The sequence below is a fragment of the Adiantum capillus-veneris genome, chromosome 10, assembly GCF_014529385.1.
Source record: "Adiantum capillus-veneris isolate H3 chromosome 10, ASM1452938v2, whole genome shotgun sequence".
Lineage (NCBI taxonomy): Eukaryota > Viridiplantae > Streptophyta > Polypodiopsida > Polypodiales > Pteridaceae > Adiantum > Adiantum capillus-veneris.
The window spans coordinates 101060133-101305883 of NC_140940.1; the positions used below are offsets into that span (position 1 = coordinate 101060133).

General features: G+C 41.2%; 1 protein-coding gene and 1 pseudogene across 2 annotated transcripts; both read left to right on the forward strand.

The window, feature by feature from the left end:
- The first annotated feature begins 41808 nt into the window (after positions 1-41808).
- LOC147449351 (uncharacterized) lies at positions 41809-240572 on the forward strand. Its single transcript, XM_086521546.1, is given in 18 exon segments — positions 41809-41884; positions 42254-42328; positions 42447-42498; positions 49034-49107; positions 68090-68145; positions 69659-69883; positions 70732-70840; positions 70939-71026; positions 85914-85940; positions 86204-86266; positions 89010-89090; positions 89194-89283; positions 127751-127851; positions 227194-227245; positions 228847-229034; positions 232853-232880; positions 236853-236915; positions 240344-240572. Coding segments are annotated over 18 exon segments (1677 nt in total).
- On the forward strand, positions 156271-159766 carry LOC147449352 (uncharacterized; annotated as a pseudogene). Its single transcript, XR_015189427.1, has 3 exons — positions 156271-158243; positions 158340-158438; positions 158587-159766. The product of XR_015189427.1 is annotated as an uncharacterized LOC147449352 (transcript).
- Positions 240573-245751: the final 5179 nt, after the last annotated feature.

The following is a 245751-nucleotide window of genomic DNA, read 5'->3' on the forward strand; positions in this document are numbered from 1 at the left end:
CCATCAACCATATTGAATGTTTCAATAATAGTAAACCTAAATGAATCCAAGATAAGCCTAGATTCACCTTTGAAAGAAAGTGTAAGGTAAAGACCCAAAGTAGTCACCCACAAGACAATATAACCATTAACTCCATCATGCATAGTATTGTTTGCAGACTAAAGATACAAAACTGACAAAAGTAATTAGACAAAATTAAATTGATGAAAGTAAATCAATGACAATTATACACATCATGGGCAAAATCACTAGATTGTTAACACTAGGTTGGTAACCTAACAGGACATAAAGTGTCCTTTCAGGGTTTTGAAAAAAACCTCCAAAACCATAGTAGATCCACTCATTTTGTAAAATCCTTTCATGAGGTTATAGTTCAAGGCCTACTACACATGGAAAAAACAAGAAACTTGTAAAATTTGTTATCTTTTGGTCACACCAAGCCTCCAAAGTTGATGAACCAGTACATTTTCATCAAAACAGTCATTTCTTACGTTTTGTTGCATAACAATAAGATTAGGGATTTTTGTAGGACTTGAGATAAATTCCCTAGTTAAATTCAATGGGTTGGTGATCAGAACATATGATTGCTTCTCACTCACTATTTTTTGTTTTTCCAAAAGAAATAGGTACAAAAAAGTTGAATTTTTACCATTCTGCAAACCTATCATCAAAGTTTCTATAGCCACGCTCAATACAAATAATATATGCATGTTTTCTTAGTTCCGTATTTTCCTTTAGGTTCATAAGGAGCCATGGAGCATGTCAAAAGAATAATACATCTCTTACCAAGGGGAATATTGGGGACAAAGATGAAGTGCTAAATACAGCAAACATGAAAAAACTGGGTTCAACATTACAAGTTGTAGAATTCCATAGAAACTATTCAATATCACTACAAGAGGTTGTGTGCTCTTGTGACGCTGTTAGCGACGGAAATACACTGGGTTTTTATAACCCCCGGCGTCGCTAAAACCGTCGCTACAAGCATCGCTACGAGAGCGTCGCTATATACGTCGCTATATAGCGACCCTCATAGCGACGCATATAGCGACGTTTACACAGAAGACTATAGCGACGCTCATAGCGACGCTACAGAGCCATAAATAGTGACGCTTATAGCGACGCCCGAGAGAATTTTTTTTTGGTGGCAGGGCATTGAATGCCCTGCCACCCATCAACCATATTGTACTTGATTCACTTTTTAAAAAAAGTGCAAGGGTAGATAATAGAACCAAAATAGTCACCCACAAGACGCATTGTTTGCAAAATTGACAATTGTACACATCATAGGCAAAATGAATTGATTGACAAATGTAATAATGACAATTGTACAACATCATAGGCATGAAGAATTGATTGGCAAAAGGAACTGCGGTGACAAATGTAATAATATACATGGTTCAAAAAGACGTATAAAATCCGTCTCATGATACATAAGCTATGAGAAACCCTAAACTAATGCTATCTAGCTACGGCTAAACTGACGTCGTCTAGTCAGACGTCTCATCGCGTCCAAGCGGCGTATCTGTCGGATTCTGCAAAAAAAGACAATAAGACAGCTTTCAGTAAGTATAAACATATAACGACATTTATAAAACAATACAAAAAATAAAAAAGAGTAAACCCTAATACTAACCATGCCGCCGCGAGAACTGAGAATGTCCATCAGGGCATTTAAGCCCTTCCTGCCTGCGTACTCGCGCTCGTACGGTGTGGGATCACGTCCTGTCATCGACCACTGTCAAAACATACAAAGATTTCATTATGTTAGAACTAAAAAACTCATAAACCCTAAACTATCGAGCATGCATAAAGAGCAATGTGAAAACACTTACAAAATCGGCCTCAAATGATGCCCATCCACCGCTCCCCAAGTGGTGCGAGCTCCCTGCCTCTACTCGCGCTCTGGCTGCATCCTTTTGTTGCTTCCACTTGTCGGGATTCTCGCGCGTTGCTTTCTTCGCATTCTTCCAATCTTCTTTGGCCAGCCAATCTGGCCTGTTCCACCCATTCTTGATTGCTTTTTGCACTTCGGAACGCTTGTGTTTGCAGTATTCGCGCATTCGAATCTTCATCAGGTCTTCATTGAAGCGCTGATCCCGTGTTGGAACGGGAAACTCATCATGAAGTATGCTGATGACTCTGTTTTTTAAATCACTTGGTACTTCACTCCATTTGTTTAGTATGTAGTGTCTAAACAGCTGAGAGCAAAGACCACGCATGCGCGAGATCACCTTCTTGCCGTCATCATCCATGATGATGCCGCCGCTGATGTCGATGGAGTAAGGCAAGCCCTCTGGCCGGTGACGCGTGAACCTGGGTGTCCCGGCAGGGGTCTCTAGCGAAGTGTCGATGGGGGTACGGACGTCAGGTGTCTCCACCGGCGTCTGGGCCCCGAAGCGAGGAGTGTCGAGTGGGGTGGCTCCTGGCGGAGTAGGTAGAGGTGTGTAGCTTCTAGGAACAGTCAGCCGTGCAAAACCTGGCGTAGATGGCGATGTTGTGGCTGGTGTGGGGGCGGGCAAAGAAGGGGAGGGTAAAGAGCCTCGTCGAACACGAGGCGGTGTGGAGGCATCGGTGGCGGAATCCCCACAACAACCGCCACCGCCACCACTAGAGCGCCGGTGTCTAGACGAGTGTGAAGCTCGTCTCGTCGACGCCGAAGCTTCGGAGCGCGCCGAATGCTCCGAAAGAGAGGGAGATGCGGATGGAGTAGGAACGCGCGATGATGCACCAGAGCGATGACGCTCCACGTACCACTGTCTCTGCTGCGGTGACAAAGAAGAAAGAAACTCCTCATCATCCATACCTGCATTAAACACACGAATATTTAAACTTAATATTGAATGAATAGAGTAGACAATGACGCAAAGACCATTAAATACAATGACGTAATGACGCATATAAATACAATGATGCAATGAATTGAGTGATAGAAGAGGCAAGTCGAAAACTCAGAATTTTCAATCAAAAGATGTGAGCGCGTGTAGAAAAGAGCGCGAGGAAGCAGAGGGAAATGTCGCAAAACCTTTTGTGGAATTTTTGTCCCGTGGAGATCTACTCGATATCTTTCGGAATCACATTTTGGACACTTCTCCATGTCTATGTATTCCCCTCTGAAAAGAATGCAGTCATTAGGACAAGCGTGGATAGAATTGTAATCCATCCCCAAGTTTCGCAAAATCTTTCTTGCTTCATCTCGGGAATCTGGCATCACATTGTCAGCTGGTAGTATGTGCTCTTTCAGCAATCTACACAACATAAAAATATGATACAGTCGTGTAAAAATCTATCAGATCATTATACATTTAGAGTTCTATTAAAGTAAACTAATTGTAATAGATCACCTGAAAAGCGCTGTGACTCTAGTGTCACTCCATCCAAACTTGGCCTGCATGTTGAGAAGAACCAGGAGTGCTTTCAATCTGGACATACGTGCTCCATTATACAATGGCGTATCGGCTTCACTTTTCATATCATCATAGATAAGCCTTTCTGAATCCATGATCGTCTCGATCATTTCATCAATCTCGGGCTCAAACATTACCTCGTTGGGAATGTGCTCTGCATGATCATCCCCCGAGCTGTCAGAGGCTACATCATGTCGCCTCACATATGCTGCTTGACCAAAGCGCCTACGAACACGTCTATTGGGTTGCAAGATTGCTGCTTGTTGGCCAGCGTCAGAGTCGACGAGTTATAATTGGCAACAACTCGATCTATAATAGATGGATCGAACTCGCCAAATTCGTGAACGTGCTGCAAAGAAACACGTCTTGTCCGTCGCACAGCATGCTTGCATTGATTACAAGGACATAAGACCCTCGTTGAGAGATAGGTGTTTCGGTTGGACGGTCCCACATCCTCGTCGCTACTCATAATGAGGATAAAAAACTTATAACCTGGACAACAAATTTAATATTCTATTGGCATTCTTCGTCTTATCTCTCTCTCTCTCTCTCTCTCTCTCTCTCTCTCTCTCTACCTCACATTCTCTAGTCATGTCCAATCCCCGCACACCTCGGTCTAGAGGTGCACGGAGATCAAAACCACCGGGTTATAATCTCGTCTTTATTGGTCAATACCTATATTTGTGGGTACAAGAAATCTACACACCCACGTCTACATGATACTGCATGTAGTGGACAAAACCCCTTTGCCTCTTCTCTAGCTGTAGCACTTCACTTCATCTTAACATCTTTTCACAGTAGATCTTTTCACTGTTCGTCTAACTCTAAACCCTAAACCGTAAGTAATTCTTGCGTGGACGCGATCTAACGTAAATAAGCGTAAATCTAAATAAATGTAAATCTAACTAAAAATAAAGCTAAATCTAATTTAACGTAAGTCTAATGACTAGAGGTTGTCTAGATGGTCATTGTGTCGGGGATGTAGTGACTCTTGCCGCCCTAAAGATCCACCTTCTTCCCTATCTTCTGAAGACATTTCACCAGTACTTTTGGATTGACGGAGCCCACCATGAGTGAAGGCAGCAATTCCCTATATTCCATTGAGGGCTTTCTTCACCCGCTTCATGCAGGCATCGTAGTCTATGGAGACCTAAATCTAATCTAATATAACGTAAATCTAAATCTAGCTTAAATAAACATAAATCTAGTTAAAAATAAACCTAAATTTAATTTAATGTAAGTCTACATATAACCTAATCTTTAACGTCTTTTAAAATAGTTTCCTACGACGTTATAACTCTCTTCTTCTTGTGTGTGTGCGCGTGTGTGGATGTGTGTGCCAATAAAAAGAGATAAATGGTATAACCTTTCTATCACCCATGCCAAGTATGATAGATTGATTATGCCATTTCCCTCTTGAATAATAGGTCTTGAGTTCAACTCCTCGTCGGCTAGATCTTTAGGTCTTTTAATTTTAATTAGTTTCCTACGACGTTAAATTAGTTTCTCTCTCTTTCTCTCTCAATGTGTGTGCGTTTTTTTGGATCGTATGCATGTTTTCTCTCTCTTTTCCTCTCTCAATGTGTGCGTTTTTTGTTTATGCATGTTCTCTCTCTCTTTTTCTCTCTCAATGCGTGCGTTTTTTGTTTATGCATGCTCTCTCTCTCTTTTTCTCTCTCAACGTGTGTGTGCATTCTTTGTTTATGTATGTGTGTGTGCGTTTTTGTTTTTGTTTGTACTCTCTCTCTCTCTCTCTCTCTCTCTCTCTCTCTCTCAAAAACACTATGTGTGTGTGTATGTGTGTGTGTGAGAGAGAGAGAGAGGGAGAGAGAAAGAGGGGAAGGGAACATGAGAATGAGGAGAGGGAAGGAGCATACCTGGCTCTCCTTCCTCTCCTCGTGTGTGTGTGTGTGTGTGTGTGTGTGGAGAAGAAAAAGAGAGAGAGAGAGAGAGAGAGAGAGAGAGAGAGAGTGAGTGAGGGAGAGCGTTACCTGCTCCTTGCTTGAGGGCACCGAAAAACTCAGATCTGAGATCTGAGTTTTTGGGCGCGCTTGGTTATTTTTTTACCCCAGCCGGTGTCGCTATGAGCGTCGCTATAAGCGTCGCAAATTTCTTTGTAAATTTGCGACGCTCATAACGACGCCGGGAAATATTTTTTTTGAGCGTCGCTGTGTGAGCGTCGCTAATATGAAGAGCCTCTTGTAGTGTATCTAGCCAAATTTGATCCTTATGACTACATATGGTTACTACCATAAAATTCATGTAGTTGTCACAAGAAACTAACAATATTGAAAAAGCTATACTTGATATACTAGATAGTTTTGTTTTCTTCTATAATTGAAAAAATCAACCATCGTTGTCTACTATGCAAAATAGGGTATTAGGTGCCCCAAAACTCAAGGAATATTAGCTTTATGTTACAATATGCGACATAGAAAATCAAAAGTGCATTTGGATATCATGAAAGCCACCAAAAAAATCATAGAAGAGCTCAAATTGGCTAAAACACAAGATTTGACAAAGTTTGTAATTTTGTCATAACTTACAACTTTAACATTTATTTCTCCCTAGAAGCATCAGGACATGTTGAGGACTACTAAAGATAGTTCTCTAGAATTATAGACCTCACAAACATGATTTCTAGAGTGGTATAGTTGCAAAAAGTTGAAAAAAGCCAAAAACAGGACCCGTTTTTTCACACAGTTTAGGTTGTGAAATGTTGTGCAAGGACAAGGTTAAAGATGGAATTGCTATTCCAAAAAAATGTCGAGTTTTTTTCACCTCATGAGACAACTTTCTAGACATATAGCACCTCAAAATCCATTTTGAAACTCTTGACATAATTCAAGGAAAATGGTCACTTAACAGGATATAAAAATGTCCCATTACCAACCTAGTGTTAAGCTTTGCAAATGTAATAGTTACAACATAATTGTCATTATTGAGAAAATACATGGTTTTCCAATAGTTACAAAAGAATTTATACATATCATCTCAATATATAATCTATGACAAAAGGAAACTAATTCTATCTGGCTACGGCTACGGCTAGACTGACATCGTCTAATCAGACGTCTCATTGCGTCCAAGCGGCATATCTATCGAATTATGCAGAAAAAAACAATAAGACGTACTTTCTGTAAGTATAAATATAAATTTACAAAACAATTTATTTTCTTAGCTTATCATTAAAATACAACAAATGTAAAAGAGTAAAGTGAAATACTAACCATGCCGCCATGAGAGCTCTGAATTTCCATAAGGGCATTTAAGCCCTTTTTGCCTACGTACTCGCACTCGTACAGTGTGGGGTCACGTCTTGTCATCGACCACTGTTCAAAACATACAAAGAATCCATTATGTCAGAATTTAAAAGTACAAATAGACGTAACTATCAAACCTAATGAACAATGCAAAAACACTTACAAAATCGGTCTCAAATGATGCCCACCCGCCGCTCCCCAAGTGGTGCGAGCTCCCTGCCTCTACTCGCGCTTTGGCTGCCTCCTTTTGTTGCTTCCACTTGTTAGGATTCTCGCGCGCTGCTCGCTTCGCATTCTTTCAATCTTCTTTGGCCAGTCAATCTGGTCTATTCCACCCATGCTTTATTGCTTTTTGTACTTCAGAATGCTTGTGCTTGCAGTATTCGCGCATTTAAACCTTCATCAGGTCTTCATTGAAGCCCTCATCCCGACTTGACATGAAACTCGTCATGCAGCATGCTGATGACTCTATCTTTTAGTGTCTAAACACCTGAGAGCAAAGATCGCACACGCGCGAGTTCACCTTCTTGCCTTCGTCATGCAAGATGATGCCGCCACTAATGTCGACCGAGTACGGCAAGGCCTCTCGGCTGTGACGTGTGAACCTGGGTGTCTCGGTAGGGGTCTCTAGAGACATCTCAATGGGGGTACGAACTTTCATCAGGTGTCTCCATTGGAGTCTGGGCCCCAAAGCGAGGAGTGTTAACTGGGTGACTCCCGGAGGAGTAGCTAGTGGTGTGTAGCCAAGAACGGCCGATAGCTGCACAAAACTTGGTGTAGATGGCGATGTCGTGGCTGGTGTGGGGGCAGGCAAAGAAGGGGAAGATAAGGAGCCTCGTCAAATACGAGGTGATGTTGAGGCATCAGCAGCGGCATCCCCACAGCAACAACCGCTGCCGCCACCACTAGAGCGTCAGTGCCTAGACGAGTGTGAAGATCGTCTCGTCGACACCAAAGCTTTAGAGTGCGCTGAATGCTCCGAAACAAAGGGAGACACTGAAGGAGTGGAACGACGTGATGGTGCTCTAAAGCGATGACGGTCCTCGTAGCACCTCCTCTGCTGGCGTGACAAAGAAGAAAGAAACTCATCATCATCCATACCTGCATTAAACACACGAACATTTAATCTTAATATTGAATGGAGAAGAAAACATAGACAAATTATAATCTATACTACAGATAATAGGGAGAGGGATTCTTGTGTAGAGAGAGAGAGAGAGAGAGAGGACTCATAAAGGGGGAGGGATTCCTGTGTAGAGAGATTCCTTGTGAGTTTGTCTCCCGTGTGCATTCTACATATCTTGTAAAAGGATGAAACTCCGACTGTGATGGAGAATGAGGCTGCAATCGCGAAAGAGGTGAGATCTAGTGGAGGGACGAGCAGCATCTATGAGCAGGGACATATCACCTCTTTCGCGATTGCAGCCTCATTCTCCATCACAATCGGAGTGCAGTGTTGCATCTACGTATCAGACTTTCAAGAGACACCGAGGAGTGTCCCTGCTTGTGAGACATACCTGGTGCATACCTGGAGTGGTAGCAATGACGATTAAACACAATTTAAATTTCTCAAGTATAGCATATAGACAGGAATGGACAAAAAGCCACGTTGTCAAGAGTTTTTTGGATCAAGGGATTGCGCATATGTACATACACATGCATGGTGCATCGAATAAAGAATTGCCCATTTTCCAGAGCCAGGTGGTTACGTGGGGCCCACATGTGTACAGGTAGGACAACATGTACATAGTGCATCGATTTTCACTATCACCAGTATCAGTGTGGTTTTTCTATAATAATGAGGAGTTGGTAGCGCGTAAAACTTCTCAAGGAAGCTATCCACGGGCCGACGACATGAGGTAAGCAGGTGCGTCAGATGGCATCTAGTGGCGCCAGGAGGTCGAATGGGGTCAATACTTGCACGTGGATAAGTACGGACACAACGTGGGTGTTTTCTTGTGATAAATTATGTAAAAGGTCATCATGAGGACCATTTTTTGGGGACACTTCACGTGGTGGCGGGATGCATTATTGGAAAAAGCTGAGTGCCAGGTGTGCGGATGATGCAAAAAGGTGACAACTATGCACTACGAGGTCATTTTTTGGCATGTTTGGGGTCTGTTTGAGGTCAACTAAAAGGCCAAGGGTGCCCAAGTAATAAAGCTAAGTGTGGGAACTGAAAAACCTGAGAGAAGACCAAAAGAAATGTGGAAAGAAGAGGAGGAACAGCCCCAACTGTGTTTTTGCTATTTTTGGAGCCTGTTTTGGCCATAAACTGCTCATCCAAAGTCGGATTTGAGCACTTTGACGTTGTAGACTGGGGTTTTGGGCCGTTTTGGACGTGATGGCGCTGTCCATTTTGCCAAATTACTCACTGTTTTTTTGATGTTTTGGCTGTTTAAGTTTCTCCTTGAGCGAAGCTTCTTCTCCAATTTGTGATTGTATCTGGCATATTTTACCTATATTGTGTGAGCTATTTGCCCCATTGGTGTTGGCCCAAGCTCAATTGTGTCTAAACATCAGAAATTCTCCTCTTTTGAGCTGAGTTTTTTGGGTATGTGTGTCTCTCTCTGTGGAGTGGGTAAATGGGTAGTCACTCTCCTCTCACTCCATAGGTGTGTTCCCTGTCTCGGCCAGGTGTGTTGTATAAATCCGAGTGGTGCCCCATAGTGTGTGTGTGTGTGTGTGTGTGTGTGTGTGTGTGTGTGTGTGTGTGTGTATCTCATCCCAAGAGTGTGTGTCGGGTCATTATAGAGGCGTTGTGTGTGTTTCCATCCCGCTCCATTCTTTTGGTGCTCCCACTGAGGATCTTCTTCGAGTACCTTCTACTTCGACCTTCAAGCTTCAAGATTCGGGATTACAGGTTGTAGACTACAGGTTACAGGTTACAGGGACAGGTACAGGTACAGGTAGCTGGAGTACAGTGATATACTAGCAGTGGTGTCACTTGCAGTTGTTGTGGGTATGCATCATTTTGTGCCTGTTTGAGCGCATTGTATGTTGGATTGTACGTTACTTGTGGAAACTGCCATTGTACGCCTTTGTGGAGCCATATTTGGTTTTATTTGGCAGTCCCAACCATTTTTGAGACTTGATCTGGAAGATATTCATTTCTGAGACTTGACTATACGAGATTTGCATAAGCCTTCGTGTGAGGGTCGATAGCGTGAGGTTTTATTGAGCTGGGGGATTTAGAGGCGTTCATGCCTCTAGCTCTGCTTCTGGAATATCTATCATGAACTCTGGATCAAACCTTAAGAAGTACCTTTTTAGCCTCCATCCATTGACTCTGGTCTTGTGAATTCGACCATATACCTCTATCAATTTGTAGCTACCATTGGTGTATCGCCTTTTGATGATGAATGGCCCTTCCCATCTGGGCTGAAATTTCTTATCTTTCCTAGTGTCGAATCTATTTCCTGTCTCATTACTAACATGCCTTTCTTCACACCCTTTTCCTTAAGCTCTTGATTGAATGTGAGTCGGCATCATTCTTCTTGCGTTGTATAGTAGTTGATCACATCTTCCCTGTCTAGCTGAAGCCTTTCTAGACCCAAGATGTGGTTGCAAAGATGGGCAAATGGGTGTTGTAACTGACTGACCATGACTCGCAAGCTGGCTATCTGTACCTTGATGGATAGAATGGCCTCTTTTCCATATACCAAATGGAAAGGGGTGAAACCTAGTGATGTTCAAAATGTCGTGCAATAGTTCCAAAGAGCGGCCATGAGATGCTTATCCCAATCACTTGTGTGGTTATTCACCTGCTTTGTGATGATCTTACAGATCATGCCGTTTACCTTTTTCACTAGACCATTGCAATGTGGATAGTATGGAGTTGAGTGTCGGCGTGTGATGCCTAGCTTTTTCATCAGTTCTCCCACCAAGTCGCCTCTGAGACCTGGCCCTCTATCAGATATTATCTCCAAAGGTGTGCCAAAATGACAACAGATCTGCTCAAATATGAACTTCACCACTTCTTGGGTTGTAATGTGTTTGGTGGTGCTACTTCTGCCCATCGGGTCATGTAGTCTACACCAACTAGAATGTACAGTTTACCCGACTGGGCCCTTGGTAAAGGACCAATTTCATCTATCCCCCACTTCTCAAACGGTCCATATGAGATGATAGGAGTCTGTGGCTCATAAGCTAGTGTCTGATCACTGGTGGGTACTTGACAAGCTCTGCATGTTTTACACCAATGATGCACATCCTGTTCAGACTAGGCCAAGGGAATTTTTCCTGTAGAATCTTCCTACCATTAATATCTAGAGCAAAGTGGCCGCTGCAAACACCATCATGGAAACTTTATCATCTCGTGATTTCACTGGAGATTGGCACTCGCTTGAGGATCTGGTCTTTGCCCTTGCAGTACAAGGTGCTATTCATAAGGCGATATCTTGTTGCGTTTTTCACAAGCTATTGTTTCTGGCCCTTGGTATACACTTCATGACATTCTCCTATATCTAGGAAGCTGATGATATTGATGAAGGAAATTTGGAATGGCGGCCTCTACACCAAAACAAACTCCATTGCGACACAAGGGAAATGAGATGAGGGCACCACCTAGTCTTGGAAGCGTGGACTAGGACCGCTACACAAAGAGAGAGAGAGAGAGAGAGAGAGAGAGAGATCACTATGAATGAAGCATTAACCTTAGTGTGTGTACAAGGAATGGATGACTTCAAACACTCCCAACACAAATAGTGATAGCCGTTTTTCGGCTCTCTGTGATTGCCATAGTGAGTTATCCCCCCCTATCAAATCACTCAAACACTGTGGTTACCCTCACCCTTTCACTGTATATAGGTGCGTGTGAGTTAGGAGACTTTTCCCATATCTCCTTACTGAAATAAAAAACCCTCAATTAGCTAGGCATTGGGCTAGTTGAGCCAAAAAAATAAAAAAAATAAGTATATTATGGCCCATGCGTATGTAAATATTTCTTTGTATATAGGGCCTAAATAAAAGATTTTTTCATAATTATTTTGGTATTTATTTAAATATTTTTACCTAGGTGTGTGTTATTTATGCTCTGTACATTGCCTCGCCATTACCACAATTTTTCTTACCATTTTTCATACTCTTTATTCCATATAGAAATATTTTCATGTAAGCTTCTCTTATATTTGGTGTAACTCCACCCCAACAAAAATCCAAAAAAACTAGTTTTATTTATGTGTATATTTTTTCACTATTGTGATTTTTCCCTTCCTACATCTATTTTTTTTTTTCTAAAAAATTAGAACACCAAAAATATTTATCTTTTTATGGTAGCCTCATAATGAGAGAGATTTCTTTTGACCCCTTTATATTTTTTCCACTTATATTATTTATATTTGACATGTACATATTTTTTAGACCCCTCAATATTTGATTTTCTTAGTTGTACTATTCACTTATATCATGATCTCAACAATATCTTCAATTATAGACCTACCAAATAAGGTCAAGGGTAGGTGGCATGCATACACGCACTATGGAGGGATCACTCTTGGAGGTATTCAAAAGAATCATCCAAAGAAGGACCCCACAAGGACCTTGTGCAGTGGAAAAAAACGATCGGTTTTGCTGAATTTTTAAAGTTCACTTGCTCTCCGAATTTGAAAAGGTGATACAAACAAAAGTTGTAGCTCGTGGACTGAACTTTTGCCTCAAATGTTTTCATATTTTTTTGAGCTATGAGCTGTGAGCTATGATTTTATTAGTGGACCCCAGTTTTCCCATGCTATGCAGCCACACTCTCTCTTCCACTTTATCATTTTCCTCTTTCACACACACTTCTCCACTCATCATCCCCACCTCTCTCACCACTCCTCTCTGCACCCTACTCACCTTCTCCTCAACCTTGAAGAATAAGAGAAACCATGGTGAACTCATACCTCCCACACACAATTCCATTCCAAAATTGACCACCTAGTCTCATTTTTCCTCCTCCAAATTACCCATATCTATCAAAAAAACCACAAAATTCAGCCTCTTCTCTTAAAAGACAGCATCATGGTGGTTGATTACTCAGCTTCAATTACCTTGTCTCTCAAGGAAGGTCAAGAGTGGAGAAAAAATGTACCGTCAAAGCTAGTGGACCGTCAACAAGCGTCAAAATTGACCCTACTCAAGACGCTTGGAGCATCAACCTTGTAAGAAATCCACCTTTTCTTACCTCTTAAGAGTTTTTCTTCCTTATTTGTATCCTACATGGATACTCCCATTGTAAATATCCAATTCCATTTGTAAATTAATACTAACTCTACTAACACTAACCCACTATGAAAAGTCATATCACCTCCATTTCTCTCCTCTCTCTTTCCCCACCAACTTCTTGATAATTCCAAGCAAAAGAAATTAGATAAATTGCTGAAAATCTAACCCAACCATGGTTAGAAGAGTAACCCTAGCCTTCAAAATTGCTATAAAAGGAGGGTGTAGCTAGCACAAAAGGGGGGACAAGAAAGAGCACTATGATATAGCTTGAGAAGCCAAGCTCAACCTCTTGAGAACGAGCTCTTGAGTGGAATCTCATTGGAATTAGGCATATATATGTGTTGTATTAGGGGTGATTAGCAAGGAAACTCTATGCCATTGTAAGAGAGAGTGATCATTAAATTGAGAGTAGGAAATCTATCATTTCTCCTACTAGAGTAAGCCCAACATTTGCTGAATCAAGGAGGGTGAATTTGGACTAAGCATGGATACCTTGTCTCCCTTCTAACGTGAAGTCATGGACAATAATGATGTGTAAGTGTCTTGGTGTTTTATTTAAGTTCTTGATAGCTTGTCTCCGGGTATTGTTATCAATTTAGCCATAAATCCCACATGCTGTAAGAGGGCGACAGGGTGGAGAGGACTCCCTTGGTATTAAGACAGTAATTGGGGTGGCTTTTTTCTTGTGATGTATTGTGGTGTAATTTACTCAGGCTATGTTGAACAAATACTAATCTCACTTTGATTGGTCATGACAGATTTGTAAGAAGGCATTAGTGCAACAAGCACCCCCTTCCCCCTTCTCTCTCTTTCTTACATATATATATTTATGTTTGCTTGATCATTAACGATACACTTCAAAGCAGCCCAAGCACCATCTCCCTCTCTCTCCCTCTCTCTCTCTCGTGTTTTAGTGTGTGAGAGTGTTCCATTGGTGCTAGGGTTAGTGTAAATTCCTTGCTTGTTTGTGGGTTGCTCTAACGATTCTCCTCTTTTGCGTCCTAGTTCGCTCTTAAACTAGGTGGTGCCCCTTGTGTAGTTGGGATTTGGCTGGGGGTTTTTTGTTTTGGTTTGTGTTGTGTTGTGCCCCAGCCCCATTGAGCAGCACGGGAGCCTTGAAGGGTGTCTAGAGGTTGCTCTTCTTGTTGCCCGCCCCAGACCGCTTCAAATTGGTGCCCCCACTGAGGACAGGCTTGTGTATGTTTTGTGAAGGCTCAACCTTTAGCATAATCAAGTAGGTTGCATGAATCACGAGAATTTGTATGATCCCTTCATTCCCATTGCAAGGCAAAAGGTACACATATAGTACTAAGTTGCAATTTCAGCGAGTAATTCGTAGAATTTTAGGTCCTCTTAGGTTAGCCGAGATAAACACTTCGGTAAATCCTTTTATTTTTCCTCTCATTAGGTACGATATTAGCTTGGACGTCTATATTTTTGTGTTATTTTAAGCATTAGGACATGCATAGGCCATGGATAATGGCCCAAGAATAGAGGTTTTTCCCTTTCATTTTACTCCACACATTAGAATAAACGTTGCAATTAGTAGAAAGATCCATTTTCAACAACGAATGGTGTTCATGTTTGGTGCCCAAAGAGTAGGAGAAATTCTTGCATCACCAAACCCTGTCATTCTACCTCTCATCAACTACCACACTTCTTTTGATGTACATGTGTTCATTTTATTTTAAAATGAAGTGCAACCCGGAAAAATAGTGTGTATGTTTGTTTTTTCTTTGTCCAAGTTGTTACAAGAAACAAAAAAACGATCATTTATTCTAACTGGGAATGTGTGTGCAGTGAAAGTTCAATCCTTAGAGATCTAGCTCTATTACCAATTGATTTGCAGGAGCAAGTAGTAAGGCGTCTCCCTCATAACAAGAGGGTGGTGAAGTTAAGACGAAAGGTCCTACGTGTGGATTCCATTTTCCTCTTGTTGTTGGGCACTGAGGAAGACCACGCATTCATCCAACTAGTGTGTGCCCTAAGATTGGTAAATAGAGTGAAATTTGGCGTTTGGCGAGTGCATTTCACCATTGAGGAAGACTCTTCAGGAAACTTGCGGCCAGAGTTCATGCTTCATAGACTCACATTTGGTGAATTTTTCCCTCATTTGCGTCTTATTAATAGTCTTCCTTTTGCTTTCAACAAAGGAGATAGGGAGCTATTCAGAGCTTGTCTTATTAAAGAGAGCATAGAGAAGATTGCAAATTTGTATAAATTCTCATCCTTCTCTACTTTCTATGACACTTTGTTCATAGAGACATTGTAAATCTCTTTATGCTTTTGAATGATTTAACCATAATCCTAAGGAGTTTTTGTCCAGGAATTTTGTAGCACAAGTGGACTCTTTAAATCTTGCAAACTTGATTGGACTTGATGAGGATGTTCTTTATGAAATTGTGAGAAGGTTGCCTCACTCCGACTGTGTGGAACTCGAAGGAAAGGAGCTCCTAGTCAATTGCTACTTTCTCACGGCTTTCGACGAGCATGAAGATCTAGTTTTTATACAAACCGCTTGTGCGTTGGGAATTGTAGAGCAAGTGCAATTTATCACTTGGGACGTGGTTGCTCTTTTGGATCCAGAAAATGAAGTTCTAGAGATTTCTGTTTATCGCCTTAGCTTTGAAGAATTTCAACCCTTCTTAGAGCTCACCAGTAGTCTACCTTTTTGTTTTGATCAAACAAATCGAGACCTCATTGAAGCTTGGATAGCTGAAGAAGAAAACCTAGAGTGGTATTTTCTTACTTCTTCATTTGCAGGCGAGTGGTTCTAAATCTCTATTGTATCCCTTATTGTAACTCGTGTTGTAATCTTTCATAATAATGGAGAGCCAATGCCAAATGTCTGGATATCCTCTTTTCTTTGGAGAGCCTGGAGAGGATGCAGAATTATTTTTAGCAAATTTCAAGATGTGTTGCCGTATCAAGAGGATAGTAACCGATCAAGAACGTGTAGAAATGTTTGAAGTGGTCCTTAGGAAAGATGCTAGTACTTGGTTTGACTCTTTGCCTGAGGAAGTTAAGGGGAATTACACAGAAGTTTTGAATCGTTTTAAGAGATACTTCTTTGATCCCCAAAACACTCAAAAACTATGGCAAGACATTGTTTCTCATAAGCAAAAAGACTTAGATGACTACTACTTGTACAAGCAAGAGTTTCTACGTCTTTGGGCTCTATGGATACGAAATGTTGCTAACCCTGGTGATGGTGCAAAATTTTTAAAGAAGGAGAGGTTCATAGCTGGACTCTTTCCTGACCTTAAGGTAAAAGTTGAGGCGGGTGCACTTGCTACTTTTGATGCAGCTGAAACTAGGGCTGCTGAGAAGTATAGGAAACTCAAGTGCTTAAGGAGAGAGGTTCCAATAGAAGGTCTTAGACCCAAAGGTAAGTCACAAGCATCTATATCTAGGGAGCTTCCTGAGGTAACGGCTGAAGTGATTGAGAAGTTAAATGAATCTTTAAGCAGCCTGTCAATTCACCTTGCACAAGCTATAGGTCCAAAGGGACAAGCAAAGAAGTCATAAGAGAGAGAGCCACGAACTAGGAGAGTCTTGCAATGTTGGAATTGCGGAGAGTCTGGACATGGGATGTATAATTGTCCTTGGCCCCGTGGAGAGTCAGGGAGACCTAACTTGAATTACCCAGTGATGAATGCAGGTGAAGGAACTAGTCAACAACCACGGCTTATACAAAGCCCAAATGGAGCAAGACCACCTCCACAAGGGGTGGAAGGAGTTCCACCTTTGCCAGACCCAAACGTGCATGTGGTAGAGGTGACAAATTCAAGAGAGGTTGACATGGAAGCAAATGGCATTAAGCGTGGCCGAGGGAAAGGTAAGGAGAAAGAAGGAGTTACATCACAAAGTGACCATGGACGAGAAAAGAAGGCAAAGGAGACCAAGGAGGCTAAGAGGACTCGACGTCGTATCAACCTCGAAGACTTCCCTCTTGGACATGGTATGGCTCCGTACAACTTGTTGGAAGACATGAGAGGTAAGGGTCCTGATATTTCATGGCCTCAATTTCTTGCATTATGTCCACAAGCTAGGAGGGATTTAACAAGGGCAGTTAGCACTAGGAGAAAGGTAAAAGAGAGTGTGCCTGTTGTAAAAATTGCACAAGCTGAAATGAATGAGGACATTACACCGGTGCTAGACTATTACATCAAAGGAAGATTGGTTAGGAAAGGTCTAGTGGATGGGGGTGCACAAATTTGCATCATGACAGAGGGACTCATGCAAAGACTAGGCATGCACATCCAGGAGACACCTGAAATCAAAGTCAAGATGGCAAACAATAGCAAGGCTAGGTGTGTAGGCATTTGTAAAAATGTCTTTGTAGAGGCCTTTGGCATTAAGAAAGCGGTGGATTTTTATGTTATGTCGACCAAGGGAAGTGGTTATCCATTTATCCTAGGAAGACCATGGCTAATGAAAATGCGAGCTTTGCAGGATTGGAAGAGTGGGAAATTAATTTGCAGAAATGACAATCATAAGAAGGTTGTCTTTGACATGAAGGAGCAATGCCAAGAGGAGCTCCATGAAGAATCATCTCAAAATGAGACGGAAGAAGGTTGGACCGATAGCACTTCAGAAGAAGAAAGTAGCGGCAGCATTACTGAAGAGGAGTCTTCCATCGAAGTCATGGGGGTAAGGTTTAAGCCAAGCAACCAAGAGACCTCTTGTCAAGGCTTGGAGGAGGTAGGTCCTCAAGAGAACGAAGGTGTTCAAGATGAAGGGATGCTGGAATGTATGCTATCAACAACACTTACAAAGGATGAAAGAGAGGAGTTCAAATGTGTGCTAAGGAAGTTTCCTAGGCTTTTTGCTAAAGACTACACCGACGTGCGTGGGGTAGATGTTTTTCAACACAAGATTGAGTTAAAGCCTGAGGCTACACCTAAAGCTCAGAAGCTACGAAGGCTAGGAGTTATAAAGGAACATGCTCTACTCAAGGAGGTAAGAAAGCTTCTAGCAGCAGGTTTCATTTATCCACTGGAGAATTCAGAGTGGGTCTCTCCTGCTGTTGTCACTCCTAAGAAAAATGGCAAGTGGAGGGTGTGTGTGGATTACCGTCCCCTCAATGAGGCAACAAAAAGAGATCACTTTCCCCTCCCATTCCAGGATGAGATACTAAATGAGGTAGCTGGTCATGAGAAGTACACTGTGTGCGATGGTTACTCAGGCTACTTTCAAATAGGTATCGCATTGGAAGATCAATTGAAAACAACCTTTATCACTCCTTGGGGTTGTTATGCTTTTAGAGTCATGCCATTTGGTCTGACAAATGCTCCTGCAACATTCCAACGTTTCATGAACATGGTGTTTCAAGCATTCTTTGGAAAGTCAATTAGGGTGTTCATTGATGATTTCTGCATTTATAGCTCAAAATCATTGCATCTACAAAGGGTAGAAGAAGGTTTAAAGAAGCTCTACGACATGGGAGGTCAACTCAACCCCGACAAGTGCCACATAGGTGAGGATGAAGTGATCTTGCTTGGTCACAAGGTTTCCTATAAAGGCATTGAGGTGGATCCTTCAAAGGCAAAGGCTCTTATTGAGCTCCCATCACCGAAGAGTCTTAAGGAGGTCATCTCTTTCATTCAGAAGGTGAAGTATATGTCACGCTTCATTCACTTAGCCTCGGAGTTGCTTCATCCTTTGCAAAAGTTGACACAACAAGTAGAATTTGCATGGTCTGATGAGCTTGAAGAGTATTTTTGTAACATTAAAGTCATTTTGTCAGAGCTACCAACACTCATGCCTCCTTGTTGGGAGCACACATTCTTTGTTAGCTCTAGTGCTGGGAAAGAAACAATTGGTGTAGTTTTGCTACAACAAGATCCCTATAGTACCAGGATGCGGCCCATCTACTTTGCTAGTAGAGTCATGAATGCTTTAGAGAGAGGCTACACGAAGGCAGAACTCATGATGCTTTCTCTCATGTTTGCAATAAGGAAGTTTAGATCCTACTTGCTCCCAAAACCTTTTGTAATCCTCACCGCAGAGAATTTGTTCCCTTGGGTGTCATCTCAAATGAATATTAGTACTAGGATCTCAAAGTGGATTATGGAGTTGCAAGAGTTCCAATACTCTTTCAAGGTAGAAGATAGTGTGCGTGCACAATTGGCAGGGATTCTCACTTATAGGGTGCATGAAAAGGAGATTAAGGTGCCTGAAGTAAAGACCCTACCATTGCCACCACCAAAAAGTATTCCTAATGCTTTTACCTTGTTCTTTGATGGAGCTTTTCGTCAAGCCACAGGAAAAGCAGGGGGAGGGCTAGTGTTGCTCAACCCAAGTGGAGAGGTGGCCATGAAAGAGAAGTTCAATCTACCAAGTTCAGCTAGCAACAATGAAGCAGAATATGACACACTACTTCATGGTTTAAAAATATGCATTGGCCATGGTATACAACGTCTCATGGTAAAAGGGGATGCACTTCTCATTGTGAAGCAGATTTTAGGCATTTGGGTATGCAAAAATGAAAGACTAAGGGCCAAAGTTCATACCATCCGTAGGCTATTTAATCAATTTGAGGAGGTGCAATTATATCATATTTCTAGGAAACAAAATGAAGATGCTGATTTACTTGCACAACTAGCCGTTGCATGTGTAAAGAAAGAAGTGCAGGTCATCATGGTGGCGGCTGCTGTGAAGCAACCGAGGTACCAGGGATTGGAGTCATTGGCTCCCATCATTGGCTACATTTTGGAGGGTGAGTTTCCACCAGACTTCACAAAAGCTCAGAAGAGGAGACTCATGAAGAAGGCAAGCATGTATCTCTTCCTAGAAGGCTCCCTCTATCAAAGAGGGAAGGATAAAGTGTGCATAAGAGTACCAACTATCGAGGAAATTCCAACCATTCTAAAAGGTTTGCATGAAGAGGCATGTGGTGGTCATTTTGCCCAAGCATCAACTGTGAAGAAGATTTTTCTTGCGGGGTATGTTTGGCCAAGTCTACATGTGCATGTCCAACATTGGTGTAAAAGTTGTCACAATTGTCAGGTAAATGGGAATAGAAGATTGATTTATGGTCCAAGGCAAATCGTGCTTGCAAATGGACCCTTTGAAAAGTGGGACATTGATGCTATGGGTCCTCTGCCTAGGACAAAAAATGGTAAACTCTACATTCTAGTGGCTGTAGACTATATGACTAGGTGGGTGGAAGCACAAAGTGTGGCAAAGGTAAATGAGAGGACAGTGAGCAAATTTGTCTACACTCACATTTGTTGTAGATTTGGCACACCTTTGGAAATTGTTTCTGATAATGGTCCAGGGTTTAGAAAGGGATTGCTCACAGAAGTCTGTGAAGAACTTCGCATTCTACATCGTCACAGTACACCCTACTATCCCCAATCAAATGGTTTGGTAGAAAAAGCTAATGGTGTCATTGTAGGCATCATTAGAAAGATGGTGAAAAACAAGACAAAGTTGTGGGATGACTTCTTGGATGGTGCCTTGTGGGAGTATCGAACCACATATAGGGAAGCCATGGAGTTCACACCATTTCACTTGGTCTATGGTCAAGAGGCTTTACAGCCAATTGAACTAAACATTCCAACAATGCGACTTCATGGCAAATCAGCACAAGATGATCAAGAAGCATGGATGGATTGACTTCTTACCTTAGCTGAGCTTGAGTGGAAAAGAGAAGCAGCATACGAGTGCTATAAGAGGAAAGCCACACAGACAAAGGAGAAGCTTGACAAGAAACTGAAGGACAAAGGCATCAATGAGGGAGATCTTGTGCTAAGGTATGACAATCGACTCGATAATCGTTTTGATGCCAAATTAGAAACAAGATGGCAGGGGCCATACATAGTCAAGAAGGCTTTCAATTCAAGTTACTATCAACTTATGGACTTGAATGGGAAAGAGCACTCCAGGAAGCTAAACGGCTATCGCTTGAAGCCTTACTTGAGTCGCCTTCTACCAAAGGATCTACCTGAGCAAAAGGCAACTATCCCATGTAAGTATTGTTCCATGAAGCATGAGTGTAACACAAACCAAAATTCCAAGGGGCCAAACAATGAAGATCTTGTCAAAGACTCTGAAGCACTCTCTTTGGAAAAGATTCTTTATGATGGTACATGAATATACCATCATCCTGGGGGAGCGCTAATGATAGCCGTTTTTCGGCTCTCTGTGATTGCCATAGTGAGTTATCCCCCCCTATCAAATCACTCAAACACTGTGGTTACCCTCACCCTTTCATTGTATATAGGTGCGTGTGACTTAGGAGACTTTTCCCATATCTCCTTACTGAAATAAAAAACCCTCAATTAGCTAGGCATTGGGCTAGTTGAGCCAAAAAAATGAAAAATATAAGTATATTATAGCCCATACGTATGTAAATATTTCTTTGTATATAGGACCTAAATAAATGATTTTTTCATAATTATTTTGATATTTATTTAAATATTTTTACCTAGGTGTGTGTTATTTATGCTCTGTACATTGCCTCACCATTACCACAATTTTTCTTACCATTTTTCATACTCTTTATTCCATATAGAAATATTTTCATGTAAGCTTCTCTTATATTTGGTGTAACTCCACCCCAACAAAAATCCAAAAAAACTAGTTTTATTTATGTGTATATTTTTTCACTATTGTGATTTTTCCCTTCCTACATCTATTTTGTTGTTTTTCTAAAAAATTAGAACACCAAAAATATTTATCTTTTTATGGTAGCCTCATAATGAGAGAGATTTCTTTTGACCCCTTTATATTTTTTCCACTTATATTATTTATATTTGACATGTACATATTTTTTAGACCCCTCAATATTTGATTTTCTTAGTTGTACTATTCACTTATATCATGATCTCAACAATATCTTCAATTATAGACCTACCAAATAAGGTCAAGGGTAGGTGGCATGCATACATGCACTATGGAGGGATCACTCTTGGAGTTATTCAAAAGAATCATCCAAAGAAGGACCCCACAAGGACCTTGTGCAGTGGAAAAAAACGGTCGGTTTTGCTGAATTTTTAAAGTTCACTTGCTCTCCGAATTTGAAAAGGTGATACAAACAAAAGTTGTAGCTCGTGGGCTGAACTTTTGCCTCAAATGTTTTCATATTTTTTTGAGCTATGAGCTGTGAGCTATGATTTTATTAGTGGACCCCAGTTTTCCCATGCTATACAGCCACACTCTCTCTTCCACTTTATCATTTTCCTCTTTCACACACACTTCTCCACTCATCATCCCCACCTCTCTCACCACTCCTCTCTGCACCCTACTCACCTTCTCCTCAACCTTGAAGAATAAGAGAAACCATGGTGAACTCATACCTCCCACACACAATTCCATTCCAAAATTGACCACCTAGTCTCATTTTTCCTCCTCCAAATTACCCATATCTATAAAAAAAACCACAAAATTCAGCCTCTTCTCTTAAAAGACAGCATCATGGTGGTTGATTACGCAGCTTCAATTACCTTGTCTCTCAAGGAAGGTCAAGAGTGGAGAAAAAATGTACCGTCAAAGCTAGTGGACCGTCAACAAGCGTCAAAATTGACCCTACTCAAGACGCTTGGAGCATCAACCTTGTAAGAAATCCACCTTTTCTTACCTCTTAAGAGTTTTTCTTCCTTATTTGTATCCTACATGGATACTCCCATTGTAAATATCCAATTCCATTTGTAAATTAATACTAACTCTACTAACACTAACCCACTATGAAAAGTCATATCACCTCCATTTCTCTCCTCTCTCTTTCCCCACCAACTTCTTGATAATTCCAAGCAAAAGAAATTAGATAAATTGCTGAAAATCTAACCCAACCATGGTTAGAAGAGTAACCCTAGCCTTCAAAATTGCTATAAAAGGAGGGTGTAGCTAGCACAAAAGGGGGGAGAAGAAAGAGCACTATGCTATATCTTGAGAAGCCAAGCTCAACCTCTTGAGAAGGAGCTCTTGAGTGGAATCTCATTGGCATTAGGCATATGTATGTGTTGTATTAGGGGTGATTAGCAAGGAAACTCTATGCCATTGTAAGAGAGAGTGATCATTAAATTGAGAGTAGGAAATCTATCATTTCTCCTACTAGAGTAAGCCCAACATTTGCTGAATCAAGGAGGGTGAATTTGGACTAAGCATGGATACCTTGTCTCCCTTCCAACGTGAAGTCATGGACAATAATGATGTGTAAGTGTCTTGGTGTTTTATTTAAGTTCTTGATAGCTTGTCTCCGGGTATTGTTATCAATTTAGCCATAAATCCCACATGCTGTAAGAGGGCGACAGGGTGGAGAGGACTCCCCTGGCCTTAAGACAGTGATTGGGGTGGCTTTTTTCTTGTGATGTGTTGTGGTGTAATTTACTCAGGCTATGTTGAACAAATACTAATCTCACTTTGATTGGTCATGACAGATTTGTAAGAAGGCATTAGTGCAACAAGCACCCCCTTCCCCCTTCTCTCTCTTTCTTACATATATATATTTATGTTTTCTTGATCATTAACGATACACTTCAAAGTAGCCCGAGCACCATCTCCCTCTCTCTCCCTCTCTCTCTCTCTCGCGTTTTAGTGTGTGAGAGTGTTCCATTGGTGCTAGGGTTAGTGTAAATTCCTTGCTTGTTTGTGGGTTGCTCTAACGATTCTCCTCTTTTGCGTCCTAGTTCGCTCTTAAACTAGGTGGTGCCCCTTGTGTAGTTGGGACTTGGCTGGGGGTTTGTTGTTTTGGTTTGTGTTGTGTTGTGCCCCAGCCCCATTGAGCAGCACGGGAGCCTTGAAGGGTGTCTAGAGGTTGCTCTTCTTGTTGCCCACCCCGGACCACTTCAATGTAATGACAATCGATCCATGCTTGATACATTCCAACAAACCCCTTGGGTGGCAATCAATGCACAAGTTGGAATTCACAAACCCAAACAAAATGCAAATGATTGCATAACCAATACAAAATTGAAGAAGAAACTTAAACATGATTCCTAAAGTCTTGTTGGATGTACTATTATGCTGCACAATACACCGAAAAAAAATCTCGAACAAATACCTTGTATGTAGGTGAAAAGAATCGCACCCGATTGTGCTGTACAAAATCTGTGAAGAAGGTTCAAGTCCATCCCCCAAGCCCTTGCACGATGCAAATCACAAACAAATCCCTTGGATGAGGTGTTCACCTCAATGATTCTTGGACCAAGGCTCCCATGGAGCCGCTTGGTAACATGCTATTTTCCTATCTAATCTAATATTGATGTACCTCTTGTCAAACTTCAAGCTCAAATTGACTATGGTGTACTTGAAACCGTGCCCCTCCAATCATGTACTAAACCTTGAACTTTCTGAGCTTCTGGAGTCTTAGGTTGTTGAAGCTTTGTGAGCTATACTTGTATCAACTTGTTGTGCAAGCTGTGGTCAAGAATTTTGAGATTCTTTACAACTGCTTCAAGCAAATATTTGAGCCTTGAGAATTCCAAGAATATGATGAAGGGGGGGTGACCATGGTCAACCTCTCTAGCTCTTGAAAAGGGGCCATTGTGAGTGGCCTTAATGAGAAACAAACGAAAAACAAAACTTCACCCCACTCAGACGATGGCAACCACCTACGTAGGAGAAGAGAGGCAGACAACATGTCGTGCAAGCCTCCACTCGTCGCAGCACTGTGACAAAAATTGTAGCTCTTTCCAACGCGATTTCAACAAGCCCACACACGCTTTTTTTTGTATTGATTGATTCCTCCCTTCCCCCTTTTCCTTGGGTCTCTACCCATGCTGCCTATCTGAAGGATTCCTTCAATGTCGTTGATGGCCGGCTTTTGAAACCGCGGACGCAAGAACCAACCCCAATCGGGGAGGAGCACAATACTAAGAAAACGATTAAAAAAAAACATTTTTTACATTCACCACCACACCCCTTCTATGCTTGCCCATAGCGGGCCGCCCTCAATCCTCCACTATCACCAGAGGATGAGTCCTCTCTCTCTCTTGCTCAGCTCCACCAACCCACTATCTCTCTCTCTTATCTTGTTCCTGTGTCACCTAGCCCAATGGGCGCATAAAACAAGCCTACTCCCTCTTTCTCCCATTGGCGGGCCGCCATGCTTGGACAAAAGTCTCCCCCTCTCTCTTTCATTATTCACTCTCTCACTCCTCTCGTCCATACTCCTTTTCCTCCCTCTGGCGAGCCTCCATACCACCCTCCCCTCTGGTTTGTCAACCTTTGGTGGACCGCCACTCACCAAATCTCCCTATCTCTCTCTATATCCCTCTTTTTTTCCCCCAACCCCACATTTCTTCCCCCCCTTTACTCACCCCACGCTAACTCTCGCATACTCTCTCCCTTACTCTCGGTGTCGACCAGGCAGCCCAAACGGGCGCATAAATTTCTCTCTCTCTCTCTCTCTCTCTCTCTCTCTCTCTCTCTCTCTCTCTCATAGCACCCACCCAACACACACACACCCCTTCAGCCTCTCTCTCACCCTCACCCCCTAGCTTTCCACTCCCTCACTCTCGGCCCCACCCCCTTGACCCCTCTCTTCCTCTCATTCAAGTCCACAGCTGCAGCCAGCAAGCCAATTCTCTCTCCATGTACACACACTCACACACACCCCACCCAACCCTCATTACTCCCCCTCACCCCATCCTCCCTCGCTTGGCATCTCTCTCTCTCTCTCTCTCTCTCTCTCTCTCTCTCTCTCTCTCTCTCTCTCTCTCTCTCTCTCTCTCTCTCTCTCTCTCTCTCGTTGTGTGTGTGTGTGTGTAAGCAGCCTGAGGGTGCAGCGAGTAAATAGATCCCTCTCTCTCTCATCACACACACACACACACACACACACACACACACTCCCAGTCCCTCTCACCCCCCTCAACCCTCACAAGCTCCCTCTACCATCTTCCCCCCCACCCGTTTTCTGTAAGCTTGCACACAAAAATATATATAGATATATATAATAAATCACTCTCTCCCTCGTTCCCACACTCATACACCCTCGATACTTACACAAACACTCTCACACACACATACAACCCATGGCACATACACGAGCACACATGCCTACATGCACACATACAAACACACAGCACATGCACATCACAGGCACCCACAAAAAATAATAAAACAACAAAGTTGAACGCCATTGACAAAAGAAAAAGGACGGCCAAATCACGCGGTGACGATGCAAAATCAAGAAGTGATGCCGAAGGCATGCCCCGACCGGGCCCGAAACTGGCGAACGCACTACACCGACGCCCCAGCGAGGCCCGCTATTCGCCGATACCTCATCAACGATGCATCTTTGCAGTAATATCCGTAAGTTATTATTATTTTCCAGTTTCAAGCCAAAAAAACCCATTGTAAATTGCCACCTCTCTCTAGGTGATGGTCACAAAGGCCCAGCTAGGAGTCTTCATTTTAAAATTCACCTAAGACAAAACAAGGGTCAACCATTGGGGACCCAACTCCTTGCTTTGTCTCTCCTTATTAGGGCGCTAACCTAATCAGATTCCCCTAACCTAATGCAGCTTGCCCCTATAAAAAGGCATTCTATTGTGGGGGGGGTCAGTACTTGGTAGCATTTTGGTGGGAGGGGACTGGCAACACTTGCATCAAGGGGGAGGAGATTTTAGTGTAGCATTTTGGGGATTAGCACTATGGGAAGAAGCCATGTCTACACCTTGACCCCAATGGTTGCCACACACTCACGAGAGTAGAAATCTCCGTTATCGGGGGATTTGTGTTCGGAAGGTGAGCCGGGAAGGCACAGGGCCTCTCGCTGTGAGAGGTGCGAGGAAAAGAGTTGCAGCAGACACAATTAATGGGAACAGATCTTTAAAAAAATAGTTTGATCCAGATTTTGAAGCTTGATAACTCAAATCAAATACTTAACAGGAACCTGCTTAATCAAATATTAATGGAGGAGTTTATGCTCCTTATGGTTTATCCTACCTTAACACTAAGTTGGTAACCTAAAAGGACATAAAAGTGTCCTTTCAGGGTTTTGAAAAAAACCTCCAAAACCATAGTAGATCCACTCATTTTGTACAATCCTTTCATGAGGTTATAGTTCAAGGCCTACTACACATAGAAAAAATAAGAGACTTGTAAAATGTCTCATTTTTTGGTCACACCAAGCCTCCAAAGTTGATGGACCAGAACATTTTCATCAAAACAATCATTTCTTACGTTTTTTTGTATAAAACTAAGATTAGGGATTTTTGTAGGACTTGAGATAAATTCCCTAGTTAACTTCAATGGGTTGGTGATCAAAACATATGATTGCTTCTCACTCACTATTTTTTGTTTTGCCAAAAGAAATAGGTACAAAAAAGTTGAATTTTTACCATTCTGCAAACCTATCATCAAAGTTTCTATAGCCACGCTGAATACAAATAATATATGCATGTTTTATTAGTTCCCTATTGTCCTTTAGGTTCATAAGGATCCATGGAGCATGTCAAAAGAATAATACATCTCTTACCAAGGGGAATCTTGGGGACAAAGATAAAGTGCTAAATACAGCAAACATGAAAAAACTAGGTTCAACATTATGAGTTGTAGAATCCCATAGAAACTATTGAATATCTAGCCAAATTTGATCCTTATGACTAGATATGGTTACTACCTACAAAATGCATATAGTTTTCACAAGAAACTAGCAATATTGAAAAAGCTATACTTGATATACTAGAATGTTTCGTTTTCTTCTATAATAGAAAAAATCAACCATCGTTGTGTACTATGCAAAACAAGGTATTAGGTGCCCCAAAACTCAAGGAATATTAGCTTTATGTTACAATATGGGACATAGAAAATCAAAACTACATTTGGATATCATGAAAGCCACCAAAAAAATCATAGAAGAGCTAAAATTGGCTAAAAGACAGGATTTGACAATTTTTGTAATTTGGTCATAACTTACAACTTTAACATTTATTTATCCCTAGAAGCATCAGGACATGTTGAGGACTACTAAAGATAGTTCTCTAGCATTATAGACCTCACAAACATGAATTCTAGAGTGGTATAGTTGCAAAAAGTTGAAAACAGCCAAAAACAGGACCCGTTTTTTCACACAGTTTAGGTTGTGAAATGTTGTGCAAGGACAAGGTTAAAGATGGAATTGATATTCCAAAAAAATGTCGAGTTTTTTTCAGCTCATGAGACAACTTTCTAGATAGATAGCACCTCAAAATCCATTTTGAAACTCTTGACATAATTCAAGGAAAATGGTCACTTAACAGGACATAAAAGTGTCCCATTACCAACCTAGTGTTAACCCAGTTGCTAATTAAGAAAATCAAACTTCCATGATGATAATAATTTTCAACCCGATGATAGAAGTATGACGGTACTTTCCCCATTGGCCTGCTAAACTTGTCTTGACAAAGTTCCTCTCCTTCGTTCTCCCTTTGCTGCGTCATGGTCGAGAGAGAGAGAGAGAGAGAGAGAGAGAGAGAAATCCCAAAGATATGATTAATTAAGGCTCAGAAATAGGACTCGGGTTATGGCTTTTTGGCTTCGGATTCCAATTACTTATGGTGGGTTTGATTTTGGATTCTAATGGCTATAGAGTTTAAGATTAGAGACCTGGCTTCCGGCTTAGGATTAGAGAGTTTATTTAGCAGTAGGATTCGGTGGGCTTATGGTCTTTAGCTTAGGTTTATAATGGACGAAGAAAGCTTTGGCTTAGAGAAGGCTTAGCTTAGTATTAAACCTCGCTTAAGAGGTTTGATTAAAGTATTTTAGGATTAGAGATTAGGCGAATGTGGAGCTTAGCTTAGGAGCGGCCATGAAAGATTAGTATTCAAATGAGCTTTGAAGCTTAGCTTGCATGGGCTATGGAAGCTTAGGTAAAAGATTTCAAGGCCTCTGGCTATCTTGCTGTCTTCCCGGGAGAGAAGAAGATGAATGAAAAAGAGAGATTCAAATGAGAGACGCCTCCTCTGTTTTATAATAACCAACCTTGGGCTTGCATGAATAAGCACCCTTGCTATTTCTGGCCAACCCTTTAGCGCTATCGCTAATGGGCACGACCTCGATGACATGGCAGTCCATAAATTTGACCAGTATGAAATTGAACGAGAACGGCACAGAATGGGAGAGCCATGGCTTCTTCTGCGAAATACGCTTCATGGTCGAGCTCGACCAGGCTGCACAGCGGTCAGCGCGACTTTTTCTCTCCCTCCACGCTGCTTGCAGTGCTCAGATCCGCCATGCCCTCCTTCTTTTTCTTCTTTTTTCCACTTAAGCCCTTTAATTTGTTTACAATGGGCGGCCTTGACAAATGTTGGGCGGCCAGTCCCTTGGTGGTTGGCCATAGCTTATGGGCCCTTGGGCACCATTTGAAGGGCATCACATTTAGCATACATATCAGCAAAGCATTGTCAAGCACAACACTTTTTTGAGCAGTACTAGGGTAAATCCCGCAATCAACACATTCCAAGCGACCACATTTCAAACACTAGACTCCTCTAAGCAATTACTGTACTTTATGAGACGTATACCACATTTGACATACATGTAGACTATAATAGTGCTACTGCGGGCAATATAAACTGCTACCAATGCACTGCAGGAGATAATATTTTGGACAAGATTCTCCTCGAGCACTTACTCTGTTGCATTCCAAAACCCGATCAAGAGCCAAAATCTCCTAGATGGCACTCTGGACAAGCCGACTAGACTAGCACGGAACCGGCCCCCATTGATTCTTGAATGGCCAATAACTTGGCACCCGTAACTCTGATCACTAATTTGAAAAGATTGATGTGCTCCATAGAGTGAGCACTTCAGGCCCGTGCATTCATCTCATTTCTATCACCTCAGCTGCAGTTGCCCACTCCGGTGCGGATTTGCTACTACTGACTCAATCTTCAAATTGACATAACTTCCTATCTGTAGCTCCGATTGACGAGCCGTAAATACAGTCCTATAGAGTACTTCAAGTACATCAACTTTGATTAATAAAATCCTAGCTATGACCACTTCAAGCATACTCACTGTTAGCATTACCAAGACATCTTTTGGCCCACTAAAGCTGCATCTGGCATGATTTTAACTTAAAATTGGCTTGTTAGCAAGCCCTTATTACTGCTGAATAATCGTGTAGGATTGAAATAAACCTCATTGGCATCCCTTTGCTCATTTTCTTGTCATGGAAGCGGAGCTTCACGACATTCACCCCCTCTGAACCTGCACAACCTCCGGTCTATGCCAACCGGTCTTCAAGCTTCATCTGCTATAAACACCTTAAGTTACTTGTCATCAAGCTCACATAATTGGTAAGGACATGTAAAACAAAAAAAGGCTTAAATCATATCATCAATAGTCTAGCTCAATTATCTGGTAGCTGTCCCATCACAAATCTTTTAACCGTAGCGGTCGTATCTCCAAAGCATTCAACGATGAAAAAGTTGTTTGGTGAACCCTGCCAGACTCAAGTGCTCCAGTTAATTATGCACACAGTTTGACCATCAGGCTTAGTTTAGGGAACCTTATCAAGCTCAAGTATGCCTTACTCTGTCTACACACGGAATGGCCGTCAAGTCCTTTACTTCAAGTTCTGGTAGCAGAACCAACTCAAAAGATATGAAGATACTTTGTTAATTGTCCAAAGATGACAGCTAGAAGCTAGCCATGTAAGCTTATTGATCATATAATAGAAAAATCTTCTGACTTAGCATGAATCCAAAAAACAAAACTTAGTGCTAAGTAACCTGCTACAAGAAAATAATTGATATCCTTGAATGTGCAAGTTGCCCTTCAATAGTCCCCAGGATCAAATGGGATAATAAGAAATTTCCCCAATAGTGGAGCACATAATTTCCATATGAGCATACATTTCCTGTATCAATCAACTTCAAGAAATTTTTCTCCAAATATGCTATTCTTGGATCCAGCAAAAAGAAACCACAATGTAAACCCAAAAATACCCATCCATAATGAACCTGCTTTTGAACATCTTTTGAATCTCCTGGATGAAATACTATTAAGATCACATAGCATTCATGGGCTCCGCAATATACTAGAGATTCACATGAAGCATAGTGCAGCACCACATCTCATAAACTTTTGGTAACTTAAGGTCGTTACCAGCAAGAATTAAAAAAAATTGACTCCCTTTTACTCGTAGCCAGGACATTACTGACATAAGAATTATTAGGAATAGTATCCAAATCCAGCCACATTTTGCACATTGTCCAAGGAAATGAAAAACCCTATGCACTTTATGCAGTATCAAGGATGATTTATCATCATCACCCCCTCTAGCTTCATAGCCATTACCAAAACCTTAGGACTTTCTGGACCCATATCATCAGAGAGATTTTTACCTGGGTTTTGAGTTTGATAATGTAAAATAGCTTTATCATGTAGATCTTCATCCATAGCATCCTTGGGAAAATCACCCTTGGAAGTCTCAACATTCATCAAAACTATAGCAGTTGGCTCCTCTTGCAGCCCGTATATAAGCGTAGATGTCAAATCCATGTCAATATTCTGTTCACAATCAGCATGATCTAGGCAATCTTCAAACTCATCAATATCGTCCACTGCATCCTCATCTGCATCCATGCTACTTAACAAGCCATTATAACTTTGTAAAAGTTCATCTGCACCCCCTCTGAAGGGGTACATGCATCACAAAGCTCTCCTACACTGGTATAACCTTCTCCTTCAGATTTGGCCAAAAAACCATCAATTATGAAATCTTCTTCTCTGATAATAAAATCAGCAAGCATATTGTTAGGAGCAACCATAGGTTCATTGGCATCATCAGGCTCATCCTGTGTTAGGTCCACAATCTCGGCCACTTCATCAGCTATTGTATATATAATAGCTTTATGTATGCAAGCATCTGTAGTAAAACTGTTGTCATGCTCAGCTATAGTGCCGATAAATCCATTAGAAACCTATAATGGCTTATCTTCTTTATAGACTTTCTGAGAGCATCCCATGCCAAGGTCAATAGCTTGTAAAATTTTTGTTGTACAATCTAACTCTTCACTAGAACCATTATTTGAGGTAACTTCCATGCGAGCAATCTTTGAAAAAAATTTCATATATTTGTGTTTCAGCATTAATTTCATTATGTACCTTTGCTAGGTTGCTCAAAATATGGTCCTCTGAAGTTGAATCTGCTACTTCCAAAGCTGTATTTTCCTTGGCTTTACTTATTGCAGAAATATGATCCCAAAACTGATCGTAATTAAGGAACTGCATCAGATCCCCTTCTTCATCATAGAAAACAATCTGGCTTCGTTCGGTAATCTCCTTCATTGCCAACTCAATAATATTTGAGCTTTCGTGAAAAAACCCATCTGCAAAATAGTCCCACTGTGTGGGATATGTTTCTACCAGTTCTCGAACCTTATATTTAAATTTGGAGGTTACAACTTCTTCAAAAGACAAAATTATCTGATCTTCTAGAATTCCTCGGCTCTTCATCTCCGCTTTATAGCATGCAAGGAGTCCATCTGGATCATGTTCTTGAAAAATTCCACACTGTTCATGTCCGGCATCCAGTGCCATCTCCACTGCATCATCAATATTTGTTTTTATCTTCATAGCTTTTACTTCTTGCAAACATCCCTGAATGAAGCCCAACACTTTTGGAAAATTTGCAGCTGCTAGATCTTTATCAAATCTATTGAAATTGTAATATTCAATAAAGACCATCAACTCTGCTGGAATCTCCATCTTTACCTCCCACCCCGGCTCATTTCACGTCGGATTCACCAAGAATGTCGGGGGATTTGGGTTAAAAAGGTGAGTCGGGAAGGCACAGGGCCTCTGGTTATGAGAGGTGCGAGGAAAAGAGTTGCAGCAGACACAATTAATGGGGATAGAGCTCTTGGGGGATTCACTTAATAATTATGTGACTATCACGTGAGTGCAGCAGAAGGGGTTATTAAATTTCATTTTTTCTCACATTTTCACATACACAAGGGTACCCTAAAATGGAATTGAGAAAAAAAATTACAGACTGTATAGGAAAAGGGTGTATTTTATTTGTCAAAAATTCATAGATAAAGAGTTTTATAAATAGTTCTTGAATGCACGCGATATACACAATTTATACATAGTGACCTCCCCGAGATAGAGCTTAAAGCAAATAGTTTGATCCAGATTCTGAAGCTTGATAACTCAAATCAAATACTTAACAGTAACCCTCCTTAATCAAATATTAATGGAGAAGTTTATGCTCCTTACATGGTTTAACCTGCCTTAACCCAGGTGCTAATTAAGAAAAATCAAATTTCCATGATGATAATAATGTTCAACCCGATGATAGCAATATGATGGTACTTTCCCCATTGGCCTGTGGAGCTTGTCTTGACAAAATTCCTCTCCTTCGTTCTCCCTTTGTTGCTTCACGGTCGAGAGAGAGAGAGAGAGAGAGAGAGAGAGAGAGAGAGAGAGAGAGAGAGAGAGAGAGAGAGAGAGAGAGAGAGAGAGAGAGAGAGAGAGAGAGAGAGAGAGAGAAATGATTAATTAAGGCTCAGAAATACGACTCGGGTTATGGATTATTGGCTTCAAGTTCCAATTACTTCTGGTGCATTTGAGTTTGGATTCTAATGTATGGAGTTTAGGATTACAGACCTGGCTTCCGGCTTAGGATTAGAGAGTTTATTTAGCAATAGGATTCGGTGGGCTTATGGTCTTTAGCTTAGGTTTATAATGGACGAAGAAAGCTTTGGCTTAGAGAAGGCTTAGCTTAGTATTACAGCTCGCTTAAGAGGGTTGATTAAAGTAGGCTTATGAGTTTAGGATTAGAGATTAGGCGATTGTGGAGCTTAGCTTAGGAGCGGCCACCGAAGATTAGCATTCAAATGAGCCTTGGAGCTTAGCTTGCATGGGCTATGGAAGCTTAGGTAAAAGAGTTCAAGGCCTCTGGCTGTCTTGTTGTCTTCCCGGGAGAGAAGAAGATGAATGAAAAAGAGAGAGCCAAATGAGAGCCACCTCCTCTTTTTTATAATAGCCAACCTTGGGCTTGCATCAATAAGCACCCTGCTATTTTTGGCCAACCCGGCCTCAATGACATGGCAGTCTGTAAATTTGACCAGCACAAAATTGAATGAGAATGGCACCGAATGGGAGCACCATGGATTCTTCTGCAAAATATGCTTCATGGTCGAGCTTGACCAGGCTGCACAGTGACCAGCGCGACTCTTTCTCTCCCTCCACGCTGCCTACGACGCTCAAATCCGCCATGCCCTTCTTCTTTTTCCCACTTAAAACCTTTAATTTGTTTACAATGGGCAGCCTTGCTAAATTTTGGGCTGCCAGTCCCTTGGTGGTCGGCCATAGCTTATGGGCCCTTGGGCACCATTTGAAGGGCATCACATTTGGCATACATATTCGCAAAGCATTGTCAAGCACAACATTTTTTCTCAGCATTACTAGGGTAAATCCTGCAATCAACACATTCCAAGAGACCACATTTTGAAACACTAGACTCCTCAAAGCAATTACCGTACTTCATGAGATGTACGCCACATTTGACGTAAAGGTAGACTATCATAGTACTGCTGCGGGCAATATAAATTGCTATCAAGGCTCATCAGGAGATAATATTTTGGACAAGATTCTCCTCGAGCACTTACTCTGTTGCATTCCAAAACCTGATCGAGAGCCAAAATCTCCCAGATGGCACTCCGGCCGAGCTAACTAGACTGGCGTGGAACCGGCCCCCGGTGATTCTTTGATGGCAAATAACTTGGCAACCGTAACTCTGATCACTGATCTGAAAAGACCGATGCGCTCCATAGAGTGAGCACTTCAGGCCCGTGCATTCATTTCATTTCTATCACCTCAGCTGCAGTTGCCCAATTCGGTGCGGATCTGCTACTAACGCAATCTTCAAATTGGCATAACTTCCTATCTGTAGCTTCAATTTTGATGAGCCGTAAAGACAGACCTGTAGAGAAATTCAAGTACTTCAACTTTGATTAATAAAATCCCAGCTATGACCACTTCAAGAATACTCATTGTTAGCATTACCAAGACATCTTTTGGCCCACTAGAGCTGCATCTGGCATAATTTTAACTTCAAATTGGCTTGTTAGCAAGCCCTTATTACTGTTGAATAATCATGCAGGATTTAAATAAACATGATTGGCATACCTTTGCTCATTTTCTTGTCATGGAAGCGGAGCTGCATGACACCGTGCTTATGAGTCACCTCTAGAGAAAGCACTATAGGCTCATTATCCCTCTCTCTCTCTCTCTCTCTCTCTCTCTCTCTCTCTCTCTCTCTTTCTATCACCATGGTTGCCACCTTGCCGAAGATAAGGTCTCTGTAAATATTGCATTGAATCAGTTTTTTCCTCACACCCCGAGGGGTTTTCATCACGTGCATCTCTCTCTCTCTCTCTCTCTCTCTCTCTCTCTCTCTCTCTCTCCTCTCTCTCTCTCTCTCTCTCTCTCTCTCTCTCTCTTCTCTCTCTCTCTCTCTCTCTCTCTCTCTCGGTATGCAGAGTTTGTGCTATTTCAAATCACCGTTGTCCGCGTCCTAGCCGCTCAAAAGCTAGGTGGTGCCCCCTGTTCATTTCACCATGGCCAGCTCGGCGTGCATCGGATACTGGTGTTTTGAGGCCGTCGGGGTCACTCTTTGTGCTCGTCATTTGGTGCCGCCACAGAGGAGGGTTTCTCAAAAACCTCCGGTTTATAATGCTAAAAACAATGCACATAATCAACCATGGACAAACGGCTGCAAGAATTCTCCAATTGGAGAACGGAGGAAGAGGAGATTGAGGAAACACTAACCGCCTTCATTGAAGTGCTACTGCCAGGCTGTAGTGTCATCAGTATCCAAGAGGTAAGATTCCCATCTCTTATTGCTCTTGCTAACCGCAATTCAAGAGCATCAGGTGGGAAGTCTACAAAATGTTATCATTGCTGTCAACCAAATCATTCTATCAATGAGTGTCCGCAAAGTTGGTGAAGAGAGAACGGTGAGTTTTTCTTTTGAGAACCGCAGCACTCTCACGACAGTCAGATTTTGTGTAGCATGAAGTGTTTTCTCTCTAATGATACGAGAAGAGTCGTTAGCTAAATCAACCACAAAGTCCAAGCCACAAAGACTAAAGCATTTGGTGGATGCGAGTGGTCCTACGCTCTCTCTAAGCCAAGAGAGTTCAAGTGAAGTGCGACCACCCAAGCGCCGCCGCCGCATGCAGAATAGAAATCCAATTGAGGTAGACTCTTCTTGCCCAATCTGTTTTGAACCTAATGTGAAGGACTGTGCAGACTTCACACGAGGTAGAGGCAAGTGGTGAAGGTGTCACCTTGTCAACACTTGAGCTATGCAACCCTAGTGGTCAAATCCTTACCCTACACCCGACATGGATAATAACAATAGGTCATAAGTCTTTCCTTTTCATTTCTTGTAACACATGCATGTAAGCATATATATTGATAGGAAGATATTCTACCAGCAAAAGATTGTTTTCTTATTTGGAGCAGAAATGCTGATGAAATCCTGAGGTCTCCACGTCCCATCATCTTACCCCTTCTTCATTACTACCACTCCTTTGATGTAAGCATCTTTATTTTGTTCTAGCACTGCGATCCATTTTTATCATGTTTCCAACCCTGTAAGAAAGCCGCTATGAGCTGCTAATGTCATTTGTGATATTAAAAAATAAAAAAAAGAGTTTGTAATTTCCTACTCATTGAGTTACTACCATGGAAAATGTCTCTTTTCCCACATTCAGTGGAAAGAAGGGAGAAGACATCACCACCAATTTCCTGGATGACTTTGACATCGCTTGTGTGGTTTCCAACAAGGATGACGATGCCTCACAACTACAAATGTTTCCTCTACTGATGAAAGTAGAGGCCAAGTCTTGGTACAATGCTTTGCCCCAAGCTACCAAGAATGCATGGGATGTACTACGTGCTACCTTTGTGAAGAGGTTTGGTGGAGGCACAACCTCAAAAAAGTTACTGCAGTTTGATGACAGAGTTAAAGCGGGGAAGTCTGCTTGAGTATGACACTTATGAATCCAAGTTTGTGGATTTGTGGGAGAGATGGGTTGCCTCACTGAAGGAAGGTGAAGGAGCGCCTAATTTCCTGAAGAAGGACCGTTTCATTGTTGACTTGTGGTCGCCGCTTAAGGAGAAGGTAAATGGAAGATTCCCTGCAACGTATGAGTTGACAGTGGAAGTAGCCTGCCTTAAAGACAAGAATCTGCACATGCAAGAAAGAGTCAACGAGTCAAAGGAATCGAGCTCAGTCCGACTAACCCCAGTGACTTCAACAGCCGCTCAGAGAACTCAACCACAAGAGGCATCAGAAGAGCAGCAAGACCTATTGAGTCGCATCACTACCCAGCTTGAAAGTTTATCCGTGCATCTGGCGCAGCAAAGGCATGCACCTGTTAGAATTCTAGAGCAAGGAATAGGATAACAGAGGCAAAACCAAGAATAACACTACTACAATTGTGGAGAGGACGTCCATTATTGCCCACATTCGAGAAGGAAGAATTTCAATAGAGGAGGAAGATAGAATCAGACTTCTCCACCAAGGGTGAGACCACAACCACCCAGGCAATCAATCCCACATGTTCAAATCTCACCACCAGCCATGCAATAACATCCAGTCGCACCAGTTCAAGTCCTATAACCACCAATGCAACTACCACCACAATCACCACTTACACTCATCCTACGCCCCCCACCAATTTGTAGCCCCACACTAAGTCTCATTGGTCTTGCAAAAGAGGTCAAGATGAAGATAACAGAAGAAGGGTCAAGTGAGAATTTTGTTCAAAGGACTAAAGCATTGGAACAAGAGGTTAAAGAATCAAAAGATGTTACCCTAGTGAGGGAGGTTAAGTCAAGAAAATTGTGTTACAAATGTTAGTACATCTCTAACCGTGGATGAAATAGACACCAAAGCGATCAATTAACAGCATTAGGCAATAAGGGTAAGAAGGTGTAAAGTGTTGATCAAGCCTCATCAGAGTAAGAGAAATGCAAAGAGCATGGAAGATATAGGAGAAGAGGAAGATAAGCCTACTATCAAGGCTTTGCAGAAGATGGACAACATATCAAGCAAAGGGGAGGGCTTTGAAAGCAAAAGTCTGTGTACTAGCATGGACAAAGAACAGTGTAGCAAGATGAAGGCATCCTGCATCAAGGAAGTTTCATTAAAGGACCATAACAAAGAGGTAAGTATGAATGAAGTTTTGAAGCTGGATATTGTTCTAGAGGCTTGGCAACCGAGAAAGACTTTATTGTGTAGTGACATAGACTTGGAGATGGGTAATGCCTTTAGTCTATTGAAAGGTGTTATAAACCTAGAGATGGGTAATGCCTCTAGTTTATGTGAGGGTGTTCAGAGTAAGTTTGATGATCAGCATGTTGCCAACCTTTTAAGGATGTTCCAGACTCCTCCACAACACAACATTGTGTTTGCATGGGATGAATCAGACCTATGACTATGGTTAACCACTAGGGCATATAGAGGTAAGATCAGCATGGAGATAAAAGTTAAGGATCCATGGATAGACAAATGGCTGATAGAATGCAAGAATGAGGGCCTCATTCCCAATTTGGTGCAAATTTTTACAAATAGTGTATCCTCTCTTTGGAGAGAGGTAAGTGGATCACGCTTGTATTTAAGCCGCAAGGTATGTGGCTCACTACCAACATCAGAAAAGACGGCTGACATGTTTGAGCACACCCAAGAGGAGCATGATATACTTACTAGTTTTTCCAGTCGCGGCAATAAGCAAGATTTTGAAGACAACTGGATCTCACCACACCAACAAGGCGTCCATATATGGTGGATTCTTAGCACACTCTTGGGAATCATAATCTTCATTTCTGCCTTTATAGAAGCCAAGATGCTCATTTTTCCTTCCACTACTTGTGGCTACAAATTTGGTCCTATTTGGCATGCAAACTTTATTGTTCAGACACTACAGATAATGATTCTATTCTTCACTTGGGATCCAGAAGGACACTAGCATAAAGCCATGGGCTTCCCATTTAATCGGGCCACACTATTCCAAGGAACAGACCATCATCCGGACCTGTTACAGATTCATGGATATCCCAGAAATCTCAGCAATTGCCAAATAGAATGGCTAGTTCAGAAGGAAACTCAATATTGGCTCCTATAGATCAGCTTCTGCTAGAGAATCAGAAGTAGAACTAGAGACAAAATGCCTCTAGCCAGAAGGGAGGGCTAATGATGGCCGGTTTTCGAAACCGCGGCTGCAAGAGCCAACCCAATCGGGGAGGAGCACAATACCAAGAAAATGACCAAAAAAAACATTTTTACATTTACCGTACCACCCTTTCTATGCTTGCTCACAGTGGGCCTCCCTCAGTTTGGCCACAATCCTCCATTATCACCAGAGGACAAGTCCTCTCTCTCTCCTGCTCGGCTCCACCAACCCACTATCTCTCTCTTATCTTGCTCCTATGTCACCTAGCCCAATGGGCGCATAAAACAAGCCCACTCTCTCTTTCTCCCACTGGCGGGCCGCCATGCTTGGACAAAAGTCTCCCTCTCTCTCTTTCATTATTCACTCTCTCTCTCTCACCCCTCTCGTCCATACCCCTCAAATCACCGTTTCTCGTGTCCTAGCCGTTCAAAGCTAGTTGGTGCCCCCTGTTCATTTCATCGTAGCCAGCTCGGCGTGCATCGGCTCCTAGCGTTTTGAAACTGTCGGAATATGTGTCATGCTTTGCACTCGCCATCGTCTGCTAAGCCTTCATCCACATGCCTTCGTCTTGATCTCGCACTGCGATCATAATTCTTTGCCCTACCACCCTTTATATATAGGCCCTTGGCCATCACATTTAAAATCCCCTATCCACACCTATCCACCGGCCCTAAGCCTAAGTCTGTGACCCCCTTGGGTTTTCCCTTGTCATTACAAAAGCCAATAACTAAAAATTACCAATAGGATCTTCAATAAGGCTATGTGTTTTTGAAGTTTCACCGGACAAAAAAAAATGTGTGTGTGTGTGTGTGTGTGTGTGTGTGTGTGTGTGTGTGTGTGTGTGTGTGTGTGAGAGAGAGAGAGAGAGAGAGAGAGAGAGAGAGAGAGAGAGAGAGAGAGAAAGTCTTTTGGTAAAACTCACAAAAGTGAGTGAGAGATGTATTAATGAAAAAAAAAAAGTATAGACCATGCTTACAACGATCCATGGCATCACAACATACCACAATAGTCCTCAAAAAAGTTCCATAATAGACAGCAGAACTGTCTTTTACACGAAGCCTCAAGTGTACAAAACATATCATAAGAGATACGAGTAGATCCCAGCATACCTAAGGTCAAAAAAGCTACCCAATACATGCCACAATAGGGGGGGTCGTTAGCCACCATCATTATGCACAAGACAACCGACACCCGAGCACATCCAGGCTTTTGCAGGGGATCCAAGCCCTATTGAATGACTAACTGGGCACTGCCACCATGCTCAATAGGGTTTACACCCCTACAAAACATGTTGCTAAGTCAAAACAAAAAGAAAATGGCCGCCAGTTCAATTCATGGGTGCCCAGGAGGAGCGACCTCCACCAGATGTACAAAAATAGGGGCCGACGAACCTACGAAGGACGAAGGGCACAAGTCAATAAGAGACTCCCCCCTAGAACCATCCTTGGTCTTTTCCATGCAGATCCCTCCCCCCGCAGTAGATGCTCCACACAGCTGGCAACAACCAAGGAGCAATGCACACCCACCTCCCTTGGCCAATGAGCCCTCTTAACCCCAATCAACAATTTCTAGTTTCAAGCATCACTTTCAATAAAGAAATTGTTGGTCTTGTTTGTTTAGATCATTTAAATACCCATCTATACAGTTATAATGAGGGAAGAGATTCCGGGCTCTCCCCCCAGACATGTGTCAGTAGGAGCTTCAACCGGCAGTGTCCCATACAGCCTCTGGTGGCACACAACAAGCACAAACACACACACACAGAGAGAGAGAGAGAGAGAGAGAGAGAGAGAGAGAGAGAGAGGAGAGCAAAGCCCATCAGCCGCACTAGTTATCTCTAAAGCATGGTCGATTTAAAGGACAATTTTATAAAGGCTACCACGGACCCTAGATCTAGTAGGGTTTGGGTCATAGGATCTATAGTTGGCAAAGCCTCGCGCGAATCTCAAGGGTGATAAAAGGATAGAAAAAATGGCACCCCCCTCCCCTACCTCTCCGCCCCGGCCCTTTGACTTGAAACAACCAGGCCCACTTTGGTAGTCTCATGGTCTAACAAAGTAGGCACGTTGATGACCGGCTTTCAAAATTCTTAGCCGTGGGAACTAACCCCGAGAGGAGGGGAGCTTAAAGAAATATAAAAAAACATTTTTTTCTTGGTTGTTGCAGGGTGCCACCCCCCCCCCCCCACCGTTTGTCCTTGCGCTCACAGAGGGGGGCGCCACCCTTCGCACAACCCTCCTCCCTCTCTCTCTCTCTCCATTATCGCCACCTCTCTCTCTCTCACCCTCTCCTTCGTCTATAGGTGGCCACCGCCATCGCTCTCTCTCTCATCCATTATCGCCAGGTGAAATAATATCTCCCTCTCTCTTGTTCCCCCACCCTTACACACACCCACACACCTCTCTCACATAGGCTCACTCAATCTCTCTCTCTCTCTCTCTCTCTCTCTCTCTCTCTCTCTATATATATATATATATATATATATATATATATATATATATATATATATATATATATATATATATATATATACCTATCTATCTATCTATCTGTGTAAATTCAGCCCTCTCTCTCTTTCATACACACAAGCACAAATATGTACACACACATACATACACTACACACATAAACGCATGCATACAGTCACATACGCACCAACAATGCGCACACACAACATGTATAGGAAGCAAAAAAAGCAAAGGAATGGATATCAATGCGTCGATGGATGACGAAGGACCCAAAAACACACAACGGCAACAAGAAATCAAAGGATGATGTTGAAGGCATACCCCACTTGGCACCGAAATGGACGAGCACGCTACACCAACACTCGGCAACAGCCTGCAATTCGCCAGCATCTCATCCATGACACATTTCGTCAGTAAACATTCGTAGCGTAATTCATTTTCCGTTTTCCAAGCCAAAACTTTGTAAAAAAACTTTTGTATATTCCAGCTCTCTCTAGGTGATGGTCACAAAGCCCCACCGAGGAGAATATCATTTCTTATTTCTCCCAAAACAAAGCACTAGACAACCATCCAGGACCCGACTGCCTGCTTTGTCTCTCCAGCTTAGGGCCCTAAACCTAATTAGTTTATACTAAACTAATATACCATGCACCTATAAAAGAGCACTGAGAGGTCACTATCAGGGGTCATCACTTAAAAGAGACGTCATGCACACACTGACTCCAAGGGTCACTATGCAGGTTCCTTGCACACGTGAAAATTCCCTAGAGAATGCACTATAGGCTCTCTCTCTCTCTCTCTCTCTCTCTCTCTCTCTCTCTCTCTCTCTCTCTCTCTCTCTCTCTCTCTCTCTCCGCGGTCTCCATCTTGCCAAAACAAAGGGTTTTGTGAATATCATCTTGAATCAATTTTTCCCTCACATTTTGAACGGTTTTCATCGCCTTTGTCTACGTCTCCATCACTCTCTCTCTCTCTCTCTCTCTCTCTCTCTCTCTCTCTCTCTCTCTCTCTCTCTCTCTCTCTCTCTGCGGTATGCTGTGTTAGTGTTATTTGGATTGTTGTTGTCTGCGTCCTAGCAGCTCAAAGCTAGGTGGTGCCCCTTGTTCACTCCTCATGACGAGTCCTGTGTACACGGGCCTGGTGTAGAGGTTGTTGGGGTCCATTTTGTGCTTGCAATTTTCATTTGGTGCCCCCACTGAGGAGGGCTTCTTGGAAGCCTTCAATTTACAACACTGAAAATGATGCACGTTGTCCACCATGGACGAGTGGCTGCAAGGATTCTCCAATTAGAGAACGAAGGAGGAAGAAATTGAAGAAGCACTAAGAGCCTTTATCGAAGTGCTGCTGCCAAAATATACCATCATCAACATCCAAGAAGTAAGTTCTCCATCTCGCATCTCTCATTGTTATCGTGAATCAAGAGCCACCAGACGGAGGGCAGCAAGTTGCTCTCATTGTCGTCACCCATCGCACTCTATCAATGAGTGCTATTAACAGAAGTAAAGGAGAAGCGGAAATCCTATACATCGACGTCCACCACAAAGCAATTTTCTATATTAAGGAAGGAAAGAGGTTAGTAAAGCCTCTGTTCCCCAAGGAATCTGAAAATAGAAGTATAGCCTCTGCTCCTAAGTGGCCCAAAGGGGCTGCTCGTACCAAGGGAAAAGGGGGGCTAGGCCAGTTCTAAACCACATGACCCCCAAGGAAGGAGAAACATCTGGCCACATGGGTGCTTTGAGTTTGGAAAGCAGAATCGTGCCTAGGCTGCCAAAAAGAAAGTCATCCAAGACAAATTGACGGAAGATTGCTTATCAATTTGCGGCACGCATGCGAGTGCTGCCAGTTCACTTTGACAACCCCGAAGTGGAGGTGATAAGGATTTTCCCATGCCCTAGAGAGGAGTGGTTTGGCTATTGTCCTCGATGTTTTGGAAGGCGGGTAGAGGGCCTTCCTCCCCTCCCTATACAACTCATCCTGAAGAAACTGTCTACCACGGGTAAAACCTAGTGGGCCGGAGATGAGCTACAATTAAATGGTGTGGAATTCATGCAACGAGCCAATTATGGTAAGTACTTGCAAGTGCTGCTAGCTAAAGGCTAGGAGTGGTCAAACACGTCGCCATCACTCCATATGTGTTGAGCAATGAAGGGAAGGTGGAGTCTATGAAGGGCGATGACCTCCTGTGGATGTGCCGACTTGTCAACACCGGCATGGTAAGGGTATAAGTGAGAACTCTACACTCTGTGCATCATGGATAACGGACGAACCGCTTTTCAGTTTAGATTTCTGCAGCACATGCACATGTGTGTGTGTGTGTGTGTGTGTGTGTGTAGATAGGGAGATCTTCTCTCAGCAAAAGATTGTGTTTTTGTTTCGTGTTGTGGTGCTAGGAGAGATCCTTAGCTCCCCAAATTCCATTATCCTCCCCGTGTTGATTATCATCACTCCTTCAGTGTTTCAATTTTCAGCCTGTTTTGATCTATCCACCCAAACTTGTAAGAAGCCGCTGTAAGCCGCTAAGCTACTTGTGTGTTTTTTTTTTTAAGAGAGTTTGAAAGTGGTGTTTTGCAATGAAAATTTTTTCCTTCCCAACCTTCACGGGTAAGGTGGGGGAAGATGCTTCGAATTTCCTAGATAATCTTGAAATAGCATGTGTCATCTCTAGAAGGGATGACGATGCTTCGCGTCTGCGTATTTTTCCATTGTTAATGAAAGTGAAAGCAAGATCATGGTACAACGCCTTAGTGCAAGCCACAGAGGAGAGGTGGGACCTACTAAGAGCACCATTTCTAAGGCGCTTTGGAGAAGGCACCACATTGAAAAAATTGTGGCAATTGCTGATGGGGTTGAAGCAAGGAAGTATGGCTGAGTATGCAACATACGAATCGAAGTTCGTGGATCTATGGGGATGATGGGTTGCATCGCTGAGGGAGGGCGAAGGGGCACCCGATTTCCTAAAGAAAGACCGGTTTGTGGCTGGTTTATGGCCAATTCTTAAAGAGAAGGTGAAGGGAAGGTTTCTTGCTAAGTATGAGGTAGCAATTGAAGTATCCTGCCTTAAAGATAAGAAATTGTGTCTACAATCCAGAACTACGGAGGAAGAGGAATTGGGTAGGGCCCGACCACACCTAGCCACACCTACAGCAGAGCCGGCTAGAGGAATCAGTCATAGGAACCAGCTGAAGATCAACAAGACTTGCTCAACCTGATCACAACCAGTTAGAAAATCTCTCAGTACATCTGGTGCATCAAGTGCATGCACCTGCCAGAAATCCAAACGAAGGAAGAGGGCAGCGAAGACAGAATTAGGACTACCATTGTTACAACTGTGGAGAGAACGACCATGGCATGTCCTATTGCCCTCATCCAAGAAGGAAAAACTTCAATAAAGGCGTAAGGTAGAATCAGATTTCTCCACCAATGGCGAGGCCACCACCGTGTAGGCAACCAAAGCCAATTCCACCGGTCCAAATCCTTCGACTGCTCGTACAACCACCACTACCACCGCTACCTCCACCACTTGCTAGAAACCAAGCAGTGAGTGTCATCAGTCTTGAAGCTAAAGGAAAAGCAAAGGTAGAAGAGCGCATTAAAGAGAAGGACAAAGGAAAAGTAAAAGTAGAAGAAGTATATGTCATGGGAGTGAAGCGTGCTAGGCACAAAGAGGCCTCTCAAAGTGAGGAAAAGATGAAATAAAAAGGAGAGTCCAGCAAGCATGCATCTAAGCCTCGGCGAAAGATTGACATCGTGGATTTTTTTTTGGGCAAGTATGCTAAACCATATGACCTAGTTCAAGATGTTTTGATGGAGGGTCCGAAAATAACCTGACCCCAATTACTCCATCTTGCACCACGGATGAGGAGACAATGAACGAAGATGGTAAGTACTAGAAAGTCAAGACCAAGGATAGCTAGGGATATCCTTGGGAGGAATCTAGACAACATTCTACCTATCATGAATGCTTACATCAAGGGGCAACACATCTCAAACATCTACATAGATGATGGCGCACAAATATGCGTCATGAGTGAAAAACTGATGCACCATCTAGGCCTAGAGGTAAGTAGGCCGGCACCCTGCTGAGCTAAAATGACAAATAACGTCAAAGTGAAATGCATAGTCATTGTGAATGCAGTCAAGGTGAAGGTATTCAACATGAAAGTGGAGGTAGAAATTCTTGTCCTGCCACACAAAGGGGAGGGCTACCCTATCATTCTCGAAAGACCATGGCTCATGGCTATGGAAGCTAAGCAAGGCCGGAGCACTGAAATGATCCAAATGAAGGATGCTAAAGGGAAGTACATATTCAGTGAATAAAGACTGGGAAGCAATGCAACATGATCTTGGAGGCATTGGAAGACGAATTTACCAGTGACTCTTCAACCACCTCAAAGAGAAGAGACGACGACAACTGAAGAGAGTGACAGTAGCATCGAAGTGATGGGAGTCATCCTCAGAGATCCAAAGAGATTGACACAGTCTGAAACACCACCGGAGAACCAAGAGGGACCATTAGGTACGCAACCTTGGTGGATACAAGTAAGCTATATCGGATGCTCTCTAGTGAGTTAGCTAGTGAAGAGAGAGAAGAATACATCTCTATGATGGGTAACTTCACGAAACTATTCATTGATGGTTATGACAAGATCACAGGCATCATAGTGATGCAGCACCGCATAAGATTCAAGGAAGGAAGTAATCCTGTAGTGCAGAATCTTTAAAGGCTTGGGGTGGGTAGTTCAACTCGGAGTGGGTCTCTCCACTGGTGGTCACGCTAAAGAAGAACGGGTAAGTGAAGAGGTTGTGTAGACTAAAATCCTCTCAATGCAGCAACAAAGAGGGATCATTTTCCCCTCCCATTCCAAGACGAGATTGTCATCAACGAGGTAGCAAGTCATGAGCGCTACACAATATGTGATGGCTACTCAAGCTCCTTCCATATTAGCATTGCAAAAGAAGACCATAAAAATACAACCTTCATAACACCATGGGGATGTTTTTCTTATAGAGTGATGCCTTTTGGCTTCACCAACACTCCGGCCACATCCAACGCTATGTAAATTTTGTCTTCCATCCATATTTTGGTAAGTCAATACGGGTTCTCATAGATGATTTTTGCATCTACAACTCTCCCTCCCTCCATTTGAGGAAGGTCTATGATGGCCTGGCTAGGATGCAAGCCTTCTGTGGCCAGCTTAACGTAGATAAGTGTCACATTGGTGAAAGCAAGGTCACTCTTCTCGGCCATGTAATTTCAGCCAAAGGAATTGAGGCTGACCCAAGCAAGGTTCAAGCTTTAGTATCTTTGTCATCACCCACAATAGCTAAGCAATTGGTCTCTTTCCTTCAAAAGGTAAGGTATTTGAGTAGGCTCATTCACTTGCTCTCTCAAGTGGTTCTCTCTTTACAACAAGTCACCCATAGAGATGGCTTCCTATGGAGCGAAGAATATGAGCAATAGTTTAGCGAAGTGAAACAGATCCTAGCTTCACTTCCCACCATTGCACCCCCTAGATGGGACGAGCCATTTTATGTTAACCCCAGTGTAGGAAGTGATACACTTGGGGCCGTACTAATCCAAAAGAACCCCCAAACCTCTTTCATGAATCCTATCTACTTCTCTAGTCGTGTCATGGCCCCATCAGAAAAAGGATTCACCACGATAGAGCACATGGTGCTTGCATTGATGTTTGCCACTACAAAGTTCTTTTCTTATCTATTGCCTAGACCCTTTGTAATTCTAACAATGGAAGAAGTCTTTCCATATGTAATGCAACACATGGATGTCTCATCTAGAATCTCGAAGTGGCTTTTTGGATTACAAGAGTTTGATTACACTATGCAAGTGAATAACTCCACCAGAGCTAGTCTAGCAGGTATTCTTACTCATCATCACTATGAGAAAAAGTTAAAGGTCAACACAGAAGGAAAAGGAGTGACACCAATGGTAGATGTTCCTAAGCTAGAAGGAGCTCACTCTCTTTTCTTTGATGGAGCTTACAAAAGGATAGTGGACCAGGCTGCAGCTGGCATCGTCATTTTCAATGAGCAAAAGAAAAAGGTTTTCTCTATTGGGCAGCTATTGCACTCCCACTCCAACAACAAATCAGAGTACGCAGCCCTAATTCTTGGATTAGAACAGTGTATTTTGCAAAGGGTTCAACGCCTAAATGTGTTTGGTGATGCCATGCTCTTGATAAAGTAGATAAATGGCACTTGGATTTGTAAAAATCAGGTTTTCCTTGGCCAATTATGCCAAGTTAATGATCCGAGCCTATCACAAATTTTTGTTTATTATATTTTGTTGGTTTTCCTTGCTTCTAGAGGTTTACAATAAAAGAAAGAGTGAGAACAACCTCTTGGAAAAATTAAAAAAATGATTTGATAGGAATTTTTTCTTGACTAGTTTACCGGAGGTGAAAGGTAGAGGGAGAACCTATTGGTAAAGGGAAGGGAAAATATGTAAATGTGAAAAGAAAAGATATGATGTGGTTGTGGAGCCATGCACCCATGATTCAAGGGTCATGAGTGGCTCATATCATCATGGCTTTGGAGCCATATGATGATTCAAACAGATGGGACCCAAGTGGAAGACTTGGTAAAGGAAGGAACCAGACACATGATTTTGCTGAATTTTTAAAAAATACTTCCACTCCGATCCAAGAAAAGTTGTCTTCATCAAAGTTGTAGCTGATGAGCTGGAGATTCTGACTATATTTTTTTTATAATTTTTGCATCTACGGTCTGGGAGATATGGCCAAAATGGCGGACGCCAGTTTTTTCAACTGTGGTGGAGACCACCCCCTCTACCTTTACACACACACACCCTTCCTTTTCCACATTGAGACCTTCTCTTAAAATCAGCCATTGGTCTTCTCACCCTCCTCTCCTTCCTCCTCTCTCTCAAGCTCAAAAACCCATCAAAATTCCTCTTCTAATCACCTCTCAAGTCATGCTTAATCTTGTTGTAATTCATAAGTTCTCATTCAACCCCTTTCTATTATTACTAGATATGTATTGATTTTATGTAGATTCTTTACATTTTAAAATAAGGAAGCTCTTGGACTCAAGCTATGGAGGAAGGAGTGAAGACAACACAAGTGATGATGGAGCTAATTAGTTGCAAATTGGTCAACAAATCACTTGGAAGGAGCTTCTTCATTGGTTGAACGTCCCTAATCAAGCTTCATTTGTACAAATTACACTTGGATCTTAACCTCACTCCTAATCACTCTCTTTCCTATATAAAGAGGCCTTCTCCTTTGTAATTTCAAGCCTCCCGCAGCCCCATTGAGTCTTTGTATCACTCACCATGAGCCCATAAGCTCATTCATTCACTCTATTCTTGCACATTCTAGAGTGCAAATTGTTTCATGCTAGTAACCTCTCCTCCTCTTACTTATGTTAATTAAGAGAAATCTTTTATATGTGTGTGAGAGTGCTTGATGTGATCTTGGCTAATCCTTGAGTGGTTGTTTGGTAATCTACATGCTATTTGTGTTGGGAGTGTTTGAAGTCATCCATTCCTTGTACACACACTAAGGTTAATGCTTCATTCATAGTGATCTCTCTCTCTCTCTCTCTCTCTCTCTCTCTCTCTCTCTCTCTCTCTCTCTCTCTCTCTCTCTCTCTCTTTGTGTAGCAGTCCTAGTCCACGCTTCCAAGACTAGGTGGTGCCCTCATCTCATTTCCCTTGTGGCACAATGGAGTTTGTTTTGGTGTAGAGGCCGCCATTCCAAATTTCCTTCGTCATAAATTGGTGCCCCCACGGAGGAGTTCTCAAGCAGCGCTCTGTCAATCCTATGAAGGAAGATCCATCAAATTCTCCGAGACTTCCACTATGGTCTCCCCAGGAAGCTCAAGAAAAGAAGCGTCTTTATCGACAAACGGCACGTATGCGGGTAAAGAGAGTTAACTACACACACCCTTCTTTGCTTCAAGAAAAATCTTGTAGTCATCAAGTCCCTAGGTCAAAGCATTGTGTTGAGTGCTTTGTGGCTAGTGTGAAGACACTTCCTTTGAAGCCTCGACTCCAGGTGGTGAAAGCACTCTCAAACTCGGGTATTAACAAATTTTTGGAGGGGGAGCTACACATCAATGGGGTGCGGTATTGGCAAGAGGCTACATATGGTGATGCACTCCAACTACTACTAGCAAGAAGGATCAAGGTGGTTGAGAGGGTAGCCATTGAACCCTATGAACTCTACAAAGCTGAAGATGGTCACACCAAAGCTAGGCTAATCACTGGTGAGCAAATTCTTCGCATCTCTCAAATGGTGGGATCCAAGAGAGCTCAACTTCAATGAAGTGCTTCATGGAAGTTTGTATTTAATGCACCAATGAATAATCCCATTTTCTACAACTTTCAATCAGTTCAGAATATTAGGGTGAATGTGCGCATTGATAGAAATATTTTTTTCCAACAAAGATTGGTCTTCTATTTTGGAGCTGAGAGGTTGAGAGAGATATTGTTGTCCCCTGACCCTATAATATTTCCTATTTTGGAGTATAATGTATCTTTTGATGTTCACATCTTCATCTTGCTTTAAGCATACTCCATGAATCATAGGGATTTATATGGACCTTTCCAACCTCTTTCTAGACAAACTGTGCATATAATAGCTAGCACAAAGCTTAGGTTCCAAAACATCATAAGGAACTTACTAGGCCCTCGTCGTCTAGCTGAGATTAATGCATCTATCAATCCATTTATTCTACCCTTAATAAGATATGATTTGGGCCTAGACGTTTTCATCTTTGTGCTGTATTGAGAGGAAGGCAACCCATTTTTATGATGGCTTTCCCAAATTTTTTTGGGCGTAGTGGGGAAAATGCTGGGGATTTTTTGGATAACTTGGAGATGGCTTTCCTTGTCTCTGGGAGGGATGACGAAGCATTGAAATTGAGATCTTTTCCTTTGGTGCTCAAAGAAGAAGCTAGGGTGTGGTTCCAGGCTCTAGATCCAACCCAAAGAATTGATTGGGAGGGATTGAAGGCGGCTTTCCTACGAAGATTTCAACAAGTCACATACTGGTGTCAAACATGTAATGAATATCAGAAAGCAGGACCACGACGGCTCATAGTTGAACCTCAGAACCCAATAAAGGTATATGGGCCCTTTGAGAAGTGGGGAATTGATGCCATAGGGCCTCTACCACGCACTCAGTCAGGTAAAGAGTACATCATCATGGGAGTAGACTACATGACTAGATGGGCTGAGGCTATGCCAACCAATAGAATTACTGCTAAGGATGTGAGTCAGTTCATCTTTGACCACATCTGTTGCCGGTTTGGCACCCCTCTTGAAATACTATCTGATAGAGGACCAGGGTTTAGAGCAGACTTGGTAGGAGAACTCATGAAGAAGCTAAATATTCAGCATCAACACTCTACTCCTTACAACCCTCAGTGCAATGGTTTGGTGGAAAAGGTAAATGGAATCATTTGCAAAATTCTCACCAAACAGGTACATGCCAGGCGCCAAGATTGGGACAAACACCTGAATGGAGCTCTATGGGCCTATAGAACCTCCTTCAAAACCACATTAGGGTACACACCCTTTCATTTGGTTTATGGAAAGGAGGCGCTTTTGCCCATTGAAGTGAAGTTAACAAGTCTTCGAATATTGGGTAGCCAGGTAGGCTCTCAAAAGGAGAAAGTACATCAAAGGATCATGGATCTAGAGAGGCTGCAATTGGATCGTGAAGAAGCCATCAACCACTATTCTCAAGAAGCAGAGAAGCGTAGAGAAAATTTCAACAAAAAGCTAGCATCCAAAGAAATCAAAAAGGGATCTCTGGTGCTTCGATATGACAATCGCTTCGACACTCGTAAGGATGGAAAGTTTCTTTTTCGATGGGAAGGCCCGTTCTTGGTCGCCAAAAAGTTCAAAAATGGCTCTTACAGACTTCAAGACATTGATGGTAAAGTACACAAGACCAGGACAAATGGATGGCGTCTAAAGCCTTATCACATCAGGATAAGGTCAGCTCAAGATCAAACAAAGTAGGCTAGAGGCATAAATACCCCTAGCCAGGTTTGGGGGGGCTATGATCCGAGCCTATCACAAATTTTTGTTTATTATATTTTGTTGGTTTTCCTTGCTTCTAGAGGTTTACAATAAAAGAAAGAGTGAGAACAACCTCTTGGAAAAATTAAAAAAATGATTTGATAGGAATTTTTTCTTGACTAGTTTTCCGGAGGTGAAAGGTAGAGGGAGAACCTAGTGGTACAGGGAAGGGAAAATATGTAAATGTGAAAAGAAAAGATATGATGTGGTTGTGGAGCCATGCACCCATGATTCAAGGGTCATGAGTGGCTCATATCATCATGGCTTTGGAGCCATATGATGATTCAAATAGATGGGACCCAAGTGGAAGACTTGGTAAAGGAAGGAACCAGACACATGATTTTGCTGAATTTTTAAAAAATACTTCCACTCCGATCCAAGAAAAGTTGTCTTCATCAAAGTTGTAGCTGATGAGCTGGAGATTTTGACCATATTATGTTTATAATTTTTGCATCTACGGTCTGGGAGATATGGCCAAAATGGCGGACGCCAGTTTTTTCAACTGTGGTGGAGACCACCCCCTCTACCTTTACACACACACACCCTTCCTTTTCCACATTGAGACCTTCTCTTAAAATCAGCCATTGGTCTTCTCACCCTCCTCTCCTTCCTCCTCTCTCTCAAGCTCAAAAACCCATCAAAATTCCTCTTCTAATCACCTCTCAAGTCATGCTTAATCTTGTTGTAATTCATAAGTTCTCATTCAACCCCTTTCTATTATTACTAGATATGTATTGATTTTATGTAGATTCTTTACATTTTAAAATAAGGAAGCTCTTGGACTCAAGCTATGGAGGAAGGAGTGAAGACAACACAAGTGATGATGGAGCTAATTAGTTGCAAATTGGTCAACAAATCACTTGGAAGGAGCTTCTTCATTGGTTGAACGTCCCTAATCAAGCTTCATTTGTACAAATTACACTTGGATCTTAACCTCACTCCTAATCACTCTCTTTCCTATATAAAGAGGCCTTCCCCTTTGTAATTTCAAGCCTCCCTTAGCCCCATTGAGTCTTTGTATCACTCACCATGAGCCCATAAGCTCATTCATTCATTCTATTCTTGCACATTCTAGAGTGCAAATTGTTTCATGCTAGTAACCTCTCCTCCTCTTACTTATGTTAATTAAGAGAAATCTTTTATATGTGTGTGAGAGTGCTTGATGTGATCTTGGCTAATCTTTGAGTGGTTGTTTGGTAATCTACATGCTATTGAAGCGGTCTGCGGTGGGCAACAAGAAGAGCAACCTCTAGACACCCTTCAAGGCTCCCGTGCTGCTCAATGGACCTGGGGCACAACACAACACAAACCAAAACAACAAACCCCTAGCCAAGTCCCAACTACACAAGGGGCACCACCTAGTTTAAGAGTGAACTAGGACGCAAAAGAGGAGAATTGTTAGAGCAACCCACAAACAAGCAAGGAATTTACACTAAACCTAACACCAATGGAATACCCTCACACACTAAAACACGAGAGAGAGAGAGAGAGAGAGAGAGAGAGATAGAGAGAGAGAGAGATGGTGCTCGGGCTGCTTTGAAGTGTATCGTTAATGATCAAGCAAACATAAATATATATATGTAAGAAAGAGAGAGAAGGGGGAAGGGGGTGCTTGTTGCACTAATGCCTTCTTACAAATCTGTCATGACCAATCAAAGTGAGATTAGTATTTGTTCAACATAGCCTGAGTAAATTACACCACAACACATCACAAGAAAAAAGCCACCCCAATCACTGTCTTAAGGCCAGGGGAGTCCTCTCCACCCTGTCACCCTCTTACAGCATGTGGGATTTATGGCTAAATTGATAACAATACCCGGAGACAAGCTATCAAGAACTTAAATAAAACACCAAGACACTTACACATCATTATTGTCCATGACTTCATGTTGGAAGGGAGACAAGGTATCCATGCTTAGTCCAAATTCACCCTCCTTGATTCAGCAAATGTTGGGCTCACTCTAGTAGGAGAAATGATAGATTTCCTACTCTCAATTTAATGATCACTCTCTCTTACAATGGCATAGAGTTCCCTTGCTAATCACCCCTAATACAACACATACATATGCCTAATGCCAATGAGATTCCACTCAAGAGGTTGAGCTTGGCTTCTCAAGCTATAGCATAGTGCTCTTTCTTATCCCCCCTTTTGTGCTAGCTACACCCTCCTTTTATAGCAATTTTGAAGGCTAGGGTTACTCCTCTAACCATGGTTGGGTTAGATTTTCAGAAATTTATCTAATTTCTTTTGCTTGGAATTATCAAGAAGTTGGTGGGGAAAGAGAGAGGAGAGAAATGGAGGTGATAGGACTTTTCATAGTGAGTTAGTGTTAGTAGAGTTAGTATTAATTTACAAATGGAATTGGATATTTACAATGGGAGTATCCATGTAGGATACAAATAAGGAAGAAAAACTCTTAAGAGGTAAGAAAAGGTGGATTTCTTACAAGGTTGATGCTCCAAGCGTCTTGAGTAGGGTCAATTTTGACGCTTGTTGACGGTCCACTAACTTTGACGGTACATTTTTTCTCCACTCTTGACCTTCCTTGAGAGACAAGGTAATTGAAGCTGAGTAATCAACCACCATGATGCTGTCTTTTAAGAGAAGAGGCTGAATTTTGTGGTTTTTTGATAGATATGGGTAATTTGGAGGAGGAAAAATGAGACTAGGTGGTCAATTTTGGAATGGAATTGTGTGTGGGAGGTATGAGTTCACCATGGTTTCTCTTATTCTTCAAGGTTGAGGAGAAGGTGAGTAGGGTGCAGAGAGGAGTGGTGAGAGAGGTGGGGATGATGAGTGGAGAAGTGTGTGTGAAAGAGGAAAATGATAAAGTGGAAGAGAGAGTGTGGCTGCATAGCATGGGAAAGCTGGGGTCCACTAATAAAATCATAGCTCACAGCTCGTAGCTCAAAAAAATATGAAAAAATTTGAGGCAAAAGTTCAGCCCACGAGCTACAACTTTTGTTTGTATCACCTTTTCAAATTCGGAGAGCAAGTGAACTTTTAAAAATTCAGCAAAACCGACCGTTTTTTTCCACTGCACAAGGTCCTTGTGGGGTCCTTCTTTGGATGATTCTTTTGAATACCTCCAAGAGTGAGCCCTCCATAGTGCAATCTTCTCTATGCTCTCTTTATTAAGACAAGCTCTGAATAGCTCCCTATCTCCTTTGTTGAAAGCAAATGGAAGATTATTAATAAGACGCAAATGAGGGAAAAATTCACCAAATGTGAGTCTATGAAGCATGAACTCTGGCCGCAAGTTTCCTGAAAAGTCTTCCTCAATGGTGAAATGCACTCGCCAAACGCCAAATTTCACTCTATTTACCAATCTTAGGGCACACACTAGTTGGATGAATGCGTGGTCTTCCTTAGTGCCCAACAACAAGAGGAAAATGGAATCCACGCGTAGGACCTTTCGTCTTAACTTCACCACCCTCTTGTTATGAGGGAGACGCCTTACTACTTGCTCCTGCAACTCAATTGGTAATAGAGCTAGATCTCTAAGGATTGAACTTTCACTGCACACACATTCCCAGTTAGAACAAATGATCGTTTTTTTGTTTCTTGTAACAACTTGGACAAAGAAAAAACAAACATACACACTATTTTGCCGGGCTGCACTTCATTTTAAAATAAAATGAACACATGTACATCAAAAGAAGTGTGGTAGTTGATGAGAGGTAGAATGACAGGGTTTGGTGATGCAAGAATTTCTCCTACTCTTTGGGCACCAAACATGAACACCATTCGTTGTTGAAAATGGATCTTTCTACTAATTGCAACGTTTATTCTAATGTGTGGAGTAAAATGAAAGGGAAAAACCTCTATTCCTGGGCCATTATCCATGGCCTATGCATGTCCTAATGCTTAAAATAACACAAAAATATAGACGTCCAAGCTAATATCGTACCTAATGAGAGGAAAAATAAAAGGATTTACCGAAGTGTTTATCTCGGCTAACCTAAGAGGACCTAAAATTCTACGAATTACTCGCTGAAATTGCAACTTAGTACTATATGTGTACCTTTTGCCTTGCAATGGGAATGAAGGGATCATACAAATTCTCGTGATTCATGCAAGCTACTTACTTGATTGTGCTAAAGGTTGAGCCTTCACAAAACATACACAAGCCTGTCCTTAGTGGGGGCACCAATTTGAAGCGGTCCGGGGCGGGCAACAAGAAGAGCAACCTCTAGACACCCTTCAAGGCTCCCGTGCTGCTCAATGGGGCTGGGGCACAACACAACACAAACCAAAACAACAAACCCCCAGCCAAATCCCAACTACACAAGGGGCACCACCTAGTTTAAGAGCCAACTAGGACGCAAAAGAGGAGAATCGTTAGAGCAACCCACAAACAAGCAAGGAATTTACACTAACCCTAGCACCAATGGAACACTCTCACACACTAAAACACGAGAGAGAGAGAGAGAGAGGGAGAGAGAGGGAGATGGTGCTCGGGCTGCTTTGAAGTGTATCGTTAATGATCAAGCAAACATAAATATATATATGTAAGAAAGAGAGAGAAGGGGGAAGGGGGTGCTTGTTGCACTAATGCCTTCTTACAAATCTGTCATGACCAATCAAAGTGAGATTAGTATTTGTTCAACATAGCCTGAGTAAATTACACCACAACACATCACAAGAAAAAAGCCACCCCAATCACTGTCTTAAGGCCAGGGTAGTCATCTCCACCCTGTCGCCCTCTTACAGCATGTGGGATTTATGGCTAAATTGATAACAATACCCGGAGACAAGCTATCAAGAACTTAAATAAAACACCAAGACACTTACACATCATTATTGTCCATGACTTCACGTTGGAAGGGAGACAAGGTATCCATGCTTAGTCCAAATTTACCCTCCTTGATTCAGCAAATGTTGGGCTCACTCTAGTAGGAGAAATGATAGATTTCCTACTCTCAATTTAATGATCACTCTCTCTTACAATGGCATAGAGTTCCCTTGCTAATCACCCCTAATACAACACATACATATGCCTAATGCCAATGAGACTCCACTCAAGAGATCCTTCTCAAGAGGTTGAGCTTGGCTTCTCAAGCTATAGAATAGTGCTCTTTCTTCTCCCCCCTTTTGTGCTAGCTACACCCTCCTTTTATAGCAATTTTGAAGGCTAGGGTTACTCCTCTAACCATGGTTGGGTTAGATTTTCAGCAATTTATCTAATTTCTTTTGCTTGGAATTATCAAGAAGTTGGTGGGGAAAGAGAGAGGAGAGAAATGGAGGTGATAGGACTTTTCATAGTGGGTTAGTGTTAGTAGAGTTAGTATTAATTTACAAATGGAATTGGATATTTACAATGGGAGTATCCATGTAGGATACAAATAAGGAAGAAAAACTCTTAAGAGGTAAGAAAAGGTGGATTTCTTACAAGGTTGATGCTCCAAGTGTCTTGAGTAGGGTCAATTTTGACGCTTGTTGACGTCCACTAGCTTTGACGGTACATTTTTTATCCACTCTTGACCTTCCTTGAGAGACAAGGTAATTGAAGCTGAGTAATCAACCACCATGATGCTGTCTTTTAAGAGAAGAGGCTGAATTTTGTGGTTTTTTTGATAGATATGGGTAATTTGGAGGAGGAAAAATGAGACTAGGTGGTCAATTTTGGAATGGAATTGTGTGTGGGAGGTATGAGTTCACCATGGTTTCTCTTATTCTTCAAGGTTGAGGAAAGGTGAGTAGGGTGCAGAGAGGAGTGGTGAGAGAGGTGGGGATGATGAGTGGAGAAGTGTGTGTGAAAGAGAAAATGATAAAGTGGAAGAGAGAGTGTGGCTGCATAGCATGGGAAAACTGGGGTCCACTAATAAAATCATAGCTCACAGCTCGTAGCTCAAAAAAATATGAAAAAATTTGAGGCAAAAGTTCAGCCCACGAGCTACAACTTTTGTTTGTATCACCTTTTCAAATTCGGAGAGCAAGTGAACTTTAAAAATTCAGCAAAACCGACCGTTTTTTTCCACTGCACAAGGTCCTTGTGGGGTCCTTCTTTGGATGATTCTTTTGAATACCTCCAAGAGTGAGCCCTCCATAGTGCATGTATGCATGCCACCTACCCTTGACCTTATTTGGTAGGTCTATAATTGAAGATATTGTTGAGATCATGATATAAGTGAATAGTACAACTAAGAAAATCAAATATTGAGGGGTCTAAAAAATATGTACATGTCAAATATAAATAATATAAGTGGAAAAAATATAAAGGGGTCAAAAGAAATCTCTCTCATTATGAGGCTACCATAAAAAGATAAATATTTTTGGTGTTCTAATTTTTTAGAAAAAAAACAAAATAGATGTAGGAAGGGAAAAATCACAATAGTGAAAAAATATACACATAAATAAAACTAGTTTTTTTGGATTTTTGTTGGGGTGGAGTTACACCAAATATAAGAGAAGCTTACATGAAAATATTTCTATATGGAATAAAGAGTATGAAAAATGGTAAGAAAAATTGTGGTAATGGTGAGGCAATGTACAGAGCATAAATAACACACACCTACGTAAAAATATTTAAATAAATACCAAAATAATTATGAAAAAATCTTTTATTTAGGCCCTATATACAAAGAAATATTTACATACGCATGGGCCATAATATACTTATTTTTTTATTTTTTTGGCTCAAACTAGCCCAATGCCTAGCTAATTGAGGGTTTTTTATTTCAGTAAGGAGATATGGGAAAAGTCTCCTAACTCACACGCACCTATATACAGTGAAAGGGTGAGGGTAACCACAGTGTTTGAGTGACTTGATAGGGGGGGATAACTCACTATGGCAATCACAGAGAGCCGAAAAATGGCTATCATTAGCCCTTCCCCAGGATGATTGTATATTCATGTACCATCATAAAGAATCTTTTCCAAAGAGAGTGCTTCTGAGTCTTTGACAAGATCTTCATTGTTTGGCCCCTTGGAATTTTGGTTTGTGTTACACTCATGCTTCATGGAACAATACTTACATGGGATAGTTGCCTTTTGCTCTTGTAGATCCTTTGGTAGAAGGCGACTCAAGTAAGGCTTCAAGCGATAGCCGTTTACCTTCCTGGAGTGCTCTTTCCCATTCAAGTCCATAAGTTGATAGTAACTTGAATCGAAAGCCTTCTTGACTATGTATGGCCCCTACCATCTTGTTTCAAATTTGGCATCAAAACGATTATCGAGTTGATTGTCATACCTTAGCACAAGATCTCCTTCATTGATGCCTTTGTCCTTCAGTTTCTTGTCAAGCTTCTCCTTTGTCTGTGTGGCTTTCCTCTTATAGCACTCGTATGCTGCTTCTCTTTTCCACTCAAGCTCAGCTAAGGTAAGAAGTCGATACATCCATGCTTCTTGATCATCTTGTGCTGATTTGCCATGAAGTCGCATTGTTGGAATGTTTAGTTCAATTGGCTGTAAAGCCTCTTGACCATAGACCAAGTGAAATGGTGTGAACTCCGTGGCTTCCCTATATGTGGTTCGATACGCCCACAAGGCACCATCCAAGAAGTCATCCCACAACTTTGTCTTGTTTTTCACCATCTTTCTAATGATGCCTACAATGACACCATTAGCTTTTTCTACCAAACCATTTGATTGGGGATAGTAGGGTGTACTGTGACGATGTAGAATGCGAAGTTCTTCACAGACTTCTATGAGCAATCCCTTTCTAAACCCTGGACCATTATCAGAAACAATCTCCAAAGGTGTGCCAAATCTACAACAAATGTGAGTGTAGACGAATTTGCTCACTGTCCTCTCATTTACCTTTGCCACACTTTGTGCTTCCACCCACCTAGTCATATAGTCTACAGCCACTAGAATGTAGAGTTTACCATTTTTTGTCCTAGGCAGAGGACCCATAGCATCAATGCCCCACTTTTCAAAGGGTCCATTTGCAAGCATGATTTGCCTTGGACCATAAATCAATCTTCTATTCCCATTTACCTGACAATTGTGACAACTTTTACGCCAATGTTGGACATCCACATGTAGACTTGGCCAAACATACCCCGCAAGAAAAATCTTCTTCACAGTTCATTCTAGGGAAAAATGACCACCACATGCCTCTTCATGCAAACCTTTTAGAATGTCTGGAATTTCCGTGATAGTTGGTAATCTTCTGCACACTTTATCCTTCCCTCTTTGATAGAGGGAGACTTCTAGGAAGAGATACATGCTTTCCTTCTTCATGAGTCTCCTCTTCTGAGCTTTTGTGAAGTCTGGTGGAAACTCACCCTCCAAAATGTAGCCAATGATGGGAGCCAATGACTCCAATCCTTGGTACCTCGGTTGCTTCACAGCAGCCGCCACCATGATGACCTGCACTTCTTTCTTTACACATGCAACGGCTAGTTGTGCAAGTAAATCAGCATCTTCATTTTGTTTCCTAGGAATATGATATAATTGCACCTCCTCAAATTGATTAAATAGCCTATGGATGGTATGAACTTTGGCCCTTAGTCTTTCATTTTTGCATACCCAAATGCCTAAAATCTGCTTCACAATGATAAGTGCATCCCCTTTTACCATGAGACGTTGTATACCATGGCCAATGCATATTTTTAAACCATGAAGTAGTGTGTCATATTCTGCTTCATTGTTGCTAGCTAAACTTGGTAGATTGAACTTCTCTTTCATGACCACCTCTCCACTTGGGTTGAGCAACACTAGCCCTCCCCCTGCTTTTCCTGTGGCTCGACGAAAAGCTCCATCAAAGAACAAGGTAAAAGCATTAGGAATACTTTTTGGTGGTGGCAATGGTAGGGTCTTTACTTCAGGCACCTTAATCTCCTTTTCATGCACCCTATAAGTGAGAATCCCTGCCAATTGTGCACGCACACTATCTTCTACCTTGAAAGAGTATTGAAACTCTTGCAACTCCATAATCCACTTTGAGATCCTAGTACTAAGATTCATTTGAGATGACACCCAAGGGAACAGATTCTCTGCGGTGAGGATTACAAAAGGTTTTGGGAGTAAGTAGGATCTAAACTTCCTTATCGCAAACATGAGAGAAAGCATCATGAGTTCTGCCTCCGTGTAGCCTCTCTCTAAAGCATTCATGACCCTACTAGCAAAGTAGATGGGCCGCATCCTGGTACTATAGGGATCTTGTTGTAGCAAAACTGCACCAATTGTTTCTTTCCCAGCACTAGAGCTAACAAAGAATGTGTACTCCCAACAAGGAGGCATGAGTGTTGGTAGCTTTGACAAAATGGATTTAATGTTACAAAAGTACTCTTCAAGCTCATCAGACCATGCAAATTCTACTTGTTGTGTCAACTTTTGCAAAGGGTGAAGTAACTCCGAGGCTAAGTGAATGAAGCGTGACATATACTTCACCTTTTGAATGAATGAGATGACCTCCTTAAGACTCTTGGGTGATGGTAGCTCAATAAGAGCCTTTGCCTTTGAAGGATCCACTTCAATGCCTTTGTAAGAAACTTTATGACCAAGCAAGATTACTTCATCCTCACCTATATGGCACTTGTCGGGGTTGAGTTGACCTCCCATGTCGTAGAGCTTCTTTAAACCTTCTTCTACCCTTTGTAGATGCAATGATTTTGAGCTATAAATACAGAAATCATCAATGAACACCCTAATTGACTTTCCAAAGAATGCTTGAAACACCATATTCATGAAACGTTGGAATGTTGCAGGAGCATTTGTCAGACCAAATGGCATGACTCTAAAAGCATAACAACCCCAAGGAGTGATAAAGGTTGTTTTCAATTGATCCTCCAATGCAATCCCTATTTGAAATTAACCTGAGTAACCATCGCACACAGTGTACTTCTCATGACTAGCTACCTCATTTAGTATCTCATCCTGGAATGGGAGGGGAAAGTGATCTCTTTTTGTTGCCTCATTGAGGGGACGGTAATCCACACACACCCTCCACTTGCCATTTTTCTTAGGAGTGACAACAACAGGAGAGACCCACTCTGAATTCTCCACTGGATAAATGAAACCTGCTGCTAGAAGCTTTCTTACCTCCTTGAGTAGAGCCTGCAACTTTATAACTCCTAGCCTTCGTAGCTTCTGAGCTTTAGGTGTGGCCTCAGGCTTTAACTCAATCTTGTGTTGAACAACATCTACCCCACGCACGTCGGTGTAGTCTTTAGCAAAAAGCCTAGGAAACTTCCTTAGCACACATTTGAACTCCTCTCTTTCACCCTTTGTAAGTGTTGTTGATAGCATACCTTCCAGCATCCCTTCATCTTGAACACCTTCGTTCTCTTGAGGACCTACCTTTTCCAAGCCTTGACAAGAGGTCTCTTGGTTGCTTGGCTTAAACCTTACCCCCATGACTTCGATGGAAGACTCCTCTTCAGTAATGCTGCCACTACTTTCTTCTTCTGAAGTGCTATCGGTCCAACCTTCTTCCGTCTCACTTTGAGATGATTCTTCATGGAACTCCTCTTGGCGTTGCTCCTTCATGTCAAAGACAACCTTCTTATGATTGTCATTCCTGCAAATTAATTTCCCACTCTCCCAATCCTGCAAAGCTCACATTTTCATTAGCCATGGTCTTCCTAGGATAAATGGATAACCACTTCCCTTGGTCGACATAACATAAAAATCCACCGCTTTCTTAATGCCAAAGGCCTCTACAAAGACATTTTTACAAATGCCTACACACCTAGCCTTGCTATTGTTTGCCATCTTGACTTTAATTTCAGGTGTCTCCTGGATGTGCATGCCTAATCTTTGCATGAGTCCCTCTGTCATGATGCAAATTTGTACACCCCCATCCACTAGACCTTTCCTAACCAATCTTCCTTTGATGTAACAGTCTAGCACCGGTGTAATGTCCTCATTCATTTCAGCTTGTGCAATTTTTACAACAGGCACACTCTCTTTTACCTTTCTCCTAGTGCTAACTGCCCTTGTTAAATCCCTCCTAACTTGTGGACATAATGCAGGAAATTGAGGCCATGAAATATCAGGACCCTTACCTCTCATGACTTCCAACAATTTGTACGGAGCCATACCATGTCCAAGAGGGAAGTCTTGGAGGTTGATACGACATCGAGTCCTCTTGGTTTCCTTGGTTTCCTTTGCCTTCTTGCCTTGTCCATGGTTACTCTGTGATGTGACTCCTTCTTTCTCTTTACCTTTTCCTCGGCCACGCTTAATGCCATTGGCTTCCATGTCAACCTCATTTGAATTTGTCACCTCTACCACATGCACATTTGGATCTGGCAAAGGTGGAACTCCTTCCATTCCTTGTGGAGGTGGTCTTGGTCCATTTGGCCTTTGTAGAAGCCTTGGTTGTTGACCAGCTCCTTCTCCTGCATTCATCATTGGGTAATTCAAGTTAGGTCTCCCTGGCTCTCCACGGGGCCAAGGACAATTATACATCCCATGTCCAGACTCTCCGCAATTCCAACATTGCAAGACTCTCCTAGTTCGTGGCTCTCTCTCTTCTGACTTCTTTGCTTGTCCCTTTGGACCTACAGCTTGTGCAAGGTGAATTGACAGGCTCCTTAAAGATTCATTTAACTTCTCAATCACTTCATCCGTTACCTCAGGAAGCTCCCTAGATGTTGATGCTTGTGACTTACCTTTGGGTCTCAGACCTTCTATTGGAACCTCTCCCCTTAAGAACTTGAGTTTCCTATACTTCTCAGCAGCCCTAGTTTCAGCTGCATCAAAAGTAGCAGGTGCACCCGCCTCAACGTTTACCTTAAGGTCAGGAAAGAGTCCGGCTATGAACCTCTCCTTCTTTAAAAATTCTGCACCATCACCAGGGTTAGCAACATTTCGTATCCATAGAGCCCAAAGACGTAGAAACTCTTGCTCGTACAAGTAGTAGTCATCTAAGTCTTTTTGCTTATGAGAAACAATGTCTTGCCATAGTTTTTGAGTGTTTTGGGGATCAAAGAAGTATCTCTTAAAACGATTCAAAACTTCTGTGTAATTCCCCTTAACTTCCTCAGGCAAAGAGTCAAACCAAGTACTATCATCTTTCCTAAGGACCACCTCAAACATTTCTACACGTTCTTGATCGGTTACTATCCTCTTGATACGGCAAGACATCTTGAAATTTGCTAAAAATAATTCTGCATCCTCTCCAGGCTCTCCAAAGAAAAGAGGATATCCAGACATTTGGCGTTGGCTCTCCATTATTATGAAAGATTACAACACGAGTTACAATAAGGGATACAATAGAGATTTAGAATCACTCGCCTGCAAATGAAGAAGTACGAAAATACCACTCTAGGTTTTCTTCTTCAGCTATCCAAGCTTCAATGAGGTCTCGATTTGTTTGATCAAAACAAAAAGGTAGACTATTGATGAGCTCTAAGAAGGGTTGAAATTCTTCAAAGCTAAGGCGATAAACAGAAATCTCTAGAACTTCATTTTCTGGATCCAAAAGAGCAACCACGTCCCAAGTGATAAATTGCACTTGCTCTACAATTCCCAAAGCACAGGCGGTTTTATAAAAACTAGATCTTCATGCTAGTCGAAGGCCGTGAGAAAGTAGCAATTGACTAGGAGCTCCTTTCCTTCGAGTTCCACACAGTCGGAGTGAGGGAACCTTCTCACAATTTAATAAAGAACATCCTCATCAAGTCCAATCCAGTTTGCAAGATTTAAAGACTCCACTTGTGCTACAAAATTCCTGGACAAAAACTCCTTAGGATTATGGTTAAATCATTCAAAAGCATAAAGAGATTTACAATGTCTCTATGAACAAAGTGTCATAGAAAGTAGAGAAGGATGAGAATTTATACAAATTAGCAATCTTCTCTATGCTCTCTTTATTAAGACAAGCTCTGAATAGCTCCCTATCTCCTTTGTTGAAAGCAAATGGAAGATTATTAATAAGACGCAAATGAGGGAAAAATTCACCAAATGTGAGTCTATGAAGCATGAACTCTGGCCGCAAGTTTCCTGAAGAGTCTTCCTCAATGGTGAAATGCACTCGCCAAACGCCAAATTTCACTCTATTTACCAATCTTAGGGCACACACTAGTTGGATGAATGCGTGGTCTTCCTTAGTGCCCAACAACAAGAGGAAAATGGAATCCACGCGTAGGACCTTTCGTCTTAACTTCACCACCCTCTTGTTATGAGGGAGACGCCTTACTACTTGCTCCTGCAACTCAATTGGTAATAGAGCTAGATCTCTAAGGATTGAACTTTCACTGCACACACATTCCCAGTTAGAACAAATGATCGTTTTTTTGTTTCTTGTAACAACTTGGACAAAGAAAAAACAAACATACACACTATTTTGCCGGGCTGCACTTCATTTTAAAATAAAATGAACACATGTACATCAAAAGAAGTGTGGTAGTTGATGAGAGGTAGAATGACAGGGTTTGGTGATGCAAGAATTTCTCCTACTCTTTGGGCACCAAACATGAACACCATTCGTTGTTGAAAATGGATCTTTCTACTAATTGCAACGTTTATTCTAATGTGTGGTGTAAAATGAAAGGGAAAAACCTCTATTCCTGGGCCATTATCCATGGCCTATGCATGTCCTAATGCTTAAAATAACACAAAAATATAGACGTCCAAGCTAATATCGTACCTAATGAGAGGAAAAATAAAAGGATTTACCGAAGTGTTTATCTCGGCTAACCTAAGAGGACCTAAAATTCTACGAATTACTCGCTGAAATTGCAACTTAGTACTATATGTGTACCTTTTGCCTTGCAATGGGAATGAAGGGATCATACAAATTCTCGTGATTCATGCAAGCTACTTACTTGATTGTGCTAAAGGTTGAGCCTTCACAAAACATACACAAGCGTGTCCTTAGTGGGGGCACCAATTTGAAGCGGTCCGGGGCGGGCAACAAGAAGAGCAACCTCTAGACACCCTTCAAGGCTCCCATGCTGCTCAATGGGGCTGGGGCACAACACAACACAAACCAAAACAACAAACCCCCAGCCAAATCCCAACTACACAAGGGGCACCACCTAGTTTAAGAGCGAACTAGGACGCAAAAGAGGAGAATCGTTAGAGCAACCCACAAACAAGCAAGGAATTTACACTAACCCTAGCACCAATGGAACACTCTCACACACTAAAACACGAGAGAGAGAGAGAGAGAGAGAGAGAGAGAGAGAGAGAGAGAGAGAGGAGATGGTGCTCGGGCTGCTTTGAAGTGTATCATTAATGATCAAGCAAACATAAATATATATATATAAGAAAGAGAGAGAAGGGGGAAGGGGGTGCTTGTTGCACTAATGCCTTCTTACAAATCTGTCATGACCAATCAAAGTGAGATTAGTATTTGTTCAACATAGCCTGAGTAAATTACACCACAACACATCACAAGAAAAAAGCCACCCCAATCACTGTCTTAAGGCCAGGGGAGTCCTCTCCACCCTGTCGCCCTCTTATAGCATGTGGGATTTATTGCTAAATTGATAACAATACCCGGAGACAAGCTATCAAGAACTTAAATAAAACACCAAGACACTTACACATCATTATTGTCCATGACTTCACGTTGGAAGGGAGACAAGGTATCCATGCTTAGTCCAAATTTACCCTCCTTGATTCAGCAAATGTTGGGCTCACTCTAGTAGGAGAAATGATAGATTTCCTACTCTCAATTTAATGATCACTCTCTCTTACAATGGCATAGAGTTCCCTTGCTAATCACCCCTAATACAACACATACATATGCCTAATGCCAATGAGACTCCACTCAAGAGCTCCTTCTCAAGAGGTTGAGCTTGGCTTCTCAAGCTATAGAATAGTGCTCTTTCTTCTCCCCCCTTTTGTGCTAGCTACACCCTCCTTTTATAGCAATTTTGAAGGCTAGGGTTACTCCTCTAACCATGGTTGGGTTAGATTTTCAGCAATTTATCTAATTTCTTTTGCTTGGAATTATCAAGAAGTTGGTGGGGAAAGAGAGAGGAGAGAAATGGAGGTGATAGGACTTTTCATAGTGGGTTAGTGTTAGTAGAGTTAGTATTAATTTACAAATGGAATTGGATATTTACAATGGGAGTATCCATGTAGGATACAAATAAGGAAGAAAAACTCTTAAGAGGTAAGAAAAGGTGGATTTCTTACAAGGTTGATGCTCCAAGTGTCTTGAGTAGGGTCAATTTTGACGCTTGTTGACGTTCCACTAGCTTTGACGGTACATTTTTTATCCACTCTTGACCTTCCTTGAGAGACAAGGTAATTGAAGCTGAGTAATCAACCACCATGATGCTGTCTTTTAAGAGAAGAGGCTGAATTTTGTGGTTTTTTTGATAGATATGGGTAATTTGGAGGAGGAAAAATGAGACTAGGTGGTCAATTTTGGAATGGAATTGTGTGTGGGAGGTATGAGTTCACCATGGTTTCTCTTATTCTTCAAGGTTGAGGAAACGGTGAGTAGGGTGCAGAGAGGAGTGGTGAGAGAGGTGGGGATGATGAGTGGAGAAGTGTGTGTGAAAGAGAAAAATGATAAAGTGGAAGAGAGAGTGTGGCTGCATAGCATGGGAAAACTGGGGTCCACTAATAAAATCATAGCTCACAGCTCATAGCTCAAAAAAATATGAAAAAATTTGAGGCAAAAGTTCAGCCCACGAGCTACAACTTTTGTTTGTATCACCTTTTCAAATTCGGAGAGCAAGTGAACTTTTAAAAATTCAGCAAAACCGACCGTTTTTTTCCACTGCACAAGGTCCTTGTGGGGTCCTTCTTTGGATGATTCTTTTGAATACCTCCAAGAGTAAGCCCTCCATAGTGCATGTATGCATGCCACCTACCCTTGACCTTATTTAGTAGGTCTATAATTGAAGATATTGTTGAGATCATGATATAAGTGAATAGTACAACTAAGAAAATCAAATATTGAGGGGTCTAAAAAATTGTACATGTCAAATATAAATAATATAAGTGGAAAAAATATAAAGGGGTCAAAAGAAATCTCTCTCATTATGAGGCTACCATAAAAAGATAAATATTTTTGGTGTTCTAATTTTTTAGAAAAAAAACAAAATAGATGTAGGAAGGGAAAAATCACAATAGTGAAAAAATATACACATAAATAAAACTAGTTTTTTTGGATTTTTGTTGGGGTGGAGTTACACCAAATATAAGAGAAGCTTACATGAAAATATTTCTATATGGAATAAAGAGTATGAAAAATGGTAAGAAAAATTGTGGTAATGGTGAGGCAATGTACAGAGCATAAATAACACACACCTACGTAAAAATATTTAAATAAATACCAAAATAATTATGAAAAAATCTTTTATTTAGGCCCTATATACAAAGAAATATTTACATACGCATGGGCCATAATATACTTATTTTTTTTATTTTTTTGGCTCAACTAGCCCAATGCCTAGCTAATTGAGGGTTTTTTATTTTAGTAAGGAGATATGGGAAAAGTCTCCTAACTCACACGCACCTATATACAGTGAAAGGGTGAGGGTAACCACAGTGTTTGAGTGATTTGATAGGGGGGGATAACTCACTATGGCAATCACAGAGAGCCGAAAAACGGCTATCACTATTTGTGTTGGGAGTGTTTGAAGTCATCCATTCCTTGTACACACACTAAGGTTAATGCTTCATTCATAGTGATCTCTCTCTCTCTCTCTCTCTCTCTCTCTCTCTCTCTCTCTCTTTGTGTAGCGGTCCTAGTCCACGCTTCCAAGACTAGGTGGTGCCCTCATCTCATTTCCCTTGTGGCACAATGGAGTTTGTTTTGGTGTAGAGGCCGCCATTCCAAATTTCCTTCATCAATATCATCAGCTTCTTAGATATAGGAGAATGTCATGAAGTGTATACCAAGGGCCAGAAACAATGGCTTGTAAAAAACGCAACAAGATATCGCCTTATGAATAGCACCTTGTACTGCAAGGGCAAAGACCACATCCTCAAGCGAGTGCCAATCTCCAGTGAAATCACGAGATGATAAAGTTTCCATGATGGTGTTTGCAGCGGCCACTTTGCTCTAGATATTAATGGTAGGAAGATTCTACAGGAAAAATTCCCTTGGCCTAGTCTGAACAGGATGTGCATCATTGGTGTAAAACATGCAGAGCTTGTCAAGTACCCACCAGTGATCAGACACTAGCTTATGAGCCACAGACTCCTATCATCTCATATGGACCGTTTGAGAAGTTGGGATAGATGAAATTGGTCCTTTACCAAGGGCCCAGTCGGGTAAACTGTACATTCTAGTTGGTGTAGACTACATGACCCGATGGGCAGAAGCAGCACCACCACACACATTACAACCCAAGAAGTGGTGAAGTTCATATTTGAGCACATCTGTTGTCATTTTGGCACACCTTTGGAGATAATATCTGATAGAGGGCCAGGTCTCAGAGGCGACTTGGTGGGAGAACTGATGAAAAAGCTAGGCATCACACGCCGACACTCAACTCCATACTATCCACATTGCAATGGTCTAGTGAAAAAGGTAAACGGCATGATCTGTAAGATCATCACAAAGCAGGTGAATAACCACACAAGTGATTGGGATAAGCATCTCATGGCCGCTCTTTGGAACTATTGCATGACATTTTGAACATCACTAGGTTTCACCCCTTTCCATCTGGTATATGGAAAAGAGGCCATTCTATCCATCAAGGTAGAGATAGCCAGCTTGCGAGTCATGGCCAATCAGTTACAGCACCCATTTGCCCAACTTTGCAACCACATCTTGGGTCTAGAAAGGCTTCAGCTAGACAGGGAAGATGTGATCAACTACTATACAACGCAAGCAGAATGATGCCGACTCACATTCAATCAAGAGCTTAAGGAAAAGGGTGTGAAGAAAGGCATGTTAGTATTGAGATAGGAAATAGATTCGACACTAGGAAAGATAAGAAATTTCAGCCCAGATGGGAAGGGCCGTTCATCATCAAAAGGCGATACGCCAATGGTAGCTACAAATTGATAGAGGTATATGGTCGAATTCACAAGACCAGAGTCAATGGATGGAGGCTAAAAAGGTACTTCTTAAGGTTTGATCCAGAGTTCATGATAGATATTCCAGAAGCAGAGCTAGAGGCATGAATGCCTCTAGCCAGAAGGGGAGGACTAATGATGGACGGCTTTCAAAAGCCTTGGCCGTGGGAACTAACCCTAAGAGGGGAGCTAAAAAAATTATAAAAAAATGGTTTTTCTTGGTTTCTACAGGGTGCCGCCACCCCCCCCCCCCCCCCACCCCCTTGTCCTTGCATAGAGGGGCCTGCCACCCTTGGCACAATGCTCCTCCCTCTCTATCCTCCATTATCACCACCTGTCTCTCTCTCCCTCTCGTTCGTCTGCAAGTGCCACCACCATCTCTCTCTCTCTCTCTCTCTCTCTCTCTCTCTCTCTCTCTCTCTCTCTCTCTCTCTCTCTCTCTCTCTCTCAATCTGTGTAAATTAAATCCTCTCTCCCTTTCCATACACACACACTCATAAACCCTCATACACACACACACACACACACCCTCACATAGGCTCTCCCATCTCTCGCTCTCTCACCATCTCTCTCTCATTTAACAAATTCAGCTCTCTTTCTCTCTTTACATACACACACACTCACAAGGACATATATGTAAACACACATACATACACTACACGCATAAGCACACGCATATAGTCACATACACACCAACAATGCGCACACAACATCACACACAAGACGCAAAAAAAGCAAAGGAATTGATATCAACGCATCGACAGATGATGAAGGATTCAAAAACACGCGATGGCGACAACAAATCAAAGGATGATGTTGAAGGCATGCCCTAGTCGGCACCGAAGTTAATGAGTGCGCTACACCAACATGCGGCAACAGCCTGCAATTCGCCATCATCTTATCCACGACGCATTTCCTCAGTAAACATCCGTAGGGTAATTCATTTTTCCGTTTTCCAAGCCAAAACTTTGTAAAAGAACCTTTTGTATATTCCACCTCTCTCTAGGTGATGGTCACAAAGGCCCACCGGGGAGAATATCATTTCTAATTTCTCCCAAAACAAAGCACCAATCAAGCATCCGGGACCCTCTGGCTGCCTGCTTTGTCTCTCCAGCTTAGGGCCCTAAACCTAATCAGTTTATACTAAACTAATGTATCATGCACCTATAAACGAGCACTAAGAGGTCACTATCAGGGGTCAGCACTTAAAAGAGAAGTCATGCACACACACTGACTCCAAGGGTCACTATGCACAGGAGTAGGATCTCCGCGCACGTGAAAATTCCCTAGAGAATGCACTATAGGCTCTCTCTCTCTCTCTCTCTCTCTCTCTCTCTCTCTCTCTCTCTCTCTCTCTCTCTCTCTCTCTCTCTCTCTCTCTCTCTCTCTCTCTCTCTCTCTCTCTCTCTCTCTCCACGGTCTCCATCTCGTCGAAATGAAGGGTTTTGTAAATACCAGGTTTTCCCTCACATTCCGAAGAGTTTTCATCCCCTCTATCTACGTCTCCATTGCTCTTTCTCTCTCTCTCTCTCTCTCTCTCTCTCTCTCTCTCTCTCTCTCTCTCTCTCTCTCTCTCTCTCTCTCTCTCTCTCTCTCTCTGTGTGTGTGTGTGTGTGTGTGTGTGTGTGTGTGTGTGTGTGTGTGTGTGTGTGTGTGTGTGTGTGTGTGTGTGTGTGTGTGTGTGTGTGCAGTATGTTGTGTTAGTCTTATTTGAATCCTTGTTGTCCGTGTCCTAGCCTCTCAAAGCTGGGTGGTGCCCCCTGTTCACTCCTCGTGATGAGTTCTGTGTGCATGAGCCTAGCGTAGAGGCCACTGGGGTCGTTTTTGCTTGCACTTGTCAATGTGAGTGTGTAAAATACAAGTTGACACTTTGGTAGCCTCATGGTCTAACCAAGTAGCCATGCGAGTGCATAAAATATAAGTCTATATGCTAAGCTAAGTGTAGGCAAATCCAACTCAAATGTAAACAGTAAACGCGAGCTAGGGCCCACTCCAATCGACTGACCATCATGGTGGCGATTCTCATGCACTATTTTTTTGTCCAATCCCACCACTCGAGGTTCAAAATAAAGCACATCGTAAACTCGAACTGGGGGCCACCCCATCTACTGACATTGCAATTTATATGTCCCTCTTCATTGTCCTTGATTTGAGGGATCAAGCTTAGGGAGTGGTCACGCATAGCATTGTTGCCTTTAAGAGATACCATGCACTATGAAGCCTGAACATTAACCAAGAGTTGTGTTCATAGTCACCTAAGGTGATTGTTGGAGCCCTTGATGGGTACTTGGAGGTTATAAGATCAATGAATGATTGTGTAGGTGAAAAACCCAACTTAACAAACTGGCGTGTACCATACATGGGCAACTTGTCGTTTCATAGAGGTGCCACTGTAGTCAAAAGTTGTGGGCAACTCGTCGTTTCATAGAGGTGGCACTGTAGTCAAAAGTTGTGGTCGTCACTTAACTACGTTGCCCATTGGCTAGCTTTTCCTTATTAATACAGACTTCATTTAATGTCTTACCCCACTACCTTTGCTACTATGCCAAAAACTACATATTTGCAAACCCAAACCGGCTGCATGTTGTACTATGCCCTTACTTTCTCCTTGCCTAACCATGGAGGCATAGCTATCACCAAAATAACTGATAACTATGCCTTGCTTGACCATCATTGTTCACAAAAAATGTGCGACCAATTACAATGCACCTATTACATTTTGGTTTCTACCCAAAAAAAAAAGTACTTTAGAAAAAGTGCAAGTTTTTCCATAGTTGAATTGTGAAAAAACCTTGCAAAGTTTTGGGAAAAAACCTACAATTTTCAATAGACCAATCATTTTTCTATTTTTTTAGAAGAATGTTCTTTGAGAACGCTGTTGAACACTCTCTTTTGATGGATCCACACGAGCAGGGGTAGAACCTCAGCCCGCCATCGTCAGTAAATTCTACACATGAGTGAGGAGTCTCAATTTATTCAGAGTTGGAAAATGTGTCTTCTATCCTCTCGTTTAGGCCTAGAAATTGCAAGGCACCCTTGCATGTCCTAGGGAAGGGCAACCTTCATGCTTGCCCTGCGCATAAGAAAAGCAATCCTAACCGGAACCCTTTGTAATAATGCAGGGGAAAAAATTTCACCCCGTTCAATCTAAATGTGCTCCAAAGCTATCCTAAGCATGTTAGCCGTATAATTGCATTGTACTTGACCATTGGAGACCCACATTTATGTGTGACATGCTCTCACAATCAAGATACACTATTGTCTACATGCCCCATGGTTGAAGTGAACCAAGGCTAGGAGGTACAAAACTTTCGACAATACACAATTAACTTTCAGGTTGCATGACACCAAATCTAAAAATTGTTGGCATCTTCTTGCCCTTGACTCATTGCCGCATGATTCAAATGAACCAAACTACGAGCTATAATCCTTACCTCCAAAACTCCAACAAAACACATTCAATTTTTAAGTTGCATGACACAAAAATCTGAAAATTATCAGCAAAGCCTGCATTTCAACTTCATAGATAGTGCATTTTCATCTTCCTTTGTTGGATCTTCATCATGTTTTTGCAAAAGACAATAGTGCTCCTGCAAAAACAACTTGATATACAATGTTTCTAAAAAAGAATTCCACAAATGTAAACTGTTTGAAATGCCAAAAATTCATCAAAACGCGTAAATGAGATGCTTTGACCAACAATACTCATGACCATCAGAATTTTTAATTGAGACAAGACTTCCACTTGTCAGAACATGACATGATCAATGGCTGTCATAATCCACCATCAATTCCATGAAGACCAAACTTTGTTGATATAAGTATTAAGGAGGGAAACATAATGAAACTAGACATGCTAAAAAGAACAATCAACCTTCAACAATGTCATGCAACATGTACTAACAGTCTCGGCAAGCGAAAAGAATTCGTACTTTTGCCATGAACCAAAATTTCATGAAGCCAATAAATAGTACAAAGAACACACAAAATTCTATCAGTCACATAAAATGTGCTACACAATATAAGAATGAAACATAGCGGAAAGCATACAAACTTGGTACTCTTTAAGATTCATCATTGAAAGCCAAAACTTACATAGCAAATCGAACCAGATGTTGGAGTTTAGTTCTTCTTATATCATACGGTAGACATAAATACAAAAGACTTCATCCAAGTTTCCAACATAGTATAATGCAAAATCTCAAAATTCTCCTGAGGGATTCTAAGAGCTTCATCAATAGTGGAATGGGAGCTGGTCTCTTCAGACAGCTATTCCAGTGTTAGAGTTCCAAGATACTGATTATCTAGGTAGTTCAGTTAGTGAGGATTGAAACAGAGTACTGGACTGAAATAGAGAACTGAAGTGGAATGATGTACTAAAATGAAAGACACAACTGGAAGACGGTAAATGGTATTTGTAGATTCAGATCAATAGCTAAAGGATAATCAGTATAGTGTAGAACAATCTTAATCTAAGATGAAGTCTAAGGATTGATTACAGGAGTAAATGACTACAGGGGTGAATCTAGAAGCTAAGAGCTTGTAAACCAAAGGTGTCAGAAAGCCAAAAAGCCAAAAGCCCGGTTACAGTGTAGCGGGTCCTATTTATAGCTCTCAGAGTTACTACAGTAACTGCGGTAATTACTACCAGTGTAGCTATTCCCGCTTCTCACTAGTCGGCCTTCTAAGGAGCAGTTCCTGCCTGCTGGGACTATTCTCGCCTTCTACATCCTTCCCTCCTTTCTTGAATTTTGGTATAACTCCAAAGTTTTATTCTGAAAAATCCACCACCTGATTTTGATTTGTTGTTGAGAAAACCATCTGGTTTTCTAATTTGGCCGATGTTCCTCATGATAGTACTCTTTTGGTATTTGCTAGATTTATACCATACTTCATGCTTGTTGAGTGCTTGACACCCATATAGTTGTAATTCCAAGGGTGCCCAGCCAAGGAGATTCAGTGCCTAACTGGGAAAATCCACTGTCTAATTCTAAGATGGAACTACCCAGTATCCTTCCATTGAACCCGCTTCCTCTTGCCCTTCTTCTTCATCGACGCCTTAGAAGTCCTAGTGCCATTTGGATAAGTCTGTAAATAGCCTCCTACTCAAGCTGATTTTGCCTTTCTGTGGTGATCTCAAACTTATAAGGTATGAGGGCGTTGTAAGTTTTGGTGTTGGGATCATAGAGACTACGTTTTCCCTTAGTGAGACGGGTTATGGCCAGTTTATGACAATGCGAGGCTGTGTGAATCCATCCCTGTGGAAGTGGATGATTTTCCTTTAGTCTGGCCTTGAAGAGAATCTCCACCATTTCTCTATATTGTGGTCCCAGCCTGGGTTTGGCAACAATATCCTTTTCAAGAATCATGGAGGACTCCACAGTCAGTTGAAGCAACTGATTTGTGATCTTCATTAATCCACAGAGCTAGACCTTCTACTGTCCCATACAGAAGTTGAACCTTTGCATTTCCTTCCGTAGATCCATGACAATGTCCTTTTTGAGAGCATCATTGACCAATGATTTCCATGCTTTCCATTCAATAGTGGCTCACTCATACCAATCCTGAAGTTCATTAGTGATGCTGAAATAAGTGAGCCGATCTACTGGTTCTGGATGATGAGGATACAAGGCTGGGAAGAATCTTGATAATTCGGCCTCTTTGGCAGGTAATGCATACAGGAGTACTAGAGAATCAGGCACAAACTCCAAAAAATTGAGGAAAGCTTGGTTCTCATGTTGCATCATCTTCCTAGTAATTTGGACAAGCTGAAAAAGCTTTTGGAGAGCAGTTTCCTGTTCTCCTACTGTCATTTGGGTTCAGGGTCCTTTACTACTGGAAGATTGATCTTCAATGATGGCCTACACTCTCTGATCCAGTACACCTCTGTCAATCTCCATCTAAAGCAAGACTTCTTTTAGTTGAGTCCTGAGTCTTGACCTCCTTCATACATCTGTATGTAGGTCTGTTTCCTAGCAGTAGATCCAGTTCAAGAGCTATAGAGTGGCGATCTATAGTGGACTAGCTCTGCCAATGTGGATTGACAGTCATATCATTAGAAGTGATTGTCCACTCGGGTACCCTTTCCAGTAGCTGGATACTGCTGGGATACAGAGGAAATTGACACAGCTCTTGATCATGAAAGGCAACCAACTTCCCGTGCTGAATCATTGCCCTGGCTCCTACATACAGCCTTTGGAAGCATTCCAGATCATAAATAAGAGTGTCGTTCTCCAAATATTATCTAGTAATAGGAGCTTTTTGATGTCTTAATCTCTTGTTCAGTGTGATGAGTTGTAAAGAGTGTTTCTCATCAGCCTTGAAGGATGCAGTCACAGCCTTGGCTTTTCCTTTACTATCTGGAATGTACCGTGACTAGTCTACTGGAGGATCTCCAGTGTTGCCCTTATTGTGTTGGTCATTGCCTTGCTACTGATCATCAGACTGCTAGTCTGGCTGGTCTTTGTGCTGGTCTTGGCTGGTCTTTGTTGGGTTCACTACCCCCTATGGTAGCTGATCCTCCAGCTCTAGAGCCTGAAGGTGGAGAAGGAGGAAAATCATCATCATCAAGTTTGTCCTCCAGCTGGTCATCCCCTTCTTCATCCTGCTCTTCTTCCTGCTTAGACTCCTCGTCGGCATCATTTTGCTTACTGATATAATCCATGATGGTCTGATTTTCTAAGGCTGTGTTGTATTAAGAGACCTTATCTTGCATGTCACTCTGAATAGTCCCCATAAGTGCCTTCAAATTGTCATAATTCAAGGCTACATTGCCTTGTGGATTTAAGATATCAACAAGGTTATTATATATGTATCTTTCTGTGAGGGAATCCTTTAATACAATGTGGGTTGTCAGCGGCTCTTTGAAGTCTACACGCTTTACTCGTAGCAGAGTCTGAAATCTGTTAGCATCTCTTCCCGCAGCATCCTTTTGTTCATTCATTCACCTATTTTCTATTTCTAGCTTCAGAATCTTTGTTTGCAGCTCCTTAATTGTTTGTGCTGATTGATTCTCAAAAATACCATGCCTGAGAGACTGATCATACATCTTCTGTTGAAGTTCACGAGCCTTATGTTGGTTGCTTTCCAGTTCTTCTTTCAACTCAGCCACTTCTGCATTGGAAGATCATACATCCATCATCTGTCCTAGTGAATGCACAATAGTGTTCCATGATGTTTGGATGATCGCCGAGCAGACATCAATTACTATAGCTGCATCAGATTCAACTCGCTCATAAACCATGACTGGAGCTACATATGGCAATGATGCCAAATTTGGTTTTTGAAGAATCAATCGCCCATTGAGAGGGTTATTTTGTAATTGCTGCAATCAATCCTTCTTGGCTACTGATAAATCCATTTTACTGAAAAGAGTTTTGGTGATCGGGTTGGCCAATGTTGGGCCCTTTCCTTTGTCAGTATTAACTGCCACCTATTCAGTGCTTGTTGTTTCTTGCTGGCCTTTTCGAATGTTGATATTTGTTGGAGTCTTCTCTTTGGGCATTGCTGAAGTCTATCCTGCTGAGGATTTTTCAATGGGCAGGGGCTGGACCTAACTCTCGAGTTGCTTCAGTGAGCAGTACTCTTTGTCGAGAGAATCCTTGCTTTCTTTGAATCACTGGTCTCCACCTGTGCGGACTTCCTCTTCTGTCCAGTTGTGGCCAATTGATTGCCTGGATCCTCTTCATCTGAAGATAACTCTACATTGTTATTGACTGGAATGGGCTTAGGACTCCAAGCCATCTTTACCTGGGGAAAGGCTTCTGGAGCAGTAGCCCAGTACAAAAATTTCCAGACATACCAAGATTTGAATACACTCTGAGATTTTAGCTTGGCAGTGCGCTATAAAATGTTGTGAGACAAGATCTGGATCATATTTATTTTGGCTTTAGCATTCAGCCTTTTTGCGAGTGGCATGGCAAACACCTTCTCTGACACATATGTGGGATTGTTCTTCAAGCTGACAGCCTTAGCAACAAACCTGTAGGCTAAGGGGACATCCAGTTCTTCCACTGGAACCCCTTGTGCACCAGCCTTCCTTTTCTTTTTTATTGCTTCATCCTCCTTCAGAGCCAGACTTACCTGCTCTGCAGATGCTGTGGTTGGCTTTTCCTCATTGGGCAATCTAAAGGCGTAGGCAATGTCTTTAGGTTTTGCTGTTATTTTTATTCCATTAACAATGGAATTGCCTTCCTCAACATTAAAAGAATCAAGAACCTGTTTGATAATAGCTATGTCAAAATCCAACTTCGTAGCCTATACGACCACATGCAAATCCCATAACTATAGCAACAATTTTGCTTGTCCAATAAATACATATCTTTGTATCTTGTTGTGTGGGATAAGTGGTAGGGAGGCCTGAATAGAAGTGATGATTACTATGTTTTCAGCCATTGTATCCTGCATCTTCTTCGACACGTTCTTTCGACCCGTACATTGCGAGGACTGCAAATCTATAGAGGAAGAAGACTTACTTGTATATTCAAATCCGCAGCAAGGTGTGTCAGGTACGGACAAATAGGGACCAACAGAGTCTTTTACGAGGAGGTTTTCAATTACAATGAAGAATTCTCACATCTTAGTGATGGTGAGTATGTAACAGCATGTAGTCATCGCGCAGGAGACTTGTGAGTAAGAATGCTCACATGCCTTAATATTATATGCGTACATGCCATAAAAGCTCCACTACTTACCATTCCTAGAGTTGTGTGCATCGTTAGCGATGTGGCACACATACATTGGCCATTTTGTTTCATAATCCCTTTAATGATTATCACATTCATTCCCGTTGGCCCTTTTTCCCATAGGAACTAGTACAGACTTTGAAACTCTACTAGCTCTGTCTCACTGGCACTGATTTACATGGTTTTACATGGAAAATATTTAGAATGGCTAGGTCTGATAATCCTTGGTCATCAGCACCCGGAATATCAGTATCATCTCCTCTGAAGGTATCTTTTTTATTAGAATAATATAGCTTGATCTTGTCCCCATTATAAACACCTGGCAGCAGTAATCCAGATAAGTCTTTTAACCTCACTGTGCCATTGGAAAATACCCAATTGACTTCATATGGACCAGCCCAAGGTATCTTTAAATTTGGTTTCTGAGGGCCCAGTTTGGACTGATAAAGAAAAACTAAGTCTCCCTTCGGGAACTCCCTAACCTTGATTCTTCTATCATGCCAGTGCTTTCTTCGTTGTCAAACAATCTCCTGTTCCAGCATGGCTCTTTGTCGTAACTCATCCAACTGCACTAATTCCTCCAGTCTATGTCTGAGATTATGATTAATATCTAATCCATATTCAACCACCATTCTGAGATTGGGAATCACAAATTCAATAGGCACTACAGCTTCAATACCATACACCATTTTGAAAGGTGTCATTCCAGTGGTGACTTTATAAGCTGTTTTGTAGGCCCATAGAGCAGTCTAGATCTTGAGATCCCACTTGTGTGGCTCCTTTTGAACAAGCTTCCTTATAATATTCTTGATGGTTTTGTTACTACTCTCTGCTTGACCATTGCACATGGGATAATGATTTCATGTGCTTAACTGAGAGCATCTCCATCAGAATTTCCATGGTATCATTAATGAAATGTGTCCCTTGATCAGACACAATCTCAATGGGACATCCATAGCGGCAAATAATGTTTTCAAATAGGAAAAACAACAATGGACTTCGCAGTATTATCTGGAAGGGCCTTGGCCTCTACCCATTTGGTGACATGATAGATAGCCATCAAGATGTATCGGTTCTTCCTTGGAGTGACCTTCTTGAATGGTCCCATGAAGTTCAGACTCCATTTTGTGAATACTCCCAGTGTTTGTACTGGAGTAAGTGGAGTCATATCAGCTGCTATTGATCTAACCATTCTCTAGCATATATCACAAGTTTTGCAAAAGCTTCGGACATTCGCTATCAAAGTTTACCACCATAATCCAGCTTGCAAAATCTTCTTATAAGTGATATCAGTGGAGAAGTGTCCTCCAGAATCCCCATCGTGCAAAATTTCAGAGATAACTTGCATTCGCCCTTCCATTGGCACACACCTTTGAAGAACACCATCTATGCCCAATAGAGCAATCCTCCTATTATGGTGAACTTCATACTCTTTATAATCAAAGCTTTATTCTAATTCTGAGTCCAATTGTCTGGGAATCCTCCTCTTGAAAGGAACTGATACACATCATACCATTCAGGGTCTGAGTTCTCCTTAGCTGTTACCTGGAACAACTCTGCATCTACTAGCTCATCCCTCATCAAGGATATTTTAGAGTAGCCTTCAATACTTCTGGAAAGAAAATCAGCACCACAATGAGGTTTACTGGGCTTGTGGAATATGCGGGATTCGAACTCCATCAAGAACAACATCCATCTCATTAATCTTCCTTGGATAATAACTTTGTTAGTAAAAAATAAGAGTGCCTAATGATCCACATAGAAATGAAATAATTTTCCTAGTAAGTAAACAATACTTGGTGGCACTGAAAACCATTCCTAGGGCTTCTCTCTCCATGGTAGTATATCCTTGTTCAGCTTGACTGAATCTTCAACTGGCAAAATACATTGGATAATCAATCCTCCCATCTGGTTGTGAGCCAGTATTGCCCCCATTGCCAATCCCAAAGCATCGACATGCACATGGAATATAACATCCCAATCTGGTTGTCGGAGTACTGGCTTACTGATAATGGCATTTTTAAGACATTGAAAGCTTTCCTCACATTCCGAAGTCCAGATGAACTTACTGGTTTTCTTGGTAGGCTCATATAAAGGTAATGCCTTGGAAGCAAACATGTGAACAAATCTTCTATAAAAATTTATATATCCCAAGAATGAACTTAATTCAGATGTTGTGCGGGGTGCCTTGGCGTGCTGGACACACTGGATTTTATCATTGGCCATCTCTATGCCATTCTTGAACACTATATACCCCAGTAATTGTTCCTTCCAGAAAAAAAAATAGACTTGAATGGATTCAAACAGATCCTCTTCTCCTTACATCGTTGGAAAACTATTTCCAAAAACAATAGATTCTCCTTCTTGGTCGAGAATACAGTGAAGTCATCCATAAATATAGCTAAAAATTGGTGCAAGAATTCATTGAATATCTCCATCATGCAACGTTGGAATGTTGTTGGAGCATTGCAGAGACCAAATGGAATGACTAAATATATGAATGAACCCCATTCAGTAATAAATGTGGTTTTTCTCTAATCTTCAGGAGCAATCTTTAACTGGTTATAACCATTGTAGACATCCATAAAACTATACATATCATGGCCTGCAATCTCATCAAGAAGCATGTCAGTAAAGGGTAATGGAAAAGGATCTTTGATAGTTTGAGCATTCAATTTATGATAATCCACATAGACTGAGTTTTCCATTCTTCTTTGGTACCACCACTATAGGGAATAGCCAGTCACTGCTGACGACCTCTGTGATGAATCCGACTTTCAGAATGTTGTCGATTTCCCCCGGGGCGGTCACTTTTTAGAATGTGTATGCTATCACGTGAGTTAACCGGAGAGGATTATTAAAAGATCAAAATGTATACATACACAGGGTGGTGGGGGTTTTTTAAATAGGCATGTAGTGTAAATATAGTATGTATATTGAGGTATTATTAATAACCTCTTGAACGCACGTGATATAGGAAGCTTTTGATAAGTGACCGCCTTGGGCGATTTCCTCTTTGACCTTCTTGGCATAGTTTGGATTCATTTTGTACCTCTATAGATGTACTAGTCTGGCATCTGGTTTCAGAGGTATTCTGTGTTGGCAAACCTCTAGATCTACACCTTTTAAATGAGTATGTTCCCATGCAAATACAGTCTGGCATCTAGTTTCATAGGTATTCTGTGTTGGCAAACCTCTAGATCTACACCTTTTTAATCAGTTTGTATTTTTGGAACATAAGTCGGGCTTTTTCTTTCATTTTTGGGTTCAGATGCTTCTTCACTTTGATCAATCGAGGACTTTCTACAGAACCCAAATTCTATTCTTCAATTTCTTGATCATCTGGAAGCAACCAATTTGGCCCATCTCCTTTCCTTTTGGTTGACTCCTCACCATAATCCCAGGACGGACCTGTTAGTTCTGGATTCTCATTCTGAACTCCAGTAACCTCTTCAATGTGCGCTAGTGTATTGGAATTTGAACATTCTTCTTTGGAGGCAGCTCGTTTCTTTGGTTGTCCAGTCAACTGAACTGGTCTTTCTCCAAGATTCAGTTCAGTGAACTGATCTGGAAACTACTTCCTCTATTTCTCAACTTGATCCTTGTCGAATAATACTGCATTTAAGTCTATTTTAGCCAATGGAAAAATGTTCATTGTTGCAAGCATCCTTTCAATCTTCTTAACCCCATACTTCTGGCAACGCTCTTCTAGTCGAAGTGCCTTCTTCCAACTTTTGGTGTTATTTGTCTTGACCTAGATTCTCCTACTAGTTCCATGTATTGTTAGGGTCTTATTGGCATAATCATGAACAGCCTGCGCTGTCCGCAGCCATGGCCGTCCCAGTAGCATACCATATGCTCCTTGAACATCCAATACTAGAAATTTGGTCTTGAATTTTTCTTTACCCACCCTAATCTGCATATTCTCCATCATACCAGTTGCCTGAACAACTCTCCGATCGGCCATTCAAACCTTAAAGGGTACTGGTTTCAAATCCGTGATACCAAGCCTTTGCTGAAGATATGCCCCCAAAATATTCACACGTGCCCCTCCATCCAATATAACACTGGGGATAGTGGCTCCCATTGCTTCCTGACCTTGTAGTCCACCTGGATTACTAGCACTTCATCATCTCTGACAGCTGCCAATTCAACTTGCGATTGTAGCCATTGATTTTGACATACTTCCTATAAATCTCTTTACCTCTTAACTTTAGCAGCCTCTCATCACCTTGTTATTTCACCTTTAGTTTCACAACTTGATATGGCTTGACCTTTTTGGGATAAAATCCATTACGGAAGAATATTCATCTCTTTGCTAACGTTGTTCGCTACTTCTACCTGTTGTCTTGCACCCTCCTTCCTCCCCTTCTGCCTTGCACCACCCTCCCATGCGTGTGGTTTCCTCCACTCTCCTAAGCACTACATGGAGTAGAGAGGTTTGCGCATATGGTCATCTCCATCTCTTCATCGCAGGTCATCTGGAGTAAGATCCCATCTCATTAACATTGAAGAATTCAGAGAGAGAGAGAGAGAGAGAGAGAGAGAGAGAGAAGAAGAGCATCGGCTCCAACCTTTCTCCACTATCTGATGAATTTTGCTGCTTCAAGCAAAGTCTTTCCTGATATCTTCTAATTCAATTGTAAATTTTTGAATTCGCTCACAGATTTTGACATGGATTTCTTCTCTTTCTTGGTCAGAATTATTATTAGAAGTCGAGGAATCAGGACTATCTTCATAGTGCCAATCCTCTGTTCTGGTGTCTCTTTCCCAGTTTAGTGTTTCCCATTGAGGTCGAATATGATTTCGTGTATCCTAAATCATCCACCAATCCTTGCACTGCAACAAGCATGGTCTCAGAGATTCCAGATCCTGAATGTTGTCTTTTCTCAGAAGACTGAGCTGGTATCTTCTCAATAACTCGAGCATCATAACTCTCTGGCTGCTCTGGTAGCTTCTTAGCTAGATCCTCTGTGATCTTAGCTGCCACTTCTTGCTGCTCTTGCCATTCATCGACTACCTTCTCCTTGCCCTTAGCCTTCCAAACTTCTCTCTGTTGAGTCCACTTGCTGGTTTCAGGACTCACTGGTTTCACAGGCTTGTGTGGAATTTCTTCAATAATCACCCCTTTACTGCGAGTGATTGCCCGTACTGGAACTAGTTTTGGGGCTTTTGCCTCAATAGCTACAATACTGGGTGCTTCTGGACATTGTGCTGCAAAGTGTCCATATTTCCCACAAGCATAGTAGTTAGGACTTCGATTTTGGAAACTACCACGACCTCGGCCTCAGCCAGTACCCCCTTGGTAGCTGTCGCTCCCAGCACCATTCCCACTGGTATTTGATTTTTCCTCTCGAGGTACACTAGTCGTCTCTACCTTGGCTGATTCAGCATTTGTAAATGCAGCTAGAGACAGATCCTTACCCTTCTAATGATGGATTCGAATACCACAATTGTTCCGTAGATGGCCATACGCTTTGCAGTATGTGCACTGTGGACATTCATTGAAAACATGATCTTTGGATTTGCATTTGGAGCACTAGGTTTCCAACCTCATGACTGGTTGTCTAGTCTGGCTGATTTCAGCAATCTGCCATTTCATCAAGTTTTTTGGACCAAGACCCTTTCTTAGCCTTGTCCTTGCTCTTTTCATCTGATTTTCTATTAGATTTGCTGGAAGTCTCACTAGAATTGGAATTCTCAGTAGAAGAGTTCTTACTGCTAGACCGCTTCTTATGGATTCTCTCCTTCTTGACTTGTTGCTCAAGCTTTAGAGCTCGCTACACGAGGTCATTGAACTTCTTCGTGGGTGCAGGGACATCTTGCTCTCTCAGCTTCTTGCTGCGAAACCCATTCAAAAACCATACACACAGTCTTTTTTTTTAAGGTGGTCCTGCAACTGCCTGGTTAACTCCTTGATCTTTTCCGTAGCTTCTTACAAATAATTTTTCTTGTCTGATCTTGTCCAGCTCATAGAGAATGTCTTCATCTCCTCTATTGTCTGAGTATTCAAGCTTGAAAGCTTTTATTAGTTTGTTGTAAGACCTGAGCTGGCAAGTTGGAAATGGGAGTAGGGGATTGGAGGGAGCTTTTGGAGGGAGATTTAGAGGGAGCTTTTTTGGAGAATGGACTTTCTACCAAAATTATTGAAAAAGCTCTCTCTATTAAGTTTGTGTTAAATTCCCTAATCTTATGCAAAAATCTCCCTCCACCAAATGAGTGATAGCCACTCATCACACACTCCATATAACTTCTATTTGCCAATTTAACTTCTCTCTCTCTCTCTCTCTCTCTCTCTCTCTCTCTCTCTCTCTCTCTCTATATATATATATATATATATATATATATATATCTTGATGCTTCCTCCATTGCACGATCCAATGGGTCAAACGTATGAAAGAGCAGCAATCTAATGGAGTGTAGCATGTAAAGCAAGGATGTTGGTGTTGTGCCAAGGTAAAATGAAAAGCAATGCACTTCTTTCCATGAAATTTACGTTGATTTTGCACCCCTTCGCCCAAAATTATGCTTCCGCATCAAAAGACACCGCTATAGAGTGGCAGTTGGGTGGTTGGAGGTCTTATATGCTCAGTGCATAAGACCAACACAATCCACTAGGTCAAACACATGAAAGAGCAGTGATTAAATGGTGGGTAGTGTGTAAAGCAAAGTTGTTGATGTTGTGTTATAGGTAAATGACAAGCAGTGCACTTCTTTTCATGGCATTTGGAATAACTTCTCCACCATCACCCAAAATTATGTCACCACACCACAGACACCACTATAGAGTAGTGGTTGGGTCGTTGGAGGTCTTATGTGCTCAACGCATAAGACCGACATGATCCACCGGGTCAAACACATGAAAGAGCAGTGATTTAATGGTGGGTAGCATGTAAAGCAAGACTGATGTTGTTGTGCTCAACACATAAGACTGAACAAGAGCATAAAGAACATCTGACACCAAAGAAGAGCATACTAAACATCTGACACGAGTGTTCAAAACAATCCACAAACACCAAAATGATGATCAATGGAAAGAAGAGCAGGTCTTATGTCCTAAGCAAAGAGAGAGAGAGAGAGAGAGAGAGAGAGAGAGAGAGAGAGAGAGATCAGAGGAGAGAGGACGAATCACCATGTGAGAGTTGGGAACTTGCGAGTGGCAAGCTCAACTACCAAGAAAGGGCAACCACAGTCAACTCCAAGTAAACATTACCACTCCAACTCTCTAAATATGGCGCTCAGGTGCGTACACCTTCCCAATATCTCTCTTATAGTTCACGGAAAGGGTTACATGAATAGAAAAAATCCACTTAATTACAAGAACAAACAAGTCTATATATCTCTCTCAGAGTTCATGGAAATGGTTACAGGAATTCAAAAAATCCACTTAATTACAAAATCATACTACTTTAGAATAAGCGTATCTCTTTATTCAAAAGAATGTCAAATTGATCATTCATAATGGTTTACAAAAAATGTCATTTTCCACACAATGCGAGGTGGTGTTTGAAATATCTACTCTAAGTCATGGGTTGGTGGATCTAACTCCACAATGTTTGGATGCAGCTCCCCAATAGAGATGCTACCTTCAGGACACAATCCAGCTCATCTACATGTCTCTTGTCTCGCTCCTCTATCTCTCTCAGGAGAGATGGAGCGATAGCGTGAGCGAGAAGGAGACATAGAGCGCGAGAGAAGTGGACAAAGATACGAGACTCACCTCAGACACAAAAGCATTAGTAATTCTTAGCAAATTAAAAACTCACCTTAGGACTTCTTTATATAGGCTCTCCAACTCTCAGTCTCCTACCCCTTTCTCCCTCTCGCACGTTCTCCCTCTCTCTTTCTCTCTCGCTCTATCTATTGAGCTCACTTAGAGAGAGCGTTAGCGCCCAGTTGGGGGGGGGGGGGAGAGAGAGAGAGAGAGAGAGAGAGAGAGAGAGAGAGAGAGAGAGAGAGATGGAAAAGGAGAACGAGAACGCTAGGATTGATAGCGTTAGGGAGAGAGATTTGCTATTATAAAAAAACGCAAAAGTTTAAATTTCTAAATATATATATTTTTCATATCATCTCTCTCGCTCTATCTCTATAGATCTCTCGATCTCTCCCTCTCTCTCTCTCTCTCTCTCTCTCTCTCTCTCTCTCTCTCTCTCTCTCACACACACACACACACACATGCGCATGCCCAAACTGGGCGCTAGCGCCCACTACGAGCGTGTGCAAGAGAGAATGAGAGAGATGGAGAGAGAAGGAGAGATAGAGCGAGAGAGAAAGAGATAGAGATAGAATACTCACTTCAATTAGAAAAGCGTAAAAAATTATTAGCAATTTAAAAATTCATCTATTACTTTCTCTATATAGTCCCTTTTTTGCTCAATCTTCTGTCCCTCTCTCTCTCTCTCTCTCTCTCTCTCTCTCTCTCTCTCTCTATGAGAGGGAGAGGGTGCTAGCATCCAACTGAAGAAAAAGAGAGAAATAGAAAGTTGCGGTCACTTTGAGAGGACAATTTGCATGATAGCTCCAACTGAAGAAAGAGTGCCCTTTAAACACAAATGATTTAATTTTGAGAAAAATACCAAAATTCCCCTCAAATTTCAAAAAATTCTCAAAATACCCCAATATTTTGTCATAAATTCCCAAAGGGCCCTTCAAATTTGTAGCTTTTCGTATACGAAGAGTGATTGTTAACACAAGATGCTAAAACTTGAATTTGAGCTGGTTTTGTAGGCTTTGGAGATGAATCGCTCCATTATTTTTAGACCTAATTGCCTTCTTTGCAGAGAATTTGTGACAAATTACATGCTAAGCACTCAAAAACGGATCTCAATTGTCAAAAAGCAATAAATAGTAGAAAATCTTCAGCAGTCCGAGCAAAATAGATAAAAGGGTATTTTGGGAGTTTTTGAAATTTGAGGGGTATGTTGAGAATTTCCACAAATTAGAGGGGTATTTTGATAATTTCCCATTTCAATTTTAAATCTATATATTTATCATATCATCTGTCTCACTCTATCTCTACTCTCTCTCGATTGCGTTTTCAGTAACTGAGCGCTAGTGCCCTACGCTAGCAGCTAATGCAAGTTAAAATTGTCTTCTTCTTCTTATTCTCTTCCACGCCCCTGTCTACCCACGACCGCCTCGCAAGCTGCAGGAAGACTGATTCTCGTTCAAGTAGACGCTAACCATGAGCCGCTCATTGCGCACAAAGAGAAAAGACAAAGCTAGCAAAGGGACGCTGATTCGTCGGCTGATGTGGACGCTAATTCTCCGGATGGCCTGCACTTTGACCTTCTATGTAGCTGAGCGCTAGCGCGCTCTGGTCGGGGACACACCTATTCGCACACAAGTAGAGAGCCATGAAGTCTAGCTATTATGATGATGCGGTCAAGGAGGGCGGGCCAAAACAATTGCAATCACCTTCTCACATGGATGACAACGTACCTGTGGTTGGCACAGGCCTTGGGTAGGGGGGTTGGAGAGTGGCTTGCTTCATACTTGGTATGCTCTCTAATCTGGAAGCTCTAACTCAAGATGGAGGTTCATGGGCCTAGATTCAACCAACAAAATCTGTTTTGCTTAGCTAGTTTCTTGCATTTGACAGCCATCGAAGCAATGGAGAGACTGGCGTTTTACTCGATTTTTGAACTTGCTGGATGAGATGCACGAGCCATCACGAAAAGCCGTCAATATGGTCACCATTGGATAGGAGCTGCATATGTGTTGGGCATCCTGAGGGGGTTCCTGGCCGATGCATATCTGGGATGCTTTTGCACAATTGACATTTACTCAGTCTGTTACATCTTGGCAAGCTATCCTTTGAAGCAGGACCAATGGTTTTTCTCGCGTCAAGATACTTGTGAGCTGTGCACATGAATACACCATTGGCATTAACTAGTGAAGACTCCTCGGCCACCTACTTCATCACTTGTGACCGCACGTCGGTGTGCATGCATGCACACGTGCAAGCGCAAGCACAAGCATGCGCATACACACACACACACACACACACACAAAGGGTTAGTAATTATCTACAACACTTGTCTTTGCAACAGCACAAGATGCTAGCCTTGTGTTGCACGTATAGGTTCTTGATGCTCATCAAATGCAGAGAAGGCTAAGAGTGAAGCTTTTGCTCCAGACTTCATGGCATGAACTTATCATGGTGTTAATGTTTGGTGAAACCGTAGGGACTAATGCTCATAATGCTCTCAGCAACAGTGAGATCTCTGAGGCCATCATGTGAGACGGGGGCCATTGAATGTGGGGGGCCATTAAGCTCACATGAAGGGGTTCTACTCGTAGGCATCTACATGGTCCTTCTTCAACTGGTTCTTTTTTGTGGTGAACATAGGGGTGTTCTTTGCATTTACGGTAGTGGTGTATGTGCAAGACAAGGTGAGGTGGGGGCCAGGTTGGTTGAAGGCACTATATGCTTTTGGCACATTGCGTTCTTTGGAGTCTTCTTCAACCTAGTCCTCTTCTTCAAATACGTGCTTCCGGAGGGGAGTGCCATTGTGGCAAGAGAAGCAACAATTGGATGGGCTCTATGTTCTTGGCCTCCTTGCTTGGAGATTTTATTGCAAAATCCTATGTTGGGCATCTATGGGTGTGTGCTTTGTGCCAAACCATTGCACTAGTGGTGGGTGTTTTGGGTGCACCATGATTATGCATTCCCATTTCAGCACCACATGAGGAGATCTGATTCTTGCTTTTGGATTTTGAAAGTGCATGGTTCTGATGATGGTAGCAACAAAGATGATACCTCTAGCACTAGAAACGACAATAACTTTAGTGCGGGCTTTCTTTTACTTCTCCATTATATCTTCTATCCATCGGCTATGGCTCATTTGTGCTAGCGCTATGTTCTCTAGGGGTAGATCAATTTGATGCAAATGCATGTTATCTCTCTCTCTCTCTCTCTCTCTCTCTCTCTCTCTCTCTCTCTCTCTCTCTCTCTCTCTCTCTCTCTTCAGCTGGACGCTAGCGGGCTTTCTTTTACTTCTCCATTATATCTTCTATCCATCGGCTATGGCTCATTTGTGCTAGCGCTATGTTCTCTAGGGGTAGATCAATTTGATGCAGATGCATGTTATCTCTCTCTCTCTCTCTCTCTCTCTCTCTCTCTCTCTCTCTCTCTCTCTCTCTCAGCTGGACGCTAGCGCCCCCCCCCCCCCCCCCCCCCCCCCCCCCCCCCCCAGCTCTATCTCTTGCGATCACTATGAGAGGGCGCTAGCGTCCAGCTGAAGAGAGAGAGAGAGAGAGAGAGAGAGAGAGAGAGAGAGAGAGAGGGGAACAGAGGGGAAGAGAGATAGAGAGAGAAAGAGAAATGGTGGGAGAGGGATAGAGAGAGAGAGAGAGGGGGGGGGGAGGGGTAAGATAGAGAGAGAAAGAGAAGTGTAGGGAGGGGTAGAGAAAGTGAGGATAGAGAGATGGGAATAGTGAGAGGGAAGAGAGGGAGGGGGGAAATAGAGATTGTCTATAAATATAGGCTTTGGTGCTAGCTAAAATATATCTAGATAGCCACTAAACTCTAAAATGATCCTTCTTCTATGTTCGAATCATAATTACTTTCAATGTACATGTTAGTCTGAAGGTTCTATTGGATTGTAAAATAACAAAAAAAGCTTCCTACAAAAAGCTCTCTTCAACTAGGCATCAAAAGCTTTTTCCTTGCAAACACTATACCATTGAAAGGATTAGAAAAAGCTCCCTCCAAAAGCTCTCTGTAAGGTTTCTAGTTTATGAAACCTTAAAGGTTGTATAAAGCTTAATCAAACTGATATGATTATTGAAAAAACAATGTAGAATTGTCCGACCATGGCAAATATTGGTATTTTTGGAATCTTAAGCACAGCAAACCCCGGGCTAGAAATTTTCAGAATTGAATTCCGATAAAAACTGGCATAGTTATGACCCCTGGAAGTTTACACTATGAATTGAGTAAAATAGAAAAATTTAAGGGTTACATTAATCATTTAAGCATAGACTTTATTAAAGGTCTCCCAGATATTTACAAGATATTTACCAATTAAGCAAACATAGATCAAATTATAGCAAAATTGATATTTTAAAAGCTGGCAGGTAATGGGAGGGTCATCATTGACCTGCCAGGGACTCATTTAGCAGCAGGGGTCGTTTTTTGACCTGTAGGGGGCTGCTTGAACTACAAGCAACTGCTTTTTTAAGCATGTGAGAGCTTAAGAGTACCAAAAAACTATAAATAAGACCCCTAGCTTCACATTTTGGAGAGACTCGGAGCCTTGCTACTCTCTCTCTCATTTAGAGAGAACACAACGTAGAAATCATTAGAGTTTAATCTCTAATTGATTAACCCTAACGGTAATTAACCTAATCCTTCTGAATTAGCAAGGTTAGATTAAGATAAATTGCTAATAAATCAAAGATTAGGCCCATGCATGCTCCTTAAACCTCTTTAAATTAATTAATCTCTGTTGATTATTATAATTAAGCTTAGTAATACTAAGGTGATTATTTATCATATCATATTAAGACGGAAATTAAACAAATTAACCATGAACTAATGGTAAAAATATTAATTAGGATTAGATTAAGTTGAATTATTTATCAGAGATGCATTAGACAGTTATTAATTTAAAAAAATTATCCTATAATTTTCTGAGAATTTTTTCTAATTAATTAGGCATAATTACTCTGTTTTTTTAGCAATTTTAATAGGGGAAATTAGTAAATGAATTTCAAATGATCTGATATATTTATCAATGGTTAATTAGGTGTTCAAGAACCCGTGACAATTAGGAGAATCTCAGAAAATTAATCTAGCTAATTAAGTTAGGAGAAATACTCTGTTTTTCCAATAATTTAAAGAGGGAAAATTAGTAAATGGATTTCAAATGTTGTGATATATTTATCAGTGGTTAATTAGGTGTTCAAAAACCCGTGACAATTAGGAGCAGCTTAGAAAATTAATCTAGATAATTAAGTTAGCATAAATACTCGGTTATTTGAGTAATTTAAATACGAGAAATTGATAAATGGATTTCAAATGTTGTGATATATTTATCAGTGGTTAAATAGGTGTTCAAAAACCCGTGATAATTAGGATAAGCTCAGAAAATTAATCCAACTAATTAAGTTAGCAGAAATACTCTATTTTTTTAGTAATTTAAATACGAAATATTAATAAATTGAGCTCAAATGTTGTGATATATTTATCAGTGAATAATTAGGTGTTAAAGATTCCTTAATAATTAGGAAAAGCTCAGATAACTAATCTAGATAATTGATTTAGCAGAAATACTTGAGTTTTAGAGAAAATTAAATAGGAAAAATTAGTAAATTATATGCTATAATTAAATTCTATTTATCAGAGCTATATTATAGGATAAAGAGGCCGTGATATTTATTTCAAGGTTAGAAAAGTAGTATAGATATTTATCTAAGTCAAATTACTCTATTTTTAGCTAAACACTAAAAAGGGAAATTAGTAAATCATGCTATAGGATTACATCCTATTTATCAAAGCTATATTATAGGGTAAAGAGACCGTGATAATTATGCCAAGGTTAGAAAAGTAGTGTAGATATTTATCTAAGTCAAATTACTCTATTTTTTGCTAAAAACTAAAGCAAAAAATTAGTAAACATTGCTATATGATTACATGCTATTTATCAGAGCTATATTCTAGGGTAAAGAAGCCGTGATAATTATGATAAGGTTAGAAAAGTAGTATAGATAGTTATCTAATTCAAATTACATATTTTTTAGCTAAAAACTAAAGAGGGAAATTAGTAAATCATTCTATATGATTACATGCTATTTATCAAAGCTATATTATAGGGTAAAGAGGCCGTGATAATTATGCCAAGGTTAGAAAAGTAGTATAGATATTTATCTAAGTCAAAATATACTAATTTTGGTGAAAATTTCAAGCGGAAAATTAGTAAATCATGCTATCTGATTACATTCTATTTATCACAATTAGATTACATAATAAAGAGGCCGTGATAAATAGTTCAAGGTTTAAAAAGTAGTATAAGTATTTATTTAAGTCAAATTATCCTAATTCTAGCTTAAAATTGAAGATGGAAATTATATAACTAAGCTGGAAAAAAATAAGATAATTACTAGAGGTCAAAAATATCCTTATCTACCTGTGATAATTATACCATAGTTAATTAGTGAGGTTAGTAAATTATAATTGACCAAAAGTCTTATTTTTAGCAATTGATTAATTAAAATAAATAGAATTTTTTGTTAAAAGTTTTTAGAAAAATTATAGTAAGTGAAAACCTATGATATCAAATTAAGGAAATGAAATATTTAAGAAAAATTAAATACAATAAATATTAAGCCCAAAATAAGTAGATTATTAGCTTAAAAGTTGATGGGAAAATTAGGAAAAAGATATAGAAAATTATAAGAAAGTTAGGAGAGCTTAGAAAAACCTTAGGGAAGCGGTGAAAAAAGTTATCATGCTTATATAGACAAATAAGAAATTACTAGGTCAAGAATTTATCAATTAAGACTATAAATTTAACCTTGGATAGGTTGCGGTTGAATACAAAAAATTAAGTTTAGATTTTGAATTATTTACCTAATGATTAGACGTCCATTTTATAAGAATAATAAGTTATGGCACCAAAAAGAACCCGAGAAAATCGTACATCTGATGATGAGGAAGTAGCTCCAAAACAAACTAGAGCGTCGCACGACGACGAAGCCGGGCCTAGTAGTAGGCCTACGGAGGAGAGTCTTCAGGCGCCAGCACAGCAACAGATGACCAATCAATCCCAGGTGGGTGTCCCATTATTCAATTAAGTCTTTAATTAGTTTAAGTTCTTTTATAAGTTAGCATTGCATACGTAAGAAGGATAAACTCGTTGAAAACGGAAGGTAACTTCCAACGTGCATTTGTTTATAATGTAGGAAAGAATTGTTGGATTAAAACTGGTTGAATTAGGAAAGATATGTTTGATCATCCTTAAGACAGCTTGTCTCAAGACACCTCCGACTCCTTGATATAAATTGATGATAATGATTGGCTTTCTAGCCACGGTTAAGTCGGTTACCCCCATGAACGATGAGTTTCAACTCCGTGTCATGTCTTGATGTTTCTACATAAGTTAGGATACCGTTTTTATCCTAGGGGAGCCGCCCGGTTGTATGGGCAACTGGTTTGGTGTATGGGCACCCGGAACCTTGGGTGGGGGTTTATCCACTCCAGATTTGAGTAAGGAATGGGTGCCGTTTTTCACCCTTAGGTGTTCTTCAGACAAGAAGAGTACTAGTCATGGTTATTATGGATAATGTTTTGATTGATAGTACCCTGTCTTAAGTTTAAAGATGTCTGTTTTCTAAAAGAATGCTTTCAATGCTGTCTTCAAGGAGCTACTATGATGGAACGTTAAAAGAAACCATTATTTTAAATGTTAAAACAATGTGATAATAAGATAAATGAATCTTGTGTGAGTGCGGGGTGGCAAGTGGGGATTGACTAAGGTTGTTAATCATGGATGGGTGGACCTGATTAGTCAGGTAACTATCCATCCATGCGCACTAAAACGTTTAGAAAACTTCTTCACTTGGAGAGGAGTCCACCAACGGCTGTGCCCTCACATATGTTAGGGGGAAAAAAGCGTTGGCTCAGGAAACCATAATCTAAATGATGAAGTTATAGGTCTAGAATAAGAATTTTTTTTAGGCCGTTTGAATTCATTGTCCCGTTTCCGCTGCGAGACAGGACTAGGTCTGCTTCTAAGGCTATAGACCCAAGCCATTGTCAATGGTAAAGGTCTATTCCTTGGATTTTTCTTGTTTAGAGACTCTGATTTTTATGACCTAGAAACCTGTCAAGGATCCCATCCCGATCTCGGTGTAGGCGGGTTGGGGACCTTACAAGTGGTATCAAAGCCTGGGTTAGTTAGTTGGGAAAATTTCGTACTGTCTAAAAATATAAAAAGAAAATATATGTGTGTGTGTGTGTGTGTGTCTATATATATATATATATATATATATATATATATATATATATATATAGAGAGAGAGAGAGAGAGAGAGAAAAATAAATAAATTTGGTTAACTAACCAAAGGCTTATGTGTCGACAATTCAGGAAGGTCCTGTGATTGACTATCGCAAATGCCAAGTCTTTGAGCTCATTTATGACAGTACTTGTCGTTCTCCAAACTATTTTTTTTTCGACGGAGCGTGATGGAGCTACTGATGAAGGCTCACACTCCTCATTCGACTCGGATAGATAAAGGCTGGGAGCTTGAATGGAGCAATGAAGGCGGGACATTTTACATCAATGCTCGGAAGCTGGGATGTCTTACCACGGATTTAAAGAAACTACGCTGGGCTGAGGAACTGAGAGTGGTTCAGTTATACTACTACTTGGGTACAAACTCGAGTATCATTGTTCCCACTTACCCAGGAGGCACGGGAAAACGCCTGAACGAATGGGTATGGGATAGAGTGGTGGAGATAATTCCATATCGAAGAATCAGAACTTTTTCTCAGAATACCCCTAAGAATTTGGACCTTATAATTTACTTTTCGATTTCCAATGAGTATAAGAACTATTATACCAATCAATTAGAAGATTGTAGAAATCTGGCTACAAACACCCATCGTTTGTATCACCATATTCCAAATCAACCAGCTATGCGGATCCTTTAAAGGCTGCAAAAAATTACAACAAGTTAGGATGAGATACCTAAGGCTCTTTTGTAAGGCTATCCTTGTAAATATTCACCTTATAAATAAAGAACCAGTCTTTTGAATTGAATATCTTGATCTTGTGTCTATTCTAAAGTTAAATCCTAGCCATGTCATAAGTCTTTAAATTGCCAATCCGTCGATCTTACGAAACCATATAGATACCTGCTTCTGTTCTTTATACCATGCTTGTTTCTTCTCAAACAAGTGCAACCCCCCAACTTCAAAGGAAAAGGGGTCAACGTGAAACGAGATGCAAAGGTATGGATCAAAGCCATGAGGCATACAGGATGCCCTTCTCATGGCTAAGCCTCTTGCAGCTGAAGGAACCAACTCTACAAGAAACTATAATGGATTTAGTAACTTTAGGGGAAGAGCCAGGGAAAAATTCCAACCAGGGATATCAACAACGTGGAGTAGCTGTAGTAGTGAACTAAGAATAGATCTTCCCAAACGTTAGGTGCTATTGATGCAATCAAATGGGACACTATAGAAATAACTATCTAAAAGAACAAAACCCTCAAATTACTGCTAGAGTCATTCCTCAAAACCAAGGAGATAATCTAGGAGGAAGTAGAAATGGAGGACGAGGTAGAGGAAGAGCAAGAGGAGCCAGATCTTATGCAATCATAGGAGAACCAACCTTACGAATAAGAAAGATAAAAGAGCCACTCGCTTGGCCATAGCTAGCAATCTTAGAGATTTGTAAACCACTATAAATCAATAATGTAAAAACTTGAGTTACTTATATATTATAATGGAATACATGATTTTCTTCTCCAAGATTACTTAATGAATCTAAAGTTAAGTTGGTATTTAATCAAGAAATTAAGGGTTGATCTAACAAATGAGACCAAAGTTCTCGATAGTATGAAAAGAAATTGAATCTTGAGATCGAGATAGTTATTAAGCAACCAACTCACATTCCTTGTGCACACGATAACCTTCCTTGGAAAATGACCTAGATATGGAAGTATTAAGGTAACGAGACTAATGGGAAGCCGAAAAGAACTCTTGGTATGATACTTTTTAAAACCCTTTACATAATGTTGGTCAACCAGGTTAGAGCACAGAGAAGGTACCTCTGGTGCAATGGTGGAAGCTTGTGCCGAACGCAGATTGCTCAGAATGGCAAGAACACGCCGAGCGCCTTCAGATTGGCAAAGCTGAAATACATGATACTTGTCAAATGCTGATTTCTCTGAATGGTCAGTTAGACCGAGCTCGTTCATGTTGACAAGGTGGATATATAGATCTTTTATGGAATTGATTTAACCTGGCTTTTGAGATGATACAAATGGGTTGTGAAGGTTTTTAAGATGGGCTCAACACTAAGATTTTCTTGAGGAAAAATTGGCTAGCAAGTAACTCCAACCAGAAACTGGAAAGAACTCTTAGAGTAATCAGTAACATTTGGTAAAGTAATTTATCCCTTCGAGGATGCCACTTGGGGAGGATGAATTTTTCTTCTCAAAGATTTTCCCAATTCCGGTTGAGATGAGGACATCTCAAATTCTTAAGTTGGGGTGATTGTAAGGTTTCCAGTTTCTGAAACCTTAAAGGTTGTATAAAGCTTAATCAAACTGATATGATTATTGAAAAAGCAATGTAGGATTTTCCGACCATGGAAAATATTGGTATTTTTGGAATCTTAAGCACAGCAAACCCCGAGCTAGAAATTTTCAGAATTGAATTCCGATAAAAACTGGCATAGTTATGACCCCTGGAAGTTTACACTGTGAATTGAGTAAAATAGAAAAATTTAAGGGTTACATTAATCATTTAAGCATAGACTTTATTAAAGGTCTCCCAGATATTTACAAGATATTTACCAATTAAGCAAAAATAGGTCAAATTATAGCAAAATTGACATTTTAAAAGCTGGCAGGTAATGGGAGGGTCATCACTGACCTACCACGGACTCATTTAGCAGCAGTGGTCGTTTTTTGACCTGTAGGGGGCTGCTTGAACTACAAGCAACTGCTTTTTTAAGCCTGTGAGAGCTTAAGAGTGCCAAAAAACTATAAATAGAACCCCTAGCTTCACATTTTGGAGAGACTCGCAGCCTTGCTACTCTCTCTCTCATCTAGAGAGAACACTACGTAGAAATCATTAGAGTTTAATATCTAATTGATTAACCCTAACGGTAATTAACCTAATCCTTCTTAATTAGCAAGGTTAGATTAAGATAAATTGCTAATAAATCAAAGATTAGGCCCATGCATGCTCCTTAAACCTCTTTAAATTAATTAATCTCTGTTGATTATTATAATTAAGCTTAGTAATACTAAGGTGATTATTTATCTTATCATATTAAGGTGGAAATTAGCCAAATTAACCATGAATTAATGGTAAAAATAATAATTAGCACTAGATTAAGTTGAATTATTTATCAAAGATGCATTAGACAGTTATTAATCTAGAAAAATTATCCTATAATTTTTTGAGAAGTTTTTCTAATTAATTAGGCATAATTACTCTGTTTTTTTAGCAATTTTAATAGGGAAAATTAGTAAATGAATTTCAAATGATCTGATATATTTATCAATGGTTAATTAGGTGTTCAAGAACCCGTGAAAATTAGTATAAGCTCAGAAAAATAATCTAGCTAATTAAGTGAGCAGAAATACTCTGTTTTTTGAGTAATTTAAATAGGAGAAATTAGTAAATGGATTTCAAATAATCTGATATATTTATTAGTGGTTAATGAGGTTTTCAAAAACCCGTGATAATTAGGAGAAGCTCAGAAAACTAATCTAGCTAATTAAGTTAGCAGAAATACTATGTTATTTGAGTAATTTAAATACGAGAAATTAGTAAATGGATTTCAAATGTTGTGATATATTTATCAGTGGTTAATTAGATGTTCAAAAACCCGTGATAATTAGGATAAGCTCAGAAAATTAATCTAGCTAATTAAGTTAGCAGAAATACTCTATTTTTTTAGTAATTTAAATAGGGGAAATTAGTAAATTGAGTTCAAATGCTGTGATATATTTATCAGTGATTAATTAGGTGGTAAAGAGTCTTAAATAATTAGGAGAAGCTCAGATAACTAATCTAGCTAATTAATTTAGCAAAAATACACTAATTTTAGAGAAAATTAAATACAGAAAATTAGTAAACTATATGATATAATTACATGATATTTATCAGAGCTATATTATAGGGTAGAGGGGCCGTGATAATTATTTCAAGGTTAGAAAAGTAGTATAGATATTTATCTAAGTCAAATTACTCTATTTTTAGCTAAAAACTAAAGAGGGAAATTAGTAAATCATGCTATAGTATTACATCCTATTTATCAGAGATATATTATAGGGTAAAGAGACCGTGATAATTATTCAAAGGTTATAAAAGTAGTGTAGATATTTATCTATGTCAAATTACTCTATTTTTAGCTAAAAACTAAAGAAGGAAATGAGTAAATCATGCTATATGATTACATGATATTTATCAGAGCTAAATTATAGGGTAAAGAGGCCGTGATAATTATGCCAAGGTTAGAAAAGTAGTATAGATATTTATCTAAGTCAAATTACCCTATTTTTAGCTAAAAACTAAAAAGGGAAATTAGTAAGTCATGCTATATGATTACATGCTATTTATCAAAGCTATATTATAGTGTAAAGAGACCGTGATAATTATGCCAATGTTAGAAAAGTAGTGTAGATATTTATCTAAGTCAAATTACACTATTTTTAGCTAAAATCTAAAGAGGGAAATTAGTAAATCATGCTATATGATTACATGCTGTTTATTAGAGCTATATTATAGGGTAAAGAGGCCGTGATAATTATGATAGGGTTAGAAAAGTAGTATAGATATTTATCTAAGTTAAATTATACTATTTTTAGCTAAAAACTAAAGAGGGAAATTAGTAAATCATGCTATATGATTACATGCTATTTATCAAAGCTATATTATAGGGTAAAGAGGCCGTGATAATTATGTTAAGGTTAGAAAAGTAGTATAGATATTTATCTAAGTCAAAATATACTACTTTTGGTGAAAATTTCAAGCGGAAAATTAGTAAATCATGCTATGTGATTACATTCTATTTATCACAGTTAGTTTACATAATAAAGAGGCTATGATAAATAGGTCAAGGTTAAAAAAGTAGTATAAGTATTTATTTAAGTCAAATTATCATAATTCTAGCTTAAAATTGAAGATGGAAATTATATAACTAAGTTGGAAAATAATAAGATAATTACCAGAGGTCAAAAATATCCTTATCTACTTGTGATAAGTATACCATAGTTAATTAGTGAGGTTAGTAAATTATAATTGACCAAAAGTCTTATTTTTAGCAATTGATTAATTAAAATAAATAGACTTTGCTATTAAAAGTTTTTAGAAAAATTATAGTAAGTGAAAACCTATGATATCAAATTAAGGAAATGAAATCTTTAAGAGAAATTAAATACAATAAATATTAAGCCCAAAATAGGTAGATTATTAGCTTAAAAGTTGATGGGAAAATTAGGAAAAAGATATAGAAAATTATAAGAAAGTTAGGAGAGCTTAGAAAAACCTTAGGGAAGCGGTGGAAAAAGTTATCATGCTTATATAGACAAATAAGAAATTACTAGGTCAAGAATTTATCAATTAAGACTATAAATTTAACCTTGGATAGGTTGCGGTTGAATACAAAGGTTAAGTCTAGATTTTGAATTATTTACCTGATGATTAGACCTCCTTTTTATAAGAATAATAAGTTATGGCACCAAAAAGAACCCGAGAAAATCCTACATCTGATGATGAGGAAGTAGCTCCAAAACAAACTAGAGCGTCGCACGACGACGAAGCCGGGCCTAGTAGTAGGCCTACGGAGGAGAGTCTTCAGGCGCCAGCACAGCAACAGATGACCAATCAATCCCAGGTGGGTGTCCCATTATTCAATTAAGTCTTTAATTAGTTTAAGTTCTTTTATAAGTTAGCATTGCATACCTAAGAAGGATAAACTCGTTGAAAACGGAAGGTAACTTCCAACGTGCATTTGTTTATAATGTAGGAAAGAATTGTTGGGTTAAAACTGGTTGAATTAGGAAAGATATGTTTGATCATCCTTAAGACAGCTTGTCTCAAGACACCTCCGACTCCTTGATATAAATTGATGATAATGATTGGCTTTCTAGCCACGGTTAAGTCGGTTACCCCCATGAACGATGAGTTTCAACTCCGTGTCATGTCTTGATGTTTCTACATAAGTTGGGATACCGTTTTTATCCTAGGGGAGCCGCCCGGTTGTATGGGCAACTGGTTTGGTGTATGGGCACCTGGAACCTTGGGTGGGGGTTTATCCACTCCGGATTTGAATAAGGAATGGGTGCCGTTTTTCACCCTTAGGTGTTCTTGAGACAAGAAGAGTACTGGTCATGGTTATTATGGATAATGTTTTGATTGACAGTACCCTGTCTTAAGTTTAAAGATGTCTGTTTTCTAAAAGAATGCTTTCAATGCTGTCTTCAAGGAATTACTATGATGGAACGTTAAAAGAAACCATTATTTTAAATGTTAAAACAATGTGATAATAAGATAAATGAATCTTGTGTGAGTGCGGGGTGGCAAGTGGGGATTGACTAAGGTTGTCAATCATGGATGGGTGGACCTGATTAGTCAGGTAACTATCCATACATGCGCACTAAAACGTTTAGAAAACTTCTTCACTTGGAGAGGAGTCCACAAACGGTTGTGCCCTCATATCTGTTAGAGGGAAAAAAGTGTTGGTTGAGGATACCTTAGCCCAATATGTGGAAGTTATAGGGCCAAAAGACTTTTGGGATTGTTAGTATGTTATCCCGTTTCCGTTGCGAGACAGGACTAGGTCTTCTTCTAAGGCTATAGACCCAAGCCATTGTCAATGGCAAAGGTTTATTCCTTGGATTTTTCTTGTCTAGAGACTCCGATTTTTATAAGGCCTAGAGACCTGTCAAGGAACCCATCCCGATCTTGGTGTAGTCGGGGTTGGGGACGTTACACTCTCTCCATTCCCATCCCCGGATAATGGTAATACTATCTCCTTGCCATATCCTTCATTGTTTGAGGAAAATACTCTCCCCAGTCATCTTCATCAATTTCTTTAATTCAGCATATTGCTCAAAGGCTTGAATGTGGACATCAAGATCATCGTTTTTTCCACCTTTGAAAACTAGAAACGAGATCTTTAATAAAACAGAGTAATCATGGCTGTCTAAATTCTCTCTGTTTCTTTTGGACGTGGTTGCCCGACTCCGTCTAAATGACTTTCTGTAATGGTCAGTGTTGGCATCCTAGTGCCCTTTTGTTTCAATTTCAGTCTCAGTCTCTTCCTTGGCCTTCCTGCTTGTACTAGAATGGTTGCCTTTGCTACCCTTGGTCTCGATTGTCTTGTGTGTGGACCGAGAACCTTGAGTCCTGGTTTTGTGTTCCTCACGCTCAACCCTTCTCCTCCTTGAGTGACTGGAATGCTGAGAGTCTCTGGCCTCTTCAGCGTTACTCTGCTCCTCTTGAGCCTTAGTCTCACTCTCGGGGTTCCTCTTAGAATCAAACTCTCTTTCTGAAACTTCTGGAATAGGGTCGACTTGTGTGGAATCGGTGTACAATTGGGTTGACGATTTTCGACCACGACTAACTTTGGGCGACATGTTTGCAGCTAAGAATTCTACAGAGCTCGCTCTAAAAGCAATCAACTCTCACTATGAATATCTCCAAGTGTTTACCGTGCTATTTTACTGTGTTTTGTAGAGAGAAGGTGCAAACTCAGATAGAGAAAAAAGAGAGAGGAGTGTGGGGGTTTTTTTGTGTTTAAAATATTGCCGCAGTAGTTTTCGTGTTTATTACCGCGTTCCTTACCACCATTATTACCGTGTTTATTTCCAACTACAAAATTTAGCGCCTAAACTTTCAAATTCTGGCTTAAACATCCCCCCCCCACCCCCTCTTCCCTCCCTTCAAATTTTGGTGTTTCCCTTCTCTCAATAAAAATTAAAGAATATTGTATGAAAGTTTCAAATTTAAAAAAGAAGAGAGAGAGAGAGGAGGAGGAGGAGGGGGGGATAATAAGATTACACTTGATTACAACTAAAATAATCACTGTCAATTGATTAACATAATTGAGCATGTTCCCAAATCTAGAGAGAGAAAGAGGGGGGAGAGAGAGATGAATGGATTACACGACCAAAAAACTTCATAACTGCAAAATATTTATGAATCATCTTCCAAAAGATCTCTACATGAGGCATCATCCAATTCTAAGCCCATGGCTCCTAAATCAATAAAGAGAGAAACGGAACTATCGTTTGTGGATGCATTACCTTCATCATCTTTGAGTTCGTCATCCTCCATCTCATCATCTTCATCATCATGACAATCATCCTCGCTAAGACTTGCTGCCGCCAAACTTGATTCATCGACCTCCCTCTCCTCTATTTCCACCTCATCCAAATTCAGAGGTGAAAGAGGGTCGAAGATGGTCTCCACTTCATGAGTGGAAAAAATGGTTCTCCCCCACAGGAATTACGAACCAAAGTTTTGGTTGGTAGATTGCTAGGATATAGATGACCTATAAAGAGAAGCTCAAAGTGAGTAACATTGATATAATTAATGCTACAAGAAAATAAGAATAAAAAAGCTACATGTCACTTACCTGCTCACAATTGGTGGTAAAACTAGATTGTCATACCTCCTTGTGTGATGCACACTAGAGTCCACCATGTAGAGGCCATTCTCATGTCGTCTATACACATTTGAAAACCACTTGCACTCAAAGATGAAGGTATGAAAGGTTCTAAAATTAACTTTTAGTATCCTTTCAATAGTTCCGCAGTACCTGGCATCATCACCATCCGTGTCAAAGTTGCCCATGATGGCACAATCCATGGTGGTTCTACACTCGTCAATGTGCCGCGTACGAAAGCGACAACCCTTTGACCACATAGAGTTAAAGGAAAGACACTAGAAAATAGAGAAATATCTTTTATTAAATACATATTAAAGATAATTTCAAGAAAAAAATTTACAATATGGTTTAGGTATATGAGTACTCTACCTTTGGTACGCAGCCTCGTGCATACTCCCATTCTTTGCTGGTGATGTCTTCTCCGCGCGCTTTTGCCTTGGTCATCCTCTCATGAATCCACTCTGCACTAATGAGATCTGGGAAACATGCAAGGTGTCTAGGCACTGGGGGTGCCCTCCTTCCTCCATGTGCTTGTTTCCATGCTTCTCTCTCTTGCAAACGACTTGCCTTTGCCACTGTACACAAGTCCACCCACTTGGTCATAATCTTTGCATTGAGAATACAAAAGTTATTGACCACTCGGGATAGATCATATTCATGTTAAGTAGTTTCCCCTTTCCACTTGGCAAGTGTGAAGTCATCCTTTCATCTTCCTCGTCTGATCACATGCGAGGCATTAAAGGATCAACTTGTGCCAAATACTCTGATATGTAAACAAATGCCTCTTGAACAATCCACCCTTTGGCCATACATGCCTCAGATTTTAGCCGCACAAAATCTTTGAAAGTCTTTAAAAACCTCTTTAATAAGAACATCCATCGTGTGTGCACTACTCCACATATAGCGATCTCCTCCACCACGTGAACCAAGAGGTGAATTTGACTAAGAAGGACCGATCGAGGAAATGTATCTTCAATGGCACACACAGTTTCTATTGCAAGTGTTTGAGAAGCAGGGAAAGCATCTATTTCAATTTCCTTGGAGCTCACAAATCTGTGAGAAAACACACAAGGATATACTAAGTGCTAGTTGAAATTATTGTGTACATAAAAAAGGTGTGGTTGAGTGGAGTCTTGTGGTGTACCTTACTAGCTCTCCTAGTTTGAAAACAGCGTCCCTGACTTTCTTGTCCCGACGTATACACATACTCACAGGTATAATGAACTACAATGTAAATCAGGGGAAGGGAAAGTGAGTGGAAGTCATACACACAAACTATAGATAGAATAAGGAGTATGAAGATTACCTGAAGCATCTTGTGTCAATCATGGGACTTCAACCCATACAATTGAACGCTTCCACCCTGTTAGCGGCTGAACACACCCAACGGAGGATGATTGCCCGGCAGGATACTAATTTCCCTTGTAATTATTCCTTAATTGAGAAGAAACCATCATTTCACCTTTGTAAATAGTGGGGCTTGCAAAAGCTTCCAAATTGTATTCCATTTTTGACATTTAGACTGAGTAAATGGTTAAATTGGAACATTAGGGTTTGAGATTGTAAGGTATTTATACCACTTTTGACCTTAATGCAAAAACCTTTGTCATTTTTTTTATAAGTTTTTGTATGTGTGAGTTGAGCGTACTTTGTGTACGAGAGAGAGTGAGAGTTTTATCTTGATGCTATGTGCACACTGGTGGTCAGAATCGAGTGCGGAGAAGTGCAACGTGTTGCCCCCAAAGAGAGCTACATGTCGACACCTACATTGCAGGTGTACAACCTGGTTTTGCGAGATCGATCTACGAGCTATATCTGGTGATTCGGTGAGCATACGTTGTCTATTTTTGCATTTCAGCATATCCACGCGTTCGCAATGAGTAGAGCTACGCATTAGGCACTTTAGTTTTCAAAAACATCGACCTATAAATTTCGACCAGACATCCTATGTGATTTTGCACCGGGTGTTTAGGGTCGGAGTTTTGGTTCACGGACCTTAGGGAGAGCGACCTATTGGTGTTAATAGGGTTTCCTTCAAGTTCCGTAGTGTTTTGAGAACGTTTGATTGGTATTTGGCTCTCAAAAGCATTGTAGGAAATCTCCTCTTGTGTACTCTTGAAGGCTGTAACTTAGACATTGGGTAGAGACCTCTATAGGAAGTAGTCAATAGTTGGTCAAGTGTAGGTTGACACCCTATGCTTGCTTCCACGCGCCTGCGAGTCGAGCTTCATCCTTAGTTGAAAAATCTTGTTAGGTGAGTTATCGCTATGCTGACGTCCGTCGCGGCGTATCCAACCTGTGTCGGGGACGAAAACCTTAGGTAGGTGACCGAGACTAGTCCTGGAGGATAGGGATTCTCTGGCTTGCCAGAGTCTTATTTTACATTTAGAAAGGATCAGAGGATGGTGAACTCTCTAGGTCTTAGGAGGAGTCTAGGGAGCGAGTGTCTGGCCTAGATCCTTTGACTTAAGTAGTATTAGGTAGGAGAGTAAGAGTTGGAGTGGTATAGGAGGTGAAAGGATAGCTTGAGAGTCCGGGGAGGCCACGAAGCAACCGAGACACCAAAATCACCATCTCACATGATGAGTAGGAGTAGGGTAAGTAGGACATCATGATTTATGATCTGGAGCACTTCATGCATGTTATATTTGTTGTTAGGCTCATCAAAGAGCTGTAAAAGACGAAAAAGAGTGTTTAGAAGCTGAATTGAAGTTCAAAAGTTTCTATGAGTAATTCTAAGAGAGCTGCAGAGCATAGGGAGTACTTTTGTCAGAAAAAGTTTAAATTTTAACACAGTAGACATCCTACGTGTAGCATTTCTCCAGGGGGATTTTAGCAGGGAATTTGGGGAAACTGAGGTCACCTGTGTGTTCAGAGGGTGGGTTTCACCCTAGTAACGTATAGACTTGAGTTTTTTTCCCTTATTGGATTGCCCAAAAGCTAAAAGGCGGACTCAAAAAACATAAAAGTTCAGGAAAGGTTTAAATTGAGAGAAATTTGCATATTTTTGCACTTGTAAGCCATATTGGCACTTTCTGAGAGCATAGGGAAGGCAAAGTAGCACTTTAGTCTGAGAAAAGGAGCAGTAGATATCCTACGGTAGGATGTCTATAGGGTGTTCTGGTGAGAATTTTGAAAATCTGAGTTGACTAGTGTGTTTAGAAGGTAGCAATTACCCTATTTTTACCTGGAAAGTGAAAGATTGACCATATCTTGACAGGATAAGGCCAAAAGAAAGGAAATTGCCAGACATCCTACCCAAATTGTGCCAAGCCATTATTTCAAGACCAAAACCATAGGATGGCTTCATGAGCATGATTTACATGATTCAGTGAGTGTATGAGAAAGGTTTCATCTCAATTGGGTGAGAAAATTGGGTTTTAAGCAGACTTTAGCATTTTTTGACTAAAAAAAGGCTAGAATAGCTAAAATTGGGGTCTTTTGAAATCCAAACTAAAATCTAAGCATAGCATTGGGTTGCTGACATCAAGGGGAAGCTGTGGCTCAAGTTTGGAGTGAAACAGAGCAATTAGACATCCTACACGTAGGATGTTTTCACAGTATTGAAGCACTCCAAATCCAATTGTGAGCATACCAGAGTGATTAGCACCTTGCAAGGAGTCTACGGTTTGCATTTGGAGCAATTTTGAGCAGTTAGATATGCTACGCGTAGGATGTCTACTGCATGATATTGAAGTCAAAATCTGACTGTAGGCATAGCAGGTTGTTGTATAGTCTTAGGCAAGCCTCCTAGTCAATTTTGGTCCAAGTTTGAGTTGATTTGACTTAGCAGACCAACATCAGGCTGCTGGAACATATTTTTGATCAGTTGACCAGCTTATAGGTGTCCAAATCAAAAAGTGAGAACAGCTGTGGATTCAACACATCAAGGGGGATTTATAGTGTAAATTTCATCCAAAAGAGAGCACTTGGACATGCTACACGTAGGATGTCTATAGTGTTTTATTGAAGTCAAAATCTGGCTGTGGACATAGAGTGATGTTCCAATTGACTTAAGAGTTCCAGAACATCTTTCAGAAGTGAAATTGGACCTTGTTTGACCTTTTGACGGAGCAAAGACGGAATTAAGACTTTACCTCTAGACTGATAAACACTTGGGTGGTGTACAGTTCCAGATTAGCAGATCTAATCAAGAACATCCAATGTGTAAAGAGTACAGTAGTGGTTGAGGTTAACCCTCCAGTTATAACAATCATTACTAAGACCACCTCTAGTGGTTAAATGCTTTGATTCAATTGCCGAAATTAAACGCTTGTATACAGGTATATTCAGCGGCAAGACAAGAAGTTGTGCGCAAACTGATCCCTTGCCAGGTGAGTGGTTGGATTTGTGATAAATTGCATTGCTAAGTTTGATGAATTTAAGATCAGGAAGACACATTCCTAGAGACCAAAAAGTGGCAGGTGATCAGGGTTGCTTAGTGTCCACTGAGGAGTGTAACTCAGGCAAGGCTAGATCCATTAGCACTGATCATTGAGGAGGGTAGTGACACTAACACTTCATCAGATAAGTCCTTCTTCATGATGGGTAGTCAACAGCCAGGAGGTTTTTCCGGTGAAGGACCAATGCTAGGAGGAAGTACCTCCCAAAACCCTTTGAACGATGTCAAGTTCACTCTAATCTTCTTAGAAGGAACAAACTCTAGGGGAGCCCTAGTTTATTATGACTATCGGGGACGCAAGTGTATTTGTATAGAAGAAAGACCTTCTCAGAGACTGGAGATAATTCGAGTCTATGATGATGGAGATAGATTTCGAGACGAAAAGGGGAACCACTATCTGATAGTTAGTAACCCTGAGGATTACAACAGATATGGAGATAATGTGGCAAAAGGAAAAATGGTCTCAGAGGCTCAAGAACCGCCTCCAAAAATTGATCGACTTGGAGCTCTTTTTACATATGATAAAAAAACAACCAGGGTCCTTACCTATAATGAGAATGTGGGAATTTACAAGCATGAGAGCGAGGGAGTAGTCTCTTATTTTCGATGCAAAGAACCCTACCCAAATGAATTAAGCAAAGACAAGGTTATTTACTTATTCTCTTATGAAATTTCTATGGGGAAGGATATCATTGTTGTTGACAGGTACGGGCGAGAATACAAACGAATTCTCCCACAGGAGGTAGAAAAGACAACAGGTCCAGAAACATCAACAGATGCCCCCGAAGAAGTACCAAGGTCCACCTATACCCCTAGCAAGTCAACAAACCCATTTTTAGAAGAGTACGAGACAACATCACATTCTAACTGACAACAAACGTTCAACTACCAGAACCAACAAGCAACCCAACGATCATTGCAGGCATGGCTTCAACAAAGTGCGACATTAGAACATGACCAAAATAGAGATGGTTATCTAGCCGCACGAGGGCTAAGAGATTTACAAGAACCACCACTCTATTCACAATATCAAGGCGAGAGTAAGCCAAAAACTCAAGAGTCGACAGAGCCAGGAAGACAACCCATAGAAAGAGTCCGAAGAGATGAACCACCTCTTACAAGAACCATAAAAAGTTATGGCTTAGGGGTACCTCTGGGAGAGGAAGCCTCCCACTACCGAACGCCAGAGGAGGTATATCGAGTAGGACGAGGAGAACCAATGATGAGATTTGTAGACCATCGTAGAATTAGACCTTTCCAGGTGCAAAAATGGGTAAATAAGAAATACACGGGAAACAGAGATCCTAGGGATCATGTAACAGCCTTTGTGTGTGTAATTAGAGCTGAAGAAGTGTTGGATTTCCCTACTCAATTTGCAAGGTTTGGGCTTACCCTAGAAGAAGATGCGGCTACTTGGTTTGACTCTGTGGAGCGTAGAGACTTAAGTCTATGGAGGAGATGTTTGACAAGTTTATAGAGGAATTATCACAAAGGGGGATAGCTCATAATACAGTCTCACAAATCCATAAATTCAAACAGAAAGAAGGGAAATCTGTGTGAAAAGCAGTCCTACGACTAAAAAGACATGTGAAGTTCTGCCCTGTGGAAGGATTGCCAACTCAATCCAGACTTATGCTTATATTTATTCAAGGACTAAGGAAAGCAGATCTCCAGAAGGACTTACATATGAAGAGGAGCACGACGTTAAATGATTTAACTAAGGAAGATCTTTACCTTGTAGACAATTGTACGGTCTACAAGGAGGGTCAAATCAAGGATCTTGATGACGATTCATCCTCACAACAAAGTGGAAGCAAGTCCGCTAAGACAACACCGAAAGGAGAAGTAGTTGTAAGCCAGGAGCAGCTTGTAGAGGAAGTGCTAAAAAAAATTAATATGTATGCCAAGCCTCAGGCTAAACAGCCGAAGTGGTGTGCTATTGAACAAAAATGGACAAACCATGTGACGGAGGAATGTTATTATAAGAAGGGATATATGAGAGAGCAACCATATGCTCCCCAAGCTCAGGTAGCATCTCCTCAACTTCCACCAATGCCTAGGTATCAAGCAGGCAACCTACCAGGACCTGTAGGTGTTGAAAGACCACGAACAATATTGGGGCAACAACCACCCCTACGAGGATTACGATCTATCGGCATAAGATACACACCAACGGTGAACAAACCAGAAGAGAAGGCTTTGGTACCTATGCATGCATGTTACGAAGATTCCAATGGATATGCAGCAAATCCTGTCTATTATCCACCGAAAGAACCCCCAATTCCAGAACCTTGGAGCATGATTGGGAGTACAGGACCACCAACAACTGCACACGCAGTAGGAGAAGGAAGATACAGCTTGGATGAACGAACACTGTTGTTCATAGCCAACGGAGGCATGGGCGGGTAGAGGCATGCATACCAACAAAGAGGAGCTCAAGGAGCAACTCAACAGCCTAAGGGACCCTGCTACAAGTGTGATGGAGACCATTGGCTAAGAGACTGTCCTCATGATGAAATCATTAGAGTCAATGCGTATTGCACCGAGTGTGGAATTACTCACTTGATTCCTGATTGCCCAAAGAACCCAAGCAAAGGAGAAAAAACTACTTTGAACATGTTGGAAGCAGTGCCTTCCAGTGGAGGGTCAGAAAACGAGACAGTAATACCTATTCAAGCAGTGACACGAGCACAAGCTCAATGAATGACAAACGGACCCATAATTGAAGAGCCAAAGACCGATGCCCCAAGTGCAGAAATGAAAAATCAGAGAAACACGTAGAAAGCTAGAAAGGCGCGTATGAAAGCCAGGAGAGAACGAGAGCAACGGCTCTATCCGAGGAGTTAAAACACACAAAGGATAGATTAGAGAGGTTAGAGGATCTAACTATTTTAAGCTCACACACTACGGCAACAATAGGGCCCAAGGAAGTAAAGGAACCCCGAAGTGCAGGATCAGGAGGATTAGTGTTGGTAGAAAAAGTAAATGAGCAGCTGGACGCACTTTTAAAAGCATACGAAGCCAGACTCAAAAACAACCAAACCCAAGAGCAAAGATGGATGACTTATCCATATGCAGAAATAGAAAAACAGACGTTGGAAATGTGTCGAAAGATGATTGAAATAGCCCAATCCTTGATAGAGAACCCACTTGGTAAACCTGCAAGTTGGCACAAGGTACCAACTCCAACCCCTATCAAACCAATTCTAGAGAAACAAGTAGACACGAAGGAGAGACTCACGACTGCCTCTGAGTCTAGGGGAGAACCTATCATAGTGCCCAATACAACAGAAGAGACAATTAATGGTTTCCAGCCTAAAACATTGGTAGAAATTGGTAAGGATTGTAACGGCCTAGATGACCTGTGGAAGCAAATCCGGGAAGCCAATGAAGCCAGCAGAGTGAACCACCAAAAATAGCACGAGAAAGGAGGAAAATGAGATCTTACCTCCCATTGAAGAGTTTGAGGCAAGATCACAAATGAACTTTGATATGCATTCACAAGGGGGAGACCAGGGTTCAATTAGTTCGGGGCACAACGAACCAGACTCGCTAAAAACTCTACCCTCTTACCTAGGGGAGTATGAAGCTAAGTCTGAGATGAGAGCAATCCCATCTCAAAGACTTTCTTCCAACAGAGTGATAGATTCACAAGGGTTGATTGAGTTATTGTCCACCCCTGTGGCATGCACAATCACGTTAGCCGAACTCCTGAGGTTACGACCAAACATGTGGACCACTGTAGGCAAATGCTTAGAAAATTTTGGAGTAAAAGACCCTACCTCAAAGCTTCAATAAGGGATCAGAGAATTGGACAAGCCTCAACTAAACACTAGGCCAATACCTTTAAACAAGGTTGGAGAATATTGCGAGGGAGAAGATGGAAATACCACACTACCAGTAGAATTCCAAGGAGTAGTTTTCAAAGATATTCTTGACAGTGAAGCAGGAGTCGCTATCGCCACCAAAGAAATCTGGAAAAAATGGGAAAAACCGGCTTTGAGAGCTACCAGAATGAAATTTCCATTGGTAGATGGGTTCATGGAAAAGCCTCTAGGACTTTTAGAAAAAGTAACTTGCGGAATCGAGTATGAGCATACATTTGCAATAGTAGATTTTGACAAAAAGAAAAATTATGAGATCATCTTGGGAAGACCATTCATGAGACAATTAAAGATGGTCGAGGATTGGGGTTACGATCACATATACCTCAGACGTGGGGAGACTAAACCAAAATATACCTAAAAGACCATAGTTACAAGGATGTGAACCAGACACTAGTGGAATAGTTTGATTTAGCTACATTGGCAGGATCCGAACTCCCAGCATAGTTAGGGCAGAAAAAAGAGCTATGGATGTGCAGAGCTTCACATTGTGGGAGCTTAAAAAGAGAGGAATGCATCTTAGAAAGATATATGGAGGACATGGATTACATTCTTGAACCTTTTTCCCGAAGATGCCTTAGAACCTCTAGAATGGGAACACATACTAGCAACATTGGATGTCTGTACCATTACAGATAGCCCAACGACAAAATTTTGCGATAAGGATGGCTATGATGAGCTACCCTATTACATGGTAATCCTTATACCAGCAGGAGATGAGAATGTAGACTCACCAGAACAAGAAGAGTTTTATAACTCCTCTGAGCATCTGGAACTAAGTCACAATGCAGATAACGAGTGTTAAGACAGCTCAAGCGAGCGTGGGGAGACAACCGCGAATATCAAGTTTTATGATTTTGCAAATCAACACCCTAGACGCCAGGAACGCTATAGAAAAAAAAGAGCAGAAAACAAAATTAGAGAGAACCTGATGCGCAGGATAAAAGATAAAACTCACTATCTAATGCTTGTCAAGGCAGAGGATTGTGTAAAAGACCAAATATCAGGAAGATTCTCAAGAATTCGAAGGGAAAGGACACATGAGGAAATAAAACAAGCACGGAAGACTAAAACAGATACAAAATCAAGAAAATCTCAACAATCAATCAGCAAAAGACAAAAGACCCATAGTGGACCAAAATGGAGCGTAAAAAGAAATACCAAGAACTAAAACGGTCGCTATGAGAGGTATGGACTATTGAGGGAGAAAGTGATGGTAAGGAGGATTCAAAAAAAGGAAACATGAATGTACCATCCCACTATAAAAAATTCACCATCCAAGACAGAAAAATCATAATGACACCACCAATAAGGGAAAGAATAAACCAAGAATCTTACGATGGGCCGGAAAATGCAATTAGGATAGACCTCGCTGAGCCAGCCAAAGAGCCTCAGCCTGTTTATATAGCAACTGATTTAGAGCCTGAAGAAGAAGAACGGCTAACACAACTTCTCAAGAAATATAAAGATGTGTTTGCATGGTCCTACAAATACCTCAAAGGAGTTGATCCATCGATATGCCAACATACAATTCCTTTGAAATGAGATGCCAAACCTAGCAAACTGCGTCCTTACACATATAATGATACATTCACTAAACGAATCAAAGAGGAGATTGACAATCTGATGGATGCTGAATTCATCTATGAAATCCAGTATACAGATTGGGTGTCACCCATTGTGGTTGTCCCCAAAAGAACGGAAAGCTGCGTGTGTGTGTGTGAACCTCAAAAAAGTGAACGCAGCCACAATAAGGGATAATTATCCCTTTCCGATCACAGAACATGTACTTGAGAGGGTGGTTGGAAAACGGGATTATTCCTTTTTAGGATGGGTTTTCGGGGTATAACCAATTAGAAATTGCAATAGAGGGTCAACACAAAACAGCATTTGCCACAGAGTGGGGACTATATGCGTATCGAGTTATGCCTTTTGGCTTAACCAATGCCCCAGCTACCTTCCAAAGGTTAATGACTCATGCGTTCAAAGAATACCTGAGAATATTATTAGAAATATATATGGATGATCTTTGTCTCCACTCTCTTATACGAGAAGAACATATTGACCATTTACAAAAGGTATTTGAGAAGTGCAGAACATATCGAATCTGTCTCAACCCAGAAAAGTGCATTTTTATGGTTAGGCAAGGCTGCATCTTAGGACATATTGTCTCAAGAAATGGCATAACCACTGACCTAGACAAAATTAGAGTCATAGTAGACTTGCTCAGGCCTACTAATGCCAAACAAGTACAACCTTTATGGGACACTGCGGATATTATCGAAGATTCATATATATGTATGCGGTCATTGCACAACCACTATATCACTTATTAGTCAGTTTTGACTGGACTGAGGAGTGTGAAACTTCATTCCAAAAGCTTAAGAAAAACCTTGTATCAGCACCTGTACTTAAAGCACCAGATTGGGAAAATATATTTCAGGTTCACATTGATGCCTCTGCATACGCAATTGGGAGTATTCTGGCTCAACTTGGAGATGGAACAATGGATTTCCCAGTTTGTTATGCGAGCCGACAGCTAAATAGTGTAGAAAAGAACTACACCACCACTGAAAGAGAGGGATTAGGAATGATTTATGCTGTAAAGAAATTTCGGCATTACTTGCTTGCAAACAAATTTGTGTTCTTCACAGATCATCAAGCTCTTTTGTATCTAGTGAATAAACCATGCAATACTGGGAGAATTTTACGCTGGTTTATTATATTGATAGAGTTTGACTTCATAGTGGTAGTAAAAAAGGGTAAAACTCATCTACGGATGAATCATCTTTCAAGGCTACAAAACGGGGAAGCTCCTGAAGGAGTAGATGATAACATACCTGATGCTTATCTTTTCAATATTGAAACGATACCCACATGGTCTTAGGAAATTGTTAGCATTCTTTCCTTTGGAGGAAGATTTGATAACAAGGAAGACAGATCCAAACAACAAACATTTTGACAAACAAAAAACTTTCAGTTGATTGCAGGACAACTGTACCATATAGGCTCGGACCAAATTCTACGATTATGTATAAATCCAGAGGAATTCGAGTGTTATCTTGAAAAAGCACACATCCAAGATTGTGCATTTCATTGTTCAACAATGAAAACACACCAAAGATTTAAACTCTTAGGAGTTTATTGGCCAACTATGTATGCTGACACACGTGCTTATGTTAACAATTGCACTATATGTAGTGCCAAACGACCGGTGGATCACACGACATTGTTTCAGGTAGCCATTGCACCTGCATGGAGTCAATATATCATTGATTTCTTAACAACAAGGACATTTCCTGAAAACATAACAAAAGCACGAAAAAGGGCTATAGAGTTGGAGGCTCAAGAATTTAATTTACTTGGAAGTCAACTCTACAAGAGAGGAAAGGACAATCAACTTAGAATCTGTGCAAGTGAAAGTGAATACCTGCTGATCCTAGAACTTGCACATGGAGGAATAAGTGGAGGCCATTTTTCAGGCGATAAGATGGCAAAAACTGTCTTAACCGCAGGCATATGGTGGCCTACATTGCACATGGATGCTGAGGAGTTTGTAAAGTGTTGTGATGCATGTCAGCGCACTGAGGTGCCGATAAAGAGAGATGAGATGCCACTACGGCCAATGATGGGTGCACGGGCATTTGCAAATGGGTAATTGATTTTGTGGGGCCTATTTCACCCCCTGCATATCGCACCCATACCCAATATATCATTGTGGCTACGGACTATCTCACAAAATAGGCTGAAGCCAAAGCAACACAAAAAGCAGATGCAAGAACCACTGCACAATTTTTGTATGAAAATGTCTTTGTACGATACGGGTTACCAATAGAAATTGTCAGTGATCGAGGAACGCATTTTCTTAATGAAGTCATTGAATATCTACTAGAGGAATTCATGGTCATACATAGAAAATCTGCTCCATATCATCCATAGGTAAATGGACAAGCTTAGGCCACAAATAAAACACTATGCACTGTTTTGACTAAAATTGCATCAGAGTCAAGGACAGACTGGGATCAGCAATTACACTCAACACTATGGGTATACAGGGTATCTTACAAAACATCAATCGGAACAACACCGTACAACATGCTGTTTGGTCTAAACGCTATATTACCCATAGAGTTTTTAGTTCCAAATCTACGAGTAGCGAAACACTTAGAATGGACAGGGCATGAGCTCTCTTCAAGAATAGATGATCTTGAAAAGCTAGATGAACTTCGACTGAGAGCTGTAGCTTCGATCTGTGCTAAAAAGAGAAGACAAAAAGAGTGTTTTGACAAGCATGTGCGTACGAAAGAGTTCAAAAAAGGTGATTATGTACTTGTTTATACTTTGAAGCAACATGCCGAGAAACTTAAAAAGCGAGGGATGGGACCCTTTGTGATTAGTAACTTATCACAAAGTGGAGCTGTCAAACTTGCTACATTGGCAGGAAGAAATGCCAAATTGGATTAGTGGGTGTCGGTTAAAAAAGTATCATTTACCACTAACACAGGATATGATTCAACAAATCCATCAACCAAAACAACGGATGAAGGAGAAACAGATGGTACGAGAAGAAGCACAAGCAGAAGCAAAAGAACCCATTGCAAAAAGAAGGCTTCTATGACAACACCAACACAGTGGATCACCGTTGCAAATAAATGCTATTCAATTAACGAATTTTGATGAAGACACAATGGAACCAATAATTGTGGTCAAAGTGGGTAGCAATCAATTTGAATCGACGGCATTGCTTGATTCCGGAGCTCAAGCAAATCTGATCTCTTACAAATTATATAAACAGCTCAAGCTTGAGGAACAACTCCATCCTAATCTAGTACATCACATTCGCTAGGAACATTGGGCTGGACAATATTGCATGTACAAATACATCAATATGTTTACCCCCACAAGTTTTATGTGGTTGAGGATGCAAGCACACTATACCCCATGTTATTGGGACAACCTTGGCAGAAAGAGTATAATGTGCAGATAGATTGGAATTTGGATACAGTTAAAATTCAGCATGCACAAGACCAACAAGTGGTAGCCTTGCTCAGCCAACCCGAAAGAACCAGATTATCGCACCACCATCACTAGATAAAGAACAAAAAGGATGGGTGCCAATAAAGCACAACACGATACCCATGGAGAACAACCAGGGAACTGCCAACCATGTTCACTACAAAAATAAGACAACCCAGACCACAGTGAATAGATCAAGGTTAGCAACACACAGAAAACAAGTATGGGTACAGAAGGATAGAGGTGACGTGGCATACAAACCACAATACAACAGCAGAAGTCAACAGAAGAACACAGTTAAATCAACAACCAAGGCAATAAAAAGGATATGGATCCCTAAGAGAAAGCTCAGTAACCACTTAAATGTGACGCGCATTTGGATCCCCAAACCAAAGCAACAGGAACTTCCTTCAGTACAAGCATCGGCAAATCAATCTGTGCGGATGCTGATCAACAGAAAAGCCACCAAGACCAAAACAGAGGCAATGAACCTACAAACGCATCCAAAACAAAGCTACAAATTGCAAGAAAAAGAGAAAAAGATGACGGCCAATTCAGCCACGCTAAATTCTATCCACGGAAACAACCACGGCCATATCGACAATAGCGGCAATCCAAGCAACTTTTGCAAAGAAGACGATCAAACAAAGAGCTGTAGAGTTACAACTTTTCCTTGCAAAGAAAAAATGCCAACCAAATCAACAACGAACAGGAAACCTCGACGTCGAATGCCAATAAGCATCTTGCTTATTCCCTCCTCTTGCACAACATTAATTTTTCCATGCATTGACTGAGTATGCATCAGATAGGGCCACATTACAAGTCCACGCATTCGCACAATTTTTAACCCATGCACTACACATACCCCGAGGCGATACCTTGTCGTCTGGGAGGACTCCGATTAGGAGGGGGGAGGCATTCTCAATGCGCGCCCAATGAAGTGAAAAGAGCAAAAAAGGGCATGTTTTTCGACTATTTGAAGGGTTTCCATTTGATTGCAAAATTTTTTGGACTAACCTAAGTACATATGCCCTTATACAGCACGAATCTACAAGTATATGGGGCCAAACACCAAATTAGGCCTCTAGGTGTGTGTATATATGTAAAAATAGCCATTTTTTGGACAAAATATAGGTAAAACGAAGAAATCCGGCCATAAAAATTGCATGTGAGTGTACATAGTGTTTTGCGGTGATGTTTTTGAGTTATTGTGATTTTTGGGGATTTTCTGGGTTTATTTTGCTATTTTCTTTTTAATTTTACTAATTATCGGTAGAAAAACTTCAAAAATACAAAAAGCAGGTGAAATATGGTCGTAATGAAAAACAAAAAATAAAGGATAATCAATGACTATATGACAACCTATGGTACAATGGGGATGCAATTATGTGAATGGAGCGGGAGGCGTGTTTTGGCCAGATTTTGACCGAAACATCAAATTTCTCGGAAACTAAGCAAACGGAGTCCAAACCAGGAACTTTTTGAGCCTAAACCGCATCTCGTAAGAATTTGGGAGCACATATCAAATTTCATAGAAAGTGGTGCGGGGGACCCCCATCATAAGTTTTTTTTCACTTCACTTAGAGCTCATTTCTACCATTTCCTTCTTGAGAGAGAGCTCTTGCCACCTAGAACGAACCGGACTTCCAGTTGCTTCTACGACGCGCAGGACCACCCGCCAGGCTCCAGATATGAGAGGTAGGCTCACCACCTTGAGCTTTTCGCGTATGTTTGATGTTTTATCGCGAAAACTAGTGTAGGGTTCACACGGGGAACGGGCAGTAGAGACCTACAGGTAGAGGTAGCCACCTAACGGCTAACCCAATAGCATTAAGGCTTCATAGGGGGTTTACCCTAGCATAGGAGACCACTCTTGAATGCACAAAGGCAGCAAAAAACCAATGGGAAAAACTCTAGCTTCTAGAGCCCTGCAAGAGGCCACAAAGTGCTAAATATGGTGGAAAGTATCCCAAATGCTACCAAAACTCATGGGTAAGAGCATCTCGACATGCTCTACAAGGCTATATAGCCCACATGGCCATAATGCGACTCGAAGCGGGACTAAGCTTCAGAAACGGCATCGGACACACAAAGCGTCAACTGACTCTCACGGCCAAACCGGATGTCCGTTTGCCACCAAACTTCACGAGCGTCTTTGCTAGACCATCAACAACCAATTCCTATGGTGGTAGACCACCACAAGTCATCGACGACATACAAACACAACCACGGGCTCTTCCAGAGCGACAAATCGCCAAACGGAGCTCCGGTGAAGCCAAAGCCAACAAAAACCATATGGCAACGTTCCCCAAGGAACTATGAAGCTATGAAGACTAATATCAAAAAATTTCATCGCCGAAAAGCACTCCAAGAGTAAAAAAATGACTCAGAGGCTCTGAAAGCCAAACAGTGAGTTTCTATCTATCTTTTTGATTTTTTTATTGAAATAAGGCTTAAAGGGACTCGGGGGGTCTAAGGGCATATACTAGTAGCACTTCTCCAAAAGAAATCATCAAGAGACATCCTACGTGTAGGATGTCTCAAGGACATGTTTGGGCACCAAACTCAATATCTCACCTCATACACAGCTTCTACATAGCTTATACATGCTACCCATCAAGTTTCATCACATTTGGACAAGAGTTGACCTCATATGCATCAAAAAACGGAAAGTCAGAGCATAGAGGCAATAAAGGGTCATAGACCTACCAAAACTAGTCCAAATCACATGAAACTTGCACAATATACTCATTATCACATTGCCAAGCTAACTGTGGGGTCAGATATGAAAAATAATGAAATAGACATCCTACGTGTAGGATGTCTAAATGGGCTATTTGACCTCCAGCTGGTGTTTTTGAGTTCAGATATCTTTATAACATCTTCACAAGCTCATATATCAAATTTCAAGCCAGACCCATCACATTTGGCCCCCAAAACCTTAAAGATGCACTTTTCTAAGCCTAAAAACACTACACATGCTCCTAACAACACCAATACTTATCCAAATAAAAATCTAAGAACACGGCCATGTTCTACATGCTAAGGGCTACCCACAGAACCAAACTCAAGTCATTCTGAGAAAAGAGACATCCTACGCGTAGGATGTCTCCTAGGTCATATTGACCTTATGTGTAGGAATTGACATCATGGGAGTCTTTTACATAGTATAAGAAGCCTATATATCGAATTTCAATCCAATTGGATATCATTTGCCCATCCATATAGGACATCCTACCCATTTTGTGAGTCAAAAGCCTAAATCTGCTCAAAATTGCACTTTTTGATGTCCAAACCAAATTCCAAGTACATAGCCATGTTGCACAGGTCAAGGGCCACAAGCATGTCAAGTTTCATCAAAATCAGAGAAGGTAGACATCCTACGCGTAGGATGTCTACATGCTTATTTTTCAGCCAAAAACCTACTGTGGGCACATGCATGGATTCCCTAGTCCCGTTTGAGTTCTTATTTCAATTTTCATGTCATTTGGGTAGTCAGAACTCAGTTTATCAGCTAATCTGTAAAAAACGCTAACTTTGGACTACTGAGTGCAACAGGATCCATGGCAACCGCTAAGTCACCAGCAAAGAATAAAAGAATGACGATCAAGGACTACTTAGAAGAAGTGAAGCCTTTTGTTATCCCAGAGGGAACCCTGAAGCCCACAAGCACTTGGATTCAAGATGACCTACTAGAAACCAATGATCTGAGAATCTACCAAGGAGTGTTTAAAGATCCGGAGGGAAATGCAGTGGAGCTACCCATGATCCCTCAAGAGCTCAATGAATTTGTCTGGAGCAAGATGGGGGACTACTTGGAGAAACTGGATCTCCACAATTACTTTGAAGCCTTGCCAGCAGGGATTGATGTTAAAAGAGTGTGGGAATTTGTCACCACAATCAAAGAGGACGGCATAGCCAGAGTTATAGGGCTGCAAGGCAAGCCTAATACAATGATTGTCATCACAGAGAGGGTGGTGGCAGCAGCACTTGACCTCTCTAACAAAGGAGACAGTGTGACTAAGAGGCGGGATGACATTAAGGTCTACTCAGAGAAGAAAGATAACTATACATTTGAAGATATTGCAAACACGAAGGTGGCCATCATGATCCAATTATACAATCAGTACTTCTACATGTGTACCAAGAGGCCACAGAAATACATGATGCCACCTGGAGCTATTGCCACCACTTTCACTTGGGTGATGCAGAAGAGCCACCCGAGGGAGATAAACTATGCTGCTTACATTCACGACAACCTTGTGAAAATGGGGACCAAAAATCCCACTTATATTGTGCCTAGTGAGTTGATAACCAAAGTCATCTATGGAGAATTACATGCCAAGGGAATTTGGCCTCTACCTCCCTCCCAAAATGATTGGCTCAAGCTGAAGGAAGACAAAGAAGAAGAGCCTCCTAAGGCTCCAAGGGTAGCCACAAGGTTGAAGTACCGTTTAGAGACAGTGTCAGAAGAGCTGCCACAGCCCAACAAATAGAAGAAAGAAACTCTATAGGTTCCAGTAAAGGAAACAAAGTCACAGAAAGAAGCAAGGCTAGAAAGACTAATGGAGAGTTTCAGAGCTGAGAGAGCGCTAAAAGGGGATCTGAGCGAATTATGGAACCTTCACTTGAGGCTATGTCTGGATCATCTCGAAGGACTCAAAGAGATCGCTTTGAAGATTACATAAAGAATTTCGAGATCTTAAATGCTACAGCTGAGAATATCCCAAACTTACCTTTTACCGAAGAAGAAGTTGATGATATGAGACGGCAGCTGCTAGAAGAGCAGGAAGGCCAATAAAGAGAGAGGAAAAAAAATGCTGATCGCGACTTTAAGAAGAAGCAACCAACCCCACCATCAAGATGCGAATCCAGCCCTCCACCATCACCACCTCCTCCTAGTCCTCCTCAAACCCGACAAACTGAGGAGTTGAAAAAATCTGATGGGAAACAAGACTCCAAGGAAGAGAAGAACAAAGAGGAAGAGCAGAAAGCAGAAGTTGAACCAAAAGATGAGAAGCCATATTCAGAAGAGAAATAGAATATTTCTTGATCTCCTAGCTGTTGGATACTCTCGAAAAGAGGCAGCTAATGAAGCTTTTGAGTTGTCGAGCACTAGACCCAAAGAATATATGCTGAGCCCTCGATTGGTGGAGTTGAAGGAAATGGCCACAAATACAATGGATTTACAGCCACAAGCCAATGATTGGGATGAAGTGATTCAAAGACTCACTGGGCTCAGAGCAAGGTCTATGGCCACGGAGATTGAAATTGATAATTTCAAAGCAAATGAAGTTCAAATCAAAGCCGAGGTGGACTCGCTGCAAAAGCAGGACCAAGAGAACACATAGAAGTAAGCCAAGCTGCAAGATGATCTGGACGCGGCACTAAAAAGATGCCAAGATCTGGAAAGTCAGAGTCAGGCAGCAGACCAAAAGCTTCAAAAATCAGATGAGTAGTATAAGAAAATCAGCAAATCACTGACGGATGCGGAGAAAGAAAGAGACAACTTGACACTCCAGCTTGCTGATGAGTCCAAAGAAGTGGTGACTTTGAGGAATGATAAGGAGAAATTTGAGCTAGAACATGAGGCCAGCCAGGACAAAGTTATAGAGATGAAAGATAAAATAAAAGTGAAAGATCAAACAATCTAGAGGCTAAGGGCATCTCCGGGCAGAGTTAGAGCCGCTACCTCAACTAGCACTGCTTCAAAGAAGGATATGTATGAAGAATAGATGAAAGAACTCCAAAAGGAGTTGACACTAGAGAAGAGACAAAGATTGATGTTGGCCGAGGGCTCCCTAGTGATGCAAAGCCGTTGGAGGATGAGAACAAGGCCATGAAAGATGAGCTATCATCCTTGAAAAAGAAGATGGACGAGGATCTAAAGATGATGCAAGCTGAAAATGAAGACACCAAGAAGAAGCTAGAAGAGGCTGAGCACAAGGCAAACAGCAATGGAAGGAATTGACATAGACAATGTGCCAGATCTAGTGGACACAAAAATGCAAGAGGACATCCTTGTGGGACCATCCCAAGAGCCCCGGGATCTGACACAAGAAGAAGAAGAAAATCTACAAAAGGCAATAGAAGCGGCAATAAAAGACACCACCAAAGAAGCACTGGAGTGGAGCAGAGGGTATTGAAGTCTATGACCATTCGGAAATTAGATGCAAATGTCGTTCGACATGAATGGCTACAACCCTCTCTCCCATATCCTCTTCTCAAGTACGAAGCTGCTACAATAAACAAGAGGATTAAAGAGGAGCTGATAGTGCCGCTATATAAAGAAGATATCTCCAAACCAGAAGGGGTTAAGCTTATTGTGGACATGGCTAACTAAATACCCACAGTATTTAGTACATCTGGTAGAGGCACCTAAAATAATCAGAGACAACCATAGCTTTTGCCCTCTACCAAGGTTGCGGACCTGGAAAGAACAAGATCTGCCGAAGAAAAGCCACCCCACATGGCTCAACTACCCAAAGCTGCTAGGCTTGAATACACGTGAGAGAACGAGTGAGCAATACATGGTGAAAACCCTAACGGGAGCCATGAAATTGTTCACTGGCTCGCCTGACTTCTCTTGCATCATGCTGAGGAAAATATGTAAAACCCTTCTGGCAGTTTTTGAGATCTTTAAACCTGGAAAAGCAATAGACAGCATATTCTTCTTCCAAGACACATATAGATGTGCATATGAATTGTTTGCTCAACCTTCCCATGAGGTGATACATGCCCTCTATCAGCGAATAATGTTTTTTCCCTTGTACCATCTCCAGGCCTTTGAAGAAGCCTTCTACACGGTTTCTTCACCATTGATACAGATATTTTTGGCCCTACATTACTGGCCCTCCATGCACGGTATGAGTCTGTTCTGAAGATGCGCGAAAGCCTCCACTGAAGACGTAGCTCTATTATCATGTCGGGGACGACATGATCAAGGAGGGGGGGAGTGTTAGCGGCTGAACACACCCAACGGAGGATGATTGCCCGGCGGGATACTAATTTCCCTTGTAATTATTCCTTAATTGAGAAGAAACCGTCATTTCACCTTTGTAAATAGTGGGGTTTGCAGAAGCTTCCAAATGGTATCCCATTTTTGACATTTAGACTGAGTAAATGGTTAAATTGGAACATTGGGGTTTGAGATTGTAAGGTATTTATACCACTTTTTCCCTTATTTTTGTTATTTTTTATAAGTTTTTGTCTGTGTGAGTTGAGCGTACTCTGTGTACGAGAGAGACTGAGAGTTTTATCTTGATGCTACGTGCGCACTGGTGGTTGGAATTGAGTGCAGAGAAGTGCAGCGTGTTGCCTCCGAAGAGAGCTACGTACTAACACCTACATTGCAGGTGTACGGCCCGGTTTTGTGAGATATCTGGTGATTCGGTGAGCATACGTTGTCTGTTTTTGCATTTCAGCATATCCACGCGTTCGCAATGAGTAGACCTACGCATTAGGCACTTTAGTTTTCAGAAATGTCAACCTGTAAATTTTGACCAGACATCCTACGTGATTTTGCACTGGATGTTTAGGATTGGAGTTTTGGTTCACGGACCTTAGGGAGAGCGACCTATTGGTGTTAATAGGGTTTCCTTCAAGTTCCGTAGTGTTTCGAGAACACTTGATGGGTATTTGGCTCTGGAAAGCGTTGTAGGAAATCTCCTCTTGTGTACTCTTGAAGGCTGTAACTTAGACATTCGGTAGAGACCTCTATAGGAAGTAGTCAATAGTCGGTCGAGTGTAGGTTGACACCCTATGCTTGCTTCCATGCACCTATGGGTCGAGCTTCATCCTTAGCTAATAAATCTTGTTAGGTGAGGTCGTGGCATATCCGCCAACACACCCTTCTTCGCTTTTGTGAAAGCTCCCTTCAGCGACCTCATGTATCCTATTGGTGTGCGAATAGAGGCAATGGTACCATTCAAAAGAGGTGTTCGAGCACTTGCCATCAATATATCCTCCGTTTCAGCAGCCCATTTAGTGCAAGGATGACAATTCTACTTGCACACGTCACGCTCATGAGCTAGTCACTTATCACACATGTCGAACATGTGCTCATTCTCTGCCTCAAAGTGCAACGGAGACTCCATAGGAGCTATCAAAGTAGAGCCAATGGGAGGATCACCATGCGGTGCATCCAAATCGCCTAGTCGCTCTTATCTTTGCCGTTCGGCCTTGCGCGCCTGTGCACCATCAAACACAGACCAATGGGGCACCTCCTCAAGCGACGGTGAGTCGCACTCTCATCTCTCCGAGTGCTTTTTCGAGGATGCCAAAGACCTTCGTTCTCACGTGCTCCAAGGCAATGCACCTCAAGCAAGGGCTTGCCCTTTCGCACTTGGCACAAAGACAAGGGAGTTTTTCCTTGAGCCAACAGTCGTGCTCAGGGCCTCCAGGAGGATCACAATCATCCCAGTCGATGTCCTGCACATGCAAAATGTTGCTTATTTAGTCATGTATCCTAAAAAATAAATAGTTAGAAAATCCCTAAATTCCATTTAAAAAATTACATGAAGTTAAGTTCAAAGAGAATAAATGACAATGAGTGCGAAATTTATTTTTAACTAAAAGGGAACTTTAAAAATGCAATTAATAAACATTTAAAAGTACTACAAAATAAAGTATCCATAAGAAAATAAAAATCTTCATCAAAAAACTCAAAAGGCTAAAAAATGGAATAATAGATAGCTAAAGGTAGAGGGGGTGGTTTGTACCCCCCCCCCCCGCAACCTCGCATTCACATGTATTCATTTGAAATGACCAGTCACGATCATAGGCGCGGTAATAGGTGCGATAACAGGTGCAGTAATAGGCGCGGTAATACCTAGCGCCTAAAATAGGCAAGGAGGCAAAGTATGCCACGTTTTTGCTACATACTCTGCTCTCCTTCCTCTCCGACATCGCTCCCTCTCCAAGATCCCCCCCCCTTTCCCTCACCTACCCCTTCTCTCTCCACCTCCCAAACAATCACCCCCCCCCCCCAACACCTTCTCTCCCTACTCCATCTCAAGCACAACATCAACACACACACACACACACACACACATATACGCACGTTCGGTCAAGGAGGAGTTTGTCGAAGGTGGTTTTTCGCGTTCGTCATTGGAAGCTCAACCTAGCCGGCAACCGCGCTACAACGAAAGGTAAACACAAAACAACGCTCCTCCCCCCTCTTTCCCTATTGTTTTCTACTACGCACAAAAACATGCATAAATCCTTAAAAAAATAAAAAAGTAGAGATATCATGACATACCTCGTTCATTTCCCAAATGGTTGCGTTGTTGAAACGTCTCTTTGTGCGTGGTAGAGAAGAGACGCTTGTTTGGAAATGATTGCATTGCTCGTCTTGTTAGATTTTCAAATGTTAAAATTGTTAGGTTTGTTAGAGATAGTGAATGTTAGATAGAGATAGTGAATGCTAGATAGAAATGATACATAGAAATAGAGAGAGAGAGAGAGAGAGATAAATGGAGAGAGAGAGAGAGAGAGAGAGAGAGAGAGAGAGAATTAAAGAGGGAGAGATAAATGGAGAGGGATAAATAGAGAGAGAGAGAGAGAGAGAGAGAGAGATAAATGGAGAGGGGAAGGGAAATAGATAGATAGACAGAGAGAGAGAGAGAGAGAGAGAGAGAGAGAAAGAGGGATAGATAGATAGAGAGAGAGAGAGATAGATAGATAGATTTTATTATCGTCCTCGGAGGTCAAATATGACCTATGGGACCAAATTTACATGTGATGTAGTATGTGTATGGCTGATGAGTGACTCTCAATGCTCCAAAATTGTGGTGATGAATGTCGCAATGGAGAGCCCACACTGTGGCTGGGAGAGGAAAGTGTGTAGGTCGAAGTTATGGCTGAAAATGTGAGAGAAGCAAGTTCGGATGTGACCAAAAGCTGAGCATTCTAGTAGTGTGTGGTACTCAGACTCTCGAACTTGCAGTGAGCATAATGTGCACAGTCAATTTGACTCTTCTCCATTGCCCCAACGCCCTATCTCGCATCGAAGGAAATGGGAGCTAAGCCAAATGGCTGCAATAGTGCGTATCACCGACAAGGGGATAGGCTCACGCATGTAAGTGTGGGTACGGTTTCCTCTTCCAACGAAGGACATGGTTTTGTAGTTGGGGGCAATATGGGTGGTGTAACGTATGAAACCTGACCCACCGGATTTCTCCCAAGCCGTAATACATTGGCGTTGTAGAAAAGCTTCATTCACTTGGGAGTCAATTGAAGCATCATGTAGCAAGTGTAATGCATCCCATCTCCCAAACCACTTCTTTATGTCTTGCATCCATCCCGTGCTCAAGATTTTTCTTTTATGCATCTTTTGAACTTTTTGGCTTTCTTCCCATGCGATTGTAGGAAGTCGATGTGAGGGGTTTTGACGCATGAGAGAGAGAGAGAGAGAGAGAGAGAGAGAGAGAGAGAGAAGAGAAGGAAAGAGAGAGAGAGAGAGAGAGAGAGAGAGAGAGAGAGAAAGAGAGAAATAGGAAGAGGGAAATAGAAAGAGAGAGAGAGAGAGAGAGAGAGAGAGAGAGAGAGAGAGAGAGAGAGAGAGAGAGAGAGAGAGAGAGAGAGAGAGAGGAATAGAGAGAGGGAGAGGGAAAGAGAGAGAGGGAGAGAGGGAGAGGGAAAGAGAGGAATAGAGAGAGAGAGAGAGAGAGAGAGAGAGAGAGAGAGAGAGAGAGAGAAGAGAGAGAGAGAGAGAGAGAGGGGGGGGGGGGGGGGGGGAGAGAAAGAGAGAGATAGATAGAGGGAGAGAGGGAAAGAGGGATAGATAGATAGATACATAGAGAGAGAGAGAGAGAGAGGGAGGGAGGGAGAGGGAGAGAGAAATACAGAAAGAGAGAGAGGGAGAAGGAAAGAGAGAGATAGATAGAGAGGGAGAGAAATAGAAAGAGAAAGAGAGAGAGGAATAGAGAGGGAGAGAGTGTGAGAGAGAGAAATAGACAAAGAAAGATAGGCAGAAATAGAGAGGGAAAGAGTTAGATAGATAGAGAGTGAGAGAAATAGATAGTATGAGTGGGAAGGCACTCTTAGTGTGTAGACATGCAAAGACAGGGGGAAATCCCAATGGTCATACGTAGTTTCTGACAAAATGGCGAGCGGCGCTGCTGCATCACGATTCACAAGACTAGACAAAATGAACTATTCTCCCTCCCTTGAGGCTCGATCTTGTCTTCGCAAGCGACAGACGAGCCATAATCATGAGACCAGTCGCCCGCCTCAAGACCGGCGTACCTCAAACTAACTGTGATAGATCTCGTCAACGCCCTGACGCCATGCAACTAGATAGCTGATCACAGAAGAGTCAGAGTCTCGTACTTCTTTTGGGGGCTCTCTGATCTCTCTCTCTCTCTCTCTCTCTCTCTCTCTCTCTCTCAACACACACACACACACAGAGGTCCACAAGGGGCGAAAGGCTTCCAACCTCAGCTTCTTAACGTGCACAGCGCCATGGGATGCATAAACTCCAAGCTAAGAGCAGAGGACGTGGTGGGCAGATGCACGTCCAGAAAGAGGTTGATAAAGCAAGCAGTGGAGCAAAGGCATGTTTTTGCGACAGCACATGTTTCCTATTCAATGGGATTGAAGAACACAGGGGCAGCTTTGTGGCAGTTTGCGAAAGAGGAAGGGGCATTCTCTACCCTTGCAGGGCAGCGTCTTGGGGGCCCTTTGGCAGCACCAACACCAGAAATAGAGGGGAAGAGTGAGATAGAGAGAGAGAGAGAGAGAGAGAGAGAGAGAGAGAGAGAGAGAGAGAGAAATAGAGAAAGAGAAAGAGGGATAAGGAAATAGAGAGATAGATAGAGAGAAAGAGAGTGAGCAATGGTTGTAGGTGGAGCAACCATTTTGTGGTGTGCACAATGCGGGTATGCTCCTGCTTCTGTAGGGTGCTATGGCAAAGACCTTCTTTACGTGAAGTCGATGGACCCTTAATATTTACTTCTACTCTCTTCTCCTTTGCTTCTCTCTCTCTCTCTCTCTCTCTCTCTCTCTCTCTCTCTCTCTCTCTCTCTCTCTCTCTCTCTCTCTCTCTCTCTCTCTCTCTCTCTCTCTCTCTCTCTCTCTCGTCCTATCTCTTTCTCCTCACCGAATAGGCGTCCAGTTGGACAACTTTTAATGATACCATACCTCAGAATGGAGGCAGACATGCGATGCGTTGTGAAGGATGCTGCATCGCAGGGTCCTACTCCCCTTCCATCGCAGGGTCCTACTCCCCTTCCGTCAAAGTCCCACTCCCATCGCATCATAGGGTCCTACGCCACTTCATTCCACCCTTGCTTCGCCAGAACACAGTCGACAAACTTCCTCTGGCAGCGCACATCGACGCTCATCTCAGGGCAGCGAGCTCCATGAGAGACGAAGCGGTGGTGGATCTTGTGGTTTCCCCTGTTTTGTAGTGGCAGGAACGGAGTCGCCACTTTCAGAGCATTCCATCCCTGACACAGAGGACGAGGATATTGACAAACCCGTGCTAGACATGCATGGGCACTACTACAGGGTTAAATATGGCGGGGGGTGGACTTCGGCAAAGCACAGGGCAGGGCATTTCGACGCCATCTACAAATTCTTATACATTCAACGTATAAGGACTGTTTTATAAAGTTTAGAGAACAACTACCCGATCATGCATGGTACATTGAGGCCTTGTCAGCTAGATTTCCAAATGCCCCCGATCAAGGTTTTTCACAACGGTGGTTGGAGGACTACATAAAGGCATTTCTGAAAAACAAGCAGTCAAGTGTGCGACGCGCAGCAGTCAACCAGGTCAGAGATCCAGACAGGAGCTACCACGGTGGCAACATGGCAGACGCGGAGTGGGAGTGGGAAATTCAAGAAAAGAGCGATCAAGCTGCGTCGGGCTCATCATACAGACAACAATGGAAGGCTCGTGCTAGACAAACTCCCACTCACTATGGCTCAGGAGGCAAGGGAGCTTGGAAGGACAAATATGTAAGATTGATTAAATTATAACGTCGATCGGTGATTATTAAGATTGTATTTGACGATTTATTATTGTTATTGCTGACTTAGGAAAATATCACTCTTTCTCAACCCACCAAAGAGATGGTCAAGTATCGGGAGCGACATACAGAATTTGATACTTGGTGATGGTTGCTCGAAAACAACCACATCTCTCGCCAGCAGTTTGACGCAACGATTGGATCACTACAAGCAGTAAGTTTAAACAAGTAATTTTGTATCAATTGTTTTGAACTATTGATAATTGCTTAATTTGGTTTGGGTTTATGTACGTACCTCTGCATAACGACAAGATAGAGGAGGATTAGATAGAATAATGTTTTGTCCAAATTTTCGTAAAGTCCCAATGTGGCACAATGTATATACAAATTTTGCCTTTTTGTTGTAATTTTTTTAAATAGTTGATCTTCTACATATTAAATTGTCAAGGTAAAGTAAATTCAATTTCAATTCTTTGGTTTTTTTTATACTCTTCCAAAAAAAAATGATGTTTCATTGTTTTATGCAGGTCAAAAATAAAGGTGTTCATTTGTGGGTGGCCCAAATGAGCATCTTTATTTTTTAATTGGCGTATAGCGGCAATAAGCACGGTAATAGGAGCAGCAACTGTCCCGGTAAATTGCTGCAGCTAGTACCGTGCTTATTGCTGAGAAACCACTACCACGTCCATAGCCGCGGTTATTACCGCTCCCGTAATTTTTTCTCTCTCCTTTTTCCTTTGTTTTTTCGCGGCAATGCTAGCGGTTATAGACAACTCCTCTTATAGTGTCTAGCCACCATGATCGCCAAAATGGAATGAGAGTTGGTCTCTTCAGACAGCTATTCCAGTGTTGGAGTTCAGAGCTACTGATTATCTAGGCAGTCCAGTTAGTGAGGACTGAAACAGAGTACTTGACTGAAATAGAGAACTGAACTGGAATGATGTGCTGAAATGAAAGACACAACTGGAAGACGGGAAATGGTATTTATAGATTCAGATCAATAGCTCAAGGATAATCAGTACAATGTACAACACGCTTAAGCTCAGATGAAGTTTGAGGATTGATTACAGAGTAAATGATTACAAGGTGAATCTAGAAGCTAAGAGCTCGCAAACCAAAGGTGTCAGAAAGCCAAAAATCCAAAAATCCAAAAGCCCAATTACAGTGTAGCGGGTCCTATTTATAGCTCTCAGAGTTACTACAATAACTGCGATAATTACTGCTAGTGTAGCTGTTCTTGCTTCCCGCGGGTCGGCCTTCTAAGGAGCAGTTCACGCCTGCTGGGACTGTCCTCGTCTTCTACAGATAGCGATAGCACTCAAAACATAGCATGGCAACCATCTACGTAGAGACATTTATTGATCTTTTTTTATTGGTGCTCCATAAAGAGAAAACCTCATCCCAAGGCACGTCAAAAGTGGCTGAGGGTCCATTCAATCCAATGAACATGTAATTTTTGAGTGTTGTCGTACTCATGCTTGTTCTGTGGGCTGATTTGTTTCAATTTTAAAGAGAGAATCCTTGTTCAGCCGGGGCCTATTCACAAGAACTACAGAGAGAATTTGCCAAAGCCTCATCAAGTTTGGAAATGAGTCATGCATAGTGATGTCCGCTTTGCATGCTTCCCACCCTTCACAAAAGCCTTTGTATTTAAAGTTAGTAGGCATTACTATTGTAAATGAGTCAAGCTCTTCCATGCATCTTTCTACAACATCTATCAATTTTCCATATTGCTTAAGCATCTCCGACAACCATTTCTTGCTACATGCTTCAAGCTCAATGCTTCACTTGGATAATGCTTTGGGCTGAAAAGCTAGCAAGCATAAAAAATTGGCATGTCTTCTTGCATCCTTGTCGTCAAATTCTCTACGACTTTGACGACTAACTCTTTACCCAAATGCATGCAATTTTGAAAAGGACCACCTCTACTACTTCCCTCAATTTTGTCAAATGTCAATTTGTGAACATTCACATCCCCACCTGCATCAATAAAAGTGATCTCACCACCCTTTGTTTGTTCAACAAACTGCTTGAGATATCTTGTTCCACAATTATTCAAATCTCTCAAGAACTTCTTCTTCAAGTTTTGAAGTGCAGCATCAGCAAATTCTGAAATGTTAGCAACATCCCACAAGACCTGACTAGAACTGACAACTCAAAATATTCAATTATGAACATAAACTGATTTGCATAAATTGTGAGTTCACCATAAATGCTTGGCTCGTCTTTTCCAAACGCCATAAGCAATGCAAGCATAACCTTCACCATGTGTTTCATCACTTGTCCGTGTGTTAGCCATCTCACAGAGTGGATACGCAGCATGGCTAACTCCCACAAATCTAATGCTCCCTCAATAAGATTAATATCATCCATCCTCTTCCTTGATGCATGAATCCAAGTGTAAATGCTTCTACTTAACTTGTCAAGGTGTACAAGTTCTGGAAAAGAATCTACATCTTGACTTGCTGCAAGATTTTTACGATGAGCAAGACAATGCACAAGAAGAAGATGGGGAACATTAGCTCTCAGCCTCGCAATAAGGCCACCTCTGTGACCCACCATGACAGAGAAAAAATCACTAGCAAGTGATGCAAGCTTTTGGAAAGACAATCCCATCTCCTTTAGCAACTTAAGGAGAGCATCATACTTGGCTTTTGCTCCTCCATCGTCAGTTCTTATGAGTTTCACAGAAGTGACATGATTGTCCCCCTTCCCTCCCTCTTTAAGATAGCCAACATAGACAATCAGGTGCCCCTCTTTTCCCCCATTAGTACTATTATAAACCATTATCGAATACGAGGGTGTTGGACGGGAGTGACTCACACACCCATGAAGTGCATGCAAACACTACCTAGATCAACATAATGTCAATCGAGGACACATATGACACGATAGGCACACGGAGGAAATCTCTTTAGCTTGTCAGGCTGAGACCATCCTACACATACAACACTCTGGAAGGCCAACTAAACCACAATCAAGAACCTCACTGCTCTCAACTACACCACCTAGCCACATACACACATACGGAAGGTAACTCACCTAATCATGCCAGATTCATACGAAACTTAAGGAACACCTTCCCCTCACTAGGATACACCTGTCCCGAAGCTTCTACACTCAAAACCCTCACTCTAAACCCATCTGCAGAAAACGCGTAGGATGACAGAGCAGAATTTTTAAAGTGCCCGAAACTGAAATTTATGAGTACCTATGCGTAGCTTATGTCGCCACGATTCTATAGACTACTAGCACGCAGAAACCAGACATCATTTGATACACTTACGGCCACAAATAGCTCGTAGATGCGTCGGCGTGTGCGCTTCGTCTCGCGTGGAATGCTTGGCGTCGTCGCGTAGCTCTCCTCGAGACTACAACAATGGTGCAGTCGGATCTCCAATGCATTGAGCAAGCAGGGCATAGCAAGAGGATGAAGCTCACACTCACTCTCTTTCTCTCTTACGCACAATAGACGGCAACGCTAAAGTTTTGATTATGAAAAAAGTCTCCTTTACAAAATGACCTAGGTACCTTATATACTAAGGCTACATTAGGTTTAACCAAAAATGGGGTTGAAAGGGTCAAATGGCTTTGTATTTACAATCTGGAAGTGCCATTGCACCCCGGCTTCTGAAACTAGAATAACTACTCAGTACAAATGATGTTTATAGCCATAATCCGCAGCATTTCATAACTCGCAAAAGATAAGACTTTGGTACGAAACTTGAGTTATGTTGTGTTGTTGACCCAGCGGGCAACATTCCCCCCTTCCGCGTTCATGTCGTCCCCGACATGACCTGATTGTCGATGGCGATGTGGTCTTTGCTGTCGGTTTGTTGTTGTAAAGAAAGTATAGACTATAGCCTTTGCAGTAGCTTGTCTTGTTCGTCCAATCCGATGTACATAGTCTTCACATGATTCAAGAAAAGCATAATTGATGACGAACTTTATGTCTTTCACATCCACACGCCAAGCTGCATCATCTGTTTCTGTCATTATAGGTCTACTGCCAGATCTAAATTCAAAAAGAACCCAATGTCGTTTAACTTGACTCTTATCATCATGGATAGACAAAGCTCCATCCATCACTTGCTCCAGCAAATCTGTCAATTCGGAGTATTTGTGATTCTCAGAAACAACTTCTACAATCTGTAGAATTGAGTGATTGGCTTTCTGATCTTGTGAGCCAATGACAACTTTGTAAGGATTTTGTAGAAATTGTATGGCTAAACCCTTCTTTAGGCCAAGTTGTGCTCCAATGCAAAGTCTGTCCTTATGTCTGCTCTTTGTCATTGAGGACTTCTCCCAGCAGTCAACACTTTGTTGTCGTTTTGGCTTCATCTGTTGCACTGCTTGTATCTTTATCGAACCACAACAAGAACTATGATCCATTAGAGCAGACATCTATCATCATAACCATTCATCTTTTGAGATCCTTTGATTACTTTTATGTCTGCTCTTCTTCATTGGGGACTTCTTTGTTCTTATGCAATCATGTTGTTAGTGTTGTCTGCAACTTTGTCATTGTAGGCCATTCTTCGACTGTCCATTGAGGAGAAGTATGCTATGATCTGAAATTGGTGCTCCAATTCATTTGTCAATTGTTTTGAGTAGCATTTCCTTATTGTTGATGTAGAAGGAATATGTACAAGAGGATGGTGATAGGTGTCTTTAGATTAGGGTCTAAAACCTGGATGACCAAAGGGAAAAAAACTGGTGGGAAAAAATGCCTTTGGTATACGCTCTTATTGGAGTTGAGCAGTTGAACGTGAAGTACATGTTCATGAAAGGTGAGTGCTTGGGTGAAACACAGGAAGAGTCCCTGATGCAAGTGCCAATTATGGGACACTCTATATGCATATGAGAAATTTGTCAACAAAAGCATGCAATGTGAAAGAAGGAGATGATGGTTGTTTCGAGGAATAAATATAGCACATGTGACATCAAAAGATGTCTCAATAGCTTCCACCTTTCCAAGAAGGGTTTTCGATGTAGAAGTTTCTCCACTCGTATCTCACTGTGCTCAGTACATGAGTGTCTTTTGGACCTTCTCCTTCACTTCACCAGACTTAAGTACTTAGACTTCGACTCTTTTGCTCACCTATACCAGCATGAGTGACACAACGTAAATATGCTCAACTCTTCCAGCTTGAGCAGTACCTAGAAGAGCTAAGACCCTTAGACCACAGAGAATATTACTTGAAGCTTTGGGAGTAACACCTCACCCATTTTGTGGCTTAGCTACTCGACTCTGACTTGTATGACTTGTCGGTTGCATGTTGACACTGCTTTGTGACAAGTTCTTTGGCTGTTGTAGTAGCTGCTGAGACATACTTCGTGAAGTTTCATCGTTTTCTTGTACCTTCTTCTCTTTGTAGTCCTTAGGCCTCTCGTCAGTCTTTTCTTCATGTGGATTATGGATTTTTTTATTTTTTTTCTTAATCATAAACAAAGAAAACCTTAAAACAACTCAACAAAAGAAAAATTATTCAAATAGAAATCTAAATGCTATGTACACTATACACATGTCCCTAGGGGCTCATATATGGATTTTGTCCCCATACTCCTCTGTAACACTACTATGAGGGCATATACTCTAAATTTCGTCAAAAATTATCACAATAAAACGCAAAAATTCAATGCATCTCACAAAACATTGCCCTCTAATAGTCATAATGTTAGGTCCGCATTCAGAATGCCTCCCCCCTTCCTATTTGGAGTCATCCTTTACGACAGGGTATCGCAAAGGGTATGTGTTGTGCTTGGCAATTAAAAGTTGTGCCTATGCTGGCCTTGTAATGTAGCCCTATTATGCATACACAGTCAATGCATGGAAAAGATTTATGTTGTGCAAGATGTGGGTATAAGCAATTTGCTTATTGGCATTTGTTGGCGAGGCTCTTCTAACTGTACTGTAATCGTAGGAAGAATTGTAAGAATTCAAGCGGCGATGCACTGATAGCAGTTTTGTTGTTCTTCTTTGGGACCCATTTCTTTGCGATTATTGGTTGTTTTGTTACTGACGCTCGTTTGGGAACCCATACTTGCCCGTGCTTCGTTTGTGTTTGAAGAGACGTCTTTGGGATCCACCTTTTTGTTGTGTGAGTCGACAGTGGTCTTTGCTTCAGCCCTTGTACGCTTGGTTGGGGATGGGATTCGGGCTTTGAAAGTTGATATTGTGGTTGTTTTTAAATCCAAATGAATTCTTGACTTTTTTGTGCTTGAATCAACTTCTTTGGAGCCCAAACCTGAGTTGTGAAAGCTTGCGACTTTGTGATATTCTTACCCGTTCGTGCACACTTTCCTTGTTTTCGTTTTGGAGTTGGATCTTGTGATTTGTCATTAGAGATCTTTGTCTTCTTGATCCATATCTGTTTTTGGCCAATCTGGCTTTTTGGTATCCAAATTTGTCTAGCTTTTTGGCTTTGACTTGTTGTCCTGTTCTTTTGACCTGTCATGGTTGTTGCTGAAGGGGTTGGTGATAGTGATGGCTTGAGTTGATGATAGGGGATGTCGTAAGATTCATCACTATCGCTACCATCCTCAGCAAGGTTGACTTCTTGTACTTTCCCTTGATTTTTTGGCTAGTAGTGAAAAGTTGCTATCTGTTTGCTCGTGGGTGGTAGTTTCTTGGAGGAACTTTCTAGCCCATTGATTAGAGCATTGTTAGCTCGTTGCTTTGGTCGTATTCCTCCTAGCTGAGTCTTTGCATCCTTATTATGAGCCATGTATGAGGATGCTTGTGGTGGCTGTGTCTTCACCGAGGACTTTGGAATCCAATTTTGATGCACTTTATTCGTGTAGCGATGACATTGATTCCCGGGTCGTTGATCTTCTTGAAGGTCGAAGTGTTCTACAGAGTCATAGAACTCGTCGTCTTCTTCATCTTTTGATTCTCCATATTTCTTTGTTTGCTCCTTATCTTGAGAGCTTGTTAATGTTTGGATCTCTTCGTTTTCCTGGATTACACTCACTGCAAAATAAGGTACGACATCATAGCCATTTTCATCCCAAAACATTGTTGTGGGAGCGTCCTCCACGGCGCACACGTCCAGAGTATCCAAGATGTGTTCCCATCCAAAAGGCTCTAACTCTTCTTCAGGAAATGGTTCTGGGATATAGTCCATATTCTCTATAACCCGCTCTAGGATACATTCCTCATGTTTCAAGCTACCACATTGTGAAGCTCCACACATCCACAGTTCTTTAGGCTTACCTAACCAAGCTGGAAGTTCTGATCCTGCTACTGTGGCGGAATCAAACTCCTCTACCGGTGTTCTCGTCACATCCCTATAGCTATGGTCCCTCAAGTTTATCTTTGTTATGGTTTCCATATGTCTCAGGTATATATGGTCATAACCCCAATCTTGGACCATTTTCAATTGTCGCATGAATGGTCTTCCCAGAATGATGTCATAATTGTTCTTCTTGCCAAACTCAACAACAACAAAAGTGTGTTCATATTCAATGCCACAAGAAGTAACAAGTACTTTTTCTAGCAGTCCTATGGGCTTTTCCTTGTGTCCGTCTGCAAGCTGCAGGGTCATTCGTGTGGATATCAAGGCAGGTTTTCCCCATTTTTTCCAAACGTCATTGGTTGCAATGGCCACGCCAGCTCCACTGTCAAGGATTGCCATAGTTTTTACACCATTGAATTCCATAAGAAGGGTGGTGTTTCCATCTTCTCCTCGTAATACTCACCTACCTTGTTTAATGGCATTGGCCTAGTATTTAGTTGAGGCATTTCAAGCTCTTTGATGCCTTTCTCGATTTGAGTCATTGGGGTTTTTACACCAAATTTCTCTAGAAATTTACCCACATTAGCCCACATGTTTGGTCTTATTCTGAGCAACTTGGCTAACATTATTGTACAGGTGACTGGGGTAGATAGAATATCTACTAGCCCCTTTGAATCGATGGCCTTGTTGGGAGACAGTCTCTTTGATGGGACTGCAACCACATCTCACTTGGTCTCATACTCTCCCGGTGTAGGACGGTAGTGTTCTTAGCGAATGGGATTGACTATCCATAGATTGTACAGATTCTTTATTGTCCCAACACGATTGCACGTCTGGATTCATTTGAGATCCAGTCTCAAATTCCTCTATTGGTGGTAGAAACACTCCTCGTTCATCACCAGTCTTGTCTACTAGTCTTCTTAGGTCATCGGCTTCATTGGCTTCTCTGACTTGTTTCCACAATTCGTCAAGACCATCTATCTCTTTACAATCCTCAGGTATAGCTTAGTGAAATCCCTCGGAAGAGTTATCCGTGGTATTCAGTACTATCCTTGGTTCTAATGCTGGGTCTTTGAGGTTTGGTATGTGCTTATGACTAGAATCTGGCTCTTTTAGTTCCTGGTTTGGTGGGATTACTTGTGTAGGCATGACACGGATCACATCCTCAGGTTTTGCAACTGGTGGTTCTAGTAAAGCTTGGGTTGTTTGAATCATTTTATGGCACATTTCAAACCTTTTCTTTTCTAGTTCCGCATAGGGATATGTCATCCACCTGTGTTCTTGGGTTTTGTTGTTTTTGAGCCTCGCATCATAGGCTTTTAAGAGGGCATCTAATGTCTCATTAACCTTCTCTACCAACACAGATCCTCCTGAACTAGCACTTCTTGGTTTCTCATTCGTGGATGGTTCTTCTAGAGGTTTAACCATCTATGTAAGAGAAGGTGCCTCCTTTTCCTCATGTTGTTTTATCTTCTCCTCAGCTTCCGTAAGCTTCTCAGCTAGGGATTTTTTCTCTCGTTCCCTGCGTGCTTTCATCTTGGTCTTTCTAGCTTTCCAACTATTTCGTTTGCTCTTGGTTTTCTAACTAGGTGTGTCTGTCTTTGGTTTTCTAACTAGGTGTGTCTGTCTTTGGTCCATCATCTGTCTTTGGACTCATGTCACTTTCCGTGTTCTTTGTCTCTGGATTCTCATCAGCTTTCTTTTGAGCTTGTTCTCTCGTAACCACTTGAACTAGTACGACATTTTCATTTTCTGAGCTACTAGGTAGTTGAACAATCCCTAATACCTTTGTCGTGCATTTCCTGATTTGGTTTGGGTTTTTCGGGCAATCGGGGATCAAGTGAGTGATTCCACACTCAAGACAATAGGCATTTACTTCAGTGATCTCCGTATGAGGACATTGTTTGACCAAGTGGTTGTCACGACTTTTGTGACAATCTGTCTTTGGTTGAGGAGATTCTTTTAGCATTTCCTCTTGGCTATAAGCAAGCTTTGACCTAGATAAGCCACTATTTGCAATGAATCGCAATGTCCTTTCGTCCATTTCATACCTTCTTTCTTTCGAGTGAAACCCAGGAGGTGGAGGTTGTATTGGCCTCACCACTCCATGTGTTTCTCTCACATTTTGTTGCTCCGAAGGGTAGTACTCACTTTGGTTGCTATACCACATTGTAGCTGGTACTGGCGTTGGTTTATTTGATGCTTCCATCATTGGAATGTATCTCATGTCTACCGGCATTCTAGCACCTGGTAGCGGAGGTTGTTGTCCTAAGACAAGGTGTGGCCTTAAAACTCCTACTGGTCCTGGCGCATTCCCCGTAATGTATCTAGGTGGAATAGGTGCTTCTGGAATAGGTTGTACATACCTCTCCCTAGCGTTTTCCATGCTATAATAGCACTCTTCCCCCGTATGGTTCGTCCATTTTCTCTCAATTTCACACCACTTCGGCTCTCCCGAATCGGTCCTTACAAGAGGAATCAACCTCTTGACCAAGTCGTCGATAAACTTTTCTTGATCAATAGGTGCCGTTGTCTTGGCAATGGACTCACTTATCTGTGAAACACTATGCTGAGAGGATGTGTCATCTCCTTTACTCTTTAAGTCCTTTTCTTTGTATGCCTCACAGTTATTCACTAGATAAAGAGCTTCTTTGATCAAATCGTTTAGCGTCATCCTCCTTATCATATGCAGATCCTTCTGAAGGCCCGCATGTCTCATTCCCTGGATAAAGATCAGCATCAGACGTGCTTGCATAGGTAATTCCTCTCTCAGACAGAGCTTAACATATCTCTTGAGCCGTAATGATGCTTTGCGTACTGATTCATTCTCTTTCTGTTTGAATCTATGGATTTGCGAGACCGTGTTGTGAGCAATGCCTTTTCGCGAGAATTCTTCAATAAACTCCTCAAACAGCTCATCTAGGGTCTCAAAATCCCATTTTCCCACCGAGTCGAACCATGTAGCTGCATCATCTTCTAGAGTCAATCCAAATCCCACAAACTGTGTCGCAAAATCTGAAACTTCCTCTGCTCTAATCACTCTTCTAAAAGCCGTTACGTGATCTCTAGGATCTTTATCTCCGGAGTATTTTCTGTTTACCCATTTTTGGACTTGGGATGGTCTAACTCGTCGATTGTCTACAAGTCTAACCAGAGACTCTCCCAATCCTTCTCTCGTTATCGCTCTTGAAGGGAATCTTGGTGGCTCTCTTCTTGGAATTCCTATAGGAATTCTCGTGTTTGGTGGAGGCATTTGTGGTCCTTCCGGACCAAATATCCACCTCTTTCTAGTACAGTCTGTGGATTTGTGCTTTCTACAACTCTGTATTCTCGTCCATACTTGTCAACAACTATAGATCTCCATTGACAGTCGACTCCGTATGTGTAGACATATAAGAGCTTGTAATCCGTTATCTCTTCTAGGTATGGATCTGAGCACCTATAAAGATTGACCTCATTGTCGTCAATGTATCTATATAGTCCTTCACTCTCATGACCAATCATCCAAACTCTCTCAACAAGATGGATCTTTATCAATTGCAAGTTTGGAAGATCCATTGTGGGAGGATATTCCTCTATCGTCGGGATCTCCAAGCTTGTGTAAGCTGTGTTTGAATCTAGGGTAGACATGATTTCTGGACTTAAGAGCTTTTGTTTGGTTCAAGTAGACTTAGTCCACTGTGTTCAAGTGCTTTGGTTAGGGAAAAGTCAAAACTATGTCCAAAACCACAATCGTTTCGTCACAATTCTCGCAAATTGTCGCTTTTAGACACCCTTGACTTGCGGATGAATTTTGAGGCCTCAAACGACGTTTTTTTTCAAAGTTGAACTAAGGGATTGCCATCGGCATGCATTTAGTTCAAGTTTTGCTCTAAGATCTATAGAGCCGCTCTCAGGCTACGTTTTGATATAAAAACTTTTTCAATTCGATACCGTTTGTGAAAGTTATGGCCAAAACAGTGAAATGCATTTTCCAATTTCAATTTTAAAAGAAGAATTGGGATCTCTGTGACACTGTGAACACTTCTGTATGGTCAAAAGTACAGTTGGACCCTAAAACTGGCCTAGAGACATCCTACGCGTAGGATGTCTTTTTGCTCAGAATTTAACAAAATCTGGTCCAGAGACTCCCCTTAAGTCCAGCAACACAATGGTATGCTCAGAATTTCATTTGGTCCTAAAAATGGCCTTGAGACATCCTACACGTAGGATGTCTTTTTGCTCAGAATGACTTGAAATTTTCACCCTAACTTCTCCTTGATGTGCTGATCACAGTGGTGTGCTCATAGGTTGGTTTGGAGTCCTAAATCAAGCTTGAGACATCCTACACGTAGGATGTCTTTTTGCTCTGTTTTAGCTCAAACTTGCACGGTAGCTTCCCCTTGATGTGCTAAACTCACAACTATTTTTACTTTTTGATTCTGACACCTATAGGCTGGTCAAATGATCAAGAATCTGTTCCAAAAGCCTGATGTCTGTTCTGATGAATTCCCAAGTCAAATCAACTCCAAATTCGACCAAATTTGACTAGGAGGCTTATCTAAGGCTATATGACAGCATGCTATGTCCACAGGAGAATTTTGGTCTCAGAATCATGCAGTAGACATCCTACGCGTAGGATGTCTTTTTGCTCAGAATGAACCCAAACTTGGACCACAGACTCTCCTTAAGGTGCTGATCACAGTGGTATGCTCAAAATTAAGTTTGGAGTGTAAAATCACACATATGACATCCTACGCGTAGGATGTCTTTTTGGCCTGTTTGACCCCAAACTTGACCCAAAGCTTCCCCTTGATGTCAGTAACCCAGTGGTATGCTTAAATTTTGGTTTGGATTTCAAAAGTCCCAAATTTTAGTTGTTCTTGCCTTTTTTCAGTCAAAAATGCTAAAGTCTGTTCAATCTTCCTTTCACTGACCCAAATGAGATGAAATTTGTCACATGCACTCAATACAACATTTAGAACATGCCGTTGGGGTCATCCTATGGTTTTGGTCTTGGAATAATGCCTTGGCACAATTTGGGTAGGATGTCTGGCAATTCTCGTCTTTTGCCTTTCATCTGTCAAAATTTGGTCAAATTTTCACTTTCCACGTGAAAAGAGGGTAAAACCTACCTTCTAAACACACTGGTAACCTCAGATTTTCAAAATTTCCACCAGATCACCCTGTAGACATCCTACGCATAGGATGTCTACTGCTGATTTTTTGAGACTGAAGTGTCCCTGATGCTTCCTTATGCTCTCAGCAAGTGCAAGTATGCTTCACAATTGCAAAAACATGCAAAAATCACTCAATTTAAGCCTTTTCTGAAATTTTACGTTTTTTGACTCCTCCTTTTGGCTTTTGGTCAACAAAAGTAGGGAAAAACACTCAAGTCAATATGCTACTAGGATAAAACCTACCCTCTGAACACACTGGTCAACTCAGAATTTCAAACTTTGGTCTCCAGACATCCTACGCGTAGGATGTCTATGTTTACAGAATTGCAGGTTTTCTTCACAGAACCCTTGCAAATGCTCTTTTATATGCACAGCATCAGTCAGTCATACAAAAATATCCACAAAAGCTTGTTTAAAGCATTTTTACCCTCAAAAGCACACTTTTCCGTGATTTCAAATGCAATCAAGCACTTTAGCAAATAATTCAGTGTTGAATAGCTCTAGATCTGAATCGGATCACTTACCTAAAGCTACTCCTACAAATCATATGGGGTTTTGCATCTATGAGTAGAAAAACGCTTCACTGCCACACACGGACTAGTAAATGCTTTTATCACCTCACAAATCACTCGACCACCAACAACTACTCTAATCCACAGATCCTAACTAAACCTATCTAGTCGCAGACCCTCGGAAAGACACACTCTTCCTGGCTATCCACTTGATCACGGAATATCCTCTTCCGGATCCACTTGAGAAAAACGCTTTCTTTAGCCGAAACTAAATCAAGAAACCATCACACGAGTGTTAGTAGGAAACCTACTTAGGTCCTTGTGTTCCCGGCAGCGGCGCCAATGTTGGACGGGAGCGACTCACAAACCCATGAAGTGCATGCAAACACTACCTAGATCAACATAATGTCAATCGAGGACACATATGACACGATAGGCACACGGAGGAAATCTCTTTAGCTTGTCAGGATGAGACCATCCTACACATACAACACTCTGGAAGGCCAACTAAACCACAATCAAGAACCTCACTGCTCTCAACTACACCACCTAGCCACATACACACATACGGAAGGTAACTCACCTAATCATGCCAGATTCATACGAAACTGAAGGAACACCATCCCATCACTAGGATACACCTAGTGTCCCGAAGCTTCTACACTCAAAACCCTCACTCTAAACCCATCTGCAGAAAACGGGTAGGATGACGGAGTAGAATTTTGAAAGTGCCCGAAACTGAAATTTATGAGTACCTATGCGTAGCTTATGTCGCCACGATTCTATAGACTACTAGCACGCAGAAAACAGACATCGTTTGATACACTTACGGTCACAAATAGCTCGTAGATGCGTCGGCGTGTGCGCTTCGTCTCGCGTGGAATGCTTGGCGTCGTCGCGTAGCTCTCCTCGAGACTACAACAATGGTGCAGTGGGATCTCCAATGCGTTGAGCGAGCAGGGCGTAGCAAGAGGATGAAGCTCACACTCACTCTCTTTCTCTCTCACGCACAGTAGACGGCAACGCTAAAGTTTTGATTATGAAAAAAGTCTCCTTTACAAAATGACCTAGGTACCTTATATACTAAGGCTACCTTAGGTTTAACCAAAAATGGGGTTGAAAGGGTCAAATGGCTTTGTATTTACAATCTGGAAGTGCCATTGCACCCCGGCTTCTGAAACTAGAATAACTACTCATTACAAATGACGTTTATAGCCATAATCCGCAGCATTTCATAACTCGCAAAAGATAAGACTTTGGTACGAAACTTGAGTTATGTTGTGTTGTTGACCCAGCGGTCAACATAGGGACTTGCTTGGATTTATCTACATAGAGCATCCCTGATTGCTTGCACAAACTCCATACAAGTAGGTCTATTAATGTAAGTTCCATAATTTGCATGGTGTGGCATATTTGAAAGGCCTTGCTCAATCCGATGAAAGCAAAGCTTCTCAAAGAGCTCCACTAGAATAGGAGACTTCACCACAAAGTACGCTTGCCACATAACCGTGATGATGCATACTTTCTCCTTGTCTTCAAAGGTGGCCACATAATTAGGGAGCAGGATGCAAATCTGATTTTCCTTATTTACCCACTTGAAGACGGTTGCCTTATGCTCATCCAATTCACTATGCTCAGTCAAGGCTAGAAGCTGGAATGTGAGAGACCCTTTTTTTGCAAAAGGGTTCTTGTGCTTGGAATAAACACCACTCACATTTAATTCTCAACATCCCTTCAACAACCATTGGATAAGCCCATGGGTGCTCAAGTTTCCAAGCTGGTCTCCATCTTCTTTGCTTCTTAAACTTAGAAAATGGTTCCAAGCTATTGGAATCTTGCACTTTTGGACGGACTTCCTCATCGTCTTCTATGTCTATCTCTGGCCCATCTCCAAAGAGTTGTTCTAGCACTTGGTCTCGTTGTTTTTGTACTTCATTCTCCTTTCTTTTGGTTCTATCTTCCACAGCTTTGTAAAAGCTTGAGAGGTTTACTTGCTTCTTTATTTTATCAATCTTTTTTGTGCCCATAACTATAGAAATCTGCACTCATACTCACAAAAGAAAAATGTTTTTTATTAAAGATGCATGCTATCTTACAATCATACCACCTTCAATGAAACACATTTGAAGGTAAAAGGAATTATAGACTTCAAAAGAAAGCTAAAAAAGAGAGAATGCCTTGATCTTTGAGTCGATAGTAGATACAAAGCCACACTCCAAAAGCCACCTAGATAATGATTTGAATTCTTCAAGTTGAACTTTGAGGCTGCATAAGCAAAAAGAATTTATGTATGCGACGAGGTTTGGACCGTATGAAACAAAACATTGTCTTTATAATCAATCATAACTAGTTAAACTTACACGTAGAAAAAGGATGAAAAGAGCATTACATACAAGAGATGATACTGAAAAAGTGCAAAAGTGTCGTGTTTTGGAACTAAAAACAATTTCAATAGTCCATCAAAAACACAAATTTATTGATATGCAGATACAATAGATCAAAGATGCTACACAAGTGATGTCTCATCTCTCCCTATAACACTCGGTCATCAAAAATTAGAACAGGGCATGAGGTGTAGTTTTGATTGCCACAAAAAAACCCAAAAATTGCCCAAAAAACTCAAAAAATGAGCATTTAAGCTCGCAAGTTTTTTTTAAAAAAATTATGTCTAGAAAATCTTAAAATTTCTATGTCATGCTTCATTTAACAATGAAAGATCTTGAAAACAATGGAGAATTGGCAATTTTACAATCACATATTTAACTCAAAAACATTACATTCCCATAATCACATCAATTTTTTACTAATAAATAAAACATAAACTTTGTGATTTCACTATTGTGATGAAAAATGCAAATAAAAAAAAGGTTTATAATTTACAAACCCAAATTTTGCATCTAAGTTTTAAAAAAGTTAAGTAACAAGATTATCTCTACTTTTTCAACAAAGCTTTCGATTAAAAAAACTAAAAACTAAAATTATGAAGCAAGTTTGAAAGCATATTTCTTCTCTTTGTCATTTACAATTTTATTTTCTTTCCCATCTAGAAGACAATATAAGATATTTTGCGTTGTATTTTCTCTAATCTCAACAAGATAACCTACCACTTTGAAAACGCTTTCCTCATTGTTGGGCCTTTATCATCAACGGCATAAAGAAATAAGAGGTTCAATAATTGTTTGATTGTGCCCAGAAACACCTACTCGAACTAACCAAGCATGACCTTCAGGCTTCTTGTGTTGTGCAAGCTCCCAAACGATTGGAACATCATGAGTTGATGGTTTTTTTTTTGTTTATGAGAGGTAGCAAGCATATCTTTAGGGGGAGCAATACTCTCTATAAAGGCACCATTGATAAAGTCTCGTCAATACCTTGAGCTTGTTCTAGAAATTGATGAGCAGCTAACAAATGTCGTCGAGGAGCACCACTTCCAAAAGCGAAAGGAGGTGAAAGTGTTACCATATACATGTGGTAGTGATGTGTGTGAACACACTAGGACTGTCGGGGCATTTTTTCCCTCTTTAGGAGGTTTTTTTCCCCGTGCATTGTATATACGCCCATCACTCTAGGGCTATCTATCTTTCCATTGGACACTAAGTAATACACTCTCTATTGTGTGCCTTGAGCTTCCTTCATCTTCTCCAAGCTGTGTGTGTTTCTCTGCAACCCTAATTCCAACAATTGGTATCAGAGCAGGTTGCGTCCTCCTGGGCTTAGTCTCGAGCTTCTCCAGTACACGCCTGCTCACTTTCTCCAATTTCAGTGAGCTTTGGCGAGCGTTCGCAGGTTGACAAATATTTCAGGAGCACTCGTAGAGGTCGGTTTGCTCAGAATTTCAATTTGGGCTCATTTCGGCCTCCGTTTCCACTACAATCAGTACTGCACAGGCTATTTCGTCATTTTGTGCAGAATTTCTGTCAGTGCCGTTTTCTGCATAACAGGTGCCTTATAGTCTTCTACGGTTTGTGCTATATAGCACAGGTTGTTCCCGCTCCATTTCTCCTATTTTCGGGCAGTTTTCACATCAGGTGCAGCATTTACCATGGCTGACAACAACAACACAGATGTGTTCAAGATGTTTGCTACTGAGGACAGGTTGGATGGGGACAACTACCCTATCTTGGCTTATATGATGCAACATGTTCTTGTGTCAAAGGGTGTCTGGAACATTGTGCAGGGCATTGATGTACGTCCTAGTTCTGAGGATGTAGGCGATGTTGAGGACGTTGCAGGTCTTGCTGCAAGGATTGCAGATGTTAGAGTTGTTTTTCCTACGACAGAACAAGCTCATTGGGATGTTAAGGATGCGCAGGCTCATGCATTGATTGTGTTGTCTGTGAAGCGCACCATTGTTCCTCACATCCGTTCAGCAAAATCTACAAAACAAGCTTGGGATATTTTGGCTGGTCTTTATGCAAGTCGCAATGAGGCTAAAATTGCTTTGCTGCGTAAAGAGCTGGAGTCGAAGATTATGCATGAGGAAGATGATATGGACACTTTCCTTGCTAGTGTCAAGGATACCAATGAGCAGCTTATTTCTGCAGGTGAAGTCATTTCAGACAGTTCCCTTGTGGAGACTGTTCTTGATGCCTTACCAGATTCTTACCAGACTTTTGCTAGTACTTGGAGACTTATGACCCAAGGAAATCCAGAAATTGTCAAGTTTGATGCATTGGGCACATTGCTGTTGCAAGAGTCACTTTCTAGAAAAAACAGGACTAAACAACGTGCAGTTGAACAGGCTTTTATTGCTTCTCAAAGAAAGGGTGGTAACAGCAATGCAGCCACTTCTTATGGTTCTGTTTCGAGTGGCAAAACTTCTATTCCCAATGCTTCTGCTGGAAGCACTTCGTCTGGCAATTCTGGTGATAAGGGCAAAAAGAAGATGCGTTGCCATTATTGTAAAGCTAATGATCACTTGATCAAGCAGTGTCCTAAGTTGAAGGCAAAAGAGGCTAAGAAGAAAGATGCTGGTTCCACTACAAATGCAGCCATTGTTGAGCCTTTTGTGAAAGGAGACTGTGATGCTGATGTCGATGCAGAATGGGCTTTTAGCATAGAGTGCACTTACAATCCTGATGTCCATGATGCATGCTTGTCAGTTGCTGCAGATTCACATGCTTGGTATTTCGACAGTGGTGCTACAAAGCACATTACCTCACATCGTGAATTGTTTACCTCTCTCGAGTCTGTCCCTCATGGGAATTCAGTCACTTGTGCCAACAATGCCTCTTATCCAGTTCAGGGAGTTGGAAATATTGTGCTTACTGCTGCTAATGGCAGTTCTTTCACACTTTTTGATGCACTTTATGTACCTGGGATCAAGAAGAATCTCTTGTCTGTATCCGCACTTGCTAGACTTGGACTTGTAGTCAAATTTGTGGATGACAGATGTACAGTTCATGATCTCAGGTTTGGTGATGAAATTGTTGCATCTGGCCTATTGTGACGTGGCCTGTATAATCTCACTTTGTATGACAAGTGTGGACAAAATTTTGCAAATGTTGTTGCAGATTCAAGGGCTATTTCAGATGCAAAACTTTGGCATGCACGTTTTGGTCATCTGAATTTTGCCAGTTTGCTGCGTTTGCAGAAATCTGATATGGTTGCTTCTTTGCCACCTCTTGAAGCACCTGTCAAACATGTTTGTGAAGGCTGTATTTTGGGTAAAATGCAGCGTTCTAAGTTTCCAAAGGATGGTTCAGTTCGGGCCACATGCAGGTTGCAGCTTGTGCATAGTGATGTTTGTGGGCCCATGCAAACTCCGTCCTTGGGCAATTACCTATACTTCGTGACTTTCATTGATGATTACTCCAGGCATGCATGGGTATTTCCGCTTAAAGCGAAGTCCGAAGTTCTTATGTGCTTCAAACAATTTCTGGCTATGGCTGAAAATGTCTCGAAATGTACTATGGGCACCCTCCGTTCCGATCAAGGGGGGGAGTATATGTCTCATGAATTTAATGCATTTCTGGCTAGTCGTGGGATAAAACACCAATGTACAGTGCCTTATACACCTCAGCAAAATAGTGTTGCTGAGAGGAAAAACATGTCACTGACGGAAATGGCACGATGTATGGTCAAAAGTCAGGCTTTGCCGCATTCTTTTTGGCTTGAGACCATCATGTGTGCCACTTATGTACTTAATAGGTTTCCTACGAAAGCTTTGCAGTCTATTACTCCATATGAAGCATGGCATGATAGAAAGCCTTCTATTGAGCACGTGCGTGTTTTTGGTTGTTTGGCATATGCTTTGGTGCCACAAGTGCAGCGCAGAAAATTGGATGATAAGGCTGTCAATGTATTTCTGTTGGTTATAGTGCTGAAAGCAAAGGTTATAGGTTGTATCATCCGCAAACAAAACGTATTCTGGTTTCTTGGGATGTAGTGTTTGTGGAAGATTCTGTTCAGCCCTTGCTGTAATGTACTAGAGACAGTAATGTAAGCTCACAGGACATTTATGACACTTTGTTGCCTCTTTTCAGTGGTGGAAATATGAATGTAAGTTCCAATGAGACAAATGTACAGCCTATGGGGGTTTCTGAAAATGTTCTAAATCAGCCTATTACTGATGCAGATGTACATGATGTACTTGATGAGGAAAGGGCTGAAAATGAACAGGCTAGAGGTATGCCAAAATGGCTGGTGCACACTTTTCGTGACAGTAAATTGGATGCCCCTTTGTCTAGTCGTACTCGTTCAGGCTCTCGCCATGCATCTTATGCATCACATTATTATGCTTTGGCTGTGTCTAGCTTACATGATGTTGAGGAGCCTCTGTCTTTTGATGAAGCACAGAATTCAAAAAATTGGATGGCTGCCATGCAATCAGAATATGATGCACTTATAGAAAATGACACATGGACTTTATGTGATTTGCCTCCTGGCAAAAAGGCCATTGGTACGAAGTGGGTTTACAAGTTGAAACGCAAGCCAGATAGTGAGATTGATCGCCATAAGGCTCGACTTGTTGCAAAGGGTTATGCACAGCAAAAAGGCATAGATTATGAAGAGACTTTTGCTCCCACTTGTCATATGACTACTGTGCGTTTTCTATGTGCATTGGCAGCTCATTTTGGTTGGGATGTACATCAATCAGACATTGTTACTGCTTTCTTGAATGGTGACATATTTGAGGAAGTTTATGTAACGCAGCCTCGCGGTTTTGTCATAAAAGGACAAGAGGACAAAGTGTGCACATGTAATAAGGCTTTGTATGGGTTGAAGCAATCTCCTCGTGCTTGGTATGAGAAAGCTGACACTCATTTGGTTAAACGAGGCTTTCGTAATAGTCCAACAGAAAGCACATTGTACGTAAAGCGTGAGGGTGATGTACTTCTCATTGTGGTTCTTTATGTTGATGATTTGCTGATCATTGGACCAAATGAGAGACATATTGCTGAATTTAATGCTGATTTGAATGCTACTTTCAAGATGAAAGATTTGGGGCTGTTGCATCATTACTTGGGTATACAGTTTAAGCAGTGTGATGGTGGTATTGCCTTGTGTCAGAAAAGTTACATAGAGACATTGCTATGTAAGTTTGGACTTGAGGATTGCAAACCTATTGCCACTCCCATGGAAACAGGTTTGAAGTTGAGTCTACATGATGCTGGCGATCCTGCTGATGTCACTCTTTACCAAAGTGTTGTTGGATGCCTCATTTATGTATGCAACACAAGGCCGGATATTCAGTTTGCAGTCTCACAGGTCAGCAGATTTATGCATAGCCCAAGGTCTAAGCATTGGCAGGTTGTCAAGAGTATTTTCCGCTACCTTAGTGGCACTTTACATCTTGGCTTTTTTTATCCCAAGGGGGATCATTGCCGCCAGACTTACATGCTTTTTCGGACTCAAATTGGGCTCGTTGTTTTGACATGCGAGGGTCCACAAGTGGTTTTTGTTTCATTCTTGGCAGTTCATGTATATCATGGTTGAGCAAGAAGCAACCTACTATGGCCACTTCAAGTTGTGAGGCTGAGTACAGGGCAGTCTTCACAGCTACGGTTGAGTGTGTATGGCTCAGACGCCTTATGGCTGATTTGGGTGTTGGATAGGACACTGCCAACACTATCTACACTAGCAATCAGAGCGCATTGGCAGTTGCAAGGAACCCAGTTTTTCATGCTCGCACAAAGCACATTGAGGTGCATTACCACTATGTGAGGGAGAGGCTCTCAGCAGGAGAGATCAGCTTGGCTTATGTGCCAACACAGGACAACCTTGCAAATATTTTCACAAAGGCATTGTCTCGTGAGAAGCTTGAAGCTTTCAGCAAATCTTTGAGCTTACTCCCCTTTGTGGACTGATCATGTCCTCAGGGCATGGCACTTCCCTTTACTCATGTGCCAGATCTCGTTCACCGCATCACTCCAGGGGGGATTTGTTACCATATACATGTGGTAGTGATGTGTGTGAAAACACTAGGACCGCCGGGGCATTTTTTCCCTCTTTAGGAGGTTTTTTCCCCCATGAATTTTATATACGCCCATCACTCTAGGGTAGGGCTATCTATCTTTCCATTGCACACTAGGTAATACACTCTCTATTGTGTGCCTTGAGCTTCCTTCGTCTTCTCCAAGCTGTGTGTGTTTCTCTGCAACCCTGATTCCAACAGAAAGAAGTTGTCTTCTAGAATCTGCTCCAATTATTGACACATGTATCCTAAGTGCTTGAAAGTGAGGACCAATGGGAGAAAGTTTACTACGTGAGGGAGGAAGTGAACATGTATGACCTGAACCAATTAGAGCAGATGAAGATTGATTAGTGAGAGTAGATTGGAGACATCTTCTTTTCTTCTTGAATACATGAGCATTACCAGAAGGAGAAGCCTTTACAAAGAAGAAGCTGCAAACATCGACAAAAGAACCATAAATTCTTACTATCAAGCATACAAAATCCAAAATATATACTTATAAAAAAACAACAAGAAGGATATAAATTTTTCAAAAAATTCAAACAAAGAAGATTAAAAAATCCCTCATATTTCAAGGCTTTCTTAAGCAGAAAATTAAGAATTTATGTGTATTTAAACCAAAAAATCAAAGTATGTTTTTATTTATGGCACAATAGATCTTTTATATGTTAACAAAATGATACCAAAAGCAAGTGCATCATGCTAGTTCCATCTCCCTTGCTCTAGTGTCTCAACAACAATAGGTGCTACAATAATACTCAGTGCTCACACTATCTCTTTGCGGAGTGGCTAGAGCAACACTCAACGGTTGAATCTCCAAGCCAACCACATAATCTCACAAATTTCTTACAACAAGTACTTGTTTGACCAAGGAAGACCAAAGAGAGTAGTTTATACCATCCAACCTATACTCATTGAAAAATACATCAAGAATAGAAGAATCATGCTTGCGTTCTTGATGTGTCCTTATGCATATAACAATAAATCCGCATCATGTGTACAAAGATCTACACAACCAATGCATCAAACAACCAATGGCAATTTCCTCTGCACAAGATTGCCAAAACACAGCTCTCTTTGTATCTACAATCCATCATGCTTGTGTAAATCTAACCTCCACACCAATATATGCTTTTTGTAAGATACACACAAAAAGATTTTTTGTATGGCTGAAAACTATCTTCTGTTGTGATGCTCAAAACAAAATTCTCAAGGCATAAACAACTCCGAAAAGGGGGTAAAACCCCGGGACACCTAGTGGAAAATTTCTCGGAATGCTGAATATGTTTGTCTAAGTTCTGGACCCGAAATTGCATTTAAACTTTGTGCGCGCACACGAAAATGCAAAAGCGATTTACACACAACCATGCAAAGTACACACATAAAGATAAAGCAAACTCGCACAGAGAACAAGGAGATCGAGAACATGAAGATGGAGATGAAGATGGAAAAGAAATACCTAGATATAACCTCTGGAGAGAGCAAAACCATCTCGTTGTGTCTTGGAATACAAGATTGCAACAAAGTTGTATTCTAGAATACATCTATGCTACAAACTTGTATTCCAGAATACACATTGGTTACAAACTTGTATTCTAGAATACACTTGTGTTGTAATTTTGTATTCTAAAATACAAAATTGTTACAATCTTGTGCTCTAAAATAGAGAAGTACTAAAACTTGTATTCTGGAATACAAGATTGGAGTACTCTTCTCTTCTAGAATTAAAAAAAACGTAAATCCTAAAATACTTATACACAACAAATGAGCAAAAATCTTCATACTCGTGTATTTTACGATACAAGTGTATTGCAAAGTTGTATTCAATTGATGTTCATTGATATAAAGTAGTTTGAGAAGATGCAAATACATGTACTACTTGAGGTGATCAAGGTGACTAAGAAGAAGAAAACAAAAAATAGCTAGCGACGTATCAATAAATTAAGGGAAAATTACCAAAAACCCCTATAATTTGTTGAAATTCCAAAAATACCCCTTCAATTTTAAAAAATTCCCAAAATACTTACAATATTTTGTCATAATTCCCAAAATGCCCTTCAAATTTTCCAAAATTCCCAAAATACCCTTGTTTGTGATAGTAAATTACTCCAAAAATTAATTTTTTTGTAGCTTTGCATAAGAAGACTGCTTGTCTATCATACAAGATGCTAAAACTAGAATTTGAGTTGTTTGTGTAGGCTTTGGAGATGGATTGCTTCATTATTTTTAGACATAATTGCCTTTTTTTGCGAGGTAATTTGTTCAAATTACATGCTAAGCACTCAAAAATGGATCTCAATTGTCCAAAAGGAATAAAGATTAAGAAATCTTGAAGAATCCAACCAAAATAGATACAAGGATATTTTGGGAATTTTTGAAATTTGAGGGGTATTTCGAGAATTTGCACAAATTAGAGGGGTATTTTGGTAATTTTTCCATAAATTAAACTTGGAGGATATGAAAATTCTTGTTTATGGTCTCACTTTGAAGAAGTTTGGTCATCTTCGTCAAAACACCATAAAAGTTTTGATGAAAAAATTTCAAGCATTGTAATTGAAATCTTTGAGTCTTCAATTGTAAGATTTCCAGGATGTAATTGTTTTTTTAGTGGAATGCTGTGTAATTTTTAATGTGCAATTTCAATAGGTGAGAGGTCTATCACATAAGTATGCATAAGAGAAATAGAAAGAGACATTAACTTTGGTCACCTAAAAGTATACCTAAATAACGAAAAATACACCTCACCTTGAATTTGCCCAAAGTGTGTCGACCCTAGCAAAGGGTGCAGACAGTTATGTGTATGCTTACAGGTGTAGGCATGGGTGATAAAGCAAATACGAAGGCCCAGGACAAGCAAGGAGATCCAGGAAGTGTATGTTTTCTGTGGTTATGGAGGCATAAGCGTAGAGATTTCATGCTTGAAGAAAAGGTTTTTACATGTGAAAAGGCTCTTAAGACATGCAATGCAACTTGGATAGAGGAAGACATGTGGTCAGTGGAAAAAAGAAAAGTGTGTGAGAGACTTCAACCTTTGCATGAGGAGGGCCAAAAAGTCTTAGTCTGTAAATTTTTTCAGACAAGGAAAAGGCCGTTTTGAGCCAAAAAGTATAGTCTTAGGACAAGGAAAAGGCCGGTTTGAGCATTTTTGTGTCTCACGCACAAAGGCTAATTTTGCATTGATTAGGAGATATTTAAGTTTTCGTACTCTGTTGTATTAGAGGGGACCACAGACAGAACAAAGAAGGAGAGAGTTTCGAGAGAGCTTTGGTTATTATATGCTCCACCATAGCCCATCAATTGAAGAAGAAGCAAGCTCTGATTGCGTTGCTTTCAATGTCGTTCCCCCTCTCCTTTCTTCTCTTCTGCTCTATTGCGTAGTGTTTTCGGGTGTGTGTAGGCAGGTGTGCCTCCCCGAGGGTGTGATGTGCAGAGAGAGAGAGAGAGAGAGAGAGAGAGAGAGAGAGAGAGAGAGAGAGAGAGAGAGAGAGAGAGAGGTGTGATTGTGTGCAAGGGAGACAAGAAATTGATGTGTTTATGGGTGTGTGGTAGATTGTGATCCGCACGAGTGTGTGCGCATTGATTTGGATGTAGTTGCGAGTTCGTTTGAGAAATGTGTGTGTGTGTGTGTGTGTGTGTGATTCTGTGTGGATAGGGGTGCAACAGAATCCTTGGGCTATAGAGAGGCAAACATTGTGTGTGTTGGGTGTGTTCCCCCTTTCCATCAGTGGTGCCCCCACTGAGGAGTATATTGATGCTCCTTGGTAGAAGCTAAAAGAAGAGTTTGAAGCTGCCAAACAATTGGAAAATGGTCAAAGTAAAGAGTGCAGTTGCGAATTGATCGAGATGGCGAAGCCAAGCATTGGCCCCATATTCACAGGTATTGAAGATCCAGAGGATTGGGCAGCAGATTTGGAATTGTGGATGATGTCGATGCATAGATTGACAGATGCGAAAAATGGAAAAGTATTTACTTTCATCTTGCCTTTAACTTAGCCTATCGGCTTCTTCAGGAGAGACCGTTTGCCAAAATCGTTGCTCTCGCCATGAACTTCAATCAACATCACCTACACTAGTGAACCATGTCTTTGCTCGTCCTCACAGCAATAATGGTACCATCTGCAGCTTTTTCAAATGGAAAAGTCTTTACTTACATCTTGCCTTTAACTTAGCCTATCGGCTTCTTCAGGAGAGACCGTTTGCCAAAATCGCTGCTCTCGCCATGAACTTCAATCAACATCACCTACACCAGTGAACCATGTCTTTGCTCGTCCTCACAACAATAATGGTACCATCTGCAGATTTTTCTTGAGCAATTTGAAGCATGTTAGAAGCAATTGGAGGTTTCTACTAGGGTCAAAGGCAACCTGTACCTGAAGTTGTCAAGATTTCTTGAGTGCTTGCATCCAAAGATCAAGGACAAGGTGGAGTGCGGTGCTGATACCTATGATGATACAGTCTATTTGGCCAAAGTGAAGAGCAAAAAAGTGAACCGGAAGCTATAGTTGGGCTTGTTGAAGCCTTGTGATTACGTGCCTGTTGCGATGATAGCAGAGTGTCCTATGGTTCAATCGAAGGAGGTGCCAATTGTTCAAAGTACAGAGCCTATTGAGGTAAGGCCTATGATTGGTTATGTTCCTTGGAGGTCTCCAGTTTATGATGTGCATATGCCAGTGGTGGACAAGCTTGTCAACGAGGATAAGCCCCTTGTCGAAGAGAGTTGGTGTGCTAAAGAGGTAGCAGATGTCGGGTTTCTAGAGCAGCATGAAGAGGTAAAGGAGCATGTTCTTATTGAGATTGTGCATGAAAAGGTAGTAGATTGCAGTCAAGTTGCAGATACCAAAATCTTGGAAGTGAACAAAGAGTATATGCAAAGCCAAGGCAGTGGCCAATTTTTCATGGAGCAGCAAGAGGATGAAGATGCAAACACGAAGTGAACCTATGGCGAGGATGATGATGATACAAGCTCAAATTTTGGGAAACTAGCAAAGAGGAAAGCCTGTATGAAGAGTTCATGTCCTATGGCGAGCAAACTGATTCTGATGAGGTCGAGCCAATAAGAGTACAGATTCCTGACTATATGTATGAATGCATGTCGATTGGTAATGTAAATGAAGAGAAAATTGAAGAGCCAAAGTTTGTGAAAGAGGATATGCAAGTAAAAGTGGTCTGTGGTACACTGTTGGTGGTTGTGCTCTTGAAGGTAGCCATAGAGTATGCTATAGTGGTGCAACATGTACAAGGATTTTCCAAGAAGAGTGCTGCTGAGGTGACTAGTCTACCTTGTGATGAAGATTAACTGGATCCATGTTCAAGCTTGGGAGAGATAGATGGTGACGAATCTGAACAAAGTGGGTATGCCCACTCCTACGAGGAGGAGGAGTCTGTTGATGCTATGCTCCAGGATGAAATGGTATGGGGTGAGCTTCCTTCTTTTTTGTCTAAAAATATGGTAGTAGAGCATGTATTATTCATGAAGATGACGTACAAGAGGATTTAGTGGAGCCATATGGATCTACTTTCTTGGGTGGTCCCGAAGAGGAGGTTCTTGAGGCTGCTACATGTATGGAAGAGAAGATGAAGCTGATGCAAGTAGAGAAGCCTTTGATTGAAGAGCAGGTGTTGCCGATTGTGCCAAGTGAAGAGGCACAAGCTATGGCTATGGAAAATCTTATAAAAGAGGTATGTGCTTCATAGGTGATGAGTATACTTGTGGATACAGCTATATAATGGGCTATTCAACAGGTACAGGAGTTCTTGGAGGAGATTTCCATCTTCTATGGCTGGGAAGGTATGCCAAATAGGTTCGAGGCGGGTGACGATATGGATGATTCATCTGTTGAACAAGATGGTGAGCATGATCGTGCTCAATTTGAAGTGGATTGGATGCTTGTGGATGCATGGAGCGGTGTAGGAGCGATGTGTGCATTGCAAGCATTTAAAAAAAAATTCTTTCATTAAATCTAAAGTTGTCCTATGTAAATTGCAATATGGTGCATACGATATTAGACCTATGCTCCCATAAGATATTAGACCTTGAAGGGCACTTCCGGAGGAGGACGGGCTTGGAAAGAGCAACCCTTACTGCATGCAAGGCTTTTTGGCCACCTGGTCCTTCAATGGGAAGAGCTAAAATCTTTTTGCCATGCACATGCAAGCTAAGGAAGGGCCGGCAGGGTTGCAATTTCCAGGCCTGCCGGCGAGTCGGAGTCGGAGTCGGAGTCCCGTTGTGATGAGTGGCGGGGGTACAACCCCTTCTAAAGGGGCCAGGGGTTGTACTGTGAAATTTCAACGCAGCTGTAGACGACTGTAATGCACACGGGCATTGGAACCTACTCCACTAGCATTGGAACCTACTCCGTTTGCTGCTGAACGATTGCGACTGGGTTGCTTACACAGAGCGGAGTGGATGCTGGAGCCTCTCTTTTCTGAGTGACGACTGGGGAGCAGGTCAAGAGCAGCTGGATTGCGACCGTGGCCTTGATGGAACATGATCCCCGTGTTTCCTTGCAGGAGCTCTCCTCTTCCATTCAAGATGTCGCCAGTAGCCCCTCCAATTTCGTCCTGCATCGCACCCAATGCTGCTGCCTTGCTCGCTCCTATGCCCTCACCATTGACCATGTCACCCAACAACTCCACTGGAATCGGAGCGTCGTCCTCGATCTCCAACCTTGCCTCTCCGAGCTCCACCATGCGATGCTCCAAGGTCGCAAATTCTTGCAGGATTGCTCCTTTCAAGATGGGTGGGTCAGAAAGGCGCTGATACTGGCATTCACTAGTGAAGCGCAAGATGTCTTCCCACATGACTTGGTATGGTGTCTTTGTGTCATACGCCAAGCTATGGTCCAGCATCCTGTTGCAAATTTTACTGTATCGGAGGCTGAAGTTTTTATCTTATTGAATGCTATATGGGCTGACGCATCTCAGGAGGAGGATTGTTTGCAATTGATCAATGCCTTGAAGCATGATATTGCTGATTGGGAACATCAGCTCTCCCAAAAAGATCTGCCTACGAATTTGCAGGAAGAAGTGATGGCTCAGTGTTGCTTGGCGAGATACTTGCTTCAAAAATTGGAGAATGAAAGTATTGTGGGTGAATCAAATGATAGTTTATTAGAGTGCTTGTGGGTAGATCCTCTTCAGTTCACAATTAAGCAGTCAATTGGGCATGGTGCTTTTGCCACAGTACACGAGGTTGAATGGTTTGGCCAAAGGTTTGCTCAGAAAGAGTTTTTTGATGTGGATGAGAGCTTTTTTGGGAAGGAAGCAGCAATTCAAGGCAGGTTGAGGCATCCGAACGTGCTTCAACTTATCTGCTGCACTTCAAATCGTTCCGTAAAAAAATGTAGCCTAGTAACAGAGTTGATGGACATGGATCTGAAATGTGCAATAGATAAGCGTTGCACAGTCGATTGTCGTCCATTCCCCCCTCTGATAGCTGTAGATCTTATGCTTCAAATTGCCAAGGGGATGGAGTATCTTCATGGCTTGCACGTCATGCACCGTGATTTGAAGTCTAAAAATTTGCTAGTTTGCGACCAGGTTTCAGGTGATAGCACTCAAGGAGGCCGCCACATGCGCACATGCGAGTAAAGGTTGCAGACTTTGGGATGTCTAAAGCAAAGTACACTAGTTCGAAGTACACAACCTTGCATACTGGCACAACCTATTGGAGAGCTCCCGAAGTCTTTAAAGTTGAAGGCGAGAGAGACTTTGAAAGAAAATACACAAAGAAAGCAGATGTTTACAGTTTTTCCATGGTGTGCTATGAAATACTCACTGGCAATGTTCCATTTGATGATGGTGGCAAGCTTAGAGATCTTCACAAAAGATTATTGAGAGGGGAAAGACCAATTTTACAAGGCAGTTGCCCCCCGTATCTAGCAAGCTTTGTTGAAAGATGCTGGCATACCAATCCAGAAAAGAGGCCTTCTTTTGCACAGATTTCACGAACATTACGACATCTAAAGGGAATTCTTCTCAAAAGTGCAAGTCCATCATGTTCTGTTATGGAAGACAAATTGGAACAAACACTAGGGGCTGATTGGGTTTTTGCAGCACCAAGTGGGTTCACTACGAAGTCCATGACGATCACAATTGAAATGTCTTGGTACAATGAATTGGAAAGCAAATTGACAGAGAAAATTGAAGCAGCTGCCAAAATCAAACAATTGTGCACCTATCATATTAGACGCTCTTTTTAAAAATGATGACTCTTTTTATGCTTTTATGGATCAATTTGACGAGTTATACAGTGATCGAATTTTGCAGATAGGTTCACAGATCTTGTTTCGAAAGTACTTGGTCGCTTTAGGAGGAGCCCTGGTAATTGTCTGGAGCAAGAAGCGTACTTGATGATTCTTGGTGTAGGTGGGTGCAGGTGTGTGTATTCTGTTAGAGACAAGTCTCCTCTTTAGGCAAAAATGGAATTCCTTTTCTGAGACATTTTCCTTAAATTTGTTCTCAAGCTTGGGATTTGGAGAAGTTTAAAAATGGCTCTTTTGTTTTTATGGATCAGTGAAACGTTGCTGGTTCCCACTCCGGAAATTTCCTTACAAAGAGCTTCACCAGGCCACAGACGGCTTTGATATCAATAACAGAATAAAAACGAATATTTCCTTACAAATAGATGTTTTCAAAGGTAGATTAGTGGATGGTCAGATGGTGGCAGTCAAACTCTTTCGAGAATATTACTTTGCTTGGAATGGATTCATGACAGAGCTAGGGGTATCAAGCAGGGTACGTCATCGAAACCTTGTGCCCTTGCTTGGATTTTGCTTAAAAGAAGGCAGCTTTGTTCTTGTCTACAAGTTGATGCCAGGAGGGTCCCTCTTAAATTACTTGAGGCCGGATGGAGTCACCCAGCTTACTTGGGCACAGAAGTACAAAATTGTGTGTGGAGTTGCCTCAGCTTTAAGTTACCTTCAATATGACTGGTCACCACCGGTCTTGCATAGGGATGTGAAACCCAGCAACATTTTGCTAGACGATAATCAGGAAGCATGTCTGACGGATTTTGGGGATGCCATACCACTTTCTGATGGTGAGATAGATATTGTGGGAACTCCTGTATATATAGCACCAGAGTACGTACAGAGTGGCAAGTTAGGATTGGAAGCAGATGTGTACAGCTTTGGAGTTGTGGTGCTGGAGCTGCTATGTGGAAGAAGGGCCCTTGATGTTGTTGAGTATGCTTGGAGACTCCACGCGCAGGAGAGACTTTTGGATGCAACTCGTGAGAATATTGGCAGGGAGGGCCATCACTGCAATGAAGAAGAGTTGCGCCGCTTACTTCATCTAGGATTGACCTGCACGAGCGATGCAACGCAGAAGATCGTCCTACCATGCTCAGAGTTGTTCAGGTCATGTCAAAGGAAGCGGAGGCACCAATTCCACTGCATATACCTCATTATGTGAGACATTTAACATTTGAGTTAAAACCAGCCTCCACTTCAGAAGAGCTTAACGAAGGATACATTAGTGATAATTTAATACGTTTCTGATTATAAATTTCATGAGAGTCGTCAACGGAGTCTGAAAGAGTCATTTCTCAGAGCAAACTGGAAACGCTCGGTATGTGTTGTCCTTCCATTGTTCCGATTGGTTTTGTGGGGTACATAATACCTAGCGTCGAGCATTTTGATAGTAGTTACATATATGATAATCAAAGTAGCATTACTTGGCAATGCATTATAAAATCTGCCAAATTTGTATCATAGAGGTCAATAACAAAGCCATATGTTTGTAATATGCCACGAGTTCTTGGTAGCATTAAATTATGTGCACGCAAATCTATGCTAGAAAGTGTGTTTGTGTGTGTGTGTGAGAGAGAGAGAGAGAGAGAGGGATTATTATCGTTCTTGGTGACAAATATGATCTATGGGACCAAAGATGCATGTGATGTACTATGTATGGGGTTTATAAATGATCTCGATGCTCCAAGGTTGTGGTAATGAGACTCGCAATGGAAAGCCCACACTGTGGCTGGAAGAGAAAAGTCTACAGGTCTTAAGTCATGTAGGTTGAAAATGTGAGGGAAGCAAGTTCGGATGTTAGCAAAAGTTGAGCACTCTAGTACTGTGTGGTACTTACAATCTCAAACTTGTATTGAACATAATGTCAAATTTGCCTCTTCTCCATCGTCCAAGCGTCCTATCTCACATTGAAGGGAGTGGGAGCTAAGACGAATGACTACAATAGTTGACTAGGGGATCAAGCATATAAGGGTTGTATAATGTATGAAGCGCGACCCACGGGATTCCTCTCAAGCCATGATACATTGGCGTTGTAGAAAAGCTTCATTCACTTGGGAGCTTCATTCACTTGGGAGTCTACTGAGGGATCATGTAGCAAATGTAATGCATCCCATCTCCCAAACCACTTCTTTATGTCTTGCATCCATTCCAAACTCAAGATCTTGCTTTTATGCGTCTTTTGAACTTTTTTGCTTGCTTCCCATGCAATTGTGGTTTTACCGCATTACTCCACAACTTTTTCCATGCCCATAACCTCAATTGGAAGAGATCTTAACTCAAATATATGATGTTTGTGTCTTGACTTAAAGAAAGTTTGTAAGAAAACTCTATGGACATTCTTAAACTCTTTTTTTAAAAAGTTATAGCATCTCAAGTGAATAGCCCAACATGATCCCAATATTTATTTTGGTTTTAAGTATTTATTTAACGTATTCGTGAAAGTTTTGGGTAGGGCAATTTTTAAGGGGAGTACTTAAAAGCTCCCAAGCTAGTATATTAGCAACACTTTGTCCCCATTGTAAATCACTAATACATTGTCCAATTGGTTGGTTTATCTCTCTCTCTCTCTCACACACACACACACACATGTATTCTCCCCATTGATCTACGCTTCCACATCGACATTGATATGGTATCAAATCAAGTGGCTTGTTGATCTTGGGAGGAGTGGTGATTAGAGGTTGCAAAGAAGACTGACACTTCCTATTGTGGCATTTTTGAAATCCCAGCCATGATCCGTGGTTGCTTTCCAAGGCAGGAGAAAAAAGACTCAATGTTGGCATTTATTGCACACGATAGAGAAAGTGTCAGCGTTTTGAAGATGGACCATAGCAACATTTTTGAAAAGAGTAGCAAGGGTGGCCTCAGCATGGTGCATTTTGAAATGCAGAGCCCTCACGAGGCAGCAAGGGTGAATGTTGTTGGGATAAAGGCGTTACGTCTTTGCCTGCGGTCCGACGGTCGATCGCTCGTCCACTGTGTGTTTATACACACTACCTTATTCTTCATATACCAAAAAGAATAAAGGGCTCCTCTTCCACTTGGAAGTTGGCTGCACCCATATGGCACGGTCTTCTCTCCTCTTCCTCCCGCACCGCACCGTGCACACGCACTGTTTCAACGGGCACCAGAGAAACGGTTTAGCAGTCGGCACGTGTGTGACGACTTCTTGGCTAGGCACGGAAGCGACGGAGCTCAGATATGGAAGCTCGAGCTTGGCGACGGTAGATCCGACGCAGAAGAACCGGAGTGGAAGCATTGGGAGGAGATCGTGGATCTCAGAACACCGACGTGTGCAGCCCCCCTTGGGCTTGTGGCCTGTAGAAATGGAGCAAATCTGAGGCAGCAGGAAACGGGCAGTTGAGCTTTGAAGCAGAGCAAAGAGGGCAGAGCTTTGTAGAGCTTAATGATTTTGAAGCAAACATGCAATGGAATCTCTGCAAGGAATCGACTAACCAAGCAGCATGTGCAGGCACTCAAACTTGCAATGGAATCTCTGCAAGGAAGAGCATCGAGGCAGCTCAAGAGCATCGAGGGAGAATCGAGAGCAAGTGGAATAGCAGGGAATTGTGAGCTTTAGAGAACTTGGGGGAGTGCAAGCAAAAGCGAGCTTGCAATAGAAGATCGGGTAGAGCATTGGGGAGAGCCGGAAAATCAAAGGAAGTCGATAGAGCTTGGGCAATTGAACATTGAGGCTTTACTGAATCGAGTAAGGCTTGTGTGCCAGCAAATTCAAGCACCACATACGAATTGGAGCTTCAAAAAGAGAAAAACTGCAGCTGCAAATAATCGAACAAATTGCAGCTTGAATGCAACAATATATGAGCATAAGGACTCACACAGAGTTTGAGTCAACAGAGGGGGAGAGAGAAGAACAGAGAACGAAGAAAATAAGTTTCTTTTTTCTCTTAACTGTGTGCACACACATTGCAGAGCTACCAGGCAGCGCTGGGGAAGGAGATTGTGTGTGAACCCCCCCACACACACAGGCTGCACATCAGTTCAACAATCAGAGAATCAAATCGATTTTTTTCTCTCTTAATGGTGTGTGTGTAAGAATGTGTTCACACACACACACACACACACAATTCTCGCTACTACAGGGCAGAGATAGAGATACAAGAGTCGGCATCCAATTGAGAGAGATGATTTAACACGAGAAGATAGAGATGATTTAGCATTTTCTCGGCTTTCACTTAGTGAGAGCGGTTTGGCTCTCCTCCAATGTAGCCTCGTCATCGGCTCCCCTCCCATGGTCATTTCGGAGCAGTTTTTTCTCGGACGAATAGCCTTGACACCCATGCTTTTCGACTTCCACTTACCTGGAGACAGCTCTATAGTGTCTCCTCAACAAATCCCGATCCCCCCCCCCCCCCCCCCCCCCCCCCCCCTCTTTTAGACAGCGTTTCGGTTCAACAATTCGCACTTTCCAACTTCGGCGACACACTTTAGACACATACGGCTCTGACAGACCATTCTGGAGCGGATTTTCCACAAGCGGTTCAACTCTTGGACAATGTTTACGACCACAGACGACTGGTTGTGCTATGTGTCTGATTTTTTATCTACGAGTTTTTCGACCAACGACATAGTGTGTCAGATTTCAAGCGCTTTGCTCATAGGTTGTGGATTCCTTTGAATGCAGATTATGTGGCACACTTGGTAGTGCTCATGTATGACTGTGTGGGTCATTCTTAAGGGTTTTAGCACAATTTTATGCGGTCAATAGAGTCGCTCGTTCAGGAGTGAGCAATTTTGTTAGACTTTTGGCAAGTTATATATGCCACATGTGGATTTTCCTACTGAGACATTGAGTGTCTTTTCATGCTTTATGCAGTTTTGTTGAGATTTTTTGAGTTTTTACTCAGTTTTTAGAGGAAGCTTTGCCATATTTTTCCTAGTTTCTTGCCATACTTTATGCGTATCTACAATTTACTCTCTGATAGTTTAATGGTCGAGCAAGACTCCCATTTTGATAGTGATCAAGTTCAGACTCTCACTTTGACAGGTTTTGTCAGTTGCATATACTCGTGGCTACATAATACACGTAGTCACATGTTGTACAGATCTTTGCGAGCAATTTTCTTGTGGGATGCATTTTATGCTCACTACTTGTATATATGGTTATGCGCTTTATGCTCGATTAAGGTGTTTGTTCCATGTTGTATGCATGCAGATAGCATTTTGTGGAGTTGTTTTACGTATATGAGAGCATCGGTTTTGATGCGATTGATCATGATTATGATCGTGTAGTGGTTGAGGTGATATCTCAATTTGACATTCATTTATAGATATTGACATGTGTGACAGCTCAAAGTCGATAGTGATGACTTGTGAGAGAGTACAAAGGTCTCGTTCATGCCGATACTTGCGTTGTTGGCAAGGTTGTCACACAGGGTACATTAAGCACCATTGTTTCATACATATGAGATAGCAACAGAGATGTATGTGTGATGCAGATGAGGTTTTGACACATGTTCGAGCGGTGGCTTCATATGTCAGGGACGGTGATGTCACATTTGCCTTTAGCATTCCTCATGCTTACATATCTTCCAGAGGTGCTACTTCTCCCCATTGGTTGCTAGATGAGGATGTTGTATTGCACGTCACACCACATCCTTTAAGTGGTGTAGCACATTGTTTAGTGGGAGTTTTGGTTGTGTACACGTGGCCGATGGTTTGATGTTTGGTATTGCAGGTGCAGAAGATGTTTGCTTGTCATTGTAAGGTGTGAGCTTTGTCCTAGAGTCCTAGAGTATGAGTCAAGGAGAGAAAAGGTGGAATAATCCCACATGCAGTGGTGCAAGGATCTAGAGCTACTTAAAGCTCATTTCATGAATGAATAAACACGAGTCTATTTTGCATTACATCTCCCTTGTGTGCACTATGTTTCTCTTTCATCCACCCTAGCTAGCATGATCGCATTCCCATCAAGCGGTATCAGAGCACCAAATTATGCTAGCTAAGTTTTGTTGTTATAGTTTTTTGTGTTAATGATTAGCATTCCCTAATCTCTCTGCATATTTGTTTAATAATCCCAATATCTAATCGTCATTTGGGCACGAGCATGCTCCACTACCCTTTGGCAATTAAAAGAGGAGGATTTTGAATTTGGCTTTCTGATTTCTTGCATAATCTATACCTCCAATCAATCCCGTCAATCTCATAATCTCTTTGCATTAAAGGTGTGTGTGCATGGGCATTATCAAGAGCTCTCCAATGACTATTTGTTTGCTCTAATCGGGTTCCAGCTTTGTATATAATTGCCCAATTGATTTTGCAAATTTAGTGGTTCCATTTGCTCTTTGGAATTCTTGCCCTGCAAGCAACTCAGAGTTGTGTGTGTGAGAGGGGAGCATTTATGCTCAAAAGAACTTTTGGGACAAAGAGTCTTCAGAAGTCCCTAGCACATGGGAACATGCTATTTATAGGGTATTTGACCTTTTTTGAGAGGCCACTCAAAGGCAATCCAAAAGGGGCGTTCACACACAAAACGCTGCACGGCCAGTTACCCGTGCATGCCTGATTTTTTGCCTGCTGCTCATGCCTGCCCGATTTTCTACTCGCACTGCCCGCTCTGACCCCACCTACTCAATCCTGCTATGGCCACGAACAATGCCCCAAACCCCCCAGCCGTCCGATCACGGACCTCAACCAAGGCGCCAAAGACTTCTTGATACCCATTTTGGGTCTGCGCCTGTGGAGGGCCTCTTCCCGCGATTGCTCCAAAGCCCCAAGGCTCCAACCCCTTTAGGGGTGCTATCCCACGAGCAGCTTCTCAAACCCCACCCAAGGGGGTGATCCCGCGGCACTGTCCAGGCCTCCTATCTCAAGGTTGACTTGATATCTAAAAGGACTTCAAAGCTTATTTCAAAGGCCATCGAAGTGACTTCAAAATTCAAAGGAAGCTTTAACATTCAATTTTTTGAGCATTCAAGAAGAGTCAAAAACACATTGAAGCTATCAAACCAAAGCACTCAAAGGCATCTGAAGAACTTCAAGACGCTCTATTTGGTTACTTCAAAGCAAAAGATTCAAAGCATCAAGCGTTTTGTGAAGAGGGGCTTCACCAACGATGAAGAGGTACTTCACAAAAACAAGAAAATAAAAATAAAAATTGTCTCCTCTCTCTCTCTCTCTCTCTCTCTCTCTCTCTCTCTCTCTTTTGCAACTAAATCCAAAAATTTGCAACCAAGCACAATAGTATTTGCAATGAATATCATAATCTACATTTATGGGATGATTTTTAAGTCGTGCTTGTGTAAAGAGGTAGACAATGGCTAAGAGAGTCTCTTCTCATACCCCTCTGTTAGAAAAATGGAAGAGAAAGGGCTTAGGAAATGTAACCAGGAAGGTTTTCACACTTGGCAAACTAGATTGAAAGGCTACTTAATGAAAAGCAATTATGGGGAATCATAAAACCAACCATCGTTGATCCGTCATCTATTGATGGAACATACATATAGACATGAACTATGAGCGCAAAAAATCAAGCTAGGGTTGAGCAAGTATTAGGAATCATTAATCACTGCACTACATGACAATTATGTACACTTTACTGATAATTTTGAAACCTCATCAGCTGTATGGGAAACACTAGAAAAAAACTTTGGAGCTAGGAAAAAGAAGATCAAAGTGACCTTAGAGACATATCTATACAAATTGCAAATGGAACATAACAAAGATATTGCAAGCTTGGTCAATCGCCTCAGAAGCATGATCACACAACTAGCTTATGTAAACAATGCAATAGTAGAGGAGGAAAAAATTGTAGTTCTTCTAGCAGCCTTACCACCTAGCTTTGACCAAATCATGACCATCATTGAGGAGAAGGATCCAACACCATATTTTCAAGATGTCATCAACTCTTTAATATTTGAGGAGAAGAAGCAAGGGAGGAATGCTACTTCAGGGGGAGGAGCTTTTGCAGTTGGCTCTAGTAACAAAACTTGTTTCAAGTGTGGCAAAGAAGGGCACATAGCAAAGGATTGTCTAGCATCGAAGACTTCCAGCATTTGCAAAAAGAAGGGTCGTCTTCCTTCCAAGCGTTTCAAAAGGGACAAAGGCAACACCATCTGAAATCCAAGGCCCAAAGTGTATTTGGCAGAAGAAGACAAAGATGAAGATGAAGAAGAAGGTGGCAATAGCCTTCTAGTCTACAACGACACTCTCTAGCTTTTTTGTTTTGCCTTTCCCCTTCAGTTGTATTTGTACACCTATTTGAGGGGAGGTGTTGAGTGTCTCGGGGATGGTCTCCTGGATTGGAGTGTGCCAGAGATGTAAGTTTCTTAGTTTCTTTCTAGTCCAAACCTCAAGGCGAGGATTGTAAGGTGTGAGGTTTGTCCTAGAGTCCTAGAGTATGAGTCAAGGAGAGAAAAGGTGGAATTATCCCACATGCAGTGGTGAAAGGCTGTAGAGCTACTTAAAGCTCATTTCATGAATGAATAAACACAAGTCTATTTTGCATTACATTTGCTTAATAATACTCAAGATCATGTTTATGAGTCCAAGTTAATTGATCTTGGAACCTAATTTTCTTGAGTGATAATCTAGCCAACATACACTCACTTGTGTGCACGATGTTTCCATCCACACTAGCTAGCACGATCACATTCCCATCAGTCATTACCTAGTGGTGCATCCTATTCAATATGACATGTGCATTATGTTCCTCAATTGAGACAAAGTTTGGTCTCACTCAGATAGTTAGCAAATTGTGGGTGCCAGGTAATGCTCAGAGAGCAGTCTTTCTAGATGCGTTCTGGATCACTAGTGATTGTCAGCGGAGCCCGCAGTGGCCTGGTATATCCTATGCATGTGTGTGAGGTACGAGACGACATAGTCTCGGGTTTTTTGTTGGCATGCATTGAGAGAGAGACAAGACTCGTTTCCTTCATCAATGAGCTCCACCATGCTCATGAGATAGATCATTTAGCTGTGCATGATGTACTAATAGACACTGTAGAGATAGAGGTAGAATGGCAGTGCTCTAGTGAAACACAACAGGTGTTATCAGAGTATGTGAAGATAGAGGTAGAGCATGCCTGCTTCCTAGAGACACAACAAGTGTTATCAGAGTCTGTGAAGATAGAGGTAAAGCGGCAGTGCTCTAGTGAGACACAACAGGTGTTATTAGAGTCTGTGAAGATAGAGGCAGAGCTAAGTGCTCTAGTCAGAGTCTGTGAAGACAAAGGTAGAGCAGGCCTGCTTCCTAGAGACACAGACATGAAGTTCTTTGGTATGTTGATGCTAAACGCTGATGAGTTGATGCCAAGACACATAGTTCTACCTATGGATGAGAGGGACATAGCCATCCCTGTGTCAATGATGACACATCCATACGTGATGGGAAGTCCTGATGATGCGATGCTTGCAGATAGCGCAATGGAGGTTAGTACAACCAGGTTTACACAAATTTTGTCATCGTTCAGGCGTCTCATGTACAACCTACTAGTGTCGAGTCTTGACCTAGCAGCTACAGTGGGAGAATTTGTAGCATGGATTGTCACTTGTATGTCGACTCACACTAGCATGATGCATTATGGAGCTACGCATACCCTACAATGTTGTCTGTGGGATTTGCATGCAGGCTCTAGTGTGGATACACACTTGCCTATCACTAGAGCCAATACGGCCACATGTAGATCGGCTGAGCGAGCCAATGGGCGTAAGTTGAGAGAGCTCTCACTAGTTTCCTTGTACATACTATTAGTAGTTTAGCTAGTAGTCTCTCACTAGTTTTCTTGTACATACTAGTAGTTTAGCTAGTAGCACTCACTTATCGGAGGATCACCTTTAAATGGGAGGTTGTTGGGAAAAAGGCATTACACCTCTGCCCGTGGCTTGGTGATCGGACGCCCCCTCACTGTGTGTACATATGCACTACCTTATTCTTTATGTACCAAAAAGAATTAGGGGATCCACTTCCACTTGTAGTTTGTCTCCACCCACACAACACTGTCTTCTTTCCTCTTCCCTCTCCCACACCACACCGCACACACACACACACACACACACACACACACTTTAGAGTTTTTTATTGTGTCCCGATACACCCGCAAGAGTAGTTGATTGGTGGCACTTTGGAGCTACAGTTCATCAACGCTTTGAAACGTTGTGGCAAGCCCTTGGTGATGGCCTACCCCATGCATGCCTTTTGAAAGTCTATGGCAAGCACGGCCCCCTTGAACAATAGTTTTCTCTCTTTCTCCACAAAGCTTCCATCTCCTATGAAGGCTTGGATCAAGACAGCTATGGATTATGCAACAACTTTGAATGCCTATGCCAACGGATTTGGACAGTGAGAAAAATGGAAAAGGAAAAGATGACGAGATTTTTGCGAGAAGCTTCCCCTTCGAATGGCCATCACCAACTATTAGCTATGGAAAGTAGATCAATCAGTGTCTAGCTAGAAGCTTATGCACATATAAAGTTCTCAAGGAAACCGTCAACTTGTTTGGCTCATGATTGTGAAGCCAAAAGTAAATGCATGAGTTTGCTAGAGGATAGAGGCAAAGGAAATCTTAACAAGGATGACAAGGCTAGTACGCAATTAATTTTCTGGGTACCCACGAGGTCTGAGAGACGTTATGAATGCAAGTAGACGCTTTGTTTGGCTTGGTAATACGAAGCTAAAGGCAAAACAAATAACTCTGAAGAGGACAAAGGCAAAGACAAGTTGGACAAAGATAATGATGTGATAAAAATTTGACAAAGGAGATTTGCATGGCATATGTGGTGGCGACCACAATCGCCACGATGCCAGATTTCCGATTAGGGGGCGGTTGTCGCAACTAGCTTCAGTGAGGGAGATGATTATGAGAGGCAGAGAGGGGCCAAAAGAAGCTCCCTACACATGATTTCGAATTCAAGTTGTTGGTATTTGAATCCATGGGTCAGAGTTCAAGGCACATGCATATGGCAAGGAACAAGCAAGACGTATAAAAAACACTATGAATGAGTTGCAAACAATCCACCAATGGCCACCCGATTATGGACAGATGTGTTTCAAAGTTCATGTCTAGGAATGTTTGGACGTGATGTGTTCATGAATGGGGATTCTTGGATGTAGTGTAGTCTACAATTCAATTTTCTATGAGGAAAACAATGATCAAAATGACATTCTTCTAAGGTAAAAAAGTTGGTGGCTAGGTATATCGAGTGGAAGGTAGCTCTATTGGGTGTCCATGGTAGCTTCTTTGTCGATTTGGTCTTCCTACTTATGTCCACTATGAACTACAAAAAGGGTGTTGAAGCTATAGCATCTCAAGTGAATAGCCCAATGTGATCCCAATAGTTATTTTGGGTTTTAGGTATTTGTTTTCACTTATTTTCAAACTCTTGGGTAGGTTAATTTACTAAGGGGGATACTTAAGTGCCCCCAAGCTGGTAATTAAGAAAGACCTTGCCTCCATTGTAAATCACTAATTCATTTCCTAGTTAGTTGGTTCAGCTCTCTCTCTCTCTCTTTATATATATATATATATATATATATATATATATATATATAGCCCGCAGGGGCGTGGTATATCATATGCATGTGTGTGAGGTACGAGACACCATAGTCTCGGTTTTGTTGTTGACATGCGTTGAGAGAGAGACAAGACTCGTCTCCTTCATCAATGAGCTCCACCATGCTCATGAGATAGATCATTTAGCTGTGCATGATGTACCAATAGACTCTGTAGAGATAGAGGTAGAGCGGCAGTGCTCTAGTGAGACACAACAGGTGTTATCAGAGTCTATGATGATACAGGTAGAGCAGGCGTGCTTCCTAGACACAACAGGTGTTATTAGAGTCTGTGAAGATAGAGGTAGAGCGGCAGTGCTCTACTCAGAGTCTGTGAAGGCAGAGGTAGAGCAGGCCTGCTTCCTAGAGACACAGACAGAGATGACAGACATGAAGTTCTTTAGTATGCTGATGCTAAACGCTGATGAGTTGATGCCAAGACACATAGTTATACCTATGGATGAGAGGGACATAGCCATCCCTGTGTCACGATGACACATCCATACGTGATGGAAAGTCCTGATGATGTGATGCATGCAGATAGCGCAATGGAGGTTAGTATAGCCAAGTTTACACAAATTTTGTTAGCGTTCAGGCGTCTCATGTACAACCTCCTAGTGTCGAGTCTTGACCTAGCAGCTACGGTGGGAGTATTTGTAGCATGGATTGCCAGTTGTACGTCGACTCACACTAGCATGATGCATTATGGAGCTATGCAGACCATACAATGTTGTCTGTGGGATTTGCATGCAGGCTCTAGTGTGGATACACACTTGCCTATCACTAGAGCCAATACGGACACATGTAGATCGGCTGAACGAGCCAATGGGCGTAAGTTGAGAGAGTCTCTCACTAGTTTCCTTGTACATACTATTAGTAGTTTAGCTAGTAGTCTCTCACTAGTTTTTTTGTACATACTAGTAGTTTAGCTAGTAGCACTCACTTATCGGCGGATCACCTTTAAATGGGAGGTTGTTGAGAAAAAGGCATTACACCTCTACCCGTGGCTTGGTAATCGGACGCCCCCTCACAGTGTGTACATATGCACTACCTTATTCTTTATATACCAAAAAGAATTAGGGGATCCTCTTCCGCTTGTACTTTGTCTCCACCCACACAACACGGTTTTCTCTCCTCTTCCCTCTCCCACACCACACCGCGCGCGCGCGCACACACACACACACACACACACACGCACTCTCTCTCTCTCTCTCTCTCTCTCTCTCTCTCTCTCTCTAGAGTGTTTTATTGTGTCCTGATACACCCGCAAGAGTAGTTCATTGGTGGCGCTTTGGAGCTACACTTCATCAACGCTTTGAAACGTTGTGGCAAGCCCTTGGTTATGGCCTACCCCACGCATGCCTTTTCAAAGTCTATGGCAAGAACGACCCCCTTGAACAATAGTTTTCTCCCTTTCTCCACAAAGCTTCAGTCTCCTATGAAGGCTTGGATCAAGACAGCTATGGATTATGCAACAACTTTGAATGCGTATGCCAACGGCTTTGGACAGTGAGAAAAAATGGCAAAGGCAAAGATAACGAGTTTTTTGCGAGAAGCTTCCCCTTCGAATGGCCATCACCAACTATTAGCTATGGAAAGTGGATCAATCAGCGTCTAGCTAGAAGCTTATGCACAAATAAAGTTCTCAAGGAAACCGTCAACTTGTTTGGCTCATGATTGTGAAGCCAAAAGTAAATGCATGAGTTTGCTAGAGGATAGAGGCAAAGGAAATCTTAACAAGGATGACAAGGCTAGTACTCAATTAATTGTCTGGGTATCCACGAGGTCTGAGAGACGTTATAAATGCAAGTAGATGCTTTTTTTGGCTTGGTAATACGAAGCTAAAGGAAAAACAAATAACTCTCAAGAGGACAAAGGAAAAGACAAGTTGGACAAAGATAATGATGTGATAAAAATTTGACAAAGAGATTCGCATGGCATATGTGGTGGCGACCACAATCGCCACGATGCCAGATTTCCGATTAGGGGGCGGTTGTCGCAACTAGCTTCAGTGAGGGAGATGATTATGAGAGGCAAAGAGGGGCCAAAAGAAGCTCCCTACAAATGATTTCGACTTCAAGTTGTTGGTATTTGAATCCATGGGTCAGAGTTCAAGGCACGTGCATATGGCAAGGAACCAGCACGACGTATACAAAACACTATGGATGAGTTGCAAACAATCCACCGTTGTTGGCCCGATTATGGACAGGATGTGTTTCAAAGTTCATGTCTAGGAATGTTTGGACGTGATGTGTTCATGAATGGGGATTCTTGGATGTAGTGTAGTCTACAATTCAATTTTCTATGAGGAAAACAATGATTAAGATGACATTCCTCTAAGGTAAAAAGTTGGTGGTCGAGTGGAAGGTAGCTCTATTGGGGTGTCCATGGTAGCTTCTTTGTCGATTTGGTCTTCCTACTTATGTCCACTATGAACTGCAAAAAGGGTGTTGAAGCTATAGCATCTCAAGTGAATAGCCCAATGTGATCCCAATATTTATTTTAGGTTTTAGGTATTTGTTTTAATTATTTTCAAACTCTTGGGTAGGTTAATTTACTAAGGGGAATACGTAAGGACCCCCAAGCTAGTATTTAAGCAACACCTTGCCTCCATTGTAAATCACTAATTCATTTCCTAGTTGGTTGGTTCAGCTCTCTCTCTCTCTCTCTCTCTCTCTCTCTTTATATATATATATATAACTCTACGCTTCCACATCGTCAACTTTGACATTTTCCAAGTAGACTTTGAGATGAACCCATTGTCCACATTGCTCTACACTTCCACGTCGTCAACTTTAACACTTTCCTAATAGACTTTGAGATGCTCCCCCCGCCCCACACTTCAACTCCATAAACAAAAAAAGGTACCTGAGAATCCAATATTTTCCATCCCCCGCATTACACATGTTCTCAAATGCATAGGATGCTCTCTTTCCAACTTCCAAATGACACAACACATTCATGCCACTTGTGATTGACTAGAACCTCAAGGCCAAGGTTCTTAAAGCTCTCAAAATCTTCAAGTGTCTCATTGTTGTACACAATGCATGGCTTCTCCTTATGGTTGGTTTTCACAAACATAACCTTTGTTTTGGATTCATTCACAATCAACCCACTACGAAAGAAAAAGTTTTCAAGGACAACCATAAGATTTTGTGCATCCTCTAAAGTGTGATAGAAGCACTACATAATCCGCATACAACAAAAGCATGACTACCGCTGTCAGGAGTTTTTTAGAGCAAGGGATTGCGCATATGTATATACACATGCATGGTGCATCAAATAAAGAATTGCCCATTTTCTAGAGCCAGGTGGTTACGTGGGGCCCACATGTGTACATGTAGGACAGGGTGTATATAGTGCATCGATTTTCACTATTACCAGTACCAATGTGTTTTTTCTATAATGATGAGGAGTTGGTAGCATGTAAAACTTCTCGAGGAAGCTATCCGCGGGCCGATGACATGAGGTAAGCAAGTGCGTCAGATGGCATCTAGTGGCGTCAGGAGGTCGAATGCGGTCAATACTTGCACGTGGATAAGTACGGGCACAACGTGGATGTTTTCTTGTGATAATTATGCAGAAAGGTCATCACGAGGACCATATTTTGGGGCCACTTCACATGGTGGTGGGATGAATTATTGGAAAAATTTGAGTGCCAGGTGTGCGGATGATGCAAAAAGGTGACAACTATGCACTGTTCGGGGTCCGTTTGAGGTCAACTAAAAGTCCAAAGGTGCCCAAGTAATAAAGCTAAGTGTGAGAACTGAAAAAAATGAGAGAAGACCAGAAAAAACGTGGAGAGAAGAGGAGGAACAACCGCAACTGTGTTTTTGCTGTTTTTGGAGCCTGTTTTGGCCGTAAACTGCTCATCCGAGGTCTGAGTTGAGCACTTTGACATTGTAGACTGGGGTTTTGGGCCATTCTAGACGCGATGGTGCTGTCCATTTTGCCAAATTCCTCACAATTTTTCTGTTGTTTGGACTGTGTAAGTTTCTTCTATGAGCGAAGCTTCTACTCTAATTTGTGATTGTATCTGGCATATTTTACCCATATTGTGTGAGCTATTTGCCCCATTCCTGTTGGCCCAAGCTCAATTGTATCTAAACATAAAAAATTCTCCTCTTTTGAGCTGAGTTTTTGGGTGTGTGTGTGTCTCTCTCTCTATGTGGAGTGGGTAAATGGGTAGTCTCTCTTCTCTCACTCCATCGGTATGTTCCCTGTCTCGGCCAGGTGGGTTGTGTAAGCCGAGTGGTGCCCCATAGTGTATGTGTGTATCATCCCAAGAGTGTGTGTCGGATCATTAGGAGAGGCATTCTGTGTGTTTCCATCCCGCTGACATTCTTTTGGTGCCCCTACGGAGGATCTTCTTCGAGTACCTTGAGCTTCGGTATTACAGGTTGCAGATTACAGAGTACAGGCTACAGGTTACAGGGACAGGTACAGGTCAGGTGATTCACACAGGTACAGGTGGTTGGAGTAGAGTGATACACTGATAGTGGAAGTCACTTGCAGTTGCCGTGTGTATACATCATTTGGCGCTTGTTTGAGCGCATTGTCTGTTGGTATTGTACGTTACTTGTGGAAACTGCCATTGTACACCTTTGTGGAGCCATACTTGGTTTTATTTGGCAGTCCCAACCATTTCTGAGACTTGGTCTGGAAGATAGTCATTTCTGAGACTTGACTATACGAGATTTGCATCAGCCTTCGTGAGAGGGTCGATAGCGTGAGGTTTTATTGAGCTAGGGGATTCTCAAATGTGAGATCCTTTTGGTGATACAGGTGGCTGGAGCACCCTTTTCGTAACCTCACCATAGGCTATGTACTAGTGATTCCTACTTGATGCTTGGGTTCTATTGTTGGCAGTTTATGCATACATATACAATCTATATTTTGGGTTCTTACTGCTCTACTTCTGGGGAAACTCTGTCAAAATTTTTCCAAGTTATGATGGCTGGTCTTTTGGTCTTTTAAGCCATTTATGATGTTATGCTACTATAATTTGGGCAAAATCAGAGGATAAGACAAGTATGCTTTCTTGGGAGCTGCATGGTTGACGTTAATGTATGATCAAAATGGCCCTCAATTCACTCCTTTTTATTTAACTCAGAGAATCCAGATAAATGTTCATGTGTCTAGGAAGATTTTTTTCCAGCAACGCATAGTCTTTATGTTCGGGCCAAGAAGATTAAGAGAGATACTGGAATGCCCTTTGCCTGTTGTAATTCCAATGATTAACTATGAAAACTCATTTGATGTGCATGTGTTTGTCCTTATCTAAAGTTGAGCTCCATTGAAGTTTCTGGGGATTGAGTCAGTCAAAAGTTTTGGGTTCTTGCACGTGTGTTCGAAGGGGTTCTCAAAGCATCGTAACTTGGGTAGCCATGGCTTTTTCTTATTCGGAATTTCATGGAAGAAGTGATGAAGATGTGGAAGACTTTTTGAAAAAGATGGAGGTTGCCTGCATTAGCAATCAGATTCACGATCCTCCACAGATGTTACATCTTCTCCAAATCTGTTTGAAAAGTGATGCACGAGTTTGGTCCAAAGCATTTCAAAAAGAGTTGCGTGTGGTTGATCCACCTGTAAGATTGAGTTGGGACAATCTAAGGCATGGATTGGAAGTAGAGTTTATGAAGACAGAAGATCCTGACAAAGTGTGGCAAGAAGTACAGGTTTTGGTGCAAAAGGAAGGTGAGCCAGTAGATGCTTACATACGTAAGTTTTCAATGGCATGGGAGCGGATGTGCAAGGCCTTAGCACCAAAAGGACCCCCACCTGACATGATGAAGAAGGGCAGGTTCTTGGCTGGTCTTTGGGAGAATATATGTTGGAGAGTGGAGCTAAAGAAGCCTAGGACATATGAAGATGCACTAGAGGTAGCAAGGAACAAAGAGTGGAAGCTGAGGAAAATGAGCCAGTTATGGGTGGAGTCTTTGCCCATGAGGTCTAAATTTTAGCCTATGGACTCTTTACAAGGTCGCATGCCAGGGGTTCATCATGAGCCAGTGGTTTCTGTTACTCCTCAAGCTATGCCAATAGTGGTCACTACAGCAGTGCAAGATGATGGGCTAAGGCAAGACATGAGGCAAGTGGTAGATTTGATGAAGAATATCAGCCTAAACATGCTAGGTCAAGTGGGAAATAATTGAGGTCGAGGGAGGTTTGCAAATCAGCCAGGAGGTGAAGAAAGACCTAGGAATGGTGTTGGACAAAGTAATGGTAGGTTCTAGAGGCAGACGCCCACATGTTATAATTGCAGAGAGTTGGGCCACATTAGCCCGCAATGTGATAATCCACCAAGGATGGGGGGAGACATGTATCCATTGCCAAGACAGGTGCTAACTAGGTCCAATGATTATGGCATCGAAATCAAGGGAGAAGAAGGAACCAGTGGATTAACCCTAGAGGAAAAGAGAAAGACAAAAGTGATAAGTGTAGTCACCGTGGAGAAGGCATCAAAGCTAGAGGATACATTAGTGATGCCTATTGGGAAGAGGACCACAGAGGACAAGGAAGGAAGAAGTGTCCCAGGTCCTAGTAAAAAGAAGGGAAAGAGCCATGAAGGTGAGGATGTCAAGGCCAAGAGGAAAAGGAGAGCTCGCCGCAAGTTTCATGTTTCAGATTTTCCACTAGGGGATGGGCAATTAAGCTATGACTTGAAGGAGGATCTGAAGAGCAGGAAAGCCGATGTTACTTTTGGGCATCTTATAGAGATGGTACCTAAGCTAAAGAGACAGTGGAAGAGGATGGTTAACCCAATGGAGAAAGAACCAGAGAGAGGTTCAATGAAGGTGTTGGCGATGGATGAGCTACGAGACATTTGTCCAATAGTAGATGTGTGGCATAAAAGAAAAAATCTACCAGAAGGTTATGTGGATGGCGGAGCCCAAATATGTGTCATAACACACTCATGCGTTGAGAAGATGGGTCTTACAGTGACTGGGGTGTCAGGCTTCCGGATTAGATTGGAAAACCATCAAAAAGTAAAATGTTTGGGTGTTGTAAAGAGCTTAGAAGTGGAGGCGTATGATGCAAAGGAAGTGGTTGATTTTCATGTGATGCCAGCAGGGTTGGGAGCATATCCTATTATATTGGTCAAACCATGGCTACGTGCAGTGGGAGCTGTTCAAGATTGGAGACGTGGTACGATTAGCCTCTATGGAAAGACAGGTGCCAAGAAGCTATATAATATGGACACAAGGAAATGATTGGAGGAGATTTATGAAAACGAGGATGAGTCTAGTGATGAAGACTATTCCAAGGTGTCTGACGAGGACAGTGATAGTACTACCAGCAGTGATGAGGATGTTGATGTTGCATTTCTTTTGATGGACAAAGAAACCCATGATTCTGGTTTAGTTGCATTTGCAAATGAGGTTTAAGATGAAAGTGAAGGGCCTTATGAAGTGATGGAAGGGCTGATGCAAACCAAGGTTGAATCGTCAAAGAAGCAGGAATTGATGACACGAATGATCAGTGGAGAGCTCTCAACTATGGAGAAGGAGATATATTTACACATGCACATCTATACAAAAGTAATTGACGATGTTCTTGATGCAAAGTTGATATATGGCATCTCTACAGGTTTTCCTTGGGAACCAGGTGGAATGAGCATCTACTAGTGTTGCTGCTGCTGATCATGAATGATCTAGCAGGCTAGGGGATGGGCAAATTATGTCAAGAGTTTTTTGGAGCAAGGGATTGCGCATATGTATATACAAATTCATGGTGCATCAAATAAATAATTGCCCATTTTCTAGAGCCAAGTGGTTACGTGGGGCCCACATGCATACAGGTAGGACAAGGTGTACATAGTGCATCGATTTTCACTATTACCAGTTCCAGTGTGTTTTTTCTATAATAATGAGGAGTTGGTAGTGCGTAAAACTTCTCAAGGAAGCTATCCGCGGGCCGAGGACATGAGGTAAGCAGGTGCGTCAGATGGCATCTAGTGGCGTCAGGAGGTCGAATGGGGTCAATACTTGCACGTGGATAAGTACAGGCACAACGTGGATGTTTTCTTGTGATAATTATGCAAAAAGGTCATCATGAGGACCATATTTTGGGGCCACTTCACATGGTGGTGGGATGAATTATTGGAAAAAGTTGAGTGCCAGGTGTGCGGATGAATCAAAAAGGTGACAACTATGCACTACGAGGCCACTTTTTGGCTTGTTCGGGGTCCGTTTGAGGTCAACTAAAAGGCCAAAGGTGCCCAAGTAATAAAGCTAAGTGTAGGAACTAAAAAGACTAAGAGAAGACAAAAAAAAAAGTGGAGAGAAGAGGAGGAACAACCGCAACTGTGTTTTTGCTGTTTTTGGAGCTTGTTTTGGTCGTAAATTGCTCATCCGAGGTCGGATTTGAGCACTTTGACATTGTAGACTGGGGTTTTGGGCTGTTTCGGCCGGGATGGCACTGTCCATTTTTCCAAATTCCTCACTTTTTTTTTGCTGTTTGGGCTGTGTAAGTTTCTTCTATGAGCGAAGCTTCTACTCTAATTTGTGATTGTATCTGGCATATTTTACCCATATTGTGTGAGCTATTTTCCCCATTGGTGTTGGCCCAAGATCAATTGTATCTAAACATCATAAATTCTCCTCTTTTGAGCTGAGTTTTTTGGGTGTGTGTGTGTGTCTCTCTCTCTCTATGTGGAGTGGGTAAATGGGTAGTCTCTCTCCTCTCACTCCATCGGTGTGTTCCCTGTCTCGGCCAGGTGGGTTGTGTAAGCCGAGTGGTGCCCCATAGTGTGTGTGTATGTGTGTCATCCCAAGAGTGTGTGTCGGGTCATTATAGAGGCGTTCTGTGTGTTTCCATCCCGCTCACACCGCATTGCAAATAGTAACCTCTTGAATGCCTTCAAGTTGCATAAGTCAAGATTGATTCGTTCCAATTGGTCAATTCATAGACTAAAGAGAGTTGGTGACAACGAACATCCTTGTTTAACCAAAGTAGTGTGTGCAATTTTTTTTCAAATTGATATATCACCTTCTCATAGCAAGCATAAACTCACTTGGAACTTTGAGTTCTTCTCCACAAATTGTTATGTGGAATCATATCAAAGTATTTCTTGCACTCCACAGACCAAAGTTACAATTGTTTGCCTTTTAACTAACTTTCTTCCATGAGAACAGGAAGAGTGACAAGATGATCAATGGTGTTACAATATTGATGAAGCCTGCTTGTGCTTTTGCACACTTTCCATTCTTTTCAGCTCAATCACTTAATTTTATCTCCATTATGTACCCAAACAACTTTGCCATAAGAAATCATTATAGTTCGATGGTTATTTACACTCTTTACATCCCCTCCTTTATGCAAAGTCTTCTCCAGTCACAAGACATACCATGTTGAAGTACAAGGTTGAACATAATGCACACCCAATCATGAGAGAAATCTCCCGTCCGTGTACTCATTTTTGACGATACCTGAAGAGAGAGAGAGAGAGAGAGAGAGAGAGAGAGAGAGAGAGAGAGAGAGAGAGAGAGAGAGAGAGAGAGAGAGAGAGAGAGAGAGAGAGAGAGAGAGAGAGAGAGAGAGAGATTGTTTTGATGTCTTTGTAGCTTTCACATGCGAAAACGGTATAGGGAACACGGTGTCAGAAACAAGATATGATGTTTAAACCTAGAACCAAAATCTCTTAATGAAACTTAATAGTTGTTTTGACATCTTGTTTTGTCAGTATTTGAAATCTTTCAAGATGCTATCAGCTTCATTTTTTCTTGTTGAGAGGAAATCAATTTTCATGTGGCCATGTTGTTGTATGATTGTATCCATGCTAGGCACTATGATCACAATTGTCCATGGTGAGATTAATGTGTTGCTTTCTTCTAGTAGATGTCACTACTCTATCTTGAGCTTTTAGATACGACTGGTGTAAGGGAGAGTGAGGCTTCACAATAGGGGCATCTCCATTTATCCACAATCCATGAAAGTCAGTTGGCATATATTTACCTTGCTTATCATGTACTCATATTCCTAGCATCTCAAACCTTACCATAACACCAGAAAACTGCAACTTAAACAATATTGGGTTGTACTTTGCCTTCTTCTATCTCATTTGCTACTCCACATTTGGTGAATATCTTGAACTTCACATTTTCTTGGGCATATGGATGTTTTAAATATCCTAGTTCTTTTGTTGTATTGCCCCTTGAGAGAGTGATGTGCAACCCCAAATTTAGCATCCTCAAGCTTGGACTCTCTCCATAGAATGGAATTAATTGAGTGAGACCAATTTGAACTAGGCCAAATAAACATTAATTAGATAATGCGATTAGTGGTTGATGCAATTTCCTTGCCAATGTAGCAACAATTTACATCACCCATGGAAATTGCACTTAGATAGTGAGATTTGAACTTTGTAATTCTTTCTCTCAACGGATCCACTAGTAACAATAGCGGAATGTCACCTGCTTACATAAGATGCCCCTTTTTTACCTCTATTTATGAAACCATTCTTTGTAAAATGAACTTTTCCTCCCTTGTATAACCCCCCTCCCTTATGTGTTACCATATAGTATCCCTCAATGAGGGCATCTCAACCTATGAGGGGAAAAAGTCATGACTTTTAAGTTGCCCAAGATGTGAGGGCAAGCATCCACAAGTTTTGTGTTGCTTGTGCAGTGGCAAGTACCCATCATGCTAGGAGCAAACAAAGCACTACAACACTTTGGAAAAATAGGTCATGGAAATGGCACGATGTATGGTCAAAATCCAAGCTTTGCCATATGTTTTAGCTTGGGGTTGTCATGTGTGACATATATGTACTAAGAAAGTGTTATATATGTCATGTATGACATATATATACTAAGCAAGTGTCCACTAAATCATCACAATATATCCTCAAGATTTGATCATCATCTTTGATAATTGTCATTGTCGCATGGATGTTTTGTTTAACAATGCTTTGAAACAATAGTTCAAGTAGCTTTTGGAATGTTAACATGATAAAAAATTTAGGTTCTGGTTTGCAAGTTTTTAGTGTATGCCCTTGTGGCTATGAGATGCGAGCTCTTTTACATTAGCAAGGTTATAGGGTGTAGGAGGGCCTCTTTATTTGACATGGGATTAAAAATGACATTAAGGAATGAGAAAATGAGGGATTTCCATGTGGACTAAAATGGTGGGTGTGGAAAGTCCTCAAAATGAGTGTTTAATATTATAAGCCTAGAGGTGGAGGGGTCTTTCTTTATTAATAAAATAAGAAAATAAACAAATATGAACCTTTTTCCTTAAAGTTAGGGTAAAAACCCACTCTTTCTCTCTCTAGAGGCTGCTGACTCCCCTCCTCCCCCCCAAAGGGACATCGTTCAAAAACATGCTGCCGTTATCTCTCCTCTTTACTCTCTCCAAGGATGCTATCTCTATCCCTTCTCCCCTCCAGCTATGAAATCTACACCTCCTTCTTCAAGCCTCTCTCTCCTCTTTACTCTCTCCAAGGTCACTACCTCTATCCTCTCTCCCCTCTAGCTATGAAACCTACATCTCCTTCTTCAAGCCTCTCTCTCCTCTTTACTCTCTCCAAGGTTGCTACCTCTGTCCTCTCTCCCCTCTAGCTATGAAACCTACATCTCCTTTTTCAATCCCACTTTTCCCTCCAAATAACTCTTGCAACAGTTTGAAACCTCCCTTCTCCATTGACCACTCAACCTCACTTTCACACCTCTGCATATAGCTATAGATCTGAAGCACAAGTTGCTTCTAGAGTATCTTCCTCAACATCTTCCTTTTTCCTTCTTCCTCATCTAGATCCAAAATGGTATTTCCTCATCTCACTGATCAATATTGTTTTGAATATTAGGCACATGAGCATTGTTTTGGTAAGCTCATTAGGCAGCTTTCAGTATATATGTTGGTAAGGATTGTGAGATTCATTCATATTTTCAATGTTCTCATAACTTTCCAATGTTGGTAAGAACAGTGAGCTTCATTCCTATTTCCAATGTTCTCATCACTTTGCTCACCATAGTGGCTTTTGTTTCCATCTTGCATGTAGAGATTTGTAGCGGTGCCATTGTCTGTCTTTGTATACATTTCAACATTGTTGGTTATGCAACACTAAGAATAATTGTATACATGTAGAGATTTGTAGCAGTACCATTGTCTATCTTTGTATACATCTTGATATTGTTGGTTATTCAACACTAAAAATAATTGCGTATATGAACTAATCTTGATTTTTCGTAGGGTGTGATGCATTCCTTTCATGGCTTCTCTAGGTGCTACATTTTTGGGCCATAAAGAGGTCTTTGTGGGGCAAATTATAGCCAATTTGGATGGCATTTTCACCAAAGAGCCCCGTTGGGGGGGTTTTCGGGACCCAAGGAGCCGGAAAGACGTCCAGTATGGCACGACATACAAAAGACCAATTTCACCTAGTCAAACTAGTCTTTTTCATGCCATGGCACATGAGACATCTTCTCGGCTCCTCGAGTCCAGAAAAACACCTTGGCACAATTCTTTGGTGCAAATGCTACTTGATTTTGGAAATATGGACTCACATGAAAAAATATTCTTTATGGTCCCATAAATATAGCATATAGGCCAAACTTGTCCCATGATCCACGAATTGTTCTCAAGTCTCCCAAAGATTAAACAAATCTCTCGTGCATGATTTTTTGGTACATATGTTGCCACCGACCATTGACATCGGCCCACTGGCCATGTATCTACTGACCATTTTTTTGACCACCGTTTTCGACAAAAAACCATTTTTGACGAGTGATTTTTTTCATGCACGAGGGTGTCTCCTCATATTGAAGATCTTACAAGTGTGTTTTTCTACAATAAGAATATGAGGGTAAGTCAGTCTTACCCTTATTGAGCTACAAGATATTAAAGAGTGTGTTACATTAATCAAGTACATGAGCTCACTTACTTAGCATATAAATTGTCTACAAAAGTGTTCAGTACATGGGAAATAGAACTAGGCTCTCAAAACTCTCTTTCACCACCATGATGAATGGTTTCTCCCTTTTTTTTCTACTGCTCCATCTTTTTGGCCCCTTTGTCTTATTTTTCATTTGCAACACCTTTCTTTGTTGTGACTTCGACAAACACCTTCAACTTATCTTGGTTGTTGAGATTTGGTTTCACACGTAAATGTCTATCTTGGTTTGGTTGGTTCTTGTTCTGCAACATCTACTTAGTGACTTATTATATCTCCCTAAGGCTTCAACATTCAAATATTGCAGATATAATATCCATGAAAGTCCATTTTATTGACTTTTGCGATACACCTTCTGAAAATCAAACAAGAACAGAAAGATGTACAGTATCAAAAGCTAAATACAACGTGATCCTTTTAAATCGATAACCGATTTTGATTACAATATAAAACATTTTTGTATACTCCTCTATATAGTTGTAGCAATATTAGAATTGTCTAATAAAAGACCATATTAGGTATTTTGGTAAAAATCTCACATTATGGGAATCTCCAAATCGACTAAATTCATGTAATATGGGAATTTTCCACTTAAAGTGGGAAACATTGAGGTGTCTGGTTAGTAAATAAAGTGAAAATCTCATAGGATTGTGGTGTTGATAAACGCCAAAAGTCAAGAGGATGTACAACACATGGATTTTGATAAAAACTATGAATTACATAAAACAAAGGAAGATACAAAAAAGATTTTGTTTACAAAATTGACTAGTATAGTCGCAATAGAAGCTCCACATAATTCTACTCCACATTTGATACCATATCTAAACTTTGATCCAAGTGTGGTTGATGTGCATGAGTGAGGCCTTCTTTGGCTTTTAGAGCATGCCTTTCTGGAATATTTATTCTAGAAAATGGTCCTTCTTTGTTGGGTCTCCAAGACCAAACAATTGCATCTACAGTTTCCCACACTTGTGGGTCCTTATAGTTGATAGCCCAATAACCCTTCCAACAATTACTGTAAGCTTGAGTATTTGTCATCCCACGTTTTCTCGTGCAAGGTGCCCAATATTGAATCAAGAGTTTTTTGTAGTTTGGTGATGTAGGCTCATTATCAATGTCAGATAAAGCCATTGCAAGCCACACTGGATAGATTTTTGTGTCACTCGGAACAAGCATAAGAAAGTCACCTTGGTGCACATTAGACATAGGGTCAAACTCTTCCCTTGGCCTATCTCGTTGAGGCCCACAAAAATGATCATTCAACTCTTCAAGGCCTAGGAATCTTTCTGCTCCTTGTTGCAAATTCATTGTAGTGCTTTGTAGGTGAGAATATTCTTGAGTTTTTGGCCAAAACATTTCATACAAGACTCCCTCTGATATGATTGCTTTTCCAATCTCTTCAATTACCTTACTCCAATAATCTATCACGGGTCTATAATATCGCAGAATACTTGAACCATTCCCTAAATTTTTCCAAAATTTTAAATAGTTATTTAGCCCCAAAATGACTTCTTTGTGGGCCTTGACATACTCCCCCATTGGTACTAGAGGTGGATCTCCATGTGGTAACATTGGCTTGCCTTCTATGTCTGTTTCTAAAGGCGAATACTTCCACTCCAATTTGATACACCTACATGTGCCTTATATTGCATCATTGGTGTCTCATCCTGCATAAAGAACCTGAATTGAAGCAATGTGGAATGTCCAACAAGTATGCCTTGTCCATCACAAAGATAGCCATCACAATATTGCTTGAAATTTGGGATCTTTGTGAGAAAGAATGGAGCTGGAGATGAAGATGAGCTGTTTCATAATGTATCCAACAAATGTGGAAAAGTATAGGTTTGTGTAACTCTCAACTTCTCTGAAAACCTACTAAACATGGCGTCTATGTCCTCATGTGTATGCCCAACCATTAAAAAGCCTAGCTGGATGGTTTTGAAAACACCCCTTGCAACAAGAATTGACAAATAGGCAAATAAGTATCGATTTTTGTTTTCCCTGAACAATTATCCAATTGTAGCAACAAGTTCTCTGGCAACCTGCGAAATGTTGACCGCAATTCCTCTTCTGCAGTTTCTGATGGCATCACAATGGGCTCTTTTCCATCACTCAAGTTATGGTAGTCCAAAGCATCGCTTGAGTTCAAAGCATGTAGTAGTGAAATATTGCTTCTTGGAAGTCCATTTGTTACTAGATCACCAAGAACATGCTTATCTATCCTCTCTAGGTTATGCAAACAATTAGCAATTGAGCCAATTGTAAGATTTGGATCAGCTGGCCACAAACCATTGAAGACAAAGTGTCCGTAATGACCTTCTCCATGTCCATGAGTGATCATGCCAATCAATGCCACCTGCAGATTATATCCTGATCCACACCCTTAGGAACAATGCGTAATCTAGGAATGGCAGTCTTCTTTTGATCCATCTTATCATGGATTATGTATACATATTTTTGTGGTCGAGTTTCTGAATATGTGTGCCATGCATAATATAGGCTTCTGCAACTCTTTTGTTGTGCCATGTGAACTTCTCTCTCCCTCAAGAGAAGAGCTCTCTCTTCAAGAGAAGGTTTAGCTTCTAACCTTGCCTTGATTGAGCTACAAATATTGCACTTAGAGAACTTACTCGTCTTTGTTAAAGTGACATGTGGGTACTCTTTGTTCCCAAATTCTACCAAAATAAGATTGGGATAGCTTTTTCTCATAGCCCATTTGGTCAAGTGTCGTGTTTATTTCACATAAAATATCCACTTGTTTGTATGTTGATGGAATCACCAATTGAGTCTCTCTTGAGCCATCTAGCGGTGTTCTACTTCTATGTGGCATCTTCTTAGAGTTATTTTCCACAAACTCATTTAGTAGTGCTCTTGCTAAACTAGTATGTTGAAGTCCCCTTCTCAATGTACATGTGTTCCCATGTACATATTGGCGCACACCATTTTCAAAGTTCTCCTTGTATTGATAAAATGATGTCTTTGGTATTCCATGTAGCTCATACCATGCTCTACAACAAACAATAGAGCCATTTAGCCTGAATTGGTATCGTGACTTCTCATCTTTCTGATAACATATAGAAAGAACATCATGAACATAATTAGTGCGTGATTTTTGAGACTCTCCCCAAAATTGTCGTCGTAACCTTGTCACCATATCACGATCTGCAAACTGGCAACATTTTTGTGCACAACAATCAATGCATGCTACCCTTTGAATTGATTTGTTTTAAAGGTAAAAAGTGGAAGCTGGTGCTGCTTTTGATTTTTGAGTCCTATTCATGAAAGTGTATCATCTCTTCCTTGACAATTGGACAACATTACTCCCATCAAGTTTTTTTCCAACATTGTCATCATTGGATACATCCTCATATGTAGCATGCATTCCATCAATAGGAACAAAGTGTTGTAATGGGCTCCCATTCAACATTGTTGTCTGCTTGATGGGCCACTTTAGCAAAGTGATGCTACCCACTTCAACCACATCATCAATGCTTGCATTTTCTCTTTCAATACCCACACCCACACAATCATGAACAAGTTCCTGAAAGTTGACATAATCATGTGGAAATACATATAAGATCATTAGGGGAATTTTGAGGTCACTTTTGTGCCCTGTAAGAATATGTAGAGAGAGAATATATACTTTATTTAAAAAATAGCGAAATGTTTGTAAAAAGGTGAGTTTGCGTCCTTTTTACCTCCACCGAAACATGTCATTGTCAAATCTTTCTAGGATCTTTAGTATTCTAAAAAATACTCCCTCCAAAACTAACGAAAACGTCAAATCTGGCCCAAAATTCAAAATTTCTAAAAGCTGAAACAAACCTTTTCTGTGTCGTCTTCTTCCTCGTATCTGCAGAGCTTTTCCCTATAGTACTATCTCTGACAAATATTGTTAACAGACTTCCATGGAGAAGAGAAGCTTATACCATCTACACATTGAACTAAATGAAGAATATTGTCCAGTGCGCAAGAGAAACAAATGTGCAGAGGTGTCCTCGTCCATATTTGAAGTAATGCGGCAAGATAAGAAAAAACACATTGATCTCTGGACTGATGTAAGATTGTATCCAGTGGACCCAATGACAAAGAGCACTCCCCCATTCTCAAATTGTTCATCTTTGATAAAATTTGTGGGTGATGGTCAAAGAGGGTTTCTGGGTTATACACAGAGTCTTGCGGCAGAGAGATATATTCTTAAGTTAGAAGATCATTTGACCAAACAAATGATAAATACTCTTAAACAACAGCTTGAGGAATGTAAAGAGAGCAACGAAAGCTACAAACTCAGCTCAAACAAGCTAGAAGAAAGAATACAATGTTAGGAAACAGACAAAGAGAAAAGAAGTTAAAGAACATTGAAGCCTTGAGACATGGTGGAGGAGGTTGCAGCAGGAGAATCAGAGCAGCAAGGTATATATGCTTATTTTATATTGTTAAGTTGCTACTATTCTTTGTTAATATGCTTAGGTTACTTTTCTTTGTTAAGTTGTATTATGATTCTGCTCCACATTATTATGCTTTTGTTAGGTTGTTAATCTTTTTGTTAGGTTGTTATTATGCTATTGTTCTTTATTAAATGATTAATATTCAGTTAACTTTAATTTAGTTGATCACTGTTTTTTTATTTTTTTGGTGTCATTTGGACAAGATCAATAATCAGTTAATTTTGTACCTTTTGATTTAGGACTTTGCTACAACCAAACTCTGCATCAAACATGGAAATGGCAGCTAAAAAAAGTTGATTTAGCAGCTCCAGGTGAGCCACCTAGACCGGTGTACATAGCCACAGATTTATCTCCAGGCGAGGAAGAGAGACTTTTGAGTCTTCTCAGAGAGTATAGGGATGTGTTTGCATGGTCTTATAAGGACTTAAAGGGAGTTGACCCATCGATATGCCAACACACAATCCCACTAAAACAAGACGCAAAACCTAGCAGACAGAGACCATACACATATAATGATACGTTTGCTAAGCGACTCAAAGAAGAGATAGATAAGCTAACAATTTGAACAAGTTCAGTTGGTTTGAAGATTGGATGCCAACATAGCTGGATCCTTGCTTAAGGAGTTTACTACTTTCTTGCCCCTACTTTCTTGAACATAACTTAACTTGTTATTGCACAATGGTAGCTGTGAAGATGCACAAGATGAGCTTTCCACTTTGATTGAATTGTTTTCAAGTTCTTCCCTTAGAACTTGGGCATTGAACAAGCCCCATTCTTCTATTATGTCTTGAAACTTTGTAAATAGGTCATGAGCCTCTGTGATTGGATATTGTCCTAGCCGATTGAGTGAAATAACAGTTCGAATGTCATCTGTATTATTTAGATTTAAAAGGTATGGTAGAAGCTCATTGCAAAGAAGATAGTCAGGCCTCCTTTGAAAACTTTTAGGATATAAGAAGTTATCTTTTGGGTTAATACATCCCTTGAAAGGGCTATCATCAATGAGCAATGTAATCTTTGTACTGCATAAATTCTTGCAGTGATACCAAACCTCAACAAAGGCTTAAACATAGCCTCACATTAGGCTTATCCGGTCTATACACTTTTCGAAGATTATGGATGCAGCAATCTTCTTGTCCCCATACCATAAAGAAATGATATTTTTTATGTGCATGCTTTTCGAGAGTGTTCACATAAGTGCAAACATTCTTTTGTAGCATGGTGGACCAAATACCAACATGAACGTACTGACATATCTCATCCAAAAATTCGAAACAACTCGGGCGAACAACAATTGTGGTGTGACCAAGGTCACTTTTGACACAATTTGTACATGGATGCCTCTTTTCTTCTTTAATGAGTAAAACTCCATTAAGATCAAGAATGAGTGCATGTTTCTTCATGCTGATTGCATGAGCAATATTTTCTGAATACGATACAAAAGAATGATAACAATTTAAGGTTTTGCACTTATAAATCTCAAAACAAGGGACCATATATTTGCAGCACACAATTGTAAATTGCACAAGTTTATTTATGTCTCATCATATTCATCTATAATGATGTCTCCTAAAAGTGATTGCATTTCTCTATTGATGTGGGAAGATTGAAATACTAGTTTATCTCTCTCAAAAGAATATAAGCTTCCAAGTGACCTGTGTTTGCGTGCATCAGGACGTAGCTCCTCAACGTTGATGTCTACTTGTGGCACACTGGATCCTTGATTTTGAATATCAATTTCACCTGCAAAGACAACATAATAGAATTTTGTATTATCTTCCGAAAAGGGCCATATCTATCTTGAATGATTTGGACTTTGTTTGTATATGGTGTCGCTTTTCTTGTCCCTTTGTTACTTTTTTCTTGTATATCCTTGGTTGCAAGAATCGCTTGGAGCTCTTCATTGGTTTCACCCTTCTTATCACTACCCTCTGCATCCTCATCTCTTTGAGGCATGTTGTTAGTGTCATGTGAAGGTTTTGGAGAATTTTGCACAACAAAATCACTTTGATGCTCTACCACCACCATTCCTCTTCACTATTCCTAATGTCGCTTTCATGTATTTAGGTCTCTCCAATCGTAGGTAGCATTTTCTCACTCTCTTTAGTCATGTCATTTGAAGTTTTTTGAGAGGTTTGTTCTACAAGATCACTTTTGTGCTCTACAAGATCACCTTTATGGTATTGGGTCTCTCCAACAATGGTGGGTAGTACTTGTGCTGCTTGAGATATGTTATCTTCGTCTTCTATTTTGTCTATTGCCTATTGCCTATTGTCTATTACTCCAGCCATTGCCTATTCCAAATTCACCATGAGAGAGTATATCCATGGATTTCATCTTTGGATTACCCAAGTCTATCCATGGGAATACAGGAATATGGACAATAGTCGACAGGTTTAGCAAGCAAGCACATTTTATTCCTGTCAAAAAGACTATTAAGGCACATCAAATGGCAACTCTCTTCATATCTCAGATTTTCAAGCACCATGGATTACCCACATCCATCGTGTCAGATAGAGATCCGAGAATGACCAGTAATTTCTGGAAAGGTCTCTTTGAAAATCTAGGAACAAGATTGAATTTCTCTTCGGCCTATCACCCACAAACGGATGGCCAAAGTGAGATAGCCAATCTTACGATACTGGATCTACTCAAGACTTATGTTACCAAAGTAGATCAATGCTCACAATGGGAAAAGTATTTACCTCTAGTAGAGTATGCCTACAATAATACTGTACATACTTCTACGGGGAAAGCACCTTTCGAGATCATAGAGGGAAGACCTAAAAGTCCCTTGCTACTCAAAGTACATGGGAAGATCTTCGCCGCCGATGAGTATAGCCGTGACCTACAAGAATCTTTTCAAAAGATTAGGGAGGCTATAGCCATCTCTCAACAAAAGAGCCTTAATGTTCAAAGAAAATGATTGGGTCTTACTCAAGTTTCCTAAGGCTTGATTAAGGCAAACGACGGGCAAAAATCCTACGGGCCATCAAAAGTATTATGCTAAACTAGCAAAAAGATACTATGGTCCTTTCCAAATCTTGAAGCCTATCAAAGAGACGGCTTATCAACTCAAGTTGCCCAACCGTTGGCTTATACAAAATGCCTTTCATGTAAGCCTACTCAAGCCCTACAAAGGAGAGCCACCAATTGAACCAATTATTGAAGACCCTCCCGAAATTGAAGACCAAGAAGAGGTGCTACAACCCGAAGCTGTCCTTCGGCATGAAGACAAGATACTACAACATGGTAAGATAATCCGACGGTATCTTATTAAGTTCAAAAATTATCCTTTTGAAGATGCTAAATGGATGCAAGGAGTACAACTTAAGGATAGTATGAACCTTGTCAATGCTTACAATGCTACATTAGAGTAAGCAAATGTACAACTCTCTTTTAAATGACTCATGTTTTTGTCTTATAAGACTAATCCTCTTTTTAATTGTGCACAAATTTAACTAGTATGCATGCTTAGAATCATGTTTGTGATGACAACGTCTCTCAAACACCAAGTAGAATTTGTCACTCTACTTTGGGAGAATGAAATGGACTAAAGAGCAGACATGCTTGCGGCAGCTATGTCTCCCAAGTACCAAATGGATTAGTCATCCATCTTGGAAAGATGTCGTAGGGTAAAAAAGGGATCCTCTACCCGCTAAGTACGATTGACTAATGACTAAACCTTTATCTCTTCTACCTCATAGTCGAGGACGACTATGATTTCAAGAGAGAGGTAATGTCATAAAATCTAATATCTAACCAACCCAAATGATTTTCTCATATTAAATTGATCACTTAATGTGGGAGAATAAACGGGAACAAGTGTTAAGATATAGATATGTGCTTATAGATCTATCTCAACACGGGGACAATAGTAAAGGGGCCCAAATGGGAGATGGTCTATCAAGAGCAAGGCTAACCAATGGAGCATAAGACCTTAGGGTTAGCTTCATTGAAGACCTCCAATAATGTGTGTAAAAGTCCTTTGACCTTAGGTAAGCTAGGGCTGAGCTTGAGGTGGGAACCCGGCCCAAGCTCGAGGTGCTTGACCTGCTTGAGGTGCTTGTCGTGCTTGAGGTGTTTGTCCTGCTTGAGGTGCTTGATTAAGGTGCTTGAGGTGCTTGACTTACTCCATGCTTGAGGTGCTTGACGTGCCGCTTGATTAAGGTGCTTGAGGTGCCTTGACATGCTTGCCTGAGATGCTTGTGGGAATACCCCCTAGTCCAAGTGCTTTGTCATGCTTGATGACTAAGGTGCTTGAGCTCCTAAAGTCAAAAGCATCCCTACAAGAGGGGGGGCGAGCCCTTTTCCTAGGGATTAGAGAGAGAACACACACTCACACTCACACTCACAAGGGAAGCCCCAGCTTGAAGAGGCAGCAAGGACACATGTCAGGTCCCTACCCATTTTACCTTCATGTGTTGCTTGAAGCCTATTGGCTAGGCTTCAAAGGGGTCCAATGATAAATTAATTTAATTATCTAATTGTTTTTGCATTTATCAAGTCCTCTCTCTCAAAGGGGAAAGGGGGACACTTGTCCCAAGGCTATCCCTGTTGCTTGTAATGGCTTCTGCTTGTGATTGGCTAGGCCTGGAGGGGTCCAATGAGCTTCAAGCATGAGCTACAAGGGGGGGTCGACCCAAGCAAGCTAGGGGGGTGCTTAGGGGGTATACTCACCCACACACACTCACAAGAACTCTCATTGTGTGCTATGCAAAGTGGAAGAGCTCCCTCTCCAAGCAAGAAAAGGTTGAGAGCCTACACCAACACTCTTGGCTATGGAGTGCAAATCCAACCAAGAGCCATGCTTCAATGCTTAAGCTTGCCATCTCCTTCTTCTTCATTACTGTGCTATTATGTATGCTAGCAACAAGAGTATGATAAGTGAGGAACTAATTCTTTCTCCTACGAAATGTTTCTTCTTCCTCTTCCTATCCTCATTCCCTGCTAGCTCTCTCCACCTTCGAAGGTGTTTGAGGTCTTGGGACTGAGGCTTGGTATAGTTAAAGCTTTCTTCAAGTTTAGGTTATGTTATGATGGTGATGCATGAAGCTTTCCATCTTCATTGCTTCACCTAGGACACAAGGAACACAAAGAATGTATTGTAACAAGTCTCTCTTTATGGGAGAAATCATAATACAAATGCCTATTGGAGGGGGGACCGGCTCCACATAAATCCGGTCCTCAACTGTTGTCATGTTCTCTAAATTCTCTCTCTTGCAAAAGTATTGTCTATGCCAAGTTAACTAATTGCTATAATTATGTTGCTATCTTCAATTATGTCTACCCGCTATGCTCACAAAATCATTTCTTGAAATTACTCTCATTAAATTCCGCTACTCTCAAATTGAATAGGCAAATTCCATTACATAGATGTTTTATGCTAGAAAGACTTGATTTAGTACATTAACACAAAAATGCTCACCTAGAATGATACCTAAAGCACCTTTGAAAGTGAAGCTTAATCTTAAGCTCCAGCCTAAGGCTTGAGTCTCAAAGTTTAAGCTTTTGTTTCATGCCTAAAACTTAAGTCTCAAAGTTTATGCTTATATTTCAAGTTTAAAATGTAATCTCTAAGCCCCTTTTAGTCTTTATCATTCACTATGTGAAAACCTTTTATATTATGTGCACTCAAGACCTATTTATAAAACCCCTTATCTATGAATTTTTCAAGGTATAATCCATTTTTTTATATAATCTAGAAGTATTTTGTTATTTGTAACATTATTTTGCTACAATGCTCATGAGGCCGGGCTCATATGGTAGTGCTACACTAACATACGAAGGCAAAGCTCAAACTTAAGTTTGATTCTACAAAATAAATTTCAATTTTTTGTTATAGATTACGACTCTTTCTTAACATTCGTAATTGCTACAATAGGATATGAAATTGTGAGCTTTACTTGGAAGTACTGAGGTAGGATTCTATGACAAGGACTTTTGTCGTTGAAACTCATACACACGATAACGTGATTCTCAGGTAAGATGCTACCTATTTCACATTTGGAGGTGAGACTCAAACTTAAGTTCATGCCTAAGGCTTAAGTCTTAACCTTAAGCTTATGTTTCAAGTGTCAGGCTTACGTCTCAAGCCATGTCTAGTCTCACTGCATTCACTATGTTTAAAATTATTATATTGTGCACATCCAGGGCCTATTCAAAAAACCTCTTAAATATGAATTTTTCAAGGTATGATCCTTGTTACTTCATGATCTGTAAGTATTGCTATTTGGAAGATTCTATTACTACAATGCTCTTGAGATTGACCTAACATGGTAGTTCTCATGAGTTCGGCCTTGCATGCACTACAAGAGGTTGTGTGCTCTTGTGACGCTATTAGCGACAGAAATACACTGGGTTTTTATAACCCCCGGCGTCGCTAAAACCGTCGCTACGAGCGTCGCTACGAGAGCGTCGCTATAGGCGTCGCTATATAGAGACGCGTATAGCGACGCTCATAGCGACGGTTATAGCGACGTTTACACAGAAGACTATAGCGACGCTCATAGCGACGCTACAGAGCCATAAATAGCGACGCCCAAGAGAATTTTTTTTGGGTGGCAGGGCATTGAATGCCCTGCCACCCATCAACCATATTGTACTTGATTCACTTTTTAAAAAAAGTGCAAGGGTAGATAATAGACCCAAAATAGTCACCCACAAGACGCATTGTTTGCAAAATTGACAATTGTACACATCATAGGCAAAATGAATTGATTGGCAAATGTAATAATGACAATTGTACAACATCATAGGCATAAAGAATTGATTGGCAAAAGGAACTGCGGTGACAAATGTAATAATATACATGGTTCAAAAAGACGTATAAAATCCGTCTCATGATACATAAGCTATGAGAAACCCTAAACTAATGCTATCTAGCTACGGCTAAACTGACGTCGTCTAGTCAGACGTCTCATCGCGTCCAAGCGGCGTATCTGTCAGATTCTGCAAAAAAAGACAATAAGCCAGCTTTCAGTAAGTATAAACATATAACGACATTTATAAAACAATACAAAAAATAGAAAAGAGTAAACCCTAATACTAACCATGCCGCCGCGAGAACTGAGAATGTCCATCAGGGCGTTTAAGCCCTTCCTGCCTGCGTACTCGCGCTCGTACGGTGTGGGATCACGTCGTGTCATCGACCACTGTCAAAACATACAAAGATTTCATTATGTTAGAATTAAAAAACTCATAAACCCTAAACTATCGAACATAAAGAGCAATGCGAAAACACTTACAAAATCGGCCTCAAATGATGCCCATCCACCGCTCCCCAAGTGGTGCGAGCTCCCTGCCTCTACTCGCGCTCTGGCTGCATCCTTTTGTTGCTTCCACTTGTCGGGATTCTCGCGCACTGCTTTCTTCGCATTCTTCCAATCTTCTTTGGCCAGCCAATCTGGCCTGTTCCACCCATTCTTGATTGCTTTTTGCACTTCGGAACGCTTGTGTTTGCAGTATTCGCGCATTCGAATCTTCATCAGGTCTTCATTGAAGCGTTGATCCCGTGTTAGAACGGGAAACTCATCATGAAGTATGCTGATGACTCTGTTTTTTAAATCACTTGGTACTTCACTCCATTTGTTTAGTATGTAGTGTCTAAACGGCTGAGAGCAAAGACCACGCATGCGCGAGATCACCTTCTTGCCGTCATCATCCATGATGATGCCGCCGCTGAAGTCGACGGAGTAAGACAAGCCCTCTGGCCGGTGACGCGTGAACCTGGGTGTCCCGGCAGGGGTCTCTAGCGGCGTGTCGATGGAGGTACAGATGTCAGGTGTCTCCACCGGCGTCTAGGCCCCAAAGCAAGGAGTGTCGAGTGGGGTGGCTCCTGGCGGAGTAGGTAGAGGTGTGTAGCTTCTAGGAACAGTCAGCCGTGCAAAACCTGGCGTAGATGGCGATGTTGTGGCTGGTGTGGGGGCAGGCAAAGAAGGGGAGGGTAAAGAGCCTCGTCGAACACGAGGCGGTGTGGAGGCATCGGTGGCGGAATCCCCACAACAACCGCCACCGCCACCACTAGAGCGCCGGTGTCTAGACGAGTGTGAAGCTCGTCTCGTAGACGCCGAAGCTTCGGAGCGCGCCGAATGCTCCGAAAGAGAGGGAGATGCGGATGGAGTAGGAACGCGCGATGATGCGCCAGAGCGATGACGCTCCACGTACCACTGTCTCTGCTGCGGGGACAAAGAAGAAAGAAACTCCTCATCATCCATACCTGCATTAAACACACAAATATTTAAACTTAATATTGAATGAATAGAGTAGACAATGACGCAAAGACCATTAAATACAATGACGTAATGACGCATATAAATACAATGACGCAATGAATTGAGTGATAGAAGAGGCAAGTCGAAAACTCAGAATTTTCAATCAAAACATGTGAGCGCGAGTAGAAAAGAGCGTTATACACCATGGAAGGTACTTAGAGAGCCAGAGCTTTTACAACACGGAGCAAAATTGTTCAAATACAATATTTGTGGCTTTAAGAGATCTCTCTCTCATCCTCGCATAACTCAGCATAACTTCCTATATCTATATAGATCTCTCTGTTTAAACACATATCCTCTGTTTCATTTTGTAGCTCCTCTGCATGCACCCCATATAGAGTAGTAGCATCTTGATGCTCGTCTGGCACCACTGCAGCGGCTTCTGATTGAGCATCTTCTCTGATCTCCTCCATTGATGCCGTTGTGATTGGCACATGGTAGCCTTCATACGTCCTTGCACTACAAGGGGCTACCTCTATGACGTACCACCAGTTTGATTTAGACTTTGTAGGATGAAATATTACCTGCCAGAGCCACATAACTTACATGAGAGCTTTCAAGCACATAACTTGTAAAAGGGGGATGTTAACTATTTACATACTTACTTGTTCACAATGCTCGGGTAGTACGAAAGTGTCTCTTAGGTCAGTCCATTTCTTAGTAGAATCCACCTCAAGAAAACCAGACTCTCCTCTACGCACAGTAGCGTTGCGACCCTCCATGATTATCTTGAACCATTGCACGTCGAACAAGTCGACAAAAAATCCTCTGTAATCGATCCTCAAAATCTCTTGCAGCGTGCCGAAGTAAGTGAGTTCTGCCACCAGAGGATCTGCATCAGAGGAATGTCGTCGACTAGACTGTTCAAATTTTGCCATGATTCCACAATCTTGAGTAAAACGCTTTTTGTCGATTCGTTCCACCCTAAAATGTCGACCTTTACACCATGCTGCTATGTATGACTTATACTACAACGAACAAAGATTATGAGTGGCCGTTCAAACGTTTATAAATAAAGTCACTTGCTAGTCGTACATTGCAAACTTACCTTGGTCGCGTAACCCCGAGAGTACTCCCACTCTTCCTCAGCCACTTCGTCACCGCATTGTTGTGCGCTTTTCAATTGGTTGTGCAACCATCTTAAGCTCATGAAGGTTGGTAGGCTCTCTAGAACCGCTGGATAGTGCATCGGTGGTCCTCTTCCCCATCTCCACTCGATTCGTGCCCTTTGTCGCTCTTGATTTGCATCCTCATATTGTGAAATCCACTTTTGCATCACTGGATTGTGAAGCATGCAAAATCGGTTGATTTTAGTCTCTAGATCTTCCGTCATCTTCTTCTCAACACCGAGATTGCACATGACAATCCCAGATATGCGCTCATCATCTATGGTTCACCATAGCGTGTCCCGGGCTTTATCAAATCCGTCTAGCCACTCTCCAATGTACACTAGGGACTCTGATACCAACCAACCTTCTGCCATGCTACCCTCCGGACGTGCCTTTTGACGCACATATCCCTTAAGCATTTTCATGAAACGTTCTAAGAAGAACATCCATCTGGAATGAACTGTGCCATCTATTTCCACCTCATCAACTATGTGAACAAGAAGATGCACCTGAATGGTTAGCATGGTAGTAGGAAAATGTTTCTCAAACATGCACACAAGCTCCACAGCATTTAGTTTGGCGAATGGTATGGAGTCTACGTTGATCTCCTTTTGTGAGATCCATTGCACCAGCTTTGCAAGTTTGTAGATTGTGTTACGGATGTCGAGAGACAAACATCCCTCAATGGCAACCGGTAAAATAAACTGTAAAGTATGTGCAGCAATGATATTAAAGTCCACATTTTATGCAATGATATTAAAGTCCACTATGAACGTACCTGACACATTTTATGCCAATCGTGTGACTTCAAACCGGTAAGCTTTCCTTCTTTAGTAAAACACGTTCGGAGCGAGTGCATTACGCCAGTGGGGGTCCGCAAAGATCAAATGGTCTCTTTTACTTTGCGTTCTTGGGCTCCTATGAAAATCCATGGTGCTTTAGGGAGTTTTATCGATCCATCAGACGCTGTTTGCGGCCAATATTGCTCCATACGATCCACATTTCTAAGGTCAACTCTGGCTCCCAAAGTATCTTTCTTGCCGATCAGATGGTCCCATAGTAGATTACCCACATTCTTGAATATGTGCATTGGATCGAGCAAGTGATTGATCATGAGTCGGGGCCAGTATGGTAACTCGTACCATAGAGATAGTCTCTTCATCCCTGGAGGCAATCCGTCATCGCACATCTCCTTCTGCTCTAACCATGCTTGTGCAGACATCCTTGGTGGCTCTCTTCCCAAAAAGCCGTCGCGTAACACATGATTCTCTGGAAGATACGCTTGATGACCTTTGTAGAATTGCTTCTTCAGTGAGGGTGCCCTACGTGCATTCAGTCTAGGTCCACATGTGACACATGCTCTGTATCCGCTTGTTTGAAGCCCTGCATGTATACACATGATAATAGATCAACTATGGGAAAAAACAAGATTTACAGTGTCTGAGTGAGGAGTGTCAATAGATCACCTGAGCATTATGTTAGCCCGGGATAGTCATGCATGGTCCACATAAGAATGCCTCTGATCAAAGCATTCCGTCGTCCTGTGTGTCGGCTCATATCTACCACCTCTATGCCAATCCACAATTGTTGTAGCTCTTCCAATAGTGGACGAAGATACACATCCATATTCCCCACTTTATATCGGCCTGACACAATCAAGCTTAGCCATAGGTGCCCCTTCTTCGTAGTCAACCACGGGGGAATGTTGTAGTTGACGATGACAACGGGCCATACACTGTAAGATGTTGATCTTTCACCAAATGGATTTACGCCATCCATAGCCAGGCCTAAGCGCAAATTTCGAGCTTCCCTGGCAAAATCCGACCATGTTCCATCTATATGTTTCCAGGCTGCGCAATCTACAGGAATTCGTAGCACACCATCCGAAGATTTATTCTCCTCATGCCATGATGCTAGGGAGGCCATGGACTTACATTCGAAGAAATGCTTGATGCGAGGAAGCAGAGGAAAATGTCGCAAAACCTTTTGTGGAATTTTTGTCCCGTGGAGATCTACTCGATATCTTTCGGAATCACATTTCGGACACTTCTCCATGTCTATGTATTCCCCTCTGAAAAGAATGCAGTCATTAGGACAAGCGTGGATAGAATTGTAATCCATCCCCAAGTTTCGCAAAATCTTTCTTGCTTCATCTCGAGAATCTGGCATCACATTGTCAGCTGGTAGTATGTGCTCTTTCAGCAATCTACACAACATAAAAATACGATACAGTCGTGTAAAAATCTATCAGATCATTATACATTTAGAGTTCTATTAAAGTAAACTAATTGTAATAGATCACCTGAAAAGCGCTGTGACGCTAGTGTCACTCCATCCAAACTTTGCCTGCATGTTGAGAAGAACCAGGAGTGCTTTCAATCTAGACATACGTGCTCCATTATACAATGGCGTATCGGCTTCACTTTTCATATCATCATAAATAAGCCTTTCTGAATCCATGATCGCCTCGATCATTTCATCAATCTTGGGCTCAAACATTGCCTCGTTGGGAATGTGCTCTGCATGATCATCCCCGGAGCTGTCAGAGGCTACATCTTGTGGCATCACTTATGCTGCTTGACCAAAGAGCCTGCGAACACGTCTATTGGGTTGCAAGATTGCTGCTTGTTGGGCAGCGTCAGAGTCCGACGAGTTATAATTGGCAACAACTCGATCTATAATAGATGGATCGAACTCACCAAATTCGTGAACGTGCTGCAAAGAAACACGTCTTGTCCGTCGCACAGCATGCTTGCATTGATTACAAGGACATAAGACCCTCGTTGAGAGATAGGTGTTTCGGTTGGACGGTCCCACATCCTCGTCACTACTCATAATGAGGATAAAAATCTTATAACCTGGACAACAAATTTAATATTCTATTGGCATTCTTCGTCTTATCTCTCTCTCTCTCTCTCTCTCTCTCTCTCTCTCTCTCTCTCTCTCTCTCTCTCTCTCTCTTTACCTCACATTCTCTAGTCATGTCCAATCCCCGCACACCTCGGTCTAGAGGTGCACGGAGATCAGAACCATCGGGTTATAATCTCGTCTTTATTGGTCAATACCTATATTTGTGGGTACAAGAAATCTACACACCCACGTCTACATGATACTGCATGTAGTGGACAAAACCCCTTTGCCTCTTCTCTAGCTGTAGCACTTCACAGCATCTTAACATCTTTTCACAGTAGATCTTTTCACTGTTCGTCTAACTCTAAACCCTAAACCGTAAGTAATTCTTGCGTGGACTCGATCTAACGTAAATAAGCGTAAATCTAAATAAACGTAAATCTAACTAAAAATAAACCTAAATCTAATTTAACGTAAGTCTACATCTAACCTAATCTTTAACGTCTTTTGGGATAGTTTCCTACGACGTTAAAACTCTCTTCTTCTTGTGTGTGTGTGTGTGTGTGTGTGTGTGTGTGTGTGTGTGTAAACCTAAATAAACCTAAGTCTAATCTAATATAACATAAGTCTAAATCTAACGTAAATTATGTTATATTAAAAACAAAGAACTAAACTAACAGGGATTATAAGAACCTTAAAACTGATTTAACACATAATTTTTCACATAACTCGGCAAGAGTTGGCATTCTCATCACTAAAGATGTGAGAGTTAACTTCCGGCGGTGACGCTGCCTCATCTCCATCCACATCTGACGACAGCAATTGGCCCTTTAGACCGTTCTTGCTCTTGTTACTAACTTTGAAGTTGCTGTTGAATGACTAGAGGTTGTCTAGATGGTCATTGTGTCGGGGATCTAGTGACTCTTGCCGCCCTGAAGATCCACCTTCTTCCCTATCTTCTGAAGACATTTCACCAGTACTTTTGGATCGACGGAGCCCACCATGAGTGAAGGCAGCAATACCCTATATTCCATTGAGGGCTTTCTTCATCCGCTTCATGCAGGCATCGCAATCTATGGAGACCTAAATCTAATCTAATATAACGTAAATCTAAATCTAGCATAAATAAACATAAATCTAGTTAAAAATAAACCTAAATCTAATCTAATTTAACTTAAATAAACCTAAATCTAATTTAACGTAAGTCTACATCTAACCTAATCTTTAACGTCTTTTAAGATAGTTTCCTACGACGTTATAACTCTCTTCTTCTTGTGTGTGTGCGCGTGTGTGGATGTGTGTGCCAATAAAAAGAGATAAATGGTATAACCTTTCTATCACCCATGCCAAGTATGATAGATTGATTATGCCATTTCCCTCTTGAATAATAGGTCTTGAGTTCAACTCCTCGTCGGCTAGATCTTTAGGTCTTTTAATTTTAATTAGTTTCCTACGACGTTAAATTAGTTTCTCTCTCTTTCTCTCTCAATGTGTGTGCGTTTTTTTGGATCGTATGCATGTTTTCTCTCTCTTTTCCTCTCTCAATGTGTGCGTTTTTTGTTTATGCATGTTCTCTCTCTCTTTTCCTCTCTCATTGCGTGCGTTTTTTGTTTATGCATGCTCTCTCTCTCTTTTCCTCTCTCAATGTGTGTGTGCATTCTTTGTTTATGTATGTGTGTGTGCGTTTTTGTTTATGTTTGTACTCTCTCTCTCTCTCTCTCTCTCTCTCTCTCTCTCAAAAACACTATGTGTGTGTGTGTGAGAGAGAGAGAGAGGGAGAGAGAAAGAGGGGAAGGGAACATGAGAATGAAGAGAGGGAAGGAGCATACCTAGCTCTCCTTCCTCTCCTCGTGTGTGTGTGTGTGTGTGTGTGTGTGTGTGTGTGTGTGTGGAGAAGAAAAAGAGAGAGAGAGAGAGAGAGAGAGAGAGGGAGAGCGTTACCTGCTCCTTGCTTGAGGGCGCCGAAAAACTTAGATCTGAGATCTGAGTTTTTGGGCGCGCTCGGTTATTTTTTTAGCCCAGCCGGCGTCGCTATGAGCATCACAAATTTCTTTGTAAATTTGCGACGCTCATAGCGACGCCTGGAATTTTTTTTTTGAGCGTCGCTGTGTGAGCGTCGCTAATATGAATAGCCTCTTGTAGTGATGGTAGTGCTACACTAACATGTGGAGGCAAGGCTCAAACTTAAGTTCGAGCCTACAAACTAAATTTCAATGCCTTGTTAGGTACAAAGACATTATGAGTTTCATGTAACATATGCAAGTGCTACAATAGGATATGGAATTTCAAGTCTCACTTAGAACAACTCAGCCAAGACTTTTGTGATTGAAGTTCATACACAAGTGCTTCACTAGCTCTCCTTGTTAGGCTTGAACTTAAGTTTGAGCCTCATAGTGTTTGGTAATGCCTCATTATTGTCTCACCAAAACCAAAAAAAATTACTCTTAATACACACCTGTATGCTAGCTATGATTTGTATTGGAACTTTAAATAAAAAACATGTTCTTTGTGATGGCTCAAACTCAAGTTTGATGCCCCCCATGACTTTTTAAATCAACAACAATTAAATCTAATTAAAATGACATACTTTTAGATAAAAACACAAGCTAGTATTAAGAAAATAGTGTTTAAAGGACCTAAAGTATCACAATTGATCAATTCAATACACTATCTTGCCTTTTTACACTTTAGGAGTCTGTTGGTACATGATAAATGGCATGCATCATTAAACCTAGTATCAAAAATACTCTAAGAATCATTCTCACCTTTTTCATCAGATACTATAATGTCTTGAGGGGCTCTATCATCCTCTTGTGCATCTTCATTGCCTGCATCAGCATCCTCATTATCTTCAGCATTTTCTTTTGCACAATCAACATCCACAACTTGACTCATTTCTCCAACATTGTCTCCCCCCCCTTGATTCCAGCTCCACTGTTTGTCTCACAAGTGATGCTTGACTTGAGCCACAGCACTCATGCAAGGAAGGATCGCTCTCCAAAAGACTAGAGCATTGAGATTCTAACTCCATTGCTTCAAAATCATCTTTACATAGAGAAATTGCCCTTCTCTTCTTCGACAATATTTGCTCCAGCACAATTACCCTGCAAAAAATTTCCAAAACATAGCTTTGCTCAGGATAAAACCCTGTGATAAGGCTTGCCATAAGAGCCTGAGAAAAAGGTTCTTTTGTATGAGCCTTGCCAATAGCTTCAAACCTATAAACCTTGCTAACAAAAAGAGCAACCATTGCAGAGTCCACAGTTCCATCTATCCATGAGTCATCTCTCGTTGCTTGGATATTTCCATATTCAATATGCACCTTAGTTGACTGGCTAGAAACCCCTTCAACAAGCATTCCGATATTGATGAAATCAATGAAACACACTAGCACATATTTGTATTGTGCATTCAATGTGTTTAGACTGAGTGCCAAATTTGCAAAAAAATCTATAGAGATATTTTCTTTAGTACCGTGAAGATCCAAGACAACCAATTGAAATGGTACATGCTCTGTATTGCAAAAGTATTTGATCTTCCCCATATCAAATCCCACCCCCTTGATTCTCCATGGAATAGACTCATCTTGAGATATTATTCCCATATTAGCTCTATAAAGATTATTGAGGAGAGTTATTACACTTATTGGAAGTGAGGGTGGAGTCTTCTTTGCTCTGTTGAGGGAGTCCTTGAGATAGTACTGGCTATAGCTCATCATTTGATTGTACTCATGCTCTCCTAGCTTGTATTTCTCACAAACTTGATCCCAAGATAAATTTTCCCTTGTCAAATCAAAGAAGAATGATATTATTGCTTCTTTCAACACTCGATCTGTTTTTAGCTTTCAAGCCATCTCATCCATGTCCATTCTATGAGGGGTATACTTGCCCTTCTTTAACAAGATGGTTTTGTCCAGGGTTGCATTTTGTAGTTCCAGAACTTCTGTATTCTCGAGGCCTAAAATGCACCTGAACAATCTAGGTGCTAGCGTTGCTGTGCCAGGTGCTTGCCGAATCTAACCACCCTTCATAGCAAGCCTCAACCATATTGGCTCATGATCTTGACCCAATTATTCCACACCTTCTCATCACATAGAAGCAAATGCAAGTCGGTCTTGACAAATCCCTTTTGAAGTGTGTGCTCCATTGTCTTAACAAAGGTCTACAAAATTGAAAATTCCACATCAATATTGACAAGGCACTAACTTGTGGGATTGAGATGCATACTTAATAAGTTCAAGCCTAGCTATATTGAATTGTTTCTTAATATGCTCACATACATCGATACAAAGTCCAAAATACGTGGGTGTATGTAAGTGGGGCTCAAACTTAAGTTCGAGCCTCGCTTGCTAGTGCTATAGCCTCATATGCAAGTGACACTAAATCTTAAGTTAAAACCTCACTTTAAGTTCTAAATAAGCACATGGAGGCCTTGCTCGAGCCTATGATAGACTCTAGTTTACAAATAGACATTGATTAAAAAGACTCGCATCCATGTTTTTAAAGAATAAACAAGTACCTTCCAAGCCTCAAAGTCCTTCTTGGTTTGGTTGACACCAGGTGGTGGCTTAGAAGGACAACCATTTGCATGCCATTGTGCTTGTGCTTACATAAGTTGGGCAAGAAATGGCTCCTTTTGCATTGATGTTGCAACAAATAGATTCGCATCTTTGGAGATTTCACGAGATATCTTTGGTGGGCAATTAAGAATAATCTTTGATCGTCTATATTTGAATTGTTGACGCAATTGAGGGGTAACCTTTGCAACTTTTGCACCCTGTAAACGTTTGCAGCACTAATGGAGTGTTGTCCAGAGATGATCCAATAATCAAAATTGTGAACGTCCTCTTTGGCAAGTTTTTCAAGAGGATTTTTTTTGGAAGGATCACAAGGCATCAAAATTGCCAATAGCTTCTCTTGTTTTGGTTCTTGAATGAAGTCTAAAGTTAAAATCCTGACCAAATCTAGATTTAATCTTCTGTACACAGTTTGATGGAGCAGGAAAACACCTTGTCACGTCAATGCTAAAGACTTCATTAATCCCAAAAGGATATAATCCCTTCTTAAGGAGGTCAGTGCCTTGTTATCTTTGGATGGAGTTTCCATGTCCATCAACTCCTCTTCAAAAACCTCTTTTTCTTCTACACTCTTTTTCATCTTCCTCTTTGCTAGTTTTTGTCGATCTTCCTCAAGAGTAGCATCATCCTTTGCCTTTCTTTTTCTTCTAAGTCCTTGTGCATCTTGCTCTTGTGAACCTTCTTGCTCCTCTAAATTAATGGCGGTAGTGATCTTCTCTGCATGTGTTGAAGCGCTTGCACGGGCACCTCTTGATGCTGCAAGTGCCTCCTAACTATGGCTTTCCCTGTCTTCTCCACAACTTTCTTAGATAGTGTCCCTATTGGTTTCTTTGCAACTACAATCTTCTTTGGTAAGCTCAAGACTCACTTTGCATGTTTCACTGCCTTTACTAGGTCTTCCACATAGTCCACACATGAGTCTTCTTGATTAGTGAAGCTAGAGATCTTCAATCATAATTTTACAATAGAATTTTCTTTTCCTAGTTTGCTACCATTCATGTCTGCTACATGAAAAGTGCCCAATGATAAGCCAAAACTTGTTTTCCTTTGTGGTATCTCCAATAGGTAGCACATAACATGAAAATCATGGCATTGCTGTTGCATCCACATCATCTTTGACACCCACAACAATCCCCATGTCTCCATATTTCGTATCACCTTGTGACAAATATAGATGGATTTCACCTTTGTAGTTTGCATATGTATTGTAGGTATCCACAAACCACTTCACTCCTTCTTCTTTTGTTAATTCAAAGGTCTTGTCAACCTTTATTCTTGGAGTAGTAGTTTTGGTGTGAGTGGACATTCCAAGAACATCGACTATGAAGACTTGTGCACCCTGCTCTGGTATACTTGGTACATTGGAAGCCTCCATTCCTGAAACAACCAAAAAGAACAATATTAGAACCTAAACAAAGAGCATATGTTTAAGTTAAATAGTACATTTTAAAAAATACACTAGCATGTGTAGGCAAGGCTGGAACTTAAGTTTGAGCCAAAAGATGTTGTTTTGTACCCTTGCTAGCCACAAGGATGTCATGAGAGTAGTCTTGCAAGTTAGTGCTACATTAATTTGAGCCTAAAAGTGAAGCTCTATGATTTTTATAGCCAGAAGGATGTCATGAGGCTAGGCATGCACCCTAGTGCAAAATTAGCATATGGAGAGGAAGCTCAAACTTAAGACCTCGGCTAGCCTTACACACTGGTGCTACAATATCATATGCAATTGAGGCTCAAATGTAAGTTTGAACCTAAAGGTGTTGTTGTGTTCCCTTGGTATCCACAAGGATGTCATGAAGCTAGACTTTCATGCTAGTTCTATACTAGCATATGTAGGCAAGGCCTCTTGCCCTTAGTAGACACAAGGATGTCACGAGGAAAGCCTTGCATCCTAGTGCTACACTAGCATATGAAAATGAGGCTTGAACTTAGGGTCAAACCTAAGGTGCTATTCTATACCCATGGTAGCCACAAGGATGGAATCAAGCTAGCCTTGCATTCTAGTGCTACACTAGCCTATGCAAGTGAGGATCAAAATTAAGTTTGAGCCTCTTGGAATTAGTATCTCTAGAGGATGAGTCTAGACTTACTCCCTAGTGCTACAATAGCTTATACAATTGAGGCTCAAACTTAAGCTCGAGCCTCAAAGTGTTTTTCTTTTCCTTTGAGGCTCGAGACTTGTATAGTAGTGCTTTACTATAGGAGCATAGAAATTTAAGGCTCAAACTTAAATTCAAGCCTAAATGTGTTATTCCATGCCCTTGGTAGTATCCTCAACCATGTCATACGGGTAGCATTGCTCAATAGCGCCACACTAGCATAGACATGAATGGCTCAAACTTAAGAACGGCTCAAACTTAAGTTTGAGCCTCTTGCCATTGGTAGCCAAGGATCAGATGAATCTACCTTTGAGCCCTCATGCTACACTGGCACATGTAGTTGAGGCTCAAACTTAAGTTTGATCCTAGAGCTAATATGCTCTTGCCTGGTTAAGTCTCAAGCACTTGCATGAGGCAACACTATCATGCTAAAATATGCACAATAAGCTCACGAGGCCACACTATAGTGGAATATGCTAGTGCTTTGATAGCATTAGAAGGTGAGGTTTAAGCTACATCAGTTCATTGTTCTAGTTTCTCAACAAGGAAACAAGGTACCAAAAACAAGCTAAATATCAAAAGCAAAGAATCTAAGTCAAGTGGGAATGTCACACTCAGTACCCAACCAAGCAAGTGTTGTTATCTATCTTTTTCTTTAAGTAGTTAATGATTAATTATTTAATTACAGCTTTAAAAAAATTTAATTAGAGTACTTATTGATTAAGTACTCTAATTAGAGAATAGCCACTTACTTTCAATTTATAAAGCGTGATTTTAAACGTAGTTGTAGTTTGATTAACTTAATGAAAGAGTTTAAAAGGTGTATCAAGGAGGCGGTAGCAAACAGTTATGAGTATATGTAGTCATTAATGAAGAGGAATAAATAGAGATTAGAAACTAATAGAATGAGATTGGAGACTGAATTTTGAGATGCATTCAAAATTGAAAAAGGACAATAGATTGGAGGAAAGGAAAATATTAGTATCTGAGAGGAGAGTATAAGTTTAGGACCTGTGAATGTAATCTCAAAAGACAAGTTACAATGGAAAGTAGAATGAAACTTTGATTGATGCAGGTTTAGGAGAGATTAAGAGGAAGGGAGGGAGTGATTAAGAGGAGGAAAGGGAGATTACACATAGAGATAAGAAGAGATTAGGGATTGATTAAGAGGAACTGAGGGTAATTACACAAAAAGATTAGAAGAAGATATCTCTCACACACACACACGAGAGAGAGAGAGAGAGAGACAAAGAGGTGCACCTGGATAAGCCTTTTGAATTTGAAATTCAAATTTCAAATCTGGACACCACTGCTATATCAGACCTTCACTTGCAATCAAAAAGAGAAAGACATACACACACACACACACACACACACACACACACACACACACACACACACAGAGAGTTAATGTAGAGCGTTTTGGGACTGCCAATAGATACATGGAGGAGAGGGAGATGGGAAAGAAAAGAACCGTAGCTGTCACATTGTCGTCGATTTTTTCACTGTCTGCAAAAAAATCCAAACCCTATTTTAATGTAGAAGGGAGGGAGAGGGGGGAGAGATAGAGAGATAATTAATGTAGAGGTGTGAAAAAGAGCCTTGTGGGGCCGCGAGTAGATGCGCAGAGGGCAAGGATACGCGGGAGTAAAGAATCTCACATGTCACACCGTCGTCGAATTCGGCACTGTCTGTAAAAATATCCAAACCTATTATAATATAGAAGGTTTCAAAAGCATTAAAAAGTCTTTAATAGCTTTTCCCACCAACCCTACCAAGGTTAGATTAGCAAACTCACATGTGTGGACCAAAACTAATGGTTTTCATAATGGTTAAAAGAAGTGGACAAAAAAACTTTTCACAAAAATTAGCATAACTTTCACATACGGAGTCCGATTGCAAAACTTTTTTTATGAGCCTGTAGCTTGAGAGAGGCTCTACGCTTTTGTGAACAAACCATGTTCAAATAAAACCTATTGTTACACAACAAGTTTTATGGACAATTTTCAAAAAAACGACGTTTAAGGGGTTAAAAAATCGACGAAGTTAGGGGTGTCTAGAACTAGTCTTTTTAGCGTTTTAGGAAAATAATACTCACATGTTGGACATAGTTTTGACTTCCCTTGGCTAAAACCTCTTAGGATCAATGAGTGGGGGACCCACCTCCACCAAACCTCTTGCTTAGCCAATTTTGGGGCACCCTTTTGCATGTAAATTTGTCCTGCTACAACACGTAAAACACCAAGACTTGATTTACACATAAACAACTGAGAAAAAAACCTCATTGTATTTTGAATGTCCATCAAGGCTCAATTTTCATAGCATAATCTCTAAGTCCACCTATACTTAGACTAATGTCCTATCCTAAAAGAAAACTATATGACTAACTAAGCTCGAACTTAAGTTTGAGCCACTCATACAACTACTCTGAAGCCTCACCTTCTTGTAAGCTCCGACTCTTTTGATAGGTCATTCAAGGAAACTTAGGTTTGATGTAAAGCTCATCATTACCTAGCTCCACCTTACAACTCTTTAAATGTATAGTGTAGCTCAAACTTCAATTTGAGTCTCCTTCCAAATTCAAGGCTACTTTCAACATAGCTTGGGTTTTTTCTCACACCTCTTGTTGGTTGTAGATTTCTTACACTTGAATGTGCATCTATGCTCAGACTTGAGTTTGAGACTTCTACCAAATTCCATGGGTGCTTCCATGTAGCTTGGGCTCCATCTTACAACCCGTGTGACAAGTATAGATTTCTAACACTTGGATGTACATTTAGGCTCAAACTTGAGATCGAGCCACCTACAAAATTCCATGCTTGCCTCTATGAAACTTTGGCTTTGTGAAACTATTTTTATCTAGGTATTTATAGCCCCTAGATGTACATCTAAGTGCTAGAAATACTCTAAGATCAAATTTGAGTTTGAGCCTCCAACCATTCGCCACGAGTTGATTCAATGTAACTTGGGCTCCATCTTGAAACTCTTGCTAGCTATAGATTTCTAGCACATAGATTTACATCTAGGCTCCAACATCAATTTAAAAATTCCATTAAAATCCGTGGGTGACTGGATGTAGCCTGGGATCCATCTTGCAACTCTTGTCATCTTCAGATTTCTGGCACTTAGATCTACATCTAGGCTCAAACTTGAGCTTGAGCCTCCTACCATCCTCCATGGGTTGATTCAATGTAGCTCGGGATACATCTTTCAACTCTTGTCATCTTTAGATTTCTAACACAGATGTACATCTAGATTCCAACATCAGTTAAGCCTCTCCTACCAAAGTGCATGGGTGCCTCAATGTAACTTAGGCTCCATCTTGCAACTCTTGTCAGCTTTATATTTCTAGCACTTAGATGAACATCTAGGCTCAAACTTGAGCTTGAGCCTCCTACCATCCTTCGTGGGTTGACTCAATATAGCTTGAGATCCATCTTGCAACTATTTTAAGCTATAGATTTCTAGCAATTAGATCTACATTTAGGCTCCATCTATGCTCCGGCATTGTAACTTAGGCTCCATCTTGGACCTATTTTTAGCTTTATATTTATAGCACTTAGATGTCTATTTATGGTCAAACTTGATCTTGAGCATCCTACCATCCCACATGGGTTGATTCAATATAACTCGAGATCCATCTTGTAACTCTTGTGAGCTATATATTTCTAGCAATGTAACATAGTCCCTATCTTGCAACTCTTGTTAGCTTTATATTTCTAGCACTTAGATGTACATACACGCTCCAACTTGAGCTCAAGCCTCCTACCATCCTCCATGTATTGACTCAGTGTAGATTTTCTTAATTGAATGGGATGCAAGCTTTTGTCAAAATTATGAGTGTATCTTGGGAATGCATTAGATTTTGAGTTTTATGTTCAGACATACAATTTTACTGATATCTCTTGATTTTCTCAAAAATTGTAGGGTCCAAAACAAGGTGATTCAGTGTTTCTTGTTTATGGTTCCACAAGGAAAGCTCATGGGGTTATTCATTCCATTGATGCATCTCAACATTGTGGTTTTGGATTGATTGGAAATACATGTACTAGAAATTTTTGATGACACCTTCTTGATTCCATTCATCACAATGGATGCAAGAACCATGTCTCAAGCAGTTGTAAGCATCATCAAATGGCCACTTCATAAAATTGTTATGGACATAGGAAAATCTCATACAATAGATGAGGATTTTCTTGTTGGTCAAGAAGATGGCTTGATAGTTAGAGCAAGTTGGAAAGAGAAAAGAGTCATCCTTTGGGTTGACAATAGATCTACAAAACTTAGTAATGGAGTGGTATTGTTGGTCCACCCATATGAGGCTATAAACTATATTGAACTAGGTGAGAGTAGCTTGGGTGTCATTGTGGAAGGGTCGATGCATCCACATCAAAGTGATATTTCAAGTTTTAATTTGGTAAGCTGGCCTATTAGGCAGCTCACATTTGAGAATGGTGAGCCCTTGATCAAAGACACTGGATCTTTTTCTGCCATTGAGGGTATTCAAGATCCCCTCATGGAAGAAACGGGAGATTCCCTTGACAGCTTATATGCTTCCAGTGATGAGTATGAGGATGATGGCATAGATAACAACACTAAAACTAGTTTTGAAGAAGGTATCACCAGTACAGAACTAGGTCTTCTTCTTCATACTCAAAATGATAGAGAGCAGGATGCCATTGTCGGTGAATATGATATAAGAGATGGGACAGGTAAGAAAAGGAGTTATGTACATAGAGTTAGGCCTAGAAAAATGACAGGTAATGCTTATGCTTTCAACAAACAATGTGATGCTGCAAGCATTCATAAAGTTGCAACAATTGATTTGTTGTGAGATGCGATGCTGTCATATTGGAAACAGATCCAAAATCATGCAAGCGAGGGCAGACTTTTGGGGACAAAGCTACACTAGCCAATGCACGTTTGTATTGGATTGTATGAGCATGGCTTATAGAAAAGATCAAGAAGAGGAATGCTTTGAGTTTACTTTTGATGGAAATAAGGTATGTAATGCATGGAATAGGAAAGTCAACATTTTACAGGCTGCGTAAAAAATTCTTGGATGGAGCATGCAATGGCAATCATGGAAACACTGGAATAATAAGGAAGAGCTTGACACATGTTGAGATGGAAAAAGCACTCATACAAGGCTTCATAGATAATAATGCAGATCAAATGGCACATAAGTCAAGGACAACCATTCATGGCACTCGGGAAACTCAACTTGTTCTATCAATGATGTACAAGCAACTGGACATTTTACGGGAAGTAAATGACACACTTGCCACAATGGAATACAAAACATTATCACAACCAACATTCTCAAGGTTGTGGAACACAGTCTTCAAGACAGCCACTTTATCAAAATCAAGCACATTCTCTAAATGTGACATTTGCACATCAATAAAGGCCATGCTAGAGTCTACCAGAAATTAGGTGGAGCGTGCTAGATACATGGCACAGAGGAGAGCACAAATGTTGCAACAAATGAGCTGTAGAAATTTTTACTATGCTTGGAGGAGCTCTTCAGAAATGAATCCAACCAAGTTCTTGTGCATTATACATGACAAGATGGACAAGAGTAGGAGACTGCTATACCACAAATTAAACCAGTTCCAAAATCTCTCAATGGAGTTGAGAGGCTTCCAGTATCCTTGACAGGAATTCTCATTCATGGACATGGACAAATAGCTTATGGTCACTTTGCATTGGGATTATGGACGAGTGATCCCAACTTCACAATTGCATCTCTCTCAAAATGTCTAAGAAACTTAGAAAGAAGAGATAAACATATGTTTGGTGACTTGAGCTTAGAAAACTCAAGTATAGAACCACGAACAAATCGTTTAGATTGTGTTTTGTCTACCACTTCTCTCTATCACCATATGCAAGTGCTTAAGGAGAAAAAACAGTACTGCAAGGAACAGAGTGCTCAGAATGAAGAGGTAGAGACTGATCTAATCACAAATGTGAATGTGGACACTGAGAATTTTGCTTCTAGACAGGGAAATGATTGTCCAAGGATGCAATCAATCTTTGCTACTAATGCACATGTACAGGAGGATGGCAATGTATTTGGGTTCAAGAGGTTTCCAAGAACATTGTTGTTGAAACTTGACAATTGTGGTTCAAAAAATAAGAATCGATATGTGTTTGCATACCTATGATTGTTGGTTGCATGAGGAGTATTTGACACAGTGCAGCTTGGATTTCTTATGGTTGGTCACACTCATGAAGACATTGATGCATTGTTCAGTTGCTTTTCTGAGAATCTTAGAAAACAAGCCATTTTTACATTTCCACATTTGATGAAGATCTTCAATGAGTGTGTTAGCATGCATCTAGCACCTTTTTTCCTACAAAAGGTGGCAGACTTTAAAGGATTTGTAAAGGGGTTCTTATATGATGGAGAGGATAGCTTAGTGGGTCATTCAAATCCATTGAAATTTAGGTTCTATATGAGTGATGGAATACCTTTTATGCAGTACAAAGTACACCCTAAAAATGTGGATTGGTTACCCAAAAATGGTATAGAGTTATGGAAGAGAAATGACCAAGGAGGAGCCAAGCTTCCTAAAAGTGTTCCAAAAGTATTACCACCCTTTGAGTATGTTAAAGATAGTCAAAAAGTTATGGAAGGATTAAAGAAGTATGTTAGTTGGTGGAAAGATCAATTGCAAGAGAAAGGAGATGAAAGTGAGTATGCTAGGTAGATAAACCCAGTTCTTATGTACTGGGATAATCTCATGCAAGCTATGCAAAACCTTGGACAAAGTGAAAACACTTTAGTTGATGACTTCTAGCCAAGGAGTATATGTGAACAAGATCATCCTCTTGAAGCTCCATTGGAAGATGGTCTAGATGAAGTACATGACATAATCGAGGGCCACTATTGTGGTCCAATGCACAACAAACCTGTTGAGAAGTTCAACCCAACTCCTGATGTGGCAAAGGGAGACTTTGTACTTGTGAAACCTTGTGATGAAAATTACCCAATTTGGTTAGGAGTGGCAGCAACAGATAATGATAAGAACAATGACTCGGCAACCTATCTTCAAGTGAAGATACAATACTAGGCACCAATTTTAAAGAAGAAAAATGCAAGTGATGTGGAGGTTTAGAAGATTGTTGGAACAAGTATTGTAGAGAGAACATCAATGATCCTCAATGTTGGGAAGACACTAGCTGCATCATTTGGGCATGGAAACCCAAGGGTGGACGAATTCCCGAAAAAATCAAGATTCCAAAGGCAATAATCCTCAAGGCCAAAGAGAGTCAGTTGAAACTTTATGAACATGAGGCACCATCAAATGTCAATGCAAATGAGGAGGAATGATTGCTTAGCATTGGCCTTTCAGCTTTGTTATCTTCTAGCAATGGTTCAAATTAGTCCACCCCCATAGCTAGGGTCATTATCAACATTGATATTGGCATCCCACCTTTGTAATATTCAAGAAATCTTATTCAATATGAATGGTGTTTTTTTTCACTTTAGTCACCCAAGCTTTTCTTGCAACTTACATTTTAATTGTTTTATTAGATGAAGCATGTGTGCGAAGAAAATCTTGTTTTGGGTGCATGAGCGTGTGTGTGTGTGTGTGTGTGTGTGTGTGTGTGTGTGTGTGTGTGTGTGTGTGTGTGTGTGTGTCTGTGTGCGTATTTGTAAACTATCATGTGCAAAAACACTCTAGTGTATAGTATAATTGCTGAAAACAGACCATATTGGATCTTGCAGACTCATAAGCATCCACTAAACATTGTATCATAGTTTTTATATGTGCAACAACCTAGTACAATACAACCTTACTTCAAGTCCATGAGACACAAACAATCATCCCAAATTTGTGAATTTTTCTCTATTTTCCTAAATATGTGTTCTTTCTTGGCAAGTTTGTGAAGGATCTTATTGATGACTTTTGTGGTTATAGCTCTAGAAAGGATCATTGTGCAAAGCTTGGAATGGATTTGAAGCAATATGATCAAGGTGGAGGTCAACTCAACCCAAAGAAGTGTCATCTTGCTCAACCAAGAGTGAAGTTTTTGGGACATTTGATTTTAGAGAATGGGATTGAAGCGGATCCTGAAAAAATGAAGGCTTTGGTGCTCCTCCCATCACCTAAGGAAACAAAGAAACTTGCTACTTTCATTCAAAAGGTGAAGTATATGGAAAGGTTCATTCCTTTGTCCTCTCAACTTCTTTATCCTCTACAACAAGTAGCAAGGTTGGATCCTCTGCAATGGACAAATGAATGTGAGGAGGTTTTTCAAGGTATCAAAGAGGTTCTTGGTTCTCTTTCTACTATGCAAGCTCCTAATTGGGATAATGAGTTTTATGTGAATCCATCAATAGGTGAGGATGCTATTGGAGCTATGCTCCTTCAAAGAGGCAAAAACTCACACTACATGCAACCTATTTATTGTGCTAGCAGGGTGAAGCTAGAGGTGGAAAGAGGCTATACTGAGGTGGAGCTCGTCATGGTGAGTGTGATTTATGCATGTAGAAGGTTTAGGCACTACGTTCTCCCTTAACCATTCACATTCCTCACTAGCTACACTCTTCTACCTCAATAGGTGAATAGCCATACTTTGTCAACGATGCTCATGAAGTGGATTTTGGAGTTACTGGAATTCCAGTTCTCTTTTCTTGTTGAGGAGAGTACAAGGGCTACATTGGTTGATTTTCTTACTTATAAGGAAAGACCTCTTCTTCTTAAGGAGGACACGATGAAGAAGCTACACATGGAAGCTCCTGACATAGACATGGCCTACTATCTATTGTTTTTTGATGGCTCCTACAGAAAAGCAAATAGTGAATCCTCAAGAGGTGTTGTAATTTATGATCCTCAAGGTGCTTTGGTAACTAAAAGGAGTTTGAAGCGTACAACACAAAGCAACAATAAACCTAAGTATGCTACTTTGGAGAAAGGTCTCAACCTTTGCCTTGAGCTTGCCATACATCGTGTGAGGGTAAGAGGTAATGCTCTTCTGGTGGTTAAGCAAGTACTTGGGGGTATGGCAAAGTAAGAATCCAAGGCTGAAAAATATGTGTTTTCAAGTGAAGAAATGTGCTTAAGCGTTTTGAAGCTTGGAGTTTAAGGCATGTGGATAGGTTTCAAAATGAAGAAGCACATGGTGCTGCGCAAGCTTTAGTTGGGCAGTTGTATGTGGTAAGGACTGTTTCTCCTCATTATTTGGGAAGGGAATCTTTAGAGAGGGAGGAAGAGTTTCTACAAACAGGTATGCTTCCATTAGAGTTGGAGAAGTCAAAAACGTATGCCTCCTACGCCGTGCCAAAAGGTATGTCCTACTTGGTGATGCCTTATATATGAATGGGGTTGATCTTGTGATGTGAAAAGTTCCTTGGAAAGAGGAAATTTACAAAATTTCAGAGGAGAATCATGAGGCTTATTGTGGTGGTCATTTTGCTTCAAAGATCACTTTGCATAAAGTCTTGCAGGAGGGGTATGTGTGGCCAAGCGTTCAACGTGATGTTCATCATTGGTGCAAGTCTTGTAAAGAGTGTCAAAGCATGGAAAATAGGGTTCTCAAATCAGAAATTAGAGGTACCATTGTGGCTTATGATGTGTTTGAGATGTGGGGTATTGATGCAATAGGTCCTCTACCTATGACAGGTAGAGGCAAATGTTACATACTTACTACTATTGACTATCTATCTAGGTTGGCCGAAGCCTAAGCTGTTAAGCACATCATGAGTAAGGAGGTTTCTTTATTTATATATGAAGATATTTCCTGTAAATTTGGCATGCCATTTGAGCTACTTTCTGACAAGGGTCCAGGTTTTAGGGGCAAGTTGGTGGATTATCTATGTGAGAAGCTTCATGTGCATCACAGGTTTACTACTCCAAATTATCCCCAATGCAATGGCATGAATGAGAGTTTTAATGGATAGATCATAAGGATTCTTACAAAGATGATAAGAAACAATGTGAAGACTTGGGATTTAGAGCATCCTTGTGCTCTATGGGCTTACAGGACTACCATCAAATCAGGTATTGGTTGCTCTCCCTTCCATCTAGGTTTTGGCAAAGAGGCTTTACTTCTTATTGTGGTGGAGATACCAGCTTTAAAGATGATGCTAAAGCTTGAATAAGAGCCCAATGATGCATTAAAGGAAAGGCTTCTATATTTGCAATGTGTACAATTGGATAGGTTGTTTGCTTTTTAGCATTATGATCAGGTCTTGAAGAAGAATCAATCAAAGGCAAATGAGAAGGTGAAGGACAAGGACATCAAGAAGGGTGACATGGTGCTTTGTTACAATAGTAAGCTTGATAGAACTTTTTTAAAAATTTCAAATCAAGTGGCAAGGTCCTTTCTTGGTCTTAAACAGGTTTCCAAATGGGACATGTCAGCTTGCTGACTTGGATGGTACCCCACATAAAGCACGTGTGAATGGCTACACGTTGAAGAAGTATATTGCAAGGTTGATGACTGTAATTGAGGATGATACTTCTTTTGAAGAATTTTTTGATCATGTGGATAAGAATGAAGATGAAGTGAAGACTCCCTCATGTGGTTCACAGGATCTTTTTTGTGCTGTTGATCATGAATGATCTAGCAAGCTGGGGTGTGGCAAACTATGTTAGGAGCATTTTTGACACCCCTTTTTTTGTAAATTTGTACATACAGAAATGACTCTCGATGTCAAAAGTGTGTGTGGGAATTTTTTTTTGTGAGGTTTTTAGCTTGCTTTAGCAGGCACATGTAAATGCACTACAAGTCGCTAGTCTAGTGACAATTGTCAGGCTACTGTAAGTGCTCGTGAGTGAGTTTTTTGAAGGGAGACTTGTATATAACTAAAACTCATGTAAAAACTAGAGAAATTTCAGTCAAATATAAAAAAAGTTCAGGTCTTATCTTGTTTTGGCTTCTTGACGCTTTTGGATGCAATTGTTTGCCCTCGACTAGCTCTCTCTACACCTAGTCTTTCTATTACAACATCCTGTTCGTGTTGATTTTGCACATAGTTGTGTGTGGGTTTGATTTGAAGGATTTAAACACTTCTGTTGCAGAGTTTTTAGAGATTTTTTGAATTTTGAAATCATGTCTTTTGGAGTTGGGGTTTTGGAGTTATGATCTGTTCTCTACAACCTACAGTGAGTGGGAGCTTTGGGGCAAAACTATGTAGGTTGAATTGTGGAAACCCATACGTCTCGTGGGTGGTGTATGCTTTGTAGGGGGAGTTTTAAAGTGGTTTTTTATGAAGGGGAAATATTTGTTTTCAAGAGAATTGGTAGGCGATGTCCGTAATTCCATGCCTAAACAGGTTTCTTTCTTCTTTGTGGCATAGTCTCTTGGGTGGGCGACGGCTAGTAAATTCCCAAGGGGACTACTCTTGTTGGATTAGTGGTGTTTCAAAGGAGTTTCCTAAATTTTTTGGTGTCTTCTACTTCTCTTTCAACGCTCTTGGGTGACATCTCTATAGAGGTGTTCTAGTTTGCTTAATTCTCAACAGTGTTTTGGTGCCCGCCATCGAGGAATCGCTTTAAGTTACCTTCGGTTTAAACGTTTTGGAAGACATGGCGTTTAATTTTCCGGATTTTAGTGGAAAATCAAATGAAAGTTCCAAAGGTTTCATTGAGAGAATGGATTTTTCTTGCCCTCTTGCTGACAAGCAAGACCCAGCGTTGGTGCTACGAATCTTCTACTTTTGTTTGAAGGGAGATGCTAGGTAATGGTTGGAAGGCTACAAAAAGGAGCTACAATCAGGCCAACCTCCTCAAGTTATGACTTATGAAACGGTAAGGCATGCTTTTATTACACACTTTCAACAGGTGGAAGACCCACAAAAGGTATGTTAGTCTATTCAAGGCTTGGTACAGGGTGAAGGCCAGACCATAGAAGACTTTGTGAAGGCATTCAATGCGTTATGGACAAAGTGATGTACATATTTGGGGGCTGAAAATCTTCCAACAATGTTGAAAAGGATAGGTTTCTTGCAAGTTTGATCTGTAACTTGCACTTGAAGGTAGATCTTAAGCAGCCAAGGACTTTTGAGGAGGCAATTGAAATTGCAAAGAATAAAGAGTGGAAAGCAGAGCGTCTTCATCAACCTGGAATCAATGTCAAGACAAAGGCTGAAGTGAAAGTGGTAGAGCAACCAAGGGTCCTCATCAGGGAGCCAGGTTATGATCAACAAGATTCTCATGATGTGGATGCTTTTTGCAAGGAGATGCAAGAGATTGTAGGTCTTATGAAGAATCTTAGTGTGCATACGATGGGAGGTGGAAGAGGTCAAAGCTATGGATATGGACATGGGTATGGAAGCGATGAGGGTTTTACAGGTGGTAGAGGAAGATGCATGGCCGGAAGAGTGGATATGTTTAAATGTTACAATTGTGGTGAATGGGTTCATAAAAGCCCTCAATGTGACAATCCAAAGAGAATAGGTGGTGATATGTTTCCTCTTCCTTCACAAATTCCTTCTTGAGCTCAAGATTATGGTATTGAGTTTAAAGGGGGAGTAGGGCCAAGTGGTTTGATAGCTGGAGAGAAGGGCAAAATAGAGGTGGTAAGCATAATCGGTTTGGAGAAGAAAGAGGATGATTCGGGAGCTATGATCATTCTTGTGGGTAAAAGGGTTACAAGATATCATGACATGAGTGATGCAAGTCCTAGCCATAAAAGAGGGAAACAAGTTGAAACATGTACAGGTAAAGAGAAGAAGAAGAAGAGAAAACCCAGGCAACATTACAATGCATCCGAATTTCCTTTGGGAGAAGGGCAACCAAGTTATAGTTTAAGGATTTGGTGGGTAGAAAGGCTGATGTTACCTTTGGGCAACTCATGGAGATGTGTCCCAAGTTAAAGAGGCAATGGAAGTATGTAGTCAACCCCATGAAGAAGGAGCCTGCAAGGGGTCAGTGAGAGTCCCATCTTTGAATGAGCTACCTGATATATGCCCTACTATGGATGCATAGGGGAAGTTTATTGGAGAGGCTTATATTGATGGAGGTGCATAGGTATGTGTTATTACTCAAGCTTGTGTATCAAATTTGGGACTCAACATGGTGAAGAATTCAGGTTTTTGCATAAAGCTTGCCAACCAATCAAGGGTGAGGTGCTTGGGCGTTATAAAGGACTTGGATGTGGATGTATTTGATGTCAAATTTCTGGTCAATTGCCATGTTATTCCCACAAGTATTGGTGCTTTCCCTCTCATCCTTGGAAGACCATGGTTACAGGCAACCAAAGCTGTACAGGATTGGGAACATGGTACTATCACTCTATACAATAGAAGGGGTGATAAGAGGAGGTTTGACATGGATAGCAAGCAATATTTGGATGCTGATTTTGATGAGAAAAGTGATGAAGAAGAGTATTCAAGTGAAGAAGAAGACAATGTAGATGATGGCAGTGAAGTGGAAGATAGCCGCGATAGCGATCTAGATGTTTCCTCCTTGTTTCTTGAAGAAGAGCATTGTGAGAAACAAATATTTATTGGCCTTATGGATAATGAGGATATCTCTAGTCCTTATGAGAAAATTCAAGAGCTGATGCAACAACAAGAGCTGATACAAGGTATGTTGTTGTCTCCCAACTTGACTAGTCATGAGAAGGGTAAGTACCTACATATGATACAACAATTTCCCCATATATTCATCACTTCTTATGACCAAATTAGAGGCTTTAAGGGAGATGAAATTCACATTCCAATCAAGGAAGGATCTCAGTCCGTACACCAAAAGCTAAGAAGAATGGGACATGTACAACTTAATTCTTTAAAGGAAGAGGTAGACAAGCCTCTTGAAGCGGGTTTCATATGTCTTGTGAGAGTACTACAGAATGGGTGAGTCCTCTTGTTGTCACACCCAAGACATATGGAAAGTGGTATGTGTTCATTCTAAGCCTGTAAACACAGCCATGAAGAGGGATCCATATCCTCTTCCTTTCATAGATGACATACTTGATTCTATTGCAGGGCATGAGAGGTATAGTGTATGTGATGGATTCTCATGATATTTTCATCTCACCTTGGCTTTAGAAGATTGAAAGAAGACCATATTTATCACACCTTGGGGATGTTTTCTTTATTGTGTGCTTCCTTTTGGTCTTATGAATGGTTGTGCGTGGTATCAATAGCGTGTCAATAAGGTATTCTCCCCCTTTCTTGGCAAGTTTGTGAAGGATCTTATTGATGACTTTTGTGTTTATAGCTCTAGAAAGGATTATTGTGCAAATCTTGGAATGGATTTGAAGCAATATGATGAAGGTGGAGGTCAAATCAACTGAAATAAGTGTCATCTTTATCAACCAAGAGTTAAGTTTTTGGGACATATGATCTCAGAGGATGGGATTGAAGCTGATTCTGACAAAGTGAAGGATTTGGTGCTCCTCCCATCACCTATAGATACGAAGAAACTTGCTAATTTCATTCAAAAGGTGAAGTATATGGCAAGGTTCATTCATTTGTCCTCTCAACTTCTTTATCCTCTACAACAAGTAGCAAAGTTGGATCCTCTACAATGGACAAATGAATGTGAAGAGGTTTTCCAAGGTATCAAAGAGGTTCTTGGTTCTCTTCCTGCTATGCAAGATCCTAATTGGTATAAGGAGTTTTATGTGAACATCAGTAGATGAGAATGCTATTGGAGCTATGCTTCTTCAAAGAAACAACAACTCACACTACATGAAGCCTATCTATTGTGCCAACAGGGTAAAGCTAGGGATGGAAAGAGGCTATATTGAGGTGGATCTCATCATGGTGAGTGTGATTGATGCATGTAGAAGGTTTAGGCACTACCTTCTCCCTAAACCATTCCCATTCCTCACTAGCTACACTCTTCTACCTCAATTGGTGTGAATAGCCCTACTTTGTCAAATATGCTCATGAAGTGTATTTTGGACTTACAGGAATTCCAATTCTCTTTTCTTGTTGAGGAGAGTACAAGGGATACATTGGCTGATTTCCTTACTTATAGGGAAATCCCTCTTCTTCTTAAGGAGGATGCGGTGAAGAAGCTACACATGGAAGCTCCTGACATAGACAATGCCTATCTATTGTTTTTTGATGGCTCTTATAGTAAAGCGCATAGTGAAGCCTCACGAGGTGTTGTAATTTATGATCCTCAAGATGCTTTGGTAACTAAAAAGAGTTTGAAGCTTACAGCACAAAGCAATAATAAACCCGAGTATGCTACTTTGAAGAAATGCCTCAGCCTTTGCGTTGAGCTTGGTATCCGTCATGTGAGGGTAAGAGGTGATGCTCTTTTGGTGGTTGAACAAGTACTTGGGGTTATGGAAAAGTAAGAATCCAAGGCTGAAAAATATGTGTTTTCAAGTGAAGAATCTGCTTAAGCATTTTGAAGCTTTGAGTTTAAGGCATGTGGATAGGTTTCAAAATGAAGAAGCACATGGTGCAGTGCAAGCTTCAATTGGGCGATTGTATGTGATAAGGACTAATTCTCCTCTTTATTTGGGGAGGTAAGCTTTAGAGAGGGATAAAGTGTTTCTACAAACATGTATGCTTCCATTAGAGTTGGAGAAGTCAAAAAAGTATGCCTTCTTACACCGTGCCAAAAGGTATGTGCTACTTGGTGATGCCTTATATATGAAGGGGAATGATCTTGTGATGCAAAAAGTTCCTTGGAAAGAAGAAATTTACAAAATTTTAGAGGAAAATCATGAGGGTTCTTGTGGTGGTCACTTAGCTTCAAAGATCACTTTGCATAAAGTCTTTGGTAGGAGGGGTATGTGTGGCCAAACGTTCAACGTGATGTTCATGATTGGTGCAAGTCTTGTAAAGAGTGTCAAAGCATGGAAAATGGGATTCTCAAATCAGAAATTAGAGGCACCATTGTGGCTTATGATGTGTTTGAGAAGTGGGGTATTGATGCAATAGGTCCTCTACCTATCATAGGTAGAGGCAAATGTTACATACTTACTATTGTTGACTATCTATCCAGGTGGGCCGAAGCCAAAGCTATTAAGCACATCATGAGTAAGGATGTTTCTTTATTTATATATGAATATATTTGCTGCAAATTTGGCATGCCATTGGAGTTGCTTTTTGACAAGGGTCCAGGTTTCAGGGGAGAGTTGGTGGATTATCTATGTGAGAAGCTTCATGTGCATCGCATGTTTACTACTCCATATTATCCCCAATGCAATGGCATGAATGAAAGGCTTAATGGAGAGCTCATAAGGATGCTTACAAAGATGACAAGAAACAATGTGAAGACTTGGGATTCAGAGCTACCTTGTGCTCTATGGGCTTACAGGACTGCCATCAAATCAGGTACTGGCTTACAATACATTTCACAATAGTTAATTATGACCCTTTTGAGGGACCACCTCTACATGCATTGGTATGCTTTATAATTGTTATCTTTTGATTTTTAAATGCAATGCTAGAGAAGTCGCTAAATGGATGCCTGAATTATTTTTTCAAAACTTCCCAGATCTTCTTTACACATTGCATCACTCATGATCTAGTTGATTCTTTATTGAGAAACTCAGGATAGATGCTATCCCTAGAGGGAGAGATGTTACGGATTGGGCACCCTCCTATTATATGTGGTTAGCTATAGTTGAGATAGCTGGTGTGTAATGGTTAATTATTGTGTTTCCCTCCAGATCTTTGACCACTATTAGTCTCTTAAAAATAAAAACAAGACAAAAAAGTGGTAGAGCCTAGTACTCGTTGAGCTTCTGTTAGGCGTTATGTTCCATCGGTTTGTCTTGGTGGTAAAGAGGTTTGCTATGCTAGGTCTCTCCTCTTGGTGGCAACCCCTAACCAATTTTGTGCTCTCCTCTGCTTTGGGTGGCTCCCATAATAGCTGAACATGCAGTGCTAGGGTGGTGCCCATTATCAACTCGTGTATATGGATTTTTGGTTGTTTTCTAATGTTGTGGCTCATTGAAAGCATGGTTTTCATTGTATTTTTTTTGTTTTTTGATATATTTCACTCACTATTGTGAGTTTAGAAAAAAAATATTTTGCAATTTGACTCTCAAAACTTTTTATTAATAGTTATTTCCTCATCTAAGGCCACTTAATGTAGTGAGAATTGCTAAATAGTGTTGGGAGGAGAAGGGAAAACTGGTTGAGTTCATTTCAATTTTCTCACACACATACCTATCAACGTCTCACTATCTCTTCCAAAACCTAAGTACACACACCTAGACTATGACAGCACACACACACACACACAAAATATAGACTTGATAGTGAAAGATTGTAAGGGAAAGATTCTGTAGACAAGATTAGAGAGTACATAACATAGCATATCATAGCATGAGAGAGAGAGAGAGAGAGAGAGATCTTGCAAACCAATGGTGTAAAGATTGTAGCCCCAAACTCCAAGGCCCCTCTTCAAGTTGTGGAGTTTGGTATTTAATACTTTTTATTGCTTATTGGTGCCAAAAATTGGAGGCCTCTCTATACACTTAGTTCCACTTTAGTTTTTGTGTGGTGGCTACCACTTATTGCATGACCCTCTTTGGGGCGAGTTTTCACTAATTATTTACGAGCGAGCCAAAGTGGCTTATTGGAAAAATAAACTATAACATTGTGAGAATAAAAAATTGTCAAGAATAATTTATTGTCGTTGCCAAATGTGACGAATGATCTCTAACTGTTGGTCCTAAATGTCCCCAAAAGTGATGTTGAGAAGGAGGGTCTTATTGGTCATTATAACCTACATAGATGGGCCCACAGGAAAATCCAGTTTCTCCTACGCCTTTTTAGATGTGCAAACTGTCTCTTTGATCTTCTCCTCATGAGACACATTCCTTTCAATAAAATCTTCCTCTGTCGGGCCGGCACTCATAGTCATCTTTGCATCCTTCGTGGCACGCCTACAAGTGGTCTTGACCACTCGGTTGCCGACCACCTCTACCTAAGGACAGTTCTTGGCATAGTAACCAATTCTACGACATTTGTAGTAGGCATTAGGGAATGAGACAAAAGCCACCTCTTGTTGAAACGAACCAAAGCTTCCCATATTGAGATCCAAGTATCTGGCAATGGGCTTGCTCATATTCCACAGTATGCATACCTTTACATCCAAGCTCAATCAAACACATTGCAACTTCGTAATGTATATCACACGGCCCATCAAAGCAACAATGGAATCCACATGGTCTTTGAGCTAGAGTGGGAGACTCTTGACTGTGACCCACATCGGGCACTAGTCCATAAACTCTTCATTCAGATAGAACTCATGCGTCCATGTAATTGTGTAAGCAAATTAAGAAGCCCCCCCAATTCCTCCTTTGATAACCACACCTTGTACAGTATGCTTGTGCGTCTATGGCATTGTGTGAACAAAGTAAGAAGCCCCCCAAATTCCTCCTCTGATAATCAGATCTTGTATAGTATGCTCAGAGGAACATTTTGTTGATAGAAGCCTTTGCCCACCGATGGGAAATGAAAAATTGCATTTTTTGTTGTTCATTGCCGTTGCCGCCCATTCCCATAAGCCTCACATTGAACAAAACTTTCAAACTTGGTTTCCATTGGAATGAGAAACAAAGAAAAAAAAATCTTGCTTGAATGTGTGGGCCCAACTTTGAGAGAATGACAAATTCAACGTGAAGGAGCCAACAAAAACCAAATACATGATTCAAATCATCGTTTAAGATGTCTTTGGTCTTAGAAGATCCTAAGGTTTGGTCTTAGAAGATCCTAAGCTTTTTAACACCTTATTTTCAACTATCAAATTGTATCCTCAAAACAAATGAAGTTTTTGACATTTTTGTCGATTTAGGTAGAGTTTAGAAAAATAGACTAAAACAAAGCATTTATTTCAAAATCCTCTTTTCTCATTTTCTTCCTTTAGGCTCAAGACAAGAATTTTGTTGTCAATTCAATGATGTGCTATTGTGTTCAAAACCAATTGTATTCTGAAATATTAAGCTTGAAATAACAGAAAATCGATATGTGAATTATTTTTCACAACATAAAATAAGGTGCTTACTTTCAGATACTAAGCTTGAAATAAAAGGCAATTGGTATTTGATTTTTTTTTTCACCACAAGAAAAAGCGCTTGCTAAGATTGGTAGTTCTAGGACCCAAATCACAACGATCAAATGCTCAACCAACCAACTCCTTTGGTGGCCAAGCAACCTTGGTAGCACACACGGACATTTGTATCACCTTGCACGAGATATGTGCGATTTGCTCCAAAAAAATATTGGTATCTTTAAAGTTGTCTTGTGAATAAACTTGAAAAAATGTCACTTGGTTCCCAGCTTGACCACCTCTCTTTATATGGACACAAAAGTATTTTGACTTTCCTCCTTGGTGTGTCTTTTCATTTCCTAAACTCACCCTTCACTTATGCACTTATGACATTTGAAAATAATTTTTGGCTTGAAGAAGGCCACAGGGTGGTGGTGGAGAAATGGTATAATTTTTTAGCCATTGATGCAGAGGTTCCGGGTGGCGGACATGTGTCTTCTTGGGTTGAAAAAGAAAGTTTTTCAAGATTATATCTTTTTTTTAAATTATAAATGAGACTTCTCATCATTACAATTTGGTTCTTTGTTTAAAGCTCTCTCGACTTTTTTTTTTTGTCTATTTATTTGGACTGCTTAAAAAAGAAGTGCATTCATGGAAGTTTGATCCCGTGATGTGAAATGTTTTAATATTTTGATTTGTGAAGGGACGTTTTTATTTAAGGACCTCCTAAAAATACATTTCATGAAATTGTTTTCTTATTGCTTATGCTTATTAAACCTCTCTTTTCTTATGAAGGCATTGATATTTTATCGGTTGTTGACAGGAGCTAGCTCGGTTGGTTAAGAATTCGATCTCTATGATCCGGGTTATGGGTTTGATTGCAACTGAGTGATGCATGAATGTGCACCTTTGTATATGATTGGGCGAAAATGCCCAAAATGCTACCAAAAAAATATTATCAGCTTGCTAGAAAATCCTTAAAACAAGACATTAGGGAGGGAATTCATGGAATTTTCATCCCATGATGTAAGATATCCCACTATCTTTATTGTGAAATAATATTTTTATTTAAGGACCTCTTTAAAGAAATTATTTTATTGGTATCTATGCTTATTAAATATACATTTAGTTTATAATAGGATCTCTTTATTTTGTTGTTTTTATTTTAATTTTTTGTATTTTATTTTAATATAGAATTCCAATGTGATATTTTTATCTTGTTGGGTCCATCATAAGAGACTAGGCATCATAATGGAGCTTTAAAAATCCAAGGAAGGAGAGGGCATCCACTAGGCACATATTGGTTCATTTCAAGTTTAATTTGAAATGCAAAAGTGAAAGGTAAGTACTAAGATTGTAAAAAATGAAAATACTTTTTAATATAAATTCAAAAAACTTTGTACTCTGTCAATATTTATATTTATGAAAAGATGACTTCATCTCTCTATTACTCCTTCAGTTGCAATCTTGCATGTGTATTTTTTGCATGGTTTGCAAAAAATTGGACGTTCACTTAATATGGCTTCCAAAGATGACTTCATCTCTCTATTACTCCTTCAATCGCAATCTTGCAGGTGTATTTTTTGCATGGTTTGCAAGTGCAAAGCTCATCATCAAGGGTTGTACAAGATGGGGTGACAAAATTTATGAATACAAAAACAAAAAGGTTTTAGCTTGCAAATTAGGATAACTATTTTGACAAGAAAGCATAATCATTTTGAAGGCTTTGATTTAAATTGAAGTTGAGTGCAAAATAAAGGTGCAAGTAGAACAACTCCCTCTCAATCGTGTATGATGAAATCTCCTCGCTTGCATACTCCCTCTCAATCGTGTATGATGCATGCTATTGCCTACTAGCCCTTCCACATGTCACCATGTTGGGGCTGCATGTAATCATGCAAGCCCTTACAAGAAACTAGATCCATTTTTGGCCACTTCTTTTGAAAAAAAAATACAAGCTATCACAAATGATGAGAGGGCAGATATATATATTCTCCCCCTCCCACTACATAGCAAGAGCCTTGGAAGACACATAACTAATCTCCTAGTCCAATGTCGCTTGCAAAGGCACACAAAAATAAAATTAGCATTCATAATAGTGTCTCTCTCTCTCTCTCTCTCTCTCTCTCTCACACACACACACACACACACACAGAGGCACTCATCTCACATGTTGGAGTAATCAAAGTTGCACATCTACTTCTCTCTCTCTCTCTCTCTCTCTCTCTCTCTCTCTCTCTCTCTCTCTCTCTCTCCCCTTCGAGGCTCTCAATTCACCTGCTATAGTTTGCTCACATTGTATGTTGAGCTAGTCAATAGCTTGCAATGTCTAAAGATTGTGGATTTGACAATGGTAAATAAGACTTTACAGAGTAGCGGAGAGAGAAAGGTATGTTTATAGTGATGCAAGATCACAATCTAGAAAAAATAAGCCTAAATGTGATCAATAGTTGAGCACTCAAAAAGACAATGATGTTGAGACTCTTGAGCTTGCAAGGTGCATAGTGTACATACATGAAAGGGAGTCGGGCACCCTCATTCAAGAAGAAAATCTACAAAGGTCATCAAACGCATCTTCTAGAGGATCATAAGTTACGTGATGGTTTTTTGGGAAGAGAATTGCCAAGAATGTATGCTTGAGCATGGTTAGAGCAGAAGGAGATGTGTGATGACAGTCTGCCCCCAGGGATGAAGAGATTCTCTCTATGGTACGAGTTGCCATTTTGGCCCAAACTCATGATCAATCACTTGCTTGATCCAATGCACATATTCAAGAATGTGGGTAATCTTTTGTGGGACCATCTAATCGGAAAGAAAAATACTTTGGGAGCCAGAATTGACCTTAGGAATGCAGACCATATGGAGAAATACTGGCCGCAGACATCTCACCTGATGGATCGATAAAGATCCCTTAAGCACCATGGATTTTGACAAGAGGCCAGGAACGTAAAGTAAAAGAGATCATTTGATTCGTGCGTACGCCCATTGGCGTAATGCACTCGCTCCGAACGTGTTTCACTAAAGAAGGGAAGCTTCACACGACTGGCATAAAATGTGTCAGGTATGTTTGAAGTGAAATAGATTTTAGTGCACATTGCGCGGCATATTTGTGTGTGGACTTTAATACCATTTCTAGACTTGTTTTTCAGTTTATTTTACCGATGGCCATTGAGGGTTTTTTGTCCCCTAGCGTCCGGACCACAATCTACAATCTCACGAAGTTGATGCAATGGATCTCCCAGAAGGAGATTGATGTAGTTCCCATACCATCCGCCAAACTAAATGTTGCGGAGGTTGTTTGCATGTTCAAGAAAAGTGTGTCTTCTTGTTCACATAGTTAATGACGTGGAAATAGTAGGTACAGTGCATTCCAGACGGATGTTCTTTTTAGAATAATATTGCATGAAAACGCTCAAGGGATATGTGCGTCAAAAGGCACCCTTGGAGGGTAACATGGCAGAGGGTTGATTGGTTTTAGAGTTCCTTGTTTACATTGATGAGTGGCTCTCTGGAGTTTATCGTACCCAAGATACGCTTTGGTGCACCATAGATGATGAGCACATATCTGGGATTGTGATGTGCAATCTCGGTATTGAAAAGAAAATCATGTACAAGACCTAGACGTAGATGTTACCTCTATCACTCAGACCATTATCACTTGTATTAGCAGCAAGAACAGTTGCCTCTCTGTATCTCTTGGTGAAGAGGTCATTTGTAGAAGCAAGGAGCTCCTAGTGTCCCACACTTATAAGAACTGCAAAAATGTATGAGCAAAAACTGCTTTCTTATGAAGCACGTACATACACACACATCCACAAACTCTATCACAATCAACTAATGGTTCTCTCTCTCTCTCTCTCTCTCTCTCTCTCTCTCTCTCTCTCTCTCTCTCTCTCTCTCTCTCTCTCTCTCTCTCTCTCTCTCTCTCTCTAGCAATCATCAGCCAGTTGGAACATGAGCATCCAAATGCTCCATCTACTTTGCATCATTGAGCTACTGTGCCGTCTACATGCTCCTAATGTCCTCCATATCCAAGCAATGCACCCATATGGACATCCTTACGACCCTCTCATCAATTTTGTTCTTGAAAGTGTAGTGTAGCTTGCCAATATGTTATTGTGCACCAAGATAGGTTGTGCACCATGATGTGCAACAAATTTCTTATTGCAATTACAAACTTGTCACCTTCATGTTTCAATGATTTATGATCTTATAGGAAGGCGGAGCATACGATGGGGAGGACATGAACATTGTAAACTCCAAACGGTTTATTAATGACATGAGCCACTGATTTCAAAAGTTGCAAAAGCAAGTTGGGAGGGCATGCGTACTACTCCAGTTCTCAACACCTTCTCAAGTTTCACACCTTTGACATGGTCTCTGGACAAAGGAAAAAGAGGAAGAGGCCATTCATGGCCTATTAGGGCATCCTCCACAACGTGAGGAGCAGTGGGAAACATGAATGGAGCACAAAAATGAGGAGGAAAGTCGCCGTTGAGAGAACTCAATGTAGCATCAAGAGGAAAAGGCAGAGGAGTTCACAGCCAACTTGTAGGCACCTACTAACTCTCCAAACTAGGAAAATGATTATTTGCATCTCTCTCTCTCTCTCTCTCTCTCTCTCTCTCTCTTGCCTCTTCACCTCCTCCAGCAAACCTCTTGGCTCACAATCCCGTGCCGACTTCTCAACTCTGCATTCCTCACCTCTCGGTCGACAAGCCTCTCTTCCCCACTTTTCTCTTCATGCACCATGTGGCCTAGCCTAAATTTGGCTTCCCTTATAGAGTAGAACTAGCTGACGCGACTCGCCTACCGGCGGGTCTCGCTCGCTCTTACCACCGTTGCATATATGTGACTATCTTTATACATCTCCCAATGACACATACATGATGGAAAATATCATCAATCTCCCCCCTAGCATGTGTGTGCGTGAGAGAAAGAGAGAGAGGGGGGGGGGGGGGGGTGGCAACACTCTTCAACATGATAATTCAATTTAAGCAAGCCTACATGTTGAGAGAGAGAGAGAGAGAGAGAGAGAGAGAGAGAGACGGGAAGGACTAGCACTATCTTTTCGTATCAACAGCCTGCCCTTTACTTGGTGGGAAGAGAACGACGACTGCGCCACAACCCTAGTGAAACTCAACCAAGCAATCCACCCAACCGAGTTTGACCCCAACACAATTGAGAGGGTTCACCAGGACAACCGCACCAACCAAGGCATCTTGGTTTTTAAGACTAAAGAGGCGCGCATTACACTTCTACAACAAGCACGACTTCTCAAGGGCACCACAGTATGGATAAGCGAGGCCTTGACACTGCCCAATTTAAACTCAAGAAACAATAACTCCAAAAGGTTCGAGAGGTACGAGCAGCTGGCAAATGGGCCATCTATCGAGGCGGCAAAGCCATCATCGAAGAATTTCGGACTCCAAAAACCCCCGAGCCATCTTCCCCTTCTCCCTCCCATAAATGACATATGTCACAAATTTTGTTGTATCCACCTTAGCCATGATTCTCCATGTACTCCTCTAGTAAGAGGTCCAACCATGTATGTTTTCTTGGTCCCATAGGTCATATCTGACCTCCGTGGACGATAATGCATCTCTCTCTCTCTCTCTCTCTCTCACACACACACACACACACACACACACACACATACACACACACACACGCACATTCAATATTCAGGCACCTCAGACTGCGTGGCATTAGCCTTAGCAGCATGCTTGAACCATCACTTGTATTTCAGTTTTCCTTCTTTGTTGCTCATTATGGTTTACGAGGGTTCCTCTTTGATACCTTCATACATGGTAAAGCTTTTAGATGTAGATGGCTATCAAAAATCTATCAATGGTTACTCATGTAGTGCCTTTCGCTTTGACTTTTGTGCTGCTTGTCATGGATTCCAAGGGTCCTCTCTTCTACCTTCACACCTGGTAAATCTTTCAGACGCAAATGGCTATCAAAAAGCATGAGCAAATTACAATTGTTATTACTACATTAGCCGTTTCATGCAACACACAAATTGATTGAAGATCTTTTGCTTCTCTTCTACTAGGTTGAGTTGCTGGGATGATTAGCTCCATTTCGCATTAGTTGTAATGGCTACCTCATGACCCACCATGCACGGGTAGCGGGCAAGGAGGATAAGGCACTCATTAATATAATAGAGGAGTGCCTCATGGAGTTGCTTGAGCTTGATGTGGTAGAGAGGGGGAAGGTATCCACAAATCAAGGTGTCTGCCCCCTGTTCAAGGATTGTTGTCCTCAAATCGAGGATGAGGCGGTTCAAGCCGTGAGGAGCACCAGGTAGGTTGTTGTTGCAGTTTCAGGGTGGGTATAAAGGGAGATGGACAAATTTCACATGCACTACTCCATGGCTAGAGTAACGGTTTGTAAACAATAAGATATTACTTAAAAATCACAAAACGCTGTTAATTGAAAAGCGCATAAACGGTCCGCATATGTTTCATGCTTTCTACCTATTTACACAATGAAATGGAATTCTTAATGGCCTTTTAGCGGGCTCGAATCATTTGAAAGACTTGCTACATATTGGCAATTGAATGTGCATGTGCATGTGCATGTGTATACGAGTGTGAGTGTGTGTGTGTGTGTGTGTGTGTGTGTGAGAGAGAGAGAGAGAGAGAGAGAGAGAGAGAGAGAGAATTGTCTAGGTGATATTTGGACAACCAAATGCACGAAAGGCTTGATTTTATCTTACCTCAACCACAATGTTGAAGGTCGGGCCGGGGGGGGGGGGGGTTTGTAACATACATTGGACTTGCCTTGTGCGCTTGAAGGTGCCATTACCTCTGACCTGCTAGTGGGCATTAACAATTAGGCCTTGAGCAAGATAGTGTGGGAGAACCGCAACATGTTATCATAGTTTAGAGTAGTACATCTCTCTCTCTCTCTCTCACTCTCACACACACACACACACACACACACACACAAAAAAAAGATACTTAAAGACAAATTAACTTTGAATAGGTAATAACTTTAAAATTTGAAGAGCAAGACTTTATCTATTAACCGTGGAGCCTTTTGTACAAAGGTCAACATCTTAAAGAATAAAATAAAGTTCACAAAATGTAACAATCAACTAATCATGGGTCGTTGGCTACCCCTGTGTGTGTGAGAGAGAGAGAGAGGGAGAGAGAGTACATTGAACTTCTACTTTGAATACAATCGGGTTTGATGTTTAGGCTAGCTGCAACAGATTGTCCACATTTGGTCCATGCAGACATACACTTGCCAACATCCTTGGGGTTAGCAAAGAAGCATAACAGATAGAGATGAAGAGTAAACATTTATTACTTGGCAAGTTGATTAGTGACTAGAAAATGATTGTGATTAAGTGTCCAGCAAAAGCATTTGCAACATGATACAATGTAATCACCAATCTCTCAAGCAAATGGAGTCCATTTAGAATTATCAAACCTGTTTGGGATTAAATTTGGCCTACAGTTTGTAATCCTCCATTTGGTGCAAAAAGATGCTCATCAACCTACAATAAGGCGAGCTTGACCTGCATACACAAAAGGGTGAGGTGGCTATATTAAAATGCATAAATTCAAGTATCCGTATGGGTCATAGTGATTTGTTTAAGACACATACGATAGAGTGCAGTAAGGCCTTGATGTATGGTCTCCATTCTATCTCATACTCACCACTACTACTAAATATTAGGCTCTCTCTCTCTCTCTCTCTCTCTCTCTCTCTCTCTCTCTCTCTCCACACACACACACACACGCACACATAGAGGTGAGTGTTGAACCTCCAAAAAGCCAAATGATAAACTCCCAGCCCTCGACCTCTCTTAGCTCTTGTTCATGGACAATGCATGCCGCCACTCTACCCTCCAATAACTCCGTCAATAGGTGATGTAGCTAGCATCTCTCTTTCTCCTCCGGTGTCGAGGGTCAACGACAAGGCCTCTCTCTCTCTCTCTCTCTCTCTCTCTCTCTCTCTCTCTCTCTCTTCTACAAACCGTGCCCTCATGATTGCAAGTGTGTCATAAATGCAACATGATGTCTTTCCTGCAAAAATTCCTGCTACGACACAAATTCAATGAGGGAAGTGCAGCCAATGTGTGAAAAATGAGAGGTAGCTGCTTAGCCTAAAGGTTAATATATTTGCAAGGCAACAGCATGTGCATCAGTGCCATGACTTTGAGAAAATGGCAAAGAGAGAGAGAGAGTGTGTTAAACTGCTTTGCTAACTATGCAATTTGAGGAGAGAGAGAGAGAGAGAGAGAGAGAGCGATGAGATGGGCCTCCTCTCTTACGCATTATACGGAGGTGGCAAAAGATGCAAAAACATGAAAGGTGGCTGGAGATGGCTCGTGGTCAATGGTGACCAAAATTTCTCTCTCTCTCTCTCTCTCTCTCTCTCGCTCTCTCTCTCTCTCTCTCTGTCTTTCTCTCTCTCTCTCTCTCAAGGCCTCACCTGTTCGGCTTTCATTTGTATCTCTGTTCTCCTCACGGCCACTCTCTGCAATTCTGTGTGTTGGGCTATTGGCCTCCCCTTCCACCAAACGGCATGCAGGAATCCTTGCCTACTTAATAGATAGTATAGTAGAGGGGGGCCTCATGGAGTCGCTCGACCTTGATGTGGTAGAGAGGGGGAAGGTATCCACAAATCAAGTGTCTGCCCCCTGTTCAAGGATTGTTATCCTCAAATCGAGAATGAGGCGGTTCAAGCCATGAGGAGCGCTAGGTAGTTTGTTGTTGCAGTTTCAGGGTGGATATAAAGGAAGATGGACAAATTTCACATGCACTATTGCATCGCTAGAGTAACTGTTTGTAAACAATAAGCTATGAGTTGAAAAAAATCACACCATATGATAGTTTGTACACAAGAAGCTGTTAATTAAAAAGCGCATAAACGGTCCGCATATGTTTAATGCTTTCTACCTATTTACACAGTGAAATGGAATTCTTAATGCCCTTCTAGCGGGCTCGAATCATTTGAAAGACTTGCTACATATTGGCAATTGAATGTGCATGTGTATATGAGTGTGTGTGTGTGTGTGTGTGTGTGTGTGTGTGTGTGTGAGAGAGAGAGAGAGAGAGAGAGAGAGAGAGAGAGAGAGAGAGAATTGTCTAGGTGATATTTGGACAACCAAATGTATGAAAGGCTTGATTTTATCTTGCCTCAAACACAATGTTGAAGGTTGGGCCGGGGCGAGGGGTGGGGTGGGGCGGGGGGGGGGGCGGGGGGGGGGGGGGGGGGGGGGGGGGGTGTAGCTAGCCTTAGTGCAGCAAGAGTAGTGTGGTAGAAGAGCAACATGTTATCATAGTTTATAGTAGTACATCTCTCTCTCTCTCTCTCTCTCTCTCTCTCTCTCTCTCTCTCTCTCTCTCTCTCTCTCTCACACACACACACACACACACACACACAAACAAGATACTTAAGGACAAATTAACTTTGAATAGGTAATAACTTTAAAATTTGAAGAGCAAGACTTTATCTATTAACCATGGAGCCTTTTGTACAAAGGTCAACATCTTAAAGAATAAAAGAAAGTTTACAAAATGTAACAATCGACTGATCATGGGTCGTTGGCTACCCCTGTGTGTGTGTGAGTGAGGGAGAGACAGAGAGACGGAGAGAGAGAGAGAGAGAGAGAGAGAGAGTGAGAGAGAGAGAGAGATAGAGAGAGAGAGAGAGAGAGAGAGAGAGAGCACATTGAACTTCTACTTTGAATACAATCGGGTTTGATGTTTAGGATAGCTACAAGAGATTGTCCACATTTGGTCCGTGCACACAAAGTACACCTGCCAACATCCTTGGGGTTAGCAAAGAAGCATAACAGATAGAGATGAAGAGTAAACATTTATTACTTGGCAAGTTGATTAGTGTATAGAACATTATGATAATAAAGTGTCCACCAAAAGCATTTGTGACATGATACAATGTAATCACCAATCTCTCAAGCAACTGGAGTCCATTCAGAATTGTCAAACCTGTTTGTTGGCATTATATTTGGCCTACAGTTTGTAATCCTCTATTTGGTGCAAAAAGATGCTCATCAATCTACAATAAGGCGAGCTTGACATGCAGACACAAAAGGATGAGGTGGCTATATTAAAAGGCACAAATTCAAGTATATAAGGATATGGATCATAGTGATCTGTTTAAGAAAAATACGATACAGTGCAATAAGGCCTTGATGTATGGTCTCCATTCTATCTCATACTCATCACTACTACTAAATATTAGGCTCTCTCTCTCTCTCTCTCTCTCTCTCTCTCTCTCTCTCTCATACACACACACACACACACAGATGAGTGTTGAACCTCCAAAAACCAAATGATAAACTCCCAACCCTCGACTTCTCTTAGCTCTTGTTGGTGGACAATGCATGCCGCCACTCTACGCTCCAATAACTCTGTCAATACGTGATGTAGCTAGAATCTCTCTTTCTCCTCTGGTGTCGAGGGTCAACGATAATGCCTCTCTCTCTCTCTCTCTCTCTCTCTCTCTCTGCTACAAACCGTGCCCTCACCATTGCAAGTGTGTCATAAATGCAACATGATGTCTTTCCTGCAAAAATTCTTGCTACGACACAAATTCAATGAGCGAAGTGCAGCCAATGGGTGCAAAATGAGAGGTAGCTGCTTAGCCTAAAGGTTAATATATTTGCAAAGCAACAACATGTGCATCAGTGCCATGACTTTGAGAAAATGGCAAAGAGAGAGAGAGAGAGTGTTAAACTGCTTCGCTAACTATGCAATTTGAGGAGAGAGAGAGAGAGAGAGAGAGAGAGAGAGAGAGAGAGAGAGAGAGAGAGAGAGAGAGAGAGAGAGAGAGAGAGATGAGATGGGCCTCCTCTCTTATGCATTAATTCACAACCATTATACAGAGGTGGCAAAAGCTGCAAAAACTTCAAAGGTGGTTGGAGATGTCTCGTGGTCACTTGTTATCGAAATCTCTCTCTCTCTCTCTCAAGGCCTCGACTGTTCGTCTTTCATCTGTATCTCTGTTTGCCTCATGACCACTCTCCACAATTCTGCGTGGTGGGCTATTGGACGCCCCTTCGACCACATGGCATGCGGAAATCCTTGCCTGCTTAATAGATAGTATAGTAGAGGGGGGCCTCATGGAGTTGCTCGAGCTTGATGTGGTACAGAGGGGGAAGGTATCCACAAATCAAGTGTCTGCCCCATGTTCAAGGATTGTTCTCCTCAAATCGAGGATGAGGCAGTTCAAGCCATGAGGAGCACGAGGTAGGTTGTTGTTGCAGTTTCAGGGTGGATATAAAGGGAGATGGACAAATTTCACATGCACTAATCCATGGCTAGAGTAACAGTTTGTAAACAATAAGCTATTAGTTGAAATCACACCATATGATAGTTTGTACACAAGAAGCTGTCAATTGAAAAGCGTATAAACAATCCGCATATGTTTAATGCTTTCTACGTTTTTACACAATGAAATGGAATTCTTAATGCCCTTTTAGCGGGCTCGAATCATTTGAAATACTTTCTACATATTGCAATTCAATGTGCATGTGCATGTGTATATGAGTGTGTGTGTGTGTGTGCATGTGTGTGTGTGTGTGTGTGTGTGAGAGAGAGAGAGAGAGAGAGAGAGAGAGAGACAGAATTGTCTAGGTGATATTTGGACAACCAAATGTACGAAAGGCTTGATTTTATCTTACCTCAAGCACAATGTTGAAGGTCGGGCCGGCGGGGGGGGGGGGGGGGGGGATTTGTAACATACGTCGGACTTGCCTTGTGTGCTTGAAGGTGCCATTACCTCTCACCTGCTAGTGGCCATTAACAATTAGGCCTTGAGCAAGATAGTGTGGTCGAACCGCAACATGCTATCATAGTTTAGAGTAGTCTCTCTCTCTCTCTCTCTCTCTCTCTCTCTCTCTCTCTCTCTCTCTCTCTCTCTCACACACACACACACACACACACACACACACACACACACACACACACACACACACACACACACACACACAAGGGAATCGCTTTCTACCTTGCGAGTCTAGAGATCTCTGCATTACCGCCTTTATTATCAATATTGGGCTTCGACAACTATTCTAGCTCTTTGACTCAATGGACGACATGCTGGCCCTTTGGCGAGGCTGATGGATGACCATACTGGGTAGCCCATCGCATGGACGGGATAAGCTCCTTCCTCTTTTCTTTTTGCTTGCATATCCCTGTCGAGGATTATCCGTGTGAGGTAATCCCTTGCTCATCAATTTCTGCTACCAAGCTTCCTTGATTGCCGTATTTATTTGTGTATTTGGCTCTATGAGTATGCATACAATATGCGTATTTGGCTAGGAATAGTGCAGGACCTGGAATGTTTTCACATGATGTACATGTCAGGCCCAGCCTGGATCTTTGCACACAAGTTTACTGACCATACACACACACACACACACACACACAAACACACTTGCAGGCATGAGCATCAAGGAATTCCACCCTTGTTGAACCTCATTCACCTGAGGAATCGTTGATCATATTGGCGTACCATCATTGTCTTCGGCATAGCACTTACACTGGTTGCCATGGGAGATGCTCTCAGGGGAAGATACATTAGGTAGGTGTTTTCACCTACTTAGAATTGTTGTGATAATTTGGTACTTTGATCATTTTATAGCCAAAAACAATGGTGTAGGCGGCATACTAATAAGAAGTCAACATACATATAATGCATTCTATATAATAATTATGATTTTTTCTAGCTATCAATAAACATCTTATGGACTTTGAGGTTGGTAGCATACGGGTGATGATAAGACTTCATAAGCCATGTCTCAAACCTTGTAGTAATTGGTATACTAATAAGAAGTCAACATACATATAATGCATTCTATATAATAATTATGATTTTTTCTAGCTATCAGTAAACATCTTATGGACTTTGGGGTTGGTAGCATACGGGTGATGATAAGACTTCATAAACCATGTCTCAAACCTTGTAGTAATTGGTAAGCATGTGTTCATGCATTTGGAATAGAGGATGTTATGCTGGTAATTTTTAAAGCTGGGAGAGATAGCTTAGCAAAAATTGGTACTCTTGAAAATCTCGATACTTTGTTCTTCGTATAGACCTAAATGGTACTTTTGCTCATAAAAAGTTGGACTGAGTTAAGTCGAAGCTTCACAACTCTTATGGAGGGGCTCTTTGTGAGATGGCATATACGGTTTTTTTAATGGAAAATGGCTTGATATATGATCAACATTCGGTCTAGACATTGGTTAAATGGTTCTAGTAGCCTTCCTTTCATTGCATTGTACAGCTAATGATTCTATTTCTCATTAAGCATCAGCTTAGTGAACATAAATAGTTTGCTAAAATTGGTTGAACATTTGGATCTCATTGAATTTGCAGTTTTTAAAGAAGATTTCTGGTCTGTAATCATACAAAAAAATGTTTGACGTTTAAAGTGGAAGTTACAACTCAAAACTGGTAAAACATGAGGGTTTTTTTTCCATGGTATGAGACAAAGGAATAGCATGTATGTTGTTGAATGCCTTAAACCTCTCATGAGGGTCTCCTTGGGGATGGCGATTGCTAAAATTTTTGAAAATTTGTTAAGAATACAACCGAAATGCTGTCCGATTTTTGATAGAATTGCTTATATTGTTTGTAAGACAAAGGCCGAAAGTGATAGGGAATGGAGATAGGTTTGGGGTTTATGTAATTCATAAAATTCTGAATTGTTTTCATAATCATGACTATCACTTGTTGCTACGGGATGCATAACATCCAGCAGGCTGCAAACACTTTTAAATAATAAACCCCGTGTTTTTTGCATACAAACACATAGATAGGTACCTATGGAGAATTAGGTCAATTTTTGTATCATGTATGGTCGTAGATACTAGCACTACTTTGGGTCTACTCAGTGAATATTGGAATACACATGACTATACACTCAGAGGTTACATTACTTATATTCTTAACTTAACAGTCAATCCTAAGGGTAAGCGGTAAACTAGGTCTACAAGTGTGACATGGATGACAACTGAATCCAGTGTCGACACCTGCAAAACGCACAAAAATACCCAGTCCTAACTGAGTGTTTTTGTATGGATGCAGGTAACAGCTGGATCCTTCTCCATGTAGATGTAGTGGAAGCTCATCCCAAAGGGTGGACACACAGTGATACAACATTAAGATATCACTTTGTAATGATTAGAGATCAATTTTTTTATCTAAATAACTAAATTATCCATTAGATATAGAATAATGTATTGCTGTATATGAAATGTTAATTGAGTTTTATGACATTTTGTTTTAAATACTGTTATTTAATATATTATGTAATACAATTGTCTAAGTATGGTTCAATTATGAAGGGATTTTTCATACTTAAAAAAAAAACACACACACACAAGATACATAAAGACAAATTAACTTTGATTAAGTAATAACTTTAAAATTTGAAGAGAAACAATTTATCTATTAACCATGGAGCCTTTTGTACAAAGGTCAACATCTTAAAGAATAAAAGAAAGTTTACAAAATGTAACAATCGACTAATCATGGGTCGTTGGCTACCCCTGTGTGTGTGTGTGTGTGTGAGAGAGAGAGAGAGAGAGAGAGAGAGGAGAGAGAGAGAGAGAACACATTGAATTTCTACTCTGAATACAATCGGGTTTGATGTTAAGGCTAGCTACAAGATATTGTCCACATTTGGTCCGTGCACACAAAGTACACCTGCCAACATCCTTGGGGTTAGCAAAGAAGCATAACAGATAGAGATGAAGAGTAAAGATTTATTACTTGGCAAGCTGATTAGTGTCTAGAAAATTATGATGATTAAGTGTCCAGCAAAAGCATTTGCAACATGATACAATGTAATCACCAATCTCTCAAGCAACGGGAGTCCATTTAGAATTATCAAACCTGTTTGTTGGCATTATATTTGGCCTACAGTTTCTAATCCTCCATTTGGTGCAAAAAGATGATCATCAACCTACAATAAGGCGAGCTTGACCTGCAGACACAAAAGGGTGAGGTGGCTATATTAAAAGGCACAAATTCAAGTATATAACGATATGGATCATAGTGATCTTTTTAGGACACATACGATAGTGTGCAATAAGGCCTTGAGAGAGCCTAATATTTAGTAGTAGTGGTGAGTATGAGATAGAATGGAGACACACACACACACATACACACACACACACACACACGTGAGTGTTGAACCTCCAAAAATCCAAATGATGAACTCCCAGTCCTGGACCTCTCTTAGCCGCCATTCTACATGTCGCCACTCTACCCTCCAATAACTCTATCAATAGGTGATGTATCTAGCATCTCTGTTTCTCCTCTGGTGTGGAGGGTCAACGACAATGGCTTTCTCTCTCTCTCTCTCTTTCTCTCCCTCTCTCTCTCTCTCTCTCTCTCTCTCTCTCTCTCTCTCTCTCTCTCTCTGTCTCTCTGCTAGAAACTGTGCCCTCACCATTGCAAGTGTGTCATAAATGCAACACAATGTCTTTCTTGCAAAAAATCCTGCTACGACACAAATTCAATGAGCAAAGTGCAGCCAATGGCTGCAAAATGAGAGGTAACTGCTTAGCCTAAAGGTTAATATATTTGCAAAGCATCAACATGTGCATAAGTGCCATGACTTTGAGAAAATGGCAAAGAGAGAGAGAGTAATAAACTGCTTCACTAACTATGCAATTTGAGGAGAGAGAGAGAGAGAGAGCGATGAGATGGGCCTCCCCTCTTACGCATTAATTCACAACCATTATACAAAGGTGGCAAAACTTGAAAAAACTTGAAAGGTAGCTGGAGATGGTTCGTGGTCACCGGTTACCGAAATCTCTCTCTCTCTCTCTCTCTCTCTCTCTCTCTCTCTCTCTCTCTCTCTCTCTCTCTCTCTCTCTCTCTCCAAGGCATGAACTTTTTGTCTTTCATCTGTATCTCTGTTCACCTCACGGCTAGTCTCCGCAATTCTGTGTGATGGACTGTTGGCCTCCCCTTCCACCACATGGCGTGCGGGAATCCTTGCCTGCTTAATAGATAGTATAGTAGAGGGGAGTTCTTCCAGCTTGATGTGGTAGAGAGGGAGAAGGTATCCACAAATCAAGTGTATGCTGCCTGTTCAAGGATTGTTGTCCTCAAATCGAGGATGAGGCGGTTCAAGCCGTGAGGAGTGCCAGGTAGGTTGTTGTTGCAGTTTCATGGTGGATATAAAGGGAGATGGACCAATTTCACATGCACTACTCCATGGCTAGAGTAACGGTTTGTAAACAATAAGTTATTAGTTGAAAATCACACCATATGATAGTTTGTACACAAGAAGCTGTTAATTGAAAAGCGCATAAACGGTCCGCTGTTTAATGCTTTCTACCTATCTACACAATGAAATGGAATTCTTAATGCTCTTTTAGCGGGCTCGAATCATTTGAAAGACTTGCTACATATTGTCAATTGAATGTGCATGTGCATGTGTCTATGAGTGTGTGTGTGTGTGTGTGTGTGTGTGAGAGAGAGAGAGAGAGAGAGAGAGAGAGAGAGAGAGACAGAGAGAGAGATAGCGAGAGAGAGAGAGAGAGAGAGAGAATTGTCTAGGTGATATTTGGACAACCAAATGTACTAAAGGCTGGATTTTATCTTACCTCGAACACAATGTTGAAGGTCGGGCCGGGGCGGGGCGGGGGTGGGGGGGGGGGCGTTGTAACATACATCGGACTTGCCTCGTGCGCTTGAAGGTCCCATTACCTCTCACCTGCTAGTGGCCATTAACAATTAGGCCTTGAGCAAGATAGTGTGGTAGAACCGCAACGTGTTATCATAGTATAGAGTAGTAGATCTCTCTAACTCTAAAACTCTCTCTCTCTCTCTCTCTCTCACACACACACACACACACACACAAACAAGATACTTAAAGGCAAATTAACTTTGAATTGGTAATAACTTAAAAATTTGAAGAGCAAGACTTTATCTATTAACCATGGAACCTTTTGTACAAAGGTCAACATCTTAAAGAATAAAAGAAAGTTTACAAACTGTAACAATCGACTAGTCATGGGTCGTTGGCTACCCTGTGTGTGTGTGTGTGTGTGTGTGTGTGTGAGAGAGAGAGAGAGAGAGAGAGAGAGAGAGAGACCACATCGTACTTTGAATACAATCGGGTTTAATGTTTATGCTAGCTACAAGAGATTGTCCACATTTGGTCCGTGCACACAAAGTACACCTGCCAACATCCTTGGGGTTAGCAAACAAGCATCACAGATAGAGATGAAGAGTAAACATCTATTACTTGGCAAGCTGATTAGTGTCTAGAAAATTATGATGATTAAGTGTCCAACAAACGCATTTGCAACATAATACAATCTCATCACCAATCTCTCAAGCAATTGGAGTCCATTCAGAATTATCAAACCTGTTTGTTGGCATTATATTTTGCCTAGAGTTTGTAATCCTCCATTTGGTGCAAAAAGATGCTCATCAACCTACAATAAGGTGAGCTTGACCTGCAAACACAAAAGGGTGAGGTGGCTATATTAAAAGGCACAAATTCAAGTATATAAGGATATGGATCATAGTGATATGTTTAAGACACATATGATAGAGTGCAATAAGGCCTTGATGTATGGTCTCCATTCTATCTCATACTTACCACTACTACTAAATATTAGTCTCTCTCTCTCTCTCTCTCTCTCTCTCTCACACACACACACACACACACACACACACACACACACACACATAGGTTAGTGTTGAACCTCCAAAAAGCCAAATGATAAACTCTCAGCCCTCGACCTCTCTAAGCTAATGTTGGTGGACAATGCATTCCGCCACTCTATCGTCCAATAACTCTGTCAATAGGTGATGTAGCTAGATTCTCTCTTTCTCCTCCGGTGTCGAGGGTCAACGACAATGCCTCTCTCTCTCTCTCTCTCTCTCTCTCTCTCTCTCTCTCTCTCTCTCTCTCTGCTACAAACCGTGCCCTCACCATTGCAAGTGTGTCATAAATGCAACATGATGTCTTTCCTACAAAAAATTGCTACGACACAAATTCAATGAGGGAAGTGCAGCCAATGGGTGCAAAAGGAGAGGTAGCTACTTAGCCTAAAGGTTAATTTATTTGCAAAGCAACAACATGTGCATCACTGCCATGACTTTGAGAAAATGGCAAAGGGATAGAGAGTGTTAAACTGCTTCGCTGACTATGCAATTTGAGAGGAGAGAGAGAGAGAGAGAGAGAGAGAGAGAGAGAGAGAGAGAGAGATGAGATGTGCCTCCTCTCTTACGCATTAATTCACAACGATTATACGGAGGTGGCAAAAGCTGCAAAAACTTGAAAGGTGCCTGTAGATGGCTCATGGTCACTGGTTACCGGAATCTCTCTCTCTCTCTCTCTCTCTCTCTCTCTCTCTCTCTCTCTCTCTCTCTCTCTCTCTCTCTCTCTCTCTCAAGGCCTTGACTATTTGGCTTTCATCTGACCTGTCCAGTTGTGATCATCTCGAAAAACTGCACCCGTACCCCGAATTTCAAAAAAATGCATTTTCGAACCCCGGGGGCTGCTAAATATGGCAGGTACTCGGGCCAGTATGCCTTAGTTAGAGCTTGCTATAGCAATTTTCGGCATCAAAATCCGACTCGTATGACCCGTTTTAGCCTAGAACCAATTTTCCTAAAAATTGCCCGGGGAGGTACCGGGGGCCCGGGACTGTGTGCGAACAGGTTCCAGCCCACTCCAGATCAGCTTTAGCAGCTAGGGGGCACCCTCTTGCTTTGTGGGAGTCCTGGGAGAGTTTCCAAGCCAGTAACTAAGTCTTAGAGTAAGTTAAACTAGCCAACCTGACACTTGGTGAGTAGGCAACTAGACTTGCCAATGCAGTGAACTGAGTGCTCCTCCAGATGCTAATAGCATGGCTGGTCGATTTTCAGCCTGTAGGAGCCTATTTAAATACCTGCACACATACACACATACACACTTATGCTCACACACACACACAGTGCATACACACACACCTACACACATTGGGAAGGTGCTGCCGGTTCACACACTTTTTGAAGGAGAAGCAAGGAGGGAGGTGCTGCCGAATTCTCGCCTCAAGAAGCTCAATTAGATCAGAGAATCGAGAAGATTATCAGCCCTTAATCACGGTAACCACGGTTTAATTAATGCCATCTGTAAATTTTTTTCATTACCATCTAAATTCTTCGTCCATTATGCTTATCCCTAGTCCAAATTCTCTATGACTACTCTTTAAATTCTCCTTATTCATAATCTATTATGTAATCATCATTCCATAGCTGAATTATCAAGCCATTCTTCACTCTTAATTAATGGTTAGTGCATGATTATTAGAATTTTCTCTCTCTAGGTAGCATAGTATTAATCGACAAGCCGGTAATTGTGTAGATTTAAGAGAATCACTTTTTCTATCACCAATTAATACTGTAACTAAATTAAATTCATTGCCTTTATGCATTAAGGTGTAATTAAGGAAAAATTAATCTGTCATTAAGTCTCTACGAGTTGACTTTCCTCACACATATGCATAAGATAAATATGCATCATCTAGTTGCTAGGAAGGAGATTAATCATACTTAATTCATCTCTCTGGTAATTCCATTAGTGAAATCCTACTATTCTTAATCACGTAAGCCGAGTAATTATCTTTAGAGCAGGTTCCCATAGGATTATGTGCCATCCTTAATGATTGCTTTATGAAAGAAATCTAGACCTCTCATATAGAGAAATTAATTGATGTCACTAATCTATCCGTTGGACTGTTATGATGCTTGCGAACCTTAGCTCTTTCTCCAAGCTAATCATTTAAAGTAGTGAGAAATGGCCCCGGTTAAGAGGACGCGCTTCGGTGGTGCCCACGATCGCGAGGCAGGAACGAGTAATGTCAACGGAAAGGGGAAAGCTCCGATGGAGGAACAAATACCGGCCATCTCATGGGCCATCGATGAAGAAGTGGAAGAGGTAGATCATATTTTTATTCAAGTTGTTTAAATTAACATTGCATACGATAGCTAGGAATGAACATATTCCCGAACATGTTGGAGAAATCCGACGGAAACCTCGGCATTAAATTCATTGTACATTAAGTTCTAAAGTAGGAAGGAAATGATTGATGGGTATGCTGGTTGCAATTAGGAAAGAATGTGTGCTAGGGAAAATTTAGCTCGACATGTTCATTTTATTTCCAATGTTGAATCAGTCCTGACCCCCCTACTGATCACAGGGGGTAGAGTTCCTCGTTAAGGACTCTTGAATCCACGACTTGCTTTCTATGCGGTGGATACCCACGACTTGCTTTCTATGCGGTGGGAGTGTCCATGACGTGCTTTCTATGCGGTGGACATACCTAGTTGTATGGGCAGCTAGGCGACAACGGGAGGAGTGAACTCTCGCTGGAGGGGGGATGTTGTACCTCCAGAACATTGGAACTTTTATGAATAAGTTTGAGTAGAATTTTTACTAGAATTATGTCTTGGTGTTGTTTGCAATACTGGTTGAAGGGCTGTTTTAACGAACCATGTGATTCGGAATTAAACAAGGAATATCTATGTTGAACAACCTTTGTGGTAGAAATTAGGTCACACGAGGAAGTGTGAGTGTGGGGGTGGAAAGTGGGGGCTTGGCTCAGGTTGTCAATGCCTACGAGATGGGTGGTCCCGATTGGTCGGGAACTCTCTGTCCCCATAGTGCTTACTCGATATTAGTAATGCTCATTGCCCCTAGAGCGGGGAATTCTCGAGAGTACGTGCCTCTGAAACATGGGGAAAA